Consider the following 288,358-nt stretch of genomic DNA (forward strand, 5'->3'; position numbering starts at 1 on the left):
CATCTTTTCGTGAGAAATTCCACTGGTCACTCAAAACATTTATAAAGTATTTATTAAGTATAAATAGCTCACACCTTACATGAGGCCACGCAAAATGGCTAATCCATTATTCATGCTTTATTATGTTGAGTTATTATAAAGTGCTACCCTAAAGGCACTGGCAGATTTACCATTAGCAAGAAGAGGCAAATGCCTCAGACCTTACATTAAGGGGCCTCATGAGCTTGGCATAATAATAATAAAACAAATATTTAAATAATTTCGGCCTTCCCATCTGCGGTGGAAGGTGGCAGAGCTACAGCGCTGTTTGTCAGAACAGACGACATCCTGAAAATTGGCCTTCTCACGAAAACATCTGTAGCGTCTGAATAGTTTGGGCTATACACCTCTATGGGAACATGAGACTCTCACAAACACGATATTGTTCTCTGCTTTGCTCTACAGCCCCCACAAGTGTCGGAACTCGGTTTCAACCAATTGCGAATTTAAGGAAAGTTGGCGGGTGCACAGTGCACTGTTCAGAAGCAGGAATTATTTTGAGTGAACGTGCGAAAGTAACCTACTTTTTGAAGTGACATGAATGTGTTCATGGCACATTAAAAAGGTAATACATGTTTACAGTTAAATGACATGTCTTTACTATGAAAACTATAAAAAATAATTGTGCATGCACACACAGGAGGAGCGGGGTGGGGCCTCAGATTAGCCTCTGCCTGGGGGCCTCCAAATCATTAAATCTGCCCCTGCCTAAAGGTTTATATAACTGAGCAGCATAGTCTTTAAGGTATTTAAAATTCTTAAAGTTTTATAATGTTCTCTGACAATATGCCTAGTTGATGTTTCCTGGATTTGAGTTCAGTATACTTAACACGTTATAAATGTTGTTAGTGATGCTGTCTCATGAGTAAAAGTTCAGAGTAAAATCTTTCAATCTTATCCAGCCCTGAGTAACACTGAGGACAGCAATCTGGCAATGAGAACCAACATGTCTGACTGATCAATGGGCCTCCATGCATAGCAAGGGAAACTGTAGTCGCTAAACGTGGTCGACGCCTACAATTGTGTAGGCAACGGCACGCACATATACATAGAAAAAAAGCCTAAACGTCCCTCGTCTGTCACGAATGTTGAATAAAATCATATTTGAACATACTCTGCCAAATGTCTGTGGCGTTGGCGCTTCAGCTGGTTGAAATTTAAGACAGAACATCCATAGGAAAGTATTATTAAACCGACTTCAAAGCACAGGTCTATGTGTGTGGAAATCAAGATGTGTTTGCTCGTGACCGAAGGCATGTCCACAAGACGGCAGTATCCAACCATGTGTTTACATGGTTTTGCTCATATGCCAGGTGATAAAAATTTCAACTTTAGTACCGGCGCTCTAAAAAGTTTGGTAAAAATACTTTCCTGTGGATATTTTGTCACAAATTTCAAACAGCTGAAGAACCAACCGCACTAACAACCAGTAGATTAAGTTCAAATGTAATTTTACTTAGCATTCTGGTTTGTAAGGAAAATGTCCACAATTTTGCAGTGCTTTATTTGAGACTGTATACCAACAATCATACGCAGAGTAGGGATTCATGAGGAATGTAGAACTCTTTAACCTTTTCTGCAGTGTATCTGAAAATTTGACCGTATTATTAGAGAATATTATAATGACTGTCTAACATGTATCCTTATTTTGAGAATTGTATTTCCTTAATTTGAAGACTTTTGAAGTAATTCATTGAGATGCAAAATTACCTTTATTTGAGGCACTCTTTTACTTCACATTATTTTTGTGCATTTTGTGCATTTTCCAGCCAAAGCCATTCTGTTTTTTACTTTGCCCTGAATCCCCATACAAGTAACTGGATTTGATTGAATATGGCCCGAGGTTATTAGGACAGTAAGTACAGTGCAACCATGTATCCAATAGATGGCACTATCTACTTTTTGTCCAATCAGCTAACCTCCCATCCCATGTGCTGAGTGTAGTTTGGTTGGATTGATTAAGTGAGTAGCCAAGTGAATGAGTGGGGTACGTTTTATTTTAGAAAGAAGTGTTTATGGTCAGAATCAAACAAAACATGAATTATTTGAATAACATTTGGCAATGTATCAAACAAACCCAGGGGGTCAAAATACATGTCTAACACTTAGAAATACTTAAGCTTAATTTGATTTAGTGTTCTTGGTACAATTGGCAACAATGGAATGGTCCCAAAAGTGCAAACTCCAAATAAAAATCAAACCCAACTCAAATACTTTTTGACATATATTCACATTTTGACATGACCCAGACTTGGTATCATATTGACAGGCAGTCCTCACTTTTGTTTAGAACAATTAATTTAAAGTCAGTGTTGCAGTGGCTGTCCAGTTCCAGTAGCTGTCCAGTCCTAGCACTCCAGTATTGAAGGTGTGGGCAATGGCAATTCAACCTAACCGGGGAAAATTCTAACTTTCTGAACGTTGCAGACAGAAATGTAACCCGTTTGGGTGATATTACTCAAACAATTGAAATACATGTCTTAAAAAAATGGAAGGCAGTCAGGAGGAGGTAAGATCAGGTGGGGACATTCTAGCCAATGACAGGGAAGATACATGTCCGAAGAAAAGCGTTTGTTTTTGCCAGGATGTCACGTGTCCTACTTATATCAGTACACTCCTAACAACCTAAAAATTACGAAACAAATGTTAGATTAAATAAGCCTCACGTAGCAATTAAGCAATTCAGTTTTTTGTAGACCAAATTCGACACGCTCTTTGACCTCTATACTTAAACTCCTCGCTTGGTGAGCGGAAAACGAAACATCGCCACCTGCTGGAGAAGACAGATTTCGTGCCCAGTTATCGCTCTCGCATCGCCTCTTCCTCATATTGCCGTTCTTCATGTTCAGCTGGCATTAATTTCCCTCGTCGTGGTTCTAACTACCCTGCTGAAATCATGCATCGACTTCAACACTTGGCAAATAGATCATTGATTGCTGGTGTTTTTGACCAGTCTCCAGCCCTTGTGCGGACAAAGGCTCGGGAAACCGCATGTTTAGTGCAGTCCATAAGACTCAAAACACAAGGACCGGTTGAACAGTATGGACTGAAGAGATTCAGTACAGCTGAGGCAACCGTGATTTTGAGAGAGAACGGCAAGATGCGAGAAAAGACTCTGACCATGGACACCCTCAATCCGCAGGTGAAAGCGGTGGAGTACGCTGTGAGAGGACCCATTGTCACGAAGGCTGGGGACATCGAGAGAGGCTTGCAGCAGGTGAAAACACAATACCCACCATTCTAGCTAACTACATAGCGAGGGGGAAAAAATCAATGGGTGAGCTTGCTAGCTCATGCTAACCAGCATTTACAACTAGCAACTAGCTATTTACGTAGCCGTAATGTTGGCACATCCTCCTCAGCATACAAGCTAGCTAGCTAGTCATGGATATGTGCTCATGCTTTATAGGATCAACTAAATTAGTGTATGACAGTGGAAACGAGCAAATAACGTTAGCTTGCTAGCTAGTTTATCTCGAAGGACAGGTGTAGCGTCTTCGCTCAGTACTGATACAATGTTGCATCATCCTCCTCCAGTCGCGATGTATCCATCCCTTTGTAAGGTCAGGTGTGTGATAAGGAGCCAATCCTGCCTCGTGATTTGCTCAACCAAGGTGGTTCCTCGTGGACGTGGCAGTGATGAGCTTTGACAGGGGACAAACACAGTGAATTTCTAAATCTACTGTCTGGGATTTTTCATTGTTTGATTCTGGCAACTGGCCTCTACAAGTCTGAATGTTGAATAAAATTACATTTGAAGTTACTCTTCCTGTTGTCTGCGTGGTTGATCCATTTGCAGGTAGGACTTTCAGACTATCCACAGGAAAGAATTATTAACAACTTTTCATAGCACTGGTAGTGCGTTCACATACTTGCCGAACATGTAGAGGGCGCATGTTTACATGGTTTTACGCCTGCTCCAGGTGATATAATTCTGAACGCAACTCAGTGCTTTGAAAAGTTGGTCTAATAATACGTTCCTGTCGATGTATTGGCTGAAATTCCTACTCGCAAAATAACCAACCACGCAGACAACCAGTAGGGTAAACATATTTAATTATATTCAACATTTTGACCTGAGAGGACCATTTCCAGAATCAAACACTCAACAAAAAAAGCTCTGACGAAGGCCTTGAAGCCGATACATAAAGATTCATGTAGCTGTGACTCACTAGAACAGTGATACTAGATAGAGCAGCGGGCGTGGCTTCTATTTTCTCTCATGTTATTCAATTGTTGCCATGCACCTGCAACAAATATAGCTCAACTCTGCAAGTGCTTTTTTTTTAAATTCAAAATCAAACACGGAAGAATCCCAGAAGGCACCATCTGATTCCCAGGCAATGATGAGCTTACCTAGTGAAAGCTCAACCAAAGATACTGCTAACTAACCCTTCAATCAGTGGCTCAACTGCTATTCATGTACACATTGTGCTGTTTAGCGATGCCTTTAAATTAATAACATGGAAGAACTTGTGATCCAGACAGTTGTGTGGGGAAGTCTTGCTGTGACTGACCTATAGCCCACACTCCACTTGAACAAAAGTCAGTCTTCAAATATCTATTCACACTACTCTTCTTTCACTTTAGTCTTACACTCACTTGTTTCTCTGTCATGTTGGATAAGTTGATTGATGTGTGCCTCGGGCACTGGCAGTTCAACTAATAATAGCCCTGAAACAGGTGCCTTCCTTGGGGTCGGTAGGAGCACGTGATCCTCGTACCACCCTCACAGATACAAGACCACACTAGGGTTGGTCGCTTTGTTATGTCCCCTGCATACTCTTGTCAAAAATATGATTTAGATATTGGGCCACCACAAGGACATTAAAATGAAATGGTAGGCCTACAGCACTTGGGTTAGGCAAATACATAATGTAATGGATGGTGTCAATCAATGATATACCCCCAGTATGCATAATCATGCAATGTATTTGCTCTTTGACCCCAACCTTGACGGGAGTAATTATTTGATTCCATCACTTGCTGTAACAACTCATCTAATATACTCTTCTGTCTTGTAGGCCTAAATCTGCCTCAACAGTTACACTGATAAAGAATAGCTTACTTAGATCTGTACTACACTGAACAAAAATGTAAAGTGCCGGTTCTATGTTTCATGAGGGAAATAATGAACCCAGAAATGTTCAATTTGCATAAAAAGCTTATTTCTCTTAAATTGTGTGCACAAATTTGTTTACATCCCTGTTAGTGAGCATTTAATCCATTGTCAAGATAATCCATCCATCTGACAAGAAGCTTATTAAACAGCATGACCATTACACAGGTGCACCTTGTGCTGGGTACAATAAGGCCATTCTAAAAATGTGCAGATGTCTCAAGTTTTGAGGGAGCTTGCATTTGGCATGCTGACTGCAGGAATGTCCACCAGAGCTGTTGCCAGTAATACCATAAGCCGCCTCCGCCTAGTGGTTAGAGCGTTGGGCCAGTAACCGAAAGGTTGCTGGATCGAATCCCTGAGCTGTCAAGGTAAAAATCTGTCGTTCTGCCCCTGAGCAAGGCAATTCACCTACTGTTCCCCGGGCGCCAAAGACCTGGATGTCGATTAAGGCAGCCCCCCCACACCTCTCTGATTCAGAGGTTGGGTTAAATGCAGGAGACACATTTCTGTTGAAGGCATTCAGTTGTACAACTGACTAGGTATCCCCCTTTCCCTTTCCAACGTAATTTTAGAGAATTTGTCAGTACTCAAACCGCCTCACAACCGCATACCATGTGTAACAATGCCAGCCCAGGACCTCCACACCCGGCTTCTTAACCTTTAGGATCGTCTGAGACCAGCCACGGGTCTGATTGGCTGGGCTTTGCTCCCCAGTGTGTCGGCCTGGCTCCCAAGTGGGTGGGCCTATGCCCACCCATGGCTGCGCCCCTGCCCAGTCGTGAAATCCATAGATTAGGGCCTAATTAATTGTCACGAGAATTATGTTCTCAATGTTAATTCAATGAACTACTAAGTCTGAAACCCAGGATTTGTAAGAAACTGGTTGAAATGAATCAGATGGAGGCCCAGCTACGATAGTCAGAAAGTTTATTTACGAGAGCGCTGGTTAGTTGTACAAAGCAATTCATTTTGTACGGGCTGCTCACGCACACACATTCACACTAACATATGCACACACATTCACAATAACATTAGCACACAATGTCCTGCTACCCAGCCGACAAAGATTAGGGGAATCCGTGAGACTTACTCCCCATCCTCCCTCAAGATAGGGAGACCCTGGGAAGTGTTCTCAGTGGCCCCAGCCAAGGTCGGCACCGAATCTTGCTCAGACAGTCTGTTTTTAAGATACTATAATAGACATAACCTACACACACGGATATATAATTCTACTGACTAAAACCACACACATCATTAGAATAATCTCATGATTCTAATCAATTTCATACAATCATATGGTTTCAGGGTGGAATATTCTAATCATTCATATGGACATATAAATCCCATTATCATTAATTTATTTCAATTTTCTGATTTCCTTATGAACTGTAACTCAGCAAAATCTTTGAAATTGTTGCATTTTATATTTTTGTTCAGTATAGTTCTTCATATGTGCAGGGATATTTACAAAATTAAAATGTTCTCTTGACATGAATCTAAATGTACCTTTTTTCCCTCCAGGGTCAGAAACATCCCTTCACTGAGGTCATCAAAGCCAACATTGGAGATTCACATGCCATGGGGCAGAAGCCAATCACCTTTCTCCGTCAGGTGAGGGGTAGGGATGGGTCAGAAAAAGTGTGGTCTTGCGAGGTCATATTTACATCACCTGTCCTACCACAATAACCACCACAAGGTGAAATAGACTTCAAATAGTATTCTGGCAGGACGGCTATCTGTTTATTCCCAGTTACTAAATCAGTCGTCCTTGGCTGGGCATCAGTTTGGCTGATGAGGCTGCACATCTACACAACTTTTGTTTAGGCTACTATTTGCACTCTGAAACATTAGAGGAACGTCCTCGGCTCATGGAGAGGTTGGAAATGGGATCACCTATATTAATACTTAATAATACAGTCATCTCTTAACAGCAGCATAAAATGTGTTATCTATCTCTATCTGGTATTGTAGAAGAAAATCCTAAAAACTACTTACTGTAGAATTCCATCCAGCAAATTTGTGTTGGATTGGCTAACTGGGCATGAGCAGAGTATGGGGTGTTCTGTTGGTGTCTCCTAGTGAAAGTGCACATTCCAGAGATGGGGCAAAATTATGTCCAGTATTGTGCTCCGCATTGTTATAGCAATCAGCTAGGGCTGGGTGATATTGAATTTATGTTTTTGCGTTATCTTCCAAATGCCTATATCTCAATAATCTATTTATTTACATTTTTTTAATGAGCGTTAATGTCTGCTTATTCTCATGTTGTCTTTTTGGTCTCGTCTCATTTGCTCCTTCTTGTACTGTGTGCAATGACTTGTAAGCTGTACACCTTCCAATATACACACACCAAGCCCCACCCCTTGCCGCTCACAACAACAAAGATGAGCGATCACTCCTTCCTTTCTGACAAGCGGATTCAACTTGCTATTTGCATTTGAGGTTTGGTCCAACAGAATTTGTTTATTTGTTACATGTGCCGAATATAACCTTACCGGCGAATTCTTACTCAGGAGCCCTTTCCCAACAATGCAGAGTTTTTTTTAAAGTTTTTTTTTCTCCTGCTGGTTCACCTGGGTGGGATGCTTATATAATGCTATTTACATAATATGTCAAATAAATTGGCATATTAAATTGTGAAGGTGTCTGTGTGTGTTGATGGGGTTGAAGTTAAACATGGAACACCTGTCTGTATGTTCAGGTGGTGGCTCTCTGCTCATTCCCAGAGCTGTTGAACAGCCCTAGTTTCCCAGAGGATGCCAAACAACGTGCCCGTCGCATCCTACAGGGCTGCGGGGGACAGAGCTTGGGTGTGTACTGTATGCCTGTCTGAGTGCACTGCACTCACATTCCTGTGTTGAAATATAGCCTAATAATATAGCTTTAAATGCTGACCAAGTAGGAGCTTTGGCCTTCTGTGCCCTGTTGATGGGTTCAGAATTGTCTCACTGACAAATAACAGGATGCTAGGTTAAGCTCTAATGATGCTGTGGCCTGAGAAATGCAGAACCTAGCAGTGTTTTGGTTACAACAATATGCTTTAGAAACATTATTTCTGTGACATACCTTTGCTGCAAGATATGCCTAATAGTTTATTTAAAACTGCATTGTACGGTGGAGCTAGAAAGTGTGTGCAAGTTGAAGTTATCTAAGCTCTCATTTATTTCCTGAAACAGAACATGAAAACAAAATCCAGAGTTGATACCATATTGTGTGTGTTTCAACTCCAGGGTCGTACAGTGCCAGCCAGGGAGTGGACTGTATTCGGCAGGACGTTGCTGTCTACATCGAGCAACGGGATAAGGGTGTGCCTGCCGACTGGGACAATATTTACCTTACCACCGGAGCTAGTGATGGCATCGTGGTAAGTCTTTAGTTCTCAATAATCCTCTTACAAACAAAAGGGAGTCGGTTGGTATTTGTTTAATCTGAGCAGTCACTGAAAGTTCATTGGATTTATTAGGTATTTTCATATTTTTGACAGTGAGTTATTTCTCTTATAACCAATATTGTTTTAATTCTGGATGCTTTCCTACTAGTTGTTGATGTTGTGAAACGATATTCTCATCTGACCGTAGAGCATCTTGAAAATGCTGGTGTCGGGCCAGGGCCGGTCCAGGAGTGGTGTGATGATCCCCATCCCTCAGTACCCCCTGTACTCTGCAGCCATCTCTGAGTTGGAGGCCGTTCAGATCAACTACTACCTGGACGAGGACAACTGCTGGGCCCTGGATATCAACGAGCTCCACAGAGCCTACCAGGCTGCCAAGGAGCACTGTCACCCCAGAGTCATCTGCATCATCAATCCAGGCAACCCTACCGGTGGGTCTCACCAGCCAAAACAATGAGATTAGGCTCCTTATGTAATGTGGCTGTCCAGTGTTCAACACATCCAAGACCAGTATCACACACATCCAAGACCAGTATCACACACATCCAAGACCAGTATCACACACATCCAAGACCAGTATCACACACATCCAAGACCAGTATCCACCACATCCAAGACCAGTATCCACCACATCCGAGACCAGTATCCAAGACCAGTATCCACCACATCCAATATCAGTATCACCACATCCAAGACCAGTATCCAAGACCAGTATCCACCACATCCAAGACCAGTATCCACCACATCCAAGACCAGTATCCAACACATCCAAGACCAGTATCCAACACATCCAAGACCAGTATCCAACACATCCAAGACCAGTATCCAACACATCCAAGACCAGTATCCAACACATCCAAGACCAGTATCCAACACATCCAAGACCAGTATCCAACACATCCAAGACCAGTATCCAACACATCCAAGACCAGTATCCAACACATCCAAGACCAGTATCCAACACATCCAAGACCAGTATCCAACACATCCAAGACCAGTATCCAACACATCCAAGACAAGTATCCAAGACCAGTATCCACCACATCCAAGACCAGTATCCACCACAACCAAGACCAGTATCCACCACATCCAAGACCAGTATCCACCACATCCAAGACCAGTATCCAAGATATCCAAGCATGAGCATCTCACATCTATATGTTGGAAATGTTTCCCATGTCCCATAAGGCCAGTAAGCATGATGATTATCTTTTAAGAGGTAGCTATGTTGATACTGTACAACCATTGAAACAAGCAACTAGGCCAAGGGTCATGATGTCATGTTGTGTAAGATGTTATATGTGGAACCCCCTCTACTCTGCTGTGTCATGTAGGGTAGCTGATGGGTGTCTATAGCCTGCATAGGAAACAGGATCGGTCTTCACCAGCTGACATTAGGGTAAAGGAATCTGACTCCCTCTTACATAGCTGTAACTTAACTCGGTAAAGCTGTAACTTAATAGTCTGCCTGACACCTAAGTCTTCCTGACTTCAGAGTCTGGAAAGGCTCCATGATGTTGTAGGCAAGATGTGTTGACAATGAAGGAGGCTGTGTTTTCTTTCTTACTGATTGGTTCTCCCCTTTCTCACTCAAACAGTCACATTAACAGCCACACAATCAAAGCCCAAGCCAACTTCTGTGTGAATACTGCACTAACAACGGGCTCCTGTCCACACCAGTGTGTCACAGTTCTCCCTCACTGTGTACCACGTGAATCGTGTCCGCCAGGCTAGTAACCGTCCGTGAGGCAATACTGTGGTCCTCTGGTTTCCATCGGCCTCCATAGTACAGTACATTCTGTCTTTTGTAATCATGGTGTCCCCTGTACAGATGAAGGCCCATGTAGAGTTGCTCATGTTCTCAATTTCAGCACCTGTGGTGACCGCTTTCCCTCTCCCCTTCTCTCCGGCAATATTCAGGTCAAGTGCAGAGTAGGAAGTGCATCGAGGAAGTCCTCCACTTTGCCTACGAGGAGAATCTGTTTGTTATGTCCGATGAGGTAATTATTTGCTACCATAGTGTATTGAATTGAACGGACACGGACTATTTCTCAACTTTTCCAGTCCTATGAAGTATCAATTCTCCATTGATGTAATCCTCCTATGTGTGTGTCCAGGTGTATCAGGACAACGTGTACTCCGCAGACCTTCAGTTCCACTCCTTTAAGAAGGTGCTCTACGAGATGGGCCCAGAGTACTTCAACACTGTCGAGCTGGCCTCATTTCACTCCACCTCCAAAGGCTACTCAGGAGAGTGAGTATTCACATCCACCTGCCCCTCGCAGGGGGTTCACTATTTCCTTCAAAGTACCCTTAAAACACCACACGCTGTCTGTGCTCACTGAATTCTCTGTCTGACCCCCATAAGTAGTCCATGACGTACATTACACTTTCCTATGTATCCATAACAGGCTGTCCAGCTCTTATAGCCCCTTAGTCTCATGTGTTTGATCTGCAAGAACACTATAAAATGTTAGCCTTTGCGTTAGTACGCCGTGTTGCCTTCGTGCGACAGATCCGCGCTCTGCGTTAGCCAACTCCTCTGATTTGCTTTGTCATGCTTGTGTAATCGTCAGACGGGTTGGCTAAAATCACAACGCGGACTACCAGGCCCACAGAGAAACGACGCCCTTTGAATGCAGACTGACTGGCTCATCAGATTGTCCTTGCCATGGTTTTGATCTAGGATAAAGTCCCGTTTGGTTCTATTGCGTGTGACTGTGTACCCAACACTAACGCTCCCCTCTCCTCTGTCCTCCTCCCCTGCAGGTGTGGGTTCAGAGGGGGATATATGGAGGTTCTCAACCTCGACCTGGCGGTCAAGGCCCAGCTGGTGAAGCTGCTCTCTGTGAGGCTGTGTCCCCCTGTCTCTGGACAGGCTGCCATGGATGTCATCGTCAACCCTCCTCTGCCACACGAACCCTCCTACCTCCAGTTCCACAAGGTCTGTCACTCAATGTTCGGGGGGGGGGGGCAATGCTCTAAGGTTAATTTGTTAGTGTTCAGTTTCGATTGTCATCCAAGACCCATGTCTGACCTCTGTGTTGTGTATGTGTGTTGTCTTTCAGGAGAAGAGCGCTGTGCTTGGAGCTCTGGCTGAGAAGGCCCAGATGACCGAGCAGACCCTCAACACGGTGCCTGGGATCAAATGTAACCCTGTGCAGGGAGCCATGTACGCCTTCCCACGCATCTTCATCCCCCCACGAGCTGTGGAGGAGGCCAAGGTCTGTTCACCTAACACCCATCTAGAAACCTGCTGAAATGTGATTCCTTTGTACTCCCATTTGTCCATTAGTGAATTTGTCACTTCTCAACTCACTCAAAACTTGCATGGTGTAGGTACTGTGCAGCAGACCACAAATTGGCATCGGTATATAATTGTATGCCTCCACACCCGAAACTAGAAAAACAGGTTTGTAAACTGTGTCTCTTTTCTGCAGTCCCTGGGAATGTCTCCTGACATGATGTACTGTCTGAGACTGCTTGAGGAGACTGGCATCTGCCTCGTTCCAGGCAGTGGCTTCGGCCAGAGGGAAGGGACCTATCACTTCAGGTAACTGTTCAACTAGCAGAAACATTGCTGACCATCATACATTTACAGAGACATAAGAATTTAGAGAAGCCTTTCAGGAAGATTATCTGTGACGACAGTGTTTTGTTTGTCCTGATTCACCAGTTGGATTCAAATCAAATTCTGACAGTAGCTAGTGAGTTGCATTGTAACCTAACCACTACAGTGCCACGTCTACCAGGCTCAAATTGGTCAGGCAGTGACATCTCGCTTGCATAAGTAAACTAAAAAGATTTAACTGAGCTGGAAATTGCAAATATTACACTAGCGGGGGAGGAGCTAACTGAATAGCTGGCCTCCATTCATTCCAGCTCTATTTTTATATCTTACAGATGCTGTGTTTACTTTGCATTGATATCTTCCTTCCTGTCTGTCTTTTGCCCGCTAAGGAATCTCTCATGGACAGATTTACGTGTGACAACATTCTTGAGATTTTTTACTTAAGCGTAACCGAGATTACCTGCTAAATAGTTTTTACATATGATTTCCCCCTAGAATGACCATTCTGCCCACGACAGAGAAGCTGAAGGTGCTCCTGGAGAAGCTCCGGGATTTCCACATCAAGTTTCTGAAGGAGTACGCGTCATTGGAGGAACCAAAGCGATGAGAGTCCAGAGGATGACACACGGGACTCACTAGAACAGTTCAGATAGTCCCAGTTTGAGAATGTTTAACACGCGTAACAAAAACAGCATTTATGGAGGTATCGACTAACGCTAATGTAAAGTAAAAAAGTAACCCCTTTTTTACTCTACTAGTGTAACCTATGATTGCTTGAAGTTTTATCTGATTTTAGGAACAGTACTTGTGTTTTAGAGACATTGTGCCTTTGTCAGGCGAGGTAAAAGTGTGGGGAGAAACGATGCCGTCTGTACAGAGATGTTAAAGGGGCAATCTGCAGTTGCCACAAACATTTTAGGACTTATAAATGAAATTGTAAATCGATGTACCCATTGATTCTTGAAGAATACAACTTGGGCATGCCTCATAAGCTGTCGTACCTGATCAGAACCCAAAATATACGCTTTGTAAATGTGAAACACTATATAGCCTTAACATGGTTAAAACTGTTAAAACCATGTTGATATCATGGATGATCAGTCCTTGCATCCATAGCTCTGGCTATGAATTGGGTTACAATTCTCCAATCCCATCCCTCAGATTTTTATTGAAACTGGCAATGAGGACGTTTTATTGCAACTACTGCTGATTGCCCCTTCAACACTAAAGCAATGTAGTTTGTGATGTACTCAAAGGTGCTCTATTATAGAGGACGCACTGGGAAATGGGACACAATGTTCTGATGACATTTTCTCTAGCACTCGATTTACTTGTTTTTGTGCCCACGAAGTTATTTACACTGTTTTGTATTTTCTATCCGTCGTAAGGCTTTTCTGTCTCCTTAAGAGGCATTTTGTGTGAGAGATCTACACAATGGGGCACTGTAAGTGCAAATATTATCTTAGAACCAGCTGTACCTTTTTCAGTGTGCCAAATGGAACTGGGGAACAGAGGTTGTTTATGTAGGTCATGGACTCCGGGACAATGAGTGCTGCTACATCAGCTCTTTCTGGTCCAAAAACCATTTCTAACATAACATCCTATTAGTCCAAGTCATACAGCTTTGAGCCTGCATAGCTTCCTGTTGGGCACATGTTTACCCATACAGTACCTGTCTAGCATGACACTGATCTGAGGTGTCTGTTGCACTTGGAAAGTTTTTTTTTTTGGAGGGTGAATGTCTACTCGGGTGCCTAGTTACAGTATTATGTGCTTGTTATGGAAGGAAATGCAATTGTTTTGTGTGCTACTAATTGAAGAGTTAAGGTCAAACCAAGGGAAATTTAGGTTCTGGTAATTCTGTATATTGACCGTGTCCCCATATTAGGCTATTTATTGCATAGATTGTTTACGCTTTTTACTGACAGTGGCTTTATGGCTATCATTCACATTTGTATCACAACTGAGAACGAGAAAGGGAGTACGGTTACATCTCAGATGGTGGGTTGAATGCACTTTATTGTTTTTGTTTGTAAAATGTTTGTGGGATCCTTCTGCCCGTATCTATCTTTCTGCAAACTGCAGGAAATGTCATTGAGAAGTAAAACACTTTACAATTTCCTTTTTTAGGTTGGAGATGAGCGTAGTGACCCACACAAGCCAGTCTAAAAGCTTCAGTTAAACCAATGAATTCAGGCAACTTTATTCTGACACCATATCATCTCATTTCTATTTTTGTATGCAATTTAATGCTGAGTGAAGTGTTCAAGCAGTGACGTAACCTTGGCAGCCATTCAATGTATGACACTCGACTGACCTCAAAACATGAATTGTTTTTAACCATTTGACAGCAATGAGGTGCCTTCAATGGCAACAAGCTATAATTTACATTGAGTGGCTTTTGAGAATGTCAGCAAATGAATATTTTTTTATGAATGAAATGTTTTAAAAATGCACATTTTGTTTGTTTTCATCATTCTTCATGAGCTGAAAGTTAACTGCAACTGGAAAAGGTTTTGGGTTCAACATCAATGTGCTTATAAATATCAACATACAGTTGAAGTCGGAAGTTTACATACCTTAGCCAAATACATTTAAACTCATTTAATCCTAGTAAAAATTACCTGTCTTAGGTCAGTTAGGATCACCACTTTATTGTCAGAATAATAGTTATTTCTTTCATCACATTCCCAGTGGGTCAGAAGTTTACATACACTCAATTAGTATTTGGTAGCATTGCCTTTTAAATTTTGGCCCATTCCTCCTGACAGCTAGTCAGGTTTGTAGGCCTCCTTGTACACGCTTTTTCAGTTCTGCCCACACATTTTCTATAGGATTGAGGTCGGGGCTTTGTGATGGCCACTCCAATACCTTGACTTTGTTGTCCTTAAGCCATTTTGCCACAACTTTGGAAGTATGCTTGGGGTCATTGTCCATTTGGAAGACCCATTTGCGACCAAGCGTTTAACTTCCTCACTGATGTCTTGAGATGTTGCTTCAATATATCCACATAATCTTCCCTCATGATGCCATCTATTTTGTGAAGTGCACCAGTCTCTCCTGCAGCAAAGCACCCCCACAACATGATGATGCCAACCCCCGTGCTTCTCAGTTGGGATGGTGTTCTTTGGCTTGCAAGCATCCCCCTTTTTCCTCCAAACATAACGATGGTCATTATGGCCAAACAGTTCTATTTTTGTTTCATCAGACCATAGGACATTTCTCCAAAAAGTACGATCTTTGTCCCCGTGTGCAGTTGCAAACCGTAGTCTGGCTTTTATATGGCGGTTTTGGAGCAGTGGTTTCTTCCTTGCTGAGCAGCCTTTAAGGTTATGTCGATATAGGACTCGTTTTACTGTGGATATAGATACCTTTGTACATGTTTCCTCCAGCATCTTCACAAGGTCCTTTGCTGTTGTTCTGGGATTGATTTGCACTTTTCGCACCAAAGTACGTTCATCTCTAGGAGACAGACCGCGTCTCCTTCCGGAGCGGTATGACAGCTGCGTGGTCCCATGGTGTTTATACTTGTGTACTATTGTTTGTACAGATGAACGTGGTACCTTCAGGCATTTGGAAATTGCTCACAAGGATGAACCAGACTTGTGGAGGTCTACAACTTTCGTCAAGCAAAGAGGCACTGAGTTTGAAGGTAGGCCTTGAAATACATCCACAGGTACACCTCCAATTGACTCAAATGAGGTCAATTAGCCTATCAGAAGCTCCTAAAGCCATGACATAGTTTTCTGGAATTTTCCAAGCTGTTTAAAGACACAATCAACTTAGTGTATGTATTTTCTGACCCACTGGAATTGTGATACAGTGAAATAATCTGTAAACAATTGTTGGAAAAATTACTTGTCATGCATGACTTGCCAAACCTATAGTTTGTTAACAAGAAATGTGTGGAGTGGTTGAAAGACGAGTTTTAATGACTCCAACCTAAGTGTATGTAAACTTCCGACTTCAACTGTAATTTCTAACTGAAATAAGACTGTTAACCCCTGTTTTTTCTTGTTTTGGATATGCATAATTTTTTTCCTAATTCCAGATTTGCATTTCTTATTTTTATTTCTGTTTTGTACAATAAATACTTTTGAGATCCATTTTGAGAGATGATTAAAAAAAAATGTTTTGTCTGAAACTAAGGCTGCATTTACACAGGCAGCCCAAGGCAGTCAAAAGACCAATTAGTGGAAAAAATATCAGAATTGAGCTGCCTGTGTAAACGCATAAATGGTCTCTGAAGATGTATCCAGAGATTCAGTTTCATGCGATATGAATTTAATTTAATGATTGTACTTGGGGAAACTACTGAATCTAATGTTTAGCCATTTACCCAAACATCAGAAACTACAATGACACAGTTCAACAATAAACAGTCTACCATCTAATACAGGAGGACAATTCACTCTCCACCAGTCATTGAAAGGAAGAGAACACCAGCTTTCCAGTACTGAGTGCTGAACTGTTGATAGATCTTAAACTTGGCTATCTTTTACATTTATATTAGATTGACCCACAGTACAAGGGTGCACAGTTTTTTCCTAGCCCAGCACTAATGGTTAGTGAGTTGAGTTATTAGTGGCCTCAGGTGGATTCTAGGGTTAATTTAAGTCAATTGACTGGTCAGGAGCACCTGGTGTCCTTAAGGTTATAAATCAGCGTTCAGGGGATGTGGCGGCAGGGGGAAAAGGCACACTGATGAAACCATGGCACCAAGAAGAATAAGGAAAGTCAGCAATCAGGCAGAAGGACACTCAGATGGGCAAATTAGCAAGGAGATACGCCAAAAGCAAGGAGTGCTTTTTATTCAGCAGTTCGAGAAAGAAGGTACTAATTTCATAGTAGGCCCATCCCTACCGTCCGTTTTGTTCCTTTTGTTAACTGAATTTGTTCCTCAAATTAACTGAATTCGCCATGTTCTCCCTTTACAGCACAGGACCGTATAAATGAGATGGAGGCTAAATTGGAGCATACTCTTGCAACAGTCGATCGGGTTTTTAAAGTGGAATTGATGAAAATGCCACCTGCGCTTCAAAAAACAGTGATAATAGATTTAATTAATGGTGTGATTTTCAATTTTATTTTAAATATATTTGGAAGGAATGTATGCATGCATGTTGACTTTTTATTTCGGTTTACCCCCGTCCTTTCCTAGCGGATGACATTTCGGCAGGTGAAGTCACCATCGCCATAAAGGTAGGACTAAACATGGATTATCAGACAGGCTGTAAATGGGGTAATGCTGCTTCCTTGTGGTTTACTGTAGAGATGTGAGCATCCAACTTTTATTTTTTCCCCAGACCGAATCACCCGAGATTCACCAGCCTCTCACTAGGAAGCTTAGTAAAGGTAATGGTTTATTTTCTCTAGTTAAAAAGGATATAAACTTGTCATTAATGATACGTTTTTCTTATTTCTTTAGTCAAAGTGAGTGAAGGTGCATCGGCTCATAAAAGGAAGGCTACAACAGAACCATCAAAGGTAGTTAGCAATTCAAAGGGCTTTATTGGCATGGGAAACGTTTAACATTGCCAAAGCACGAAATGGATAACAAACAATTAAAAATAACAGTAAACGTTACTCAAGTTTCAAAGGAATACATTTAAAATGTCATATGGCTGTAGTGTTATAATGATGTGCAAATAAAGTACAAAAGGGAAAATAAACGTGGTTTGTATTTACAATGGTGTGTGGTCTTCACTGGTTGCCCTTTTCTTGTTGCAACCGGTCACATCGTGCTGCTGTGACGGCACACTGGTATTTCACCCAATAGCTATGGTAGTTTATCAGAATTTCATTGGTTTTTGAGTTATTTGAGGGACTGTGTAATCGGAGAGAAATGTCTCTATGGTCATATTTGGCAGGTTAGGAAGTGCAGCTCAGTTTCCACCTCGTGTTGTGTGCACATAAGCAAACCTGGCTCTTCAAGAGAAGACAGGCTATGGCGTCCTCTCAATAGCAAGACTATGCTCACTGAGTGTATACATGGTCAAAGCTTTCCTTAAGTTTGGGTCAGTCACAGTAGCCTGGTATTCTACCACTATGTACTCTGTTTAGGTCCAACTAGCATTCCAGTTTGTGCTGTTTTTTGTTAGTCTTTCCAATGTGTCATGTAATTTAGTTTTCTCATGATTTGTGTGGCTATAGCTGTCTTGGGGGTCTGTGTTGTGAACTGAGCCCCTGGACCAGCATGCTTATGGGACTCTTTAGGTCGATCACTCTGTCGGTGATGGCTTTATGGAAGGTTTGTTACTACCTTTAAGGTAGTTGTAGAATTTAATGGAGCTTTTCTGCATTTTGATAATTAGCGACCTAATGCTGTATGCATTATTTGGTGTTTTTACGTTGTACACCTGTTTTTTTTTTTTGCAGAATTCTGCATGCAGAGTCTCAATTTGGTGTGCCTCATTTTGTGAATTCTTGGTTGAGTGGATCCCAGACCTCACGACCATGACGGGCAACTGGTTCTAATTGATTCAACTATTATTTCTGCCAGATGCTAATTGGGATGTTTAACTATGTTCCGTTTGATGGTGTAGAAAGCCCTTCCTGCCTTGTCTCAGATCGTTCACGGCGTTGTGGAAGTTACCTGTGGTGCAGTTTAGGTAGAGCTAGGTATAGTTTAGCTCTGACTTTATTTGTGGCATTAGGCCAATGTGTGATAAGGGAACAGACCGGTCATTTCCACTTAGAAAAGGGACTAAATTGTGTATTTTGTTCTTCTAAAGGGTTCCAAGAAAGCCAGGTCACTTGCCGATAGCTCAAGCACCGGAAGCCTACGGTAACTCTCCCTATATATTTATAATTCCTGGCGAGCAACTGGTGGTTGCTAGTTGTTCCAGTCCACCACTCAAACACCCGATTGAACTAATTCAGTTGTGTTAGTTGAAATGCTGTGTTCTGGTTGATTCTGCTCATTTGTTCTTGCAGGTGTGCCACATCCACAAAAACAAAAAGAACCAAAACTCATCTTGCCAAAATCAGTGATCAGTCTCCACTGACTGGAACTAAACCCAGGTTTGTCTTCACTTATCACAATCCCTTATGGGAAATAAAGATTGCAGTCAGTGTGTAACTGCAGTTATTCTGCAATTACTGGGTCCAAAATACCAGTTGCGTCGACTGCAGTTTCAAAACTAATCTTTAAGGGATGTTTGAGTTTATCAAACTAATTCTGTCCTAAATTCTCCATGTTTCTAGATCTGTTTTGCGGTCAGCCAGTGATGACTACCTGTATTGCTCCCTGTCTGGATTGTCTCCACATGTAATGATCTCTACATCCCATGGAGAGGTAACGTTTCATAGAGGTTGTTGGGCTTTAAGTTAGGTCAAGCAGTCTAAACTAGTCACACGTTTTCTCCCAAGACATTGTGCCTCTCGGATGATACTGTTGAAGATGTCGACATTGGGTTACTGGATGACATGGCTGTCTTCCAGATGCAGAAGTTGATGGTAAAATGTGTTCTGTTAATTGTTCATCTTGAAATGAATAATTTATCCCCTGCAATTAATTCTCACTAATCTTTCTCAATTAGAAACTGATGGACTACCTTTTCAACAAAGTCAAAGCGAATCAGCCGCTGAATGTGCAATGATACCAACACAGCTTAACATTGATCCACTAATGGCACCTATGCATGTTTTACTTACAATAAATAAAGATTTGTATTGTTTACTGGCTGGTGAGCAATATTTAGCCCCACGAAGTTGGTTGTAAGCATCCTATTGAATGTTTCGTATTGACAACGGCCGAACTTGAAAGTTGGCAATATGAACACATATAATGGTCTTGCAAACAGTGCTTGACTTGGGCAAGAAATCACCAGGGCTGTGTACTGGCACCTAAAATGTTCTGCTTATAGAAAATTAACTTAATTTGTGGCACTCCTGCACCTATCATTCTAAGTCTAGCACTGCTTAAAAATAAACAGCCCAACTTAATGTGCCTGAATTTCTCACTTTACAATAACATCTGCTGGGTGATAACGAATAACTGACCACTCATTTTCTGACCCTAATGACAGGACAAATGATAATACAATTTAAGACTGGCTAAGCAGTCCCACTAACTAGGACACTGATTTACATTTTGTGTGCGCAGGGGAGAAATCTAATAGAAAACTGGACAGTTTTGGGTTACTAGAGGAAAACTAACTTGATCTGTTGATGCTAGCTAAATATCACAAAAAACATTGGGGGCAGCCATGCCCCTACCAGCGAACCAGTGGGATGTTTGCTCTGAGGTGAACAGGTCCACATGTGTTATTCCAAACCACTGCTATATCTTCACTACTTGTGGGTAAGGTCTCCATTCCCCCGGGGGGTGGGTTCTGTCTGCCACCTCGTTCACCTTGCCTGGGTAATGAATGGCTTCGTAGGGATGCCATGTGTTAGGGCCCATATCAGGAGTTGTTGGGCCACCTGCAGGGACCGTACAGACTTGGTTCCCCCTTGATGGGGAGCACTGTCGCTGTATTGTCTGATATCAGGCCATGTTTGAGATCCGGCTAAACTGAAGTTCTAGCATGTATGTGCAATTTCCTCCAACGGGGACACCACTCCACGTACAGACCTGTGTTGCCACTGCTCCCCAAGCGTCGGTTGTCACTACCTCCCGCCCTTGCTGGATCTGAGAGACACCTGTAGTCAGGTAGAGTAGCACGTATTTCTGTCCCGCTTGGGGTCCGAGCAGAAGTCATTGAACCACCCTAGTAGTTGCCTTAGACAGGCCTAATGGTGTCGCCGCCACGAGCATGCCCATCAGTTGTTGGAACGTTTGTACCTTCAGTGCATTTAACTGAAATTGTTGCAGAAGAATGCTGTCCACGCACTGAGGTATTATACATGCCCTCATAATGCAGGAGTTCAGAGCCATGCCATTAAAGGTGACCTTTTGGCTTGAAGTTGCACAGTAAGATCCAGTCCGGTGACGTGGTTCAGTGTCAGCGCTGTGCACTCGAGAGCCAGTTGAGGTAAGGAAGGCTCTTAATCCTCGTAGGTGCAGGGAGCTCAGGGCTGACCTCACGCATCTTGTGAGGATCCAGGGAGACACCGAAGGGTAATATCACACTGTTATGCCTGGCCCTGGAAGCCGAACTGCAGAAAACACCTGTGTTCCGGTAACACAGGAACGTGAAAGTAAGCATCCTTTAAGTCCAGGGATGGAAACCATTCCCTTGCGGATACAGTCTAGAGAACATCGACAACAGGTGAAAGGGGAGAACATTTTTAAACATTTTAAATCCAGAACTGGACAGGAGCATCTCTTTTTTCAGAACCAGGTTGAGTAAAAGCCATCTAACTCTTCTGATCGCACCCTTCCCCAGGAGAGATGTATACTTGATGCCCAGTAGGTCAGTTGCTGCTGGGTAAATCGGCCGACGTCCATTCCGTTTCTGCCCCCATGCCGGTTTGTGGGGGATGGCTGCATCGCTGTCTGGTACTGGCGAGCACCTGTGTTAGGCTGGGCTGAGTGAGTGGCAAGGTTCACACGTCATGCCTCCCTCTGCCACGACTGTGATGCCTGGTTTCTGGGATGTGGGTTCCACAGTGGTGTAGCCTGACTCAGCTGTTTTCTACATTCGATGTCCCGCTCAGTCGCGGGGCCCACTGGGAGCTTTCTCAGCGTCCGTCTAGAGTCATCGGGCTTGGGCGAGCCAGACCTTGCGACGAGTCACAAGGATGGACTTCAGTCTGCCTAGCTCTCTGGTCATGAAAGCAAACACTGTTGCAGAGGTCCAGCTGGAGCATTATGTTCTGTGCTAACATGAGCACTGAAGAGTTCCCAATGCAGGACGCTGTGTCGTAGGCCCGTGACAGTAGCTCATCTGTGGCCCTGCACTGAGGTCTGTCAGCAGGCATCTTTCAGGGCTTCATCTGGGGAGAGCATTAGCTCTATGTATTCATCCACCTTAGGCATATGGTCCAGGACATGTTTTACGTTTCTCATGGCAGATAGCGTCCTGTCCTTGCCGGAGGTCGGCCCAGCATCTCTGAAGGTGGCACAACGGTGTAGCTGCCGGGGCCTTACTGAATGGGTTAGCTGCAGGGGCTGTGGCTTGAGGGTCATCAAGCTAAGGCCGCACGCAGTACCGTGTGTATTGAGGCAGAGCTTCCTTCGGACTCACTGTGATCAGCCTCGGAATGACTCCTCTGACCCATCTTTAGTGTTGACTGAATGGGTCCACAACACTGGTTGGCACCTCCTTCACCATGTTAGGCGTGTCATCTTCATGGTCCCTAACGTGCTTGATTGGATAAGAGTGGACAGCGGGTCATCATCCCAGCTATCTGAGTCCTCTGTTGCGTCCCCCATGCTAGAGGGCCCCGAATTAGGGGGCTGGAAGGAACAAGTGTTTTTTAGCTGCTCTCTAAGGATAAGGAATGGACCTTCGAGTGAGGCTCTTTGACTTTTATACTGGGAGGGGGGCAATCGATTGAGGGCTTTCCCTCTTTTAGTGGCCCTGGCGAACAATGCCGGACGCTGGTAAATTGTGAAACCAGGCCCAGTGTTCTCAGCTCAGATTGAAGATGAATCTTTATTAAATAAATAGTTTATCAAATTAATATAGTAACCTAAGACTAAACAGCTACTACCTTACACAGTAATGGTAGAGCTACAATAACCTGGCAGGAGCTGCACAGCACCTGCAAAATGTGACAGTGGCAGCTATGTGTGGGGGGGGGGGGGCTGCCCTAGAGCATACCTACCATAGATGACTCGTCTGTGACAGCATGGGCAATGCCATTGAGGGTACAACTCAGGAATAGGAAGCATGGTGGAAACCAAACCCTCAATGGTGCTACCCATGCTACATCCTTTTGGTCACTAGAGGCCTCTGATACCCATCAACACTAATGACAAAGGACTGAGGAACTAACTAAAATATAATTTTCCTGACTGATGAAATCATTTCCCAGGCAAGGACAAGACAGAATCACAGGCATCCAGTATTGCTGATTGAGATTTGAAGAATGTTTATTTAACAACTTAATAAACCTTGTTTCACAGAAGTTATGCTGCTTTTAAATAGTATTTTTTCCCAGCTTCGCTTGTTAGGTTGGATGTTTAATCAGTGCAGGAACCAATGCGGTCTTAATATGCACCAGGGTTGAGGACAGAAACAGGTGTTTTCCATTTGTATAAGCACAGCTGATATAAAGCTCACCGACAATCACTTTCATATTATACACAACGTTGTCTTATGTTTGAATTTCTTTTATATATATAGAAAGGAAAACAAAAGTAAAAACCTACAAAAACAAAATCAAGTGGTAAAAATCAAGCACAGATACATACAAACCTAAAAATGCGATGTTTGTGTCCTGTGTCCTTTCAGGATCTTCCTCCCCTAACTCACACCTCACAGTCCAGAGGCTGAGGCCAAAACTGCATTTTATGGTTAGTTTAAATTAAATTATTGTAAATACTATGAAAAAAATGCAAGTTACACACCAATCAAAGGAGAAATGACCTTTTTCCATCTTATCTGGTGTTGCCACAAGGAGAGTGAGGGATGTGTGATCGGAATGGAAGATTGGGCGGGTGCAACACATACATTCTCCCCTGTGCCAGATGCTACTGGTGGGCACACTGCACTCCAGGGCCGTGGTGGCCTCCCTCATCGTCTGAGCTGTCGTTGTAGGCCTCACGTCGTCCTCCAGACGAGCCCTGGCTGACGTCGTAGTCCTGCAGGTCCACCTCCTCCGCGTCCCCAGACACGATGGGAGCCTCGGCACGTGTTGGCAGCAAGTCCTCCAGCTCCTGGGGGTTGACAGAGGAGAGGGTCACAGAAAATTAGAAAAACTGTCTATGCAGCTATCGTTACAAAGCACTTAAAAATAAATAAATTGACACGTGGGGTACCTTAGCTCTTAAATAGCAATATCATTAGTAATGGTGTTTAAAAGCTGAACACAAGTGGCAGATTCATATAACAAGGTCAGTTTTTTTTTAATATAACAAAGCGCCATCAAACAACTAATCATAACCAGTATGGTCTGTGTCAAAATCCTAATCTGTTAGGAATGATAAAATTGTGTCATTCAATCCCATAATAGAACCAGTACCGTAAAGTTCAAGCTTCTGACAGAAATGGACACGTCTTTTCATAGTCCATGACTTACATTGAGTTTATCGGGGCTGATCCAGTTGTTGTCTGGGAACTGCACATCAAATTTAATATACAGGTCCCCTTTTTCAAATGGATTACGGTACTGTGGCATCCCTTCCCCTCGAACAACTCTGACCGAACCTGTAAAATAAAACGTTTTAAAAGAAACATTGCTTTCACATACTGCTGTATCATCTTCAACGTGTAAAACCAGTAAAAAGGATCAAATTCTTACCTGGCTCAATGACTTTGCCAGCAGCATACTTGACTACAATCTGTCTGCCGTCTAAGTGTTTCAACGTAAACTGGAATCCACAAAGTGCTTCGACAAGGCCAATCTTATGGGTCATGTGCAGGTCATGGGCCGCTCTTTTGTATGTCTGTTGGCATGAGAAAACAGGCAGTGTCAATAAGGTAAGAGACGTGGTTTTAGGCCAATTTAAGATAACTTGATAGATATGTTAACTAACCGATACTGCTGGCACATAAATAATGAACATAAGATAGCAGAAGCAGCCCCCCCCTCCCAGGAAGCGGTGCATATACATCCTGTCAGGGTACTGTACTAGTCTGTTTTCCACATGAGAGGCTGGTGCCATCTTCAGAGGAGTGAGTGAGGAGGTGACACAATGGAGTGGAAATGCTAGGACTACAGGATTAGGAACGACGTGCCACCCATGACTATAATTAATACCAAGTTATGCCAGACATGCAGGGGGCTCAGCGGGTGAGAGGACAGTACTGGAAACTGGATTACATCGTGTTCTCATTGGCCTAGCAGCATCGTGCCGTCACTGCAATCTGCCCCCAAAGGATCCCAGTCAAGAGTGCTGGAGGACCCAACTCAGCCAGCTGGACGCTTTTGTTCAACCAGCTACTATTCAACATTCGCCACCTATACTATACTCCTCATAGACATGCGAGACATAATAGCTGAGTAATAACAAGTTTACACATCAATGTTGCAGCTTCACTAATATGTTTCCACATTGTAATATTGCCCTTAGTCAACAAGAGCCAGTCTTAAGGAGTGGGGACCATGGTGTCCAGAGCACAGCAGTTCATCTCTACCTCATGCTCTTTCTCTTGCAGGACGAGGACAATGTCTCCTGGCTCTACCCCAGGCGCCTGGTCGGCTTCCCCTCCGAAGGTGATCTTCTGCCCATGCTTCATGCCTTTGTCGACATGAACCTCCAGGATTTTCACCTCCTTGCTAACCTTCTTGCCCTCGCACTTTTTACAGCGGTCTTTCTCGTTGATGACCTCACCTGTGGGTATAACAATAGAAGTTTAGGAGTCAAAGCCTTTTTTCTAACCACTAGGCTACCTGGGGCGGCAGGCTGCTGGATCAAATCCCAGAGCTGACAAGAGGGGGGGGGAGAAATCTGTCATTCTGCCCCTGAACAAGGCAGTTAACCCACTGTTCCCCAGTAAGCCGTCATTGTAAATAAGACTTTGTCCTTAACTGAATTGCCCAGTTGAAAGGTTCATTTTAAAATATTTGTATTAAATATTAATAAAATCATGTGTATCTGGGTACTACAAGTATAGGGTTTCTAAACTGTACTGTTACTTACCTTCTCCATTACAATCAGTACAAACAGACTGCATCTGTTGGACCATCCCAGGAGCCAACTGTCTGATCATGATGCGCATACCACGCCCCCTGCAGGCCACACACTTCTGAACTGCGCCAGTCTTTCCACCCTGGCTGTTGAGAAGTTAACTTTTAGTCTAACACACCAACAAACCTACATGAACAACATGTATGATGCAATAATTGACAAGCAAAATCAGCAAGATCTCAACACTGCTTCATGTGGACTAGAGAAGTAATTGAGGGAAAATTGTTGCAGATACAAAAGGATGAAAGTGGAAACACTTACCCATTACAAGTGCCACAAAGAACATTCTTGCTCAGCTGCAGTTTAGTTGTTTTTCCATTGTACAGGTCTTCCAGTGAAACTCTTAAAAACCAATGAGCATAATTGGAGACCGTAGCGAGGTCATAGAAACCACAGGCCACTTGAACAGTCAGACAATGAATCATAATATAAAAAATATTTGATTATCACTAAAGAGATCTGTGACACCACCAATCCATAGACAAAGCTTACTTGAGTGGGTGAACCATGTCCTCTCCTCTTCGTCTACCACCATTTCGGCTGCGCCCCTGTCCACCCATGAAGCCAAAGAGTCCACCGCCGAAGATGTGTGAAAAGATGTCATCCATGCCCCCACCACCTCCACCTCCTTCTCGCAGTCCCTGCTCCCCATAGCGATCATAAAGCTCCTTCTTCTCTGGGTTAGTCAACACTTCATACGCAAAGCTGATCTCCTTGAACTGTTTGAAGGAGACAGGTGTACATTAAGTGTTGACATTTCCAGATATTTATTAACATTCGTTTTGCATCTACTCATTAGTTTAAGGAACGATTGAACCCTTTCCTCACATTACACCACATCGTATCCCTCCCCCCCAAAATGTACTTCAAGCCATTTCAATACCTTGTCGCCAGCATTTGGGTTTTTATCGGGGTGATATTCCTTTGCTAGCTTCCGGTATGACTGAAAGAAAAGGCAAGCACATGAATACAACACAAGGCACTGGTTTCGATTATTTATGCTAGCTAACGTTAGCCAATGAGTTGTATAACCATTTCCACTTTTTACGTAATCCCCGTAGTAGCCATCAATTAAATATTGACAGGAATCTAACGTTGCTTTTTACGGTAAGATTAGTTAGCTGGCCTAAATTAGCTAGCTAGTAAGTTGAACTTGAAAAAACTGCGGAAGATAGTAAACTACTATATGCACGTTGACGGGCTAGCTAGCTATTTTCTCACAATGACTAAAGTAAGCTACTGGCTAAACAGTTAATGTTTTTCACAACTATTAACCAGCTATGAATCAAATTTTCCCCAAGAAAATCAACCCAAAATGTCCGACCTGGAGATTTGGCCCCAAAATGCCCTTACTGTGAATGAATCTGTAAACACGTGAGTTAACGTCGTAGGTTAGCCGGCTAAATAACGCAACTAGCCAGCTAACTAGTTTGGTGGCACACACTACGTTAGCGAAGAGTTAGTTAACGTTAAAAAACCTAACTGGGGTAACCTTGATATAGTAACTTATCTATAGCAACCTGGTATGAGGCGACTTGGTTGCGTCTTTTATCTGTTATAAGCAGACAGACGCACGAGAGTTAGCTATCTACTAGCTAGTCATTGTCTTAGTTAGCAACCACCAGTCTGGGAAAACGTAAACAAAACTGTTAATCCAATACTATCAAACGTGTTGATACAGTAAATGTTTAATATTTAATACATTGCGTATTATGCGAACTCTAAACTGAAAGACAGGCGATAGAGCTACCAACCGCATGCTAACTTTTACAAAAATGTATACTCGAAGCCGGCGTTCGTTATACGAGATGCCATCATCATTGAAACTGAAAGCTAACGTAAGCGCCAACAAGCGCAAAGTACAAACATCTCAAATACTTTGCGCCAAAGACAGAGGTAGTTAGCTAAAACATTAAGGCAGATAAATTGTAGTACAGGGCACACAGTTGACAAGTATTTGCTGATTGACGCTAACGTTTGTTAGCTAGAAAGAGAGCTAGTCAAACTAGCTAACGTTACCGTTTCTAGGCCAGACTAGCTTTTAGCCAGAATAACCTATTTCCTGTTTCTACGAACAATTCAAACTCCACAGCACCTAGATTAAATTTGACTCGATAAATCGGGAGATACAATCAACGTTACCTTTTTCAACTCATTTTCAGTGGCAGTGGGTGACACCCCTAGGATGTCATATAATTTAGTATCGACAACGTTCGCCATGATGAAGCTGGATGGACCTTCTGCACGGGAAGCGAGAAGAGAAAGAAGAAGAGCCGGTCGAAAACGTCATACGTTGGGTCAACTTTGACCTTTCTCCTGGCGTTAAAAAAGGGTGCATCTCAATTATAGGGTGACTTCCTTCTTTTCACCTCTCTATTATACATGTGCAATTGATTCAGGTATTTTACAAGGCAGCAGCTACTCTTCCTGGGGTCCAGCAACATTAAGGCAGTTTATACAATTTTAAAAACATTACAATACATTCACAGACTGTGTGCCCTCAGGCCCCTACTCCACCACGACCACATACAGTATATCACAAAAGTGAGTACACCCCTCACATTTTTGTAAATATTTGAGTATATCTTTTCATGTGACAACACTGAAGACATGACACTTTGCTACAATGTAAAGTAGTGAGTGTACAGCTTGTATAACAGTGTAAATTTGCTGTCCCCTCAAAATAACTCAACACACAGCCATTAATGTCTAAACCGCTGGCAACAAAAGTGAGTACACCCCTAAGTGAAAATGTCCAATTAGCCATTTTCCCTCCCCGGTGTCATGTGACTCATTAGTGTTACAAGGTCTCAGGTGTGAATGGGGAGCAGGTGTGTTACATTTGGTGTCATCGCTCTCACACTCCCTCATACTGACTGGTCACTGGAAGTTCAACATGGCACCTCATGGCAAAGAACTCTCTGAGGATCTAAAAAAAAAAAATGTTGCTCTACATAAAGATGGCCTGGGCTATAAGAAGATTGCCAAGACCCTGAAACTGAGCTGCAGCACGGTGGCCAAGACCATACAGCGGTTTAACTGGACAGGTTTCACTCAGAACAGGCCTCGCCATGGTCGACCAAAGAAGTTGAGTGCACGTGCTCAGCGTCATATCCAGAGGTTGTCTTTGGGAAATAGACGTATGAGTGCTGCCAGCATTGCTGCAGAGGTTGAAGGGGTGGGGGGTCAGCCTGTCAGTGCTCAGACCATACGCCGTACACTGCATCAAATTGGTCTGCATGGCTGTCGTCCCAGAAGGAAGCCTCTTCTAAAGATGATGCACAAGAAAGCCCGCAAACAGTTTGGTGAAGACAAGCAGACTAAGGACATGGATTACTGGAACCATGTCATGTGGTCTGACGAGACCAAGATAAACTTATTTGGTTCAGATGGTGTCAAGCGTGTGTGGCGGCAACCAGGTGAGGAGTACAAAGACAAGTGTGTCTTGCCTACAGTCAAGCATGGTGGTGGGAGTGTCATGGTCTGGGGCTGCATGAGTGCTGCCGGCACTGGGGAGCTACAGTTCATTGAGGGAACCATGAATGCCAACATGTACTGTGACATACTGAAGCAGAGCATGATCCCCTCCCTTCGGAGACTGGGCCGCAGGGCAGTATTCCAACATGATAACGACACCAAACACACCTCCAAGACGACCACTGCCTTGCTAAAGAAGCTGAGGGTAAAGGTGATGGACTGGCCAAGCATGTCTCCAGACCTAAACCCTATTGAGCATCTGTGGGGCATCCTCAAATGGAAGGTGGAGGAGTGCAAGGTCTCTAACATCCACCAGCTCCGTGATGTCGTCATGGAGGAGTGGAAGAGGACTCCAGTGGCAACCTGTGAAGCTCTGGTGAACTCCATGCCCAAGAGGGTTAAGGCAGTGCTGGAAAATGATGTTGGCCACACAAAATATTGACACTTTGGGCCCAATTTGGACATTTTCACTTAGGGGTGTACTCACTTTTGTTGCCAGCGGTTTAGACATGAATGGCTGTGTGTTGAGTTATTTTGAGGGGACAGCAAATTTACACTGTTATACAAGCTGTACACTCACTACTTTACATTGTAGCAAAGTGTCATGTCTTCAGTGTTGTCACATGAAAAGATATACTCAAATATTTACATAAATGTGAGGGGTGTACTCACTTTTGTGATATACTGTATATACAGTACAAAATCCATGTGTATGTGTGTATGCTATTTTGTGTGTGTGTGTGAATGCATTTATCTGTTTTTTAAATCAAATTTTACTGTTTGCATGAGTTACTTGATTTTGACTAGAGTTCCATGTAGTCATGGCTCTATTTAGTACTGTGCGCCTTCTGGACTTGGGGACTGTGAAGAGACCTCTTGTGGCATGTCTCTAAGATGAAACTAAGATGAAACTTTGACAAAATCACAACCACACACATACAAGCTCGCACATGCACTTATAGACACACAGTATTTGCACAGTCTGTATATTTCTGTATGTGCTTCAGGAGTCATTTGTCCTCTCTTGGTTGACACCTTCTACCATATCTTTACATCTAGGCATACAGAATCATATCATTGGGTCTAGGAATATTGGTAGGAATATGTTGGTATGTTGCTAGGAATATGAACTGTATCGTATCCATGAGGTGTTGTAATGGCTGGAACCTGGGACAAAAGGACACTTGAGTACACATAACTTTGTGACTGATAATTTGAGTATTAGATTACTATGGGTCTATTTCAATTTAGGCAGATTGAGAATTACCAGCAACACAACACCCTCTGTTGACCTCTGTGACTATGTTCATAGATGATTTTTGTGTGTTTCTGAGGGCTCCATTGTAGCTTCAGACCCCATTGGTACTTGTGGCACTCTGTGTCTGTCCTCTGCCTTAAGACGGATGAAGCCCTAAGCGCTCTCGTATTGTCTAATGCAACATGACAGCAGAGAGAGGTGTGGATGTTGGGTGGTGGAGAGAGAGATTCGGCTTCTATGACTGATGTCTGTCTCCGTGTTTTGTGTGTCTCATCTAACAATGGTGTTGCAGTAAATTAAGTGAAATAAGATGTAATTGACATTGATTACTACAGACACTAATGGACATAAGATCCTATACACTGCATGCTACAGAGTTAATTTTGATTGAAGAGGAATTTTAAAAGGTCCGGTTGCACAAAACTCAGTCAAACAAATGTTTTATTACATCGGTTCTATGTATAATATAATCATATAAATACATTTTTATAGGACTGAGCAGAGTAAATTATGGTAATTAACTACAATATACATAATATGAATTGGAGACTAATTTTAAATTATTCTAAAATGGCTAAGAATACTATGTATTTGTACACATCAACAAAACAAAAACTTCAGGGTATTTTCAGTATTTGCAATTCCCATGCTGTTTCATTAAGTTGTGGGGTTTTGGTATTTTTTATTATGCAGAGCAACTCTTAGTGTTTTCTTACAAAATGAAAGGCAGACACAGGTAAGTGAGTAAGGTCTCTTTTAATGAAACAATGAAATCCTACAACCAGTGATTGAAATAATAAATGGTGGCCCATGTCTGTCTGTTTTAAACATCAGATCAGAAGACAAAATCTCATCTGTGTAGTCCTTATTCCACCATTCAGGTATATCAACGTTGCTGAATTAAAAGTTGCTAGTCTATTTAGGCTACTTTCTCACATCACTCTGAATTTATCATCAACTCCCGAATGACCCTTTTATCTATCATTTAAAAAGTACATGGAAACTCAACCCTGTACCAGGTGTGTTTGTGTGGGCATCCCAATCCCTTTATAGATTCCCCCTGTTTTATACTCTCTGGGTTCACCACCATAGTCCGAATCTGAACTCAAAATCCCCAAATGGAACCAAAATGTTAAAAAGCACACAGAAAACACATCTATTCCTCTGTCTAGATATCCTACATGAAAATCTGCCACTTCTGAATGTATATTTACTGTGTTCCCTCAAGACATAGAATATTCGTTGGGGCCTCAAGACATAGAATATTCGTTGGGGCTCTGGATGTGTGTGTGGTAATCATAACCTGCATCACATCATTGTCATCATATATGCACATTTTTATCAAATCAAACAATATCAAATGAATGGGTTAAAAGCAACAACATGAAGCTTGATACTCTGGTTTTAATATACAGTACATAGATGAAAATAAAGACGAAAATAAGTTATGAGAAGCATAATATATGTGCTTGACATGTGAATGAATGTAAATACAGTAAACAGTCAAGTCATTTTCATCTGACTCTGTTTCTCTGTGTGGCAGTGTCACGTTATTTTGAGCATACAGGGGAAAGGCTGAATCTGCATGCGAAAGTCCTCCCTATTAAACTGATCAAAAGAAGGAAAACCAGAAAATAAACTTGAGTAAGGTTCCTCTCCTCTTTTTCTTCCCCCTCTTCCATCTTCACCTAGAAGTCCATGGACATTGAGCGCTGCTGGGGGTCGACGATGCTGGTGTTATTGCGGCCCCCGTTGCGGGAGCTGAGGGTGCCACAGCCTCCTGGCCCAGCACTTGGCCCGGCCGCTCCGCCGCGGACGTAGATCTCACAGGGGATCTCCTCCATGACGCGGTCTTCAATGACCTTCTCGGCGCAATCGTGAGTCTGTTTGTAGCCGTAGCAGCTTTTCTTATAGGTGCTGTTAAAGGTCTTCATGGGCGGGGGCTTGGAGAAGTCGTTGTGGTAGGAGAGCTCCATGGAGCTGAGGGTGGTGCGGCTCTGCTTCATGCTGCCCCCCGAGGCCTGCAAGCCACAATGGTGCTCGTGGACACAGCGCGACGTGGTGGAGGAGCGGCGCAGCTTGTGGTAGCTCTCCAGCTCCTCTGATAGGTCGGCCAGGTCAGAGGAGATCTCCTTGTCACGGAGGGAGAAGAGCTCGTAGTGGGGAGGGTCAAAGACTTCCTGGAAGCCAGCCTTGTTGAAGACTGGCCGGCGTGCTACCAACTTCTTCCTGGGCTGCTTCATCTGGACCAGGATGGAGATGATGAGTAGGACTAAAACAACGCCTGAGGACACGCCGATCACCATGCCGTGGGTATTAGTGATCTGATGGAACAGGCCATTGGATTTCTTCTCTGTGAAGCGGAAAAAAACAGTAAGTCTACTATAATGGTTTGGTTGTCGCAAGTCAATTTACCACGTGATAAAAGTACTAAATGATTAAAAGTATACAATAGGAAATTAAATTTTCACTCACCCTTACAATGGTTCTCATCCCAGGGGTAGACACAGTTCTGAACCCCATTACACACCAAGGAGTTATTGATGCACATGTTGCTATGGCAAAAAAATGTGTTGCTATTGCATGGGGCTGAAACAAGACAAGGTAAAGTTATTAAAGATGAAAACTACTGCAATAAACGCTAGATGTCTGCAACTTGAAACCATACATCATCATTTACAGCTTGCATGACATGATCGGCAATTGAAATGGCTGCTTCTCCTAGCAACCATGCAGAGTGAAAAAAAACAGCGTAGAGTATGGAGTGCAGCAAATCAATTTAGACGGCCATCACGAGGCACAGATGGCCAGGCGCGCTGAGACTCCTGACTAAACTAGCTCTTACAAGGCTAGTCACGAGACAGCCAAGAAGGCTGGTAAATTAAATGTGGCTGCTGGGCCCAGGAGATGGATGTGCGAGGCTGGTTCTGTGGGTCCTAACAGGATGCCCCCCCGCCACACATTCCCCACCCCCCCCCACCCCCCGCCGCTCCTCTCCCACCATTCTAGATCAGAGATCTGAGCAGCTTGCCATCCCAAATCCCCCCCCCCCCCCCCACACCTCAAACCCCAATCAGACAGTACTACAGAAAGGTAGACACAAGCCCCCACCAGGTCCCACCGCACCCCTGACACATACACGCTGTTTAGGGCCTGTTGCCGAGCACCAAACCATTCCCCTCCACTGCCGCGAGGCTAAGCAGTTCTGACAGCGGGATGAAGGGGTCATAACACGCCTTCGTCTCCCGTTGAGTGCCTAGAGTTCCCCTGACTATGCGCTCACTTCCAAACTGATTAGACATCTCTCGCCTTCAAAAAGCTTGTTCTCTCTCTGGGTGTCAGTGCTGGTTCGTGTTCCCCATCTTCACAGTTCCCCTTGAGAGAGCCCAGAACCACAGAGGTAATGAAAATGATGATGCACAGTACTCTCTCTGCGTGTCAATGGTGTTCTGAGATGGATAAGGACTAAAATATCCAAGGTGATGGTCCAGGTAAAAGTGCCTTGACTGATTACTAAGATGAATGTCTCTGTTTTGTCCTTTAATTGAACCCCGGTCTATGACATTGGGACAACATGAATTTGAAATGCAAGACAAACACTATGAAAAATGTGATCTTTTTTAATATGCATCAGAATGTTTAAGAGCTCTCTTAAAAAACATCTCTGTTGAATTTAAAAGGTAATGAAGTGCTGCGTGATGGGAATAAAAAAACGATATCCAAAATGAATACAGGAATTAATATATCTCTGATTATTCAGGCATTTAGTTAAACTATTACAGTGTGGTGGAGGAACAACTGAAGAGATTATTTCCAAAGTGCTATATCGACTAATTCTTCACATTAGTGTTTTTTCATGAGAAATTAATGGTTATGGGTGCCTATGTGTGTGTAAAATATTACTCTTCTCAGAATTTTAATTAATAGATTTGAGATGTTTATTAAAATGGGTTGTGTTGCAAAACACTATATATCCATTGTTTAGCTGGAATGGAATGTTTGTATCCTGTATATTTAACATATCAATTAAACCCATCATAAATCGAACCTAATGCTATAATGCTAATGTTTGGTTAGTGTTAGGCCTTGTTCCACAGGGCACCCAAGTCCCTATATAGTGCACTACTTTTGACCAAAGCCCAAATCTCATATTACTGTTTTATATACACTACCGTTCAAAAGTTTGGGGCCACTTAGAAATGTCCTTGTTTTTGAAAGAAAAGCAATTTTTTTGGTCCATTAAAATAACATAAAATTGATCAGAAATACAACACGAGCAATAGACATTATACCGGTAGAAATCTGTCCTTTGGTTTGATGAGTCCAAATTTGAGATTTTTGGTTCCAACCGCCCTGTCTTTGTGAGACGCAGAGTAGATGAACGGATGATCTCCGCATGTGTGGTTCCCAACGTGAAGCATGAAGGAGGAGGTGTGACGGTGCTTCTCTGGTGACACTGTCTGTGATTTATTTAGAATTCAAGGCACATTTAACCAGCATGGCTACCACATAATTCTGCAGTGATACGCCATCCCATCTGGTTTGCGCTTAGTGAGACTATAATTTTTTTTTCAACAGGACAATGACCCAAAACACACCTCCAGGCTATGTAAGGGCTATTTTACCAAGAAGGAGCGTGATGGAGTGCTGCATCAGATGACATGGCCTCCACAATTCCCCGACATCTAACAAATTGAAATGGTTTGGGATGAGTTGGACTGCAGAGTGAAGGAAAAGCAGCCAACAAGTGCTCAGCATATGAGGGAACTCCTTCAAGACTGTTGGAAAAGCATTCCAGGTGAAGCTGGTTGAGAGAATGCCAAGAGTGTGCAAAGCTGTCATCAAGCCAAAGGGTGGCTACTTTGAAGAATCTAAAATATATTTTGATGTGTTTAACACTTTTTTGGTTACTACATGATTCCATATGTGTTAAATTAATAATTTTGATGTCTTCACTATTATTCTACAATGTAGAAAATAGTAAAAATAAAGTGGTACTGTAGGTGTGTCCAGACTTTTGACTGGTACTGTATGTTTATTATATACAGTTTAAGTCTGAAGTTTACATACCTTAGCCAAATGCATTTAAACTCAGTTTCACAACTCCTGACATTTAATCCTAGTAAAAAATTCCCTGTCCTAGGTCAGTTAGGATAACCACTTTATTTTAAGAATGTGAAATGTCAGAATAATAGTAGAGAGAATGATTTATTTCAGCTTTTATTTCTTTCATCACATTCCCAGTGGGTCAGAAGTTTACTTTTAGAATTTTACAATTAGTATTTGGTAGCATTGCCTTTTAATTGTTTAACTGGGATCAAACATTTTGGGTAGCCTTCCACAAGCTTCCCACAATAAGTTGGGTGAATTTTGGCCCATTCCTCCTGACAGAGCTGGTGTCACTGAGTCAGGTTTGTAGGCCTCCTTGCTCGCACACGCTTTTTCCAGTTCTGCCCACACATTTTCTATAGGATTGAGGTCAGGGCTTTGTGATGGCCACTCCAATACCTTGACTTTGTTGTCCTTAAGCCATTTTGCCACAACTTTGGAAGTATGCTTGGGGTCATTGTCCATTTGGAAGACCCATTTGCGACCAAGCTTTAACTTCCTGACTGATGTCTTGAGATGTTGCTTCAATATATCCACATCATTTTCCATCCTCATGATGCCATCTATTTTGTGACATGCACCAGTCCCTCTTGCAGCAAAGCACCCCCAAAACATGATGCTGCCACCCCCGTGCTTCACAGTTGGGATGGTGTTCTTTGGCTTGCAAGCATCCCCCTTTTTCCTCCAAAGATAACGATGGTCATTATGGCCAAACAGTTCTATTTTTGTATCATCAGACCAGAGGACATTTCTCCAAAAAGTACGATCTTTGTCCCCGTGTGCAGTTGCAAACCGTAGTCTGGCTTTTTTATGGCGATTTTGGAGCAGTGCTGAGCGGCCTTTCAGGTTATGTCGATATCGGACTCGTTTTACTGTGGATATAGATACTTTTGTATCCATTTCCTCCAGCATCTTCACAAGGTCCTTTGCTGTTTTGGGATTGATTTGCACTTTTCGCACCAAAGTACGTTCATCGCTAGGAGACAGAATGCGTCTTCCTGAGCGGTATGACAGCTGCGTGGTCCCATGGTGTTTATACAGATGAACATGGTACCTTCAGGCATTTGGAAATTGCTCCCAAGGATTAACCAGACTTGTGGAGGTCTACAATTATTTTAAGAGGTCTTGGCTGATTTCTTTTGATTTTCCCATGATGTCAAGCAAAGAGGCACTGAGTTTGAAGTTAGGCCTTGAAATACATCCACAGGTACACCTCCAATTGACTCAAATGATGTCAATTTTCAAAATAGCCTCCAACACTACTCAACAAATTGGATGCAGTCTATCACAGTGCCATCCGTTTTGTCACCAAAGCCCCATATACTACCCACCACTGCGACCTGTAAGCTCTCGTTGGCTGGCCCTCACTTCATACTCGACACCAAACCCACTGGCTCCAGGTCATCTACAAGTCTCTACTAGGTAAAGCCCCGCCTTATCTCAGCTCACTGGTCACCATAGCAGCACCCACCCGTAGCACGTGCTCCAGCAGGTATATCTCACTGGTCACCCCCAAAGCTAATTCTTCCTTTGGCCGCCTTTCCTTCCAGTTCTCTGCTGCCAATGACTGGAACAAACTGCAAAAATCACTGAAGCTGGAGACACATATCTCCCTCATCAGCTTTAAGCACCAGCTGTCAGAACAGCTCACAGATCACTGCACCTGTACATAGCCCATCTGTAAATAGCCCATCCAACTACCTCATCCCCATACTGTATTTATTTATCTTGCACCTTTGCACCTTTGCACCCCAGTATCTCTACTTGCACATTCATCTTCTGCACATCTACCATTCCAGTGTTTAATTGCTATATTGTAACTACTTTGCCACCATGGCCTATTTATTGCCTTACCTCCCTTATCCTACCTCATTTGCACATACTGTATATAGACCTTTTCTACTCTATTATTGACTATATGTTTGTCTTACTCCATGTGTAACTCTGTGTTGTTGTACGTGTCAAACTGCTTTGCTTTATCTTGGCCAGGTCGCAGTTGCAAATGAGAACTTGTTCTCAACTAGCCTACCTGGTTAAATAAAGGTGAAATAAATAAAAAATATATATATATTTAGATTTTCCCATGATGTCAAGCAAAGAGGCAATGAGTTTGAAGGTAGGCCTTGAAATACATCCACAGGTACACTTCCAATTGACTCAAATGATGTCAATTAGCCTATCAGAAGCTTCTAAAGCCATGATATAATTTTCTGGAATTTTCCAAGCTGTTTAAAGGCACAGTCAACTTAGTGTATGTAAACTTCTGACCCACTGGAATTGTGATACAGTGAATTATAAGTGAAATAATCTGTCTGTAAACAATTGTTGGAAAAATTACTTGTGTCATGCACAAAGTAGATGTCCTAACCGACTTGCCAAAACTATAGTTTGTTAACAAGAAATTTGTGGAGTGGTTGAAAAACAAGTTTTAATGACTCCAACCTAAGTGTATGTAAACTTCCGACTTCAACTGTGTATGTATATACACACACACACACACATACATACATATATATCATTTTTGAAAATAATGTCACAAATGTATCATTTGTACACACCAATTTATTTCAGAAGTTCTGAAGCCCTTTACACTCATACCCGTTTACGGGTTGAGAATGGCAGATTTGGACACTGATAAGCACCTAAATTAGAACGCAGTGGCTGTACAGTAACATGCTATGTTTAACTTCAGAGGTCCGGCTCTGCGCTTCACAGTGCTGTATGGGTTTTGACTGACAGTCGTTCTGAACTTGAGCACTGCACGCGACAAGAAGTCTCCCTCATCCTTCCCGCTAATTGGGCAACTTTTGCACATTTTTGTTGTCTGAGTGAGGAAAATGCGATCAATTAAGATGACCAATGTATTTTGAAAGATTAGACGCTGAGGATTACAATAAATACAGCTATGATGTCATACAAACATGGCAAACACCTGAGTCCAAATGTGCACTTGACATTTCCATATCATAACACTCATGTCATATATAGTGTCAACATTCATGATCTTTATGTTTGATGTACAGTTACTAGGTGACATGGTGTCATACTCTGGGTTGTTCTGAACAGAATGAGCTCATGTTTGTCTATTGTGAAGAACATTTGCCGCAGAACACGCACCTAAATGCACTCAGGACTCCTTTATACACGCACCAAAATTACTATCTGTTTCTCTGAATTTCCTTGTGAAAGCCTAAGAAACATTTAAATATAGCCCTATCCATGTAGGCCACGAGTGTAAAGGGTTAAACAAACAAAAAAAAGAACATTTACTAACATTTCTGAAAATGGATATCGTGTTTTGGAATAAAAGTCTTCAACTGTTTCTTCCGTGGAAATGTTCTGTAATTTACATACAACCTTTGAACCACATCTGATGCTTTATGCAGTGATTCTGATAATGACATAATAATAATGACAAATGAGTCAGCTTTTCCATTCCTCAATGGAAGATAAATCCCATTTGTCCATTGTGAATGATGACCCATAATTATGGCCAGTACAAGCATATCAATAACTTGTCATTTTCTTTGAGGTACTCAGCAAAGACGGGGGAAAAGAATTTGCAATATCACTGCTTAGTATGCCACTTTAATTAACTTTCCATTTCTAAAATGAGAGTTCAATGTCAGTCAGTTGTTTACTATTCAGAGGATGTGACGTCGTCAATAAATCAAGAAGAATCATGGGCAGTTGGCCTCATCTATCTCTTCCAACCTTTCATAAATCTGCTGTGTGTCTGGAGAAAATACTGACCACTAAATTGTGAGAATAAAAAAATAAGGAGACAAGAGGACCTGCCAATTGATAAAGTACCCAGACTGATCGTAATTATTTATCTCCAAATTAACTCTTGATTTAGATGGCCCACAATAACCGCAAGTAAGATTTTTGATGAATGAAGGAGAACACTCACGGTCGACAAATGAGGTGAAGAGCATCTGGAAGCGGCTGAGTCGGCTCTTCTCGTCGGCCCACATCCTCACCACTCCCACCCCGTTGGTTAGCATGACGTCATTAGCCACGGTGCTGCAGAACTTGGCCTTTAGGTTTTCGATGGCACTGCTGCCGTCGTACACTGCCACAAAGTTCTTGTTGCACTCGTTGGAGTGCTCCATCTGGTATTCCAGGAAGCGAATGAAAATCTACAGCCAGAAATCGCCACGTTACAACACAGAACCATGGCTACTCTGCTGCCATTCAGAAAGAAATGAAACCCAAATTAAGTGAAAATTGAAGCATTTATAAAGGGATATTGGTACTGAAGGATAATAGACTCATACTCATCCTGGTAGGCTTAGCGCAATTGTACAGCACACAACCACCGGGAATCATTGACATCAGATGAATAGTTGTAGAACTAAATCTTTTGAGCACAAGATTTATGCTTGGCCCCCTAATAGGCTCTAATCTTAACATTCTGTCAATACCAAAGCTGTCTCTGTATCGTTCTAGAGAGCACATTGTGAATTCAGCCCGGAACAATCCAGCCTCTTTAGCACATTTGAACTCGTAAGACTGCAGACATCAAGTGACTGCTTTTAGCTTCATTCCCAGTACTGCCGATTCTATTTTCTGCGTTATTGGCCTAATACCTGCTGCCCTGGTTATGCTACTGCTAATTTTGTTTCCACAGCAGAGAGAGGGTCAGGGGACTGGTGTGTCTTACTCCCAGTCTCCTGTGTTCTAATCAATGGGTGTGTTTCCAGTGGCTGGACCTCTGCCGTGAGTGACGTGATGACCCATTTAGCCACTGGAGAGAAGGAGCGGGGCAACAAGATGTTCACCTTGGACTGAGGAGGAGCGCGGATGGTCCAGATACAGTCCAGAGCATCACCAGTCTTAATCTTATCCTCCTCTTCTACCTGACTGGAGCGGATAACACCATCATAGCCACCAACCTCAAACTGACAATCTGAGAAGAGAGAAAGGTGGAGGACAGGGGAAGGGGGTTATGGATAAGAGAAGGATTGCAGAAGAAGGAAAGGTGAGCATAAGGGAAGAGATAGAAAAACGTGAACAAAGAAACAAGAGAGATGTTAGAGAGGGAGAGAGAGAGAGAGAGAGAGAGAGAGAGAGAGGAGAGAGGAGAGAGAAAGGAGAAAGAGATGTGTCTCTGTGTGTGAGAGAGCATGTGTCAGTGAAAGATAGCACCCAGTAAGCTTTAGAGCACAGAGCTCTTCAAATCGGACAAACCGGTGAAATATTGAAGCGCTTACCTGGAATCGGGTTTAACAGTCCACCCACGTGCAGATGAAAATCTGGGTCTGAAATTATAAACAGAAAAGCACATAAGTCTTGATCCACAGAGCTGGAATTAATGAGTAAAGAAAAGTGATAAGATCCCATTGAAGGAAGTCAGATAAACTGGGGAAGACCATTGGGAGCTAATATCTGTGACCCGATGTGAGACGCTGATTTCAGTGTCTAAGTATATACACAATTGGATGGTAACAAACAAGTAAAATGAGGCCTTTGACAGTGAATCTGTGGATGTGCTGTAGTCCTTATTATCCACACCTGTGACTGTGTATGTAATGAGGATATGCCCAGTAGGCTAGCTCTAACTGAGAACGTGTACCTGCTATAAAGGTGTATTTGATACGGAACCCAACACCCTCCAGCTCCTCGTCGCTGGTGAACTTGATCCACATGAAACGGCCCGTGGAGGTGACCAGGCCTGGGTTCTTCGACCCACAGAAGCGGTCGATGATCGGTGAGAAGCCGAACGGACCGTCCCGTACCTCGATGTGATCAAACCGGCACTCGAAGGAGGGCTCCATGTAGTAGTTCTTATCAAAGGCCAACTGGATTCTTTGACGTGGGAGAGCTGGAGGAGGTGAGAGAGGAAGAGGAGGAGGGGTGTGTTGGGCTTTGTTTTTGCTAAAAGGCTTTGCTCCATGGACTGTGTTTACCAGTACAGCAGGGACTCAGTCTGCACACAAACTTGTTTAAAAATCTGGTAACAGCTAAACTCCTGTTTTCTACTCATATGCACAGCCAGTTTATGGACGCCTGCATAAATACACAAAGGTAGCCAAGCTTAGTGCTCGATTCAATCCATATTGCCGAAGTTCAGCCCTTACACTAATGCACATGTGCTGATGCATACATACAGGACTTGGCACGACTTGACATGTCGGCATGTTTCCTTGCAGGTTCTGAACCAAAACACAAAACTTCAACCATACATTTGAGTTTCGAAGTTCATGTCCTGTAAATCACACCCCACATGACTGGCTCAAGTAGCCTCCCAGAATCAACATGACGACCACTTGCACATACCATTTTTATTAAAAGCTAGCTAATTCCTGTCTTCATAGATGAATTACATATGCATCAGACTGCCTGCAATGCTAAAATGTCAAACGGTAGGAAAATTGATAAGAGCGGGTAATGCCTTTGAACTGAAACAAATGATACCACCATTTAAATGACGATGTCACAGCTCAGACACACACGTAAAGACAAATCATGTCACTAGCTCGCCCACACTGACACAAACCATGTCACCGCCGGCACACACACACCGAAACAAATTAGCTGTACTTCCAAGGTATGTGGGAAGCAGTAATGCCACTATTTTAAACAGGAATAAATGACGGAAGCCTACCGTACAGATTTAGCCAAACCGGCAGTACTGTTATCAGAACACTAAATCACATGTATATTTCCCTTGGTAAGGACTAGAAACAAGAGCTCTCAGTTAAAAGTAGCTACATACATACCACATATAGCTTAGCTGGATAACTCAATACAACAGACTGAAACAATCAAATAAATACACAAATCGCTAACCAAGAGTCCCATCATCTGAGAGACAAGTCTCTGGAATGCAGTCAACAAGCCATAAATTGTGAAATATAAACCAGGTTGACTGACATGTCTGACTGATCAGTATTGAGTGACTCACCCTCCTATGACCTTTGGAGATGAGCGATACCATTCATTATTGGGTTTGAGTCATGATGATCTCGGAGAATTGGCGTCGTTTAGCCCTGCTCATTGTACATGCACATTGATCATTTGGATTGTCAATGCCGTTTTGTCAAGGTAGGTTCTATGGCTATGCTAGTTGATGTCTCCACAGGGGGAGCCCTTGAGCTTCACTAAGTCTTCAATTTATCTCCGACTGACGAAATCACACTATCAGTTCCTGCAGCCTACTTCGACTGGACTGAGTTTTACCATAAAAATATAGGTTTTGGACTTTTGGATGACATGACTCTGATAAGACGCATATAGTGACTTACAGGCTGTTAAAATTGCGACAAACCAATAAGCAGCTGTTATCCAGGTTCTAAGGCATTGCTGAGGCCATTTTCGTTTGAGCGGGCAGAAACGGACATGTACCTTCCAAGATGTAAACACACTCCTTGTTAGGGGGGTATGTGTTGGGGTAGTTGGGGGACGTGAAGACTCCCCCGTTGATGTTGCGGACCCAGGTGCCACATTCGTTAAGATTCTGAGGGGGACTGCCTTCATTCTGAGAAAAGGACTCTGAGAAAAGACAGTGAAGAGAATCAAGACCATGTTTGAATTGGGATATGTATGGGATTAGATCAATTTGTTGTGCTGCTGCCAGTGAACATGTTTTATGTGCAACAACGTGACCAATTATTCCCCCATAATATGACAACAGGAGACGCACCTTTAGTTCTCTGTGCCAGAGCAAATCCCTCTTCTATCAGAATAAGGAGTACCCAGGCTGCAAAGGAAAAACATTCCAATGTCAATGATTTGCACCGTTATTTTTCACAAAAGGACAATCTAATACGGGTGGAACAGGTAAAAACAATTTAATCAAAGTGTTGAAATAATAGGCAAACACACTAGCTCACACACACACCTCATTAAAAAGCAATTACGTGAAGCTTGAAATCAGCTAGTTAAGATAGGAAATAGTAATTACCAGTTTAAATGAGAAACATGCCTTCTATTCTGTTGGGTGAAATAATTATAAACCTTTTTTGTTGTTGTTGTTACAAAATGGTGTATGTGTGATTATTGGAACAGCGGTGGTGCAGGAGCTATACCGGGCATCATTAAGAACTATAGCCTTACTTATATCCATCATAACCTAACATAACCGTGCACGCAAGCACACACACACAGTGAAAGAGCCAATGATCTACGACATTGACAGTAACATATAGTTAAGATGCATCTTGCAATTGATCTGTACGATGTACAACAATACTTGACAGAATATTGATCCTTGGGTCTTGTAGATGTATCCCTGCCATTGTATTTCATAGGTTGTGCCATTGAAAGCTTATCTAAAAAGCATCTTATCGGAGCCAAGACATATCACAGCCAAAAGTCTGAAGCTAAACTCGATGCCTAAAGAGCTCTCTCCTCCATACCATGTACAGCTAAATAAAGAAGGCTGTATATCTGTGTATGTGTTATCATATTGTCCTCCGATGGCGTGTCAGGGAGCACTCATTGGTTGGCTCACATCATCACGCCTATCAGAGCATCCGCCAACCCTTCAGCCTCCTGTCCTGAATGAAGACAGAACCAGAACAAATGGGATAAGGCTCACAGGCGTGATGCCATAATGAGAGACAGGCATCCGGAGGCAGCAGCACCAGCACTGCACTGTGTATTATATCTGTGCTAAAACTGCCCGCAGTACCCCTGTGCACATTTCAGCCCACGACACTACTGTCTTCTCCAGATAAGCCCGATGTAGGTTTACCCCCAACAGATTTTAATACACTGCGCTATATCACATTAAACCATGAGCGAGAGCCTGACTGATGCATAATGAAACATGGATTGACTATAGCCACCCAGGCTTGCAAAAAGAAATCAGACAGCATGTTCTCTACTATACACACATCCATGCGCACATACACACACACACCCTCTCTCTTCCCAGCCTTGATACGCTGAAGGCCAAAAGGCCACACTGCACACACACACACACACACACACTTTTCCATGCACGGCCTGACTATGAGGCTATTCACATAGATTTGCCCTTTCCGGATCCTACTCCACTATGGGGGACCACTGAAAGAACATAACTACCTCTTAAAAGCAGTCTATGGCAGACATCCATTGTAGAACACAGTTGGTTCAAACAGCTTTGAATGGACCTGAAAGTCTGAATTGAAAAGGTTGAATGCCTTTACAAGATAGCCTACACTACTGGAAGAACATGAGTGGGAGAGCATTGTAAATACAAATGGATGGCCTACCACATTGCTTGGTTAAATTAACCCAAAAAGCATAGATATGGCCTCTTTGGATGTTTGCTGATGCATTTTGATCCTGCAATTATATTACAAAATAAAACATGGGGCTATACAGAGTTAGAACGCTACAGTCATTTGTTGATAATTCTAAGACTAGACTTTGTGCCTTTCGCGACTGAAATAGCCCAGTCCTACTGAAGTGTACTCAACATGATTTTCTCCCCCTCGGTGATAAGATTCAGTGCAGTTTACAGGCTAGGTGTGTTAAACAATAGTTGGCAGTCCCTTTAATAATAGGCCTAGAGTACAGTACAAAACACAATGATTTCACAGCAGAATATCGTGTTTTAAAATGAGCTGTAAACCGCTGCCGTGGCCTTGTCCCAGATGTGGCGCGAATCAGCAGGAGCTGTCACTTCAGCTAAAACATGGCGATTTTGGCGAGGAGTTTTTTTAACTCCTAAATACATTAGGCTATTTGCTTTTACCATTTGTATTCATTACACATGACTTGAGATGTTCGGGATGTCTCATGGTCTGACAAACACCGCTCTAGCTCTGTCACCTTTTACCACAGACGCAGAAGTGTTACACATGTGGATTGAGACGCATCCAATGCAAAAAAAAAAAAACACATCTAGTTTAAATTGACCGATTTTTTTTTACAATTTGGATTTTCTTTATGCTAATTAGATTTCCGCGGTGGCGCCGACATCGACCTTAGGCGTTAATAGAAAAGTAGCCTAAATTGGAATGCATTCTTCCGGATTGTGTAGCCTTGTGCAAAGATCACATCTTTATAAATTAGGATATTAGCACGTTTCAAAGATGACCCCTTGCAGTAGTCTAAAAAGCTAATATAACTGAATAGAAGTAAACCTGCAGGTGGCGATGCCATTCAGGGATTTAGGCTTCTTGCAAACATGCAGAACGCAATAAAACAACTTGGCGCAAGAAAAAATACAACGGGAGACATTTGGTAAGGGTGAGTTTCGTCTATATTGCAGAAGAATATGGGATGAATTATATCACAGCCGATGCGAGTGATTAATAGCCTTTTGTATCATATCAGTGGTCCTTAATACGATCCAAAAGCGCTCGATGCCCAGTAAAACTCACCTCTGTGCATTTCCTCTCCCTGTGTGGTGGTGCCAAATACGTTCTCCTTCTTAAGCTTGGGGAGTTACACGCTTTCTCTCTCCATTTTATGGATCCAAGGCATTGAGTCGCTTTTTATAAAATCCAACTTTTCATTGACCGCCTTAATTCCATAGTCAGAAAGACAATCATCAACTCCGAATTTCCTCTGAGGAAAACAAGCGCTTCTTCTTCAACCACTCCCGATAAGTATTAGATACAACGTTAATTCCATCTAGACAGGTGTCTTGTAGTTCCACATGCAACATATGCTATTATTAAAGTAGGTTGCATTGTCCAGTGAGGTTGAGCAGCAGAGTATCCGAGAGACGCACACAGAGCGGTCTGTGGCTGAACTGAAGTAATGGCACTAAACAAGGCTCATTTAAGCTCCGGGCGATGTTTGCGTGAATGAGCAGCTTGTACGCATGTACCCCATCACCGAGTGTAAATCGGATACGTTCTCTTTCGCTGCGTACAAGTCTCTGCTCTGTTCTTGTTGCATTGAAAGATTATATTGGTAAAATTGAGCAAAGCCATTTATGATATAATACAAAATGAATGGAGCAAGTTACAATGGGGTTATGTGCTTTGCGCAAAAAAAACGGAAAAGTTGACAGCATACAATTAGGATAATATTTACTCAGTAAGTTGTTGCCAAGAGACAATCGCGAAAAAACATCAACAGACAGTAAAACATCAACTGCTATTAAAATGATGGCTACCATTTTATTAGACTACCATTTTACCACAAGTGCCAGATTGCAATACATTATGCTACATGAGCTAAAAAGAACTCAAAACTGTAGGCTATGCCAAGTTGTCACTTCCAATCGTTTCTTTGGTCATCAGCTCACTTGGATAATTCCATTTTTCGGATGGACGTGCCAGTCTATGAAACGATCGGCAAAAGTGAGACGGAAATACATTTAAATGAATTCAAAACAAGTGAGAACCACCACGAATTAAGCACGATAAACACTTTAATTTTCAACCCATCATCCCAGAAACATTCTCAACAGAAATGATCACACTTCAGTTGAACATTTCCGATTACACGCACAATCCACACACAAACACAATCAATTAGACTGATCACTATCAATCATTATTAAAAAAAAAAAAAGTTCAAACCACAGACATGAGATGACACGTTAATTCCAAATGAAATAGAATGATTAATAGAAGAAGCTTTGACATTGGTGATAATATGTATGAGTGCACTTTCTGTTGGTTAAAGAACACACCTATTTCCCCTTGTAAGTAGAAGTAGTTTAAGTGTTATGTGGACCATTCTTCAATTGACCGCCACAGTTTCATTTAGATTTTTAATGAACACAAGTGTTAGGCACTCCAAAAACACACCATGTTTATCATGCGAGACAAACACGATTATTAAGAGTGAGAAAGACTAAAAAGCTAAGGACATGACCAAACCAGAGGGGTCAGTAGTACAGGCCATTCCAAGACCACCGTGAGTGACGGCAGTGGAGAGTGGGAGCGGTCAAACAAGGAGAAGACATTGTGTCCGGTATTTGGAGGGAAATTTGGAAAAAAAGGAGAGGAAAAATACATAATGAACTTGACACATACACTAACCCCTCATTATGGACCATGTACTATGTGCATTATATACAGTAGAGCACAATGGATGCATCCAGTGTAAGTACCCTGTTTGGGTCAGTGGACTCTATGTGTAAGATCTCACTGTAGTAGTAAAACGGGAAACAATAACCTTTGCAGATTGACATACAGGAAGACAATGGACGACGGACATAAATATTCAAGTAGCATTACAATAGCAATGCTTCCCCCAAAACAAACACATCGCTAATGTGTTTTGCAGATCAGGATGACTTGGATTGAACATTTAAACATTATTGCAAAATTCATGACGCGAACTGTTAGTGCCCATTTGACAAGCATACATAATGAGCTGAGCCAAACCATTGAATAAAAAAAGGAAACTGGGATATAACTCAGTGTAATTTCACTCAGTAGTCCTGTTTAGATTTGGGTGCATCCATCATTTTGGCCCTTGAAATGTATAAGGAAATGTGAATTAAAAAAAGAACATTCAAATTCCAACCAAAACTGTGCAAGTATGCCAGAAGTAACCTGTCTGTCTCTTTTACATTTGATAATGTCTAATGGATATATAAACACTTTAAATGGCTCATCGTCAAGAGGCTGAGGGGATCAAATAAATAAACAATTCCATCGACCAGCAAACTTAAATAAAACAGAAAGCTGGCATGACTTTTTTCCCCATGGTCCATCTCTTCCTGTGCTCCTTCACATGGCATCAAAATGGAACCGGTGTGCTTCCTGTCTCTTCTCCCGGTCGTCCGCTTTCTGAAACCCACACAGGGCAATGGTCAGGGGTCATGAGTCAGACCAACACAGACAAGCAGAGTCTAACAGTCAGCGAGAGAAATATATATAGAGAGAAAGATATATATATATATATAGAGAGATATATATATATATATATATATAGAGATATATATATAGAGATAGAGAGATAGAGATATATAGAGAGAGAGCGAGATAGAGATATATATATATAGAGAGAGTGTTAGATAGAGAGATAGAGAGATGTGGGGCTGACACCATTATAGAACTGTAATGAAACCGGCAGACCTACTGAGTGGTCATATGGCTACAATCTGAGACAGGCAATCATTATTACAAGTGTTAATGGGATCTCATTTCAATGTACGATTACGTACCCTCTGCGGATGCATGAGGATCATTCACGTTTATTTTTTTAGCTTTCCCTTGACAACAGGCAGCACATAAAAGGCACGTATGATGAAAAAAAAGGAGAAGCTTAAAAAATGCAGCGGAGATGAAGCTGACAGATTTGTTCTGGAACTACTCGCCATACGACAGACAGTCCTGATGGAGGACACCGACATCTAAGCAGAGAGTCTGTCGGCCGTATCTGTGTTGCTCAGGACTTAAGGGAGCCGACTGTCTTTAGGACTGAGTGTTACTTACACTTGTTCTTATGGCGTGTACACAGAACATGAACATACTGTTATACGCTCCTTAGGTCTCATTCAGTGAGCTGGCTTGTAATCTTGTCAATATTGCTATTTCATTGTGGTGTATGAACATGAAATAATTGAGTGTTCAGGGGATATAATTGTGTCGTTATTCCGTGTGCGATTTCATCAGTGTCATTTATTGAAGGGTCTGAAACCTACTGATTGAATTTGAAGTTCAGTAACACGATAACTTGACCTATTTGAAAGGTCTACTGTATGCAGTAACCTATCCATACTCTGTGCTAAGGCTATGGGGCCTTGAACTAGCATAAAATAAGACCTTTGTCACAATGTATGCATTATGCAACGTGGAGGCATAATGCAGCCTTCACTGTTCCGAAAAACCCTGCATTCTGTTTAAACCCACACAAAATACAAATGGCTCAAACAAACAATGATCGATTCCTCAGGCATGAAACCAAAGTTATCTGACAAGTAAAGAGAATCCAAAGTACCACTCAGATTTACAGCTAGGCTAAAACAGAGAAGGCAGTTTTATTCAAATTTTGACTAGCTTTCTTATCTTTAACAGTGTTCTAACAACACTTCCTGAGCCAGTCTCGGCTGTTGCAGGAGGTACTGTGTCTCAAACCAGCCTCTGACGTCTATTTGACCATTGAGATTTGTGGAAAAAATAGCAGGGGTCAGCGTAAATATGAAAAGTAAAATCACCCATCGCACCGTGACCTGGTCAACTCCATACCGCAATGCAAATGGAAAGGTTTTATGGAGATTTTTTTCTCTCCAAATGCTATTTTCCCCTGCGTGAAAGGTTAGACTCTCTTATCTAAGAGAGCCCCTTCAATGATGGTGTGTTGTGTTGGGCAGAGTGAGTCAGGTAGAACAGGAGCGCTCAGCAGCAGCCAGGCTCAGATATGACTTCAAGGCAAGCACACTTACAATGCATATGACACACCCGACTAGACTAAAAGATGACAATGGGTCACAACCCTCCCCCATTAAAAGCAAACAAAGGCAGTACCCACGCTCAAAAAGACCCACAACAGCGGAGATGTCGGCTATCCCAATACGACAGGAACAAAAACACACAGCCTCACAAGAACTGAGACGTCATACTGACACAAAAAACAGGCTGCGGATTCAAAAGACGTGACTCATCAGCTGCAACAGTAATAACATGAAGCGGATATAAAGGTAACTGCCAAAATAATGGAAACACTTGATTAAATAAGGGATGCAAAGTATATTAAAAGCAGGTGCTTCCACACAGGTGTGGCACCTGAGTTAATTAAGCAATGTATAAAACATGTATAAATCATGAAAATAATCATGGCTATGCCCCCCATAGGATGACAATGCCCCCATCCACAGGGCACAAAGTGGTCAATGAATGGTTTGATGAGCACGAAGAAAATATAAACCATATGCCATGGCCGTCTCAGTCACCAGATCTCAAACCAATCGAACACTTCTGGGAGATCATCGTGGTTTTCCACCACCATCAACAAAACACCAAATCATGGAATTTCTCGTGGAAGAATGGTGTCGCATCCCTCCAATACAGTTCCAGAATCTCGGCCAAGGTGCATTGAAGCTGTTCTGGCTCGTTGTGGCCCAACACCTTACTAAGTCACGTTATGTTGGTGTTTCCTTTATTTTGGCAGTTACCTGTATCTCTGAAAATGAAGGGGGCTCTGAACTGAAGTACAGTACATTGGCCCAGTAATCATCTCAACAAATGAACAGCTAGCTATTACCTGACCTCCCATTACCTTGGCCATCATGAACATTATCAGTCAATCAACCTCTAATCAACGACGGACAAGGAGCCATGCCTCTGCCTCGCTCTCTTTCTGCTAAAATAAAATTGCTGGGCTCAGTTCCTCAGATATGGAGCCAAACATGTTATTTTAATGCAGAGTCAACTCCAATGAAGCTAGTGTTCCCGGAACAGTTCCCTGAGCGGAGAGCAATTATGGCTTCCTGCGTGCATTATAAAGCACCCACAGCAGATGGCTTTGAGAAGACGCCAACGTTGCTCGGCCTCACTCGGTGGAGAAACAGACCAGCCACGGCTGCACTGGGATGGGGATGAATCGCTCAGAGTGTGTGCACGGCAGGCTGGACACACACCACACATGCATGTCGGCAACAGTTGCATGCAAACACATGCAAATGCACACAAGTTTGCGAAATTCAAACAATACACGATTACCTTAAAACTCAATGTAAAATTCACAAACACCCACAGGAATGTAGCAAGACAACCAACACACACACACTCCCTGGAGGGCATATTTACAGGGATTACGAACAAAAGATTTGATATGCTGAAGGGGCAGAACAAAAGCAATTACAGCCGAGCGTCCTCACTGGTTATGGCCCTCTAACAGCCGTGCTGGATCTCTGTGGGAGGCTAGAGGACAGGGCCCATCTGCTGGTTCTGACCCATCTGTTCCTCTCCGAGTGAGCCCTGTTCCCACAGCGGGTCTCCTGCTCTCTGGACCAGCACCAGAGCTCCCCAGCAACCCCCTAAGGCCAGTAGAAGAGAAGACCCCCACCAGATACTATGGACTGGCAATGGTGGGGAGGATGAGAGAGGACACACACTGCTCTGACCAGAACATAACCGGCTTTGGCTCAGACTATTAAGAGGAGGGGGAGGAGGAGAGGATAGTGAGGAGGAATGCAAGAAAGACGAGGAAAAATGACAAGACAGTACAGCTAATAATGAAGGGGAAGAGAGGAGGTTTGATGGCGCTCATTATTATTGATTAAAACAGTAAATGATGATAATGACGACGATAAACGGTGTAAGCGATGTATTTGTGTCATTCTGTTCTTACCTTCTCCTGCCAGTGGAGGATGCCAATGATGACCAGGATAAAAACACACACTCCGATCAGAGCGATGGCGGTCAGTAGGACTATGTTACTGGGGGTCAGATATAATTTCGCACTCCAACTAAAAGAGGGAAAGGGTGGGAGAGAGAAAGAGCGTATCAACTACCACATGACATGAAACTCATACACAAAAGGTACGTCTCATCTTTTCCAACCCTATCAGAACGTAAGAGTCAACGTGCTATAATTAAGGACATTTTGCATATTTTGCTTTATCAGAGGTGTTATTTGACAATAAAGTTTCTGTAATCACAAAACATGAAAATACCCTGAAATTATGACATGTTAGTCAAAACGAATCGAGAAATGCTACATCCCTGTCAGAGATGAACCATTTCAATAAGATCAAAAACAAACAATGACAAGCGCATTTTACGGTCCTTCGATGCACATATTTTGTGACTATTGAAAAGAACGGAGAGATAATTTGAACGGTTTGACTAAAAACAAGAACAGGCCCAGATTGTGGAGATACAATATTATACTACAATAAATGGCTGAAGAACAATACACCTGCTCAAATATTAATCAAAAAACCTTGTGAGAGAAATTCATTAAGACATTCTATCAGAACTAATAAACACATTAAATATTTGTGGTGAAAACAAAAACTACCAATACAGGACGCAAAATTAGACACAATATGTTGCGTTAACCTGTGCCCAATAAACATTATGAGACTGAAAACACCTTCTTTACACAGCTATACACTGAGCATTCACTGTAATGTAGGAACAGTACATGATGTATGCATCTACCTAATGTGGGTGTGTTTTTCTGAGTAATAAGTTAGTGTAGTAGCTATATACAGTGCATTTGGAAAGAATTCAGACCCCTTGATTTTTTCCACATTTTGTTACCTTACAGCCTTATTCTAAAATTGAATAAATATATTTTTTCCCTCATCAATCTACACACAATACCCCATAATGACAAAGCAAAAACGTTTTTTTTTCAAATGTTTGAAAAATAAAAAACTGAAATATAACATTTACATAAGTATTCAGACCCTTTACACAGTATTTTGTTGAAGTACCTTTGGCAGCAATTACTGCCTCGAGTCTTCTTGAGTATGACACTACAAGCTTGGCACATCTGTATTTGGGGAGTTTGTCCCACTCTTCTCTGCAGATCCTCTCAAGCTCGGCCAGGTTAGATGGGGAGCATTGCTGCACATCTTTTTTCAGGTCTCTCCAGAGATGTTTGATCGGGTTCAAGTCCGGGCTCGTGCTGGGCCACCCAAGGACATTCCCGACTTGTCCCGAAGCCACTCCTGCGTTGTTGTGGCTGTGTGCTTCGGGTCGTTGTCCTGTTGGAAGGTGAACCTTTGCCCCAGTCTGAGGTCCTGAGCGCTCTGGAGCAGGTTTTCATCAAGGATCTCTCTGTACTTTGTTCCGTTCATCTTTCCCTCGATCCTGACTAGCCTCCCAGTTCCTGCTGCTGAAAAACATCACCACAACATCGCCACCACCATGCTTCACCGTAGGGATGGTGCCAGGTTTTCTCCAGACGTGACGCTTGGCATTCAGGCCAAAGAGTTTAATCTTGGTTTCATCACACCAGATCATCTTGTTTCTCATGGTCTGAGAGTCTTTAGGTGCCTTTTGGCAAACTCCAAGCGGGCTGTCATGTGCCTTTTACTGAGGAGTGCTTTCCGTCTGGCCACTCTACCATAAAGGCCTGATTGGTGGAGTGCTGCATAGATGGTTGTCCTTCTGGAAGGTTCTCCCATCTCCACAGAGGAACTCTGGAGCTCTATCAGAGTGACCATCGGGTTCTTGGTCACCTCCCTGACCAAGGCCCTTTCCAAATCATGTCCAATCAATTTAATTTGCCACAGGTGGACTCCAGTCAAGTTGTAGAAACATCTCAAGGATGATCAATGGAAACAGAATGCACCCGAGCTCAATTTCAAGTCTCATAGCAACGGGTCTGAATACTTATGTAAAAACATTAGCAAAAATGTCTAAAAACCTGTTTTCCATTTTAGAATAAGTCAAGGGGTCTGAATACTTTCCGAAGGTACTGTATATGCAAGTGCAAGCGTTTGTCAGAGTGTGTGTGTTCCATGTGTTGGTGAGAGAATGTGTTAGCTGGCCATACGGAGAGGGGGGGGGGGTTCTGCCATCTGCTGGCACTCCTGGGGGTAGAACTACATGTGAATGACACAGAAAACCAATGGAAACATGGCCTGAGCATGTTTGTGGGCGTCCCAAGTACAGATGTATGAGTGTGTGTGTGTGTGTGTGTGTGTGTGTGTGTGTGTGTGTGTGTGTGTGTGTGTGTGTGTGTGTGTGTGTGTGTGTGTGTGTGTGTGTACCTGCGGGGCTCGTTGTGTGGGTATGGAATGACTATGAGCTGCGAGTTGGGGATGATGGCTGTCCACTCCTGCTTCCTCACATCCTGCAAGGCAGAAACAGAGAAACTATGTTATTAGTGCCTCGGGGAGGCAGAATGAAGGGGCAATAATGGAAAAAGTCTAGTTCAAAGCAGGCAATATATCCCACACTTCTCAGTGCAGATTCAATATAGGGCCCGAGTCATTTCCTATACTGCACTACAATTTGCCCTCCGGTTCAGAGTTTAAGAAACTTCATTCTATGAAGATCAAGCTCAAAAGCTTTTCAAAGCCAGTTTCTGTATTAATTACAAAAGGTAATTTTCACCTCTTCAAGTTGCTACTGGATGGCAATCACTAGCAAACGTTAAATTCATCTTTCACAGAGTCCTCTAGGGAAGAGAGACTAATTTCTGACAACACATCTATCATTTGGCAACATTAAGGGATAAGGAAAACACACTTGCTCGCTCACGCACGCACGCAGACGCACACGAAGTGTGTGCCGCCGTACTTTGCATCCTCGTTTACTCAGAGCCACCCTAATGAGAGCCCAGGGGTTTCAGCTACCTATACCCAAGCTATTTAAAGCCATGCATTTAAGACACAGACAGGCTAATAAATTACATAAATGAGGTCTGCTGAAGTATCCCCCTGGTGTCAGCCTACTTCCTACAGTCCCATTAGCTGGAGTATCGTTACAATGCTGAGGGTTGTGTGGGTTAGGAAGCCATGCATATGACTCCTTCCTGACACAGAGAAATGTAAATTAAAGTGAATGACACACCTACATCGCTCAGAGATGCATATACTACGTAAGGCAAAGACTCAAAGCGAATCAGAGCTGCACATTCAGGGATTTTGATTTGCTAATTGCTAGTGATTGTTTGCGTTTGAGGTGAAATAGGTTAAGGAGAATAATGATGAACTGAATGAGTCACCTTGAGTCCGTGCACTGTGAACAGTGTACTAGTTCATTACAAGTTGCAGTTCTTAACCTCCTAAGCTAACCCTGACATGTTGCTCTTCAATGCAGTGTGGTTTATGCAGAACGGCGGCGAGAGACAGTGACAGGCTGCGCTTCCGGCGGTTTGGCTCCGAGAAGACGCCTGCGTTTTAGAGGAGGAAAGCGTTTCTGGGTTTTCAGAGAGCGTTTCAAAGGAGAGCGCTGGGTCTGAAGTTGGGAGTGAAGTGGGGTTTTTGGGAGGCGAGAGCTGAGCGGGAATCTTGATTAGTGATGTAAACCTTGTGAGCGGAGCAAAGGATCCTCATGGGATTGAGACAAGTGTACAGGAGGAGAGTAGAATTAGAACACACTCCCCTCCTCTCTTTCTCTCTCCCTCCCTTACTCCCTCACAGGCCTCCTGAATGTTTTTCCCTGTGAGGGAGGGTTGGAGACAGACCTGAGAGAGACAGACAGGAACTATCAGAGAGTCAGACAGACACAGCTGTTCATTAAATGTGTACATTGAGTGTACATTTTTTAGGAACACCTTCCTAATATTGTGTTCCCCCCCCCCCCCCCCCCCCCGTTCCACAGGGATGCTGGCCCATGACTCCAATGCTCCCCACAGTTGTGTCAAGTTGGTTGGATGTCCTTTGGGTGGTGGACAATTCTTGATACACATGGGAAACTGTTGAGCGTGAAAAACCCAGCAGCATTGCAGTTCTTGACACAAACCGCTGCACCTGGCACCTACTACCATACCCCGTTCAAAAGCACTTACATTTTTTGTCTTGCCCATTCACCCGCTGAATGGCACACAATCCATGTCCCAATTTTCTCAAGGCTTAAAAATCCTTCTCTAACCTGTCTCCTCCCCTTCATCTACACGGATTGAAGTAGATTTAACAAGTGACATCAATAAGGGATCATAGATTTCACCTGGTCAGTCTATGTTATGGAAAGAGCAGGTGTTCTTAATGTTTTGTACACTCAGTATGTAGCACTGAACACACCATATTCATACACCCTCTGAAGGTAAAAATTGGTTAGCATAATACAAAGCATTATATTTTATTAACTGCTGTGTGGGGAAATGTGAACCTTCGTGGAAACATTTTCTTGCATAACTCTAAGGGTGCGAGCGATAACAGAGCACGCTGCTGTACCTCAGATGCCTTACTCTGTACGAGCCTCGCTCCCAAGGTAGTGAGGTATGGGCAGAAATTTGCAATGCAAATCCGCTATGATGAAGACCTCTGTTCTTTTCTTTGACAGGCGAGGAACGGGAGCCAGCGTCTCAAATTCAAATAAGCCGCGCAGGGGAATCTATCGAGGAACCAACAAACGGCATTTCAAACGGCACGCGATACGAGAGACAGAAGGCTGTCGCTCCACACGAACCCAAACCACATGCCAATGTTTGAGGTAGCACAAAAGTGGGGGAACGAAGAAGATAACGAATTATTTACTGCACAATATATCATCTACTTATCATATTGCAACAGGAAGAAACAGCATTTACATCAGCCTGCAGTATAGTTAGTGTCAGTATCAGTGGCTCTGGGTGTGTTCTCTATATGGGTGCAGTGACTAGAAAAAGTATTTTCATGGTGCATTAATTAGACCTGCTGTAGCTCCTACTGCATCCTGTCCTGTCCTGTGTTTTGTCTGGCATCTCCCTCCTCTCCGCTCCCCCAGTGCTGCAGCGCACCATACTGTACCTTGTCCCCGAGGGGCCGGGGGATACCCACGTACAGGTGGTCCAGGAAGTTGGCGCTGCGCCCCAGACCCAGGACGGTGTAAGGCAGCTGCAGGGAGAGGTGGGCCGACTGGCTCAGCTGGCCCGCTGCATGGAGGGGAAAACAAAGGAGCCATTAGAGCCATTCAGACCCATAAACAAGCCTCATAAAAAGACACAAATCAGACCGTCCTATTCCTACCGCCGCCCAGCCCAGAGGCATCTACCACCCCCCTCCTCCACCACAGGCCCTGCCAAGCGCAGCTGACGTAAATCACCAGCTTTACAGTAAACAAAGAGAGCACCACAGCAACAAATCAGGATAAATGTGGATGGACTGCATGGCTGGTCTGGACCCACACTCAGATGGAAGCCTGTTTTTACATTTACAATGTGCAGCAAGCAAACGCTTCAATGACTGATTATAGTAATATATACAGTCCACATAAAAAAATAAACTGTGTTCTGCCTAGCTATTATGTACACACACAGCCTCAGTATCGAGCCTAAAAGCCTGGGGTTGAATGCCTGTCTATCAGTAAAGCACAAGTGTAACTCCATATTGAGAGAATCTATATACTACCTTCCACCAATCTCCATTGTAACAGTTTGAAATGAGGACCATTAGACCAGCTCCTCTGAAATAAAAGTGTGAGAGAGAGAGAGAGAGAGAGCGAGAGAGAGAGAGAGCGAGAGAGAGAGAGAGCGAGAGAGAGGGAGAGCGAGAGAGAGGGAGAGCGAGAGAGAGGGAGAGCGAGAGAGAGGGAGAGCGAGAGAGAAAGCGAGAGAGAGAGGAAGAGAGGGAGAGAGAGAGAGAGAGGGAGAGCAAGAGTGAAAGCGAGAGAGAGAGAGAGAGCGAGGGAGAGCGAGGGAGAAAGCGCGCGAGAGAGAGAGAGGGAGGGAGAGCGAGAGAGAAAGCGTGCGAGAGAAAGCGAGAGAGAGAGAGAGAGAGAGGGAGAGCAAGAGAGAACGCGAGAGAGAGAGAGAGAACGAGGGAGAGCGAGAGAGAACGCGAGAGAGAGAGAGAGAGCGAGGGAGAGCGAGAGAGAAAGCGCGAGAGAGAGAGAGAGGGAGAGAGCAAGGGAGAGCGAGATAGAAAGCGCGAGAGAGAGAGAGAGCGAGGGAGAGCGAGAGAGAAAGCGCGAGAGAGAGAGAGAGCGAGGGAGAGCGAGAGAGAAAGCGCGAGAGAGAGAGAGAGCGAGGGAGAGCGAGAGAGAAAGCGCGAGAGAGAGGGAGAGAGAGAGAGAGAGAGAGAAAGCGCGAGAGAGAGGGAGAGAGAGAGAGAGAGAGAGAGAGAGAGAGAGAGAGAAAGCGAGAGAGAGAGAGAGAGGGAGAGAGAGAGAGAGAGAGAGAGAGAGAGAGAGAGAGAGAGAGAGAGAGAGAGGGAGAGAGCGAGAGAGAAAGCGAGAGAGAGAGAGAGAGAGGGAGAGAGCGAGAGAGAAAGCGAGAGAGAGAGAGAGAGAGAGAGAGAGAGAGAGAGAGAGAGAGAGAGGGAGAGAGAGAGAGAGAGAGAGAGGGAGAGAGAGAGCGAGAGAGAAAGCGAGAGAGAGAGAGAGAGGGAGAGAGCGAGGGAGAGCGAGAGAGAGAGAGAGAGATTTGAGCCCTGTTCCTGCTTTCCGTAATTGATTGCAATGATGGAGCAGGTTACATCGTGCAGCTTCAGAGCAGTTGCTGTAAAAGCCAAATGTAATTGCTTCAATCATTAACAGGTAGAAATATGGTACTGTCTACATTTCTGTTAATAAAGTGGCTTGTGCATTGTAGTGACACTGATTCGGAAGTCCACGTCACAGTGCTAGTTAAACCAGTAGGCTAACTGCTAATATGGACACCACACTGATCCCTCCCATCAGCTTTATGATACAATAGCAGGGTATTAACTCTGACACAATGCTATAGTCGTTCATTACAGCTAACAGTGCTGGTTGTAGCGTGATTGGAAGTAGGGAGAACATGCATTTTATGGCATATAAAAAAAAAAAGTGTTGAACAAAGTGTTGACAGTGCTGAATAACAACTTAAACATGAACTTACTCATAAAAACAGCAGCTCTTCTCTGTATTCACGGAGTCTCTATCAACCTTGCTGTACGTTCAAGGCTTCTTTTTACAGTCTATGGCTCGAGGAAACTGAGCAGTCTGATTGGCCAGCAGTAGGCCCATAGGGGCACTTGATTTGCTATCTGGGCTTGACGGGTAGGCAGACATGAAATGGTTCAAAATGGGAACATTTTGCCTTCCCGCCGTTAGGGCTGCTGAATCAAATGGCGCCAACAACGCAACAAAAAAAGAAAAAAGAAAGGAACGCAAGGCTTTATTGTTGGGTTTTTTACAGAAATGTTTGGGGATTGACAAGGAATGCTTTGGAGACCGACCAGTTGGTGACCACTGGTGTAGATGAAGGGGACAAGACAGGTTAGAGAAGGATTTTAAAGCCTTGAGACAATTGAGACATGGATTGTGCATGTGTGCCACTCAGAGGGTGAATGTGCAAGACAAAATATTAAGTGCCTTTGAATGGGGTATGGTAGTAGGTGCCAGGTGCAATGATTTGAGTGTGTCAAGAACTGCAACGCTGCTGGGTTTTCCACGCTCAACAGTTTCCCGTGTGTATCAAGAATGGTCCACCACCCAAAGGACATCCAGCCAATTTGACACAACTGTGTGAAGCATTGGAGTCAACGTGGGCCAGCATCCCTGTGGAACACTTTTGAAACCTTGTAAGGTCCATGCCCCGATTAACTGAGGCTGTTCTGAGGGGAAAAGGGGGTGCAACTCAATATTAGGAAGGTGTTCCTAATGTTTTGAACACTCAGCGTATATGTCATGTGTGCAATCAATTTAGTCCTCTCTGGACACTCACCAAAGACTCTGTGTTATGTATGTGTGGTGGGGAATGAGGTGCAGTTTCATTATGTTCTGACCCGGGTTAATGATACTATTAAAAAGAAAAACACCCTTCTCTGTTCGGTAAAAAATAAATAAATCACAGTTTAGAGGTGTTACCGTGCTGGAAAAAGGACTAAGGAAAGCTAATGACTTGATCCATGTACATTAAGATGTTGTTTGAATTCTGGGTAACTGTCTTGGTTCTACTTTCTGGCTTTAGAGAGCTGAGGAAGGAGTGGCAGTTTCCGCTTTGTCCACTAATGAGAAGACTCACACTAGGAGACCACACATAAACTGACAGAGTAATTTGATTATGGTGTATATTGCTTCACCAGAATTACTCTTTGGATAAAGTGATATGATTCTAAACGTGGCCAATGCATAAAGAGATTATAAACAAGACATTTGGGGAGCGTGTTCTAACTGGGCTACCAGGACCGGACCCAAGGATCTTTATCTATACTGTCAGGCACAGGACAAAAGGTTCAGACACACACACACACACACACACACACACACACTAGTCAGCAGAAAGCGTGTGAGCACTGACTTGTTCCCATCTGAACTGTTGTCTCAAAACACACACACTGCAGCTTCTCCCTCTAACTGAATGGCAGAGCGAGCTCAGGAAGGTCATATCTGTTTAGTCAAGGTAATAACTGTTTGAAACTAAGAAACACACACGCACCTCTCTCTCCCTCTCTCTTTTCTCGACTTTCAAAATACTCACTTTAAAACGACCTTCTCTCCTGTGTTTTCCCCCTGTCTTACTGACGTAGTGGGTGAGCACACTAAACCACGTGACACAGACGGAGTGACACGTCACAAGATTCTTCCCTTGATGTCATTAGATAGTTAACTCAAAGCAGCCGTATAAAGGTTTTCAGTCAGAGATCCACGCTTGCCATACTGAGTTGAAATATCGAGCCGACACATTTTGACTTGAATAACATCGCTCGTGAACTTCAGAGCTGTAACGATTTGACACTTTGGCTTTGGTTAATAGAGGCAAGTACAAACGCATACTAGTAGTAGGCATGGCCTCTGCTGGAGAGTCTACACATCCTGGGTGATGCCAAACAACGTCATCATCTCACTGGCTTCTTCTCTGGCGAGCTCTCATTGACCTATTACTGACCACCGTTCTCAAAAGTTGTCGTTGCACATCTCACACAACAAGAGCGTCGCAGATTTTGTGCCGATAAAAATCAACCGTTCGACAGTATCGGGGCGTCTGGGATGGGTCAAAGACAGGAACAGTAGGCTTCTGATTGCGTCTCTGACCCGCTCACATTAAACAAGCATCGGTGACGGCCCGGAGTAGGCAATGACATTGGGATTTTGTCTCCGATCTCAAAAACGTACCCTAACCCTAAAAATGAGGGACAAAATCATCTAGTGCACGCCTGGCTTAAGTAACCACAATCTCTTAGGAAGTATGTGTAAGGTCTGGAGGAGAGGACGGTAGACGACAGACATTTTGGGGTTAACCAGCTAGGCTGTTGTTAACTAAAAGATGTGTCATGTTACGAATGGAGACAGTGGGGAGGGGGGGGAGGGGGGGGTCACAGTGCTGCTGGGGACGCTGGCTGGAGGATGTGTCACTCAGAGAGAGAGGAAGCTGGCTTAGGGACTGCCACTCTGCAGGTGGGGAGGTAGGCTGGAGAGAGGCCATGCACTGGGGGGGGGGCACTGGTTGTGCTGGCTGGAGGAAGGCTGGAGGTGGGGTGGGGGTTCTGGCTAGCTGCTGCGTTCTACAGCCTGGAGTGGGAGTCTTATCTCCCTGCAGCGCGGCCGTGGAGCACACAGACAGACCTTGGCGAGGCGCTCCAGCCTGCAGCACATGACTGACAGGCTCCAATCCCCCTCTCAGACCACAAAATGGATTCAGAGCAGCCAGCCAGCCAAACAGCTCCCAAAGAGCAGGTTTACTCAAGGAACCTTACGCTTCCACAGCTTATCACATTCACTCATTCCCAGGCTCTCTCCAATCTGGGTCTGAGGAGTGTCAAGCATGTTGAAAAGTACCACACACACACACACATACACACATTCTAGAGCCTCCGAGTTTTGTCTGTGTGGCAAACAGAGCAGATCACATCATCACACCCAACAAGTCAGGACTCCTCAGCTCCAAGTTAATTCAGAAACATGTGCGAGTACAATACACACAACACACACACAGTTAGCCAAAGAGACACCCCCCCACCCAGCATTAAAAGCCTCAGAACATAAAAGTTGCAGTGCTTGCTCTCCTGCCCCACAGAGTTCAGTTATCTAGTGGAGAGGAAGCGGTGAGGAACTTAGCCAGCATCACAACAAACGGGAAGGAAAAGCTACTCTCCAGTCTCCTCCCCAACCACTCACTTCCAATGTTGCTCTGGTAAGTCAGGGATCAAGGGAGGAATCTCACAAGTTCAAACATACAGTTGAAGTCGGAAGTTTACATACACCTTATTCCCTGTCTTAGGTCAGTTAGGATCACCACTTTATTTTAATGTGAAATGTCAGAATAGTAGTAGAGAGAATGATTTCTTTCAGCTTTTATTTCTTTCATCACATTCCCAGTGGGTCAGAAGTTGGCATACACTCAATTAGTATTTGGTAGCATTGCCTTTAAATTGTTTAATTTGGGTCAAACGTTTCGGGTAGCCTTCCACAAGCTTCCCACAATAAGTTGGGTGAATTTTGGCCCATTCCTCCTGACAGAGCTGGTGTAACTGAGTCAGGTTTGTAGGCCTCCTTGCTCGCACACGCTTTTTCAGTTCTGCCCACAAATATTCTATAGGGTTGAGGTCAGGGCTTTGTGATGGCCACTCCAATACCTTGACTTTGTTGGCCTTAAGCCATTTTGTCACAACTTTGGAAGTATGCTTGGGGTCATTGTCCATTTGGAAGACCCATTTGCGACCAAGCTTTAACTTCCTGATTGATGTCTTGAGATGTTGCTTCAATATATCCACATAATTTTCCTGCCTCATGATGCCATCTATTTTGTGAAGTGCACCAGTCCCTCCTGCAGCAAAGCACCCCCACAACATGATGCTGCCACCCCCGTGCTTCGGGGTTGGTGTTCTGGGATTGATTTGCACTTTTTGCATCAAAGTGTCACAGTTTCTCTAGGAGACAGAACACGTCTCCTTCCTGAGCGGTATGACGGCTACGTGATCCCATGGTGTTTATACTTATTTTTTTTTACTGAGGTCTTGGCACAACCCCAAATCCGTAAACACGGGCACCCTCATAGATACCATCCTAACCACCTTGCCCTCCAAATACACCTCTGCTGTTTTCAACGAAGATCTCAGTGATCACTGCCTCATTGCTTGCATCCAAAATGGGTCTGCGGTCAAACGACCACCCCTCATCACTGTCAAACGCTCCCTAAAACACTTCAGCGAGCAGGCCTTTCTAATCGACCTGGATCGGGTATCCTGGAAGGATATTGACCTCATCCCGTCAATAGAGGATGCCTGGGTATTCTTTAAAAGTGCCTTCCTCACCATCTTAAAATAAGCATGCCCTATTCAAAAAATGTTGAACCAGGAACAGATATAGCCCTTGGTTCTCTCCAGACCTGACTGCCCTTGACCAGCACAAAAACATCCTGTGGTGTTCTGCATTAGCATCGAATAGCTCCCGTGATATGCAACTTTTCAGGGAAGTTAGAAACCAATATACACAGGCAGTTAGGAAAGCTACGGCTAGATTATTTAAACAGAAATTTGCATCTTGTAGCACAAACTCAAAAAAGTTCTGGGACACTGTAAAGTCCATGGAGAATAAGAGCACCTCCTCCCAGCTGCCCACTGCACTGAGGCTAGGAAACACTGTCACCACCGATAAATCCACTATAATTGAGAATTTCAATAAGCATTTTTCTATGGCTGGCCATGCTTTCCACCTGGCTACCCCTACCCCGCTCAACAGCCCTCCACTCCCCACAGCAACTCGCCCAAGCCTCCCCCATTTCACCTTCATCCAAATCCAGATAGCTGATGTTCTGAAAGAGCTGCAAAATCTGGATCCCTACAAATCAGCCGGGCTAGACAATCTGGAGCCTATCTTTCTAAATTGATGTGCCAAAATTGTTGCAACCCCTATCACTAGCCTGTTCAACCTCTCTTTCGTATCGTCTGAGATTCCCAAAGATTGGAAAGCTGCCGCGGTCATCCCCCTCTTCAAAGGGAGAGACACTCTAGACCCAAACTGTTATAGACCTATATCCATCCTGCCCTGCCTTTCTAAAATCTTCGAAAGCCAATTTAACAAACAGATCACCGTCCATTTCGAATCCCACTGTACCTTCTCCACTATACAATCTGGTTTCAGAGCTGGTCATGGGTGCACCTCAGCCACACTCAAGGTCCTAAACGATATCATAACCGCCATCGATAAGAGACATTGCTGTGCAGCCGTATTCATCGACCTGGCCAAGGCTTTCGACTCTGTCAATCACCACATTCTTATCGGCAGACTCAACAGCCTTGGTTTCTCAAATGATTGCCTCGCCTGGTTCACCAACTACTTCTCTGATAGAGTTCATTGTGTCAAATCGGAGGGCCTGTTGTCCGAACCTCTGGCAGTCTCTATGGGGGTGCCACAGGGTTCAATTCTCGGGCCGAATCTCTTCTCTGTATACATCAATGATGTCACTCTTGCTGCTTGTGATTCTCTGATCTACCTCTACGCAGACGACACCATTCTGTATACTTCTGGCCCTTCTTTGGACACTGTGTTAACTAACCTCCAGACGAGCTTCAATGCTTCTTTTAAAGGAGGAATCACTGTACAAATACCTAGGTGTCTGGTTAGACTGTAAACTCTCCTTCCAGACTCACATTAAGCATCTCCAATCCAAAATTAAATCTAGAATCGGCTTCCTATTCCGCAACAAAGCATCCTTCACTTATGCTGCCAAACACACTCTCGTAAAACTGACCATCCTACCGATCCTCGACTTTGGCGATGTCATTTACAAAATAGCCTCCAACACTCTACTTAACAAATTGGATGCAGTCTATCACAGTGACATCCGTTTTGTCACCAAAGCTCCATATACTACCCACCACTGCGACCTGTACGCTCTCGTTGTCTGGCCCTCGCTTCATACTCGATGCCAAACCCACTGGCTCCAGGTCATCTACAAGTCTCTGCTAGGTAAAGCCCCGCCTTATCTCAGCTCACTGGTCACCATAGCAGCACCCACCCGTAGCACAAGCTCCAGCAGGTATATCTCACTGGTCACCCCCAAAGCCAATTCTTCCTTTGGCTGCCTTTCCTTCCAGTTCTCTGCTGCCAATGACTGGAACAAACTGCAAAAATCACTGAAGCTGGAGACACATATCTCCCTCATTAGCTTTAAGCACCAGCTGTCAGAGCAGCTCACAGATCACTGCACCTGTACATAGCCCATCTGTAAATAGCCCATCCAACTACCTCATCCCCATACTGTATTTATTTATTTATCTTGCTCCTTTGCACCCCAGTATCTCTACTTGCACATTCATCTTCTGCACATCTACCATTCCAGTGTTTAATTGCTATATTGTAATTACTTCGCCACCATGGCCTATTTATTGCCTTACCTCCCTTATCCTACCTCATTTGCACATACTGTATATAGACCTTTTCTACTCTATTATTGACTATATGTTTGTCTTACTCCATGTGTAACTCTGTGTTGTTGTATGTGTCAAACTGCTTTGCTTTATCTTGGCCAGGTCGCAGTTGCAAATGAGAACTTGTTCTCAACAAGCCTACCTGGTTAAATAAAGGTGAAAAAAATAAATATATATATATATATATATTTAGATTTTCCCATGATGTCAAGCAAAGAGGCAATGAGTTTGAAGGTAGGCCTTGAAATACATCCACAGGTACACCTCCAATTGACTGAAATGATGTCAATTAGCCTATCAGAAGCTTCTAAAGCCATGATATCATTTTCTGGAATTTTCCAAGCTGGTTAAAGGCACAGTCAACTTAGTGTATGTAAACGTCTGACCCACTAGAATTGTGATACAGTGAATAATAAGTGAAATAATCTGTCTGTAAACAATTGTTGAAAAATGTACGTGTCATGCACAAAGTAGAGGTCCTAACCGACTTGCCAAAACTATAGTTTGTTAACAAGAAATTTGTGGAGTGGTTGAAAAACGAGTTTTAATGACTCCAACCTAAGTGTATGTAAGCTTAATACTTTAACTATACCTTTAAAACCACTAGCTTTACCTCACACCTACCACATGTAACCCTCAAAAAGACATACACACGAACAATGGCAACTTGCAATACTCCTCACCGAGTCTCCGAGACAGAAGAGAGGCACTGAAGCCCAATGGTAGAGCAGAGAAGAGACAGGTGTGTGAGGCTGAGAGTTGAAACACACTGTTGCACCCCCCTCATACAGTGCGTTATTTAGAGCAGGACACTCGCTCAGTGAGTAGAGGGACAAAGATAACTCAGTTCCTGAATTGTGTCACAGAGTGTGACTCCAGCCCAGTCGTATTCAAGCCACTTTAGTCCCTCCACTCCCTCAGAGACACCAGCGGTATTAGAGACTAGCTCTCTACGTGGGCCTCTACGGCCACCGTCCTACACACACACACACACGCACACACACGCACACGCGCATATCACACAAAAACACACTGCAGGCTTTTGACCTCCATTGGTCACAGAGGAATGACACAACACATATAGAACACACAGAGAGTGGTAAACAACGGGAAGGCAACATACGCCATCAGGCAGACCCTAATGGAGATCAGCATTAGTATTGGAGGAAAAGTGACCCATAATTACGCAAAAAAGTATCTTATGAATCATTATCTCAAATGGTGACCAGCGTGACCAGTAGCAATCTTTTAAACACCAGTGTATAAAGAATTCACACTGGCTACATCAAATCCTGCGTAGGTTACACACAGCGAGACACACAAAGCCTCACCCTCACACACATCTTCCCAAGGCCCCGGATCATCTTCGGGCAACCTGTTTGCGGAGAGATTCTCAACATCCGTCGCTATAGAAACCACTTTCCCCCCCCTGATTGGGCACTTCCACAGCAATGGGAGGGACGGGAAGGACACATAGTGGCGATTGCGGACACTGCGGCGGCAGGGCCTGGGGGATAAAGGAATTAAGTGGTACACACTGAGCCACAGCTAAGCCTGGGAGAGGAGAGGGGGCCCTCAGCGCCCACACAATGCAAACGGCAGATTCAGACATTGATTTGTGGGGAGAAGCGGGTGTCTGTAGCGGAGGAGATAAGTGGCGTGCCCATAGGGCTCCTCTCTTATCACTGGTGCCCTCGCAGGAGGAAAAGACCAAATTAAAGCTCACGGCACCGTGGGTGACACAGTGTTTGTTGAGATCCATCAGCGCGTCGCGTCTGATCATCAGAAACGCAATGAGACTGAATGAGGCAAAACTGAGACCTGGGTTTGACAGATCAAGACTGGCGTTGAGAGAAGAGGTAACCAGAATAGGCGGTGACTTCAACACGCTGGTTGTTTTCTCTTTTCCCCCTCTCTCCTTCTCTCTTGTTCCCCATCTCTCACTCTACATATCCATTGTTCCCTCTCTCTATCGCTCTACCTCTTGTTCCCTCTCTCTCTTATCTCTCTCTCTCGTAATTGGACACCAGGCTGCAGTTGAGATGTGCTCTCTAATACAGGTTACTGTGGCGACAGAGCAGCCACTGAGAGGCATTCATATCTATTACATTAGGGGAGCACGGAAGATATTAGGACTGAGACCATTACCACTGATGGAACACAACACACACACTACAGGGAGAAGAGGAGATGTAGAGACAATATTAACACACTACAGGGAGAAGAAGAGATGTAGAGACAATATTAACACACTACAGGGGGAAGAGGAGATGTAGAGACAATATTAACACACTACAGGGAGAAGAGGAGATGTAGAGACAATATTAACACACTACAGGGAGAAGAGGAGATGTAGAGACAATATTAACACACTACAGGGAGAAGAAGACATGTAGAGACAATATTAACACACTACAGGGAGAAGAAGAGATGTAGAGACAATATTAACACACTACAGGGAGAAGAAGACATGTAGAGACAATATTAACACACTACAGGGAGAAGAAGAGATGTAGAGACAATATTAACACACTACAGGGAGAACAAGACATGTAGAGACAATATTAACACACTACAGGGAGAAGAAGAGATGTAGAGACAATATTAACACACTACAGGGAGAAGAAGACATGTAGAGACAATATTAACACACTACAGGGAGAAGAAGACATGTAGAGACAATATTAACACACTACAGGGAGAAGAAGACATGTAGAGACAATATTAACACACTACAGGGAGAAGAAGAGATGTAGAGACAATATTAACACACTACAGGGAGAAGAAGACATGTAGAGACAATATTAACACACTACAGGGAGAAGAAGAGATGTAGAGACAATATTAACACACTACAGGGAGAACAAGACATGTAGAGACAATATTAACACACTACAGGGAGAAGAAGAGATGTAGAGACAATATTAACACACTACAGGGAGAAGAAGACATGTAGAGACAATATTAACACACTACAGGAAGAAGAAGACATGTAGAGACAATATTAACACACTACAGGGAGAAGAAGACATGTAGAGACAATATTAACACACTACAGGGAGAAGAAGAGATGTAGAGACAATATTAACACACTACAGGGAGAAGAAGACATGTAGAGACAATATTAACACACTACAGGGAGAAGAAGAGATGTAGAGACAATATTAACACACTACAGGGAGAAGAAGACATGTAGAGACAATATTAACACACTACAGGGAGAAGAAGAGATGTAGAGACAATATTAACACACTACAGGGAGAAGAGATGTAGAGACAATATTAACACACTACAGGGAGAAGAAGAGATGTAGAGACAATATTAACACACTACAGGGAGAAGAAGACATGTAGAGACAATATTAACACACTACAGGGAGAAGAAGACATGTAGAGACAATATTAACACACTACATGGAGAAGAAGAGATGTAGAGACAATATTAACACACTACAGGGAGAAGAAGAGATGTAGAGACAATATTAACACACTACAGGGAGAAGAAGACATGTAGAGACAATATTAGCACACTACAGGGAGAAGAAGAGATGTAGAGATAATATTAACACACTACAGGGAGAAGAAGACATGTAGAGACAATATTAACACACTACAGGGAGAAGAAGACATGTAGAGACAATATTAACACACTACAGGGAGAAGAAGACATGTAGAGACAATATTAACACACTACAGGGAGAAGAAGACATGTAGAGACAATATTAACACACTACAGGGAGAGAAGACATGTAGAGACAATATTAACACACTACAGGGAGAAGAAGAGATGTAGAGACAATATTAACACACTACAGGGAGAGAAGACATGTAGAGACAATATTAACACACTACAGGGAGAACAAGACATGTAGAGACAATATTAACACACTACAGGGAGAAGAAGACATGTAGAGACAATATTAACACACTTCAGGGAGAAGAAGAGATGTAGAGACAATATTAACACACTACAGGGAGAAGAAGAGATGTAGAGACAATATTAAAACTTCTTGACACTAGGGGGGCGCCATTTCGACTTTGTAAAAATTCGTTCCCAAATTAAACTGCCTCGTACTCAATTCTTGCTCGTACAATATGCATATTATTATTACTATTGGATAGAAAACACTCTCTAGTTTCTAAAACCGTTTGAATTATTTCTCTGAGTGAAACAGAACTCATTCTGCAGCACATTTCCTGTCAGGGAGTGAGATTTCAGAAATCGAGGTCCCTGTTCTGAGGTCAGTTTATAAGTCCCCATGTAAGCCATCGGGCTACATGCACTGCATACGCCTTCCTCTAGATGTCAGTAAGCGGGGAGAATTTGAATGGAGTGGATTGCGCAATCTGGGGCCCTATATAAGACCGTGGAACGGAAGTACCGTTCTTTTCAACGGGGAGCCTGGCGCATCAGGGACATCACAATGGCCTCCTGCAAAGCTTTCGTTTTAGCAGTTCTGTATCTCCGGTCATGTTTTTATTCGTTATAGTTGTTAAAGACATCATAAGGTAGTTAATTTAAACCGACTTATAGCAGTTTATATCAGTTTATTGCGATTTTCCTGGATTTCTTTGTGATGCGCTTTCACGAGTTGGACACCTCTCCAGTGGGTGGCTATCGTTAGCTGCTTTTTCCACATGAGAAGAGGACATCTTTCAACCAAAAGACGATTGTTATGGAGAAAGGACACCTTGCCCAAGATTCTGATGGAAGCTCGGCAAATAGTAAGCAATCTTTATGTTGTTAATTCGTATTTATGTTGACAAATGTCAAATAATAATTCCGCCATAAATTTCGGTGCGGTCTCGCTTTAGCGCACGCTGTATGCTTGAAGTAACGTTAATTTTAAAAATGTAACACAGCGATTGCATTAAGAACTAATTTGTCTTTCATTTGCTGTCCAACTTGTATTTTTTAGTCAAGTTTATGAATAGTTTTCGATTAGAATAGGTGCCTCTCCAAGATGGCGCCGGACAGATTGCTTGAAGTTTTGGCCACTAATCACATTGTATAACCACGATTTGTGCCGCTAAATATGCACATTTTCGAACAAACTCTATATGCATTGTGTAATATGATGTTATAGGACTGTCATCTGAAGAATTCTGAGAAGCTTAGTGAAAAAATTAATATATTTTGGTGGTTTATACGTTATCGCTATTTTTGCCTTGAATCAATGCTGTTGTGATGTTTGCTATTGTGGTAAGCTAATATAACGCTATATTGTGTTTTCGCTGTAAAACACTTAGAAAATCTGAAATATTGGCTGGATTCACAAGATCTGTGTCTTTCATCTGCTGTACGCTGTGTATTTTTAAGAAATGTTTTATGATGAGTAATTAGGTAATACACGATGGTCTCTGTAGTTATTCTAGTCGCTTTGGTGAGAGTTGTGATGGTGGCTGCAATGGTAAACTATGATTTATACCTGAAATATGCAAATTTTTCTAACAAAACATATGCTATACAATAAATATGTTATCAGACTGTCATCTGATGAAGTTGTTTCTTGGTTAGTGGCTATTTATATCTTTATTTGGTCGAATTTGTGATAGCTACTGATGGAGTAAAAAAATGGTGGAGTAAAAAAGTGGTGTCTTTTGCTAACGTGGTTAGCTAATAGATTTACATATTGTGTCTTCCCTGTAAAACATTTTAAAAATCAGAAATAATGGCTGGATTCACAAGATGTGTATCTTTCATTTGGTGTCTTGGACTTGTGATTTCATGAACATTTTATTATATGATATCCCTGTGGCTTTAGGCTAGGCTATGCTAGTCAGCTTTTTTGATGGGGGGGATCCCGGATCCGGGTTTGTGAGGCGTTAGAGGTTAACACACTACAGGGAGAAGAAGACATGTAGAGACAATATTAACACACTACAGGGAGAACAAGACATGTAGAGACAATATTAACACACTACAGGGAGAAGAAGAGATGTAGAGACAATATTAACACACTACAGGGAGAAGAAGAGATGTAGAGACAATATTAACACACTACAGGGAGAAGAATACATGTAGAGACAATATTAACACACTACAGGGAGAAGAAGACATGTAGAGACAATATTAACACACTACAGGGAGAAGAAGACATGTAGAGACAATATTAACGCACTACAGGGAGAAGAAGAGATGTAGAGACAATATTAACACACTACAGGGAGAAGAGATGTAGAGACAATATTAACACAATACAGGGAGAAGAAGAGATGTAGAGACAATATTAACACAATACAGGGAGAAGAAGACATGTAGAGACAATATTAACATACTACAGGGAGAAGAAGACATGTAGAGACAATATTAACACACTACAGGGAGAAGAAGAGATGTAGAGACAATATTAACACACTACAGGGAGAAGAGATGTAGAGACAATATTAACACACTACAGGGAGAAGAAGAGATGTAGAGACAATATTAACACACTACAGGGAGAACAAGACATGTAGAGACAATATTAACACACTACAGGGAGAAGAAGAGATGTAGAGACAATATTAACACACTACAGGGAGAAGAGGAGATGTAGAGACAATATTAACACACTATAGGGAGAGAAGACATGTAGAGACAATATTAACACACTACAGGGAGAAGAAGAGATGTAGAGACAATATTAACACACTACAGGGAGAAGAGGAGATGTAGAGACAATATTAACACACTACAGGGAGAGAAGACATGTAGAGACAATATTAACACACTACAGGGAGAAGAAGAGATGTAGAGACAATATTAACACACTACAGGGAGAAGAATACATGTAGAGACAATATTAACACACTACAGGGAGAAGAAGACATGTAGAGACAATATTAACACACTACAGGGAGAAGAAGACATGTAGAGACAATATTAACACACTACAGGGAGAAGAAGAGATGTAGAGACAATATTAACACACTACAGGGAGAAGAAGAGATGTAGAGACAATATTAACACACTACAGGGAGAAGAAGACATGTAGAGACAATATTAACACACTACAGGGAGAAGAAGACATGTAGAGACAATATTAACACACTACAGGGAGAAGAGGAGAAGAATGACAGAAAGAAAGAGAGGGAGAAAGATATATTATGTGTGAGAGAACGAGACAGTGAGCGAAAAGAAAGAGAGTGAATGTGTCGCATGGTTTGTAGAGAGAGATAAACAGGAGGAGTTGAACAGTCGGAGGGGTAATCCTGCATTGAATTTGAGACCAATTAACTGGCCTGAGTGCAGAAACCCACAGGAGAGAATCATGGGGCAGAACAAAGCTCTGATCAATAATAATCCTCCCTCTCTCCAGTTGGTTAGCTCTGCTCACTTCCACACCTTCCACTGACAAGACACAGGTCCAGCCCAACAGGTGCCGTGTATGTGTGTGTGAGAGAGAGAGTGTACTGTGCGCGGTGTGTTTGGTTACCTGGGCATCTGTACGAAGAGTGACTTGTTCGCCTGACTTGATCACTCATGAGTGTCGCACAGAGAGTATCAAATCTGTGTGTCTCACAGCATAGAACAGTGATTGTGGGGGGGGGGGTGTTATTCTCTGCTGTCCCTAATCCTCCATCCTCATTTGCCTAATTAAACAGAGCCTGCCGAAGTTCCCTCGCTGTTTGTTCCTCATCCCTCCTTCTCCTCTCCTCCCTCCGCTCCTCCCTTCCAATGAGCCAGCCAAAAGCCCCGGCACCATGGCAGAGAAGAAGAGAGGGATGGAACAGAGAGATAGGTGGATAGAGAGAGCGCATCCACACTCCTGTTTTGTACCAGTGGTACTGTTCATTCACCATCCGTCATTTTTCAAATGACTGATTCCTCTGCTTCATTTCATCCAGTATTCTCTGTGCACAGAGAGACTAGCCCTCCCTCCCTCCTTCCTTCCCTTACGCAGTGAAAAAAAACACACACAGCCGTTGTCCTGTCATCACCAGTCCAGGGTAATCGATCTCGTCTGCTTATTATGCCTGACACCACTATCTGTACCCCACACCCACCACATATAGATGTACCTTTAAAACCCCTAGCTGTACCCCACAACAACCACATATAGATGTACCTTTAAAACCCCTAGCTGTACCCCACACCCACCACATATAGATGTACCTTTAAAACCCCTAGCTGTACCCCACACCCACCACATATAGATGTACCTTTAAAACCCCTAGCTGTACCCCACACCCACCACATATAGATGTACCTTTAAAACCCCTAGCTGTACCCCACACCCACCACATATAGATGTACCTTTAAAACCCCTAGCTGTACCCCACACCAACCACATATAGATGTACCATTAAAACCCCTAGCTGTACCCCACACCCACCACATATAGATGTACCTTTAAAACCCCTAGCTGTACCCCACACCCACCACATATAGATGTACCTTTAAAACCCCTAGCTGTACCCCACACCCACCACATATAGATGTACCTTTAAAACCCCTAGCTGTACCCCACACCCACCACATATAGATGTACCTTTAAAACCCCTAGCTGTACCCCACACCAACCACATATAGATGTACCTTTAAAACCCCTAGCTGTACCCCACACCCACCACATATAGATGTACCTTTAAAACCCCTAGCTGTACCCCACACCCACCACATATAGATGTACCTTTAAAACCTCTAGCTGTACCCCACACCCACCACATATAGATGTACCATTAAAACCCACAGGGGACTGTAGCTTACTCTATATGTCCTACTGATTTACTAACTGTGCAGAACAACAACTCCTTTTCAAATCCAAATTGCACAGAAACCAACGGTACGGAACTCTACCTTTGTTAAGGTCAATATTCATCTCTAATATAGCTGAATTCTAATTCCATAGGGGATAAGGAATGAGGGGAAAGGTAAGCTATTGCATACCAGGGCCTTATATAAATAGCCCGAGGGGTGAGGAGACTAAGGTGAGAGGTTCAGATGGACCACTGGTTCTCTGAGGACCAGACAGCACATGCATTGCTGCACAAACAGTAAATGAACTACCCTCCCACACAGTCAATCAAGTACGCACACACACACACAAACAAACACGTATGGTCACGCACACGCGCACACACACACACACACACACACACACACACACACACACACACACACACACACACACACACACACACACACACACACACACACACACACACACACACACGGCAGGCAGAGCCCGCATTAATATTCTGCTGGTTGATTCACTAGCTCCAGCTGGAGATGAGGAGATGGAGACCGCCTGGGTCCTAGGGATCGATACACAGGCAGAGCAGCCAGGCAGAGCAGCCAGGCAGAGTAGCCAGGACCAGCCAGCCATGCCTTTTAAACCCCCTATGTCCCTTAGCCTCAACATCACAGACCCAAGCCTCCACAGAACCAGCGAAACAGAGACACCGCAGCGCACCGAGGCTAACCGCCACACATGGGCCACTGCCATACGTGATAGTATGACGGGAGCTGCCTAACCAGCACTTTAACCAAGGCTCAATACCATAACGAGATGGCCGAGCTGGGTCTGAGTTACGTACGCAGGTTCACCAATCAGAGCTTGAAGCCCTGTGACACAGCGGTAAGAGCACTATCTGTGGACCACAGCGTAGTGTAGTGTGTAGATTGCATCCTACCTCCTGAACCTTCACTTTATTTCCCCCGTCCCCTCTACTCCCTCGTGTCCATTGACCCAGATCTTAATTCCATTACCCACTTGCCACTATTCGCCGCATTTGCTGCTATTTTTCAGCCATTTTATCCTCTCCCTCCACAGTATGTCTTTTCTATAGTCCTTTCCTTCCACATCCATTCATGTATTTGACTTTCACCCCTCTGTCACCTCTTTTCCCTCTCTTTTAGTGCTGAAGAGTAAATGAAGAGCGTGGGGCCCCAGTAGAGAGGGCAGACAGTCCGCGCATCATCGCTCATTTCTGTCAGTCTACCTGCCTTCTCCCCATGCCCCTAGAATAAATACACTTTAAATCACCCTGCACACACTGGCTTTGTCCCGCACAGCACTTTATTACTGTCAAATGAGGAGTCCTGGGAATAACCCAGCCAGGGCTGACCCAGTCATTCTCCATACTGTACAGTATATCTAACCTATACCCCTAGCATCTCCCTCAGTCAGTGTAGACACAGCTCTGGCCTTTCACTCTCCTTCTCATTGGCTCAGCCTCCAGAAGGGCAGGTGTTGGGGCTTTTCCCTCAGGTCAGCCTGTTAGATGACCTTCTCGGGGAGAGTTGTCTGGTGCAAACACAGCTGCTTTTAAGCCCACAGAGCAGAGCTCCAGCACAAGGGTCAGAAGACAACCCTAAACCGCTGCATGTTGACACACCCGTTGGGTGTTGAATCCCAAATCTGGGCTTTAAATGAATCCAAGTCGTCTTTAAATAGCCTTGACCACAACCCGGAGGCTCAACATCCACACAGATAACAAACATGAATGGGAGAAAGGGAATTCTCCTTTTTTCTCCTGAAGATTCCTCTCTGCAAAGAGAACTATCTGAACTTCTATTCTTCTTCATTCCCTCCAGTCAGACATGTATTATTCTAGGTTTACCTCGCCTTGTCCCTCTCCTCTGTCAAGGTTTGAGTGTTTCCAATGTTTCCAAACCTTGAGAGAAGTTTACCTTTAACACAAGAAATAGAGATTTTTAATCTCACGGTTTGGCGTCTGAGAGTCCTGCAAAATTGAATAGCGGTTGGGGATTATTGAACAATAAACAAACTGTTTGGAAAGACAGAGGGCTTTCTGACTCCCTGGTTCTTTTGATTGTACTCCTTGTGGACTGATTGATCTATTCTCTTGCCCCTATAAACGGGGTCCTGTCACAGAGAGAGAGGAGTGATGGAAGAGTGTTCTTCTCAAAATGACTATTGTATTGTTGCGTTTTCCATTAGTGGATGATTCCAACAGAACAGGATGTAGCTAGACACTCAAATAGATACTCTGGTTTTTAGGCCTTGCTGTCCTATTCATTGTTGATACCCAGACACAGACGATGGAAAGTAAAAGACTGCAAAAAAAAAATGGAATTACTCACTGAGAAATATTGCAAATGCTTGAATCCATTCCTCAGCTTTCTGAAAATAACATCTGTCCTCTAAGCCATTTTGCAATTTGTCTTTGAAATGGCCTCGTCACCTCCTCGAGACAGCGGGGGAGACATTAGGCCTAATTCAACTCATCTGTCCTGTCCATTCAACAGAACTATCACCCCGTGTCATGCTTTAGCTGGCCTGCTCTTCACTGGCACCAGTCACACCTTGGACCGGACCAACATGGGCAGGTCCAAAACACTTCATTAACAAACAGTAATGCTGGTGTCTATCAGTTCAGTTCTCAGGTGTTGAACAATGACACTGAATGGGTCATGGTTTAATGTCTAGTCTGCCTTATTCAGGCTGAACTAGGTTGGGTGTAAAGACCACTTTACAGTGCAGGTGTGTACTTACAATTCAGCCATTTTCACCAATTTTCAGGTTAAATAGCTCAGTCTGACATTGATTGCTACTCTGGCTGGCTAAGTGATTTTGCTACGTGCGACAACACAAACCATCCCATTCCATAGGCCCTACGGTATAGTTTTGTATTGAGGAATGCGGCTAGCTTCATTAGAGAAATTCTGTCATTGTGTTGAAGCCATTCTGATGAAGGGGACCTAACTGAGTGACCCGGAACGTGGCAATTCCACCTCTGCCCCCAAGCCACCCAGTCACACAGACGTAGACACAGAACCTTTCCTACAGATCTTTGTTACCAACTCTATTCTTTCACCCTCCTCTTCACTGAGCCCGTGAAACGTTATCTTGGACGTATAGCTCGGTTCTTTTTCATCAAATCACTTTTATTTTCCCCCAAAGGCAGGAGGCTCTTTTCCTCCTCCCTTTCAACCTCCTAACAAAGAGCACAGCAACAAAGCCCGCCGTTTCTTAGCAAGCAAACCAAGAGCCCTCTACCCATCATGCCTTTCTCTAGCAGGAAACGCGCTGTGTCAACATTATCAGGCCGGGCGGTGAGATAACCTCCGGTGAGATGGGCAACAGGGCGATTGTCTGGGAAAACACAGAATCCAGGCTTCAATTAAACCCCTGGGGCTACAGCCCTGGAAAAGGCCTCTCACCCACACACACACACACACACACACACCAACACCACAGCCCCGTCACTCAGACCTGCTACCGCAGCAGATATTATGACCTCCAAGTATAGAGGGGAAGTCTGTATTCAACCCCATTCCCAATAGACAACAACTGTCATGGCTGACGGCCCACCCAATCTGCACTATTGCCAGAATGCCTGTATAAGACGGCTGGCCGACTGTCAACTGTTCACAGTATCCGTCCACGTTGGACTTACCTGAGGCGTTCTTCAGGTAGCCGTTGGAGTCCACAGTAGTGTAGCTAACGTACGGTCCAGGCTGGTTCACACCAAACGGCTGCAAGATCAAAATACACACACACACACACACACACACACACACACACACACACACACACACACACACACACACACACACACACACACACACACACACACACACACACACACACACACACACACACACACACACACACACACACACAGCATTAGAGATGAACACATATATTAGTGGAACCATTATCCCTGAAACGACTGATCTCCCACCATTTAATTCTCAACACAGATGCCAAAGTCTTCACACAGACATCTGTCCCCTTCCATGACTCGCCTCAGGAGGTTTTGGCTGTGTGTACAGAGCGTGTGCGAACCCTCCTTGACCTTTCTGAAGCCAATGGGGATCTGGGTGCAAACCCCGGCAGCTCTAGGAAGCTAGAGCTGTCCTCTGGGTGAAATAAAGCACAGGTTCCAGCAGACTGAGGACAGGCTACAGTGAGCCTGACATCACAGCCAGCTCCATCACATCCTCTGCATTATGCAGTCCTCCCCACTGCTCCTGGTAATCCCTCAAAATGCCAATGAACAGCACAATGTGGCGAATCGGAGATGAATTTTTAAACGGTTCGGGGGGAAATGAAAATGTTCCCCCCGAAACGTAAATTAGACCTATGCTATGTAGCTTTCTCTGTATCTTCAAGGGAGGACTGGGGAACGTTTAGGCCTGAACAGAGTGATCATACATGAAGTTAGGTAGCCTTCTGATTTAGAGCCCGGTGTAATCTTCTGGATGGCTTACCATAGATACCAGTTACCGATGCAGTACCACCTCTGAGTAGATTTTTGAAAGGTCCTTCTCATTGTGGTAGCCATTTACAGATATGTACTGAATTATTATTTTTTTAAACGACAACTGATTTTATTTTCAAGTTGTTGCACTCCAAAGCCACAAACGCTAGACCTCATGATACACAAGTTGCCACTAAAACGGCTTGGAATGAAATCCACTGCCCTAACAAACTGTAGTGTAGCGCTGTACTGAGTCAAGGCTGCTTGGTAAAGGGCTTTCACAATTCTTGACCCACCCAACCGTTTCTCCGGGTTTCCTGTCTGAAAGAGCCCTGACCTCTGTGGTCTTCATCAGCTCTACAGTGTACTGTGTACGGTTGGGAATTGCCAGGGACCTCACGATATGATATTATCACGATACGTTGGTGCCGATAAGAAACACTGAGTGTACAAAACATGAGGAACACCCACTCTTTGTATGACAGACTGACCAGGTGAATCCAGGTGAAAGCTATGATCCCTTATTGATGTCATCTGTTAAATCCACTTCAATCAGTGTAGATGAAGGGAGAGAGACAGGTTAAAGAAGGATTTTTAAGCCTTGAGACATGGATTGTGCATATGTGCTATTCCGAGGGTGAATGGGCAAGACAAAATATTTAAGTGCCTTTGAACAGTGTATGGTAGTAGATGCCAGATTTGAGTGTGTCAAGAATTGCAACGCTGTTGGGTTTTTTCACACTCAACAGTTCAAAGGTACTTAAATCAACGCTCAACAGTTTCCTGTGTGTATCAAGAATGTTCCATCACCCAAAGAACATCCAACCAACTTGCCACAACTGTGGGAAGCACCGGAGTCAACATGAGCCAGCTTCCCTGTAGAACGCTTTCGACACCTTGTAGAGTCCATGCCCCAACAAATTGAGGCTGTACTGAGGTAAACAAGGGATGCAACTAAATATTAGGAAGGTGTTCCTAATGTTTTGTACACTCAGTGCATGTATTGCGATTCTCACGATTCCCACAATTCCATATGTATTGCGATTCCCACGATTCCCACAATTCCATATGTATTGCAATTCTCACGATTCCCACAATTCCATATGTATTGCGATTCTCACGAGTCCATATGTATTGCGATTCTCACGATTCCATATGTATTGCGATTCTCACGAGTCCATATGTATTGCGATTCGATACTGTGATTTTTTTGCTATTGGATGATCAAACATATTGCTCATCATATGTCTGCTGCAGGGCGACAGAAGAGAGTTTTGATCAGTCATGGAAATAAAAGTGTTGAAAACCATTTGGCTCCCTATTTAAAACGAAGTTGGAGAACAAGCTATGAAGGAAACATACTGGAGTTTTGGTTCAAGTACAGCTAACTAGTGCAAAAATAATATTGCAATATTGTCAAAACGACACATCGTCAAAAATCATATCCAGATATGTAACTATACATTTTTTCCCACCCACCACTAGTACTGTGGGGAGACGGTTCTCTCAGCATGCTGCTGAGGAGCAGGAAATGACTGAATGGTCATATGGAGGCTGTATAATCTCTTCATTATGGGCCGATGACGCCTAATGAGGAGCACTCTGTCTGCCTCGGTTTTAACAGCCTTTTTAACAGCCTAATGAAACGCTATGGCAGGCTGCTAGAGAATGCAGCCAGGCTCCCACACCGACAGACGCTCCCACATTGACAGACCCTCCCACACCGTACAGTACTATACATTGCATGTAGGCCTATAGCTTCATCAGACTGAACAGTTGTACAGTACTGGGATTGGAAATTGAACAAAGGCTCTGTGGAAACTAAAAGGGAGGAGGTGGATAGTGATAGACAACGAGACAATAGGTGGGAAGACAGACGGACAGAAGAGGGTTAGAGTGATGGATGTGAGGGACTTAAGGAGGAGGAGAGCGGAGAAAACAGCCCAAAGCTCCAGACATGGGCTCCATCAATCACCCGGCTGAGTCAGGCAATGGTGGGGTGAGTGTGAGCGGACACACAGTGGCGAGGCAAACAACACAAACACTACGACAGGACCAGCACCAAGCCTGTCCATCACTAGCTGTGGGGACATTTCCATTTGTAGTCATTTAGCAGAGGCTCTTACAGGACCAAGATGGCCAGACTGACTAGTTACAAGATAAGCCTTTTCACTCTCTCAAAAATGATTTGAGAATTTGTATTCTCTTTTTTTCATTGCGTTACAATGCACATGCATACACAGAGACACTAGTCTTACCTTGACGTTTCCGGGGCAGTCGTTAGAACAGAGTCCACTGAGCACTGAGGTGGAGAAAAGGAAGACTGTTTAGCAAGCAACAGGGACTTTATTTGTCCTACACAATCTCATACAGTGTGGGAGTTGTCTGTGACTAACAACACGGGTCGATGAGTTAGACACTGTACGGTTAACGTCGTCATCCCGGTAGGAAAACCCAAACTTGGTAGACTTAAGATAGACCTGCAATGCTTATTTTGTTTTTCTGTCGATGCTTATTAACGGGGAAACTAAATAAATGAAGTCATTGCATTAACATCGAACAGCCCCTGGGATATGCAACTTTTCAGGGAAGTCAGGAACCAATATACACAGTCAGTTAGGAAAGCTAAGGCTAGATTTTTCAAACAGAAATTTGCATTCTGTAGCAGTAATTACAAAAAGTTTTGGGACACTGTAAAGTCCATGGAGAATAAGAGCACCTCCTCCCAGCTATCCACTGCACTGAGGCTAGAAAAAACTGTCACCACCGATAAATCTACGATAATCGAGAATTTCAATAAGCATTTTTCTACGGCTGGCAATGCTTCACACCTGGCTACCCCTACCCCGGCCAACAGCTCTGCACCCCCCGCAGCAACTCGCCCAAGCCCCCCCCCCCCCCGCATGTCCTTCACCCAAATCCAGATAGCTGATGTTCTGAAAGAGCTGCAAAATATGGATCCCTACAAATCAGCTGGGCTAGACAATCTGGACCCTCTCTCTCTAAAGTTATCCGCCAAAATTTTTGCAACCCCTATTGCTAGCCTGTTCAACCTCTCTTTCGTATCGTCTGAGATCCCCAAAGATTGGAAAGCTGCCCCGGTCATCCCCCTCTTCAAAGGGGGAGACACTCTAGACCAAACTGTTACAGACCTATATCCATCCTGCCCTGCCTTTCTAAAGTCTTCGAAAGCCAAGTTAACAAACAGAACACCGACCATTTCGAATCCCACCGTACCTTCTCCACTATGCAATCTGGTTTCCAAGCTGGTCATGGGTGCACCTCAGCCACGCTCAAGGTCCTAAACGATATCATAAACGCCATTGATAAAAGACAGTACTGTGCAGCCGATTTCATCGACCTGGCCAAGGCTTTCGACTCTGTCAATCACCACATTCTTATCGGCAGACTCACCAGCCTTGGTTTCTCAAATGATTGCCTCGCCTGGTTCACCAACTACTTCTCAGATAGATTTCAGTGTGTTAAATCGGAGGGTCTGTTGTTCGGACCTCTGGCAGTCTCTATGGGGGTGCCACAGGGTTCAATTCTCGGGCCGACTCCTTTCTCTGTATATATCAATGTCGTCGCTCTTGCTGCTGGTGATTCTCTGATCCATCTCTATGCAGACAACAACATTCTGTGTACATCTGGCCCTTCTTTGGACACCGTGTTAACAAACCTCCAAATGAGCTTCAATGCCATACAACACTTCCGTGGCCTCCAACTGCTCTTAAATGCTAGTAAAGCTAAATGCATGCTCTTCAACCGATTGCTGCCTGCACCCTCCCGCCCGACTAGCATCACTACTCCGAATGGTTCTGATTTAGAATATGTGGACAACTACAGTGGTTCCTCCTTTAAAAGATGCGAGCTTGCATCGCGCGACTTAGAGGTACCCGGCGTCACGGCTTCATTGCTCCAGACCACCACAAGGGGGAGATAAATGCATAATGAGTGCTCTGGGACCCTCTGCACACAGACAACAGCCACCCTCGAAGCATTGTTACCCACAAAAGCAGAGCAAGGGGAACAGCTACTTCCAGGTCTCAGAGTGTGACGTCACTGACTGAAACGCTATTAGCGGGCACCCCGCTAACTAGCTAGCCATTTCACATCGGTTACACCCGACTTGAAGAAAATCAAAAAATACACATTGCGAGATATTTGGCAAAATAGACAGACATGCCTATATTTCCCCCATAGGACACAATGGGAAGACCGCAGAGTTCCAATATTATTTTTGCTGTTGACATTTTGTTGTTTACATTTTAACTATAAAGCAACGTGGGCAGGTCTCATTGCAAACAATAGAGAAGCAGGCATTGTGACGTTGAACAATAAGCAGGGAATAGAACGTTCGGAAGGCAAGTTGGTGCCACGGTGCTCAATAGAACTAATAGGAGCTGGCAGGGTGAAAAATGCACAAAAGTAAGGCATGTTTTTTCGCGATTACTTCAAAACGACGGCCTTACCAGCTCTGTTAGGGTGAGTAAAATGGTCAGAGTGGTCGCATTTGTGTCTGGAAGTAGCTAGCCAATGTTAGCTTGGGTGCTTGACTGCCGTTGTAAGGCCAGGACACTCAAATCAACCCTACTCCTCGACCCGAATGTCCAGTGTGCGCTCCGAGAGCGAAACGGTATGAATTTACAAACTGACAATTTCTCTCTGAATGTAAACACCAAAGTATGAATCAAATTAATTAAGCCAAATTTCTTAAAATCAATCCCATATACTATGTTATTACAAAAAAGGTTTAAAATTCTCTGGTAATGCCAATACGGAATACTATCAAATGCTTCTCAAAGATGCCCACTGGTGGTCAAACTAGCAATAACTTGCAGTAACAGAAGAAATGGCTGAGAATTAAATAACGTGCCACAGAATGCTGCAGCAGCACGCAAGGTGTGTCGCAGTATGACGCAACCTTTAAAGGAGGAATCACTGTACAAATACCTAGGTGTCTGGTTAGACTGTAAACTCTCCTTCCAGACTCACATTAAGCATCTCCAATCCAAAATTAAATCTAGAATCGGCTTCCTATATCGCAACAAAGCCTCCTTCACTCATGCTGCCAAACATACCCTCGTAAAACTGACCATCCTACCGATCCTTGACTTCGGCGATGTCATTTACAAAATAGCCTCCAACACTCTACTCAGCAAATTGGATGCAGTCTATCACAGTACGTTTTGTCACCAAAGCCCCATATACTACCCAACACTGCGACCTGTATGCTCTCGTTGGCTGGCCCTCGCTACATATTCGTCGCAAAACCCCACTGGCTCCAGGTCATCCATAAGTCTTTGCTCGGTAAAGCTCCGCCTTATCTCAGCTCACTGGTCACCATAGCAACACTCACCCGTAGCACGCGCTTCAGCAGGTATATTTCACTGGTCATCCCCAAAGCCAACACATTCTTTGGCCGCCTTTCCTTCCAGTTATCTGCTGCCAATGACTGGAACGAATTGCAAAAATCACTGAAGCTGGAGACTTATATCTCCCTCATTAAATTTAAGCATCAGCTGTCAGAGCAGCTTACCGATCATTGCACCTGTACACAGCCCATCTGTAAATAGCACACCCAACTACCTCATACCGATATTTATTATTATTCTTTGCTCTTTTGCACCCTAGTATCTCTATTTGCACATCATCATCTGCACATCTATCACTCCAGTGTTAATGCCAAATTGTAATTATTTTGCCACTAAGGACTATTTATTGTCTTACCTCCCTACTCTTACTACATTTGCACACACTGTACACAGATTTTTCTATTGTGTTATTGACTGTACATTTGTTTATTCCATGTGTAACTCTGTGTTGTTGTTTCTGTCACACTGCTTTGCTTTATCTTGGCCAGGTCGCAGTTGTAAATGAGAACTTGTTCTCAACTTGCCTACCTGGTTAAATAAAAGGTGAAATATATATATATATATATATATATATATATATATATTTTAATTGCACTGTAAATAAAAGAGGAAAAAAGACCAAGAGAAGAAAAAAAGAAATTGGTAGTAAATGAACACAGAAAATAAATGAGCTCAATAATAAGCTGCAGGGGAAGTGTATGAGTATTTGTGTGCATTTGGAGCAGAAGGAAAAAATCCTGAATTCTTAATCAGCAATAAGAGGAATTAATATATTAGCATACTAATTGGCTGGCGCTGGTAATTTGCACATTGAAGTTGAGCTGCTGAATACTTCTTTAATTAGGATCTACCATCATGCATCCTGTACTGCTGCTGCACACTGACTGGACTCCTTAATGCAGATAAACAAACAACCCCATTCACACATGAAAGTCATTCCTCTTTAGAGCTACTAGGCCTAGTCCCAGAGAGACCGACCGTCACTGTTGGACCGTGTAGCCTACTGTATGGAACTGAAGGACGTGTTTCGTGTTATCCAATTGGTAGTTACATTCTTGTCACATCGCTGCAACTCCAGTACGGACTCGAGACAGGCGAAGGTAGAGAGCCATGCGTCCTCCAAAACGCGATCCTGCCAAGCCACACTGCTTCTTGACACACTGCTCGCTTAACCCGGAAGTCAACCGCACCATTGTGTCGGAGGAAACACCGTACACCAGGCAACAGTGTTAGCGTGCATGCGCCCGGCCCGCCACAGGAGTCGCAAGAGCACGATGGGACAAGGACATCCCTGCCGACCAAACCCTCCCTTAACCCGGACGACGCTGGGCCAACTCTGCGTCGCCTCATGGGTCTCCCAGTCGCAGCCGGTTGCGACACAACCCGGGATCGAACCCAGATCTGTAGTGACGCCAAGCACTGCAATGCCTTAAACTGCTGCGCCACTCGGGAGGCCCTGAGGCCCTTTGACCTCCACGTGGAGTAATTCGTTGGGTTCGGGGGTTATACCTCTGTGGTCGATGGGATCGATACTGCCCATGTTGAAAGGTATATGTTCTGCTGCTGATGATTTCATCGGTTACAGCCCAAATCAGGACATGAGAATGCAGATATCTATCTGATCAAACACTGACCTGGGCCCGGTTTCCCAAAAGGACCTTAAGGCTACGTTCATTGTTGAAACCATTGAGCTCAATTGTTCTAACGATGAACTTAGCCTTAACATGCTTTTGGGAAACCGGGGCCTGGGATCAGGTCTAACACCTGTCAGCCGTGTGCAGAGGACAGAGCAGATCAATAGATCATAAAACGTTGGGCCTCTAAACCCAGAAGGGTGTTTCTGTTTGCTCATTGAAAACCATGCGCGACACTGACCCAGTCTCTGCTTGGGTTGAACCGATCTCATATAGCTAAGGCTACCCTCTCCAAATTCATTTTGATTTTTGGAACTTTTATTACTATTCTCACCATGCCAAGTTCCAATCCACACTGACCCATGGTGTAGAGGTTGGATTACAAACCCTTCTCTTTCTAAGTGTTCATAACAAAGATGTGATCCCGAGTCACTAGTAGCCACTATAAAGAGGAGCTAGTGCAACATCTTCTCTGGCTTGTTTAAAGGACTATGGGGACTGTGAGCGTGTCATGCCGTAAATTGGTTAGTAGAATGGGTAAATCCAATCAATGGCGCTGACATAGAGACTCCATAAAGAGCCTGACGCAGGCAGTGATGCGTGGCTCAGGGAGAGAGACCGAGACGGGGAGCGTGCCTCGCCGCTGTCCTTCACGAATCACTGGCCATGCTACTACTGCTCCAGGATGTGGATGCTTCTCTGTGTGCTTGGATAGACAACTCTCCCTCTCTGACTCTCACAGAGCAACCCCCCTGCCTTCTAAGAACCCAGTCTTCATTCACAGCTCTCGCTTTTTCTCTTCTGTTGTCATTCATTAAACTCGTACGCAACAGGTAGCAAGTAAGGGTCACAAACAGACCTGGGACCGCTAACACAGTAAGTATTAAGGGTTTATCCAGAAATCCACAACTGTGCACACAGACACTGGTCTGCTGCCTCTACTCTGTTGGATAGAGCTATTTGTCAGAGGGAACTGCGACAAGGGCGATGTCAATGCTGTCGGCAGCTCCCCAGCAGGACTTGCCCACTGACGTGGAGGATGAAATGGTCTGTCAGTGTATTCTGCCTGTGTACGTCTGGGCCTGTCTACTAGTGTGTGTGTGTGTGTGTGTGTGTGTGTTCTTTGTGTGTACAGATGTAGGATCTTAATTTGATCTAGTTTGCTACAGCAGGAAAATAATCCTGCAGCAACAGGAAATGTAAATTATTATGTGGATTATATTTAATGGACATTGTTGTAGGGTTTGCTACATTTTCCATTAGGGCAAATCAAGTAGGACATTTCTAAGTGGAAATGACTAACTTTAGAAGCCTTTTTAAAACTCAAATACACTACACGTTTGCATTCTCAGCAACAAAATTGTGATCAAATTAAGATCCTCCATCTGTAAAGTGAGTATACAGAACATATAGAACTCACAGGGTCGGGCTAAGAGAGCAGCTTTAGAGGAGAATAAATAAACATTAAAAGACCTGTTAACATTTTTTTATTTGCTTTTTGTGGATTCATCTGATGGATAATGTGCTTCTTTATTGCCAGGGCTTAGTCCAAGAGCTTCATATAGCCTATAGTAGAAATAAGGGATTCTATGCACTGCAAACTATGACATCTTCACGAGGGCTTCACATGATAGTCAACAGACAATCACTGAGGCATTTGGCGAGAAGGCTTTTGGGTTTATTGAATGTCTATGCCTGTGAGAGACCATGCAGCAGAAGGAGAACTTAGCTATCTCAGTTGCTGGCTGTCGCCATGAGTTAGGTGGGATTTCTTGTGGTGTTAGGATTTATGTCACACTGCTATCATGCTGTAATGTTTTAAGAGGTGGCATGTAGCTACTTTGCCGTCAGGCCGGTGCATGGGCTGTAGACTTATCAGACAGATGGGTTGATAAGGGACTGAGGGCCCGGTTCATCGTTCCGCCTCATTGAGCAGGACACCAGCATGGCTCGGAGGAAATAACATCATGTGCACACGCGCGCTCGCACACACACGCACGCACACACGCACACAAACGCGCACACACAATCACGCACGAATACACACAGGTGAGGCCAGCTGTCTAAGCTATCTCTGACATCCTAATGAGAGCAGTAGGAGATGGCCTCCCTCTGTTCTTGGCTGCTCAGTTTAACCTGAAATCAGACAGCACCATAATTCAGAGCTGCATGGTGCTGTTGATGTGCTCTGAATGAGACTCTGTTCCAGGACTGTAGAGTGGAGCTAACAGAACAGCAGGGTACATGCATCAGAGCTTGACAACTGCCTTCCCAGGTCCAACGGTCCAAATCCTCCACCAGTCCAGTCCCTCCAGATCCTACCCTGGAGGTGCTGTCTGACGGCTCCCACATATAAATCGCCTCTGTATCATCATAAAAAATAAATCCATAGGGAACCATGGAAACCAAGCCAACGTCACAAGAAAAGAAGAGCCACTCCAAGCTGTCAGATGACGTCAAACACGGAGCTGGGCTGGCTGCCTCTTGACAGGGGGAAGACACACGTCATGTCACCACGCCACGCCAGTGGCTACACATTTCAATCAATGCGCAATCTTACACTGACAGCTGAGCAGTCCGAGGTGCTGCTTTCTTTTTCCTCAGGCCTAATCTGGGCTGGTGCTGACCCGAGGCTTCATGTCTGCCAGACAGACAGTGACACACATTTACATTGACATTTTAGTCATTTAGCAGACTCTCTTATCCTGAGCGATTTACAGGAGCAATTAGGGTGAAGTGCCTTGCTCAAGGGCACAGACAGATTTTTCACCTAGTCGGGTCGGGGATTTGAACCAGCAACCTTTTCTTTTACTGGCCCAACGCTCTTAACTGGTAGGCTACCTGCCGCAACACACACAATCATAACGCACACACAGTCTTTCTACCCACTGCCGGGTAGAAAGACTTGTCTTCCGGATAACCACCTGCTCATTCATAGTTGAGTAATCCACGAAGGAAGTGTGTGTGTGTGTGTGTGCATGTGCATGTCAATCTCCTCCAAGACGGTTTTGAAGTCTAGTTATCTGTCATGTCGGACAGATCTAATGGTAAGTCATGGTCATACCTCGCCTGCTGCTCTGACATCATTCAACTACCTTTGTTTGAGGCTTATTTGAAGGACACGCTTGAGCTGTCAATCATCTGCAGGCTGCAGACGTGAAATGAAATATTCCATCTGTACTCCCAGAGATGTATTATATATGGAGGGTGGTGGAGTAGACAGAAGACCTTTAAGACCAAAGTGAACGGATGACTACTGGACATGGGAGAATACTTCTGCAAAATGGTAACACTGGAAGTACTTTCAAAGTTGTGTCAGATTGACAGCTATTGGAGAGGGGAAATACAGCAATCAATATATTTTTATACTATATCCTTGTTTTCCAAATCTTCTTCTCACATTTGATATTTGCCTGTTTGAGCCCTTTACACATGTGCCTCCTATCTCAGTTTAATTCTGTATAGTTTAATTCACCACTCAACATTACACACCAAATGCAGAAACAACCAATAAACCAGCAGAAAAACCTCCAGAAATATGGACTCGTGTCTTCAAATTCCAAAAGAGAGCGAAGAGCAATGTCTCTATGAAAGCTCCCTCATCTGTTGAGCTGAATTAAAATGTGAGTGAGGGCGGTTACTTCCTGACTGACAGCTTGGCAGAGGCGGAGAGAGAAGGGGAAAAGGAGGATGCGTACTGGACTAAACAAAGCCTGCAGATGTTCCTCAACGCAGCGAATCTGCATCCCAACTAGAGAGGAGGAGAACGTAATCAGCTCACATTGTTCTGTCGGTCTGTCACTCACACGCACGCACCCACAAAATCTCTGCAACCCTTTTCTAACGTTTCTACTTTGACTCTCAATCTCTCTATCTTTTTTTGAATCACCTGGTAGATCATGGGGATTTGACTGCTGAACTTGGCTAGTTCACTGTAGTAAATACTTGTAACATTGCAACATTCTCCATTAAAAACAGATTTCGGACTATCTGAGATAGATGGTTCCTGGTCTCGCCTAACGGCTGGGTATTATCTTCCCTGGGTCCCGGTGTGACGCTCAGCGACCTGATCAATCTCAGCTACCTGATTAACTCTCCTAATTGAAGGGCCAGTTTGAGTTAACACTGGCCTAAATGAGGAAGTAATTAGAGCCAGTTTTATAGGCCAGGGGTCAAACTTTTCTTGCCCAGGGACCCCCATCGTGCGTTTGCCCAAAATCATCAGGTGAATGATAATTGCAAAGGAGAAGTAATCAACATTTAAAAATGAATAGATTTGGAATATCGTTTTTCATTATTATAATTGGGAAGCTTAGCCTATTAGCTAGAAAGGTACAGTAACTCCAAACACATTTTCACTAAGAGCAGCTGTTTAGCTGGTTACACAAATTGGTGCACAAATTGGCCCAGCGCCGTCCGAGTTAGGGGAGGTTTAGGCTGGGGGGGCTTTACTTGGCTCATCGTGCACTAGCGACTCCTTGTGTCAACTGTGTTGATTTTCAGCAAACTTAACAGGTGTAAATATTTGTAAGAACATAACAAGATTCAACAACTGAGACATAAACTGAACAAGTTCCACAGACATGTGACTAACAGAAATGGAATAACGTGTCCCTGAACAAAGGGGGGTGGTCAAAATCAAAAGTAACATTCAGTATTTGGTGTGGCCACCAGCTGCATTAAGTACTGCAGTGCATGTCGTCCTCATGGACTGCACCAGATTTGACAGTTCTTGCTGTGAGATGTTACCCCACTCTTCCACCAGGGCACCTGCAAGTTCCCGGACATTTCTAGGGGGAATGGCCCTAACCCTCACCCTCCGATCCAACAGGTCCCAGACGTGCTCAATGTGATTGAGATCCGGGCTCTTCGCTGGCCATGGCAGAATACTGACATTCCTGTCTTGCAGGAAATCACGCACATAACGAGCAGTATGGCTGGTGGCATTGCCATGCTGGAGGGTCATGTCAGAATGAGCCTGCAGGAAGGGTACCACATGAGGGAGGAGGATGTCTTTCCTGTAACGCACAGCGTTGAGATTGCCTGCAATGGCAACAAGCTCTGTCCGATGATGCTGTGACACACCGCCCCAGACCATGACGAACCCTCCACCTCGATCCCGCTCCAGAGTACAGGCCTCGGTGTAACGCTCATTCCTTCGACGATAAATGCGAATCCGACCATCACCCCTGGTGAGACAAAACCACGACTCGTCAGTGAAGAGCACTTTTTGCCAGTCCTGTCTGGTCCAGCGACGGTGGGTTTATACCCATAGGCAACATTGTTGCCAGTGATGTCTGGTGAGGACCTGCCTTACAACAGGCCTACAGGCCCACAGTCCAGCCTCTCTCAGCCTATTGCAGACAGTCTGAGCACTGATGAAGGGATTGTGCGTTCCTGGTGTAACTCGGGCAGTTGTTGTTGCCATCCTGTACCTGTCCCGCAGGTGTGATGTTCGGATGTACCGATCCTTTGCAGGTGTTGTTACACGTGGTGCCACTGTGAGGACGATCAGCTGTCCATCCTGTAGCGCTGTCTTAGTACGGACATTGCAATTTATTGCCCTGGGCACATCTGCAGTCCTCATGCCTCCTTACAGCATGCCTAAGGCACGTTCACGCAGATGAGCAGGGACCCTGGGCATCTTTCTTTTGGTGTTTTTCAGAGTCAGTATAAAGGCCTCTTTAGTGTCCTAAGTTTTCATAACTGTGACCTTAATTGCCTACCGTCTATAAGCTGTTAGTGTCTTAACGAACGGTCCACAGATGCATGCTCATTAATTGTTTTTTGAACAAGCATGGAAAACAGTGTTTAAACCCTTTACAATGCCGACCTGTGAAAATATTCGGATTTTTACGAATTATCTTTGAAAGACAGGGTCCTGAAAAAGGGATGTTCACACACACACACACACACACACACACACACACACACACACACACACACACACACACACACACACACACACACACACACACACACACACACACACACACACACACACACGCACACACGTTCAAAAGTTTGGGGTCACTTAGAAATGTCCTTCTTTTTGAAAGAAAAGCACATTATTGGTCCATTTAAGTAACATCAAATTGATCGGAAATACAGTTTAGACATTGTTAATGTTGTAAATGACTATTGTAGCTGGAAACGGCAGATTTTTTATGGAAAATCTACATAGGCGTACAGTGCCCCATTATCAGCAACCATTACTCCTGTGTTCCAATGGCACGTTGTGTTAGCTAATCCAAGTTCATCATTTTAAAAAGCTAATTGATCATTAGAAAACCCTTCTGCAATTATGTTAACACATCTGAAAACTGTTGTTCTGATTAAAGAAGCAAAAAAACTGGCCTTCTTTAGACTAGATGAGTATCTGGAGCATTTGGCTACCTGCTGGGGAGGCAGTAGTTAGAGCGTTGGGCCAGTAACCGAAAGGTTTCTAGATAGAATTCCCGTGCCGACAAGGTAAAAATCTGTCGTTCTGCCCCTGAACAAGGCAGTTAACCCACTGTTCTTAGGCCGTCATTGTAAATAAGAATTTGTTCTTAAACTGACTTGCCTAGTTAAATAAAGGTGAAATAAAATAAAAAAATCTGCATTTGTGGGTTCAATTACAGGCTCAAAATGGCCAGAAACAAAGTACTTTCTTCTGAAACTCGTCAGTCTATTCTTGTTCTGAGAAATGAAGGCTATTCCATGCGAGAAATTGCCAAGAAACAGAAGATCTGGTACAACGCTGTGTACTACTCCCTTCACAGAACAGCGCAAACTGTCTATAACCAGACTAGAAAGAGGAGTGGGAGGCCCCGGTGCACAACTGAGCAAGAGAACAAGCACATTAGAGTGTCTAGTTTGAGAAACAGACGCCTCACAAGTCCTCAACTGACAGCTTCATTAAATAGTACCACAAAACACCAGTCTCAACAGAAATAATGAAGAGGCGACTCCGGGATGCTGGCCTTCTAGGCAGAGTTGCAAAAGAAAAAGCCATATCTCAGACTGGCCAATAAAAATAAAAGATTAAGATGGGAAAACCAGTAGACCAGTGCGCTGCAGAGCACCGGGCGCTGGCACGTTAACCATAATACCACCGGAGCCTCAGGAACCAGAGGCGGGCGCCGTTTGAAGATGAGTTTAAATAGATCAATCCTGGGCCTAGGCTGGGCACTGAATACAGAAATTAGCTGCGTCTCTGGGTCCCACCTTGGTCCATTTCTTATAATTTCATCCTGCGAGTGACCCAGACTTAAAGTCAATACCACAGCGAGGCCGCTCGATAAGAGCTCAGGGGATCTGAAGACGGCGGAAAACAGCCCCCATCACCAGGGGGGCCGCCACCTCCTGACGTACAACACACCAACAAGGTGAGGTGGGTGGGGTTGCTAGGGTCAAAGCCTTATCAAAAGACACCCTATGGACTTGGCAGCAACACCCCATCCATTATTGATTGCATGTTGGTAGAACCCCAGAAACTGTCGTCCTGAATGTACTTCCATTTGGCCAGATCACCTGCTCCTCTTCCATCAATGTCCACCTTCTTCAATGTTCAACACTGACAAGTCTGTCAATCAATCCCAACCTTAAATTCCTCACATGTTCCCGTTCCCTCCCTCTCTGACCCCGACACCGTCCCTCTGTTCACCACAACAACACAGTCAGACTGTGAGTGAACCCCGGCAACATCTTCCCTCGGCACACAAACACAGTTTACCTACCCATAATCCTTCTAAACACCTCCGCCATTACTACGTTCACAGGCCTTCTTCCTGCTGAGGGCTGGGCGGGAAGGAAGACGCGGCTCGCGTTTCAAACAGCCACAGCAGAGTTTGCTCTGCATGCCCACCAGTGTGTTATTGTGTGACACCAAGACTGGGTTGTAAAGGGAGGATATCCACGCTGCGCCGAGCGCTCTTGCAGATGGGAGGAATACGTTAGAGCAATAGGCGGACGGCGCTTGTCTCTCTGGGTTCACGGCCTGCGTCGTCAAGAGGCGCGCGAGCATGGACAACGCAGCGGGATACTTGACGTGTACTGTACGCCACAGCAGGAGAAAGAGGGCACAGGCAGCCTGGGAGCAGTTTGAGATTCATAGTTAATTACCAGAGTGCTTCCTCCATCTCCGGTCACTTGACAACTTCAGCACACTCCTTATCTATCAGTGCTTTACTGAAGAGAAACAACCAACAGCTCAGAAAAGAGAAGTGGAAAAATCCTCCTGGGGTCAGTCGTGTGAGTTGAGGGAGTGTATGTGTGCAAGTCAGTCTCCGTATCTGGGCCTGATGTTATAGGCAGAGGAGCAGTCATAGCTCAAAAAACCCCTGAAGGAGCCCACCAGTGGGGCTGTGAGGGAGAGAAGGGACGAGAGAATGAAGGAGTAGAAAATAACTGCTTCTCCTTTAATTAAAACCCAGCAGGCAGGATTAAAATGGCATGAAAGTAGCTTGTTAGTGGACACTTTCCGTTTTCCAAAATGTCAGCTTCCCAAATGTCCGCCATCACTACAGCCACACTACTACTTTTTCTTATAGGCTGGGGAGGGGAGCCACACAGAGGAATGGAGGTGAGGAGTTCAGTTAAAACACCCAAAGGATGCTGGGAGATGCATGCCCTGCAGTCATTCGTGTTTGTATCGATGCGTGTGCTGTTGTCTAATGCAAACTAATAGGGATGTAGCCTGCAGTCAACGGAGCGTATACACTACTGCCGACTCTTGTCTCAGGGAATGAGGATGTTCTTGTGATATCCTGAAAACAGTCCGATATAAAAAAAAACTCCTGTGCTCTTCTTCGGCCTAATGTTGAGAGGAGTGCATAATTTTTTTATTTTTATGCAGTGGCGAAAAGGGGAGATTCACATTAAAATTTTCAAACAGTTCTCAAACAGAACTGTCGAGTCTAAACAAAACTGGAGAGAAACAAAGGCATGCACACAGAAAAGGAATACAATGCATGCATACAAATGTGGATGTTCAAAAACATGAACACACACACACACACACACACACACACACACACACACACACACACACACACACACACACACACACACACACACACACACACGCGCGCTAACTGCAGAAGGTGAAAAGTTCCGACTCACCAATCACTTTGACGAAGTACGCGTCGGCTTCAAAGTTGTTCTTCAAAGCGTGGATGGCGAAGCCCTCTTTCCCCTCCTCTTTGCTGAGCACGATCATATCCAATATTCCCTGCAAATGAGAAATGGTATTACATGACGGACAAAAGGAAACGGGGGCAAAGTTCCTTTGACGGTCTCTTCTGATGTACCACTTCATCCCCGTTATGGACGGAGGACAGATCCTCCATTACAGCGGTTATCTGCACTTCTCTCACACTCTCTCTGTCAGGGAATTACAGAGAAAATGAGCCAACTCCCAGAGACAGGAGATGGATAACTACTCCCTCCACTGAAACGAGGAGACAGGGTATACCGCACTAAAATACACGTCATAAATGAATCCCACAGCCAAAACAAACACATTGATTATGTCAACTCTAAGAAGGCAAGGCCGTCTTGGACGCGGTAATGAAATAGAGGGATGCCGGGAGGCAGGCAGTGACGGAGTGAAGTCAGAGCGAGACAGAGCTCTCAGGGAGAAGGATGGGGACGGAGGAGCGGAGGAAAACTTTGACTAAATAACACGTAAGCTGTCCCAGATGGTGAATCTTGGGCAGGATGAAAGCTACGTGTGTGTTTAAAGATTTTTAAAAAGACAACCAGATTTGAGATGCAGCCGAGCCCACTCTTCAAATCTCCTGAAGAGCTGTCGGGCCCAACCCGCACACATCTCATCTCAGAGGGGGGCTGTGCTGTGAGCTGATTGGGCTCCTAGGGGGACAATGGCCGTGCTCCGTCTGTCACGCTCTGTCGCTACACTGTGCCAGGGCCGGGCTGGCATCCTGCGCTTGTCGTGCCCTGCAGTGACATGCTCGTCTTGGCACACCCTTCTGTCGGCCCAGAGTGGGATTAGGAGAGAGATGCTGCTCTAATCTGCAGGCCAGGGTGGGAGAGAGTGCCTCATGAGCGCGCCATTTCCAGCCTCATGTTCATACCGCGGCTGAAGCCTCTCAGGGAGACTGTTGACAAAAGAGGATCCAAGGCCACCCACAAACAGGACAATTAACAAGACTAACCATACTGGAAGACACATTGAAAAGAGCCAATTCTTGCAGACATAATGAAAAACACTCCCAATGGATTTCTGTGCCATTCAAACTTGGAATTTGTAGGGGTTTGTCATACAAATTGAAACAAAATCCTACTAAACTCTGCTCTGCGATGATATAAATGAGACTACATGACAAACTTGACTGTCAGGGTGATATAACCTGCCCTATCCACAGCTGCGGGTGGGATCTAGACTACAAGACAGAAAGAAAAACAGCTATCCTAAAGTGATTGAGAGCGGCCAGTCTGCCAGTCTCCCAGTCGCAACTGGGGTAGTAACAGCTCTGCTGCTGGTTAATGATGAGACGCGAGAGCCCGAGGTCACCAGTGGTCTTTCTTTAAAAATCAGCAGAGCTGTTGGTTGTATGACAGCGTCAAGGCGTGAAGAGGGGAGCCTGGGCTAATTAGAGAGAAAGAGAGCGAGAGAGAGGAGGAGAGGTCGAGAGGAAAGAGGAATAGAGGGATGTGCTCACATCCTCATAGATGTCGAAGAAGGTGGCGACGGCGGCCCCGGGGATGGCCCCCAGGTCAGACTGGTCCCAGTGGACACGAAACATGCGGCCCACATCCTTACAGCTGGCGTTGTTACACAGAACATTCTCCAGGAGGAAGGCCTGCTGGCCACTACAACACAGAGGAGAGAGGGAGAGATGCTGTTAGGGACTGTACAAACACATCCTGCGTTAAATCGATGGATACTGTACACACACGGACAGGAACACAGACAAGGTCGGACAAAACAACAGAGGAAGGTAGTCGTCGAAAGAGGCTTCAACATAAGTGATCAGAGCTGAAAATTGACTAGAGCAGGGTTGTCAAACTCATTTTGCCCCGGGGGCTGCATTCGATCTTCACCATTCTGTCTTCACCGAGGTCTGGAGCGCCACACTGAAAATTGGTTATATTTCCTCGCCGTCAAAATTTGCCATTGTTTTGGGAATTTTTTATATTCCCCCGACTGCCTTTCATTTTGGTGATTTTAAGCGAGCTGGACACAGTCAAGAAACTGTATGCATGTAGGTCCATTATCATTCCCACACAGTTCCCATTTGGGTTTAGTCATTTTAAAAGTATATCGAGTTTGTTTCCCCCCACAATTTTTACAAATGTAATTGTATTTCATTTGTTTATTAAATGTTTTACTCAAACCACCCGCGGGCCCGGATTGGGCTGTACGTTTGACACCCCTGGACTAGAGGATGATGGACAATGTATCCTCTGCGACACTTACACACAGAAGATATCGCTTTCTTTCGACTATAAAACACACGCATGAATTAGTGAAGCAATACCCAGATGAAAACACAAATGTAGCAAAAAATGTATAATTATACACAAAACAGAGAAGGGGAGCAACGATACAGAGACCTGGGCAGAAAATACTCAGCTAATAGGCAATTAGTAGCACTGTACAATTAAGTCCACAACGGAGATACAAACATGAGACTTAGAAGGGTTAGAACTCCAGACTGTATTGAATAGGGAAATAGTTTGGTTGCAGAGCTTTCATTTCCACACCATTGTCCAACATTTGTTAGAGGTGTGTTTTTTTTTCTTTCTTCCTTCCTGTACCCATTTTCTGTCGAGACGGTTACCCGTGTATACGTCTTTAGATCTGATCGGGAGTGTCGAAATGGAGCAAGCCTAAAAATAGAATCAGCATGAAAATGTTCTCTTTTTCCGCCTGTCTTTTCATTCCATTCTCTCTCCCCCTCTCCGTCTTGAGCATTGAAGAGAGCGAACCGGAGGCTATGAGGCTGATAGAAACTCTCACCCTAGAGGACGGCTTGGCAGTGTGTGTGTGTGTGTGTGTGTTGAGAGACAAGGTACGAGTGAGAATGTGTTTCCACCTTTGTGTGTCACTGAAAGACTGAAAAATGTGACACCGCAACGAGGTTCCATCGGTATGCTCAACACAGAGCCTACCCAGCGAGACGGAGAGAGATCAACAAACTTGGAGACGGAGACAGTCTCCCACTCCGACACACACACCAAAACATGTCCTTCCACATTATGAAGCCAGAGGACAAACTCACACATTCCCTATATGCCCAGCCTCTCTCTTCTCCCACCAGGACACACACACACACGTCTGTATATTCATTTTAACAGAACAAAAAGCCCAGCTTCTATCAGACTGGGAGGACCATGAGACCAAGCTGTTGAAATAACAACCTGCTGTAATTCCAGTACGGAGCCTTCGTCTACCAGCCACTTCGGAAGGGATTGGAAGGACATGTGAAATTACACATGTAGTGAAGGTTTGCTGTTGACTTTTCTTGTCAGTCAATATGGCCATTGGCATTTTCCTCTCCAACACACACCATTACCCTTTCATTGTTAGAATAACCATCCGGAACGTTGTATTAACATCAGATGTTAACTAAAGGAAGTCTGGGCAATACAAGGCACTGTCTGGACAGAGATTGAAGTCACAAATTGGTCATCAAACTGTTCACTTGAATGATTGACCCATCATAAAGGCTTTGATGTGCCAAATTCATTAGCGCGTGTGGTGCCACTCCCAATGTCTGGCATGACTAGATCTAACTAACTCTGGAGTGCCGTCACACGCCCTAATGAATTTGGCACATCAAAGCCTTTATGACGGGTCTATCATTCAAATGAACGGTTTGATGCATTACCGTACATCTGAATGGCCATGTTTCGCAGCTCACAGAATCTCACAGCTGATACAGGGTTAGAAATGTGGTCCAGGACCTTTTGGCTGAAAAAGCCTAACACAAAAGGGTATTTTCCCCCCTCATTCCAAATCGGATAAGGCAGACAACGGTCTGGAATTGTCCCCTGTAGATGTCAGTCTGAGTGAATGCCCCCAGTGGCCAGCCTCCAGGGGTGGGCACACAGACCTGCAGAGAGGACTGTTACTACACACACACTCTCATGTGGACAAGCATCCTTCCACAGCAAACCAAATACACACACCGTGTCCTGTTGGAGACAAGGATTCCTTCTAGCTTCCAAGTGGTTAACCACATCAAGCCCAAACCACCTCATAGAACAGCATCCTGGGTAAACACAATTCAGCACTCTTGTCAGAAAGAGATTTCCCTGTGAGGACACTCAATCAGTAATATCTATTCTCAATTGGATGAAAGTACTAAGATCCTGTCTATGATCGTATCTTCACCCCATAATCAGCCCCACGTCTCAATCGAACTGATGCCTGTGCTTATCGATCTCCTCTACACAGCTAACGATAGCGTGTGTTGCATCAGGAGAGTGATGCTGGCATTTAAAGAGTTTCAGGCTGAACGGTAGCGAGAGCACCCATTGTTATTCAACGCTGCGTGGGTGGGTGTGTGTTCTCGCTCTCTGGGCCTTCGTGTCTTCTGAAGAGCCTGTCTTGCTCCACAGGGGATGTGATGGCTGTGATGAGCACATGGTCAGGAGAGGTGCCAGCGTCACTGGTAAAGGGCAATAGCCTGAGTGCATTGCAAATCATCGAGGTAGGATACACTAGAGAGAGCGTGCGTGCACATACACACACCTAGATTCTAGAGCATCCAAGTCTTGTCTGTGTGGCAAACAGAGCAGAACACATGTTCACACCCAACGAGTCAGTTCCAAAAGCTCACTCAGAAACACACACACACACACACACACACACACACACACACACACACACACACACACACACACACACACACACACACACACACACACACACACACACACACACACACACACACACACACACACACACACACACACACAGAGATAGAGGTAAACAGACAGAGATGCAGTATACAAGTCTTGCTCTCCACCAAGTTCCATTTTTTTTCCGCAGCAGAGTAATTAAACTGCAGTCACACTTGTACGACCTGCACCAAACTGAATGTACTTCTCAACCCTACACAATTACTTACGGTCACAGAAATTCAATAGTATTACGTCCTATAGACCAGGGTTTTCCAAACTCGGTCCTGCCCTGGGTGTACAGTGCATTCGGAAAGTATTCAGACCCGTTCCCCTTTTCCACATTTTGTTACGTTACAACATTCATCTAAAATGGATTTTAAAAAATACAGAAATCCTCAATCTACCCACAATACAATGCGAAAACAGGTTTTTAGAAATGTTTGCAAAAAAATGCATCCGGTTCTCATTGATCATCCTTGAGATGTTTCTACAACTTGATTGGAGTCCACCTGTGGTAAATTAAATTGACTGGACATGATTTAGAAACATTTCAGCAGCATTGAAGGTCCCCAAGAACACAGTGGCATCCATAATTTTTTTATTTAATAAGTTTGGAAAAACCAAGACTCTTTCTAGAGCTGACCAATCGGTGAGAAGGGCCTTGGTCAGGGAGGTGACCAAGAACCTGATGGTCACACTGACAGAGCTCCAGAGTTCCTCTGTGGAGATGGGAGAACCTTCCAGAAGGACAACCATCTCTGCAGCACTCCACCAATCAGGCCAAGCATGGTGGTGGCAGCATCATGCTGTGGGGATGTTTTTCAGCTGCAGGGACTGGGAGACCAGTCAGGATCGAGGGAACGATGAACGGAGCAAAGTACAGAGAAATCCTTGAAGAAAACCTGCTCAAAAACACTCAGGACCTCAGACTGGGGCAAAGGTTCACCTTCCAACAGGACAACGGCCCTAAGCACACAGCCAAGACAACGCAGGAGTGGCCTCGGGACAAATCTCTGAATGTCCTTGAGAGGCCCAGCCAGAGCCTGGACTTTAACCCAATCGTGGTGCAGCAACTCCCCATCCAACCTGACAGAGCTTGAGAGGATCTGCAGAGAACAATGTGAGAAACTCCCCAAATACACGTGTGCCAAGCTTGTAGTGTCATACCCAAAAAGACTTGAGGCTGTAATAGCTGCCAAAGGTGCTTCAACATAGTACTGAGTGAATAGTTATAAAATGTGATATCAGTTTTTTATTATTTATACATTTGCAAACATTTCTAAAAAATAACAGTTTTTGCTTTATCATTATGGGTATTGTGTGTAGATTGATGAGGGGAAAAAACGATTTAATCAATTTTAGAACAAGGCTGTAATGTAACAAAATGTGGTAACAGTCAAGGGGTCTGAATACTTTCCGAATGCATTGTACTCGTTTTTGCCCTAGCACTACACAGCTGATTCAAATAATCAAAGCTTAATGATCAGTTGGTTGCTGAATCAGCTGTGTAGTGCTTCGGTTAAAACCAAAACGTGCACCCAGGGTGGGCCCCAGGATGGAGTTTGGAAAACCGTGCTATCGGCGAGCGATTCCACGCCAGCGTAGACAGAAAATATCCATATCTCCGTTTGTTTTGGCAATTCTCACAAACATCATTGGGAGGAAGGATGTCTGACATGCTTTTTACATTTGCATCACAAACCATTTTTGAGAAAAAAATTATGATGAAAGTGGCCATTCTAGGCCAGTTTTAGACCTATCCATACCTCATGTAATACCCTATGATCTGTGAACCGTACACGATACAGCTCTAACATATGGAGTATGTCTAGATTCTGAAATACACATTTTCCGTTCATTTATTCAATTTGAAAACTATGAATATTCATATCTCAAAAGTACTTATCCCAAAAATATTTTCCTGCCGACGCTGAAAATCGGCCATACAGGCAATAAATACCCTCTCAGCACAGAGCCTACTTCTGCAATGAGACTGACACTGAACAATGAAATCACACAAGAAACAACTGGAGATTGCAGACAGACCCTCTGAGTAATAGAAAGCCTGAACATCAAAACCCATTTCACCACTCAGCACAGCAGTGTTCGACCGAGGGAAGAAGCATTTTAGCTGTCATCAGCACCCTGTAGCGGTGGACTGTGGACGCGGAAAGATCCAGACAAATCAATGAAATGCACAGAATCCATATTAAAGACATCTCAGATCCACTCTCATTAGCAGGAATAAACAGATAGGAGATCAGGTAACCAGTTTTTAGACAGATGTGTAACTCTTTGACTGTGTGTGTCTATGTGAGCTCAAGGGCTCAGTACTGGGCCTGTTATTTCGGACACAGAGCCCCCGTCCCCTCCAATGCGGGTGCGAGTCCTGACCGGGGACCTGCCTTGCCAAAGCACTCTCAGGCTCCTCACTAATTGGCCACTGTGGACCCTCTGAGAGGCCAGACTGACAGGGTGCCTGTTGCCTGACCTCTCTTTCCTCCTCCTTTTCCTCTCCTCCATCCACCAGCCAGCCCAGCCTGTCTGGAGAGGACATCCATCCCAGGGGAGGGTTTACCAGCCCAGACAGTCGTTCACCTCCTCCTCCCCCTCCCGCCTGAGGAAGAGAGCTCACTGGTCATTGAAACTCAGCAAGACCAACTACTTCTGCCATTGAATGTGTGTGTGAGAGGGAGGGGGAAACAGAAAGAGAGAGACACAGAGAGAGAACAAGAGATATAGGCAGGAGGGTGTGGTTTTAGAGGGAGCTGGGGGATCCAGAGGCTGAACATGACAGAAAGACAGTGTGAGGCTTCATTTCCTTCCTGTCTGTCCATCCCCCTAAGGGTGCTTCAAAGGGAGAGAGATGGAGAGACAGAGATAGAATGTGAGTGAGACAGAGGTAGAGAGAAGACAAGCCTTCATAATGACATACTATTCAGCCCTTGCCCATTCGACCCGTAACATATTCAGTGCCCGTCCACCTAGCGCCTTCCCCTACCCTGGCCAGCCTCCAGCCTCAGCCCCCTCCTTCTGTTCCTCTCCCTGCTACTCCCTGAGCCCCGTGCCCTCTGATCTCCAGCCTGTGATTATTCATCTAAAAAGGACACTGACCCATTTAAAGAGGACAATACACCACAAACCACATACAGATTCTTTGTTTGAGAGCATGCCCTTTTCTGAGTGTGCCTAAATCTTAAAATCTACAGTAGAGAAATAAGATTACAAAACGTGAACGGGTCATTCGATTGTTGATAGGATGAGAGATGTGAGCGAACATTATCTCTCCTTCGTATGCAGCAAAAACACCTTTCAGTCGACCAAAGGGCAACAGGCATTATCTGTCAGAGTCATAGACTATAATATACAGTCAGAGTGCTGGTCTACTGAGACGAGACTAGCCCTGTCATTCGACCAGGTCAGGGGCACAACATCACACATGTCAACATACGTTTGCCACCTCTTTCTAGGAAGGCAAGTGTCTATGACAAGGTAACATTACATTTCCACCTCTTTCCGTGAACTTAAACCAAAGCAACATTCATAACCTCTCCCCCACCGGCTCAGACAGACATCCCTCCTCTCTTTCCAAGGTCAGTTAAAGAGAAGCTACGGTGCTGTCAGTGTCACAATAACACACGTCTGTTCACAGGACTCAGGGATTTATAGGCCCATGATCATGTAATGACATGTACAATATATCTCTTTTAAAAGAGGTATCAGCTAGTTGTGGCTAAGCCTAACTGACAAAAAAGCAACTCCTGCTTTCCTAGTCTTGCTACCCACGTAAGTGATTTAATGGCATTGCCTAGCAACACCATGGCTTGCTGTGGAGGACTCAGTAGGGGTGCATACAGATAGAACACCACAAAGAGCCACGGCTCAGTGTGTGTGGATATAGTACTAGTGGAATGGAAGGTCAGTGTGTGGATATAGTACTAGTGGAATGGAAGGTCAGTGTGTGGATATAGTACTAGTGGAATGGAAGGTCAGTGTGTGGATATAGTACTAGTGGAATGGAAGGTCAGTGTGTGGATATAGTACTAGTGGAATGGAAGGTCAGTGTGTGGATATAGTACTAGTGGAATGGAAGGTCAGTGTGTGGATATAGTACTAGTGTAATGGAAGGTCAGTGTGTGGATATAGTACTAGTGTAATGGAAGGTCAGTGTGTGGATATAGTACTAGTGGAATGGAAGGTCAGTGTGTGGATATAGTACTAGTGGAATGGAAGGTCAGTGTGTGGATATAGTACTAGTGGAATGGAAGGTCAGTGTGTGGATATAGTACTAGTGGAATGGAAGGTCAGTGTGTGGATATAGTACTAGTGGATATAGTACTAGTGGAATGGAAGATCAGTGTGTGTGTGTGTGTGTGGATATAGTACTAGTGGAAAGGAAGTTCAGTGTGTTTGGATGTAACTGACAGGTGGATTTGGTGTTTACATGCTATAACAGTATGGGCTTGCTAAATCAGAATCACAAACGACAATTCTAGATTTAGCCTAAGTCTCCATACACTCTGATTACAAAATGAAGAGAAGCAGTACACCTTGTTAGACTTTGATTCCCTTCCTCATTTGCATTGGTTTGACAAGCCAAATTATGGTGTTCACAATAATTGGATAACAAGCAGGGCAGTCAGAAGCGGGGCAGAGGCATGTTGACCGGGTCACAGGCAAAGTGGAGTCTGGGTTAGTTCTTCTGATAGCCCCACTGACAAGAACGGGGTATGCTACTTTGATGTGAGAGCAATTGCAAGATACACCTAATTAAAAACAAATGTATCGCTGATCGTGTTTGTACTTAGGCAGACTACAAGTGTCAGGGTTTATTATTTGACCATGCTGGTCATTCATGAACATTTTGGCCATGTTCTGTTATAATCTCCACCCGGCACAGCCAGAAGAGGACTGGCCACCCCTCATAGCCTTGTTCCTCTCTAGGTTTCTTCTTAGGTTTGGCCTTTCTAGGGAGTTTTTCCTAGCCACCGTGCTTCTACACCTGCATTGCTTGCTGTTTGGGGTTTTAGGCTGGGTTTCTGTACAGCACTTTGAGATATCAGCTGATGTAAGAAGGGCTATATAAATACATTTGATTTGATTTAAATGGATTATGCCTACGCTTTGTGCCAGATTGCCATTGACCTACAGTGTAAGAAGCACCAAATCATAATTTCTGCTGTGTGCGTGTGACTTCTTTTACACACACACCCCACCTCCCTGAAGAGTACACTGTCCCCTCACTGAAACAACACATCTATCACAAGAAATATCCTGACATCATAAAGCTGCCGTTTATTGATGATTAGCATTCCTTAATGGATTTAGGTGGTCTGCTAACTCTTTCGCTATCCCTTCTGCAAGTGAGCGCTCCCTAGAGTTAGATAGCACTCAGGGTAAGCCATTTTCATTAGTGACCTCTTTTCCCTTTCTAGAAATACCCTCCAAGACCGCAACACACACCTCCAGTTCTAAGCGGTGTGACGTTCTTCTCCTGACGGGGGCTCTATTATAAAGCAAGGAAACCATTGCACAGGAAACGGTGTAAAACAGTGCTAACCAGCGAGACACTTGCTTTCTCTGTATGAGAGAGTGGGTGGGCGGACTGCCTGGGTAGAACCAATCATATGTAAAAATAGCCCCCTATACGCTCTAGAAATATCCTAAATCTTCAGAGAAAACACAGGTCTTTCATCATCTTTACGAAAACATGAACTCTACAAAGTACTCAATGCTCTCATTGGTATGAGATTACGTCTCAGGTGTGTATAAACCGATGCAACACTGAAACATAGGAAGTGGCATCAGACATACTTGTATGCTTTACAACCCTGTGCACAATTGAGAGGGCTGAGAATAAATGACTATTCCTCAAAATGGCTGCCTATTTACCTGTTCCTTGACACCACCGACAGATGCTGTCAGGGTGTAGTAAGACAGGCAGAGAACATCTGAGGAAACGATTAAGGGAAACATGCATAATGCATACTAACTCTGGGGAGTTACATGCAAACCACAACGGCCACGTTGCATGAGTGTTTCAAAATACACTACCGGTCAAAAGAACACTTACTCATTCAAGGATTATTCTTTATTTTTACTATTTTCTACATTGTAGAATAATAGTGAAGACATCAACACTATGAAATAACACATATGGAATCATATAGTAACCAAAAAAGTGTTGAAAAAAATCTAAATATATTTTATATTCTTCAAAGTAGCCATCCTTTGACTTGATGACAGCGTCGCACACTCTTGGCATTCACTCAACCAGTTTCATGAGGTAGTCACTTGGAAAGTATTTCAATTAACAGGTGTCCCTTCTTATAAGTTAATTAGTGGAATTTCTTTCCTTCTTAATGCGTTTGAGCCAATCAGTTGTGTTGTGTCAAGGTGGGGGGGGGTATACAGAAGATAGCCCTATTTGGTAAAAAATTCATAGTCCATATTATGGCAAGAACAGCTAAAATAAGCAAAGATAAATGACAGTCCATCATTACTTTAAGACATGAAAGTCAGTCAATAAGGAACATTTCAAGAACTTTGAAATTTCTTCAAGTGCAGTCACAAAAACCATCAAGCGCTATGATGAAACTGGCTCTCATGAGGACCGCCACAGGAATGTAAGACCCAGAGTTACCTATGCTGCAGAGGATAAGTTCATCAGAGTTACCAGCCTCAGAATTTTCAGCCCAAATAAAAGTAACAGACATCTCAACATCAACTGTTCAGAGAAGACTGTGTGAAATATTTTTATTTTACCTTTATTTAACTAGGCAAGTCAATTAAGAACAAATTCTTATTTACAATGACGGCCAACACCGGCCAAACCCGGACAACGCTGGGCCAATTGTGCACTGCCCTATGGGACTCTCAATCACGGCCGGTTGAGATGCAGTGCCTTAGACCGCCGCACCACACACTCAATTGCTGCAAAGAAACCACTACTAAAGGACACCAATAATAAGAAGAGACTTGCTTGGGCCAAGAAGCACGAGCAATGGACATTAGACCGGTGGAAATGGGTCCTTTCGTCTGGAGTCCAAATTTGAGATTTTTGGTAATCTAACCAGTTGAAAATATGCGTTGGTACTAAATGAATATGATGCCAGATCAGTTGGCGCCTGAGACATTATTACTGATGATAGGACGACAAACTGTATCTTGGAAAGTCTACACCCTTCTAGTTATCAGATTCACATGGAATTGTTGTGCAATTTAAATGTTTAAATATGAAACTTTGTGAAAAGATTAAATGTATTTTTAGCTTCCAAATGAGAGAATTGGGGTTTCATGAATGAACTATGCTCAACTCAGTGGCCCTGCCCATGTGAACAGACATTGGTTATAAACTATGAAACACGCCCTTCTCTCCCATCCTATATAAAGCCCTTGACGAAAATGTAACTTTGTGTTCCGAGGACGAGAGGACGACGGTCCCCACGTTGAAAGGGCTCAAAATTAGCATCGAATTTCAACGTGAAGATGACGATTAACACACCGAAAGGATTAATTTCGACTATACCAGCCAGAATATAGCATGAGCTAAAAGTATGGCAACTTGGTATGAACTTTGAACTCTTATTCACTCCAGATGTGATACCTCCTAGCCGTTGAGTTAGCAGCGGCTGCTGTAAACGTGGGCTAGGAAAGGGCGGACGACGTATCCAGTCTACCACACAACGACGATACTACAACGTATCCAGTTTACCACCAGAGACACTCTTCAAAGGACAAGGAAGATCTCTGTTGGGCAACACGGCCTTCCATCTACAACCAACCTATTGAAGCGCAGCTCAGAGTAAATATTTATGGCATTTTCCTTTTCCAAATGGGCGGTTATTTAGAATGCATAAGATTCTGTTTTTACATAGCATAGCCCTTTGTTCTTCAGTCCTCCCACGCTTTCATCCAAGCCCAACCCCCTCTCTTTGTGTAACCAGCCGTCATATAGGTTCCGTCCCCCAGGGACGTTTTCTTGTAGTACATAATTAGTAATCAAGGTATGATCCATTCTGTGTTTATGTAATTCTGTGTGATTATTTAGGTATTTAGTAAATAAATAATTAAACCAAAGTATGTATTGCGCTGATTCAACTTGTTAGCCAGGGTTCGTGAAGATAACCAAGAATTCTTCGATGTTCAGATGGGACTGAAATAAGGTGACGATTAAATATTGACTGCAATTGAGGTAAAAGATTACCAGGTCTTTAAGAGTTTATTCGGAAGATAACAGCTCGATAAACATTATTTCGTGGTGCCCCAACTTTCTAGTTAATTACATTTACATGATTAGCTTAATCAGGTAATATTAATAACAGAGAAATGATTTCATAGAATAGCATGTCATATCACTTAATCCGGCATAGCCAAAGACATGACACTTGAGACATCTGTGGCATGGTGTTGTGTGACAAAACTGCACATTTTAGAGTGACCTTTAATTGTCTCCAGCACAAGGTGCACTTGTGTGATGATCATGCTGTTTAATAATCAGCTTCTTGATATGCCATACCTGTCAAGTGACTATATTATCTTGGCAAAGTATAAATGCTCACTAACAGGGATATAAACACATTTGAGTACAACATTTGAAAGAAATAAGCTTTTTGTGCGTATGGAACATTTCTGGGATCTTTTATTTCAGCTCATGAAACATGGGACCAACACTTTACATGTTGCGTTTATATTTTTGTTCAGTGTACATTTGCCAAACAACTTAAAATTAAAGCATGGGCTCTATGTAATCAACTAGGGGCTATGTGTTCTATGGAAAATAATGAATGACGTGGAAAGTGTGTACCTAGAAATGCTGCTAGAAATGTGTTCATTTGCCGGTAGAAATGTGTTCAACATGCACTGACGTAGCTAGCTAGCTAGCAAGTTTACTAGATAGCTCCAGTAGTTACCTTGGCAACCAAACAAACAGACTTGCTAGTTTAGCTAACCAAACCATCACCAGTCCTAGCTTGCTGTTATGAAAATCGATTTCAACAATGACATTAATGTTTTCAATTCGCCTTTTGCTTTCAAAAGGTCCCGTGTGGCTCAGTTGGTAGAGCATGGCGCTTGCAACGCCAGGGTTGTGGGTTCGATTCCCACGGGGGGCCAGTACAAAAAAGTATGAATGTATGTACTTGTAAGTCGCTCTGGATAAGAGCGTCTGCTAAATGACTTAAATGTAAATGTAAATGTAAAAGCAGCTTAAACAATAGAACATGTAAGAATGAACTACTGTACAGCCCATAAATTCTACCGCGCTGATATACCGTGCATTATAGGGAAATAATGCACTCTAGAATGCCCTTCAAGCCAATCAGAAAAAAGTATTCAACAAAGCCATTGTATAACATAGCAATAAGGCCCAAAGGGGTGTGGTATATGGGCAATATACTATGGCAAAGTGCTGTTCTTAGACACAATGTGACCGCTGAGGTGCCTTACTGTACTGCTATTATAAACTGGTTATTAAGATAATTAGAACAGTAAACAAGTCATTTTGTGTCATACCCGTGGCTTTCATCCAAACAGCATTCAGGGCTTGAATGACCTGGTTTATAACTCAAAATATAACTTTTTTTGTCGAATATTACAGCCACTATTCCCATGCCTTCTACATGTGAGCACTTGCGGCAGCATAGGCTACTATGCACAGACTAGTAAAATAATACAACTATGATATTCTGTTCTTTTGAAATACAATTGATTTGTTTTTTAATGTTTCTAAAGAAATGCCTAAACAAAATAATGCATTTCTTTATGATGGTGCATAACACTTGAATAACACTTGACCCTACAGTAACATAAACGAATGACATAATTTATTTGTTTTGTATTGTAATGGTAGGCCTACCTGAAACCTTCCTAAACACAAACAAATTCTATTTTCTTGCAATAGTATTAGGGCTGAAAATTTTACCCAGAATCGTCAAATTTTTCTTCCTGAGAAAATTGCAACCTTACCGGTAATATCCCGGTATTCCCGGAAATGCTATTTAAAAGCATAATAGCAGCCCACAAAAATCTGACATGGTTTTACCACTGTAAATTGAGAAATGTGGACAGGAATCTAACAGTTTCTTGTTGTAATTGTCACAATTTAATCAACTCAAAGTTCTGTCAAAGTCACCACACTACTTCGTTGAATGTAGGTTATTAGCTTAAAGCCTAGTGAACATTTCATTCGCTTTAGCTTACCTTTGACTGAAAGATGTCACCCAGCTTGTTGGCCCTTTTCTCTCCCCTGGCATCTGGCTATCAGTGGGATTTAGTAAGTTTGTGGCTGTTTTTACTTTATGATAACCTGCTTATTGTAGTGACAGTCACAGGGAACATCTCCGCTAAACAAATAGGCTTTGTAGCGGAGATTCAGCACCATGGACCGCGGTTGACCAAATTCCCGCGAACCTGACTCGTCGTTATAGTAACATCATAGAACAATGTTGCAAATGTCTATTCCCTCGAGCGCATTTGTGGACACAATGTACCAGACATTTTGTTAACAGTGAGTAGCTGCAGTTTACATTTTGAGCCTCTGCCAGCGCCACAAAGCTAGTTTGGATATTTGGGAATGTGAGATGGAGATTGCCTTCAGTAACCGAGTCGAGATGTCACGTGTAGCCTAGCCTACACATGCTAGTCAGCGATGCAATTTATAGAAGTCATGCAAGTAAGGGATGTTTTCTATTGAGGGCCTTATGTTGAGTAGGCTAAATATAGTAGGCTGCTTGCGTTGTGATGACTGGTCTAATGTATGAATGAAGCTAGAGAGTTGATACGTCAGTTTCATGCAGCTTTTCACACGTGCATATTTTGTATTTGTGTGGCATAAAAATGGTAGGCTATATTATTTGTCCACGACATTATTATTCTCGGGAAATGGAAGGAGCTTGCTCAGGCAGTCCCGAGATACCGGTCACTGGTATTAATCCCTAAATAGCATATAGGAAATGTATTTATTAGACTGTTAGAAAGCATTGGCTCAGAACGGGAAAGCTAGATGCCTCGCTTTTTTAGTCAAGAGTAGAAAAACAAATGATTTTGCATGACTCCAGGTCAAAATTCTACAAAGATCCAGGGAAAAAAAGAACCATATGCATTTCAGGTAAAATAACAACCCATTGTTCATCTATCAAGACAAATTAGCTAGCAATAGCAAGATAGCTACATTTCAATGAATGTCATCTGTGTTTGACATTCGCCCAAGTTAATATAGTTGTTTCACAGTTGGTTTTGATATTTTAACCTGTGTGTCCTGATCGTGTCTGGTGTGGATGGACAGAGTCAACATAAGCATGAGGGTGCAGGGGCGTGTCCGGTGTAGTCAATATTAGAGGTCAACCGATTACGATTTTTCAACGCCGATACCGATTATTGGAGGACCAAAAAAGGCCGATACCGATTAATCGGCCGATTTTTTAAATGTATTTGTAATAATGACAATTACAACAATACTGAATGAACACTTATTTTAACTTAATATAATACATCAATAAAATCAATTTAGCCTCAAATAAATAATGAAACATGTTCAATTTGGTTTAAATAATGCAAAAACAAAGTGTTGGAGAAGAAAGTAAAAGTGCAATATGTGCCATGTAAGAAAGCTAACGTTTAAGTTCCTTGCTCAGAACATGAGAACATATGAAAGCTGGTGGTTCCTTTTAACATGAGTCTTCAATATTCCCAGGTAAGAAGTTTTAGGTTGTAGTTATTATAGGAATTATAGGACTATTTCTCTCTTTACGATTTGTATTTCATATACCTTTGACTATTGGATGTTCTTATAGGCACTTTAGTACTGCCAGTGTAACAGTATAGCTTCCATCCCTCTCCTCGCCGCTACCTGGGCTCGAACCAGGAACACATCGACAACAGCCACCCTCGAAGCAGCGTTACCCATGCAGAGCAAGGGGAACAACTACTCCAAGTCTCAGAGCGAGTGACGTTTGAAACGCTATTAGCGCGCACCCCGCTAACTAGCTAGAAGCATTGCTTGAAGCATTGCGAAGAACTGCTGGCAAAACGCACGAAAGTGCTGGTTGAATGAATGCTTACGAGCCTGCTGGTGCCTACCATCGCTCAGTCAACAAACGCCAACCCACCCAACCACATCCCAGCTAAATCACCCTATCTTTCCCACAGTGAAGGGATGATAGGTGTTCGATGAGTGCTGATGCGTCGTGACATGATTGGCAGCTTAGAGAGTAATCGAGGCGACAGGAAAAGAACACACCTGCTGATCTGCAAGATGTGCATGATTCGATTCATCAGAAAGAGACGATTCACAGCTTCAAAAGCACTGCTGCCAGCCGTATTCAAAGTCTGTGTCTGTCTTCAGAGACAGCTGGAGATCAAAAACTTTCCAAACAACATTAGCCAGCTGAGACCACAGTGACTGCAACACACCTGTCATTCATCTCAGAGACAAGCTGTAATGTCAGAGAGTGGTCACACAGACCTAAAGTGACCGGGCCTGAATTGGTCATGGTTGTGGTTTCAGATGCATGGTCAAGTTCAATTACGTAGGCTACAATATACATAGACCACCAACAAAAGCTATGTTGTAGAAACACTTCTCTGACAGGTTTGTTTGATTCAAGCCCAGATGTTCACTTCGGGCCTGAACTGTTTGACAACCTGTCCTCTCCTGATATGACTTGAATCAACAAATAAATACAAATGAATTCTCTCATCATGTACTTAAATTCATTATGCTAATAGTATTGGACTTAATGTAATAATTCTATATGTCCTAGTGTGTGGGGACGTACAGTAGGAGGGACAAACCATTGAATTATGTTACAAAATCAATCAAGCCAGAATAAATTGACTTTGACTTGAAAAGGTTTAGGGAGAACGCTGTGGGCCATAAGCCCTTGTCAACCCCCCCTCCCCTTGTCCAAACATCTTCACCATAAATCAACATGTTATGCCGCCCCTCATCCCACTCCAGCCATTGAGCCCAACAGCCCAAACCGTTAATGCAGAACGTTAATTAATTTTCAAACTAAACGGATGGAGAGCGCCGGCTATTATCTCCGGGCTGAGCTGTGGCGGTCCCGTCGAGTATGTTTCGCTCATGGCGGGGAGCGACTTTGATCTGCAAAAGCGGGGAGAATAGAAGAGGGGGAAAGAAAGAAAAACACTCAAGTTTTAATGGCTCTCCAGTGTGCTAATGAACAGAGGGAGAGAGAGAGAAGCCATGTCATGGGAAAGAATATGCGATACTATTCAACGTGATCAATGTAAAGGGAAATCGCTACATCTGGGGATTCTTCACTGTCAATGTTTGTGTGCTCCTGGCTGCCAGTGGGCTGGTCCACTGCTCCCAAGGTAGAAGACTGGAGCAAGTAGAGCTCCTTCCTCGCCTACACAAACTGTGTTGATTTTATTACGACAAACAGCCACTTCATTTGTGCAAAGATGGTAAGTGAGACGCCAACGTGCTGCACAGCAAGATACCTTCCTGATGAAATAAGAGACTATTGATAAAAGTCGTCTCTTTTCCTCCACTAAGTCTATAGACATTACGGAAAATTTTATTATAAGAACTAAGCAACAGCAGCAGATGGTGGTGAGCGACTGGCTAAACATAGATATACTTAGGGGACACTAGCCAAAGAGTGTAGCCATTAGCCGAATCAGAAAGCCAAGCTGAGAATTGTATCAATTTCTTGAAAGAGGAAAAGGTCCACGGGCCATGGACTCAGGGATGGTGGCGGTTGGCTGAAATGGAGCAGATGGCCCGGATGCTGTCCAGGGGACAGACAGTCACAGGACGGATACTGTAACTCATTTGGTTCCTGGTTTTCGGGGCACATTAAGAAAAGCAGATGAGACGTGTCAAGAGTGGTGGTGGGTTGGTCGTTGGCATTGCAATCTGTGTGTCTCATCAGACTCCTGCCCTGGGGAAGGTCACAGGTTAACATGGTTAACATGGTTAACATTTGAAAAGCAGCAGCTGCTGCTGCTTTTCAAATATCAATCTCCTGGTAGCAAAGGCATGCTTCACTGTTGATTGTGATCACATGGCTCTTTAATGCACACAACACACTGATCGGGAAGGAATCCCAGCAACATCTAATATTCAAGTGACACGCGCTGAGACCGACCGCAATGCTCATTTGTTTTTAATCGAATCCGAAAACACTGTGCTGTACTCGGATTTGTGGTCTGGATAATTCCACAGCATTGATGAGGCCAGGGCTTGGTGCTAGTCTATTCATGCTCTGGGTTGGGAGAGAGTGGTTGTGTGTCATTATCCTCAGACAGAGGAGCTCTACAGTGAAGAGGGTTTATACACTAGCATGGCAGGTGGCAGAGTTACATTATGGCATATGTCCTCAAATCAACTGCCAATGTTCCCTCACTGTGAGCGAGGAATCTGGCAAACCCTCTCGTAAACTCACTGCCATTTTGTATAGAAGGAGTCAAGGATGCAAGTGAGGGGAGAAAGAGACTGGGTAAAATGAATAAGAACAGAATGTAAGCAGAAAGAGTGAGACTGCCCCTGACTGAGTTTCTCCAGTCTAAGAACAGTCGGTGAGAGAGTGAGTCACAAGGTTAGCCTTCAGCACAGACAAACAGGTAGCGACTCCAGGACAGAGACTGAGTTCAGACTGCAGGTGAACCAGTCTGAAAGGCCTGGGGCCAGTGACACACAGACAGCCCTCTCAGTCCAAGCTCCTGATTGAGTTCTGAGTGCGCCTCACCTGGACTGAACCCCCTGCTGCTTTCCCTGAGTGTCTCTCAGCTCCATAAAACACCATTCACAGTTTATACAGATGCTGAGAAGAGGAGTGGAGTAAGGGGTAAGGGAGGGTTGGCGTGAAATGGGGTTATAACAGCTCTCTCCTCCTCCTGAGACATATTCCTTTTAGAAATAACTCTGCTGCTCTCCCACTGAGAAAGACTGTCATTAGAAGTCATGCCCGAAATGAACTGCTGGTATTACGTCGCCACATTAGTGAATTATATACAGTACCAGTCAAAAGTTTGGACACACCTACAGTACTCATTCAAGGGTTTTTCTTTATTTTTTACTATTATTTTCTACATTGTAGAATAATAGTGAAGACATCAAAACTATGAAATAACACATAATGTATGGAATCACGTAACAACTAAAAAAAAGTAGCCACCCTTTGCCTTGATGACAGCTTTGAACACTCTTGGCATTCTCTCAACCAGCTTCACCTGGAATGTTTTTTTTTTTAATTAATTTTTTTTAATTAAATTTTATCCCCTTTTCTCCCCAATTTTCGTGGTATCCAATCGCTAGTAATTACTATCTTGTCTCATCGCTACAACTCCCGTACGGGCTCGGGAGAGACGAAGGTCGAAAGCCACGCGTCCTCCGAAGCACAACCCAACCAAGCCGCACTGCTTCTTAACACAGCGCGCCTCCAACCCGGAAGCCAGCCGCACCAATGTGTCGGAGGAAACACCGTGCACCTGGCCCCCTTGGTTAGCGCGCACTGCGCCCGGCCCGCCACAGGAGTCGCTGGAGCGCGATGAGACAAGGATATCCCTACCGGCCAAACCCTCCCTAAACCGGACGACGCTAGCCCAATTGTGCGTCGCCCCACGGACCTCCCGGTCGAGGCCGGCTGCGACAGAGCCTGGGCGCGAACCCAGAGACTCTGGTGGCGCAGCTAGCACTGCGATGCAGTGCCCTAGACCACTGCGCCACCCGGGAGGCTGGAATGCTTTTCAAACAGTCTTGAAGGTGTTCCCACATACGCTGAGCACTTGTTGGTTGCTTTTCCTTCACTCTGTGGTCTAACTCATCCCAAACCATCTCAATTGGGTTGAGGTCGGGTGATTGTGGAGGGCAGGTCATCTGATGCAGCACTCAATCACTCCCCTTCTTGGTCAAATAGCACTTACACAGCCTGGATGTGTGTTGGGTCATTGTCCTGTTGAAAAACAAATTATAGTCCCACTAAGCGCAAAGCAGATGGGATGGCGTATCGCTGCAGAATGCTGTTGTAGCCACACTGGTTAAGTGTGCCTTGAAAAATAAATAAATCACAGACAGGATCACCAGCAAAGCTCCCCCACACCATCACACATCCCTCTCCTCCATGCTTCACAGTTGGAACCGCACATGCGGAGATAATCCGTTCACCTACTCTGAGTCTCACAAACACAGCGGTTTGAACCAAAAATCTCAAATTTGAACTCAGACTAAAAGACAGATTTCCACAGGTCTAATGTACATTGCTCAAGTTTCTTGGACCAAGCAAATATCTTCTTATTGGTGTCCTTTAGTAGTGGTTTCTTTGCAGAAATTTGACCATGAATGCCTGATTCACGCAGTCTCCTCTGAACAGTTGATGTTGAGATGTGTCTGTTACTTGAACTCTGTGAAGCATTTCTTTGGGCTGCAATTTCTGAGGCTGGTAACTCTAATGAACTTATCCTCTGCAGCAGAGGTAACTCTGGGTCTTCCTTTCCTGTGGCGGTCCTCATGAGAGACAGTTTTATCATAGCGCTTGATGGCTTTTGCGACTGCACTTTTTCCGGATTGACTGACCTTCATGTCTTAAAGTAACGATGGACTGTCATTTCTCTTTGCTTATTTGAGCTGTTCATGCCATAATATGGACTTGGTATTTTACCAAAATTAGTGCTATCTTCTGTATACCACCCCTACCTTGTAACAACACAAATGCATTCCAGGTGACTACCTCATGAAGCTGGTTGAGAGAATGCCAAGAGTGTGCAAAGCTGTCATCAAGGCAAAGGGTTGCTAATTTGAAGAATCCCAAACATATTTGGAAAGTAGAGTAAGAGTTTAAACAGTATATATGAGTGTGCTTAAAGTGCATTGAAAGGGCTCTGGGGTGATGCTGACTAATACCCTATTTGATCAGAGCACCATGCACTTCCCTACTTTGTTGGTTTAAAACTGTATAAGGAGGATACAAGAGTGCAACACTTAAATAAATTAACTGTGAGAATGGAAAATACACTCGGCTGACATTCAGATTGCTCTTGACTGCTTCTGCTTTCAGAGACCACTGGATTAGTGGGTTTCTCCAGGATGCACTGTGATAAATATGAAGTGTTTTAACTGGTGCTCATTCTTCAGCGAAAGGACACCTCGCTGAAAGGGTCCCATTACACCGTCATCCATAGATCTCAGCATCACGACCACTCCATCCGAACATATTGATTACCGTCTGTCTGCAACAGCCTCTGAATGCCCAGAGTTATTATGTGCTTGTCAGCTGCTAAATTGGTCAAATGGGTGAAAACCTCTCTTCTGTTGGCATCTGTACAGGAAAGTAGGGATACATCTGTGTGTTTGTGGAGTGTTGCAATGAACCACTCATCTGGCTTGGTTCATACAAGAACAAACAAAATGTGTGTCCATCTATGAAGACAGGGAGAGTAGAGAGTAGATTCTTATTCCCATCACTGGCAACTTCTCCCAAAATCCTCTGACAGTTCCCCTGGAGGACATGTTATGTCCAGGTCAGAGCATGTCCCGCAGGGGAACAGTCCTTAGATTTACGCACGCAAGCATGCACATGGACACACACATGGACACATACACATGCTGTGACCCACTGTATAAAGGGCAGAAATTCACTCTTTCTCCTCCTGAACAAGCCGTCAAATTTGTGCTGATGCTCTGGGGAAAAACATCACCTGAGTCATCATGCTGTCTTGACTGTTCTGTGAGGATCCAAACTGGTCAGATCAGGTTTGCAATGAATAACCTCAACCAGACCCCCTCTCACCTGCAGAGGCGGGGAGGAGGGAACTGTTGGGGGTTAACAACTCATGTCCTGTTGTAAATCAAGAGAAGATTCAGGTCTCCCTCTCTAAATTCACCAAAGGAATGTGCCTTTGTTTCAAGAAACTTTCCCCGCCGAAACTCAACACGTTCAAAAGCGAATAGTGGAAAAATATTTCTAACATAGAACGTGTGGAATGGAGTGTAAAGAACACTAATGTTGTTTTGATATCATTAAAAATGTTAAAAGGAAATACTGTAACTTGGAAAGTATACCCACGACATGTGTGAAGTGTCCATCCTATGCTTTGTGGATGAAATATGAAAATGATGAATGTGTTTCTGTTAACTTCTTCGGGCTAGGGGGAAGTATTCGGAAGTTCGGATGACTGAGGTGCCCAAAGTAAACTGCCTGTTACTCAGGCCCAGAAGCTAGGATATGCATATAATTGGTAGTATTGGATAGAAAACACTCTGAAGTTTCTAAAACTGTTAAAATAATGTCTGAGTATAACAGAACTGATATGGCAGGCGAAAAACCGAGGAGAATCCATCCGGAAATGTTTTGTTGTTGAGGTCACAGCCCATTCAAATCCTTGTTTATGGGAGATTCAAAGGAATACCTCCCAGATTGCAGCTCCTATGGCTTCCACTAGATGTCAACAGTCTTTAGAAAGGGTTTCAGGCTTGTTTTTTTTTTATTAGCTAGAATTTGTTGTTTTTCTAGGTGGCTCTCATTTTGACTGCAGTGTTGTGGCGCACGTGGATGAGGGTGCACACTTCGTTATTTATCTCCGGTATTGAACACACTATTCTCCGTCTTAAATTTTATCATTTATTTACATATTAGGGTACCTGAGGATTGATTAGAAACATTGTTTGACTTGTTTGGAGGAAGTTTATTGGTAACTTTTGAGATTCCTTTGTATGCATTTTGAATGAGGGGAAAAGGTGGATTACTGAATCAAGCGCGCCAACTAAACTGACTTTTTTGGGATATAAAGAAGGACTTTATCAACAAAAAAAAAAAACATTTGTTATGTAGCTGGAACCCTTGGGATTGCAAACAGAGGAAGATCTTCAAAGGTAAGTGATTTATTCTATCTCTATTTCTGACTTTCGTGACGCCTCTGCTGGTTTGGAAAATGTTTTTAATGCTTTTGTATGCGGGGCGCTGTCCTCAGATAATCGCATGGTATGCTTTGACCATAAAGCCTTTTTGAAATTTGACAAAGTGGCTGGATTAACAAAAAGTTAAGCTTATAAATTATGTATGACTCTTGTAATTTCATGAATGTTTAATATTACGATTTTTGTATTTAGAATTTTGCGCTCTGCAATTTCACCGGATGTTGTCGAGGTGGGGCGCTAGCGGCACGTCTAGTCCAAAGAGGTTTTAAGAGAGGGATGTGATTTTAGGAGCCATAATAGATAATTGTTTTACATAAACTTTGCACAGTGACAAGTCACGTCCCTGAGTGAGGTCAGAGAGCCTGTCAGCCTGACGGAACCGCCCTTTTGAACAAACTGTATAAAATGATGGGTTAAGAATGAACATATCAGACCAGAAGAGCATGAAGCTGGACATTGGTCTGAACTTTGAATCTCAACACGAGGTAGAAAAGATAAACTGACCTCCCGGACAATCACTGGTATGGCTGATTAGCTGTCCGAAGTAAAGTATCTAGAAAAGCTCATTTAAGTGGGACCATTCTACTACTCTGCTCAAACCATCTTATTAAGCTACTCTCATCATCCCACTGGGAACCATCGACACGGCTGGCTAGCCCTTCTTCAAAAGAGGCATCTTCAGGAGCGAATGGAAGGAAAATCAACTCTGCAGTTCTGTTCAGGACTACACGACAAGTCACCAGATAACTACAAAGAAGAACAGTAGAAGACTTGTTGGAACCATTTTTGGACAATCAGAGCCTTAAAAGCGTGCTGCGAAAAGGCCCAACGCCCTTTCCAAGGCTGCACTGTCCACCTAGCGAGATCCACAGCGAACCAAGGAATTTCACATAAATACATTCATGATTTCTTACTCCAAGTTGGCGGCGGTTCGTCTGCAAAGTATAGGATTACTGTAAGTGAGAGTAGTTTCTAAATGTACCAACGCTAACTTCTCTGGGGTATGTGAGACAGTAGCGTCCCACCTCTTCAACAGCCAGTGAAACTGCAGGGCGCCAAATTCAAATACAGAAATACTCATTATAAAAATTCAGAAAACAAAACATATTTTACATTGGTTTAAGTGTCTCTGTCCCTCTCTCTCTGCCCCCCTCTCCATGTCTTTCGTAACAAGCATTCATATGGTTGTCAGTCCACTAGGGACCTGTTTTTAACGTTTTAAGTGTGTATGTTTATCCTGTGTTATCATTTAATTAGCTGGTACATGTAAATAAATAATTAAGCCAATTTTTGTAGTACTGAATCATAAGTAAGGCTCATGTTTTTGTAGATGCAGGAGGTTACGACTGTTCAGAATGATGATATGATACGTGGTATGATTAATAACTTGACTGTTTATAGATGTGATAGGTAAAGACCTTCTAGAGTTTAATTAGGGAGATGATAACTCTTTAAAGAACCGCTCTCGTGGTTCCTAATGAGTTAATTGTTTCATGATTCATTTAAATCGGGTAACAATTAAACCTATTTAGGTAATTAGATAAATAAGTCTTCAGATTAATGTTAGTCAAGTCAAGACAATGCTGTCATACAGACAGTCACAGTCCCACTAACTAAACCACTGAAACACTACAACACTACTCCATCCTCAGAGGTATAGAATCCATTCTGTTTGCGTTGAAGAGCTGTCTGAAATATACACAACCTACACTGACTGTACAAAACATTAAAAAACACCTTCCTAATATTGAGTTGCACACACCTCTTTTGCCCTCAGAACAGCCTCACTTCGTCAAGGCATGGACTCTATAAGGTGTCGAAATCGATCCCGAGGAATGCTGGCCCATGTTGACTCCAATGCTTCCCACAGCTGTGTCAAGCTGGCTGGATGTCCTTTAGGTGGTGGACCATTCTTGATACACACAGGAAACTGTTGAGTGTGAAAAACCCAGCAGCATTGCAGTTATTGACACAATCAAACCTGGCACCTACTACCATACCCTTTTCAAAGGTACTTCAATCTTTGGTCTTGCCCATTCACCCGCTGAATGGCACACATACACAATCCATGTCTCAATTATCTCAAGGATTAAAAATCCTTTGTTAACCTGGCTCCTCACCTTCATCTACACTGATTGAAGTGGATTTAACAGGTGACATCAATAAGGGATCATAGCTTTCACCTGGATTCACCTGGTTAGTCTATGTCAACGGTCTCAAACTCATTCCACGGAGGTCCGAGTGTCTACAGGTTTGAGTTTTTTCCTTTCAATTAAGACCTAGACAACCAGGTTGATGGCAGTTCGTTACTAATTAGTGACCTCAATTCATCAATCAAGTACAAGGGTGGAAAGAAAACCCGCAGACACTTGGCCCTCTGTGGAATGAGTTCGACACATGTGTTCTATGTCATGGAAATAGTTGTTCCTAATGTTTTGTACACTCAGTGTATGAGAGCAGTGAAGATCCAACATCATGATAATCCATTTGGGAAAAGCATGAGGGAATATATGACAATGCATGTGTGAGAGTGTGGACATGTTTTACTATTCTTGTAGTGAGTGCTATAAACAAACAAAACAAACATTTGACCACCTGGGGAAATTGTGTTAGTCCCCACGAGGTCAAATGCTATTTCTAAGGGGTTTAAGGTTAGAATTAGTGTTAGAATTACGTTAAGTGTTAGTAGCTCGGGTTAGGAGCTAGGGTTAAGGTTAGGTTTTTTGGGTTAGGGAGTACAGGTTAGGGTTAATGATTAGGGGTTAGGGAAAATAGGAATTTGAATGGGATTGAATTGTGTCCCCACAAGGTTAGCTGTACAAGACTGTGTGTATTTGTGAGTGTTTGGAAACAGTGGGTGAGAGAGTGAGTGACTTGTGTGTAGCCAGCAGAGCAGAAACCTCCATCTGGGAGAAGTGTGATGAAGTAATCAAGTGCATGTTGTATGATGCAGAGAAGCACACTCCTTACTGCGGGCACAGTGGAAGAGCCCAAAGAGGAGGTACCCAAACTACCAATCTAACTCCCATTGAACCTGACACAAAAAAACTGGTGTCCCTATAGGATGACAAACCATGTTACACTGAACAAAAATATAAATCGCAACATGCTAAAAGACTTTAATGAGCAAGCCTTCCTTCATGGCCAGGCCTCTGTAAATTGGTAGAGAATCAGCTTGATCCCCTCTGTCGAAGACGCTTGGACCTTCTTTTTTGATATAGCCAGTGGTATTGTTAACAAACACGCTCCCATAAAGAAAATGAGAATAAAAACAGGTTCAGCCCCTGGATTGACCATGGTCTTGCAGAGTTACTCCACCTCAAGAATTGCATTTGGCAAAAGGCTCGGCACACGCATTCTCAGGCTGACTGGCTCTCGTTCAGGATAATGGGAAATAAGTGCACTCAGGCTATCCGGAAGGCCAAAGTTAGTTACTTGAAGGAGAAGTTCTCTCTGTGTGGGTCTAACTCCAACAAGTTCTGGAAAATGGTTAAACGGTTCAAGACCTGTAGAATAAACCCTCCTCCTCACAGCTGCCCATGTCCCTTAAAGTTGATGATGTGGTTGTTACTGACAAGAAGCACATGGCTGAGCTCTTTAACTTCTTGACGCTAGGGGTCAGATTTTTTTATATATTTTTTTAAATAACGTTCCCAAGGTAAACAGACTATTTCTCAGGTCCAGATCGTAGAATATGCATATAATTTACAGATTAGGATAGAAAACACTCCAAAGTTTCCAAAACTGTCAAAATATTGTCTGTGAGTATAACAAAACTGATTCTGCAGGCGAAAACCTGAGAAAATATAACCCGGAAGTGATATTTAAAAAGAAAAATCTGTGTTTCCTGGCCAGTCTTTCTTCCATTTAAAGGGGTATCAACCAGATTCCTTTTCCAATGGCTTCCTCAGGCTGTGACCAGGCTTAAGACATAGTTTCAGGCTTTTATTTTGAAAAATGAACGAGATTTTTCAAAAGTAGTCAGGTGTCCTCTGAATAGTTCCTGCGCGCGAGAGGGGAGCTCTCCATTTTCCTTTTCTTTCTTATTGAATAGGTTACGGTGCGGTTGAAATATTATCGATTATGTTTGTTAAAAACAACCTGAGGATTGATTATAAAAAACATTTGACATGTTTCTACGACCATTACGGATACTTTTTGGAATGTTCGTCGAACGGAACGAGGCTGTAGTTTTCTGAACATAACGCGCAACCCAAACGGCGTTTTTTTCTTATAAAAGTAATATTTATCGAACAAAAAGAACATTTGTTGTGTAACTGGGAGTCTCGTGAGTGCAAACATCCGAAGATTATCAAAGGTAAGCGATTCATTTTATTGCTTTTCTGACTTTCGTGACCATGCTAATTTGGGGCTAGCTGTTGTAGCATTGATTGATACACTCACAAAAGCTTGGATTTCTTTCTCTGTAAAGCATTTTTTTTTTTTTTATCTGACACGATGGGTGGATTAACAACAAGCTAAGCTGTGTGTTGGTATATTTCACTTGTGATTGCATGATTATAAATATTTTTAGTAATATTTTTGAATTTGGCGCCCTGCAATTCAGCGGTTGTTTAGGGAAATGATCCCGTAATCGGGATCTGTGCGCAGAAAGGTTAAATCACCACTTCATTAAGTCAGGATTCCTATTTGACTCAGCCATGCCTCCTTGCCTGTCCAACATTTCCTCTTCTCCCACACCTTTTAATGCGACTATCCCCGATGCATCTCCCTCTTTTCCCCCTGCCCCGCTACAAAGTTTCTTCCTGCAGGCAGTCACTGAGTCTGAGGTGCTCCTGAAACTTGACCCCAAAAAAACATCTGGGTCAGATGGTTTAAACCCTTTCTTCTTTAAGGTTGCTGCCCCTATCATCGCCAAGCCTATCTCCAACCTTTTTAACCGGTCTCTCCTTTCTGGGGAGGTTCCCATTGCTTGGAAGGCAGCCACAGTTCGTCCTCTATTTAAAGGGGGAGATCAAGCTGATCCTAACTGTTATAGACCTATTTCTATTTTGCCCTGTTTATCAAAAGTGCTGGAAAAACTTGTCAATAATCAACTGACTGGCTTTCTTGATGTCTATAGTATTCTCTCGGGTATACAATCTGTTTTCCGCTCAGGTTATAGATGTGTCACTGCAACCTTAAAGGTCCTCAATGATGTCACCGTTGCCCTTGATTCTAAGCAATATTGTGCTGCTATTTTTATTGACTTGGCCAAAGAAATCTGCTGTCTCAGCCACTGCCTGTCACCAAGGAAGTGCCTCAAGGCTCGATCCTAGGCCCCACACTCTTCTCAATTTACAGCAACAACATAGCTCAGGCAGTAGGAAGCTCTCTCATCCATTTATATGCAGATGATACAGTCATACTCAGCTGGCCCCTGCCTGTATTTTGTGTTAAATGCTCTAGAACAAAGCTTTCTTAGTGTCCAACAAGCTTTCTCTACCCTTAACCTTGTTCTGAACTCCACCAAAACAGAGGTCATATGGTTTGGTAAGAAGAGTGCCTCTCTCCACACAAGTGTGATTACTACCTCTGAGGGTTCAGAGCTTGAGGTAGTCACCTCATACAAGTACTTGGGAGTATGGCTAGACAGTACACTGTCCTTCTCCCCGCACATATCAAAGCTGCAGGCTAAAGTTAAATCTAGACTTGGTCTCCTCTATCGTAATCGTTCCTCTTTCACCCCAGCTGCCAAACTAACCCTGATTCAGATGACCATCCTACCCATGCTAGAGTATGGAGACATAATTTATAGATCGGCAGGTAAGGGTGCTCTTGAGTGGCTAGATGTTCTTTACCATTCAGCCATCAGATTAACACCAATGCTCCTTATAGGAAACATCACTGCACTCTATACTCCTCTGTAAACTGGTCATCTCTGTATACCCGTCGCAAGACCCACTGGTTGATGCTTATTTATAAAACCCTCTTAGGCCTCACTCCCCCCTATCTGAGATATCTACTGCAGCCCTCATCCTCCACATACAACACCCGTTCTGCCAGTCACATTTTGTTAAAGGTCCCCAAAGCACACACATCCCTGGGTTGCTCGTCTTTTCAGTTTGCTGCAGCTAGCGACTGGAACGAGCTGCAACAAACACTCAAACTGGACAGTTTTATCTCCATCTCTTCATTCAAAGACTCAGTCATGGACACTCTTACTGACAATTGTGGCTGCTTTACGTGATGTATTGTTGTCTCTACCTTCTTGCCCTTTGTGCTGTTGTCTGTGTCCAATAATGTTTGTACCATGTTTTGTGCTGCGACCATGTTGTTTTGCTACCATGTTGTTGTCATGTTGTGTTGCTACCGTGCTGTTTTGTCATGTGTTGCTGCCTTGCTTTGTTGTGGTCTTAGGTCTCTCTTGTCGTGATGTGCGTTTTGTCCTATATTTATATGTAATTAAAATAAATTTTAAAAAATCTTAATCCCAGCCCCCGTTCTTGCAGGAGGTCTTTTGCCATTTGGTAGGCCGTCATTGTAAATAAGAATTTGTTCTTAACTGACTTGCCTAGTTAAATAAATAAATGTAATGTGTTGGTCTCATGATTCATGAGCTGAAATAAAAGATCCCCTTACGCACAAAAAGCTTTTCTCTAAAATGTTGTGCACACATTTGTTAAAAACTCTGTTAGTGAGCATTTCTCGTTTGACAAGATAATCCATCTACCTGACAGGTGTGGCATATCAAGAAGCTGACTAAACCTCTCTGGGATAGGGTCTAGTTTCCTGAATTTCCGCCTGACTGACGTGCCCAAAGTAAACTGCCTGTTACTCAGGCCCAGAAGCCAGGATATGCATATAATTGGTAGCATTGGATAGAAAACACTTTGAAGTTTCTAAAACTGTTAAAATAATGTCTGAGATTATAACAGAATTGATATGGCAGGCTAAAATCCAAAGAAAAACCAACAGGAATTATTAATTTTTCTTTAGGTCCCAGGCTCTTATAATGGAAACCTATTGTTCCTATGTAATTCCCCTCCGGGATTGCAATTCCTATGGCTTCCACTAGATGTCAGTCTTTATTATTTCTATCTCTACTTTGCACATTCTTCCACTGCAAATCTACCATTCCAGTGTTTTACTTGCTATATTGTATTTACTTCGCCACCATGGCCTTTTTTTTGTCTTTACCTCCCTTATCTCACCTCATTTGCTCACATTGTATATAGACTTATTTTTCTACTGTATTATTGACTGTATGTTTGTTTTACTCCATGTGTAACTGTGTTGTTGTTTGTGTCGAAATGCTTTGCTTTATCTTGGCCAGGTCGCAATCGTAAATGAGAACTTGTTTTCAACTTGCCTACCTGGTTAAATAAAGGTGAAATAAAAATAAAAATAAATACAATTCAAGGTTTCAGGCTTGTTTCTTGAAAAACGAGCAGGAATTTTCAGTTTTAGTGAAGAGAGCACCAGAACAATATCAGTCTTTCGGCGTGCCGTGAAGAGAGTGAGCGCTTACAAATTTTACTTTCCTATTAAACATACTACTTCCGTATTAAATATTATAGTTTATTTACATTTTAGGGTACCTGATGATTAAATAGAAACATCGTTTGACTTGTTTGGACTAAGTTTAGTGGTAGCTTTTGGACTCCTTTGTCTGCATGCTGAACGAGTGGATTACTGAAATCGATGGCGCCAACTAAACTGACTTTTTGGGATATAAAGAAGGATTTTATCTAACAAAACAATCATTGATGTTGTAGCTGGGACCCTTGGGATTGCAAACAGAGGAAGATTTTCAAAAGTAAGTGATTAATTTAGTCGCTATTTGTGATTTTGTGAAGCCTGTGCTGGTTGAAAAATATGGGGCGCCATCCTCAGACAATCGCATGGTATGCTTTCACTGTAAAGCCTATTGTAAACCGGACAACGCAGTTATATTAACAAGAATTTAAGCTTTTAAATGATATAAGATACTTGTATGTTCATGAATGTTTAATATTACAATTATTTATTTGAATTGCGCACCCTCCAATTTCACCGGATGTTGTTGACAGGTGTAAAAACAGCATGATCATTACACAAGTGCACCTTATGCTGGGGACAATAAAAGGCCACTAAAATGTGCAGTTTTGTGACAACACAATGCCACAAATGTCTCAAGTTGAGGGAGCGTGCAATTGGTATGATGACTGCAAGAAGGTTCACCAGAGCTGTTGCCAGAGAATTTGGCAGTATGTCCAACCGGCCTCACAACCACACACCACATGTATGGCATTGTGTGGGCGAGCGGTTTGCTGATGTCAACGTTGTGAACAGAGTGCCCCATGGTGGCGGTGGGGTTATGGTATGGGCAGGCATAAGCTATGGACAAACATTCTACGTTCCAGTTCCCGCCAATATTCAGCAATTTTGCACAGCCATTGAAGAGGAGTGGGACAACATTCCACAGGCAACAGCCTGATCAACTCTATGCAAAGGAGATGTGTTGCGCTGCATGAGGCAAATGGCTGTCACACCAGATACTGACTGGTTTTCTGATCCACGTCCCTACCTTTTTTTTAAGGTATCTGTGAGCAACAGATCTGTATTCCCAGTCATGTGAAATCCATAGATTAGGGCGTAATGAATTTATTTCAATTGACTGATTTCCTTATATGAACTGTAACTCTGTAAAATCTTCAAAATTGTTGCATGTTGCGTTTATAATTTTACTGCTAAACTAATGAAGCAACAATGAATCTTCAACTGCTAAGGGCCTGAAATGCATATTTTTTGATTGACACCTTCTCAGACGAGTCAATAAAAGCCTGAGGCTGATGGCTCTGGCATAGAGTGTTGCTCATTCAATTAAAACATGATAATACTATTTGAAAAGGTCAAATGTCAATCTCTTTGGCAGGAAATAGGTTGGAGACTGCCGTGCTTAAACACTGTGTGCCATGGCGCCTCAAACGAGCCCCCGAGCAGCTATTACCATTCATCACAGCCACTCTGCAGGGACGAGACCATCGCAACGTTTTTCCCTATCCCTCGTTACATAGGAACTTGTTTGTTTTGACTTCCAGTTTCCAACACGACACATTGATTGGTTCCCAGAAACAAAATGGCTTTTTGGGCTCATCTTAAAATTCAAATATACATTTATTCTGTAACGATAGGAAGTGTGTGGCTAGGCAGGACTTTCATCCATAACCCAGCTAGAAATAACAAGCGAATGGGAGCGAAAGAATAGAAGAGAAAAAAAAGAGATTGTGAGAGAGAGAACGAGAGAGAGAGAGTGGGAGGCACATTAAACTGGCCAAACATTTGGCAAGCAGAGTCTGTTCGAGCACAGAGTACACCCAACCAATGAACACCAATGCGGCACGCAACCGCAGACAATTACAAACTAATGTCAAGATGTATGAAAATGTAGGCTAGATCTACACAATGTCACAAATACAGGCCATTACCGGGTCTTGGGATGAAACCGGATCATCTGTTTTGATGGTATTTCTACAGTACTACATACCAACAACATGGTTTGTAGTTACTGACAAGAGAGTCCGTATTAATCGTCACCATCGTCAAATCATCACAGCCATCTTCTGTCCATGTGCCTCATCTGGTTTTAAACTATCACCCTGGATTGGTCATGTATGATGGTTGGTACAGGGCTTAATATGTGATTCAATTCCATGGCTCAAAGACATGGACTTGGTGGAATTAGAATAGGCCTCCCAGGATGAAGGTGACCCAAAGAGAAGAAGGATTTAAGCTGCCAGAGAGATTCGACTGACCCTCCACCGGAAATTAAGGTGCACATGTTCGAGTATGTGTGTGTGTGTGTTTCACCAATGTCCCAAAAATGTTCCACAACTTCCTTACTTTGTCTTTGTCTATTATGACGTCACACAGAAGGAAGAGAACAATCGGCATTAAAAGGCCTAGCTTTGGCCCTGTCCTGACTGATATCTTATCTCAATCTACGGGCTGCTGATAACCCACACATCCTCTTCCTGCTGTCTGTCCTCTCTGACCGTGCCACCTCATCCCAGGGTCAGGAGCGTTTTAAAGACTGCTGCTAACTTTGGCTCTTATCGGTCATGTCTCCACGGTGAAGTGTGACCTGGGGCTTTCACTTCATCACTGAACATTCATTCCTCTAATCTATTTAAATCTAAAGCCATTCAAGGTTAGAATTACATGTTTTATATGGATATTGACACATAATATTGGCCTTCAACGTACAATCATACTGTCTGCACACTAATCTAATCCAAAAAGCATTTCGGGTCAGTGAACATAAAATAGATAATTGAAAGTCGTGGCGATTACTATTCTTATTCTTATCTAACAGAGCCTAATCTGACCTGGCATGAGACCTCTCCCCTAATACATTTTTCCTATGGGTCAGTGTGCCACTCACCTCCCGCTAGTATTGCGCAGGATGACCAGGGCGTCAGGGAAGCCATCCATGTTGTAGTCTCCCAGGTGCAGGGTGATGGGGTTGTGGAGCTCCCCAGCAGGAGGGGTGGTCTGGGGGGGCACGAAGCCCCAGAGAGTCTCCCTCCACTGGAAATCTGTCAGGACTGGCACCCACTGCAACAGGAGAGAAAACAATGACGCTGGTTCAGCTCATTGATGATACAGTATACTACACCGAAATGAGACTCGGAGCGAAAAGAAAATGAAACAACATTGACTATTATTAACTGCTGGTCTATTTAGCAGAACTGACATCGCGGTGAGAGCGGGCTCAGTAGGGTTGCTGAATCACCGCCATTAATGCCACAAGTCAAAAGATAGAAATGAGTGCTAGGGCAGAGGGCATTTCTTCCTTCCTGTTCCCAGCAATAAAACAGTTATTTTCCATCAGAACATATTTTGTATTTGAAAAGAGCTGCAGAAATTAGATCTATCACTGTGAAACCCACTGTGACTGTGTGGCCCATCCTTGACCTCCCTTGATTATACAGTACCATGATAAATATTGCAGTGAAAGAGATCATACTATCAAAAATCATACTAACTACTGTGGGTAAATTGACATTAAATTATATTTACAAAAACGTACGCACTCACGACTGTAAGTCGCTAAGGATAAGAGCGCCTGCTAAATGACTAAAATGTAAATATTGAATTAGTCACTGAACACATAACGAATAGTGAATAAAATCCAAAGTAAGATTCCGTAATAGAGTGTTGCATCCACTGCTAAAAATGGCAAGTCTCACAGAGCGACATCCTCAGATACCATCATTAGTAACCGTTTTCTGAATGGACGGATGTGAATACGAGAACTACACAAAGAGCTTTAAAAAGAGAGGGCAGCGGGGATAGGACCTATTCTTTATGCAGCTGAACGCCTCTCTCTGTTTTCCCCTCGTCTCCACAAGGCCCACCTATTATTGGAAAGCGCTGGGGAGGCGGGAATGCAGATGCCATGGGTTTAAATATTCATGAATGTTAAACAGGAAAAGCCAGGTGCATCTCTGCACATTATATCCGCCAGAGGAAGCGCCACGCGGGTAGCGGTAATGGCTGCTAATATGGCTGTTCTCCCTCTCTGAATACATAAACACAGTCAACATATTGACAGACGGAGAAAAGAGCAGCAGGATGAGAGAAGAGAGAGTCGAGGTCATAAGAAAGTGTCTCGGAGGAAAGTCCTGTGTGAGATAGACCTCGGCAATGTATCAGTACCACATAGGCTCTGATGTATAACCCTGTTGATTTGGCACCGCTACAAGATAGGGCAGGGGAAGACGGTGTGATACGTACAGCTGCACCAGGAGGGAATGCGTTAGGGATGAGGGACGCGTGGGAGAGGCAAGTGGTTTGTCTGGACAGTGTGGGTGAAACAATTGTGAGTATGTGTAAGGTGTATGATCTATGTACAAATTGTGCAGGGTGCTGGGGGTTAAATGGCATCTCCATCTTAGGGCAATTGGCCAGAAAGCCCGTCATACAATCCCACCCAGGTGATTGAAGTCCCAGTGAGACGAGCTCAGACCCATGTCTTTAGCAAACCTGGGTGGGGAGTTAAAAAAATTGAGTGATGCGTCATTGGCTGCAGAGGTTGATTGGCCGCTGCCCTGTCACAGGGACTGCTGACAAAGATAACTTTAAATAAATGTGAAAGGTTATGGGTGTTTGGAAGAATGACAGGAAGTGAATGAGCTTAAATGACGACTTCCTTCAAGTGATATTAACATGACGGGTCATGACGAAGTTGAATGATCATTCAGCTTGCGTGTGATGAATACTGACTGGTTTTAATGAGTTTCATGATTGGCTAGGATTATCTAAATACAGTAGAAGTTATGACTGAAACAGCCATGTAAATAAGTCCTAATGATTTGTTTTGGCCAGGTTACATAGAAATGGTGTATTTGAGCTAATTAGTACGCGGTAACAAACGCTGCACCGTTAAATGAAACTGCTGAGCCCACGCACACACATCCAGTGTCTCACTTCTATAAGTGCTCCCGAAAGCACTCTGAAAGCACAACACATTTTTAGAGCTTAACTGCCACTTAGCAACAAACAAACAGAAACTATGCTAATGGTAACTTGGGATGAAGCTCACCTTGGACACAGCAGTGCACAGATAACCTTGTATCACTCAATTGTGCCACAAAATGGATTAAGCTGGGTCACTGGCGAGTGGATCCTCAACCGTTGAGTCTGATAATAAAAAGAGGAACTTCTCTGCATCTTGGCTAGGAGTGCTGCTTCACCGTCAGCTCTACTCACAGCTGGTCTACACCGGGGAGCAGAAGTCTATCATCAGCATTGTGCTGACTGGCACTTTACATGGTTCATTAGACCTCAACGCTTTCTACTGTACATGCAAATCCTCCCCATTGATTCATAGACATACTTATGAGAGGGGTGATGGAGAAAGAAACGCAGAGAGAGAACAAGCGATAGAGCGAGAGAGACAGAGAGCGAAGACTAAGAGTACGTTGACTAAAGGGATTTCAGACACTTTTTCAATGGAAGACATCCAGACAAAGTTTATAAATAACCGTAAGGAGCTGCCAGGCAGCCTGGGTGCCAGCTGGTCAGTCGTACTGTGAGGCAGTGGGTGACTCTAGGAGCTGAACAAACCCAAACCATCCCTACCAGGCTGGCAGCCAGCATACCAGACTAACATACTTTCCTGCATAACAATCCCACTAGATTGCTGAAGACGTATACAACACATCAGCACATCATATTCCAGGCCTGCGGCTTGATGAGTCCTGCTTTCTGTTTCCTTTCTAATGCCAATTTTAGGAGGGAGAGAGAAGAGATAGAGGAGAAGGAGGGGAAGAGAGGCAGAGGATGTGTTCAGAATACCAACAGGAGGACTGACTGAGCCTCCCAGTGGCAAGGCAGTCTGCTGAGCTGAAGCCTGCTGTAACTGTTCCAGAGCTGCCTACAGAGGCGTGACTGACTGGGGGGGAAACAGGGAGGGGTGGCGGGTTGCTGGTCCTGGATTTGACAGGAGAAGTGCGGCCATTGTCCCAGTGTCTTTACAGAGATCTCTCTCTGCCACTTTGCCATAGGTCTGATCCCTCCTGGAAGAGAAAGTAGATTTATGATGCATGTCGGAGGGAAGGGAGGGGCAGTGCTCCTCTGACGGATGGAGACAATCATCCTTCATTACGCCGCTGGATCATGGCTCCATCTCCATTCACATGCGTCAGTCTCTAGGCCTCCACTTCAGTGTCTCAGGTTTGTGCATAGACACACAGAGGAGCCAGTGCCTAGTCATACACGGTGTGTGTCCATCTTTCAGGTACCCACAAGCTAACATAGAAAAAAAAGACATGTTCTGGTCTTCAAGGTAAAGACCACTTCTTTGCATCGGGCCCATTTAAAAAGGCACATCACATGCTCTCGTCTGTACCGTGACTGACAGAGGAGCAGAGGAGAGGAGATGTGACGGTGGAGATGAGAGGAATTGTACATTTTTGCTGCAGGTGTTTGGAGGGGAGAGATCTAGGTCCGGTTTGATCTGACGGGATGTTATAAAAACACACATAAGGTATTCTCCTTGCATCTCCTGATCCTCACCGCTCCTGATTGGGTTGATCAGCCTGAGCAGAACGCAGAGGATCAACCCATAGCTTAATCAAGCAGGAACCAGAAAAGGCGAGGCAATCACTGTCATCCTAGACAACCAGCCTCTCAGTAATTAACTGACTCCGTTAGGGAATTTCCATTTATTTAAACATTTTGTTGCTATTATTATTATTATTATTTTTATTTCCTGGTCATTAGGGAAACACACCAACCATGTATTTGCCTTTGTATTGCCACTCAAGCAAAAACATAGTAATGTCCCCACAAACAGATACTTTTCCCATACACAGCATTAACAGCAGTTTGGGATGTTTCGAATTCATTTACTGACTAAAATCAGAAAATATTGTTTATGTCAGGCAGTGAGTGACTACCAGATACATCACAACGACTCAAAAAGGTGTGTTCTTCTGAACATCAGGCCGACTAGACATCCTCAATCGAGGCCAACACCCAAAGAGGAGCAAGAGACAGACCACCTTGTAAGAGATGTGGGTAAAGTAAACATTCCAAAGTAAAATAGGACCCGCAACACATTGAGTGCATGCTGATGGCATCAGTATTATTATTATTTTACAGCAGGTGCAGTGTGTGGAAGAGGAGATCATGCATGATTACCCAGGTAATATGAGTGGTACAGTCAGCGAGGCCTGCATTAATAGACTCATAAGGTCACAAAACCTTGAGATAATTTGAAGGTCAGGCAGAGAAGCAAAGCACATTTTAATAATGAGGTGAGCATGAAGCCTAACATACAACAGTATGTTATTTAAATGAAGTTGTTGAACACTACTTATGTGTGTGTAATCATTCAGAGGTCAACAAATTTTTCAATTTTTATATAGTGCCCTTAAACAACTCACTTAAATTCTGAAATTCATTGGATCAAAAAGTCAATGGATTATACATATATCACTGGAAGAGGTGACACGATAAATACACGACCTTATTAAATCTGAAAAATATGGCGTTTTCTCCTCCAATGTAATTCAAAATGTATGATGGTGAGAGGGAAGCGACAGGCATAACAAATGTAATTTGATCAATCCCAGAGAAATCTCAGCGCACAACGCAGCACACACACACTTCTCGTCGTCACATTGTTTACTAAATTCGAAAAAGGCTACAGTGTTAGCAGTTTCGCACTCCTATCGATTCACCACTGCGGGAACAACGGCTCATTAGGCCAAGAAATTAAAATTTCAGAAGCCACGGGGAACGGCAGACGAGGTGCCATTATATCCATAGAGAACACAGGCGTCGCCGCGGACAACATGATAAAAACATGCTTCTAATGAACGCCTGACTCTTTCACATTGGAAATTTGCCAGTGTATATTAAAGCGGTGGGGTGGAGAAAATGGCCATGTCCTGTTCCACTCTCATATGCATCAAGTGATGTGGGCTTTGGCTGGGATTCAACTCAACTGTCCGTTCCCACTCATGTCGTGAGTCTTCAGATGATTGACTGACCATCCAAATGGATCAAGAAGACGTAGGCTACCTAACATTGTATATACTGTACACACACTAGCACACACACACACACACTCGGCTCAACAAACTTTTCTATTCAGGACAGTGTTCCCATGCTGTAATGGTGCCAGCAGCACTGCAGAAGGCTGAGTAATAAATCAGGCATCAGGAACAAATATTATTTATCTTCCTCCCAAAAAGAAATACAAAGAAACAATCCGACCAGTTCCAGATACTGTCAAACCTAGGGACAAAGGTTTGGATATGCAGTACATGAAAATGAAATGAATAACAGTGTGGTGCTCTGGGCTGGGGAGGTGGAGCTGTACGGGCCAACCCATGTACCCCACCCTCCCTCCCCTACACATTGGAATTCCTTGCACATCCCTAAGCGCTTACTCATGCCTCCTCAGACAATCAGCCGTTTCCCTCTCCATGTTTTATGGATGGGCTTTCCTCCCGACACGCCGATTAAGGGACAATCAAATTCTAGGCCACCTCCCGGCCCACGGATCCCAGTCTCTGGAGGAAGGGCCGGCTATAGGTTCCATTAACATGTCTGGATCCTGTCGGAGGGGGGACACGTGACTCCTCCCCCGACCACGGACACAGAGGGCTGGGTGAAATCAAACCTAGTGGCTTGCGAAAGTATCCCCCCTTTGCATTTTTCCTATTTTGTTGCCTTACAACCTGGAATTAAAATAGATTTTTTGGGGGTTTGTATCATTTGATTTACACAACATGCCTACCACTTTGAAGATGTAAAATATTTTTTATTGTGAAACAAATAAGAAATGACACAAAAAAACTTTACTTGAGCGTGCATAACTATTCACCCCCCTAAAGTCAATACTTTGTAGAGCCACCGTTTGCAGCAATTACAGCTGCAAGTCTCTTGGGGTATGTCTCTATAAGCTTGACACATATAGCCACTGGGATTTCTGCCCATTCTTCAAGGCAAAACTGCTCCAGCTCCTTCAAGTTGGATGGGTTCCGCTGGTGTACAGCAATCTTTAAGTCATACCATGGATTCTCAACTGGATTGAGGTCTGGGCTTTGATGAGGCCATTCCAAGACATTTAAATGTTTCCCCTTAAACCACTCGAATGTTGCTTTGGCAGTATGCTTAGGGTCATTGTCCTACTGGAAGGTGAACCTCCGACCCAGTCTCAAATCTTTGGAAGACTGAAACAGGTTTCCCTCAAGAATTTCCCTATATTTAGTGCCATTCATCATTCCTTCAATTCTGACCAGTTTCCCAGTCCCTGCCGATGGAAAAACATCCCCACAGCATGATGCTGCTACCACCATGCTTCACTGTGGGGATGCGGATCCTCGGGGTGATGAGGATCCTCGGGGTAATGATGTGTTGGGTTTGCGCCAGACATGTTTTCCTTGATGGCCAAAAAGCTACATTTTAGTCTCATCTGATCAGAGTACCTTCTTCCATATGTTTGGGGAGTCTCCCACATGCCTTTTGGCAAACACCAAACATGTTTGCTTATTTTTTTCTTTAAGCAATGCCGTTTTTCTGGCCACTCTTCCGTAAAGCCCAGCTCTGTGAAGTGTACGGCTTCAATTTGTCCTATGGACAGATACTCTAATCTCCGCTGTGGAGCTTTGCAGCTCCTTCAGGGTTATCTTTGGTCTCTTTGTTGCCTCTCTGATTAATGCCCTCCTTGCCTGGTCCGTGAGTTTTGGTGGGCGGCCCTCTCTTGGCAGGTTTGCTGTGGTGCCATATTCTTTCCATTTTTTAATAATGAATTTAAATGGTGCTCTGTGGGATGTTCAAAGTTTTGAATATTTTTTTATAACCCAACCCCGATCTGTACTTCTCCACAACTTTGTCCCTGACCTGTTTGGAGTTCCTTGTTCCTCATGGTGCCGCTTGCTTGGTGGTGCCCCTTGCTTGATGGTGTTGCAGACTTGGGGCCATGTGACAGATCACGTGACACTTAGTTAAATAAAGCCCACCTGTGTGCAATATAATTATGTGACTTCTGAAGGTAATTGGTTGCACCAGATCTTATTTAGGGGATCATAGCAAAGGGGGTGAAGACATATGCACGCACCACTTTTACTTTTTTATTTGTAGAATTTTTTTGAAACAAGTCATTTTTTTCATTTCACTTCACCAATTTGGACTATTCTGTGTATGTCCATTACATGAAATCCAAATGAAAATCAATTTAAATTACAGGTTGTAATGCAACAAAATAGGAAAAACGCCAAGGGGGATGAATACTTTGCAAGGCACTGTACACTCAAAAGAGATACTAATACTTCATGGATATGGGGTGGATTGGTATAGGTCTGGATGGATATGGTAGGTAGATGTATGGAGTTCCAGCTATTGGAGAAAATAGCCTATCCCTTCTCATGCAGCAATTCAATGAGACCCAGTGTGCTGTGCTCATATTCAGAGGGCGTGTACACATACAGTGTGAGTGAATATAATGGACGACCTCTGTAAACAGTCTAATGAGTGTGAAGCTACATGTTTACGCTGTCAATGAGCAGCGGATTAGCGTGATAGGAAAAACACACAGCGAGATCAAATGGCCTCAATCAGTGTGGGAGGGGAAAGCGGGGGGAGCCATGTTCCTGCACACACAGACACGTCTCGACAGAAGCATACACACCTGCAGGAACGTACCGGAACGCGTACCTACACAGACAAAGATCCCAGACACTGATTGAACAGAGCATCTCCTCCTACCAAGCTTCTAATCCAATCATGTCTCGTAGCCTGAGGTCAGAGGGAACTACACAGGCTAGCTGAGAAAAAACGAGCAGGAACTCAGTGGTGAGAGAGAAAAAAAGAGAGAGAGAAGAAGAAAAAAAAAGTGCGAGAGAGATACAGTATATATAGAAAGTGGGGGAGAAGATAGAGTGAGTAAAGGTAGAAGTAGCTAGCTAGAGGATCGCTAATGGAATCACCTACGGAAAACTTTTCCATTCTCCTCATCAATGACAGCGAACAACTGCACAGTATGACAACCAAACAAAAGCCAACATGTGTTCTGCCATCTTTCTCCTTTCCTTCTCCCTCAGTCTCCCCCTGCTCAAATCATAATTGTCTGTGACAGGCACACAAAAGCAGACGTGTGTGGGGGAAAATGTGAAAGCCGTGCTGACTGTTATCTTCTCTGCAAGACTCTCATTAGTCTCGGAGTGGCTATGAACCCATTTTCTCTATTGTTGTCCTGCCACTTATGAGTGTGTGCTGTCGATCTCCTGGATGAGGGGGGTAGTTATGGGGGAGAGTGGTTCTGAGACTAAGAGATGGGAGTCAGACAGAGGTGAAGAGGTGGGGGTGATGCGGGTATTGGCTGTGTCACTCAGCAGCTCTTCTAAAGGACCCCTGGTGTTTACAACATAACCAAGATGCTCATGTCTGAAAGAAGAAAAGAAAAAAAACTGACACTCAAAATGGCAGCCTGTGAAGGACGAAGGCAGGGCTAGTTTAGTTGAAGGATGGAGCAGGATTCGAGGTCTCTCGTCAGGTTTCAATGGGGGGAGCACTGTACCTCAGGTTCCCCGGGCTTAGAAAGGTAGATGGCACTCCTGTGGCATGCATCGTCCAGACACACTGGGAGAAGGTGGTCCTGGAACCCATCTCCATCTGGGAGAAAAAGAGAAAGACATGAATAAAACAAGGAGCAACAAAAAAGCAGGATGATGGGGAAGACTGAGATGAACAGAGACAGAACAGCGGAGGTAAGAGTAAAAACATTTCATCATGGCATTGAGGAAAGAGAGAGAGAGACAGGTAGGTAGGGAGGGAGGGAGATGAGAGATGGGAGTGAGGTAAAAGGTGAATGATGGAGACTAAAACAGTAGTTTCACAAATCGGAGCGAGCTTGCCAGTCGTTTTTCTGTGTTATCATCCACTGATGTTTACTGTCAGACCAGTAGGATGGCACTGGCTTCCACTAATGAAGCACATTATTATTCAGACAGAGAGTGGGAGAAGGAAAAGACACAGAGAGAGGGAGAGGCAAATGGAGAGATAGGAGGAGGAGAAGAAAGAGAGAGAGAGGGAAACCGCAGTGCCTGGTGAAGCTCTGATGCAGGGTGACAACCCCATTGGCATTCATAGGATACAACACAGGACCAATAACAATGTAAATCAGAGGCCGGGCCTGCGGAGAAACCCAGAGATTACACACTCTCCACACTTCCTGTATTCCCCTGGCCCAGGGAACCAGCCTGCAGGCAGACACATTACAACACCCCAGTCTGTAATCTGATCTGGACCCTGTCATGCAACCAGACTTGGGAAGGGCTAAGGAGGCTCTCTCTGTGTGTGTCAATGTGAAAAGTTAGACACATTTTATTTGCGTGTGTGTGTTGGTGCGGCCGATTTAAAGAGGAAACAATGTACGAGGTGTTATCCTTGAGGACGACCATGAAGAAGTATTTCAGAATTCCTTACCGTGACAATGCAAAAGCTGAGAATAACGTGTGTCACTAGTTTGCCTCTCTAACACTGCTCTCAAAAAAAAGAGGCAGAGAAGTGTACCTCGACAACGTCAGAGAAATATCACACCAGAGATGAACAAAAAAATAAATACTGCCTGGGAGAGAGGGGGGACCATCAAAAATACCCCATTCATATTTCAAAAGCATTACCTGAGAAGACTCTCTGCACACGGACCACTGTAGTTCTACAAAGCTGTCACAGTTCTACAGAGCTGTCACTGTTAAGACACTAACGGAGGAGAGGAAATCCTCCGCGGAGCGCGCAGCAAAAAAACGTCGTCACCTCAGATGTACGCTAGTACGGTCGCTCGGGAGAAAAACCAGAACACAAATTGTCACGTCGTCGACGTAACTCCTCCACCTGCATTAACAGTCAACTCCTCCTGTGGTCCTCAGCTGTGCAGTCTCCATCAATGACTTACGCATCGGGAGCTGTCGCTTTGAGAAATGCAATTACGGTTATGATAAGGCGGACGGAATGTTTTGTCTGGCGTATGTTGTGCACGCATTAAGACTACGGTGGCATGGCTATATTGTGACGGAAGCGTTGCACCAGCGGATGCAGCCGTTAAACTGTGGTTTACTTCAACAGACATTCTCGTGGAGTCATTCTAATGCGCGTGTCAAACTCATTCCACGGAGGGCAGAGCGTCTGCGGGTTTTCCCTCAAACCTTGTACTTGATTGCTGAATTAAGGTCAATAATTAGTAAGGAACTCCCCTTCACCCGGTTGTCTAGGTCTTAACTGAAAGGAGAAAAAAACTAAAACCTGCAGGCCCTCCATGGAATGAGTTTGACAAGCCTGACTAAAGTCTTTGGAAGAAAGTCTAACCTTAGTTGGTAACACTGAAAAACCACACAATGAATGTGTGCGTGTGGATGTAAAATGGAAACAGCCCATCATTACATTACATTTCTCACCATTTGAAAGCGTCTAGATTCATGTTATGGATGAATTGTTGATGATGTAGTGAGTAAGGCGATAGAGATGATGTGTGTGTGTTGGAGAAGCGGTTTAGGAGGAAGGTCTCTCCTGTATCCGCGATCTATCACTGAGGTGTATGCGGAAATTGAAAGCTTGGAGTGTGATCAGAATAACTCCCACTCCGATATCAAGCAGACGCGTCACGCTCCTTGCTTTCCTATCTCCCTCTTTCTATTCCTCCCTCTCCCAGCTCCATCTCCCTCTTTCTATTCCTCCCTCTCCCAGCTCCATCTCCCTCTCTCTATTCCTCCCTCTCCCAGCTCCATCTCCCTCTCTCTATTCCTCCCTCTCCCAGCTCCATCTCCCTCTCTCTATTCTTCCCTCTCCCAGCTCCATCTCCCTCTCTCTATTCCTCCCTCATCTCCCTCTCTCTATTCCTCCCTCTCCCAGCTCCATCTCCCTCTCTCTATTCCTCCCTCTCCCAGCTCCATCTCCCTCTCCCAGCTCCATCTCCCTCTCTCTATTCCTCCCTCTCCCAGCTCCATCTCCCTCTCTCTATTCCTCCCTCGCCCAGCTCCATCTCCCTCTCTCTATACCTCCCTCGCCCAGCTCCATCTCCCTCTCTCTATTCCTCCCTCTCCCAGCTCCATCTCCCTCTCTCTATTCCTCCCTCTCCCAGCTCCATCTCCCTCTCTCTATTCCTCCCTCTCCCAGCTCCATCTCCCTCTCTCTATTCCTCCCTCTCCCAGCTCCATCTCCCTCTCTCTATTCCTCCCTCTCCCAGCTCCATCTCCCTCTCTCTATTCCTCCCTCTCCCAGCTCCATCTCCCTCTCTCTATTCCTCCCTCTCCCAGCTCCATTCCTCCATCTCCCTCTCTATTCCTCCATCTCCCAGCTCCCTCTCTCTATTCCTCCCTCTGTCTATTCCCCCCTCTCCAAGCTCCATCTCCCTCTCTCTCTCTATCCCCCCCCCTCTCCCAGCTCTATCTCCCTCTCTCTATTCCTCCCTCTCCCAGCTCCATCTCCCTCTGCCTATTCCCCCCTCTCCTAGCTCCCTCTGTCTATTCCCCCCTCTCCCAGCTCCATCTCCCTCTCTCTATTCCTCCCTCTGTCTATTCTCCCCTCTCCCAGCTCCATCTCCCTCTCTCTATTACTCCCTCTGTCTATTCCCCCTTCTCCCAGCTCCATCTCCCTCTCTCTATTACTCCCTCTGTCTATTCCCCCTTCTCCCAGCTCCATCTCCCTCTCTCTATTCCTCCCTCTGTCTATTCTCCCCTCTCCCAGCTCCATCTCCCTCTTTCTATTACTCCCTCTGTCTATTCCTCCCTCTCCCAGCTCCATCTCCCTCTCTCTATAACTCCCTCTCCCAGCTCCATCTCCCTCTTTCTATTACTCCCTCTGTCTATTCCTCCCTCTCCCAGCTCCATCTCCCTCTCTCTATTCCTCCCTCTCCCAGCTCCCTCTCTCTATTCCTCCCTCTCCCAGCTCCATCTCCCTCTCTCTATTACTCCCTCTGTCTATTCTCCCCTCTCCCAGCTCCATCTCCCCCTGTCTGTGTTCTATCTGCACACATCCAGCTTTTCTGTGCTGCTTTTTTCTTTTTATTTCTCGCACATTGAAATCATTTGACCCTTTTGAAGAGCCCAGTCTCCTTCTCGTTCATTCCTCTCCTGGAGGTCATGTCCCCCCCCATCTCCACAGAACAGGTGCTCTGAATCCAATATATATTTTTTAAATTAGGCACCAAAAGCTCTTGGTCGACTCAGGGAACAAAAGTGAAATCAAGGACAACGTGCTTTGAAGATCAGTGCAATTAAGCTCTTTAAACTCGTTGCAGGTGTTACAGGCGTGTGCTGGCTTATGCCCCGGTTCTCCTGCCTGCCTGGCATGATGCAGTGACAAGGGCCAAGAGCAAGCAAGTGTAGAAAAGGATGGAAAATATAATGAATTCCGAGGGGTTAATAGAAGTTAACGAGAGGGCAACACGGAGTAATTGGGAGCTCCAACATCAGAGCCAACACTCATTGTGTTTCATACTATGAATGGTCAGTCCGTCTTCAATCATTAGTCATCCATTTTCCATTTAAAACAGCATCACCTACACATGTGCACAGCTGATCAAAACAGTGACGCGTCACATAAACAAACGGGGGCAAAAGCAAAGATTCCCGTCAATCCTTATTGACCTCCAGAGCCTAAAAGTGTAACAGCGTTGACAAGATATATCCCTCTGAATCTTTAAGGAAAGTCTTTGAGCATCCTCCTCTTAACCTTCCTAACCATGGCAACAGCTTGAAGTGACATTTCCATAGTGATAAAGTGAAAAGATGATTAAAGAAAAAGTTTGCTCAGATAAGCTTGAGATTTGAACAAAAAGGCCAAGTCAGTCAGAAATAAAGAATTAAATACACACAGAAAACCACATAGGTAATTTCCCTTGGTATTTCCCTGGGCTCAAGAAACATTTGCATTTTTGGGATGAGGAAATTTGTACTCTAAATATTTCATGTCACCCCTGACTTAAAATATTGATCTTGGCAATGATGTGTATCTACGTATTTGTGTGTGTGTTTCATCCAGTCAAAATATAACAAATAGTTTACTTAGAGTGGATATGCTGCTTTATGATATGGAATTGATTAGAACCCTGTGGCCCATCTAGAAATACAATGTGATTTTGGACCTACTTCAACTTTAAGATTACAACTCATCTACTGGGACTGAGTTTTTACAATGAGTAAAGCTGAGACATTCTAACAAGATAGGATGTTGGGAAACTCTGTGCTCTCTCTGTCTGGGAAATGCTATTAGATCAGAGCTGTTTGAAAATGTCATCCCGAAAGAGCACAGACAGTTACATTTAGGGGCCTTTGAAGACAGACACCAACAATTCCTGATACTGCGAAAGAGCAATGATGGAACTGGGAGTTTAAAAGACCGAATGAGAAAACACGGAATGAGAAAACTCACTAAAGTCGACAAAAGAAGACTGGCCAACTTTCTTGACATTTTCTGGTATACTTCTGTGCTGGGTTTTGGTGAAGTTCCCATCCTGAAAAAAAAGGAATGTTCAAATTACAACGTAGATACAGTTGGCTACTGTACATTTCAAAACTGAATGATGGACAGAGTGAAAGGACAAATGGCCTGGTACTTTGACCATCCATTAGTAAGGGGCTGCTTTAATTGTGTGAGCAGGCAGAGTGGGTGACGGGACACGGGGGGGTAACAGGGGACACGGGGGTGACGGGACACGGGGGGTTACAGTGGAACAGTAGCAAAGCGAATAACATGGCTGTGCTTTGAGATTCAAGCTGGAATAGTCTCTCTATACAAAAGGTTTCTCTTTACTGTATATAAATATGGCAGGAGTATCAGCGCGTGTGTGTTCTTACTAGACTCTGGGCTCTTGACCCACACAGTGACATTCATTAACACAGAGCTCTCAGCAGACCCTGACACAAGGCCCCAGGAACACTCTCCTGTTACCATGTAGAAGACCCTCTGGCCTTTACACTCCAGCCAGAGGGAACACGCTGCACCCAAGAAACCATGCAGCGAGCTACATATAGAAACACACTAGCGGGCTGGGATACACACGGCTCAGTCGTAGGTTCTGCCGGCTTCTTTCAACCCAACCATATGGCCCGTTGCCTTAGAATGTGAGGTCCCAAAAAGATAACGTCAAATACTTTTTCTAAAACAGGAGTTGCTTTAGTTTTGATACAATAACGTGAACGCAGCAGGACTTCCCTCCCTGCTCCGTGACTCTACATGATGTGGCATAATGAATCGTGTATTTGGTACAAAAACAGAAAAGGGGGAGATATTGGGGGGCTGTAAAACTCTTCCGCTCTCCTTATCTCCTTCTCCCTTCTGGAGCAGCAGATGAGAACCCGGCCCGGTAGGAAAGAGGAGGCCTACCGAGCAACCCATTACTGATTTATGGCATCTGGGAATATTTTCAGAGAGAAGCATCCCGTTCGTTCACTATTCTTCCTTTCTGCTTATTTATTACCTGGCAGTCAGACAAAAAAGTAGGCAGCTTTTCAGACTGAGCGAGCATGTGAGTGTCTCCTGCCTGCCCATCACACCTCTCTCTCTCTCTCTCTCTCTCTCTCTCTCTCTCTCTCTCTCTCTCTCTCTCTCTCTCTCTCTCTCTCTCTCTCTCTCTCTCTCTCTCTCTCTCTCTCTCTCTCTCTCTCTCTCTCTCTCTCTCTCTCTCTCTCTCTCTCTCTCTCTCTCTCTCTCTCTCTCTCTCTCTCTCTCTCTCTCTCTCTCTCTCTCTCTCTCTCTCTCTCTCTCTCTCTCTCTCTCTCTCTCTCTCTCTCTCTCTCTCTCTCTCTCTCTCTCTCTCTCTCTCTCTCTGCTACGGCATGGCAGGATGCACCGCTGTGTGGCTCTGCTGATTTGGGTCTGTGTTATGTTACACGGTGATCATCTGATTGAGTCTGGGGTTGACTCATGGAGCACCGATGATGGTGTGTTTAGAGAACACAGACACCTGGATGGTTAAATCTGTTCGGAACACACGGAGATGCTCTGACTGAGTGTGTTTTGATTGAGTGTGTCCATGTGCGTATGTGTGTGTGACTAACTCGTGGATTGCGGGCGTGCTTTAAAAACAAGAAGATTGAGTTGTGGGGGCATCCCGAGTGGCGCAGCTGTCTAAGGCACTGCATCGCAGTGCTAGAGGCGTCACTACAGACCCGGGTTTTTTCCCGGGCTGTGTCACAACCGGCCGTGTTCGGGAGTCCCATAGGGCGGCGCACAAATGGCCCGGCGTCGTCCAGGTTAGGGGAGGGTTTGGCCGGAGGGGCTTTACTTGGCTCAACACGCTCTAGCGACTCCTTGTGGCGGGCCGGGCACCTGCAGGCTGACCTCAGTTGTCAGTTGAACGGTGTTTCCTCCGACACATTGGTGCGGCAGGCTTCTGGGTTTCGCAGGTCATGTTTTGGAGGACGGGTGACTCGACCTTCACATCCCGAGCCCGTTGGGGAGTTGCAGCGATGAGACAAGATCGTAATTGGGGAGAAAAAGGGAGTAAAATACCAACAAAATCCCCCCCCCCCAAAAAAACTAATAATATGATGCAGTCAGTGTTAACCATCTCTAGAGTATAGTAGGGGAGATCTAAATCTTTGTGATTGACTGGTGGTGGCCTACTGATTGAGCATTTGAGGCACGGAAGCCGTTCCTGATTAAATCTGTCGTGTCGCCTTTCTGATTGAGTGAGGAGCGCTGATTGAAGTGTGAAGAGCCGCAGACTACGGCAGCAGGTTCACGTTTACACAGTGCATTTGGCGTGTCTCTCATGCAACGACGCGCTTTTCGAATCCACTTTACTGCGACTACTGAGAAAACGTATCAAACAGCTAATGCGTTCCCTGCATGTTTGTTTAGCAGGAACGGCTCCTTCAGCTGGTGAATTGACAGATCATATCAGGTATTAAAGTAAAGGGGTTGCCCATGGCTTGGTATTAGCCAATGAAAAGCGTTCCCTCTGCCTTTCCATTCTCCACAAACAAAAGGCTGTTCTTGCGTAATCAGAGAGAAGAGCAGAAGGATGCCCGGGGAGTCTTCGGAAAGAAAGTCATTAAAATGAAGTGTTGAAATGGGCGAAAGCACTGGCCTGTGACCTGCAACTGTTAAACGAAAGACCGCCCAGTAAAGGCAGCAGCCAGGAATCACTGGGGTCTTACACAGAGGAAACCAGGAAATGAGTCTCTGGTGTGTGTCTGTCACAGGGTGTGTGTGTGCGCGCGTGTGTTACGTCTGTGAATTAAATATTGGAAACACTTCAATAACTCTGTTGCCACCAATCACTGGTGCATTCCACCATCAACCCCAAAAGCAAACCCCTCGTCCTCCCAAAATACGTTCTAGAAACAAAAAGAACACCACCAACAGGAACGGGTAAACCGGCTGGATGAATCAGACGAGATGAAGGATTTGGTGAACACACCTCTGCTTTTAATCACCCAACCCAATTATCCCCTGCTGGACTGTCTGTCTTTGGCTGATGTACTGTGCAGTGTCCCTACAGGCTGAGGTAAAGCAGCACGGCCCGGGGAACACAGGGGAGATTACCTCCATAAAAATAGATTATTAAAGCACTGTCAGAAAGGTTCCCTCCAGCTCAAGACAGACCAGTTGCAGCATTGGAGAGGTCAAACTCAGCAGGAGGTGAACAGGGTCCATCTACAATACTGCACCAAAGAAACTCTCTCTTTTTCTCCCCTATCCCACCGTTTTCATCCATTTTGCCCTCCTTCTTATCCCTCCCTCGGTCACATTTTTCATATCCCTGCAACCTCAACCCTTCCCTCCTCCTCTCATCTTCTTCTTCTTCTTCACAAAAGGCGGGTGCCCTGCCTGTGCTTCGTGAGCCTCTGCATCCTGAATTTTAAATACCCTAAAAAACCTGAACTGACTGTACCAGTGCACTTGCAGAATGCAAACTACCACAACAGTGGAAGCACCGAATAAAATCTACCAAAAAGAAAGTCTCTCTGAAATGACTGTGCTGTGAGAGAAACAACTACATTTACATGTTGTCATTTAGCAGACGCTCTTATCCCAAGCGATTTACAGGAGCAATTAGGATTATGTGCCTTGCTCAAGGGCACACCGGCAGATTTTTCGCATAGTCTGCTTGGGGATTCGAACCAGCGACCTTTTGGTTACTGGCCCAATGCTCTTAACCACCAGGCTTCCTGCTGCCCCAACTAAACTCTACCCATGTTTTCACTGACTGTAGATTGTCATTGTACACTGAGTCAACATAAAAGAGAAATGTGATTGTGTCGTACCTTATTAATCCACGTCTCGAAGCCCAGACCATTGCCAACTTGGGTTGTGAGGAACAAATCTGAAAATAGAATGAGAGAAAATATGTTATTATTCACTGGGAGCCATTTCTCCAGTAGAACCAAAGAAAACCAGAGACAAATGGAACCGTCTGAGGCCTACAGTGACTTTCGCAGAGGTGTAAGATAGAGAACAGAAGCCAACAGTATAGAAACAGAAGCTATAGCAACCCTTGACTGTGCAGTAAAAAAAAAATTACGTTGATTTTGCTTGTGGAGCCGAAACGGCTGATGGGAGCAGGAGCCTATCTCCTGTTTCTGTAGAGTGAGTCAGCTTGATGTACAAGTACACCCCCTGGACAGGATGCTAGTCTATCGCAGGGCCTTACCTCCAATATATCGCATTAATGCTGAGTGCCAAGCAGAGATGGATCGGGTGCCATTTTTACAGTATGTGGTATGACTCAGCCGGGGATCTAACTTCCAATCTCAGGGCGGACACAAACTAACCACAAGGACACTGAATTAGTAGGTTTGTTCATCATATTCATCACATCTCCTGCATTGTACTGTCCAATCACACGTCAGTTCACAGTGTGAGACTGGTAGGCCCTATGGCCAGAGAGAGAGATAAGATGGCGAATAGTAAAAACAGATGAACAGTGTTTTCTTTTCAGTACCAGTCAACAGTTTGGACACACCTACTCATTCAAGGGTTTTTCTTTATTTTTTACATTGTAGAATAATAGTGAAGGTATCAAAACTATGAAATAACACATACTGAAGTGTTAAGCAAATATAAATATAGATTTGATTACAGCTTTGCACATTTGGCATGCCCTCAACCAGATTCATGAGGTAGTCACCTGGAATGCATTTCAATTAACAGGTGTGCCTTGTTAATAGTACATTTGTAGAATTTCTTTCCTTCTTAATACGTTTGAGCCAATCAGTTGTGTTGTGACAAGGTGGGGGGGTATACAGAAGATAGCCCTATTTGGTAAAAGACCAAGAACAAGTCCATATTATGGCAAGAACAGCTCAAATAAGCGAAGAGAAACGACAGTCAATCATTACTTTAAGACATGAAGGTCAGTCAATGAGGAACATTTCAAGAACTTTGAACGTTTCTTCAAGTGCAGTCGCAAAAACCATCAAGCCCTATGATGAAACTAGCTCTCATAAGACCCAGGGTTACCTCTGCTGCAGAGAATAAGTTTATTAGAGTTACCAGCCTCAGAAATTGCAGCCCAAATAAATGCTTCATAGAGTTCAAGTAACAGACACATCTCAACATCAGCTGTTCAGAGGAGACTGTGTGAATCAGGCCTTCATGGTCAAATTGCTGCAAAGAAACCACTACTAAAGGACACCAATAAGAAGAGACTTGCTTGGGACAAGAAACACAAGCAATGGACATGAGACCGGTAGAAATCTGTCCTTTGAGATTTTAGGTTTCCTGGCGGCCATGTCTTTATGAGCCGCAGAGTAGGTGAACGGATGATCTCTGCATGTGTGGTTCCCACCGTGAAGCATGGAGAAGGAGGTGTGATGGTGTGGGGGGGCTTGGCTGGTGACACTGTCTGTGATTTATTTAGAATTCAAGGCTCACTTAACAAGCATGGCTACCACAGCATTCTGCAGCAATACGTCATGCCATCTGTTTTGCGCTTAGTGGGACTATAATTTGTTTTTCAACAGGACAATGACCTAACACACCTCCAGGCTGTGTAAGGGCTATTTGACCAAGGAGAGTGATGGAGTGCTGCATCAGATGCCCTGGCCTCCACAATCTCCCGACCTCAACCCAATTGAGATGGGTTGGGATGAGTTGGACCCCAGAGGGAAGGAAAAGCTGTCAACAAGTGCTCGGCATATGTGGGAACTCCTTCAAGACTGTTGGAAAAACATTCCAGGTGAAGCTGGTTGAGAAAATGCCAAGAGTGTGCAAAGCTGTCAAGGCAAAGGATGGCTACTTTGAAGAATCTAATATAGCTAAAATATATTTTGATTTGTTTAACACTTTTTTGTTTACTACATGAATCCATATGTGTTATTTCATAGTTTTTATGTCTTCACTATAATTCTACAATGTAGAAAATAGTCAAGATAAAGAAAAACCCTTGAATGAGTTGGTGTGTCCAAACTTTTGACAGGTACTGTACGTATTTCAGTGCTTTTTCTTTTTACTTCCGTTCCGCAGCAATTATTCTTAATTTTTTTTCTCTCAATTTAATTCTAAATGGCGTTGCACTTTTAGAAGCAACCTCCAGTCTGCAGAAAAGCTAATTGTACATGAACTAATGGTAGTGATGAGCCCTTGGGCTCTGTGTGGGCTCCCTGTTTAGCTCAGGGCTGGGGGAACTCAGCAGCAACACTAAGAAAGAAGGAAAAGGGATGGAATAACTTAGCTGGGATCCCTATCTCTACAGTTATTAATTAATCTATTGTGAGACATCACATGCAAGACAGAATACTAAATTAAACTTCTCAACGCGTCTTCTAACATTACCAGGGTGGCAGAAAAAAATGCCTGCAGGGTCCAATGTGTCTTCTCCCTATAGAAATATGCTCGTCATAATAAGTGAAAAGCACTTATGTTCTGTGCACTGTAAAAGACAGCATGATAATTCGGATGGTGCCTTCCAATTCCAATGAGATATTAAACTGATTTTTGGAGTAGAGCGCTGTCCTTTTCTCTTAAGTCGACATTCCTATTCCACTCGTGCAGTGTCTGCTTCATACCGCCCATGGAAATCCAACATCGAACTGTGATAAGCCTAAGTGTGGCAAAATGGAAGGCACACAAAGAAAACTCCACACACCACATGGTCCTTTAAAATCTGCCATCATGCAGGCCGATGCCCTTTTCATGGAAGGGAGCGATAATCTCATCCACAGAGAGGCTGCTTTGATCAATGGTCCCACTGTGGGCAGCAGATACAGAGGGGAGTGGGGTGGAGAGGTTATCCATACAGATAGATAGAGACCTTTGGAGACAGGCACTACTATACATTTCACAGTGTGTTGCTGAGGCAACCGCAGAGTTTAGCTGCATTCTCACTTTCCATGAGTCTCTCTCTCGCACTCCCTCTGTGATCTTCAGACGTGTGACCCATGTGGAGTGTGTAGCCTCCTGCAGTCTGCTGATGAGGAGTAAACAGGTTCATTAAAATCAGGCTGTAAGGAAGCTCTCCCCAGCTAGCGGTGGGTATCTGCCTGTCTGATTAGAGAGGGCATGGACGAGGCAGGGGAGCTCTCCACATCACTGAGAAAGCCTGTAAACACTTACAGCCCCCCACGGGACACTCCTCCTACTCCTCCTCGTCATCCTCCTCCTCCTCCTCCTCTCCCTGGTTCACAGTAACGACATACCTCAGTGGCTCTATAAAGACCTCTGCCCAGTAAAATAAAAACGGCTGTAAAACTTCTTCCGTCACTTGGTTTTACACAGTTGTACGCATACTACACTTTTTACAATGGCACCACTATTTGAGTAAGATGGATATCAGGAAAACACAGTAGTAGTCAATATAACACAATATAAATGGGATGTGCTCCCACCCATCCAGGACATCTACTAGAAACAGTGGCCGAGGAAGGCCCGCGGCATTATCAAAAACCACACACACCAGCCACGAGCTGTTCATTCCCTTACCGTCGGGAAGATGGTGTCGGAGCATGAGGTCTGATAGAAACTGTCTCTGAGCCTGTTGGTATCTACAAGCCATCAGACTGCTGAACACTTGAACTGGTCTGCCCACCTGCTCTGAATCTTCCCATCTTAGCACACATGCACTCACTCACACATGCACACACACCCACACATCACAAATACTGCTATCAGACTTTTACTATGATTGCTAAATATTGCAAAATGTAAAATACTTGCCCTCCAATCCCCCCCTTCCCCACGTTAATATTGGACTATAAATTGTGCCTTCCTGTATTATACTAATATCATGACATGCTTTGATCAATTACATTATGCATGGTAAGTACTGATGAACATAAAATAAATGTCATGGTGAAATGATCCAATGTATTTATAATCAAAGTGACTGTGTTATGACAGGTGTGAAAGCTTGGGTTAATTCAAAGTCTGTGAAGACGGCAGTAATTACTCTCCACCTCTACACAGTGATAATGAGAGTGAACTATGTGGCTTGTCTTCACCTTTCTCATGCCATGTATGAATAATAATCCTATAACCTATTCATTAGAAGTCTCCATAGACAGACAGGTTGCCCCCCTCAATGTATCAGTGGCTAGTTTGCATCAACTACCTTCACTAAAATCACTGCTTTATACCGGCAAACTTTGGTATCAGATCGCAACGTCCCAGCACGCCTCGTGATTTTTTGGGATAGTTGTCTGTCTGAAGCTCCGCCCCGAATACATTTTTTTCCCTTTTCGAAGTTACCAAGAGAGTCCGTCATTCATCCCAGACCCTAGTCACTGCTGTTGCCTAGGGCCAGGGTTCCCGACAATAATTCATTAGGGAAAGCCATTCATCATGACTTTAAATACAAAACAAATTACAAAAGGTGCAGAAACTTGCAGGTTGATATACACAGTACAGGCAATTGGATAGACTTCGAAACAGACTTGTGCATATTCAACCCGTGACTCCAATGAATGCATAATTCAGGTATGCGTGAAGGCTCTGGGCTCTAAGTGATATGTCATGTCACAGTCTAGTTGCAGGATTGCAACCACAAAGCTAATTAAAGAAAGTCTTAATTATTAAAAGGTGCACTATGCAGAAATCGCTCTGCCATTTCCTAGTTGCTCAAATTTGAATAGTTCGGCTAAATTCAGTTTGTGACAAAACAAGCAAGTAAAGCGTAGAGAATCATTGCACCATCTAAACCGTTGTGAAACATATTTTCCATTACCACAAATATTGTATTTTCAGCTGGTTTACATAACCGAAAGTAATAGATGCAAAAACGAGAAGCATAGAAATAGAGCACATAAAACAGATCTACTGCCTCTTAAGACTTGTGTTCAATGAGAACGAAAGATCTATAACTCACATTTCTATGTTAATTTGGTCAAGTCGCCCAAAAAGTTACATATTGTAGCTTTAAAATAGAGAATAGGTTGTTTAATTACACCAAGACTTCCAAGCTGTGGCATTGGAGTAAAAAAAACAGGTGCATCTGCGGATGAAAACCTACGAAGCAGCAAATCCCAACAGTGATTTCTAACATCTTAATTGCAAAGTGTTCATCCTTAATCAGTTGATTGTTTCTCCCACCTCCTCTCTTGGATTAGGGGTGATTGTTTGTTTCAGTTAATATTCTCCTCGTAAGAATAGAAAAATCTAAGAAAACACACAAGACCATAAATATGTTCACAGATGAGGTAGGCTAATTGTTACTTGCAGGATAACCATTGTCGATTTGAGCCCGCCATTACAGATCCGGAGAGTGGGTATCGGTTTACCTCTCCTTTTCATGGAGCCTGATGTAGCCCATTCAATCAGCTCAAATCAAGTGTCCTTTCAGTCTTACTGCCTCCTTAATTGAATAATCAGGAGTGTCACTGATAATAACATGGAATGACATAAAAAAAATAACAGGAAAAGAGGGATTGTTGATCATGTTCCAGAGGCCCAGATTAAATTAGATTAAAATATTTATATAGTCTTACCTCCCGAGTGGCACAGTGGTCTAAGACGCTGCATCACAGTGCTAGCTGTGCCACTAGAGATTCTGGGTTCGAGTCCAGGCTCTGTCGCAGACCGGGAGACCCATGGGGCGGCGCACAATTGGCCCAGCGTCGTCCGGGTTAGGGGAGGGTTTTGGACGGCAGGGATGTCCTTGTCCCATCGCAGACTAGGGACTCCTGTGGTGGGCCGGACGCAGTGCACGCTGACACGGTCTTCAGGTGTACTGTGTTTCCTCCGACTTCCGGGTTAAGCGGGCATTGTGTCAAGAAGCAGTGTCGGCTTGGTTGGGTTGTGTTTCGGAGGACGCACGGCTCTCGTCCTTTGCCTCTTCCGAGTCCGTACAGGAGTTGCAGCGATGAGACAAGACTGTAACTACCAATTGGATACCATAAAATTGGGGACAAAACATAAAATATAGTCTTGATTAACAGTGTTAATTTCACACAAATTTTAGACTTGTACATGTGGACCAATCACACAGCGCCTTTTCTTCACTGGCTGCCGGAGGTTTCCCAGCATGCACGGTGAAAGCCTCTGTCCTCTTCTCTGTGGTTGGTTGTTTGTTTTTCAAGGCCTGCTTGGCATGCTACCTCTCCATTATGGCATGCATATTTCAAAGAACTCCAGGATTAATATATTAACGAGCACATTTTAGATTATACCCTTAGGGGAAACCTGCCATAAAAAGTAAATCCAAAGAGAGCTATTAAAGAAAATATTCTTCTATTCATGCCCTGACAGACTTCACACATACAGGTCTACATAGAAACGGCTATGCAGCAGCTAAACATGACATGGTATGGGAATTACTTGATTGAATAGTGTCTATGGAATTGACAATTAATCATGAAATGACTACGCAAGCGGATTTGGGATTTGGAGAAAGGCGCAAAGCACGATCCCAAACATAGTTACTTAACATACATTTACAAAAAAAACAACACATATCTATCCATCTGGCTTGCTGTGTTACACACATTATCTATCTAATACGGATTACAATGAGAAACATAAAAAAGCAAAGGGAGGGGACCTCTTGTTTGAGAAGGGTAAACATTATCCCGCAGTTTTGTTAGCAATATTCAATTAAGTCTAATGAGAGTGTTTAATCGAGAGCACTGTGTGGAGTTCCATCCCCCACATCCATAATCTCAGTGCTGGGAATATCAGGCAATACGATGGGTTTGAATGCTCTTCCTCGTGCTCTGCTTAGGAGCAGGACACATGTTGGGAGACAGGGAGACCCACAGAAAGGGAATGGGGGGCTCAAGGGAAAAGGAGGCAACTGGAGAAATCCATCTTCTTCTCCAACACTCTTATATGCTGACCTTCCCTGTTGCCCATCTTTCTGAGTGGAGGAAGGAGACAACAAAGCGACGCGTTCATTTCTCTGATACAGAGAGGTGGCGTACATTTCAGCAACTACGGCAGACAAACAGCATGAGAAGAAGAGTGGTCTGTAGACGGTCTTGAGAAGGTGAGTGTGAGATTCTAAAGCAAAGCAAATCAATGTTGTTGGCTTCTATACGTTGGGTATACAGATGACTCTGGAAAATAATCTCCAGATCCAATCTAGAAGGAATATAGCTTCTATCTAAATCGATCTTCAATTTGACTTATTGTCAAGGAAAACACTAGCCCTGTGTGTGTAGTTGGAGAGGAATGCTTTGAGTTATTCATAACCTCTCAATCAGATTTGATTGGGGGGATTGAAAGCAATTTAAGGCATCGGGGCGGCAGGTAGCCTAGTGGTTGAAGCGTTGGGCCAGTAACCGAAAGGTTGCTGGATCGAATCTCCGAGCTGATAAGGTAAAAATCTGTCGTTCTGCCCCTGAACAAGGCAGTTCACCCACTGTTCCCCGGTAAGCCGTCATTATAAATAAGAATTTGCTCTTAACTGACTTGCCTAGTTAAATAAAGGTTAAAGGTTAAAAAAAAAAGATCTGCTGACGGTGTGACTTAAGACTTAATTATAGCTCTCAATTCCCTTATACAGAACGGGAGCAGGGATGAAGCTCCACAATATCCCTGCATCACATTACCTTGTGAATAAACAGAGCCACCGTTCTGATCTCTACCCAGGTGGAAGTGGGGCTTTGACACAGTGTATAATAGAGCGGGGCATTCTCTCACTCCCCAACCACCTGCATCGACTTTCTCTCACACTTCTTTTCTGCCTGAGATCATTTCATTATTGCTGGGTAAATTCTAGGGACCTTAAGCTAAAGGTTTGAGGATAACAGGTAAGGATAGTTCAATAGCTTAAGCTGGAAGACAGAAGCAAACACGTAAATAGACTGACTGTGAGCCGAGGTGGCTGTTATTGGGTTTTTATGTCAGTCGCAGGCCGTCTGCCACTGCAGTTTGCAGCCTTTGGCATGATAGAGCTGCAAGAGTAAGGTAACGCGAGAATATTTCTTGCTAAATACTAATCAATGGAATTCCAGATAAACCTCATAGTAAATTACCCCAGAGCTTTCAGGGTATTGCGGTGTCTGATTGCAGAGAAAATTCTCCTCAAACTAATTCACTGAATCTATTAATGTTACATCCAGAGTTGGAAAAAAGTTATGTTCATGCTCAAAGTTAAAGACTAGTAGTGCTGAGCGATTAACCGAAATGTAGGTAATTTTTTCTCTTGGTTTTAACAAACATTGACTGAGGTCAGTTCAATTATTTGAATTCCATTTTACATTTCATTTTTTATTATGTGAGCTCGATGTGCAGTTTCTGTGGAGATAAATCAGATCAAGACTGAACTGTGGCATGTAGTAGGGAGTTTAGTTTCCAACAGGCCCATATTCGACATAGTTTAGCGCAGAAAACGTGGTACAATGACCATAAATCAATTGCGTGACCGCTTAAAACTTGTCCGGTCTGTGTGGAGCAGACACGGAGACAAAGAAGAGAGACATGCGATCGAGAGGGATAGAAAGCAGTTGCTTCGCGAGGCTGAAAATACATTATCTAAGTCAGGGGTGTCAAACTCATTCCATGGAGAGCTGAATGTCTGCGGCTTTTCGTTTTTTTAAGACCTAGACAACCAGATGAAGGGAGTTCCTTACTAATTAGTGACCTTAATTCATCAATCAAGTACAAGGTTTGAGCGAAAACCCACAGACACAAAGCCCTCCGTGGAGTGAGTTTGACACGTGATCTAAGTGATTGATAGTTGCAATTCAGCAGTCATAAAGTATGCCTTACTTACTTTGAAGAACTACTAAAATGTAGATTTTGTCAGACAGCATAGGCAACAGCTCTATAGAGATGAGATGACTTGGAATGAAATAATAAAGTCATCAAATAAAATATTTTATTCAAGTAAAGTAACATGAATTAATGATAGTTAATAAGTGATAAGGAGTAATGGGCAGTCACTAACATCACGGGACATTCATTTAGTGTTGTCACAGCATTCAACCCACAATGCATTTGGTGAAAAAAAAAAAATACAAATCTAAACCGAAATTGAAAACCGTGATTATTTTTTCAATAACCGAACGGAAAACCGAACAGACCTCAAAAAACACGAATCACTCAGCACTAAAGGCTAGAAAGCACTCCTACTAGGTTATCATAGAGTCAACAGGGAGGAGCAGCAGTGTCATGCCAGCAGGCCAAATGATGAGTTTGGGACTAACTAAATGAAACATTAAATCTCCTCCTCCTTCCATTCTCCTACTGACAATGATGATTAAAGCGCGATATACATCTCTGGGTCAGCCACTAAGGACTGTTAATTGGAGAGAGATTCTGTTTGGAGAAAATGAAGGGAAAACAAACAGCAGCAGCTGATGACAAATGGGGGTGAGCACATTTGTAGATAATTATAGTGCATCCACAGCTCAACCTCAAGTTTCACACAATGCTCACACTGTATGTGGAATGCTCAGCCATCCCTACTGTCTCTAGCATGTGCTACAGTTGGCTGGCGTTGACACCCTCTCTCACACAAGCCGTGGGGTTCGGCAAGGTGCAGTGCAGTTAATGAGCAGTCTTGGTGGCTTTTCTCTCCCACCATTGTTCATTTATTCAAATGGAGGTGCGTTGTACTTGGAGTCAGAGGAAGGCAGTCTCCTGAGAGGTTTCCTCCATGCCAGACAGAACACATTCACACAGAGAACAAGGCTAGGCCTAACGAGGAGGAATCAAACAGCTGACAGTCTTCCAACAAAAAGATGTCAAATTAACCAGGGCTTTGTTGTGACATATTTTCTTTGGTTTTCCAATGGGGAAAAATACAGTTAATGGGTTGTCTTGACAAAGATAGTTGCATGAATGGTGCATAAGGTATGGGAACAATAATACCAGGGTGTATGAAAACAAAGTGCATCATAGTCAGTAATAACCAATCTACAAGATTATCACAGCATCCCATTTCAGAATGATGCAACTGTTAAAGTTGCATCAACAGGCCAACTGCATTTAGAGCTAGTTAAACCCTGCCTGCTTTAAACCAGTGGTTAATGCCTAAAGCCCAGAGCCTCCTCAGCCCGTGCCAGAAATGCTGTAAACCAAACAAGACATTCCTCTGCCCCCTCTGCATTAGTGTCCGATGAATCCAGACACCTCCCAAGCCCCACCTGTCTGCAGGTATCACTGCTGCGCCCGCTCCCATTAGCTGAGATGGGGAGCCTAAAAGCAACCCTCTCCTCTCTCCATAGGCTTGAATGCCCCTGAGCAGCATATTTGTTAGACTGTTACTCAGCAAACAAGCTGTGACTCCAATTCCCTGCTCAGTGACGGACGAAGGAGAACAGAAAGGGCGGGGTGGGGGGCGAGCGCTTCACCCCTCAGGCTGGAGAGGAGATGGGATCATGCAGGGCCAAGTGAGTTTGATCTCATTTATCTGCCCAGGGGTTGGAGGCCAGATGTCAATTTGTGTACGAGTGAGGACTCAGAAGGGAAATATGGGTTGAATTAGGCAGCCCATAACGAGGGAAAAATTAAGACATAATTGTGTTTGTGTGCGGGTGCTATATATTCAGAGCCCTGAGATAGGCCATTCTGTTCTCATCGGTTTGTCAATTGCGTTTTCATGCATTCTGTTCTCATACAATGACGGGTAGGCCGTCACTGTAAATAAGAATTTGTTCTTAGCTGACTTGCCAGTTAAATCAAAATAAATGAAATGTACCTCCCTACTCCAGTCCACGTTTCTGCTCTTGCACGGGAGAAAGAAGCCTTTGACATTATAAAGGAAATGTCATGTCAGTCATCAGTGAAATGGATACCCCAACCACCAGACATCGGGAGCCTTCCGGAGATAAGCAGGGATGGTAGCTACTGAATCCCTGCACCAACACAAAATCCTCGAAGAACAGTACTAGCGTAGATAGAATTCAGGAGAAATACAGGCTTAACAAGAGGTAAAAACAACTAGGCCAATATCCCAGAGTAGATCCCTGTGTGACATGAGGATCCAGGGTACATCTCTATGGGACTAAAAAGAGACCTTCACCTCACAGTGGAGTGCTCAAATCTATTATTTTCTCAGGTGCCGGTAATAAAATAATAATAATTTAATTTCAGACCTGCCGTACATCAGGTAGGCAATGGTTGAAACGTCAGCCATGCCGAATCGATGATAGCCAAATAGCCATTCTGATGACAGCCACAGACAATATGCGGCCAGGAAAATCTGATAAATGAAAAATGTACATTTACTTGAATCATTTAAATGAATAATTTCTGTGCTGCTGAAAATGCCAGGCATTTATGCTCCAATGACTACTGCTTGAGCAAGGACAGACAGGACATGGACACTCAGCGGTTAGAGGTTTACTCTCCGCACTACACGGCTACAGTATATATTCTCTCTCAAGGACAGTAACCCAACACTCAGCCCATTGTCCCATTAAGGAAGATGGGAAGGGAGAGATACAGACTGCCTGGCCAGCTTGAATGAAATGTGGCTCTGTCTTCTGCAGGGAGGAGGTGATCAGACCGTGAAACTACCAATTTAAAACTTGCCAAAGCCCAAAGGAGGATTTAAGCATGACATTCAAAGATGCAATGACAGCATTGAGATACAAAAACCTCAACATATTGTTGGTATTTGTACGATATTGTACGTAGCGTTCAAGGAATTTAAAAAAAACAACTAGACAGGCCGGAGAAAAATGCACGAGAGCTGGACTGAGCCACACTCTCCATGCAATAATCTCTGAAATAAAATACCATATTGTATCAATGTTTTCCCCATTCACATTGTTTGTGTAACTGAAATTAAACGAGTTAGGGACAAACCCAAAAGACTCCGTCAAAGTGAGCTTCCGACATGAAGCAAAAAAAGAGCATGGAGAAGAGCATGAAATTCAGGGCAGGAAAAAAGTGAAATCACATAAATAAATCCTCCATAAGCCAATTCCTGTCCATATACACGGTGTGCCTTCAACCCAAAGCGCCTCATTCACAAACATGACACAACGGCACCAGAAATTGGAAAGATGCTATTCTGAGGAGAAATAATCTCATAAAACCATTAAAGGGAACAACGTAGGTGCATTATGGGGGATTACACCAACTCCTCATACACTGGATTCCATTTCTCTGCCACTTGATTCTGGGGAGCAAAAACAGGAGTTTAACTGCACACTGAAGTCCTGTAACAAGCTTAGGAAGCCCACCCTTGCAGTGGAGTATAGCCTACGTACATGGTTAGGCCTATGTGAGCAATGTTATTGTGCCCATGTCGGAGAGAGTGTGTGTGTGTGTGTACTTGCAAACCTACTTGATTCCTGTGTGAACATGGCTTTGCTCCAGACGCCCCTCAAGGTACTTAAAAATCAGAACAACTGTGTGGGTTTGACAAAGATTTTACTTATATAGAGAGCAGTTACATCTTTCCATGTTGAGTGAGTGCATACGGTAGATCTTTCAATAAAAACGATTTATTCAAACAATTAAGCTTCAGGCAGATACTGCTGTGTGTTTGGTCTATACAGATGAACCCTGTTTGGTATTATGGTAATATACACCGCTATAAGCCTGGAAGGGGAGAGTACTACACGTAAGAGGATTGCATTGGAAACAGCTGCACAACCAGAGGCCACAGATATACTGTATACAGTACATCAGTGAGAAATTAGATGCTTTATTTATTCATGTATTCATTTATCTATACAAACTGATGTAAACAAATGTATTGTACGTCCGATACTCTGACAGATTTCCGGGAAGAGACTCAGCGTAAACATTGCACCTCAAAGCCTGGTCCCTCACTAGCACACTGTGCTCGTTTTAACTCTGTAATTATTCAAATTAGTACCGAACACTGCAAGTGTAGAATTCATGACACTAGAATGTACAGTTCCATGTTAAGACAATCACAGAGAAAGTTGTCGTGTCTGACCTACGGCAGGTATCTTTTTGGGGTATTTGCTTACTGAGCTGTGACAATTTAACCAGAGCATAATAATTCATATTTAAGCTGCTAAGGGATTAGAAAGCCATACTCCTTTGGACACGCCAGCCCACCTGGAGAGAGTATCTTAAAGGTTAGACTTCTTTGCTACATCACAGACAGGCTATGTTACAGTTTGGATTATGATTTCTTTCTGTGCTGGGTAAAGGATTGGAACTATGGGTGTTGACCACTTCTGTAAAATGCAAGCAGGAATGTTACAAGTTCAGCCAGTCGGTCAGTTTGAATGACTGCTCACTGCCTGTTTCTCACATTCATCTTGTGTAAGAGGCTGTAGACTAGAGCATCTGTCCTAGTTTTTTTGTTGTTGTTGCCTAGGTCTACAGAGAAGCAGAGACCTGAGCCCCGGGGCACGCGTCACGCTGGCAGGAGCCTGGCAAGAGTGCCGCACCCAAACCAGGAGGCTGCCCTGTCGCCGTGGAAACGCTGTAGAGAAAATTGCTGCAGATTAAAAACAGCACAGAAATGTACAATTATATGGTCCTCTGCAATGGGTGTCTGGTGCAGCCGCGTTTAGCTGTGAAGAGCTTAGTGTGGGAGTGAGGATGCTGCTTTTCAGGAGGAAATGAATTGGAGAATTAGGTGAATTAGAGCTCTGTGTCTTTCAACTGCACCTCAACTGCCTGCCTCTCTAAGCATGGGGAGAGAGGGACTGGGACATGACTGTATAGCCTGTACTAGAGGTCAAGAGAGTGTGCAAAGTTGTTCCCGTGTTTTCCAACACGCCATAGCAGTGGTTCCCAAACTTTTTATAGTCCTGTACCCCTTGAAACATTTAACCTCCAGCTGCGTACCCCCTCTAGCACCAGGGTCAGCGCACACTGAAAATGTTGTTTTTTGCCACCATTGTAAGCCTGTCACACACACTATACGGTACATTTATTAAACATAAGAATGAGTGTGAGTTTGTCACTTCCCACATGCTGGGTTGTGACAAAGAGCTCTTATAGGACCAGGGCACAAATAATAATCAATCATTTTGCTCTTTATTTAACCATCTTACATATAAAACCGTATTTGTTCATCGAAAATTGTGAATAAATCACCACAGGTTATTGAGAAGGGTGTGCTTGAAAGGATGCACATAACTCTGCAATGTTGTATTGGAGAGAGTCTGTCTTAAATCATTTTCCACACACAGTCTGTGCCTGTGTTTAGTTTTCATGCTAGTGAGGGCAGAGAATCCACTCTCACATAGGTACGTGGTTGAAAAGGGCATCAGTGTCTTAACAACGTGATTTGCCAAGGCAGGATACTCTGAGCGCAGCCCAATCCAGAAATCTGGCAGTGGCTTCTGATTAAATTCAATATTCACAGAACCACTTGTTGCAATTTTGATGAGGCTCTCTTGTTCAGATATCGGTAAGTGGACTGGAGGCAGGGCATGAAAGGGATAACGAATCCAGTCGTTTGTGTCATCCATTTCGGGAAAGTACCTGCGTAAATGCGCACCCAACTCACTCAGGTGCTTCGCTATATCACATTTGACATTGTCCGTAAGCTTGAGTTCATTTGCACACACAAAATCATACAATGATGGAAAGACCTGTGTGTTGTCCTTGTTAATGCAGACAGAGAAGAGCTCCAACTTCTTAATCATAGCCTCAATTTTGTCTCGCACATTGAATATAGTTGCGGAGAGTCCCTGTAACCCTTGATTCAGATCATTCAAGTGAGAAAAAACATCACCCAGATAGGCCAGTCGTGTGAGAAACTCATCATCATGCAAGCGGTCAGACAAGTGAAAACTTTAAGCTCGTCTCTCAATTGAAAAAAAACTTGTCAATACTTTGCCCCTTGATAACCAGCGCACTTCTGTATGTTGTAAAAGCATTACATGGTATGTTGCCCATATCATTGCATTGTGCAATAAATACATGAGAGTTCAGGGGCCTTGCTTTAACAAAGTTAACCATTTTCACTGTAGTGTCCAAAACATCTGTCAAGCTGTCAGGCATTCGACTTGGCAGCAAGAGCCACTCGGTGGATGCTGCAATGTACCCAAGTGGTGTCGGGAGCAACTGCTTGCATGCGCGTTACCACTCCATTACGTCTCCCTGTCATGGATTTTGCGCCATCAGTACAGATACCAAAACATCTTGACCACCAAAGTCCATTTGATGTCACAAAGCTGTCCAGTATAATAAAAAATATCCTCTCCTGTTGTCCTGGTTTCCAGAAGAGGATGTCTTCCTTAAATTGACCTCCATAAACGTAACGGACATATACCAGCTGTGCCAGGCCTGCCACGTCTGTTGACTCATCCAGCTGTAACGCATAGAATTCACTGGCTTGTATGTGAAACAGCAATTGTTTCAAACATCTCCTACCATGTCACTGATGCGTTGTGAAACAGTGTTGTTTGATGAAGGCATTGTCTGTATAGTTTTTTTTGGCCTTTTCCCCCAGCATTGTCCCAGCCATATCCGCGGCAGCAGGAAGAATTAAGTCCTCCACAATAGTATGAGGCTTGCCTGTCCTAGCCACTTGATAGCTCACCATATACAACGATTCGAACCCCTTCTTATTAGTGTTATCTGTCACTTTTATACATGTCTAACTACTCGAAAGTCATCTTAATTCTCGCTCAAAAAACTCATGCGGCTAATTTTCCAAATTGGCATGTTTTGTTTCTAAATGTCTGCACAAGAGTGAAGGTTTCATCGAGTTGTGAGATAGTGCTTTTGTACATATAAACACACTGTGGCTGAGGAAAGGCACTTCTCCCAATATACTTGAACTCCAAATCAATGTAGTTCTCATCATATTTGCGCCTCTTCGATGGTCCAACGTCTCTGTCTGTTGTTCAGTGCTTTCCCGGGTAAGTGGGCAGTAGATCTTCGGCTGCATCAGATTCACAACTGTCAGTGTCCATGCTAGCTGGGCTAACAACAAATGTAGAATTACTGATGCTAGCATTGGATGTGCTCGTGGAAGCAGAACAACTTGTCATCGACAGGTGCAGGTGTAGTACTGCTGGTAGTAGCATAACTACCAGTAGAGCTGGTATGTGTCTCTATGGACACGGGCCTTACTTTTTTAAAACCATTTATCAATTTTCGAGCAAACGGAATGTGCAGCAGCTATGTTTGGCTACATATGGACCGTTGGTGGAATACCCGCGAGAGAGTAACGGTTAATGTGATTGGATGTTAATCATTTGACTAGATCTGTATTTGACATTGTGTTGTTATTTCGCAAACACTAGATGGTTTGATTTTATTTTTGGCAGTGAAACGAGGCTACTCAGGCGAGGAAAAAACCTCACCCAAATGTACAGCCCCGTTGGAAAATATAAATGGACTGTTTGAAAATGTGAAGAAAAGAAAAAGGAAATTTTTATTTTATTTATATATTTTAAAAAAATGTGAATCACATTTTTATTTGGCGTACCCCAGTTTACCCCATAGGATGCACAGAAAAGACTGTATTGGCGAATCGACTACAGTCAGTACAGTAAGTGGAAAATCATGTTAGATAGTTTTTTGTGTAGAACATTTTAAGTGGAACTCATATGGTTTGGACCACCACTTGCTATCTTTGTGGCCTGGTCAGCAGCATCACAGAGAGGTATTTTATTATCATGCGCCCTATTCAGGGATGATCAGAGGAGGGTCATCCCTGTGTTGCGACTCCAATTTTAGTTGTGTTTAAAGCTGTAAACTTACACGGCCGAGCTGCATCCAGTGACCCTCTACCCACGACTCCTTTTAAGAGATCTGAAATTGCTTCCTGTTCAATGTCAAGGCCTCATTTAAGCTGTAAATTGGACTGCCGAGCCGCTGTCCCCCTCTACAGTATATCACATGACCAGTCTGTATCATGTCTCATCTCTCTCTTCCACTTCTGGTGTTTTCTGTTCACTCCTCCTCATCCCCTATCTGATCTATGTTCTGGTAGTTTATTAAGATGAGCAGCTTGTGATTACTACAGATGGTTAAGTATCCCTGTATAAATGCTCCTAAATGGCTAATTCCGACACACTTGAGTGGTTCTACTGCTACCAAGATCACCAAGTCAGCACTGACACAATAAGACGAGCAATAGATGCTTAACGTGACAACGAGCTCCAAAAAGCCTCTAGCATCACATAACAACCTTGAGGGATTTTTACATGTCATTTTACTTTGCTCGGTTATATTTTACTACAGCGTTGAGGTTCCCTGGAGTCGGTATCAGTTTCATATCTCGATAATGGTTTTGCTATGCCGGGGAATCGGAATGTGAGAACTCATTAGAAAAAGGTGGTAATTGCCAAATAATTATAAATGTCATTATGCAAAGACACCGAACCGATACTATCATATGGCTTGTCGCTAGGCAACGTGGCTTTGCAACGCTCCCCGCAGTATCCAATTAGGAATAATTTTTTCGGTTCGAGAGAAGTTGATTGTTGGTGTAATGTAAGGGAAATAGATTTGCCTCATCAAGGTTACTGGAGTGGGACTTCATAAAGGGATTCACTCATTGCAGAACTGGACGATTTTAAAAGGCATATTTAGATGTTTGGCCTGTTTTGAATCACTGTGTCACATTTTGCATGTTAAAAAAAATTATACAGAATAATTTCTGGTTTATTCCAATCAAGTGAGAGAGACTTTGTCATTTTTTCTAACAATCATAAGTCGCCTCGGGTTCATCTTGTGGTTAGTGGTAGCCTAGTGGTTAGAGCATTGGGCCAGTAACCGAAAGGTTGCTGGATCGAATCCCTAAGCTGACAAGGTAAAATTCTGTCGTTTTGCCCTTGAACAAGGCAGTTAACCCACTGTTCCCCAGTAGGCTGTCATTGTAAATAAGAATTTGTTCTCAACTGACTTGCCTAGTTAACCTTTCTGAACAACCCATCTGGGATAATCTGGGATAATTGTCATCAGCAACGCTGCATAGCATAGCATAGCATAGTGCCACAGTCAAATAATATTACTAGAAAATATTCATATTCATGAAATCACAAGTGCAATATTGAAAAACACAGCTTAGCCTTTTGTTAATCCACATGTTTTCATTTTTGCGATGGAAAAAAATATTGCGATACCGACCCTAGTATGCCTACATTCTCTCCGAGGGTTGAATACCACAAGGTAACCCACAAACTGATCCCAATACAGACGGGAAATCTTTACCAAGTTACTACATCATATCAATTCAAAAAGATATGAAGAGAAGAAGATGGGCTGCCAAGAACAGACTCAAATTCCCTGCTTTTGCATACAGTATGTGAAACACTGATTTTGACCATTTACACAAGCATCTACTTACAAAGCTCCAGAAGAGTGCCCAATTCTGCAGAATGAACCCACTACTCTTGACTCTAATGCTAAAGAGACTGATCACACAGCCATTAGATTGCCATGCACCACTGTCCATATGTTTCATTGTAGAAAGTGAATCTACAGACTCCAATCTTGCTGAAGAAATTGAAAAGATATTGCACACCAGCACTACACACACCATGTAAAACAATAATCTAATCTGGTATGGTTCCAAATTAGCTTCCATCCAGCCTGTCTGTAATGCCAGATTACTGAGTCTGGCAATGCAAGGTTCCAATAACCCATTTAGGATATTTTTCTACTCACCGGCGGTGAAATCCTTATTTAGGTCGATGAAAGCATTGGAATGAGGAACACGTATCTTGACAGGTGAACTAAGAGCTGGCTGCCACACTGCGTTCCTGTGACGAAAGAAAACAACACAACATGATGTGTGTACTAAGCAGATATTCTGAAAAAACACAGAACCAACCAACAAAGGTACTATTTTTAACACTACATACATGGAGAATAATGGAAAATAAAACAATGTCTATGTGGACTGCAAAGCATTGAGTTACTTGTCTAATCCCCACCTTACCTTCCAGTAAGGTAGCAGACTTCAGTGGAGAAATCAGCGGAAACCCCAAAGATGTCTGGAATCATGTCCCCATTGAAGCTGCGTAAGATAATTTCATTTATAAAACCGTCAAAACTCCCAACTCATGAGCAAGATCATAGGACAAAGTTTAGGAAAACAATATTGCTTACATGGAAACTCATCATAGAAAACAACTCCTACAGGTGATTTGTAAAATAAAACATTTCATGCATAACCTACTCCATTATCAGAGGTTGGTCCACAAATGTCTTATTAAGGTCAACTTGTTCATCTGCAAAACCAGATAAGAGATGTTAATCAGTTAGCTATTTAATAACAGAAGTCATTTTTCTGACTGTATTAGAGTACATTATTTCTTTGTATTCCATAAGCCTGAATCTAGGCCTAATAAAGCAACAATTTACCCAGGGTTTGGTTGTTTCCCCAGAATACAAAAACCATTGTGTCTGAGGTGGCCTTGGTCTTGAGCTGAACTGTAAGAAGCACATCCATCTGAGAATCTCCATCGTAGTCTCCGGGAACAACACCGGTTATGATACAATTGCTGAGAGAGGAAAGATATTTACAGAGTGCCAGCTGTTGACATAAGCCAGTAAAGAATAGCATAGGGCTTTTCTCAGTGACAGCTAAAATCATCTTGTGTCAATCTACCCTAACCCACAGAGTTTGACTGGACAACGTGGAATTATTGATGCTTCAAGATGAGAAGTGATGTGTGCACTAGTACAATTGAGAGAATAAAATTAGAAACTTACACGGGCAAATCATTTTTAGTGATATGTACTTTTGGCTTGAAGTATGGGGCTTTCAGATCAGCCAAGAATATCACCAACTCAGATTCTGAAAGTTCAATGAAATATGCAATAAAAAACAATGCACACAATACTCAATTTCACAGTCACCACAGCAGTCACAAAACCATATCAACAATGCAGTGACTAATTCAATGAAATACATTCATTGGTGAGAGATCTGGACCCATTTTATGCTTTTGTTTCAATCTAGTTACTAGGCTACTGTGTCTTGTAATGTAGGTAATGCATTGAACACCAAACAGCTTTTCAAAGCAGAGAAAATAGATTTCTAAGTCATCACTGTTTTCATTGCTCTGCTAGATTAGCTAGCATCTTATGAGTTTTTGGAACACATGCACAGCAAATGTCAATAATTCAAATATCCTCATCTAGTATCTAGCTAAAGTTTCTATATTATTCACTAGCGAAATGTATCCTATTGAAAAGGCAATGCAAAACACTGAACAGTATTCTAGCTAGCTAGCTAACGTTAGCTACTCACGTTCTCTGATGATGAAAATATCTGTCTGTTTATCCGAGTTGAAATCGCCAAAAGCAGCCACAGTGCCATGATTTTCAGACCCGAACAAGTCAGTTGTTACATCTTGAAGAGCAGATGCTGAATACTTCCCTGCAAAATACACAGTAAATGTAAAAATATTGATAAACAATATCCACATCCTCATAGTTCAATTCAAACACCACAAACTGGAATACTGCAGTGCAGTGTTCGTTTTCGGCAGATGGTGAATTGACAGCAAGCAATGCCTTAAGCCTAAACGAGTGGGGTTTGACACTTGTGGGAGAAAAAAATCTACAGCCTTATTTAGTCGTATGTATAAAGTTAAAGAACATAATTGGCACAGGAGGTAGAAAGACTATTGACATGTTCATAAAAGGGGTGGTGTGACGTCACACCATCAGCGCTTCCTAGTTTACTGCAGTGTCGCAACGTACTGTCACTTGGTAAACACAGAGAACGAACCAACATGTCAAGCTTGGGAGATGTCGGCAGGAAACTCCTGGAAATCAAAGCCAGACAAAAACGTTCAGGTTTGACATAGTGTGTTATTGTAACATGCCGTTTTGTTGTTTTTCTGCAAACCTCTGTGAATGTCCTGAGTGAAAAACAAACGAAACAGATTAACGTTATATCAGTTCCTTGCCTGCTATAGCCGCAATAGCGGGCTTGCATGAGCATGAAAGGTCAAGCTTATACGTTTGCAGCTACTGAAGCTATTTTAGGAACTTCACATCAGGTGTTGCTTCTACCCTTGTCGTTTATGTTAGGCTACATAAAACAGCAATGTTATCATACTGAACGAGAATATATGTACATGTAGGCCAAAGGAGGCTGGTGGGAGGAACAATAGGAGGACGGGCTCATTGTAATGGCTGGAATGGAATAAATGAAACAGAGTCAAACGTGGTTTATATGTGTTTGACTCCATTTGAATACCATTCCAGCCATTACAGTGAGCCAGTCCTCATATAGCTCCTCCCACCAGCCTCCTCTGATGTAGGCTATGTTCCTCGTTTATCAGGCGAGCTGCCATTACACTAGCCAACATGGCAACCTGTTCACATAGACAGTGCAGGGGTAGGAAACTAGATTCAGCCGCGACCCGTTTTTTTTTGTCGTGTGAATCATCTGGAGTCCGAAAGAGATTATATTGGAAAATAACAATAATTTCATACCTTGATTATATTGAGACACGATCAAATATGGCAGGTAGCCTAGCAGTTAAGAGCGTTGGGCCAGTAACCGAAAGGCCGCTGGTTTGAATCCCTGAGTAGACTAGGTGAAAAATCTGTTAATGTGCCCTTGAGCAAGGGGGTGGGAGGTGTAATCACTCGCGGGCTTTGCCTATGTCCATGTTTTCGATCTGAAGTCATAAAGCTCGTATACTGATTTTGATTATGATCAATGGTTAATCAAGCCTGCTGTCAATTAAATGCCTCATGCAATAGTTGGTTATTTAAGAAATACTTTATCATCATAATAGTTTTCATTTGTTAAGTATCACTCATAAAGAATATAATAGTTTGACGAATGAATGCCTGAAAATATGTATACACATTTATGAACTTTTTGGGGATAGCACAGCAGCAGACTGTATTTGAAAACAGACACATTCAGACATTAGGCTAATTCAAACCGTCATAACTGATCTTAACCATCATATGCCAACATACAAATAATTTCCAAGTAGGATAATCTTTTAATGATCATTGTAGGCTACATGGCATATTAATGTGTTGTCATTTGTCTGTTTTGTAGCCACCAAATATTAACTTGCTATGTGATTTATGATTGATTTTTTTTTCTTAATCCGCTCTACTAACCCTCCTGTGAATTGCTGTAGATTTGTAATTTAGCTCAGAGACGATTGCCCTTTACATCACCTTTTGAAAATGGCCAGTTCGGAATGTGAGATTTCCAAAGCTCCTCGGAAACTTAAAAGATATGGTAAGTAGTGAATTGAGCTTATGTAACTATTCTCCAGGTCGTTGCTGTAAATGAGAATGTGTTCTCAATCAACTTAACTGGCAAAATAAGTTTTTTATTTTTTTTAAGAGGTTGCAAAGCACACCCAAACCCAAAAACTTTCAAATTGGGTTGAACTAAATTTTGATTCAATCGAGTGTAATTCCTGTATATCATTATATGAGAAAATTAGCAGGATGACACCACTCCAAATGATACATTTCAATGAATAATCATGCCAGCCAGATTTTTGTATTACTATACCACCCTAGTATCATATGCCAGTTTCAGTAGAGGCTGCTGAGGGGAGGATGGCCAGCAGCATATCACCCTGCATCCCACTGTTGGCTTGCTTCTGAAGCTAAGCAGGGTTGGTTCTGGTCAGTCCCTGGATGGAAGACCAGATGTTGCTGGAAGTGGTGTTGGAGGGCCAGTAGTAGGCACCCTTTCCTCTGGTCAAAAAAAATGTCCCAATTCCCCAGGGCAATGATTGGGGACATTGCCTTTTGTAGGGTGCCGTCTTTCTGATGGGACGTTAAGCAGGTGTCCTGACTCTCTGTGGTCACTAAAAGATCCAATGGCACTTATTGTAAGAGTAGGGGTGTTAACCCTGGTGTCCTGGCTAAATTCCCAATCTGGCTCTCATGCCATCATGGTCACCTAATCATCCCTAGCTTACAATTGGCTCATTTATCCCTCCTCTCCCCTGTAACTATTCCCCAGGTCATTGCTGTAAATGAGACTGTGTTCTCAGTCAACTTACCTGGTAAAATAAAATAATGGCTAAAACGGACAGAATGGCATCAAACACATGGAAACTTTTCAGCATCAGGATTTACCACACGCCTGTCCTCCCCAATTAAGGTACCACCAACCTCCTGTGTTCAGTTTTCTTCAGGTGAATGGTATGATATGCTGAAAATGCTGTGATACACTATTATTAATGCTGTCTACGTGGCTTAGTCAGGATGCTATACCAATATACCCGTCGTGGATATAGGCTGCTACGTTCAATTCATGGGGTAGATTTTGTGAGGTAAAATAGGGTATACACTACTGTATCTAAAAATTATCCAAGTTGTTATAATTCACTTTGTTGCTGCACCTATGATTCACAGTCTCTCCCTAGGGTTTCCACCAAATATAGTACAACCATTATACTGTTTAATGGAAATAGAAAATTATACTAACCAGTATACAATACTCAACCTAGTATTAACAAATATTGAACTCTCTCAGTGAAGTTAATCACACAATATATTTCCAAGCAACCACATACTTCGATCCGTGTTTCTATTCAGTAGAAATTAAATAAAACCTTTCATTTGCATATTCGCCTCACGCTGCCTTTGCAGAGTTATCTTGAAAAGCGATGGCTTTGTCCCTACCACTTAAAAGCTGATGGAAATTATGGTAATTTGACTGGAAATGTGGATATTTTTTTCAGTACCTGAGGTATTGACCCAAGATTGATCCCATTAAAATGTAAATCACTCCAAAGTAAAAATGTGTCTGAAATAGTGGTCCAACAGATGGGGTTCCCCTGAAATTCACTGTGCTCTGAAGAAAGCTTGAAATGGTGGCAAGTTCCATTATATTTTACATTTGTCCCCAGCGTAGAAAATCACACGTCATGCTGGAGATTTGTTTTGATATTTACAGTGACTAAATGTGAGTAGGAAATGGGGCCTTGTCGTGATTGCATGCGTCAATGCATTGTGGTTTTTGTGTGACCAGGACTGTTCATTGTATTCTGACGGAAATCACAAAAAATGGCCGATACTGAATTATTTTGACAATGTGTTTATGAGGATGTTCTTCAGTACCGTGTGTAGCTTAAGTCTTCATTAACAGCATTATCTAAAACCATTCTGTCAAATATGTTTAGCATTTAGGTCTAAATACATTTGCTTCTGAAGATTTGAGATAGAATTGCTGATAACTAGAAACCTTTTGTAGCATCAGTCTTACAGCCTACTACTCCCCAAGTGTTCATGGGGGTCTTTCTATGACATATAATTACTGTAGTGTGTGTCTCCAGAGAGTGTGGGAAAGTACCACAGAGGCGCCTGAGACATGAACAAATGACCTCCAATTGAGCTCTGGCTCAGCAATGAATGTTCTGTAAATAATAGTGTTTTGTATCTCTCCTCAGGCTCCATCTATGAACCTCTTAAGCTCTCCATTCTCCACCGGGAGGATGAGCCACTATGGGAGAGACTTGACCGCTACTACAATGCAGGTAAGCACTGTGATTATGTTTCAAGTACTTACTATTTAAAATTCTTGTTTTGAAGATCTCCTCAAAGGTGAGGTCCTTTTCAAGTTTATTTTTCTACTTGTAGGTGGTGTAGCTTTAAAGTATTTGTGTTTGAAATATGGATACATTTTTGTATGTTACTCTTAGGTTTGTTAAAATAGAGCCCTAACACAAATCTAAGAGTGAAAATAGAGAAAATATTTCTGACACAATCACAATTATCAAGGCCGAAAAAGATAACTAATAATTCTAATTAAAATTAGAAACAAAACAAAGAAACAACTTGTTTTAAATAGGCTATGTCACACTTACAGGCAACATGCGTTCTCTCTGTGGGCATATAATATTAAAACAATGCAGAATATGGAGGGTTTTACACACATCTATAAATCCAAAACGGGACCTGCATGGCTAAAATAATGTGGGCCTGCCTACAATGCAGAGATAAAAAGTGAATGTCAGCTCACTGTTTTACTCCTCTCAGACTTGATATTTGAATAAAGCTTTGGTGATTTAAGATTTATTTCCAAGTGGTCTCAGGAGCCAAGTCCTTTATCGACTGTCGTGACTACTTCACAATTGCATTGGGCACACACAAAAATCCTTAATTGAGAGGAGGGGAGGCTATGCTTGGTTTTTAATCAAATAATACTAAATGTAATAACATATTTGTTTTTTATGTTTCTAAATACGAAGTATACAGGCGCCAAAAGCACATTGGGCTACTCTTGTTCCATGAGCAGTGTGCATCCCGGCTGGATAGGCTGTGTTTCCACTGTCAAAATTCATACCATAACCAACTGCATTCCTGCTAAAACCAGCTTTTGATTGGTCTTAAATATCTCTATCAGCGCTGCCTGAAATTAGCACTTTGGATCATGTTTTTAAGGACACACCTCAAATATTTCCACCATGTCCATCTCAGCGTAAGCAAGCTGATATTTAAGACAGATAAATTGACGAACCTGGCGTTGGGGCTGGAAAATGCCAGTGCGCCAGTTTTTACATGACGAAATGTCAAACTAACGTGCGTTTAACACTAGCGCTGCCTTAACACCAGCCGAAAATAGAGCCCGTAGACTCTAATCTGAGTCTGTCTGAGTCAGGCCACACAATTTTCACAGGTTACCGTACCATTGGCAGACATGTCACACCCCATTGGTCAGTTGTGATGATGACAGGGTGGCATGGATACAGCGTGGCAACTTATTTCATGGCTTTCTTCTTTAAAGGCAAAGAACTCCCTTTGCTCATTGTGGAAACAGAGGAAGTGTATTGCATTACATAGTCATTCTATGAAGGATATTGTGATATGTGCTTTGCTGTGACCTGGGGCTGTGGTCTAAATGCAATATCTATGTTCAAGACAAATTACTTTTCAAGGCCAATACAGCTTCTATTATATTTTATGTTGTGAGCCTATTTGAAGAAAGAAGAAATAAATGTTTGTTCTACTGAAGACGGGCAACAAAGATACTTCAATGAGGTGTCAAAGATATTGCCCATGTTTTTGGGGAGCATAGTTTATCAATATGGTTTCATGTTTGAAAATCCAAAGGGTTGTATTGTGTTTGTATCCCCCTCCCATAGGCTAGTATAAAGACAAAAAGACAGCATACTTGTGAAATTTTGATGAGAAACGTTTCCCAGAAGTGAGGGTTATTTCACAGGCTGTCGAGGTTGAAATGAGGATGCTACAGGAAAAGCACTAGGGGAGCAACTGGTCCCTCATCTGAAACCAGTCCTGCAGTGTGAAGTCATGGTGACAGACATCCATAAAGAGAACAACTTATCAGTGTTTCTCACCACCTGAGCTCCCCGGGTGAAAATGAATCACTCTCATTACTCATGAATTTTGCGTTCACGATACCACTGTAGCTTTTATATGTTTGGTGCATGTTTTGTTCTTCACAGTAAACGGATGCAATTTTAGCTTTTGGAATAATGTGACGGCACACTTTTTGTGATGTAGGCTATATTCTAGTAATATTTTACACGGTGCTTTTCCCATGCCTTTTTCTGCTCAGTCAGATTGGTCGAAATTCTGAAAGCTTGAGATTGCCCTTGGTGAGTGATTTTTGTTCTACTAGCAATGTATGAAAAAGTACTGTAACAGTAACATGCATCAAGCCACCTGTTGCTCTATCAGAAACGTTGTCCGTGAGATGACAATATGTTGACATGTTCTTGCTTCATTTTGTGGTCGGTACGCAGCAATTTAAGCAGGGAGCAAAGCAGCAGTTGTTATCGCCAATGCACAGGCCAGTGGATGAATGCCTTTTTTTGAACCTCATGGGTAAGGAAATGACGACTCAGATCTTTCTCTATCTACAAAAAAATTGTGCAGTTGTAAAGCCAGTGGCATTACATGCACTTATGATTCAGTGTGTACTTATTCTCTCTCATTTCTGAGCAAACGACATCACTGTCCCTCACAGTTTGTCTTCTTTTTCTCCTGTGCGGGTTTCAGGTTTCTTATTTATGTGGTAATGTGGCCACACTCCAGTGCCTCTTATTTTATTCTCCCACTTGATTATAGTGGAGGCTGCTATCTGACTGGCTCGGGGAGATTAAGAAATGGTAGAGCAAGTTTTATGTTTTGTTGTGGAGGTCTCTTACCTCTCATTTTTTCTCTCTCCTTTCTCTTCTCTTTTTTTCTTTTTCTTTTTTTCTTTCTTTCTTTCACTAACTATCTGGGAGCAGAGGAATGGCCCATTCTAAGAAATAGACTGTGTCTAAAGCGTTAGCTGTTGATTTAGTGGGACATTAGGTTGGTGGATGATATGAGGCTGAGCAACTCCAACCTCAGTTTATTTGCATCTAGAGTGCTGTTGTGTCTTTGGAGTTAGAGAATAATAACATATTTTAACTGTGGTTTTGATTCAGAGGAGTCTTACTAAGGTGCCATTTTTCCTCTTTGATGTGCCTCAAATACATTATATTGCCTTTTCCAAATCTAAAACGGAGATTGCATGTGAGAAAAGTGAGTCAAGGTAGGTTACATTTATGGACACGGCTGCCGAGTTAGTTGGGCTCGGAGCATCAACAGTTGAGTCGAAGAGTAAGAGGATCAGGTCTAAATAGGTGGCATTTATTAAACAGTGCAGGTGATGAGCAGACTGGATCCAGAGGTTATTTACAATAGCCTACAAATGATACATTTTGAAAATTAGTTGAGAGAAAGTACAGAATAATATATTGGCCAATACTATAATAACTAGGTAAAAACACAGGGCAAACAACCATAATCTCACACATCTGAACTGGCCCGGGTTCAGCAAAAGAATAGAAACGGTGCTTTTTTAAACATCCGGTTGAAGAACGTGCCTAAAATCTGTTAATCTACTGGTGAGCGCTCACTAAAAGCTAGTTCACAGCGTTGGTGAGGAGAAATAGGTTGGCGTTTCCAATTCTGGCGTTTGTTATTTATATTATCATGCACATATTTGATTGGACTGGCAATATCATAGTATAACAAGGAAGTATTGTTGGAAACAAAATAATAAATGGTCCAGAGCATGTGGGGAGAAAAGGCGGGAAAATAACACAGCAATTTTGCTGTTTTTCAATCGGCTTTCTTTTTACATTCACAATGCCAGGGGAAACTCCAATACAATGGTACTTTTTAACTCTGGTTAATAACATATGAATCCTAGTCAGACGAGGCACTGTACTTTTTTTAATGTGTTTTTTCCAAAGCAGCCTCTGGGGTCAAAGTAATTGTCACTGCAGAGTTAGTGAAGGGTTTATTCATATTCTGCTTAATTCCCTCCACCTCTTTATCCTGGCTATGCTGACTTTGTCTCTTTGAATTGACCCGGACTCTCTGTAACAAACGATCTGGCAGAATGGATGTCCCCTTCATTTGCTCTGGCATAACGCGGTGATGAAAAATGAAGTACCCTATTCAGACAGATTATTCATCGGGAGGGAGGACGGGAAGGGGTAGATGGTGGTGTGGTGACAAATACATTCCTGTGATTCCAGGCCTTCTGTTTTAGTGTGACTTTATTTAAACAAAATAATATTTAGAGGATTTGCATGAAGACAAACATTTGTGTCACTCTGGAATGTACAGTATGTGACCTGAAGACAAAGTTATTGTCACCTTCACATGTGCAGTGACACACCTTATTAGGATGTCTGGTTTTATAGCAATAACTACACAATATACAGCTGCTTAACATACCTTTATTTTGCATTCCATTTCACCATTTTCTGATTTAAAAAAATATCTAAAATAATTTCTGGGTAACTTACTGTAACGGTTGTCCACTAAAATGGACAAAAAACGATTTAGCAAGCAAGAATTTAGCTAGGACTGTCTGGGAGTGGTCTGAGTGGGGAGAGAGGTTTGGAACTCTCTTTGTTATTGGTCTATTAACCAATTAACTACATGGTTATGTCACCAGGCAAGCCTAAACTCCCACCCATGCAAACAGGCTGATTAGAAGCTCCTGTGTAGATGGTATTTCTAACCAGCAACTCTCAGGAAATAACACTGATCAATGTTAGTTTAATCAGCTGTTGGACAATATTATGCAAAACACAGGAAAAATATCATTCTGACTGTACTGAGCCTTTAAAGGCTGAGGGATCACCTGTATCTCCCTTGTTTCTCTCTCTAGTGAAGACCACCATTCTGAACTACCAAAGCCCTACCACTGGCCTCTTCCCTACCAAGACATGCTCCAGCTGCAAGGAAGCCAAGGTGCGGGACTCCCTGTACTGTGCAGCCAGTTCCTGGGCCCTGGCTATAGCTTACAGGTGACACCCACACACACACACACACACACACACACACACACACACACACACACACACACACACACATCTACAGCCACCTTAGATCACTGTATATTAAAGTTGATCTTAGTAATGAATCTAGTACAACCTTAGTTAATGGGCTCCATCAGGGACCGATATTCTTAATCAAAGCAGACAGCTTTTGTAATGCCAAGGGGGTGCTGCGCATTGGCATATACTGCTGCTGCTGCTGCAGCATCCAGACTACAGAGTGCAGAAAACATTAGGAACACCTGCTCTTTCCATGACATAGACTGACCAGGTGAAAGCTATGATCCCTTATGGAGGTCACTTGTTAAATCCACTTCAATCAGTGTAGATGAAGGGGAGGAGACAGGTTAAAGAAGGATTTTAAAACCTTGAGACAATTGAGACATGGATTGTGTATGTGTGCCATTCAGAGGGCGAATAGACAAGACAAAAGATTTAAGTGCCTTTGAACGGGGTATGGCAGTATGTGCCAGGCTCACCGCTTTGTGTCAAGAACTGCAACGCTGCTGGGTTTTTCACACTTAATAGTTTCCCGTGTGTATTAAGAAGGGTCCACCACCCAAAGGACATCCAGCCAACTTGACATGATTATGGAAGCATTGAAGTCAACATGGGTCAGCATCCCTGTAGAACGCTTTTGGCATCTTGTAGAGTACATGCCCCGACAAATTGAGTCTGTTCTGAGGGCAGAGGGAGGGGGGGGGGCTTCAACAGCACCATATTTCCTTCAAATGTTTCTCTAGTCTCTAGGCACAATGCTCTCACCTTCAGATATTCTGTTGATTCTGTATCTGATTATAAAACAGGTCACTTTTTTCTTTGTAGTAATGTGTCCTTCACTTCATACATTGAGGGCACAAGTTCAAGGGGAGTTCTGAGATACTCAAAATAGTCAGGGACGTTCTCCACTGGTGTGCATTTTTTCTCCAAGGGGACACGAGAGTAAAAATGAATGTTCAAGTAGACCAGAGGGGCCTACTCATCTGTCATGGTTTCTTCCCATTAGCATTGTCACAGGAATTTAATTAAGATGACTCCAATCTGACAGCACAGGCCCAAACCATTACTTTACCCTCCATGTGACTAGAGAGAGGATTGGAGTGGGTGCTCTAGATTGAAGTAAATGGGTGGATGGATGGGCAGATGCCCATGTCTGTGTGTCTAGTAAGTCTACTGCACTGGTGAAAATGTATGTTTCGAAGTAAGTGAATGTCATTAATGAAAACATACACGAGATCTACTTACAGTGCATTCGGAAAGTATTCAGACCCCTTCACTTTTCCCACATTTTGTTACATTACAGCCTTATTCAAAAATGTATTAAATAGTTTTTCCCCCCCTCATCAGTCTACAGTACACAAAATACCACATAATGACAAAGCAAAAACCGTTTTTTATAATTTTTTGCAAATTAATGAAAAAGACTGAAATATATTTACATAAATATTCAGACCCTTTACTCAGTACTTTGTTGAAGCTCCTTTGGCAGCGATTCCAGCCTCGAGTCTTCTTGGGTATGATGCTACAAGCTTGGCACACCTGTATTTGGGGCGTTTCTCCCTTTCCTCTCTGCAGATCCTCTCATGCTCTGTCAGGTTGGATGGGGAGCGTCGCTGTACAGCTATTTTCAGGTCTCCAGAGATGTTCGATCGAGATCAAGTTCGGGCTCTGGCTGGGCCACTCAAGGACATTCAGAGACTTGTCCCGAAGCCATTCCTGCTTTGTTTTGGCTGTGTGTTTAGGGTGCTGCCACCACCATGCTTCACCGTAGGGATGGTGGCAGGTTTCCTCCAGACGTGACGCTTGGTATTCAGGCCAAAGAGTTCAATCTTTTTTTCATCAGACCAGAGAATATTGTTTCTCATGGTCTGAGAGTCTTTAGGTGCCTTTTGGCAAACTCCAAGCGGGCTGTCATGTGCCTTTTACTGAGGAGTGGCTTCCGTCTGGCCACTCTTCCACAACGGCCTGATTGGTGGAGTGCTGCATAGATGGTTGTCCTTCTGGAAGGTTCTCCCATCTCCACAGAGGAACTCTGGAGCTATGTCAGTGACCATCGGGTTCTTGGTCACCTTCCTGACCAAAGCCCTTCTCCCCCGATTGCTCAGTTTGACCGAGTGGCCAGCTCTAGGAAGAGTCTTGGTGGTTCCAAACTTATTTTATTTAAGAATGGTGGAGGCCTCTGTGTTCTTGGGGACTTTCAATGCTGCAGAAATGTTTTGGTACCCTTCCCCAGATCTGTGCCTCAACACAAACCTGTCTTGGAGCTCTACGGACAATTCCTTCGAACTCACGGCTTGGTTTTTGCTCTGACATGCACTGTCAACTGTGGGAGACAGGTGTGTGCCTTTCCAAATCATGTCCAATCAATTTAATTTATCACAGGTGGACTCAAATCAAGTTGTAGAAACATCTCAAGGATGATCAATGGAAACAGGATGCACCTGAGCTCAATTTCGAGTCTCATAGCAAAGGGTCTGAATATCGAGAGCATCCTGACTGGTTGCATCACCGCCTGGTATGGCAACTGATTGGCCTCTGACCGCAAGGCACTACAGAGGGTAGTGTGTATGGCCAAGTATATTACTGGGGCCAAGCTTCCTGCTATCCAGGACCTCTTTACAAGGTGGTGTCAGAAGAAGGCCCAAAATATAGCCAATGACTCCAGCCACCACAGTCATAGACTGTTCTCTCTGCCTACCGCACGGCAAGCGGTACCGGAGTGCTAAGTCTAGGTCCAAGAGGCTTCTAAACAGCTTCTACCCCCAAGCCACAAGACTCCTGAACAGCTGATGAAATGGCTACCCGGACTATTTGCATTGTCCCCACCCCACCCCCCATTTTTACGCTGCTGCTACTCTTTGTTTATTATCCATGCATAGTCACTTTACCTCTACCTACATGTACATATTAACTCAATTACCTCGACTAACCTGTGCCCCCGCACATTGACTCTGTACCGGTACCCCCTGTATATAGCCTCGCTACTGATATTTTATTGTTGCTTCTTAATTCTTTTTTATTTTATTTTTTACTTCAGTTTATTTTTTTGTTGTTATTTTTTTTAGTAAATAAATATTTTAGTAAATACTTTATTTAACAAATTTTTTCTTAACTGCATTGTTGGTTAAGGGCTTGTAAGTAAACATTTCACTGTAAGGTCTACACCTGTTGTATTTGCCATATGTGACAAATATGATTTGATTTGAGTACTTATGTAAATAAGGTATTTCTGTTTTTTATTTAACAAATTTGCAAAAATGTCTAAACCTGTTTTCACTTTGTTATTGTGTGTAGATTGAGGGAAAAATGTATTTAATCCATAGATGAATGTTGTAACGTAACAAAATGTGGAAAAGGGGAACGGGTCTGAATACTTTCCGAATGCACTGTAGATGCCATTGTTTATGTCAATAGTATACTGGAAGCATTTGGGTGATTTTCAAGTATGATTTTGATGAGAGATCAATTGGAATGTAGCATGTCCTTGCTTGTCTTATGCTTTTGGAGGACAAAGGAATAACAACTGTCATTAATGTCCTAAAATGATTTAAAACCTGTCTATGACTGTGTACAAATACATAAGTTGTCTCCATTTAATATGTACCATTAATGTATGCACAGACAGGATAACCAGACCCTAGTAATTTTGTGCGGTGAAGTAGGATAATTTAGGATGATTTAACATGCTCTTCTGCTCATTGGGACGTTTTTCTCCATCTCATTGTGGCACATGGCGACGATCAACCCTGACGTGCAGACGCATCGATGATGACATGGGACGCACCCATGAGTTGGAGCACTCAGCCATCAAGTGCATGAGGGGTATCCTCTACTGTTACATGCGCCAGTCTGACAAGGTGAGTCCACAAACGAAACGTCAGACCACAGGAAACACTGTAGTTCATTCTTAATGATCTAAACAAATGCCATTATCCAGTAATGAATATAGATTTTTAGCAAACACAGAAACTGTCACTAATGGGGGGGGGGGGATAAAGATCTCTGTCCTTTTACTGATCTTCTCTGTTCTCACGCTTCAGTGGTTTACTATCTCACGATTGGACTGGTTTTATCTCTATGTGGATGGAATAATATAGAGGTTTCCAAATGGTTTTTGCCTCACAGAACACTTTTGTGTAAAGTATTTGAGCAGACCGTTCAGTCAAAATAGCAGCGTTTATATTGTTTAAAGACCTCTATGAAAGCATAATTACAGCTTTAGTACAATAGAACACTGGTCTTGTTCTGGTCTGTAATTGCACATCTCTGTTGCCTTTTGAAATTGTTTTGTTTCATTTACTCATGACCTTGACGACCTAATTTATGGGAAAGCTTTTCTGTGTCTTAATTATAATGCACCGTTTATTCAGTTAATTACACAGTGCAGCGCTCATTAACATCTGTCTCTGGCATTCACAGTGAACATGCCATTTTTAATGGACCCACAGTACAGAGGGACTAGGAAGCACATTTGATCAAATAAAAACAACTACAGAGCCATTAAAGGCATTAAAGAGAGGGCATCAAAGTTTACCACAATGTACCAATGAAACTAAACACAGTCTTAACGAATTAGCCACACAACACAAGCTTCTCAAATGTTTTCTGACAGATTTAACTCCGGAACCATTTAACGCTAAGATCACACACACTCACTGACACACAGTGACATTTGACAAGATTCATAAACTGCACTATTGTGGAAATGCACTTTCAATACAAATGTTAGGCTATTTTGGAACGTAACAGTTATTGGTTCGGTCAGTGCCAAATGTTGGCACAAAATAATGCACCGTGTGAAGCAAACTCAAACGGAGTGTATTACTCTATGTGAATCATGCAATTCTGACCCGGGATGGTTTTTGAGGAGAAGTCATATGTGTACGTCTTTGGCATGACTCAAGAATGGCTTAATGCACCACGATACAAATAAATGGTATGTCTGTTTGCAATATTTACAGATACATTCATGCATACCAGTGGTTTGCTCATGTCTTCAGAGCCATTCGAGGATAATTCTAGTATGTGTCCTAGTGATGGCGCAGTAGAATATCCATGAGCCATCCTAGTCCCGGTTTTCACCTCATGTACCTTTTTGTGAGGATAGAATAAATAATGGAAAGATGCCCAGTAAGTAAGATATATATATATATATATATATATAAAATATGTTATGTACTGAATCCTCTTTTATTTGCCTTTTTTCTCGCTTTTTCTCTTCCTTTCACTCTCTTTCTTCACCTTCATTCTATTTCAGGTGGAGGAATTCAAACAGGACCCCAGCCCCTCCAAGTGCCTGCACTCAATATTCAATGTAGACACAGGAGATGAGATCTTGTCCTACGATGACTACCATCACCTACAGGTAAACCCTCTCACAAACATTGTCAAGGTAACGAATGAAGTCTGAGCGGATTCCGGTCTTACGTTCTTCACCATTGTAAATACCATCTCCCTCCGTCAGATTGATGCCTTGTCCCTGTTCCTGCTCTATTTGGTGGAGATGATCTGCTCCGGCCTCCAGATCATCTACAACACGGATGAGGTACGGCCCACTGGCCTAGTCACGTGACCTCTCTCTCAGAATGAACACATCTGTCTTGCGGAGCACGACTCTCACGCAGCATGGCTTCTTCGTAGTGATTTAGATGGCGGCCAATAAAGTATGATCAACCTAAGGGGAAACCCAGTGTCAACAGGGAGCAGAAACGAACATACGGACAAGACTATAAACGACGCAAGCCAAGAAAGCTCTGGTGTGCCAAAGTGCCCTGAGACAGTTAATAGTGATAGTAGAGGCAGCAGCTGAATAAGCAGTTGTTAACGGTCCGTGCATCTTTAGAAACGCAGCTATTTACATGTGATGATTTGATGACTATGTAACAGTTTTAAAATTCAATACACCTGCCTCTTGACTTACACTAACTTATTCAGCACCCCTTTTCATTAGTGAGCAAGTTGAGTTGGAGGCCTAGTGAAACGGACAGCTAAAGTAATAGTAACTCATTCGTTATAGTGGTACTTTAAGGTGGCTGTTTTCATAGCCCTTTGGGAGATTTGAAATTCATTAATTCCATCTCTTAATTCAGTTGTCTGCTCACTGGGAGATTTACTTTTAGGCACAGGGATGAAATTATTGCCTTCAGAAAAAGCTTTTGTTTATCCAGACTTATCTTCAAAAATAGAGCTGTTCTAGAACATTATGCCCTGAAGCAATTACAGTGAGCATTCACTTTGTTTACAGAAAAGGAAAGCCTCACATTAAATATATATATATTTTTCTATCCCAACGGTAAACAAATTGCCTGTGTAGCTTCAATGGGGCCAGTCCTATTTGCAAAGCAGACCTAATTTGCACATTTTTAATAGTGCTTATTGAGCTGCGTAATACAAGTAAAGGGCATGAACATGAAATCAACGAGCATACATCCTTTTATTAATCTACATCAGAACAAATAAACAGGAAATAGGACTCTTAATGTGTTTTATTTCTGCACCGCATTTAAATGCATCTTTTGGTATTCTCATTAGTCCAATTTTTGCTCTTAGCAGTGGTTCAGTATATTTTCCCGACTGGAAGTTCAATTCAATTGAATCTGCATTGCAGTATTAATACAGGTAGATGCTTTGAGTGTGTGCTTATATGTGTGTTTTGTGTATGCGCTATGGTACTATCAAGATACCAGAAAGATCCTCAATCGCTAAGACAACTGGAAAAATCATATGCTTCTTTATCTAAATATTGAAAGAGCGTGGGCGACAGAGAGGAACAAAATGGTGCAGTTTGAGGAGAGAGGGGTGAGAGCAGGTGGGTCTGAGCAGGTGTGATGTCGTTGATGTTTGTGTGAGTCTGTATGTTGTCTTTTGTATGGTTTGTGTTGTACTTTTTTTTTTTAATAAAAAGGCCATAAAGATCCTTACATTAATCATTCTATTAAAGCCCAAAATAAAATAACCCGCAATGTCCTTATTTCAGTGTCTCTGTTTAGTTCCCTGTCTTCCCTCCTTGCCTGTCCCACTTTTGTATTTACATTTAAGTCATTTAGCAGACGCTCTTATCCAGAGCGACTTACAAGTACATACATTCATACTTTTTTGTACTGGCCCCCCGTGGGAAACGAACCCACAACCCTGGCGTTGCAAGCGCCATGCTCTACCAACTGAGCTACACGGGACTTTGTATGCTTTAGGCCCTCTCTGTTTCCCTGTTGTCAGTCACATCTCCCCCAGTACTTTCACATTTTTCCTTCATGGCCTCAAAGTCATCATTTTAAAATATTTTTGTGAAGTTTCCTTCTCTCTTGTTGTCTCATTCTGCACATAGAGAAGAGCCATTCCTCCTTGTTCCAGATGAAATTAAGGACATGGTTTTGACTACCCATGTGACTGGGTGATGTTTGTCTTTTAACATGAATGTTAATTCCATCAAGGGCAAAATGTTAATGTGTTTTATTGAATAAATAACTTATTGAAAATGTGCATGAAATGAGAGTTATTGGAGAATAATTTATTCCATTTAAATGTGAGTACATTCTTCCCAAAGTTGCATGAGCTCTTCTTTTCACAATATGATGACACAGTACAGTATAATTCCAGGGAGAAAGCTATCTATGTTGAGATTGAGAGATCTCGTTCATGTGACATTGTCATGTTTTCTACCTCTGCAGGTATCTTTCATCCAGAACCTGGTGTTCTGTGTAGAGAGGGCATACAGAGTGCCTGACTTTGGAATGTGGGAGAGAGGGAGCAAGTACAACAATGGAAGCACTGAGCTGCACTCCAGGTCTGTCTTTTCCTCCTCTAGTGAATACGTTGATTTATAAAGATATTAACACATTGCTAGACAGTCTCCACACATGGAATGTGTTAATCTCTCCACAAAAACAAAGAGGATATATTTTAGGGTAGTAAAGGTAATGTCGATGACCTATCATTCGAGCAGTAGAACTGCCTCTCCCTCTCTCAAGACCTCGATAATGATTCTGAAACATTGGTTTCTCCTAAAGAATGTAGGAAAATTGTTTGCAACTCACCACCATTTCCTAGAGAAAAAATCTGGCTTTGCATTCTACATAGACAGTAATTCGACACCATGTCCGTTAGTCAAATTCAGAATGACTGATTTGTAGTTCAGTTTCCATAATACACATTAATATGCAGTAATGTAAACAGAGAGCAATTGCGGGGGCAGAATAACAACTTTTTACATACAAATACTTTCTGAGTTCATTATCTTCATGCGGAGTCATTCACCAAGTTTCAGGCGCGGTTACAATGGAGGGGGGGGGGACTGTTCCATTAACTCAGTGTACCAGACTGCCGATGGGTACGTAGGCCTGTGTGTGGCTGAGTGTCAGGGAAAGCTGTGATGAATGCCTTCATCTAGAGAATTGAATCATGACATTCAAGCTCGGCTGAAAGGAAAATGGCAGTCATTATAAAACAATGTTAATGTCATCAATCCTAGATGGTATCGAGTTTCTGCAAAAATGGCTAAGCTGTAGTCCTATCGAGCTTGGTTACCCCTTGGCAATCTCTCGCCAAGTTAAAATATAGAGCAACTTCATTCTAATATTTTGCTTTGTTCAACTGTGGTAGGTTTCTAATTTAAGTCCACTCTATAGTAGGTTTAATCCGGACTGCTCTCATTGGGACATGTTGACAGAAGCTGTCAACATCAGTCAGGATTAATTACATCATAGAATAGTACGTTAGTGTATGTATGTTTCTCCCTTTTGTAAAAATTGTCTGACAAGATACTGTGTTGTGCTTGTTGTCTGCAAATTGTTACTATTATCAAACCAATGCCCACCCTGCTCCCTGAAACTACAGCGCTGTGTGCACATTCAATGTTTTAAACCTTTGACCAAGGCGTCACACTCACTCAGTGTGACGCAAGTTCGGAAAGGCAAGTTCGGACAGAAAATCAATCGACTTTCAAAAAGGCCTCATGTTGCTTGATTGTGATCATTGCTGCTGATTTTGTCAGAGAGGGAGCTGAAGTTGTGTTTCGGAAAGCTGGTTTCAACTATGTTCTGTTATTTTTCTGCATTTTTGTATCGGTTTGGGCTCTGTTTGCGGGATTGTACACCTTTTTATTTGTCGGCATATCTTGCAACTCTCCTTGCCACGTCGTCTTCTTATTTTATAGAGCGCTATTAAGAGGGAAAGGAAATCCACTGCTATTTTCTCTGCATAGTAAAGTGCACAATGATTTCAGCCCCCTCTCCTCAACAGTTATATCTACGAGTCATCTGTTTTCATTACATTATTAAACCATTCAAATGTATACTTTACAGTATAAATGTAAAGCTCATTACAAGTCAAGGAGTGTTTTTTTTAGGTGTCATGTGCCTTGTACATAGGGGGTTCATAAAAAGTTTAACCAAACCCCCCTTTTATAAAGTATCTCCAGTTGAAGTCGGAAGTTTTCACACACTTAGGTTGTTATTAAAAGTCATTTTTCAACCACTCCACAAATTTCTTGTTAACAAACTGTAGTTTTTGCAAGTTGGTTAGGACATGTACTTTGTGCATGACACAAATAATTTTTCCAACAATTGTTTACAGACAGATTATTTCACTTATAATTCACTGTATCACAATTCCAGTGGGTCAGAAGTTTACATACACTAAGTTGACTGTGCCTTTAAACAGCTTGGAAAATTCCAGAAAAAAATACCGTCTGATAAAAGCTTCTGATAGGCTCATTTACATCATTTCAGTCAATTGGAGGTGTATATGTGGATGTATTTCAACACATACCTTCAAACTCAGTGCCTCTTTGCTTGACATCATGGGAAAATCAAAATAAATCAGCCAAGACCCCAGAAAAAGAATTGCAGACCTCCACAAGTCTGGTTCATCCTTGGGAGCAATTTCCAAACGCCTGAAGGTACCACATTCATCTGTACAAACAATAGAACGCAAGTATAAACACCATGGGACCACGCAGCCGTCATACCGCTCAGGAAGGAGACGCGTTCTGTCTCTTAGAGATAACGTACTTTGGTGCGAAAAGTGCAAATCAATCCCAGAACAACAGCAAAGGTCCTTGTGAAGATGCTGGAGGAAACCGGTACAAAAGTATCTATATCGACATAACCTGAAAGGCCGCTCAGCAAGGAAGAAGCCACTGCTCCAAAACCGCCATAAAAAAGCCAGACTACGGTTTGCAACTGCACATGGGGACAAAGATTGTACTTTTTGGAGAAATGTCCTCTCGTCTGATGAAACAAAAATGACCATAATGGCCATAAAGACCATTGTTATGTTTGGAGGAAAAAGGGGAAGGCTTGCAAGCCAAAGAACACCATCCCAACCGTGAAGCACGGGGGTGGCAGCATCATGTGGTGGCGGTGCTTTGCTGCAGGAGGGACTGGTGCACTTCACAGCATAGATGGCATCATGAGGACGAAAAGTATGTGGATATATTGAAGCAACATCTCAAGACATCAGTCAGGAAGTTAATGTTTGGTTGCAAATGGGTCTTCCAAATGGACAATGACCCCAAGCATACTTCCAAAGTTGTGGCAAAATGGCTTAAGGACAACAAAGTCAAGGTATTGGAGTGGCCATCACAAAGCCTTGACCTCAATCCCATAGAAAATGTGTGAGCAGAACTTAAAATGCGTTTGCGAGCAAGGAGGCCTACAAACCTGACTCAGTCACACCAGCTCTGTCAGGAGGAATGGGCCAAAATTCACCCAACATATTGTGGGAAGCTTGTGGAAGGCTATCTGAAATGTTTGACCCAAATTAAACCATTTGAAGGCAATGCTACCAAATACTAATTGAGTGTATGTAAACTTCTGACCCACTGGGAATGTGATGAAAGGAATAAAAGCTTAAATAAATCATTCTCTCTATTATTCTGACATTTCACATTCTTAAAATAAAGTGGTGATCCAAACTGACCTAAGACAGGGCATTTTTACTAGGCTTAAATGTCAGGAATTGTGAAAAATGGAGTTTAAATGTATTTTGCTAAGGTGTATGTAAACTTCCGACTTCAACTGAATATAAAGTAACCAGTGCATGTTAACCTTGCATGTAACTTGGCGCTATAGAACAGAACAGAAAATGTGTAGCCTATGGTATTTCAATTATAAATACCTAGACAGTGCTTTCAGGTTTATATTGGGTTTCTGAAACATGTTCTTTCTTTTGCAGTTCTGTGGGGCTGGCCAAAGCTGCTCTCGAGGCTATCAATGGATTTAACCTGTTTGGGAATCAGGTATTTGATTTATTCTCCAACTTTCATCCACATTCTGTCAAGAGACCTAGCCATTGTCCTCACTTACTCTGAAGATAAGAGTTTAGGATTTTAATGACCGAACTGTGTATTCACCTCTGGTGTAACAGCGTCTGATGCATTAAGATTGCATTATAGATAGTGTGTAACTGATTTTATGCTTCAAATTGGGAGTCCCATTACATCACCATCCATCTTCAAGATCTTATAGATGATAATAGCACAACAGTTCTCAGAGATTGAATTCATCAGAAATTCTTTAATATATACTTAAATTGTATTATTTAACCTTTATTTAACTAGGCAAGTCAGTTAAGAACAAATTCTTATTTACAATGACTGCCTACCCCGGCCAAACCCGGGCTGACGCTGGGCCAATTGTGCGTGTGGATGTGATGCAGCTTGAAGCCGGTGATGTGATGCAAATGACCTGATATCATCATTTTCTGTGTGTGGAAAGTGAACCATACACTCAGGGGTTTTATTGAGTGGGCTTGTGTTGTACTCAGGGCTGACTAGCTAGATATCTATGTACTAACAGCTTTGATAGATTACTGCTGTTCCCATTTCCTTGATTTCCTTGCTCCTTTCTGGATCAGCCATTTGTAGGATTAATTTGTTTTGCTGTCTAGAGGAAGTAAAGACAGGAATGCTGTCTAGAGGAAGTAAAGTTTCACTTTGCAGCGTGACCATCTAGTGATAAGTACTGGGGGTCAGGGGTCACACATTAGATGACAGAGAACTGGATGCCATGCTTGTTGAGACGCTCATCAAGCCAGCTATGAAAATAGCTAGCCACTGGAGGATAAGACGGGACAAAGATATTCAAGATAAAGAAATAAAAAATATCAAAAGGTCAGACTCAACAAAACCACAACTTTGTGCAAAGCCATCTCATACTGGATTCAGAGCCGATTGGCAAGTTCAGTGGAGTTCATGGCTAAAAGTCAGTAGATAAATACAATGTTTCGATTTCATGTATAATTAAAATTAATTATACATTAACAGTCCACTCTGGACCAAGCATCAAGCCAGCTATACACAGGCAATTATACCAATTATACCACCATATATCATGTGACAGAATACTGATAAACAGCAGTATTCCCTGTGTAAATTTGTCTACCATCCAAATCTGTCTTTAATTTATTATTTTTATTGATCAGAACATTACAGTACATTAACAGGGCATGTTATAGGGAAACACTTCTGCAAAAAAGCCTTTTAATAACAAAAAAGGGGACACAAACCCCAATCACCATGTCTAAGGTTAGGTTACAAAGCATGCATTTATAGTCAAACAAAATAGTTAATGGGAAGAAGAAGAAACAGGGAGGTGGAGACCAGCTCCAGAACCAAGTGGAGAACATGTCTGTCAACGATTCTTAAGACACCATCATCATTCCTATCCTTAAGCTCATTCCTATCCCAAATTTTAAGGTTTGGGTTGGCCCCTTAGTTTCCAGTGACGGGAAATAACGCTACAGCATACAATGCCATTCTAGACGATTCTGTGCTTCCAACTTTGTGGCAACAGTTCAGGGAAGGCCCTTTCCTGTTTCAGCATGACAATGCCCCAGTGCACAAAGAGAGGTCCATACAGAAATGGTTTGTTGAGATCTGTGTGGAAGAACCCTGACCTCAACTCCATCGAACACCTGTGGGATCAATTGGAACGCCGACTGCAAGCCAGGCCTAATCGCCCAAACTCAGTCAAAACAGAAAATGTGTGTCAGTCTGTTTCTTGTGAAAACAGTGAACAACTTGTGAACATTTCTGAATTATAATATATACTGTGGAGCCAGTTTCCCCACCTGGGGTAAATGTAGAAGTTCACTTTTTTCACTGTTTTTTCTCTCACTGTGCTTACATGATAATGTTCATTAAAACAGAAAATCTCAAGATACCACCACAATGGTCGAAGGAGATGGAGGGTGGGCGTTGTAGTTTCTCTGTCAAGTTTGTAACTAACAAACATATTCCATCTGAAGTGCTCTTTATTGCAGCCCCAAAGTGCTCAGTGTCTTTGTTGGTAAGTGTTTGAGTTTTAGATCTTGTTGAAGGCAGCCACATCCATAGACTTTATCCATAAAAGCGATAAATCCTAAAATTCAAGTCCAACTGTGGCCCTACATTTGCAGATTCACTGTATCTTAACCTCTTTATGACTAACACAGACACACAAAATGGATTGGAAAACTGAACAACTTCCACTTAGCATTCTTGTTTTTCTCAAAACAGATTTCTTTCTTTTCCATTTTGTTCGTTCATGCACACAGCATGACGCATTTCAAGCAAATACAGCACAACAACAACATTGTGTCCCATGTGAACCTACCATGAAAGGAGAATATCTTACCCATAGTGATATACAGTTCCTTCAGAAAGCGTTCACAACCCCTTGACCTTTTCCTAATTTTTGCTGTGTTAGAGCCTGAATTTAAAATGGATTAAATTGATCGTTTTTTTGTCACTGGCCTACACACATTACCCCATAATGTCAAAGTGGAATGATGTTTTTACATTTTGTACAAATTATTTCATAATGAAAAGCTGAAATGTCTGGAGTCAGTAACTATTCAACCCCTTTTGTTATGGCATGCCCAAATAAGTTCAAGAGTAAAAATGTAAGTTGCAAAATGCAATAATTGAGTTTAACATGATTTTTGAATGACTACTGTACCTCATCTCTGTACCCCACACATACAATTAGGACCCTCGTGCAGTGAATTTCAAATACTGATTCAACCATAAAGACCAGGGAGGCTTTCCAAGGCCTCACAAAGGGTACCTATTGGTAGATGAGTTAAAAAATTATAAAAAGACATTAAATATCCCTTTGAGTATGACGTTATTAATTACACTTTGGATGCTGTATCAATACACCCAGTCACTACAAAGATGCAGGCGTCCTTCCTAACTCAGTTGCCAGAGAGGAAGGAAACCGCTCGGGGATTTCAGAGGTTTAATGGCTGTGATAGGAGAAAACTGAGGATGGATCAACAATAATGTAGTTAATGCACAATACTAACCTAATTGACAGAGTGAAAAGAAGGAAGCCTGTACAGAATAAAAATATTCCAAAACATGCATCCTGTTTGCAACAAGGCACTAAAGTAATCCGCAACAAATGTGGCAAAGCAATTAACCTTTTGTCCTGAAACAAAGTGTTATGTTTGGGGAAAATACAACACATTACTATCATGTTATGGGTATGCTTGTAATCATTAAGGACTGGGGAGTTTTTCTGGATAAGATGAAAATCCTAGAGGAAAAACTGGTTCAGTCTGCTTTCCACAAGACACTGGCATATGAATTCACCTTTCAGCAGGACAGTAACCTAAAACACAAGGCCAAATCTACACTGGAGTTCCTTACCAAGAAGACAGTGAATGTTCCTGAGTGGCCGAGTTAGTTTTGACTTAAATCTGCTTGAAAATCTATAGCAAGACCTGAAAAATGGTTGTCTAGCAATGATCAATAACCAATTTGAAAGAGCTTGAAGAATCTTTGAAAAGGATAAAGGGCAAATGTTGTGGAAAGCTCTTAGAGATTTACCCAGAAAGACTCCCGCTGTAATCACAGCCAAAGGTGATTCTAACATTTATTGACTCGGGGTTGAATAAGATATCAAGATATATTCATGTTTTATTTTTCATAATTGTTTTTTGTATATTTTGTGTAGATTGTTGACAAAAATTACAATTAAATCCATTTTAATCCCACTTTGTGTCACGTTCCTGACCTGTTTTCTTTTGTCTTGTATTTATTTAGTTGGTCAGGGCGTGAGTTGGGTGGGTTTGTCTATGTGTGATTTTCTATGTTGGGATGTTTGTGTTCGGCCGGGTATGATTCTCAATCAGAGGCAGCTGTCAATCGTTGTCCCTGATTGAGAATCATACTTAGGCAGCCTGGGTTTCACGTGTGTGTTGTGGGTGTTTGTTTCCGTGTTTGTATTCGTGCCACACGGGACTGTTGTCGGTTGTATTCATTTTGTTATTTTGTTTCATGTTAGTGTTCAGTTTCGATTTAATAAATTATCATGAGCACTACCCACTCTGCGTGTTGGTCCGATCCATGCTCCTCCTCGTCTGAGGAGGAGAACGACTATGACGACCGTTACAGAAACACCCACCCCAAAAGGATCAAGCAGAGTGGGAACAGACAGCAGCAGCAGCAGAGACCGAGGACACAGGACTCGTGGACTTGGGAGGAGATCCTGGACGGCAAAGGACCCTGGGCTCAGCCAGGGGAATATCGCCGTCCCAAGGCGGAGTTGGAGGCAGCGAAGGCAGAGAGGCGCTGGTATGAGGAGGCAGCGCGGCGACGCGGTTGGGAGCCCGAGAGTCAGACCCAAAAATTTATTGCGGGGGGGGGGCACACGCGGAGTGTGGCAAAGCCGGGTAGGATACCTGAGCCAACTCCCCGTGCTTACCGTGGAGTGAGAGGGCGTCGTACTGGTCAGACACCGTGTTATGCGGTAAAGCGCACGGTGTCCCCAGTACGCGTGCTTAGTCCAGTGCGGGCTATTCCACCTTGCCGCACTGGCCGGGCTAGGTTGGGCATCGAGCCGGGTGTCATGAAGCCAGCCCAACGCATCTGGCCTCCAGTGCGTCTCCTCGGGCCGGCGTACATGGCACCAGCCTTACAAATGGTGTCCCCGGTTCGCCAGCATAGCCCAGTGCGGGTTTTTCTACCTCGCCGCACTGGCAGGGCTACGGGGACCATTCAACCTGGTAAGGTTGGGCAGGCTCGGTGCTCAAGAGCGCGTGTCCTCCTTCACGGTCCGGTTTTTCCGGTGCCACCTCCACGTACCAGTCCTCCGGTGGCAGCCCCCCGCACCAGGCTGTCTCTCCGTCTTCTCTCTCCAGTTGCTCCCACCTGTCCAGCGCTGTCAGAGCCTTCCTCCTCTCCAGCGCAGCCAGTGTCTGAGCTGCCTGCCTGCCCAGCGCTGTCTGAACTGTCTGCCTGCCCAGCGCTGTCTGAGCTGCCTGCCTGCCCAGCGCTGTCTGAGCTGCCTGCCTGCCCAGCGCTGTCTGAGCTGCCTGCCTGCCCAGCGCTGTCTGAGCTGCCTGCCTGCTTAGCGCTGTCCGTCTGTCCCGAGCCATCAGAGCTGCCCGTCTGTACTGAGCCTTCAAAGCCGCCCGTCTGTACTGAGCCTTCAAAGCCGCCCGTCTGTCCTGAGCCTTCAGAGCCGCCCGTCTGTACTGAGCCTTCAAAGCCGCCCGTCTGTCCTGAGCCTTCAGAGCCGTCTGCCAGACAGGAGCCGCTAGAGCCTTCCACCAGACAGGAGCCGCTAGAGCCTTCCGCCAGACAGGAGCCGCTAGAGCCTTCCGCCAGACAGGAGCCGCTAGAGCCTTCCGCCAGACAGGAGCCGCTAGAGCCTTCCGCCAGACAGGAGCCGCTAGAGCCTTCCGCCAGACAGGAGCCGCTAGAGCCTTCCGCCAGACAGGAGCCGCTAGAGCCTTCCGCCAGACAGGAGCCGCTAGAGCCTTCCGCCAGACAGGAGCCGCTAGAGCCTTCCGCCAGACAGGAGCCGCTAGAGCCTTCCGCCAGACAGGAGCCGCTAGAGCCTTCCGCCAGACAGGAGCAGCCAGAGCCGTCCAGCCAGGACCAGCCAGAGCCGTCCAGCCAGGACCAGCCAGAGCCGTCTAGCCAGGACCAGCCAGAGCCAGCCAGCCAGGATGGCTCTGGTTGGCTGGCTCAATAAAGGTGCGGTACTAAGAAGCGTAGGTCACAGTGGAGACCACGTTCTGTGCTGTCACAATCCTTTACATCCCATTCCACCAAACCCTGCAGTATGTACAGTAAATCACTCAAGCAGGCCTGTTGAGTCACTCTGATGTCTAAAAGCTTTGGTTGGCTTGTTTGAAAGCAGCATACATAATGCATTGTGCAGAAACTGCTTAGATAGTACGTTTTTCTTTTTTTTTGCCTTAATGTGAACATTGTTGAGGTGTTAGTGAAGAAACGTGTCCGGGAACATTTGTAACAGAAATTTTGTGAGATGTGTTAATCCAGAAATGGTACAGTAAACTAGCCCAGAAAAAGCACTCAGACCCTCATTTCAACAGAGGGTATGTAATCATACCGTGGGCAAAGAGTTTGCAGTCTAACAACATGGTGTGGTATCAAGGTGATTGGATGGCCCTTCATGGTTGGAGTGCCCCCGCACTGCTCAAAGCATAGAAACACAATGCTTTTTAGCTTTGTACTCAAAAATATCAAATGGTCAGGCAATACTGATGACTCTTTTGTAAGAGTAAGGTTGTAATATTGCTGCTTTCGTAGCTGGTTTTGCTCTGCAGAGGCGGCAGGTGAGACGTTGGAGGCTCTGAGTGTGTGTGCAGCACTTCATCCTCCTAGCTGAGTTCACAGTAACGTAAACAAAACAGGTCTTCTGCTATGTAGAGAATGTGCTATATAGTGTGTGTACACGTTGGTACGTGTGTCCGTGCACATTGGTACGTGTGTCCGTGCGTGAGCGAGTGTCAAAATCAAATCATATTAAATTGTATTGGTCACATCGACATATTTAGCAGGTGTTGTTATTGCGGGCGTAAAGAAATGCTAGTGTTCGTGGTTGTGACACTTTGATGTTTCCTGCGTATTAAGGCTTCTTTTCAGGAAGCTAGTGGAAGTGGTGGTGACAGCTGCAGTGCGACAGGCCTATATCAGGTCATGCTGGGAACAGCCAGTAGCTGCCATCCATGCCCTGCAGTCCCATGGCTCACTAGTGACACAGTTCAACAGCACGGACGGAATAAATATAAATGTGTCCTAGATGTTTTGAGTTCTGATTGGCTATGAAAGTCGGTGTTCAACCAGGTTTCCTATATGCGTTATGTCCAAACATGTAAGCATGCAGGCTACGTTGAGTCTTGCATTGTGACAAAACGGAAGCGCTACAATTTTCATCCACAGCGAATCAATATCAGACCTTGTCTGACCCGCATCATTCTTACAACCACCAGTGAATATGACTCGTCATCTCTGTTGGTCTGCAGGGTTGCTCTTGGTCTGTCATCTTCGTGGACCTGGATGCCCACAACAGGAACAGACAGACACTGTCCTCCCTCCTACCCAGAGAATCCAGGTCCCACGTGAGTAAAGACAATTAAACCACTCATTGCTAAATACCATTCTGTACCTGATGATGTATTGGCTCAGTGACCAGTCCAGTCTCCCAGTTCACCAGTAAAGAGGGGGCTAATCATTTTTCTCCGGCAGTAAGAGCAACTAGACAGAAAAGTGCTCCTGTAAATTAATTGGTTTAATTAGGGGAGATGGAAGAAATGCATTGGCGCTACATCTACAACATGGGCTAATGGGAGGGAGAGGTGGGGATGGAGTGAGAGAGGGCTGCGGAGGAAGGAGGTGGAGGGAGTACAGTACAAGGCTTATGCAAATAAAACGTTGAGCATCTTAATTATACACTGCTCAAAAAAATAAAGGGAACACTTAAACAACACAATGTAACTCCAAGTCAATCACACTTCTGTGAAATCAAACTGTCCACTTAGGAAGCAACACTGACAATAAATTTCACATGCTGTTGTGCAAATGGAATAGACAACAGGTGGAAATTATAGGCAATTGGCAAGACACCCCCAATAAAGGAGTGGTTCTGCAGGTGGTGACCACAGACCACTTCTCAGTTCCTATGCTTCCTGGCTGATGTTTTGGTCACTTTTGAATGCTGGCGGTGCTTTCACTCTAGTGGTAGCATGAGACGGAGTCTACAACCCACACAAGTGGCTCAGGTAGTGCAGCTCATCCAGGATGGCACATCAATGCGAGCTGTGGCAAGAAGGTTTGCTGTGTCTGTCAGCGTAGTGTCCAGAGCATGGAGGCGCTACCAGGAGACAGGCAAGTACATCAGGAGACGTGGAGGAGGCCAGAGGGCCTCTTACAGGCCGTAAGAGGGCAACAACCCAGCAGCAGGACCGCTACCTCCGCCTTTGTGCAAGGAGGAGCACTGCCAGAGCCCTGCAAAATGACCTCCAGCAGGCCACAAATGTGCATGTGTCTGCTCAAACGGTCAGAAACAGACTCCATGAGGGTGGTATGAGGGCCCGACGTCCACAGGTGGGGGTTGTGCTTACAGCCCAACACCGTGCAGGACGTTTGGCATTTGCCAGAGAACACCAAGATTGGCAAATTCGCCACTGGCGCCCTGTGCTCTTCACAGATGAAAGCAGGTTCACACGCACATGTGACAGACGTGACAGAGTCTGGAGACGCCGTGGAGAACGTTCTGCTGCCTGCGACATCCTTCAGGATGACCGGTTTGGCGGTGGGTCAGTCATGGTGTGGTGTGGCATTTCTTTGGGGGGCCGCACAGCCCTCCATGTGCTCGCCAGAGGTAGCCTGACTGCCATTAGGTACCGAGATGAGATCCTCAGACCCCTTGTGAGACCATATGCTGGTGCGGTTGGCCCTGGGTTCCTCCTAATGCAAGACAATGCTAGACCTCATGTGGCTGGAGTGTGTCAGCAGTTCCTGCAAGAGGAAGGCATTGATGCTATGGACTGGCCCGCCCGTTCTCCAGACCTGAATCCAATTGAGCACATCTGGGACATCATGTCTCGCTCCATCCACCAACGCCACGTTGCACCACAGACTGTCCAGGAGTTGGCGGATGCTTTAGTCCAGGTCTGGGAGGAGATCCCTCAGGAGACCATCCGCCACCTCATCAGGAGCATGCCCAGGCGTTGTAGGGAGGTCATACAGGCACGTGGAGGCCACACACACTACTGAGTCTCATTTTGACTTGTTTTAAGGACATTACATCAAAGTTGGGTCAGCCTGTAGTGTGGTTTTCCACTTTAATTTTGAGTGCGACTCCAAATCCAGACCTCCATGGGTTGATACATTTGATTTCCATTGATCATTTTTGTGTGATTTTGTTGTCAGCACATTCAACTATGTAAAGAAAAAAGTATTTAATAAGAATATTTCATTCATTCAGATCTAGGATGTGTTATTTTAGTGTTCCCTTTATTTTTTTGAGCAGTGTATATGAGTCTCTGACTAATGTGTTAAATGTCAGCCTCTTTAATGTTGGAAAGTGGCCATTAGCAGAGAGAGAGAGAGAGGGTCCCTTAGTCTCTTAACCCTTTACTAACTACCTGAAGACAGCTGGCACATGGGGGTGAAGGGTTGACTTAGGAAATGATCAAAAACGGGTATCTGTGTTTTAAATGCTATGCATTTTAAACCTTCTTTGAACCCTAATACAGAATACGGACGCTGCCCTCCTGCCCTGCATCAGTTACCCTGCGTTCGCTGTGGATGACGACGCCCTCTACAGTCAGACCCTGGACAAGGTGGTGCGCAAGCTAAAGGGGAAGTACGGCTTCAAGCGCTTCCTGCGTGACGGCTACAGGACCGCAAATGAAGACGAGAATAGGAGACACTACAAACCGGCTGAGATGAAGGTCTGTGGTTTGGTTTAAAAGCCAACCCTGCAGACTGATTGTGATGACTAATATGCGCTATTCTGACTTGACTTTTTCCATTTCAGCTCTTAAAACCCCTTACGCTCTTCGGGAATTGGCCTATTATAAATAAGGCTAAATTGAAGTGTTTCTTACATAAGAAATACGGAAAGCATATGCATAACAATGGTAGCAATTCAAAGGGAACAGTTTGGAAATTATGGGGAAATTATTAGACTTAAAGTGAGGACACAACAGTTCACCTGACATGGTCGGCATAATTTGAAAAAAATGTCTATTGACAAAAGGACTATCTAAATTATAAAATATGATCTTAGTTTTAGGATTTCACTACAAATACAAATACTAGTGAATTCAGAGAAGCAGATAGTAATTTTGGTGCGAATAGACTGGAGACACAATTGCATTCTGATGTGTGGTCCGTGGCAAAGTTTCTACAACAAACAGGCTCATTCTGTTCAGGATATAACACCATGTCATCTTGTAACTGCACATCAAACATAGTGATTATAAATGTTGACACTACATATTACATGAGTTTTATGAGATAGCTAGCAGTTGATGTTATTCTTCAGTAACACAGACCCCAGAGCAAATCAAGGGGAGAAAAAAATAGGTTTATTTAAAATAAAATAAAATCATAGATGTTATGCTGGGAAGTAGATGGTCGATGTTCATTGTTTCCTGTCCTCAATGATTCTCCACAGAACAAAGTGACGGGATGTAATTTATAACCCCCAACCCTAGCCTGTGGTTGACCAATTAGAATTCTTTGCAGTAAAATTGGGCCAATGGGCAAATAACAAGTATCCTGTTTCAGGCTCAATGTATAGACGATTCAGACCAATGAGATATTACCACATGTAGCTATGAGTCCAGGACTGAAATCCCTACACAGATTCTAACCAGATGTTGAACTGAAAAACCATTCCATTGATTGTTAATTCCCTATTGACCTCTAGTCCTCTGCGTTGTGTATTATCTTAAAATATTATTTTTAATTTATTTCTCCTTTATTTAACCAGGTAGGCCAGTTGAGAACAAGTTCTCATTTACAACTGCGACCTGGCCAAGATCTAGCAAAGCAGTGCGACAAAAACAACAACACAGAGTTACACATGGGATAAACAAACGTACAGTCAATAACACAATAGAGAAATCTATGTACAGTGTGTGCAAATGTAGAAGAGTAGGGAGGTAAGGCAATAAATAGGCCATCGAGGTGAAATAATTACAATTTAGCAATAACACTGGAGTGATAGATGTGCAGATTATGATGATGTGCAAGTGGAGATACTGGGGTGCAAAAGAGCAAGAGGATAAATAACAATATGGGGTTGAGGTAGTTGGGTGTGCTATTTACAGATTGGCTGTGTACAGGTACAGTGATCGCTAAGCTGCTCTGAGAGCTGATGCTTAAAGTTAGTGAGGGAGATATAAGTCTCCAGCTTCAGAGATTTTTGCAATTCGTTCCAGTCATTGGCAGCAGAGAACTGAAAGGAAAGGGTGCCATAGGAAGTGTTGGCTTTGGGGATGACCAGTGAAATATACCTGCTGGAGCGTGTGCTACGGGTGGGTGCTGCTATGGTGACCAGTGAGCTGAGATAAGGCGGGGCTTTACCTAGCAAAGACTTAAAGATGACCTGGAGCCAGTGGGTTTGGCGACGAATATGTAGCGAGGGCCAGCCAACGAGGGCATACAGGTCGCAGTGGTGGGTAGTAAATGGGGCTTTGGTAATAAAACGGATGGCACTGTGATCGACTTCATCCAGTTTGCTGAGTAGAGTGTTAGAAGCTTTTTTGGAAATGACATCACCAAAGTCAAGGATCGGTAGGATGGTCAGTTTTACGAGGGTATGTTTGGCAGCATGAGTGAAGGAAGCTTTGTTGCGAAATAGGAAGCCGATTCTAGATGTAATTTTGGATTTGAGATGCTTAATGTGAGTCTGGAAGGAGAGTTTACAGTCAAACCAGACACCTAGGTATTTGTAGTTGTCCACATATTCTAAGTCAGAACTGTCCAGAGTAGTGATGCTAGGCGGGCGGGAGGGTGCGGGCAGCAATTGGTTGAAGAGCATGCACTTAGTTTTACTAGCATGTAAAAGCAGTTGGTGGCCATGGAAGGAGTGTTGTATGGCATTGAAGCTCGTTTGGAGGTTTGTTAGCACAGTGTCCAAATTATTCTTACAAGATGGAAATGTGGACAAACTCTGAGGTGTTTTGGCTTGCTTGTATGACATCAAAGCGGTATTACCTTATCCTCAACGTCTCATCCGTAAAAATACATAGAGTCCTCATAATTTACAGCCTTTCCCTCACTCAGACATTTTTTTTGCCAAGTTGCCAAATTTAGCGTGAGGGATGAGGCAACTTCTTGTCGCGTTCAGAACGGCTGTCAGTCAAAACCCATACAGCGCTGTGAAGTGGAGACACTGAGCTCTGTGGTCGTGTATTGCATGTTACTGTACAGCCACTGCGTTCCAATCAGGGCCCAAATCTGCCATTGTCAACCCGTATACGGGTACAAGTGTAAAGGGTTAATCCAGATTTTGTTTTGCCACGACAGAAGCCACGCAAATGTGCCTGCTCTGCCGTTGATAAATCCCAACTGAAGGCATATTAACTTCAGGATTAGCTGCTGTGCCTGCAGAGTGTGAATTTGGAGCAGGGCAGCTACTTAACACTGAGCAAATCATTGCATTAGCCGCAGCACTGACCTCCCAGAATTAATGAGCTTGGATTTAACAGGGGGAAACACAAAGGGAGGAAATATGGGAATAATCTGAGCCACTAAACTTTAAAGTTTCATTATAGGATTTAGACTAGGTGCAATCAACAGGTCCCAGTCAGACCATTTTGGGAAATGGAAGCTGGATATTACACTATAAAATGCCTCGTGATGAATCATTTTGAAATCTCATCCATTACAGTAGGTAATGTAGTAGGCCATTACATAACATTATAGATGGAATGGTTCTCTGCACATGCATAACCTCTTCTTGCTGCCCACTCAAATAGCTAGAAGTCACATGTATGGGATCACGAAGGACGTTGTACATCATATTTTATTGCTGAAATATGCTGTTTCAGGTGGGAGGGCATTGATTGCAGGTTTATTCAATTTGAAAACGCTTATCTTGTCAGATTTTCAAAAGTCTGTAACGTTACCCGCTACAGGTGAAGGAGTGCATCCTGTCGTACAATATAGAGTTTTATAATCTGTGGAATAGCTGAGGCTCCTGGGATAGCTGGTGTTTACTGCAGATGTAGGCCTCAGTGACTGCTCTCTCCATCCCTGTAACATTTTATTAAATATCTCCATCATTTTATACCTCATCTCTACTGGCACAGACACGCAAGCACGCACTCACTCACACACACTAGCATGACCCAGCTGTGTCAGCCTAACCCTTGAGCGATGACAAACAACTCGCAGTACGGTATGCAACATAGCTTTGGTAAAGCTGATAACAAAATACAAGAATAGAGATGGAGAATAGAGATGGCTGGGGGGAATCATATGTTAGATTTCTTTTGATTTGATGGACTGATGGCTGAAGCGGTCCCTGTTATCTCTGCTATAACAGCCAAACTGCAGCCTGGGAAATGTGTGACCACTCCAATTAACAGCCTTTATTTCATTACGTTGTAGTCACTCTCTTATCTCCTATTGCCATGGAGATTGTCTGCGGAGATGGGAGACGGCGATAACAAAGTCTTAATTACATTTCAGGAGTCGTTATGCTCCTCCTCTCTGAAGGCGAGGAAGCCAAGCATACCACGAAAGTGTGCTGCTGCTTTGGTCCCAAAAAGATTCCTTAGGTGACTGTCTGAGAGCTAGTCAATTTTGAAGAAGGATTGTTGACGTAATGCAGATTTATCCTTTGGTCTGTTTCATTCAGTGTTCTTTTAGTGTGTCCTCGGGTAATTGATCCACTAAGTTAAAATGATTTATGTTGCCTTTGGTTTGTGAATGCTACATGAAAACAGAACAGAACCAAGGACACTATCTGACAAACGATTAATAACAACAAAACATGTACTTAAGACTTATTACGTCCTCACAGTTACTGTTGAAGTTTCTCCTTGGAATTATTGAAATGAATAAATTGCTGTTTCGCTATACAAACATCTCTACATTTGGCTTGTTTTTAATTTCAACCCCAGATGATTTATGGGTATGGGTGGCAAGGTAGGAAGTCTAAAGCTATGTAATGGAGTTTCTGGTTGGCTGGGACTCTGATAGCATCTCAGAAGTAATTGTTTTTGCGTCTGTTAAACTGTTAGAATTGGACAGCGAACTCGCCAGTCTTCACCTGTTAAGTGTTTTAAGTGTGTGTTTTGGGACAGGCCCTTCACTTGCTATGAGCTGCATTTATTCTAAAAGCTGAGCATTTCTATTGTGTTCAATATGCAACCACTGACACAAAGCAATATATTTTGAGATTAATGCACTTGCATGCCATGTTTATTTCTCTTTCGCGTTTAGGAAACGAGTGACCTTCTCTGTGTTATTTCTTTTTTTTCATTTCTTCAAAGACACTTTTATGAAAATCGAATGTTCTTTTCTATTTCAGCTTTTTGATGGAATTGAATGCGAGTTTCCCATATTTTTCATCTTCATGATGATTGATGGTGAGTCGTACACAGTAAACATCACGATAGTTGTGATGTTAATATTGTCTTCAAAGTGTTGTGAGTATTGAGTTACATAGAACTTGAATATCTGCCACTTTTTAGCCACTTTACGGTCTCCTCTACTCACCTGTATTTGATTTCCAGGGGTCTTCAGGGGGAACAACGCCCAAGTCAAAGAATACCAAGACCTGTTAACGCCTATAATTTTTCAATCTTTTGAGGGTGAGTTTTCCTCCTCCCTTGGTGATCTGTGTTCTTATGGAACTACTGTGCACATATACTGCCACGCACATGCACATACACACTCAATTACTCTAGCAGTGTTTCCCCTAGGATGTTTTTCAGCAGTGGTGTCAAGGGTGGGGGGGTGCATTGTTACTGGGAGGGTGAACTGCTACTAGCGTTAGCAGCATAATGACATGCTAGCTGTTAGAGCCAACGACTATCCATTTAAAAGCGTATCTCAGCAGGAATATTTTTATTGTACAAAATTACATCAGGTTTGTTGCGGCGGTGGCAACAATTCAGCAGTGGTGGGCCACAGCTGCTAAATTAATATAGGGGAAACACTTATTAGTCCCCCTCACATACACATTCAAGCTGACATCCGTGGGAGTTTTTTGAGAAACATACACATTTTGGTTGCAAAGATTACTGTTATTTTCATATTATACACATTACAATATCCATCCATATTCATCTCCCACATGCTGAGTGCACGAAAGCTGTTCACATATTTTAAGGACCAGGCTTTTATATCAGCCTTCACACCAAGCTGTATTTTTTCCCCCAGTAAAGAAACCACATTAAAAGAATCTGGGGAGCCAATAACCTCTGAAGCATGCATGCTGCTTTAGGAATACATCTCAGTGGTTGTCACCTCCTTTGGCTTTGTGGTGTCTTTGCATTTGTTATGCAGAGAAAGTATTGTACTCCCGGTGCGTTCCATCTTGGAAATGTGACATTTCTTCACGTGTGTCTGTTAAGATACCTTTGAATAGATAACTACCACTCCCTTCTCCTGAGCAGCAGACACATAAACTGCACTCCTTTCTCCTGAGCAGCAGACACATAAACTGCACTCCTTTCTCCTGAGCAGCAGACACATAAACTGCACTCCTTTCTCCTGAGCAGCAGACACATAAACTGCACTCCTTTCTCCTGAGCAGCAGACACATAAACTGCACTCCCTTCTCCTGAGCAGCAGACACATAAACTGCACTCCTTTCTCCTGAGCAGCAGACACATAAACTGCACTCCTTTCTCCTGAGCAGCAGACACATAAACTGCACTCCTTTCTCCTGAGCAGCAGACACATAAACTGCACTCCTTTCTCCTGAGCAGCAGACACATAAACTGCACTCCTTTCTCCTGAGCAGCAGACACATAAACTGCACTCCCTTCTCCTGAGCAGCAGACACATAAACTGCACTCCTTTCTCCTGAGCAGCAGACACATAAACTGCACTCCTTTCTCCTGAGCAGCAGACACATAAACTGCACTCCTTTCTCCTGAGCAGCAGACACATAAACTGCACTCCTTTCTCCTGAGCAGCAGACACATAAACTGCACTCCTTTCTCCTGAGCAGCAGACACATAAACTGCACTCCTTTCTCCTGAGCAGCAGACACATAAACTGCACTCCTTTCTCCTGAGCAGCAGACACATAAACTGCACTCCTTTCTCCTGAGCAGCAGACACATAAACTGCACTCCTTTCTCCTGAGCAGCAGACACATAAACTGCACTCCTTTCTCCTGAGCAGCAGACACATAAACTGCACTCCTTTCTCCTGAGCAGCAGACACATAAACTGCACTCCTTTCTCCTGAGCAGCAGACACATAAACTGCACTCCTTTCGATGTATCAACCTCCTGGAAATTCCATTAGTGCCCTCTATTCGACATGTTTGTAATCACCCAGCACAGTAAAGTGTATCTATCTCCCGTCCTGTGTGTCGTGGGTCAGGCCATGCTGTCATCCCGAAGTACTACCGCGTACCTGCCGACTTTGTGGAGGCGGAGCAGAAGAAGCACGGGAGCCAGAAGCGTTTCCCTGCCAACACAGGCCAAGATGGCACGCTGTTCCTGTGGGGCCAGGCCCTCTTCAACATCGCCAGGCTGCTGGGTCAGTCTCTCTGTCTGTCTTCCCTTCACTGACCTCACCTCACTGTCAAATACCTTCTGTTCTCTGACCTCTGGCTGGAGAGGTATTCTTCTAGAGAGCATGCTCGCTGGGGTGTTCACTATACTGTTGTCACGTCAGACTGCAGAGGTCACGGAGTTCAGATATTCAGTTCAACATATGTATTTGTTGTATGTTAGAAGTTGCTCTCAGGTTACAGGGTTCTCATTACCAAGTAAGGACTTTTTGTAAGGAAAAGTCATTTTATGGGGTGTATGTCCAGTGTATCAGTTGGAAAATTTTAGTGTGCTCTCCGTGTTCACCCTTCCACTCTGCCATGTCTCTTTTCCAGTGGATGAGCTGATCAGCCCCCAAGACATCGACCCAATCAAACGCTACGTACCCCGCCAGGATCAGAGGAACGTCAGCATGAGATACTCCAATCAGGTTCGACTCCCATTCCCATGTGACCAGCCATGTTTGGCCATCACTATAATCAGAAATACTAGATATAACGACGAGATGCTTGTGTCTCCGCCCTAACAATGGGATTCGCTGTCCACAGAGCAGAACGGCAGGCTGTCAAGCTCCTACCTATTCCTCTTTTTGTATTGGTTGATGCATAATACTTTTTGAATATTCTATGAGGAGTGTTGACGTCAACTACCTGTATCCAATGGAGAGTGAGTGCTAGCCTCATGAATATGCATAGACAGTCTCGAATTTCAGGGAACAACTCGAATATTAAGTGTTTTTTCTCAAAGTAGCCAGGATGTCACTTCAATCAGTGTAAAGAATGATTTTTAAACCTTGAGACAATTGAGACATGGATTGTGAATGTGTGCCATTCAGACGGTGAATGGGCAAGACAAAAGTTTTAAGTGCCTTTGAACGGGGTATGGTAGTAGATGCCATGCACACCGGTTTGTGTCAACAACTCAATATTAGGAAGGTGTTCGTAATGTTTTGTACACTCAGTGTATATCAGTACACTCTTAACATTACAAAATTTCTATTAGATCAAATAAGCCTCACTTATTTTTATCTTGACTAAATTCTACCCTAAATTCTATCTCATTGCCGCCCATACAAAAACTCCTCACTTAATGATCTGCTTAACGTGGACAGATTTTGGGCAGAGTAAAGCATCTCGCTTCGCCTCTTCCTCTCTGCTATAATTCACCTTATAAACTGTGTAGTTTGGGTCCTGGATGCTGATTGGCTGAAACAGCATTCCAGCCATGTGTAGACAATATACCAAGGGTACGACTCAAAATAACTTGTTTACTGTTCTAATGATGTTGGCGAGCAGTTTATAATAGCAATAAAGCACCTCAGGGGTTTGTTTTATATGGACAATATACCACGGCTGAGGGCTGTATCCAGGTGTTGCGTTGTGCATAAAAACAGCCCTCAGCCGTGGTATATTAGCCATATACCACACCTCCACGGGCCTTGCTTAAATAGTTAACCTGCTCTAAGGGCACTACTGCAGACTACTATATACCCTCGGCATGTATACATGAGTCTGCATAATTATATATATCATTGATTCAGATGTCATATATTCTTACTTGCTAGGACAAACTTTGATGTATTATTCCAAACCTGTGTTGATATGCGGGGGCCACAAGGCTCAAACAAGAGGTAAAAAAAATCAATGGGGAAGGAGAGAGATCAGGAGTTTACATAATTGATCTTGAGTTTAGACTGTAGATTCATGCAGGAGGAAAGCTATCTCACCTCAGTTTTATTCATGACGCAAATGCTCAGCTAAGCAGCTCACCCCGGAGCAGAGGTTGGAGCTCCGGTACCTTCTCAAGCCTTTCACCCTGGAACGGGGCTACGGTTTGCGTCGTTGGGAGAGCACGCTGGGAGGGGATTGCATAATGCTCACAAGCGCGTGGAGCGGCTGTCTCGTTGCCTTTACATCACTATAACCCTTTGGTCTGTGGGGGGGGCGGCGCCTGCGTGCGTGGGCGCGCTGAGCTTTCACATGGAATCTACGGTTGATTTTTTTTGTGCTCCCATTTCGGCTGAGATACTCTTAGCATCGTCATGTCTCCAATGCACTTAAAGGCACACTACATAAGACCATTCCATGATACATTAGACTAGACCTGCTAAAATATTCTGAATTAACGTCTGAATGGAAAAGGGCAGTGCAGCTAGATGCCGCTGTGGTGTAACGGTGAATAGAATAATACACATTAACACTGCATTAGAATGGCGATTGTGGGGGTTACATTTAGATTTGACTGTTCAGCAAGCTTGATGCTATGCATTTAAATGTGTCACGTGATAATACAGCTAGGTGATGCCCTGAGACCTTCTAGATAATTCACGAGAGAATGGGATTCACATAGTTTACGTGTTATTTATGTAATGTTAGTGTTATACATATTATGAAGAATGTAGTGCGACTGTATGCTGAGCAGCTGTGAATTGAAACGTCCTAAAATTCCCAGAGCCTTTATACTGTATGTTAAATTGTTATTAACTGATACAAATAGTACACTATTTTTGGTAGCGCATATATTTTATGCACTTCCCAGAGTGTCAGGCCCAGTAAGCACTAGACCCAGATCTGTGTGTGTGGATCAGGGTAGTTTAGTATTTAGAAACCATTAGGAGAATGTGAAGTGAATGCTCCTTGTCTGTGGTTTGTTCCACGTGAGAAGCGATGCGTTTTGCTAGGCTCAGAGGTTGAGTCAGATCAAACGCACCCCAGGGAGTTTCAGGAAACGCTCTCCAAATAAACACAGAACAAAAGCCAGAGAGGAGATATCATTAAGCCATATGCCTTAAAATACACACCCACTCACACACACCATCAAAGCACGCGCGCAGAAAACACGTAATACAACTATACACCAGATTAGCTAATCAGACACATGAAACAAATGCACACATTTTCACTACCGTAATACTGAGTCAAAGAAAGACACACATGAACACAAATACACAAAAGATAGATTCAAACGCATAATAATTAATTGTATTTTTATGTAACCTCAAAGGGCTTTACTTTGTGGGGGAACTCACCTCATCCACCACCAATGAAATGAGCAAATAAATACTAGTATTTTCTTTCACTCTCTTTCTACATGCATACACATACTCTCATAACACACACCTATTCACAGTATCACATACGTGTACTATACAGTTGCTCTCTGGCAGCCAATTCCTCACAGCTCTAGTCCCCACAACAGAAACAGCTCACTCTTTAACTGAGTGATTCTGTGAGCCACAGAACAAGGTTAATGGAAATTTCCAAAGCAGGGTGCATCCTGGGGGCTGTCACTCAGCCCTGCATCTGTGATGAGGTCTGAAGGTGAGAGGGCTTCAATTGGCCGTCACACTATGAGGCACAAACAAGCCCCTTCAGAGAAAGAGAGGCGCAACATGGAAGGCATTTGAGGTTGTCGATTTTAGTGTCTCTACTAAATGCACAATGTTGTTGGGGAATTCAGTTTTACAGTCCTGACAGTAAGCCAGAATGTATTTTTCCAACTTTCCAAGCTTTTGAAAGTCAAACTCTAAACCCCTTGCTCATACCTTTTCTGCATCCTGGGTTCCATACTACAGGTTTGTTTTGTATCACCATATAAAGGGAAAGGCTTCTCAGATCCATTGCAGAACAAAGGAAAACATATTGTGATTATGTAAAAAAGAAAACATAGTAAAACAAACATTAGAGGGACACCATTTTCTAGATGCATAATCCAGACATCCCTGTTTTGATGTGACACCCTGAATGGTTGTGAACAGATGGATGTTATTTTTTCCCTTGCATCCAAAGATGCATAATATTCATTAGCAGGACAGGGCTGCCAAATGGCACGCTGACAGCACTGTAGAGCAGGGCCCCCCTCTGACAGCAAGAGCCCAGGAGAGATTGCCAGTGACCTGAACCGGCAGGGAGTAGGCCATCTCTCACATAATTGTGACAGCAAAAGTGGATCACAGTGTCTGCTTTAGAAACTTTACAAGGCCCCGGTCCCAAGTCAAATCCACATTAATGAGTTTTTTATACATTTGGCCCAGTGGTTTTTCCAAGCTCACTGTTTTGTTTATTAGCCATAATGACTATAGTAGCTCTCCCAGCCTCTCATACCTAAGGGGAAGTGACCTGTGAGCAGGAGAACCTCCAATTTGGTCTTTCTTTGTCTTTCCAAAGGCAAGCATCTACAAAGGTGACCACCTCCTCGACAGGCAAACACAGTTTGGTCTTTAATCATGGAGTTCCATGCTGCTGAACCTGATTCTCTCTGTGAGTCTCGCAGAATGTGGCCAAGCTCACAGCAGTGATGTAGAGTACAATCGTGTGCTCTCCCTCTCTCCCAGTGCCCTATATGAGAAAGGTCTCTATTTGGGTAAAAACAACAGTTGTGTGTCATCATCCCTGTCTGGGCATATCAATTATCTGTCATGGTGAGCACTGTGCTGGGGTTAGAGCCAGGTCAGTCACATGCGCCAGAGCAGAGACCATTTAGATGGCACAGCCATATGGGTCTCCTAACTCGCCCGTGCTGCTGCAGTTGCCATGCCAATGTTATTGCACACCAGGCTCGGTGCTTAATAAACTAAAAAACGGCTTGTGGGTGGCGAGCTGGAAAAGGGCTTTGACATTATATGAGCAATTACTGCCACGTAGGTGACTGTCAGTCTCCACACTTACACTCAACGCCCTCCCATTCCTCTATGTCACGCAGTCCCGTCTTCCATCCCCATTTTAATAAGACTTTAATCCATAATGGTAAATCGGTACTTGAATATGGGCTGACTGTCAGCTTAGAGGGCTTTATTGTCTGGGCTGGTGTGTCCGCTCTCTGGGTGACGTTGCCGCGGCACCCATACAGAGCCGTTCATAGGTAGGCCTGATTTATCAAAGACTGTCTCTCCCAGTCTCCCCAGTAGAATCTCAATGGGAATTACATCAAATACAACAGGTTTGACAAGCCCAGGCTCAAGGTGGATTTCATAGGGCTCAGCTTAATATAAATTGATAATTTTAATAAGGATTGCCGAGTAAACCTAATATATCTGCGGTGTGCCCAGTGAGAGGGAGAAAGAGAGCGAGGGCGATGCGTATCAAATTCTCCGCAAGGATCCCTCCATAATTACATAGCAAAGAATCCAATCCCCACCGTTTTCAATTTCTGTGAAGTGATTATTTCTGTACCTCCACTGTTACATTCATATCCCAAACCAAGTTCAATAAGTCTGCCTTTTTCATGCTACCTGGAAATGTAAAATGAGGGGAAATAAAGTGTGCTTTTAAATGCCAACCTTGAGAAAGTACAATCAAAAACGTGGCTCACACTTGGCTATCTGCGCACTTACAATGTGTAGCACGTCACTGCCGATAGCTTATGAGATAGCGTTGTCTTAGTGCCTTGTCAAGCTTATTTTGAACAACATACTAGTAACACACGTACAGTGATGCGAGTTTAGTATATGTAAATTCAAGTCATTATCCCTTTGATCTAAACGTGCACGTAAAAATGCTGAGTAACAACAGAGTGCATTTTATTTGGTGTTCGTCTGTTGTGTGCACACTCATGGGTACATTCATGTGTATGTATAGGATTGTCTATGTATACTGAACAAAATATTAACACAACATGTAACAATTTCAAAGATTGAACTGAGTTGCAGTTCATATATAAAGAAATAAATCAATTGGCCCCGTGTGGCTCAGTTGGTAGAGCATGGTGCTTGCAACACCAGGGTTGTGGGTTCGATTCCCACGGGGGGCCAGTGCAAAAAAACAAGTATGAATGTATGTACTTGTAAGTCGCTCTGGATAAGAGCGTCTGCTAAATGACTTAAATGTAAATGTTAAATGTAATTGAAATAAATTCATTAAGCCCTAATCTATGGAGTTCTGTTCTGAGGGCAAAATATTAGGAAAATGTTCCTAGAGTGGAGTGGCATATACAAAATGCGTGCTAGACATGCTGTGAAGGCTCATGGCCAGTCCCGGTGGGGCTGTGTAACCTTGAGCTGGTTAGCTTAGGTCAGTGGACAGAAGGGCTCAGCAGGGCCTAACACTGAATCACTGAAGACATATTGAGAGGAGAGGAGGGATGGGAGTGGGAGAGGAGGAGTGGGAGAGGGGGGATGGATGGGAGAGGGGAGTGGGAGTGGGAGAGGAGGAAGGGGTAGGAGGGATTGTTGTCTTCACAAGCTGTGTCAGAAAAGGACCAACACTGTAATTTTCCTCTGTGAAATGATTCAGTCTTAGTCATAATTTACATAGTGACTATTCTTTTGAAGTAGTGTTTTTTCAGGCTATTGACCATGTATTGGAGTACATTCACAGTTCAATTGCTTTGGGGAGATAGGCTTATGTGTATATTTCAGTTACTTGCATTTTGCTTTCCGGATGCTTGGAGAGTTCCGCTGTGTGAAATGCAATCTGTATGCAAAGGACACGTGTTAGTACCCAGCGTTTGGGTAGACACGGTGCAGTGTGAGAAGAAGCCTGAAGGGGCCTTTTTAACGCTTTTAATTTGGGAAAATCTCAAATGAAGCAGAGATGAAACTCATTTATATTTGCAGTCTGGGAGTGGCACTCCTGACTAAGCTTGTTTTGCAATTGGGCTTTTACGAGTTGAGATACACGTTTCTCATGCTGAGACACAAGCTACTGTTGATGCAAATTGCTTACCTAAATTTGAGTTTTTTCTTCTTTTTTTCTTTCAGGGGCAATTTATTGTACTCATTCTTTTCAACAGCCTGAAATGAGAGAGGAGTAGCTAGACAAGTTGTAGAAGAGAATTTATTCCAATTAGTGAGATTTTTCTGACAGCCGTTTCTGTTCTCAATGTATTCATGTCATTACTTTAGTTGTAGCACATGGAGAATGTGCCTGAGGAAGTAAATATTGACATTTCAGCTCTCCTTCAGACAGAAGAGCTTCAGGTACCGTATGTACTGCACTATTAAATAAGACCGTCATTACACCTAAAAGAAAACAAATAAGGAACAAAGACACTCTCCATCTATCTCTTCCTCTGCAAACAATACACGTCTTCCTCTAACCCCGGTCAAAATGTTAATTATTTTGTTTGTGTTTTATATTGCCCTACCAAGCAAAAAGCCAGTAACTGCTCATAGCGTGGAACTGAGAAAATGAGCTTTTATTTACCTTGGTTTCACAGTAACCTAGTGCAGTTACTGCTAATATGACTCCCATTTCTCCAAAACACAATACAGTAGAGGCAGGATACTTGTCCACATGATTAAGCATGTATTTAATGTAGCAAAAATTACTAACTCATTTTTGACCAAATGAGCAGTTACTGCCTTTTTGCTTGGTAGGGCAGTATACAGTATGTGTCCGTTCACACATTTACTGAGCATTGAGGTGGCCTTATGAGAGACTGTTAGTGTCTCCCGGCTGTAGTGTCGTCAGTGTGATGTCCCTCCATCTGCTCTGGCCCCGGTTACCTCAGGAGCTGGGGGGCCCAGGACCCAGAGCCAGGTGCCAGCAGGCACGAATATGAGGCGCTAATTGAAGCTTGACCGGTCTTATCCAGGTTTTTTTCCTGAGACAACAAGATCTCTGCAACACCTATTAAGATGTTCCAGTACATTCTGCTGTCCAATCGAAGCTTTGCTTTAAACCTAATTACCCACCAGGTAGGTATAGTGGTGAGCTGGAGAGAGAAGATATTTCCTGCATTATTTTATTTGCATCTTCATTTCTTATTTTCTTTATTTCTTTCTCTCCTCAAACGATTCCTTTGTGTTTTGGAGCAGACTGCTAATGAGAGATTTCCATTGCAGTGTTTTGGAAGCCGCTGCTCACAATTAATCAGAAGAGATTTCTGTGAACCTCTCTCTCCCCCGTCCCCCGTCCCGGATTCCTCTGATTAATGATAATGAGGGTGTTGAGAAAAACCTGCTCTTTCCGCCCAAACAAAATGGCTTCCAGCATTCTCTTCTCTGCCTGCGTCAGGCTTCCTGCCGGGCCATCTAACGGAGCATTGCCTCTGATGAACAGCCCTCCTGCGAATCACAATATGTTATTTTCAAATGGCTCAGGGATTTTAGTCATTTAACTCCAGTGATATGATTCACTCTGTTTACAAATCACTTATCTCTGAATACATCTCCCGGGACTCACCGGAGGGAGGTGGAAATGCAATTGCTGCAAATAGAAGAGAAAGGAAGCATGATCATTAGATCAACGTCATTCGATCCTCAAAGATGACTCCTTGAAAGATTCACAGGTGTATGACAGTATCATATGCATACCTTTCACCTTGTTCATAGTTAGGAGCTTTATTCATGTGACTTAATTCTGAAGCAAAGGCACTGCTTCTCCGATGCATCTGTGACAACGTTTACATGCACACCAATATCCTGTTATTATTCAGGATACTCAAGTATTCTGTTTTTGAGCTGACTCGTATAAACATCATATCCCGTTTACAATAACCCGAAAAAGCTTGTATCCCGGTTATGTGACACCAGGATAAGATGCCTGGGATATGCTGATCTTAGACGGGATACTGTAAAGATCTTATCCCGTTTACTACTGTTTTTTCTCTGTCTGCGCAGGCTCAGTTGCGCATTATCATGGGTGTTGTGTGATGGTGATTTCATCTGATTGTCAAACAAATCACTTCAAAAAGAAGGCTACCTGCGCAGTTCGAGCCACCATAATAATTCCATAATAATTTATTTTTCTTATACTCCGTACTGGGCCGTATAGCATACTGGCTACTTTCACCCTTTAATTTAAACAAGTTTCTGCTTATAATTTCCGACATTTGGTAGGCCATTTGTTTGTCAACTATAGTTAGATATAGGCAACTTCTCTTCTGTCATAACTTGTTGCCCACCAGGATGTCTTACATTGATAGAATGCATGCGTTAATCTCGTTAACATCGGTAAAGTTGTCTGTTTCATTAAGGGACCTTTTTAATTAAGGAAATTAAAAGCTGAGAAAACGATGAAACACGTTTCTGATAAGACTTCAAGTTCGTCTTGGGCGCATATTGTATGTGGTTGAAATAGTCTGCTTGCATAACAGCGTCAAAGATAACACATTACACGCACATTCACGTTTTCTCAAGAGATGCTGAAAGAAAGAAATCCGATTTCACCACTCCTGTTGCCGAGACAAAATTAACATTTGTTGTATAATTGTACTGCAAGAAATGCATAATTCTGCAGGAGTTAATATTATATTACTCTACATGTGAGAGGTTATAGGCCTACAGTTAGTGTCCATATTTCAGTTAATATTCCATTTAACCCATATGATCTTAAATTAGGAATATTCTGTTTTAATAAGATATACTCGTTAGCAGGATATCAAAAGTGCATGTAAACAGGTTATCCCGAAATAAGACCTTAAGTGGGATAAGAGCTACTATCCGAAATACAGTGCGCATGTGGTCACTGACACTCCTGCTTTACTATGGCCAATCCAACTGCTACGAAGTCAGTAGTTTATAACCACTATAAAGATTACCACGGTTCAAACTTCTGTAATGACAGGGTACGGTGAGGTATGGTTCACCTCACTTCCCTCATCACTCTTTTGTTCCCTCAAGCCTCTTATCTCCTATTCAAAGCTTTCCTTTACAAGTGGATCAATTTTCACTGCAATGTATTATGCAAGATAATAATTCAGTATGTTATCGTGATTTTGTTATATACTATAAACTGAAATCGTATTTTCCCCTCTAAGGTGAGTGTTCACTTCTCTCTCTCTCTCTGTGTTCCAGGGTCCCATTGATAATGACACGGTGGTCCATGTGGCCCTGATTGCTGAGAGCCAGAGGTAGGTGATGGGAAAGATGAATAGGACACTGTGTGAGGTAGCGATGTGTCTCTGAGATGAGAGAATTGTGTGAGAGAGAATTTGTGGTAGTTCGTAAAGCTGGCCGTTTTTCTCCCTCTCTCCTTCACTCGTCTGTGTTTTTTGTTGTTGTTGCACTGTGCACATTAAGCGCTTGGCCGTTGCAAGCGCTTAATGACTGTTAGCACCCTCATTTAGCTGTGGAGTCAAAGAGGGAGGTTTTAGTGGTCGGCTGGCCAGCTGAAGCCTGTTAACCTGTCCTGCTGTTCCAATCAGACGGCAGGTCTTCCTCAGCAGCTAACCTAGCACTCGTATTTCAGCCTGCTCACTTCCTTCTAGCCTTTACCTATTGCTGCGTTTGTTTCAGAGAATCTTTCAAGGTGTAGCTTGTACAAAACCCTATAGCTTTAATCATTAAACCCTTACTGAACCGTCTCTCTGGCTAGGACGTGTAGACAAACTCTGTGTGACTTTTCAGCTGCAGTAGAGTTGACCGTCCTCAGCCTGACCCTATTGTCCAGTGGCGGAGGCCCAATTCACACCAATGTGTTTAGGGACCAGGTTGTCAGGGAACAGATTCAGCTGACCTGGTCAGCCAATCAGTAGCCTAGCATGGGAGTAGCCGAACCCCACTCTGCCTCTCAACACTTCAGTTGTTTCCAGGAGGAGGGCAGGTTGAATCAACCTCTGTAAACTCCCGTCCTCCACATCAACTCACCTTTGAACCTTTCCACATGGACAATCCTTCTCCCTGACTGGTGTTTTAGTGTGTTGTTGACCATAAAATCACTATACACTATTCACTACAACACTTTCAGTAGTCTATCCTCCTTGTTTGCTGTGTGTCTGTTTGGTAATAAATGTGCGTTCGGTACATGTCTCCTACTACTTTTTCATAGCTAATATTCTTTTGGCCACCCAGACTGTTGGGCTTCCTAAACAGCTGTGTAGCCTAACAGTGTGTTGTGTTGTGTTGCAGACTGCAGGTGTTCCTGAACACCTATGGCATCCAGACTCAGACACCCCAACAGGTGGAGCCCATTCAGATCTGGGCCCAGAAGGAGCTGGTTAATGTGAGTTATACCACAGAATGAAATCAATCAATCAATCAATCAAGTTTATTTTATATAGCCCTTCGTACATCAGCTAATATCTCGAAGTGCTGTACAGAGACCCAGCCTGAAACCCCAAACAGCTAGAATGCAGGTGTAGAAGCACGGTGGCTAGGAAAAACTCCCTAGAAAGGCCAAAACCTAGGAAGAAACCTAGAGAGGAACCAGGCTATGAGGGGTGGCCAGTCCTCTTCTGGCTGTGCCGGGTGGAGATTATAACAGAACTATGCCAAGATGTTCAAAAATGTTCATAAGTGACAAGCATGGTCAAATAATAATCATGAATAATTTTCAGTTGGCTTTTCATAGCCGATCATTAAGAGTTGAAAAACAACAGGTCTGGGACAGGTGGCGGTTCCATAACCGCAGGCAGAACAGCTGAAACCGGAACAGCAGCAAGGCCAGGCGGACTGGGGACAGCAAGGAGCCACCACGCCCGGCAGTCCCGACGTATGGTCCCAGGGCTCAGATCCTCCGAGAGAAAGAAAGAGAGAAGGAGAAAATTAGAGAGAGCCAAGATTTTCAAAATGTTCATAAATGACAAGCATGGTCAAATAATAATCAGGAATAAATCTGTTGGCTTTTCATAGCCGATCATTAAGAGTTGAAAACAGCAGGTCTGGGACAGGTAGGGGTTCCGTAACCGCAGGCAGAACAGTTGAAACTGGAATAGCAGCAAGGCCAGGCGGACTGGGGGCAGCAGGGAGTCGTCATGCCCGGTAGTCCTGACGTATGGTCCTAGGGCTCAGGTTCTCAGAGAGAGAGAAAGAAAGAGAGAACGAGAGAATTAGAGAAAGCATACTTAAATTCACACAGGACACTGGATAAGACAGGAGAAGTACTCCAGTTATAACAAACTGACCCTAGCCCCCCGACACAAACTACTGCAGCATAAATACTGGAGGCTGAGACAGGAGCGGTCAGGAGACACTGTGGCCCCATCCGAAGATACCCCCGGACAGGGCCAAATAGGAAGGATATAACCCCACCCACTTTGCCAAAGCACAGCCCCCGCACCACTGGAGGGATATCTTCAACCACCAACTTATAATCCTGAGACAAGGCCGAGTATAGCCAACAAAGATCTCCACCACAGCACAAACCAAGGGGGGGCGCCAACCCAGACAGGAAGATCACGTCAGTAACTCAACCCACTCAAGTGACGCACCCCTCCCAGGGACGGCATGAAAGAGCACCAGTAAGCCAGTGACTCAGCCCCTGTAATAGGGTTAGAGGTAGAGAATCCCAGTGGAGAGAGGGGAACCGGCCAGGCAGAGACAGCAAGGGCGGTTCGTTGCTCCAGAGCCTTTCCGTTCACCTTCACACTCCTGGGCCAGACTACACTCAATCATATGACCTACTGAAGAGATAAGTCTTCAGTAAAGACTTAAAGGTTGAGACCGAGTCTGCGTCTCTCACATGGGTAGGCAGACTGTTCCATAAAAATGGAGATCTATAGGAGAAAGCCCTGCCTCCCGCTGTTTGCTTAGAAATTCTAGGGACAATTAGGAGGCCTGCGTCTTGTGACCGTAGCGTACGTATTGGTATGTACGGCAGGACCAACTCGGAAAGATAGGTAGGAGCAAGCCCATGTAACGCTTTATAGGTTAACAGTAAAACCTTGAAATCAGCCCTTGCCTTAACAGGAAGCCAGTGTAGGGAAGCTAGCACTGGAGTAATATGATCAAATTTCTTGGTTCTAGTCAGGATTCTAGCAGCCGTATTTAGCAAACTGAAGTTTATTTAGTGCTTTATCCGGGTAGCCGGAAAGTAGAGCATTGCAGTAGTCTAACCTAGAAGTAACAAATGCATGGATTAATTTTTCTGCATCATTTTTGGACAGAAAATTTCTGATTTTTGCAATGTTACGTAGATGGAAAAAAGCTGTCCTTGAAACAGTCTTGATATGTTCGTCAAAAGAGAGATCAGGGTCAAGAGTAACGCCGAGGTCCTTCACAGTTTTATTTGAGACGACTTTACAACCATCAAGATGAATTGTCAGATTTAACAGAAGATCTCTTTGTTTCTTGGGACCTAGAACAAGCATCTCTGTTTTGTCCGAGTTTAAAAGTAGAAAGTTTTCAGCCATCCACTTCCTTATGTCTGAAACACAGGCTTCTAGCGAGGGCAATTTTGGGGCTTCACCATGTTTCATTGAAATGTACAGCTGTGTGTCATCCGCATAGCAGTGAAAGTTAACATTATGTTTTCGAATAACATCCCCAAGAGGTAAAATATATAGTGAAAACAATAGTGGTCCTAAAACGGAACCTTGAGGAACACCGAAATGCACAGTTGATTTGTCAGAGGACAAACCATTCACAGAGACAAACTGATATCTTTCCGACAGGTAAGATCTAAACCAGGCCAGAACTGGTCCGTGTAGACCAATTTGGGTTTCCAGTCTCTCCAAAAGAATGTGGTGATCGATGGTGTCAAAGGCAGCACTAAGGTCTAGTAGCACGAGGACAGATGCAGAGCCTCGGTCTGACGCCATTAAAAGGTCATTTACCACCTTCACAAGTGCAGTCTCAGTGCTATGATGGGGTCTAAAACCAGACTGAAGCATTTCGTATACATTGTTTGTCTTCAGAAAGGCAGTGAGTTGCTGCGCAACAGCTTTTTCTAAAATGTTTGAGAGGAATGGAAGATTCGATATAGGCCGATAGTTTTTTATATTTTCCGGGTCAAGGTTTGGCTTTTTCAAGAGAGGCTTTATCACTGCCACTTTTAGTGAGTTTGGTACACATCCGGTGGATAGAGAGCTGTTTATTATGTTCAACATAGGAGGGCCAAGCACAGGAAGCAGCTCTTTCAGCAGTTTAGTAGGAATAGGATCCAGTATGCAGCTTGAAGGTTTAGAGGCCATGATTATTTTCATCATTGTGTCAAGAGATATAGTACTAAAACACTTAAGTGTCTCTCCCGATCCCAGGCCCTGGCAGAGCTGTGCAGATCCAGGACAGCTAAGCCCTGGAGGAATACGCAGATTCAAAGAGGAGTCCGTAATTTGCTTTCTAATGGTCATGATCTTTTCCTCAAAGAAGTTCATGAATTTATTACTACTGAAGTGAAAGCCATCCTCTCTTGGGGAATGCTGCTTTTTAGTTAGCTTTGCAACAGTATCAAAAATAAATTTTGGATTGTTCTTATTTTCCTCGATTAAGTTGGAAAAGTAGGATGATCGAGCAGCAGTGAGGGCTCTTCGGTACTGCACGGTACTGTCTTTCCAAGCTAGTCGGAAGACTTCCAGTTTGGTGTGGCGCCATTTCCGTTCCAATTTCCTGGAAGCTTGCTTCAAAGCTCGGGTATTTTCTGTATACCAGGGAGCTAGTTTCTTATGACAAATGTTTTTCGTTTTTAGGGGTGCAACTGCATCTAGGGTATTGCGCAAGGTTAAATTGAGTTCCTCAGTTAAGTGGTTAACTGATTTTTGTCCTCCGACGTCCTTGGGTAGGCAGAAGGAGTCTGGAAGGGCATCAAGGAATTTTTGTGTTGTCTGAGAATTTATAGCACGACTTTTGATGCTCCTTGGTTGGGGTCTGAGCAGATTATTTGTTGCGATTGCAAACGTAATAAAATGGTGGTCCGATAGTCCAGGATTATGTGGGAAAACATTAAGATCTACAACATTTATTCCATGGGACAAAACTAGGTCCAGAGTATGACTGTGGCAGTGAGTAGGTCCAGAGACATGTTGGACAAAACCCACTGAGTCGATGATGGCTCCGAAAGACTTTTGGAGTGGGTCTGTGGACTTCTCCATATGAATATTCAAATCACCAAAAATTAGAATATGATCTGCTATGACTACAAGGTCTGATAGGAATTCAGGGAACTCAGAGAGGAACGCTGTATATGGCCCAGGAGGCCTGTAAACAGTAGCTATAAAAAGTGATTGAGTAGGCTGCATAGATTTCATGACTAGAAGCTCAAAAGACGAAAACGTCATTTTTTTTTTTGTAAATTGAAATTTGCTATCATAAATGTTAGCAACACCTCCGCCTTTGCGGAGTGATGTTCATCACTATGGGTAACACCACAACCTGACCGAGGCCATAGAAGGCTCACTGCAAGGAGAGAAGATTGTGCGACGTTCACGTACATTTTTCTGAACGTTTTAGAAGACGTACATGATTTTAGAAAGCAATAAACTAATCAGTCAATTTACCTAGATGTCCAAGGCCATCTATCAATATGTCAGCCGAGCATATGGGCTTAGTCAATTCATCTGACTGTCAATCTTTGCAGCCACGATCTATTAAGCTATCCCTCTTGGTTGCTCAATCAGTCAGAGTGAGGCTGGAGATCGGCCAATGGGATTGACCGGTTGACCTGTCCAATATGTCATTTTGGCGAGCAGTGTATTCTTCTTGTGGGATGTCTATAGTATCCAGTGCATCAAGTCTAAAAGTATTGGTGTAATGCGTATAAAAACGATCACTGCCTTTCCTAATATATTAATACATCTTAGAAAGGTCTGCCTCTGCTCATCTTCCCTGTTGTTGGGCATGTAGTTATGCAGCAATGGATTGGGTGGGTGTCACGAGCCAGGGCGAGCAGCATGCTAAATATGAAATCCCATTTGAATCTGTTAAAGGCTGGGGCACCGCTCTGCATTGCGTCGCTCGCTTCATCTCTCTCTGCCGTTCGATTGTGTTTCCAACAGCTGCTTGACGACAGGAGAGCGGCAATTACATCCAGCAGCATGTTATTTATCTCAACCCAGGTGGCACAGCAACAGCGCTGCCAAAATAGCTTCCATTTGCCTTGGTGACGCCTCCCCAACCCATCTGAATGTCGTTTGACCCATCTCCCAGCGATCATGTCTATAAAAGCCAACGGTCGTTACACCAATTCTTGGTGCCAAGTGGAACTTGGTCCAAAAAAACGTTCGATTTTAACATTGTCATAAAAAAAAACATTTCCCCATCTCATGAGGTTAAATGAAAAAGTACTATAGTAAGTGCCTATTAGGTGCCAAATAAACAGGGTTGATGATATCTTCTTAAACCTTAAAATGAGGGACAGACGTAAATGAATACCTAATCACATGAAATGTATTATAATCTTCTTATTTTTTATTTAACTAGGCAAGTCAGTTAAGAACAAATTCTTATTTACAATGACTGCCTACCCCGGCCAAACCCGGACGACGCTGGGCCAATTGTGCGCCGCCTGATGTCATACAGCCTGGATTCGAACCAGGGACCGTAGTGACGCCTCTTGCACTGAGATGCAGTGCCTTAGACCACTGCGCCACTCGGGAGATATGACTTTGTCAAAGCAACAAAATAACTAGGGCTTTCTAATGACGGTGAAACTGATGGATGATGGAAAATCTTCATCAGAGGTGACAGGGTTGATGGAGGGACATGTCGATATGCTGAATTTTGGCACTTTAGCGAGCCTTTATTCCATTCAAAATATAATTTGAATTCTCCATGTGGTCTATATTAAAGTGTACTTTATTTAATATAATAGGATTTTAAAATTCAAAATTGGTGCGCAATTTCTACTTTTAAATATCAAAGGGACGCAAAAGGCCCCCCTTTTCGTGGAACGACCCAGATGTCTAGGAGAGAGGAGAGCAGGTTTTCGATTGATGAACAGAGACACTGCGACACTAAAGCCTTCTGTTACAACTGTCATTCTCTTACAACAGGCCTCATATCACCCAACCTAATGACACGCTCAGAATGTAGCCATCTTGATGGCATTAACAGCAATCACATTAGCAGTTTGGTTGCTTTTGATTGTGGTCTAAATGAGAGAACTTTGATGTGAGCCATATGCTGTGCTGTGTTCATTGGTATTCTTCAGGCAGGGACAGGGAGCCGTGGGTGCAGACAAAGGTTCACACAACGTCTCTCCTCAAACAGGCCACATGGCCAGGGGCGTTGGGAATTTGTTATGCGACTTAATTCTGAATAAATATTTGCCGTCTTTCTGAACTCTGAACTCTGAATATTATCATAATATTCTGTTAATTGCCTGATTCTCCTATTATCTTTCGTACTTTCCACCCATGTATAATTTGTTTCCAACTCATTTGAAGATGGGAAAAGCAGGAGTGGCAGAGCTCCATCTAGTGGTAGGATGTACACATTGCTCTTTGGTAAGATTGGTGATTGCTTTGTATTGAAGCTTGTTAGCTACATTTCCTGCAGTGCCACTGAAGTACACAGTCAGTGTTATTGACCAGGAGCCTCTGATTGGATTGATTAGGAGGAATAATTGACATGTATTGCCTGGTGTGGGAAGATAAGGGGACAGTATGACACAGAGGTCACAGGGACTGCAGTGTGCCTCCTCACATGCATGGATCAGGTGTTGTGAAATCAATGCCCATCATCCGCATTGTGGATTGACAACAATTTTCCTCATCACTCTGGCATACAGGTTGTTACCTCTTTCTCTCAGTTTCAGTGTCTTCAGGGCGTAGACACTCTGTGACCTTGTACCATTACATAGTGAAAATGTAATTCAAATGTATTTAAAATACCATTAGCCAAGGAAATATTACACCAAGACCATACCAGGTAGAAGTGAAAGAATGAGGAGCAGTGAGGGCCGATCCTGACTGACGGAGCCTACTAACTAACTGAGCTACTTGGTGTTGCTTTACAGTAAGGACCTGCAGGGGACCTTTCTATCTCTGCCTTCTGACAACTCTCCATTAAACCCACCTGCACCATGGCACTAAACAGAACCATAGGGGTGTTAGGCTCCACAACAGAGCCGTCATAGGCAGGCTCTGCAGGGGCCGTTAACTACTGGCACGTCTCAACTTCAGAGGGAGGTAATTTTAGATTATGGATCGCAAACAAAAGAAAAATCATTGGGGAAATGAGGATGATTGATCTTTTGTAGAGGTGCAATAAAAATAGACAACTTTCCCTGCCTGGCGTTTTTAAAATGACTCCCATTTATGATCTTTGTCATATCTAGCTGAGTGTGTTGTCAGATCTGAAGGCTAGATATGTGTACGAGAGGAAAGGACGGTAGCTAGCTATATGATAGCACTTCTCTATGGGTCTGTGACTTGCCTGAGGGAATAGAAGGAGGGTGATCTATGTTGTGGTCTGTTTGTCAGTTGTAATGTACATAGCGTTGGTCAATAGGCCATGGTCTAAGATTTGATGTGTAATTTGAAAAACTAGGCTTTTAAAAACGAAACTGAAATAGGTATGCCTGTCTCTTTCTCCCCCCAGGCGTACCGCTTCCTGGCCATCAATAAGAAGCTGGGGCTGAGTGGGCGTCCGGAAAGGCCAGTGGGCTGCATGGGCACTTGCAAGGTGAGCGTTCACCACTCAATGCTACCACATACTCAGAGGTCATACCACCACCTCCTCACTGATGAACATAAACCAGCACTTCTCAGTGTGCAACCACAGCTCAGAATTGGAATAATATTCATTTACATGTAAAGATATAATGTACATAGATATTATACATATTTTTGCCTTACTCTTAACATTGTACAAAGTACTGCTGCCATGCAATCCATGATGGATATGTGTCATTCAATTTCGTAATCCACTTTGATATTGTGAGCTGCTGTCGTTAAACTGTTGTTGGTATTCCTTCTAGTTGTCCCCAGTGAAGGACATTTAAATAAGTTTACACAGCTGAATACAATTTGGTTTTTTAAATTGCCAAATGAATCAATCACAGTTCCAAACCTATTACTAAGACAATTTTTTAATGGAACATTTATGTGTTCTTATGGAATAGGGCGTCCTGCCAGAGGGCATTCTAATAATCTCTTTGTTTGTGTGCGTGGTAGTGCTTGTGCTTTAGAAACGGACAGGGAGAACAAGTGTGCCTGTGCATATTTGTGTTTTTGTTTGTAGAGGAGAGGAGAGGTTGTGTGTTCGTTTTAGGAAGTGTCTGTGCTCGCAGGACTGTAACGTCTATGCGTTCTAGCTTCTGTGTATTGCTTCCTCAAGATCGATGGGTTGTTTTATGTCCTGTCCAGAGTAATGTATATGTCGGTACCTCCGAGCCATCCATCTTGGCCTGCAGGATCAGGTAATGCAATGTGTCTGCTCCACTCCCCACAGATTTATCGGATCCTGGGGAAGACTGTGGTGTGCTACCCAATCGTCTTTGATCTCAGTGACTTTTACTTATCCCAGGATGTCATGCTGTTGATTGATGACATCAAGGTGAGCTGGGGTGAACTCACCTCATAAACACTTCTGTTTAGACATTTGTCTGGTTTAATTCTTGTTCTGGGGAATGCACACTCACCACATTGTGTCCCTAACTGTATGTCTGTTTGGTCAATGCAAGTTTAATGTGTTACATATCTTTGTATGTAGAATGCACTGCAGTTCATCAAGCATAGCTGGAAAATGAAAGGTCGCCCACTCTTCCTGGTCCTCATCAGAGAGGACAACATCAAGTAAGATCTACTTTTGTATTTCCTTCTGTACTGTAATTGTTACTGCTTTAGAGTGTATAGGAATCCAGCACAGGAGGTGTACCTGTATTTGCCAATAAGAGTTTTGTTATTGTCATTTATATCACTTTAGCTTGGGTGTTATGCTGATCACAGCAGTATTGATCATTATCCAAAGAGCACCTTTTTAAATGCAATAAAATCACTTACCATCCCACAGTAGAGGTTGTTCTATTGGAGTCCGCGGAATAGCATATACTCATTAGGTTAATATGGAGAAAGTTATAACAGTAGAATATCCTTCAGGGGGAGCCGTTTCAACCCAGTCCTGGACATGTTGGCATCGTTCAAGAAGGGGAGTGTCGGTGGGGTCAAAGTTCACGTGGACAGGCTTCAGGTTCTCAACACTTTTACTTGTTTCAGTCCACTCACACTTCTTTGAGGCATTGTGATATCTACTCTCACAATATTATTGGCAGTTCTCCTTTCCTTTGGAAATGCTTTTAGAAATAGTGAATATGTATGTTTGCAAATCCAATGCCTTTGAATTGTCTTCACCGAGTTCTATTTCCTACTGTTACAATGACTTTCAGTGTCTCTAGAGAGTTCTTTAGATGTTTTGATGTGACGTCTTTTATGAAAGACACTCAATATTCCCTTCACACCTAACTCTAGGAGCAGACAAAGGGCTCCATCCCTCATAGTCAATCCCTTTTATCATCTCATTCTTCTGGGAACATAATTCCCCTTTGTACATGTAACTGGCTGTCAATGTATAGATGTGACTTCAGTCGGAATATTTGAAATCACCTGAACTGTCCATATCCCATGTAAATGAGATTCCTTGATGTCACTATTAAATCATCCTTCCAGACCCTGATATCAGGAGCTATTGTGGAGCAGTTGGACTTCCTTCGTGTCAACGAAGCAGAGTAAGAGCTTGTTCCTGTCGTTTCCTCCTTTTGTATATTGTGACACTTTTTTATAGAGGAATCAGCGTGTAAAGGATTTAACATGCCTGTAAACCTGAAAATACTCCTGTAACTTCCCCTGGTCTAGAATCCCAGAGTTTAAGAACTTTCAGGAGCTGGAGATGCCCAAGCACTCCAAGGTGAAGAGGCAGACGAGCACGCCCAATGCCTCAAACCTGGAGCAGCAGCCTGAGATCGACATCGAGGAGTGGAAACACAAATCCACCAACGAGATCATGCAGAAATTCTATGTGAGTCCAAGAGTACGGTGTCAATATTAGGACATCTACAATCAAAAGGAGATGGGTGTTTTAATGTCAGGGCCCTAGATCTGACTCTTAACTATCTTTACACCGCCATGGCATGACCTTTGACCTCTTTCTGTGTTTTTGTCTTACTCAGGACTGTGACTGCCTGGCCAGTCAAGCACAGCTTGCCAGTATTCTCATGAAGAAAGAGGGTCCTGACTTCTTTGCCAAGGATGGTAGGCACAGAAACAAAAGCGCACGTGCAAAATGGTGTTACTCTGTTAAAGTAACAGTCCAGTGAAAATCTCTTCTTACTAATATTCTGTTTGCTCATACCCAAATAATGTTGTTGACTTATCCTTTACTTGTAATTGTAGCCAAAACATAAATGAGAGAAAAACCTCTCAGTAAAACCAAATCTCAAACTTAGTTTTAAAACAAACCGTAAAAAAAAAATGTGAAATTTGCTTGGATAATGACATCATCCTCTTTGGTAGAGACAGGCCCGTATGTGATTGGTCCAGCAGCTTTTTTTATTTTATATTTTTTTCTCCGGTGGGGAGAAGGATCCTTCTCGAGACTCAGGCTCAGGAGTGCACACACTGCACGCACACAAGCAAGCTAGCTAGCTAGCCAACAATCCACAGTTGCTGTTATCAAACAACTATCTCGCCAGTCACTTCTATTTCAAATTATGTGGTTTGTTAGAGTTGGCCTGCTGGCTGTTTAGAAGCAGTTATCTAACTAGCGTGCTAAGGTTTGCTATCGTGGCTAACTGGCTAGCCAACAAGAAAGCAAGTCAAAGCAGATCCTCCACACAACAGCCATCTCTCCATTCCCTTCTATTTTAAATCATGTGGTTTGTAGCTAAAAGTTTTATGTCAAGAGGAAACCCAGTTAGCTGTTGTTGACTGATATACAGGTAACTGCCAAAATAAAGGAAACACCAACATAAAGTGTCTTAATATGTTAGGCCACCACGAGTAAGAACAGCTTCAATGCACCTTGGCATAGATTCCTACAAGTGTCTGGAACTGTATTGAAGGGATGTGACACCACTCTTCCATTTGGTGTTTTGTTGGTGGTGGTGGAAAACGCTGTCTCAGGTCGCTGCTCCAGAATCTCCCAAAAGTGTTCAATTGGGTTGAGATTTGGTGACAGATCACTCTGTTTCCTAACAGGCCAAGCAGAGGCACAGAGCAAATCTGCTTTTTAACATCCTAATTATAATGTTTTGGAAGGACATCTATTTAATTCATATTGTAATTTATTGGAGGTAATATTTTATTTAAAAAAATTGGTAACACTGAACAGATACTTTAACATTATTCATCAGAGCCAGACTAACGGGCCAACTAGCCCCAGGGTGGGAATCAGTGCATCACTGTAAATGAAATGTCCATAGCCTAATCCATTTAGCACCCCATGACTAACTGATTTAGTTTGGATCAGTGTCTCCTCTGTGTTAGAAATAATAAAAAGAACAAATGGGGTGAATTCAACCAAGGCATAGCCTATGCAGCTAGTGTCATGAATAGCAGTGTCTTGGCAAACACTGTTTTCAGACCCAATCATCCACAGTTTACATTGTTCTAGAATATATATACAATGATTTGCATTGCTCAGTTCACTTAGAGGCCTTTTAACTGTTTCCAGAGACCCTAATGGAAGACATGGAGAGACTCTACAGAAGAGCTGGGACCAGGAAGCTTTGGTCAGATTTTCTTCTTTCCCTAGCATATTATTCCCTTTTCATTTAACCTGAAAGAATAGTTTGTATTTTATTTCATGTGGCAGGTAATATCCATCCATTTTGTACAGCACCTCTATGAAGAGCCTTCAACTTTTTTGCCTTTCAGATCATTTTACTATCTTTTCAAGATTTAAGTAACATTTTCTATTGTTCTCTACTGAATTCCAAACTGTTGTAAACAATGATACATATTTCTATGGATGTAGGCTGGCGGTGCGTTACGCTGCGGCCGTTATCATGAAGTTTGCCAGTTCTATAGCCCCTCATATCACCACACTGGTGGTCCATGGCAAGCAGGTAATGGAGTAGAGTTGATGTGTAGAGTCTGTGTAGCATGGGTACTGTATTAGCTCAGCTAGCCAGTCAGTCACTGTGCACAGCGTGTACCATTAACTGTGAGTGCTATGCTTCACTCATGCACTACTTCCCTCTGCAGCACTGTCCACTTGCTCTCTATGGACGGTCAATTTCACGTTCACATGCTCCGTTGGCCTTTTTGTTCTTGCCGTTGTTGTGGTTTGGCTGTGTCAAGGGAGCTGGTCGTGAGTTTTTATATTGCTCAGCGCTAAGATTGAACATAATTGCAGAGGGACCTGAGAGTCAGAGAGTAGAACAGCCTATAGGCCAGGCTCCACCTTGCTCTGGAACCACATCAATACTTGGTCCAATTTCCTTTCTCATTTATTTAACATGGGTTAATAAGTGGAGCTTGAAATAAGTTCCTTTATATTACACAACATCAATGGTTTAACATCATCACACCATGAGCATTGATGTTGTCGATACGATGAAAGTACACTTTTTTTTTAGGAAATCTGGGTTTTACTAAAACCTACAATCCACCTGAAGTTTAAAACACTGTTCTCCATTTTATTTTGATTCTATTGATATTTATTTTATTTTTAAGTTGACGTGTATGGCTAAGCAACCCCGTATGCTGCCATGTACACTCACCTCCGTATTTATTTGGACAGTGAAGCTAGAACATTTAATTTGTCTCTGTGCTCCAGAATTTTGGATGTGAGATCAATATGTGTCATATGAGACAACAGTACAGAATGTCACCTTTTATTTGAGGGTATTTTCTTACGTATCTGTTACCGTTTAGAAATGAAAGCACTATGTACACTACATGACCAAAAGTATATGGACACCTGCTTGTCAAACATCTCATTCCAAAATCAAGGGCATTAATATGTAGTTCGTCCCTCCTTTGCTGCTACAACAGCCTCCACTCTTCTGGGAAGGCTTTCCACTAGATGTTGGAACATTGCTGTGGGGGCTTCCATTCAGCCACAAGAGCATTCGTGAGGTCGGGCACTGATGTTGGGCGATTAGGCCTGGCTCGCAGTCGGTGTTCCAATTTATCCCAACTGTGTTCGATGGAGTTGAGGTCAGGGCTCTGTGCAGGTCACTCAAGTTCTTCCACACCGATCTCATCAATCCATTTCTGTATGGACCTCGCTTTGTGCGCGGGGGCATTGTCATGTTGAAATAGGAAAGGGCCTTCCCCAAACTGTTGGAAGCACAGAATCGTCTAGAATGTCATTGTATGCTATAGTGTTAAGATTTCCTTTCACTGGATCTAAGGGGCCTAACCCGAACCATGAAAAACAGCCCCAGACCATTATTCCTCCTCGACCAAACTTCACAGTTGGCACTATGCATTGGGGCAGGTGGCGTTCTCCTGGCATCTGCAAACCCAGATTTGTCCACCGGACTGCCAGATGGTGGAGTGTGATTCATCACTCCAGAGAACGCGTTTCCTCCGCGCCAAAGTCCAATGGCTGCAAGCTTTACACCACTCCAGCCGACGATTGGCATTGCACATGGTGATCTTAGGCTTGTGTGCGGCTGCTCGGCCATGGAAACCCATTTCATGAAGCTCCCGACGAACCGTTCTTGTGCTGACGTTGCTTTCAGAGGCAGTTTGGAACTCGCTATTGAGTGTTGCAACTGAGGACAGATGATTTGTATGCACTTCAGCACCCGGCAGTCTCGTTCTGTGAGCTTGTGTGGCCTACTACTTCGCGGCTGAGTCGTAGTTGCTCCTAGACGTTTCCACTTCACAATAACAGCACTTACAGTTGACCGGGGCAGCTCTAGCAGGGCAGAAATTTGACGAATTGACTTGTTGGAAAGGTGGCATTCTATGACGGTGCCATGTTGAAAGTCACTCAGCTCTTCAGTAAGGCCATTCTACTGGCAATGTTTGTCTATGGAGATTGCATGGCTGTGTGCTTGATTTTATACACCTATCAGCAATGGGTGTGGCTGAAATAGCCGAATCCACTAATTTGAAGGGGTGTCCACATACTTTTGTGTATATATAGTGCATCTAGTCCCCCCATTTTGAAGGTGTCATAAGTATTTGGACAAATTCACTAGTAGTGTATTAAAAAAAAAAAGTTGCAGATGCACAAAGATCATACCTCTAACTTTCTCACTCGTCATTATTCACGATTCATTCAGGATTATCCGTAATGATGATAGCGTCCATATTAATGTAGAAGTGTTCAGAAACATTTATATTCTTATTTACAATAAAAGTGACTCCAAAATGACACACTACATTATTTACCATTTATTTATATTGGGCACAACCCCAAAGAACTGCAAATGCTTCCAACAAGTTTGTAGAGTTACTAGCTTGATGTAATCATTGCATGTTAGGAAAATAGCGACCAAATACTACACTTTTGACTAGTTTAATACACTAAGTGAATATGTCCAAATGGGGGGACTAGATACATAAAGTGCTTTAATTTCTAAACGGTAAAAACTGATTTCTATGAAAATACCCTCAAATAAACGGTGACATTCTGTACTGTCGCCTCATATAAAACATTTGATCACATATCCAAAATGCTGGAGTATAGAGACACATTTTAGTGTTCGCTTACTGTCCAAATAAATACGGAGGGGAGCGTATGTACCATAACTACAGCCAATGCCTGTTGCTTTTTCCTCACAGGAACCCAGCAAGCAGGAGGAGACGCATTGCACAGTCACTCTAGCGAATAATGCAATCGTAAATTAGTGAACATTCAAATATGTCTGCCCCCCCACCCCCTAAATAAAATATATTTTTTAATCTAATAGTGAAATTGAATAGGCGGGAAACAATGTCAAGAGCCAGAGCTGAATTCATGCAGTGGAATCTTCCTTTGGAACCACTGCCTGTTCTGCTAGGCTAGATCTCCCAGAGGGAAGCACCCACCATGCTAATAGCTTTCCATTCTATGGGGACAGCATCTTGTGTTTTGATCAGTCCGCCATTTAGTTATTTATACAAAAGTCCTTCTGTACCAGGAAAGAAGTTTGTAGATTTGGGTTTTTCCATGTGCAGAATTGCAATGATGATCATTTATTTGACAATCTGGAGATGAAATCCAGAGTTGATTTCGATTTGTTTTTCATTTGCTTAGCAATAATAATAAAAACATGGACCTGTAAAACAGTAGCATAACAAGGCTCTTTGTACTGTATAGACACGCTGGTGGACATGAGTGGGACATGCCACGCACATGATTTTACAGCTTTGTTTTAGAACTTCATTATGTTAATTGCACCTTCAGTAATGTGCCTCAACTCACTTTACAGCCCATCAGCCTTAATGTCATGGTTATACTGTATGTATGGTTCTTATGATAGAGAACACAGCAGACTACATTGTTATTGCAGTCAGCCATTATGAACTGTTCCTACTGTAGAGTTAACGTATTGACACATATAGTGTTGACCCTATTAAGGATCTCCTTGTGTTTTGTTCACCAGGGGAGTTGTACGAATCGCAGCCAGTGTGATAACTAAGCTAGTGGACAGCATTGCCCCAAGTATTACTAGTGTTTTAGTGCATGGGAAGCAGGTAAGTGGACATTTGAAAATGGGGGCCAATTTTTCAGTTGAACCATGTTTTCTTTTCTCAAGTCAGATGCCTATTTCGAACACAGACTTTATGTTCACTGATTTATCAATGAATTGGATGAAATTATGTCAATTTTGAAAGTATTAGGAACGTTCAGTTGACAGTGAGCTCCGCATGCTTTTGTCCTATAGGAAATGCTTAGTGTTATTGCAGTTGCACGCTTCATATTTCCCAGCTACCTCACTGTGCTTTAGCCCTGTAGCAAGGCTGCTATTGTGTTACGTAAAGTAGCCTGTGTTTAACAGGCTCTATGTATGCTGTGACCTGACCTATGACCTAATATACTGTAAGCTCCCCTTTCCCTTGGATTTATATGAAGTGAGCTGCCTTGGCCAATGTTTTATCATTGTACTTTTTTCTCTTAAATATTACACAGAGAGTTTTGGGCGGTTCTTTGCTTTGAAGTACCTCGAGGTGTGAATCTGCATATAGATTGCATCGTAGAGGGGAAATTATTCTGGACAAGATGAGAAAGCTGATTTTTAAATGGAGTCAGGTGTCTGCTTACATGATCTACGTAGAATCTTCCTTGATTTTTGCATACGAGGACTCGAGTTTAGAGAATATCTGCTGTTGTTTGAATGTGTTAAGTAAGGTTGGACATGTTTAGATTACACTTAGTAGTAATAGAAATGAGGTACAGATTTAAAAACTGTGATTTGCCATCTAACTTGAGAACATCAGTCTGCAACCATTAGTTTTAAGGCGCTATTTTTCAAAGGGATATTAAAGCATATCTTGTTTGGGAAGAATAATGATTACCCAGGTGTCATTTTCATGTGGCCTTTATGCTTTGAAAATAAGAAATATCACAAGATAATCTTGGTTATTATCTTTTGTCCCTTTCATGTTCTACTCTGTGGGGGGGGGGGGGGGGGGGGGGGGGCAGTTTTACAGTGGCAAGATGGATAGATAGTTTAAGCAAAGGGGACACGGAGACATCAGCATTTCTATATAATATTGCACCCTATCTGGTCAGTCAAAAAGCTTATAGGTAGAGTGATGTCACCCATAATATAAAATATAATCTAAGTTATTTGAACCTTTTTGACTATTTGTTATCCATGATGTAAACACGTCCATCTTCCTGGTTCATCACTCTGTCCTCTTAGTAAAATAATCCCCACTAAACAATAACAGAACTGACATTTTTCTGATGCTGGCTGGGCTGTGCTCTGTTGCCAGGTAACGCTGGGACTGTTTGGGCATGAGGAGGAGGTGATCTCCAATCCCCTCTCACCTGGGGTCATCAAGGGCATCCTCTACAGCAAGTGCTACGGGGAGAGGGAGGCCGTGCTGCAGCAGGAGCTGGTCATCCACGTCGGCTGGATCATCTCCAACACCCCCGAGCTGTTCAGCGGCATGCTCAAGATCCGCGTCGGGTACGAATAGAGCCCGGGAGGAATAGAGCTAGGCAGGCTGTAGCCATGGCCATTCTGATCCTACAGCTGGGTGGTTGTTATTCTGTTTGTCTCTCAAGTTGTCTGTTTGAGGATAGCCATCTGTGGTTATGAGATGCATTGTTTTTGCTTCGTATTCCGCTGGTATTGATGTAGGTGGATCGTCCAGGCCATGAAGCATGAGTTGGAGATCCGAGCAGGAGACATGCCACCCCAGGACATTTACCAGATGTCCCCCAGCGATGTTAAACAGCTGCTGCTGGACGTCCTTCAGCCACAACAGCACGGCAGGTAAACACTCACAAACACACACACACATTTTTTATTCAATTTTATTAATTTCCCTTATCGTTACCCATACCAGGTCCTGGATCAACAGGCGTCAGATCGATGGTTCCCTCAACAGGACTCCCCATGGCTTCTATGACCGAGTGTGGCAGATTTTGGAGAGAACTTGTAACGGCATCGTAGTGGCAGGGATCCATCTCCCACAGGTAGTGTTGGTAATTGCAACAGTGACATAATAATCCTTCTTTGTTTACATCCTCAAACTCCACATTTAATCACATCTCTGAAGGACCACACTATAGACCCCTTGACAGTGTTGAAATGCCCAAAAAGACTGCATATTTGAAATACAGTAGGCTGCTTGGCACAGCAGTTGATTCAAAATGATGGTTTGAATACAACAGATCCCCATTGCATTGCATATATCCACTATTAAATAAATGTCTGTTTATTTGAGTATGTGAGTTAGTATTTTTGGTAGTAATTGGTCATTGGGGTGTTCTTGCCTAAAGCATTACTGTTAAAATCTCCCACTTTCCTTCCATTGCAGCAACCTACTCTGTCTGACATGACCATGTATGAGATGAACTTTTCTCTGCTGGTGGAAGACACACTGAAGGACATTGTGCTGCCTGAGTACAGGCAGATAGTAGTAGAGGTAAGGGCCAATCAGATTTCACTGTAATTTACAGCTGCATGTTTTCCGTACACTGCTATTGGTCAAACAGGATGCTCGATTGACTATCTCATCCACACATTTCATCTAACAACGCTTCCGCTACACATTGGGTTAACAATACAAAAATCCTAATTGTACACACTTTCTCATGGCTCTATTTTCTTACATGTCCTAATCTCCATGGTTGCAGCTGCTGATGGTGGTGTCCATAGTGTTGGAGAGAAACCCGGAGCTGGAGTTCTCGGAGAAGGTGGACCTGGATGTTCTGGTGAAGGAGGCCTTCCATGACTTCCAGAAGGACAGGAGTCAGGAGGGGACGAAGAAACAGGTAGGTGCTATGCTCCGCCCTACCCTGTCCACTGGGCTCACAGGATCTGAGGTTGGGTCAGACACAAAAACCTTGTGTAACAGTGGAGTTCATGTAGAATGCGAGCTAAGCTGTTGTACTTCCACAATGATGTACAGTACAAGTTATCTCCGCTAAGTAGAAGCAGACCTCATATTCGAGGTGAGGATACCTTCGGAGCTTTGGTGATAATTTTTCTGGTCAGTCTACTTAATTAACACTGAATGTTAAGGATGGAAATAATTGTGTCACTTGTTTACTTGTAATGCATATCATATATTTCCAATCGGTATAATTGTTCACTATGCATGTCATTGCTGAAAAGCAGTGCTTTGGTTAAACAACTTTTGACAGTTCGCACTGTATATAACAGTACTGCTAGTTTACAATGAAACAACATTGTTGTCCACAGGATGACATGGAGGAGTTCTATAAGACACCGCCGATGGGCAGGAGAGGCACCTCCAGTTACCTGACCAAGGCTGTGATGATTCAGCTGCTTCAGGGAGACGTGAAGCCCTCCAAGGATGACCCCTGCTCGGTCAGCTAAACTAAACCCATTCAGCAGAGTGGAGGAATCCACCGCTACTCTACTTTGTCGAACTACTAACAACACGCTAAATTAGTCAGCAGCTCTGACTGTTGTTCCACCAGCAATACCCTCCTTGTTCTGTTAGCTTCAAGCTATTTATACAGGATGTATCAGCTCTTATCAACACCTTGTTCTGTTAGCTTCAAGCTATTTATACAGGATGTATCAGCTCTTATCAACACCTTGTTCTGTTAGCTTCAAGCTATTTATACAGGATGTATCAGCTCTTATCAACACCTTGTTCTGTTAGCTTCAAGCTATTTATACAGGATGTACCAGCTCTTATCAACACCTTGTTCTGTTAGCTTCAAGCTATTTATACGGGATGTATCAGCTCTTATCAACACCTTGTTCTGTTAGCTTCAAGCTATTTATACGGGATGTATCAGCTCTTATCAACACCTTGTTCTGTTAGCTTCAAGCTATTTATACAGGATGTATCAGCTCTTATCAACACCTTGTTCTGTTAGCTTCAAGCTATTTATACAGGATGTATCAGCTCTTATCAACACCTTGTTCTGTTAGCTTCAAGCTATTTATACAGGATGTATCAGCTCTTATCAACACCTTGTTCTGTTAGCTTCAAGCTATTTATACGGGATGTATCAGCTCTTATCAACACCTTGTTCTGTTAGCTTCAAGCTATTTATACAGGATGTATCAGCTCTTATCAACACCTTGTTCTGTTAGCTTCAAGCTATTTATACAGGATGTATCAGCTCTTATCAACACCTTGTTCTGTTAGCTTCAAGCTATTTATACGGGATGTATCAGATCTTATCAACACCGTTATTACTGTTAATAACATTGAACTGTTACCCACCTGAAATCCTTGCATGTAGCATTTTACGTATAGCATTAGCATTGTGGGGCAGCCCACATTTGTTGATTTGTAGTTAATCAATGGCATGATATGCAAAACTTGAGTTGCATCCCAGTGCACACTTTGTTGTCTAAGTCCTAGGATGTCCGGGTCTTTTTGAAAGCCCGATCGCTGTATTTTTGTGAATGTGGTCATGAGTTCCTTCACTCTATTAAAATGACATTTTATGTTGATGTGTTTTTACACGTGGTTTGAGTGTGCCTATCCAGTTCAGTGAATCTGCATTGAACTTTTTCAACGTGTGTGACGTTGGCTGATGTGTTCCGTCACTCTGTCAAGGGGATTTTGGAAGCTCAATACTAGTTTCAAAAAATTAACTTGTGGAACCATCCTGTTGATTTATTTGCTTAGGTTCATCATGTTTGAATTTTGTGGAGCATTACCCCTACTATAGACAATTTGCCTTGTATCATTGAAAATAAGCTAAATTTGTAAAAGGCTTTATAATCACAACCTGGTGTAACATATTTATTTTTATTTGGGCTGCAGTTGCAACAGAAATGTCATGATTATTCAAGCGTGTCAATTCGTGCCTGGTGGTACTGTATGTGTATTGAATCTCACCACTAGTAACTCCCACTCATGTTAGCTTAGCTGCAGTCATACCAATCTCACTGCTGGAGCTGGAAAATAACATAATTTGACATAAAAAGGAGGGTTAGACACTGAGAAAAGCAGAGGAATTATTTCTGCATAGGACTCGGTACATTATATTTACTTCAGAATCTGTTCTAAAGCTGCTCCATCACTTGGACTGGAGAATGGGATTGATAGATTGAGAAAAGCTTAGAAAGGTCATGGTTGTTTCAGTGTTCTGAAGCGAGGAAGTTCATAAATAAGGATGATATTCAAACCATGAGAAGTATGCTCATCATACATACAGTACATGTATGCTTTAGTTATTATTAGTTAGAGCAGAGTACATAGTCTGCAATCTAAATCAGGCCGGTGTATGAAATGACAGTAGCAATAGCATTTGTGGAGGGCAATTTATTAATATGATGCAGTGTAATTTATTGTACACCTCTGTCTGATGCTTCAAAACAAAAGCATTTTGTAGGAAAATAAAATATTCTAGTTGTATATGTTACACTAACTTGATCCTTTATGACAGGACTCAATTCACAGTTCAATTCAAATCTGCAGAGCAGAACAATCTTTCATATTTACTGAGTAAGGCCTCATCCCTTCCTCATCGTTGTAAAAGGTGTAATGTTTTCTCTTAAAGAACACCCATAAAAGTTAACTGTGCATTAAAGTCAGAGTATATTTTTTGCTAGCTGCAGTAAAAGCATATTTTATTTGCCTGTCTCAAGTGTTTGGGCCTGACAGTCAGAGCTTTATTCCTGCTCCTACACCAACACACTACCATGAAGGGCATCAAAGACTGAGCCACATGAAGATGTCCAGGCCAATGTTTCACGTTTTTCGCAACATTATTATGGTCACTTTATGGTCTTAGGAACCAAAGGGCTGAATAAATAATGAAAGTTGATGTAAAGTGTGTGAAAATATATTATTGTTTCATGTTAGATGATAGTGGCTGTAAGGGAGATCATTATTCACAAAGTATGTTACTATAATCACGGTATGTCACTGACTGTCATTGTCACGATCGTGAGGAGAGACGGACCAAGGCGCAGCGTGAGTTGGGTTCCACATATTTATTCAAGTGAAACTTCCACAAAAACAATAAACACGCAACGAAACGTAACATAAGTGGTGCAACAAGCACACACACAAACAATATCCCACAAACACAGGTGGGAAAAATGGCTACCTAAATATGATTCCCAATTAGAGGCAACGATTACCAGCTGCCTCTAATTGGGAACCATACAAAACACCAACATAGAAATATTGAACTAGAACACCCCCTAGTCACGCCCTGACCTACTACACCATAAAGAACCAAGGGCTCTCTATGGTCAGGGCGTGACAGTCATGTTGCAGATACTGACAAGAAAGTTCTCACCTACTCTTATCTCCCACTTCCTGCAAAGCGAGTTGATCATTTTGCTTTCAATTTTGCAGCTACTATGTTGCCTTGATGCATTTGAGTGCTGACCAAGTTTGCATGGTTTGAAAGGAGACAATGAAGATTGCTTCAAGCTGCTTTGTGATAATTTTTTAGAGATTTCATTCTGTTTCTGCTTTTACCAACATTGTTGGTCTTTGGCAAATCATGATGAAGCCATTTTTTGACAGTGTTAACATTTTAAACGTTATCCCAATATAGGTAACCTCTTTGCTTCAAAGCCGTGGTGCCCCCCTCACTCTGATTTAAATGCACACCTCAAATAAAATAAAAATATAACAATCACAAATAAGCATAAATGATTGACATAATTATTACACACAGGTCTGAATAGCAGTGTCTGCTCTCTCCCGCTTAGCTGGTCTTCTCTGCCAAATTCTCTGAAAGGCAAACGCATACAGAAAGGGGTCCACACAACTGTTAACAAATGTAAGGCACTTTGCAAAGTTCCAAGTCAACTCCCCAAAGGTCATCAGCTTAGCAGATGTAACAGGGTGTGAATACTTCAGTAAGGTGGCTGAGATGTCCACAATGTTAACAACATGACCAGGAACCCAGAGAATGATGAAGGTCAGAGTAATTCCAGTGACCAATCTGGTCATCCTTTGGGTGCTGAAGAGGGCTGTCTGGTTCACTCGCTTGTGAAGTAAGAATTAAAGGTGACCAGAATGGAAGCCAGAACAAAACCCACCAAAGTCTCAAGTAAAAGAACAGCCACTATTTCCCAGTCCGATTCAGTGTGTCTTTGACAACTTAGACGAGAACCAGTAACTACTGTATTCCTTGTTGCAACAGCAGGCCCAGTTAGGATGCATGCAAGTCCCCATAGTGCAGGTAGCAATACCTTCTCACCTCTCCTTCCCAGCCTGGCCCACTGGTGGGGGTACAGAACCGACACATAGCGCTGCACACTCATCATAGTTACAGTCATGATATTGATGTATAGGCTGCAATAGACCATGAAGGAGAAGAACTTACAAAGCCCACGGCCAAGATTCCAACCACACAGGAGGGAATAGATCCACACAGGGAGGGAGGCCAGACACAGGATGTCAGAACAAGCCAGATTCAGCATCAGTTTCAGGGTGAGATTATCTATTTTTACCTGGCGCAGAATGACCACCACGACAGCGATATTTGCAGGGAGGCCCACTAGGCAGCACAGTCCCATCAGTGTACTGGAGACAATTTTGCCAGGATTCCCTGAGGTGATGTTGGAGATGGAGATGTTGAGCTGATCCATGGTCATGACTTGAGAGAGATTGGTGTGATGATCAGAGTGGTGTGAATTCAGGAAGCTCACTGTACTTCACACTTGCCCTGTGCATTGTCTATTTTTAAACACATGCAGTGCCTTCAGGGCCGCCATCTGGGGGGGGGGGGGGGGGGGTTGATGCTGGTAAAGTTATGATGCTGGTAAAGTTGTCTTGCGCACCTACAGTGCTGGTCATAAAAAAAGCTATCTTTTATCTTTTTTGACACGCAAAGACCCAAGCGGCGTTCCATAGAAATCCTGGTTGAGAATGAAACAACTGAGCAAATGAACAACCAAACAGCACAGCAAGTAAGTGAAAGAAATAGGTTCTGATTATGTTTTACTGGTAATGGGGACATACGTAAATGCCAACAAAATACCTTTTTGGTCAGTGTGGTGTGTGTGTGTGTAACCTTTATTTATTTAACTAGGCAAGTCAGTTAAGAACAAATTCTGTCATTTACAATGACAGCCTACCCTGGCCAAACCCGGACGACGCTGGGCCAATTGTGAGCCGCCCTATGGGACTCCCAATCACGGCTGGATGTGATACGGCATGGATTCGAACCAGGGACTGTAGTGACGCCTCTTGCACAGATGCAGTGCCTTAAACCACTGTGTCCATGTGTTAACTATTTAACTGTACTAGAATGCTTAAAAGGCTGCAAAAATTTTAAATATCGGTTATCGGTATCAGGTTTTTTTGGCAAGGAAAATGTTGTGTTTTTTCTGACTTTACTTTAGTATTTAGTGTAATATTTACTGTAGTGTTTTCACATACATGACTGTAGTATACTATAGTGTGTTTGCAAACATGACTATAGTACAGTGGCTTGCGAAAGTATTCACCCCCTTGGCATTTTTCCTATTTTGTTGCCTTACAACCTGTAAATAAAATAGATTTTTTGAGGGTTTGTTTCATTTGATTTACACACCATGCCTACCACTTTGAAAAACATATTTTTTACTGTGAAACAAACAACAAATAACACAAAAAAACTGAAAACTTGAGCATGCATAACTATTCACCCCCCAAAGTCAATACTTTGTAGAGCCACCTTTTGCAGCAATTACAGCTGCAAGTCTCTTGGGGTATGTCTCTATAAACTTGGTACTATAATCTATAATCTAGCCACTGGGATTTTTGCCCATTCTTCAAGGCAAAACTGCTTCAGCTCCTTCAAGTCGGATGGGTTCCGCTGGTGTACAGCAATCTTTAAGTCATACCACAGATTCTCAATTGGATTGAGGTCTGGGCTTTGACTAGGCCATTCCAAGACATTTAAATGTTTCCCCTTAAACCACACGAGTGTTGCATTAGCAGTATGCTTAGGGTCATTGTCCTGCTGGAAGGTGAACCTCCGTCCCAGTCTCAAATCTCTGGAAGACGGAAACATGTTTTAATCAAGAATTTCCATGTATTTAGCGCCATCCATCATTCCTTCAATTCTGACCAGTTTCCCAGTCCCTGCCAGCATGATGCTGCCACCACCATGCTTCACTGTGGGGATGGTGTTCTCGGGTGATGAGAGGTGTGTGGTTCGCGCCAGACATAGCGTTTTCCTTGATGGCCAAAAAGCTACATTTTAGTCTCATCTGACCAGAGTACCTTCTTCCATATGTTTGGGGAGTCTCCCACATGCCATTTTTTTCTTTAAGCAATGTCTTTTTTCTGGCCACTCTTCCGTAAAGCCCAGCTCTGTGGAGTATACAGCTTAAAGTGGTCCGATGGACAGATACTCCAATCTCTGCTGTGGAGCTTTGCAGCTCCTTCAGGGTTATCTTTGGTCTCTTTGTTGCCTCTCTGATTGATTCCCTCCTTGCCTGGTCCGTGAGTTTTGGTGGGCGACCCTCTCTTGGCAGGTTTGTTGTGTTGCCATATTCTTTAAATGTTTTAATAATGGATTTAATGGTGCTCCGTGGGATGTTCAAAGTTAAGGATATTTTTTTAGAACCCAACCCTGATCTGTACTTCTCCACAACTTTGTCCCTGACCTGCTTGGAGAGCTCCTTGATCTTCATGGTGCTGCTTGCTTGGTGGTGCCCCTTGCTTAGTGGTGTTGCAGACTCTGGGACTCTTTCAGAACAGGTGTATATTTACTGAGACTATGTGACACTTAGATTGCACACAAGTGGACTTTATATAACTAATTATGTGACTTCTGAGCGTAATTGATTGCACCAGATCTTATTTAGGGGCTTCATAGCAAAGGGGGTGAAGACATATGCATGTACCACTTTTCCGTTTTTTATTTTTTATAATTTTTTTAAACAAGTAATTTTTTTCATTTCACTTCATCAATTTGGACTATTTGGTGTATGTCCATTACATGAAATCCAAATAAAAATAAATTTAAATTACAGGTTGTAATGCAACAAAATAGGAAAAACGCCAAGGGGGATGAATACTTTTGCAAGGCACTGTATATTGTAGGTTAACACTTCATTTGGATAGTCCATCTGTAGACGCTCTAGACCCATCAAACTCAACTCTGGTCCTCAAAGCCAATTCCACTGCATTTTTTTATTGTTCCGCTCTAATCAGGGACTGTGAATACTACAGTCATGTCCGCAAAAACACTACAGTGAATACTATAGTATATACTGTACATACAGTGGCAAGAAAAAGTAAAATCAGCAACATCAAAAAAAGTCCCTTTTTCAGGACCCTGTCTTTCAAAGATAATTCGTAAAAATCCAAATAACTTCACAGATCTTCAGTGTAAAGGGTTTAAACACTGTTTCCCATGCTTGTTCAATGAACCATAAACAATTAATGAACATGCACCTGTGGAACGGTCGTTAAGGCACTAACAGCTTACAGACGGTAGGCAATTAAGATCACAGTTATGAAAACTTAGGACACTAAAGAGGCCTTTCTACTGACTCTGAAAAACACCAAAAGAAAGATGCCCAGGGTCCCTGCTCATCTGCGTGAACGTGCCTTAGGCATGCTACAAGGAGGTATGAGGACTGCAGATGTGGCCAGGGCAATAAATTGCAATATCCGTACTGTGAGACGCCTAAGACAGCGCTACAGGGAGACAGGACGGACAGCTGATCATCCTCGCAGTGGCAGACCACGTGTAACAACACCTGCACAGGATCGGTACATCCGAACATCACAGGTACAGGATGGCAACAACAACTGCCTGAGTTACACCAGGAACGCACAATTAGTGCTCAGACTGTCCGCAATAGGCTGAGAGAGGCTGGACTGAGGGCTTGTAGACCTGTTGTAAGGCAGGTCCTCACCAGACATCACCGGCAACAACGTCGCCTATGGGCACAAACCCACCGTCGCTGGACCAGACAAGGACTGGCAAAAAATTCTCTTCACTGACGAGTCACGGTTTTGTCTCACCAGGGGTGATGGTTGGATTTCCGTTTATCGTCGAAGGAATGAGCGTTACACAGAGGCCTGTACTCTGGAGCGGGATCTATTTGGAGGTGGAGGGTCCGTCATGGTCTGGGGCGGTGTGTCACAGCATCATCGAACTGAGCTTCTTGTCATTGCAGGCAATCTCAACGCTGTGCGTTACAGGGAAGACATCCTCCTCCTTCATGTGGTACCCTTCCTGCAGGTTCATCCTGACCAGACCCTCCAGCATGACAATGCCACCAGCCATACTGCTCGTCCTGTGCGTGATTTCCTGCAAGACAGGAATGTCAGTGTTCTGCCATGGCCAGCGAAGAGCCCGGATCTCAATCAGTAGCAATAGCATTTGTGGAGAGCAATTTATTAATATGATATAGTGTTATTTATTGTACACCTCTGTCTGTTGCTTCAAAAATTGACGAAAGCATTTCGTAGGAAAATAAAATATTCTAGTTGTATATGTTACACTAACTTGATCCTTTATGACAGGACTCAATTCACAGTTCAATTCAAATCTGCAGAGCAGAACAATCTTTCATATTTACTGAGTAAGGCCTTATCCCTTCCTCATTGCTGTAAAAGGTGTAATGTTTTCTCTTAAAGAACACCCATAAAAGTTAACTGTGCATTAAAGTCAGAGTATATTTTTTGCTAGCTGCAGTAAAAGCATATTTTATTTGCCTGTCTCAAGTGTTTGGGCCTGACAGTCAGAGCTTTATTCCTGCTCCTACACCAACACACTGTACCATGAAGGGCATCAAAGACTGAGCCACTTGAAGATGTCCAGGCCAATGTTTCACGTTTTTCGCAACATTATTATGGTCACTTTATGGTCTTAGGAACCAAAGGGCTGAATAAATAATGAAAGTTGATGTAAAGTGTGTGAAAATATATTATTGTTTCATGTTAGATGATAGTGGCTGTAAGGGAGATCATTATTCACAAAGTATGTTACTATAATCACGGTATGTCACTGACTGTCATTGTCACGATCGTGAGGAGAGACGGACCAAGGCGCAGCGTGAGTTGCTTCCACAAAAACAATAAACACGCAACGAAACGTAACATAAGTGGTGCAACTAGCACACACACAAACAATATCCCACAAACACAGGTGGGAAAAATGGCTACCTAAATATGATCCCCAATTAGAGGCAACGATTACCAGCTGCCTCTAATTGGGAACCATACAAAACACCAACATAGAAATATTGAACTAGAACACCCCCTAGTCACGCCCTGACCTACTACACCATAAAGAACCAAGGGCTCTCTATGGTCAGGGCGTGACAGTCATGTTGCAGATACTGACAAGAAAGTTCTCACCTACTCTTATCTCCCACTTCCTGCAAAGCGAGTTGATAATTTTGCTTTCAATTTTGCAGTTACTATGTTGCCTTGATGCATTTGAGTACTGACCAACTTTACATGGTTTGAAAGGAGACATTGAAGATTGCTTCAAGCTGCTTTGTGATAATTTTTTTGAGATTTCATTCTGTTTCTGCTTTTACCAACATTGTTGGTCTTTGGCAAATCATGATGAAGCCATTTTTTGACAGTGTTAACATTTTAAACGTTATCCCAATATAGGTAACCTCTTTGCTTCAAAGCCGTGGTGCCCCCCTCACTCTGATTTAAATGCACACCTCAAATAAAATAAAAATATAACAATCACAAAAAAGCATAAATGATTGACAGAATTATCACACACAGATCTGAATAGCAGGGTCTGCTTTCTCCCGCTTAGCTGGTCTTCTCTGCCAAATTCTCTGAAAGGCAAACGCATACAGAAAGGGGTCCACACAACTGTTAACAAATGTAAGGCACTTTGCAAAGTCCCGTGTCAACTTCCCAAAGGTCTTCAGTTTAGCAGATGTAACAGGGTGTGAATACTTCAGTAAGGTGGCTGAGATGTCCACAATGTTAACAACATGACCAGGAACCCAGAGAATGATGAAGGTCACAGTAATTCCAGTGACCAATCTGGTCATCCTTTGGGTGCTGAAGAGGGCTGTCTGGTTCACTCGCTTGTGAAGTAAGAAATAAAAGGTGACCAGAATGGAACCCAGAACAAAACCCACCAAAGTCTCAAGTAAAAGAACAGCCACTATTTCCCAGTCCGATTCAGTGTGTCTTTGACAACTTAGACGAGAACCAGTAACCACTGTATTCCTTGTTGCAACAGCTGGCCCAGTTAGGATGCATGCAAGTCCCCATAGTGCAGGTATCAATACCTTCTCACCTCTCCTTCCCAGCCTGGCCCACTGGTGGGGGTAGAGAACCGACACGTAGCGCTGCACACTCATCATAGTTACAGTCATGATATTGATGTATAGGCTGCAATAGACCATGAAGGAGAAGAACTTACAAAGCCCACGGCCAAGATTCCAACCACACAGGAGGGAATAGATCCACACAGGGAGGGAGGCCAGACACAGGATGTCAGAACAAGCCAGATTCAGCATCAGTTTCAGGGTGACATCATCTATTTTTACCTGGCGCAGAATGACCACCACGACAGCGATATTTGCAGGGAGGCCCACTAGGCAGCACAGTCCCATCAGTGTACTGGAGACAACGTTGCCAGGATTCCCTGAGGTGATGTTGGAGATGGAGATGTTGAGCTGATCCATGGTCATGACTTAAAAAAGATTGGTGTGATGATCAGAGTGGTGTGAAGTCAGGAAGCCCTGTGCATTGTCTATTTTTAATCACTCGCAGTGCCTTCAAGGGGGGGGGGGGGGAGGGGTTAGGACGATTCTAAGGGCCTGTGACTGACAGGGGTCCTAAAAAATGATTAGAACACTAGGTAAAACATTTTCTATATTAAATTATTAACCTATCATCATTAATATAATATTTTATTTACAATGTACTAATAAAATGAACGGTTTATTTTTACTTTCTTGCTTTTGGCAATAAGTAAACATCCAGAGAGCCTCTGTATTGCCCAACCCCCCCCCCCCCCCCCCCCCCCCCCCCCCCCCCCCCCCCCCCCCCCCCCCCCCCCCCCTCTCTCTCTATTTACATGAAATGGTTCGGTCCTGCACCCAAACCTGTCGGGAATGGTACTTGCCAGCAGTGAATTGCGGGTGAGGTGTGCTGGTGGTGCATCATGTCTCAGCTTCCTAAAGAAAAATCTGCCTTCCAAAAACGAAAAGAAAGAAAAGAAAGACAGGAGACAGAAAAGAAAGGGTGACAGTATGTCACCCAATTTTTCACAAAGGAAGGTGGGTGTAGTCCGGGATTGGTGGAAATTAACCTGTTAACTTAGTCCATAGTTACTTTTGCTCCCTAACATTAGTTACGTAATATCTTCACAGAAAATTCTGAGTGTGTACATTTGCTCATCTTTTAGCTGACATTTAATCAGTGCAGGCAAACTTTTAGCAAGCTATTCATACTAAATCAGTTGTTCCTGCCCCTGCCCCTGCCTGGTGCCAGGCCCAACAGATGCAGCTTTAGGCTCAGCAGACCTGTCTCCCCATCCCCCTGAACCAGCCCTACTCCCAAATGAAGAAGGAGGTGAGCAGAATTGTGTTGAATGACATGTCAGGGCCTCCCGGGTGGTGCAGTGGTCTAGGGCACTGCATCGCAGTGTGCCACCAGACACTCTAGGTTCACGCCCAGGCTCTGTCGCAGCCGGTCGCGACCGGGAGGTCAGTGGGGCGACGCACAATTGACCTAGCGTCGTCCGGGTTAGGGAGGGTTTGGCCGGTAGGGATATCCTTGTCTCATTGCGCACTAGCGACTCCTGTGGCGGACCGGGCGCACAGTGTTTCCTCCGACACATTGGTGGCTGGCTTCCGGGTTGGATGCGCGCTGTGTTAAGAAGCAGTGCGGCTTGGTTGGGTTGTGTTTCGGAGGACGCATGGCTTTCGACCTTTGTCTCTCCCGCGCTGTAGCGATGAGATAAGATAGTAACTACTAACAATTGGATACCACAAAATTTTGGAGAAAAGGGGGTAAAATTAAAAAAAACTAAAAAAGAATGACATGTCAGTTGGCATAATTGCAATGCATTAAATACAGGAATGTGATTCTCCAGTCAGGAAAAATCTAACTTGACACAGAGGCAGAAAATATCAGAAAGGAAGAGATGCAGGCTCTTAGAGATGGATGGGAGTCTCTCCTGTCTGAGGCAACACTGATTGCTATGCAAATGGTTGTTGAACCTCAATTTAGCAAGGAACACAGCCGCCAGAGGAAAAGGAAGAGATTCCATGATGAGACCTCTCAAGAGGAGACAGGACAGTGCTTTTTACTGCTATGGACAACATCATAGGTGACTTGGACACTAGGTTCCACACCACTGAAAAAATTGTAGAAGATTTTTCAGTTGTTCTGAAAGTTAGGCAGATTAGTGAGGATAAAGTCCATTCTGTGTGCCAACCACTGATCATGAAGTATTCCAGAGATCTTACACCTGAGTTTCAAAATGAAGTAAGACACCTGAACACTGTATATGCTGCCACTTTCCCCCCTAACTTGTCCCCTATTGGTCTCCTGAATGAAATTTGTAAGATGCAGCTGCAAAGCATTTTTGGAGAAGTGTGCGTTGCTTTACGTATATTTTGCACACTGCCTGTGACTGTTGCTGGTGGCAAGAGAGCTTTCAGTAAGCTAAAACTGATTAAAAAAACTATTTGAGGTCCACTATGTCCCAGGACAGGCTTTGCAGTCTTGCCATGCTGTCCATTTGAAGTCAGTTAGCTAGAAAGCTGGACTTCAAATACTTGATCAGTGACTTTGCTAGCAAGAAGGCTCGGTGCTGGGCTCTTGGTGACTATTTGACGTGTCAAATAAGCTTGTTGACCAAACAGGACCTGAATATGACTGCACATCACATGATAATTTAACACGTTCATAAATTGTATGTAGTTATTACACTTTGATTACACTATCACTCGTATTTCATATGTCACAAGGATTCATCGATACGTACGCTATGATGCTGGTAAAGTTGTCTCGTGCACCTACAGTGCTGGTCATAAAAAAAGCTATCTTTTATATGTTTTGACATGCAAAGACCCAAACGGCGTTTCATAGAAATCCTGGTTGAGAATGAAACGACTGAACAAATAAACAACCAAACAGCACAGCAAGTAAGTGAAAGAAATAGGTTTTGATTTTGTTTTACTGGTAATGGGGACATACGTAAATGCCAACAAAATACCTTTTTGGTCAGTGTGGTGTGCGTGTGTAAACCTTTATTTAACTAGGTAAGTCAGTTAAGAACAAATTCTTATTTACAATGACGTCCTACTCCTGCCAAACCCGGACGACGCTGGGCCAATTGTGCGCCGCCCTATGGGACTCCCAATCATGGCCGGATGTGATACGGCCTGGATTCGAACCAGGGACTGTAGTGACGCCTCTTGCACAGATGCAGTGCCTTAAACCGCTGTGTCCATGTGTTAACTATTTAACTGTACTAGAATGCTTAAAATGCCGCTTACATTTTAAATATCGGTTATCGGTATCGTTTTTCTTTGGCAAGGAAAATATTGGATATCGGTATTGGCCAAAAATGTCATATCGGTGCATCACTAGTATTCACTGTAGTGTTTTTGCTGACTTTACTTTAGTATTTAGTGTAATATTTTTGCGGACATTACTAGTATACCATAGTATTCACTGTAGTGTTTTTACGGACATGACTGTAGTATATTGTAGTATTTACTGTAGTGTTTTCACATACATGACTGTAGTATATTATAGTGTGTTTGCAAACATGACTATAGTACAGTGGCTTGCGAAAGTATTCACCCCCTTGGCATTTTTCCTATTTTGTTGCCTTACAACCTGGAAAGAAAATAGATTTTTGGGAGGTTTGTATCATTTGATTTAGACAACATGCCTACCACTTTGAAGATGCAAAATATTTTTTATTGTGAAACAAACAACAAATAACACAAAAAAACTGAAAACTTGAGCGTGCATAACTATTCACCCCCCCTAAAGTCAATACTTTGTAGGGACACCTTTTGCAGCAATTACAGCTGCAAGTCTCTTGGGGTATGTCTCTATAAACTTGCCACATCTAGCCACTGGGATTTTTTCCCATTCTTCAAGGCAAAACTGCTTCAGCTCCTTCAAGTTGGATGGGTTCCGCTGGTGTACAGCAATCTTTAAGTCATACCACAGATTCTCAATTGGATTGAGGTCTGGGCTTTGACTAGGCCATTCCAAGACATTTAAATGTTTCCCCTTAAACCACACGAGTGTTGCATTAGCAGTAGGCTTAGGGTCATTGTCCTGCTGGAAGGTGAACCTCCATCCCAGTCTCAAATCTCTGGAAGACGGAAACAGGTTTCCCTCAAGAATTTCCATGTATTTAGCGCCATCCATCATTCCTTCAATTCTGACCAGTTTCCCAGTCCCTGCCAGCATGATGCTGCCACCACCACGCTTCACTGTGGGGATGCTGTTCTCAGGGTGATGAGAGGTGTTGGGTTTGCGCCAGACATAGCGTTTTCCTTGACGGCCAAAAAGCTACATTTTAGTCTTATCTGACCAGAGTACCTTCTTCCATATGTTTGGGGAGTCTCCGACTTGCCTTTTGGCGAACACAACGTGTTTGCTTATTTTTTTCTTTAAGCAATGTCTTTTTCCTGGCCACTCTTCCGTAAAGCCCAGCTCTGTGGAGTGTACAGCTTAAAGTGGTCCGATGAACAGATACTCCAATCTCTGCTGTGGAGCTTTGCAGCTCCTTCAGGGTTATCTTTGGTCTCTTTGTTGCCTCTCTGATTGATGCCCTCCTTCTGTTTGGAGAGCTCCTTGGTCTTCATGGTGCTGCTTTGGTGTATGTCCATTACATGAAATCCAAATAAAAATACATTTAAATTACAGGTTGTAATGCAACAAAATAGGAAAATGCCAAGGGGGATGAATACTTTTGCAAGGCACTGTATATTGAAGATTAACACTTCATTTGGATAGTCCATCTGTAGACGCTCTAGACCCATCAAACTCAACTCTGGTCCTCAAAGCCAGTTCCACTGCATTTTTTTATTGTTCCGCTCTAATCAGGGACTGTGAATTAAACAGTCATGTCCGCAAAAACACTACAGTGAATACTATAGTATACTTCAGTCATGTCCGCAAAAACACTCCAACGAATTCTATAGTATATACTGTACATACAGTGGCAAGAAAAAGTAAACTCAGCAACAACAAAAAAAAGTCCCTTTTTCAGGACCCTGTCTTTCAAAGATAATTGGTAAAAATCCAAATAACTTCACAGATCTTCATTGTAAAGGGTTTAAACACTGTTTCCCATGCTTGTTAAATGAAACATAAACAATTAATGAACATGCACCTGTGGAACGGTCGTTAAGGCACTAACAGCTTACAGACAGTAGGCAATTAAGGTCACAGTTATGAAAACGTAGGACACTAAAGAGGCCTTTCTACTGACTCTGAAAAACACCAAAAGAAAGATGCCCAGGGTCCCTGCTCATCTGCGTGAATGTGCCTTAGGCATGCTGCAAGGAGGTATGAGGACTGCAGATGTGGCCAGGGCAATAAATTGCAATGTCCGTACTGTGAGACGCCTAAGACAGCGCTACAGGGAGATAGGACGGACAGCTGATCATCCTCGCAGTGGCAGACCACGTGTAACAACACCTGCACAGAATGGGTACATCCGAACATCACACCTGTGGGACAGGTACAGGATGGCAACAACAACTGCCCGAGTTACACCAGGAACGCACAATCCCTCCATTAGTGCTCTGACTGTCCGCAATAGGCTGAGAGAGGCTGGACTGAGGGCTTGTAGACCTGTTGTAAGTCAGGTCCTCAACAGACATCACCGGCAACAACGTCACCTATGGCCACAAACCCACCGTCGCTGGACCAGACAGGACTGGCAAAATGTGCTCTTCACTGACGAGTCGCGGTTTTGTCTCACCAGGGGTGATGGTCGGATTTGTGTTTATCGTCGAAGGAATGAGCGTTACACAGAGGCCTGTACTCTGGAGCGGGATCAATTTGGAGGTGGAGGGTCCGTCATGGTCTGGGGCGGTGTGTCACAGCATCATCAAACTGAGCTTGTTGTCATTGCAGGCAATCTCAACGCTGTGCGTTACAGGGAAGACATCCTCCTCCCTCATGTGGTACCCGTCCTGCAGACTAATCCTGCTCGTTCCGTGCGTGATTTCCTGCAAGACAGGAATGTCAGTGTTCTGCCATGGCCAGCGAAAAGCCCGGATCTCAATCCCATTGAGCACGTTTGGGTTCTGTTGGATCGGAGGGTGAGGGCTAGGGCCATTCCCCCCAGAAATGTCCGGGAACTTACAGGTGCCTTAGTGGAAGAGTGGGTTAACATCTCCTAGCAAGAACTGTCAAATCTGGTGCAGTCCACGAGGAGGAGATGCACTGCAGTACTTAATGTTACTTTTGATTTTGACCCCCTTTGTTCAGGGACACATTATTCCATTTCTGTTAGTCACATGTCTGTGGAACTTGTTCAGTTTATGTCTCAGTTGTTGAATCTTGTTATGTTCATAGAAATATTTACACATGTTAAGTTTGCTGAAAATAAACGCAGTTGACAGTGAGATGACGTTTCGTTTTTTGCAGAATTGGTCAGAAAATTTGATCTGATCTTCATCACAACAAGTCACAACAATAGACAAACACGGTCTGCTTAAACTAATAACACACAAACAATTATACGTTTTCATGTCTTTATTGAACACACCGTGTAAACATTCACTGTGCAGGGTGGGAAAAGTATGTGAGCCCTTGGAGTTAATAACTGGTTCACCCTCCTTTGGCAGCAATAACCTCAATCAAACGTTTCTGGAGCTGTGGATCAGACCTGCACAATGGTCAGGAGGAATTTTGGACCATTCCTCTATACAATACTGTTTCAGTTCAGCAATGTTCTTGGGATGTCTGGTGTGAACCGCTCTCTTGAGGTTATGCCACAGAATCTCAATCGGGTTGGGTCTCTCCGTTGTTGATTTGCTTCTGTGTTTTGGGTCGTTGTCCTGTTGCATCACCCAACTTCCATTGAGCTTCATTTGGCAAACACATAGCCTTACATTCTCCTGCAAAATGTCTTGATAAAGTTGGGAATTTATTTTCCGTCGATGATAGCAAGCTGTCCAGCAAAGCAGCCCCAAACCATGATATACTTTACAGTTGGGATGAGGTTTTGATGTTGGTGTGCTGTGCTTTTTTTTTGTGTGTGTGTGTTCCTTCCAAACTTCCTTGCGAACTTCAGACGTGCTGCAATGGTTTTTTTGGACAGCAGTGGCTTCTTCTGTGGTGTCCTCCCATGAACACCATTCTTGTTCAGTGTTTTACGTATCGTAGACTCGTCAACAGAGATGTTAGCATGTTCCAGAGATTTCTGTTAGTCTTTAGCTGACACTCTAGGATTCTTCTTAACCTCATTGAGCATTCTGCGCTGTGCTCTTGCAATCACCTTTGCAGGACGGCCATTCTTAGGGAGAGTAGCAACAATTTGTCTGGACTGATGACCTTCTTTTTTTTTAACTATGCAAGAACAAATTCTTATTTTCAATGATGGCCTAGGAACAGTGGGTTAACTGCCTTGTTCAGGGGCAGAACAACAGATTTTTACCTTGTCAGCTCGGGGATTCGATCTTGCAACCTTTCACTTACAAGTCCAACGCTCTAACCACTAGGCTACCTGCCACCCCTTTCCAGACAAACATCAAGGCTTTTAGAGATATGTTTGCAACCCTTTCCAGCTTTATGCAAGTCAACATTTCTTAATCTTAGGTCTTCTGAGATCTCTTTATTTCGAGGCATAGTTCACATCAGGCAATGCTTCTTGTGAATAGCGAACTCAAATTTTGAGTGTTTTTTATACAGGACAGGGCAGCTCTGACCGACATCTCCAATCTCGTCTCATTGATTGGACTCCAGGTTAGCTGACTCCTGACTCCAACTAGCTTTTGGAGAATTAATTAGCCTAGGGGTTCACATACTTTTTCCAACATACACTGTGAATGTTTAAATTATGTATTCAATAAAAAATACAATCATTTGTGTGTTATTAGTTTAAGCACACTGTTTGTCTATTGTTGTGACTTAGATGGAAAGGGGACTATCTTGCTAGGAGATGAATGAGGTGAATAATTAGCTCAACAGATGAGCCCTAACACTTTTTGATTATGAATGTGTGGCATCGTGGTTTATATATTAGCAAGGCTCTCTGAGATGGGCTTTGCAAAGCAGGCTGATGGGATGTAAGTCATCCTTATAGACTAATGATATTATAGGCAAACCTAGCCAGTCATGTAAAATACACAGTCCTGAACAGCAGGAGTATTTCTTTGTACTGTGGCGTATGGACGATAGACATGGAAATTAATAAATTCATAAAATGTAAGGCCAAGGGAATTGGCCAAAGAAGGGGGGTCCTTACACCATGGCAACCCTGCCTCCCTACAAGCTATGGGTATTGATCATGTTCCGGCCTCTATTAGAAAAGGGGACCATCTTAAACAGTTAAACCAAAGGGAAAGTTTTGGGATTTACAAACTACAGGCCACTAAATACCCTGGTTTAAATTAAGATATGGATTTCTCACCCTTTCTGTAGTGTCGTGATAGGTCCATTTGCTGTCATCTAGTGGACATTTTGCTCAATTGCCGTCAGCTATGTTTAGACTGTTGTTGTTCATGTTTTGCTGTGTACTATGGAATATATTGCTTTATTATTCTTGACACTTCTCCCAGTCACATTTAAGGTTAGAACTACCTTTCTAAGTGTTCTGATACTTCTAGCTTGGAGTTGTATTTTTATGATAACATAGCTACAGTATTTCACTTTTTAATGTGTATAGTATTGCTTACTAGGTGTGTCCAATCAATTTTGAAACCACTCCCTCTTCAAATTAGGGCTAATTGAAAAATCTGTTCAAAAGAAGACATTGTATTATTTCTTTGTACTCCCTGACGATGGCCATGCAGCCGAAACACGTCAGATTTTTAAAACTTAGTTTCTATTGAACATGCCATACAAATAAAGGCATGTTAATTAATTATATGAAGAGTGCCTTGGTCCTCCTTTATTTTGATGACCAATTCACCCCTTTAACCAAAGAGCACCTTCTGTCTACCAAAATGTACTATTGTGTACCTCAGTAGCGCTTCCCTTCCTCCTCTTTCTACTGTTTGTCTATTGTTGTGACTTAGATGGAAAGGGGACTATCTTGCTAGGAGATGAATGAGGTGAATAATTAGCTCAACAGATGAGCCCTAACACTTTTTGATTATGAATGTGTGGCATCGTGGTTTATATATTAGCAAGGCTCTCTGAGATGGGCTTTGCAAAGCAGGCTGATGGGATGTAAGTCATCCTTATAGACTAATGATATTATAGGCAAACCTAGCCAGTCATGTAAAATACACAGTCCGGAACAGCAGGAGTATTTCTGCGTACTGTGGCGTATGGACGATAGACATGGAAATTCATAAATTCATAAAATATAAGGCCAAGGGAATTGGCCACAGAAGGGGGGGCGGGGCATTATACAGAACATTAACATGTATAGGGTTGACTCATTAGGCTTTGTTTAATGCTAGTGGCAGGTCATTAGTAAACATAGAAAAGAGTAGAGGGCTAAGAAAGCTGCCCTGCGGTACACCACACTTTACGTGTTTAACATTAGAGAAGCTTCCATTAAAGAACACCATTCTGTGTTCTATTGGATAGATACTGTAGCTCTGAATCTACAATATGGCAGAGGTTGAAAAGCCATAACACATACTGTACATTTTTTCAACAACAGGTTATGGTCAATAATATCAAAGGCTGCTCTGAAATCCAATAGTACAGCTCCCACAAACTTCTTATTATCAATTTATTTTAAACAAATAATTTGTCATTTGTGTCTGTACAGTATATGTTGAGTGCCATTCTCTATAAGCATACTGAAAGTCTGTTGTTAATTTGTTTACAAGAAATAGTGTCTGGGGAAAAATACTTTTTTCCCCAAAAGTTTGCTAAGAGTCTGCAGCAAGATGATTGGCCGGCTGTTAGAACCAGCAAAGCAGTGCTTTACCTCTCTTGGGTCATGGAATGACTTTGGCTTCCCTCCAGGTCCGAGGGCAAACATTTAGGCAACAAAAGGTTTTGTGACAGATGAGCAATCTGATTCATTGAAAGATGGAGTTGAATTAGTCTTTCAGCCTATAATTTAATTTAAAGTATTCCAAAGCCTTTTTCCATCATATTTAGTCATTTATCTTGGTTTCTTAATACAATTTCTCATTCTTGTTCAGTTTAGTCACATAATTCCTCAATTTACAGTAAATTTGCCAATCAGATGTGCAGCCAGACTTATTCATCACTCTTTTTGCCTCATCCCTCTCAACCCTCTCCCTCTTCTGAGCAGTGGTGTAAAGTACTTAAGTAAAACTACTTTAAAGTACTGCTTAAATATTTTTTTGGGGGTATCTGCACTTTACTTTACTATTTATATTTTTGCCAACTTTTACTTTTACTTCACTACATTCCTAAAGAAAATAATGTACTTTTTACTCAATACATTTTCCTTGACACCCAAAAGTACTCGTTATATTTTGACAGGAAATGGACCAATTCACACTTATCTAGAAAACATCCCTGGTCATCCCTACTGCCTCTGAGCTGTTAGACTCATTAAACACAAATGCGTTGTTTGTAAATTATGTCTGAGTGTTGGAGTATGCCCCTGGCTATCTGTCAATAAAAATAAAATTGTGCCATTTGGTTTGTTTAATATAAGGAATAGGAAATTATTTATACTTTTACTTTTGCTACTTACGTACATTTTAGCAATTCCATTTACATTGACACTTAAGTATATTTAAAAACAAATACTTCTAACTTGTACTCAAGTAGTATTTTACTGGGTGACTTTCACTTTGTACTTGAGTCATTTTCTATTACGGTATCTTTACTTTTACTCAAGTATGACAATTGAGAACTTTTTCCACCATTGCTCTTGAGTGGAGAGCTTGATGAAAACCAGTCTATATTCAGGTCACCCAGAAAGTAGACCTCTGTTAACATCAGACATTATCAAGCAATGTACACATATTATCCAGATAATTAATGTTAGTACTTGGTGGACTATAGCAGCACCCCAAAAGAAGAGGCTTTTGTGAATAAGTGAAGGAGAAAACTTTTGAAGCTCACTATGGTCTTTTTCTCCTGCCCTTTTCCCATAGTAATTTCCTGGATTTGGATAGGCATGTTGTGGAGTCTTTACAACCCTTTGCTACCACTTGGTAGACATCCCCTTGGATAGATGTGCATAAGCAGAAATACCTATATCGGTCCACCAGGGGACAGCAAAATTCACTTATGGCGATGACTAATCTTGGTAAAGAGTTTGTTGTCCTAAAATGACGAAATACTGTCTCCTGGATGTTAGAATTCTCAATTCAAATGAGCAAAAACAATGTCGGTATCAGTTTCATAATCAAACCTCCCAATGTTAAGAAAACATCTTATACATTCAATTTTTTCTTCTCTGCAAAAAAAGAAGAAGGGGAAAAGAATGACAGATTGTAAACTGTTAAGATAAACAAATGTACTGTTTTTGCGCAGTGGCCAGACAGAGTTAGCTTTTCCACCAGATAATCTTGATCGGGAACAATACAAGGTGACAATGTGAGGGAGCTGGCAGCAGCCACTGCTTGGCTTGGCCTGGCCTGAGAGAGCAAGCCTAGAGCTGCTGAGCTGGGGAGAACGGGAATTATGGGTGATGTATTTTTTGTGGAGACAGATGAGCTGTGGATGTGGGACTACACAACTCTCTCTCTCACTCCTTGAATCTAAGTATTCACATGGCAGTGTAATCAGCCTTTTCCCTGGAATAGACGGAACATGATATGTCAACATAGAGATAGCATGAAAAGTTAGAAAAAAATACACTTCAATTATATCTGATACATAAGGTGTCTCTGATGTACTCTCCTAGACTGCCAGAGCTAGTCCCCTTAAAAACAACCCAAGCCTTCCAGTTTGTTTCAATTTATTTCTAATGAGAAAAACAAAACATCACAACCTTATCCACAATGGTTTATGAAGCAAGTTAACTTTACTTATTTCTTGTGCAAAACAACTAGATCAAAAAGTTTACAACTGGATAAATGAGACCCATGCCTCTGCTGCAAACAACTGGTTGTCAAGTAGAGGTCATATTGTATCTTGCATTTCTTTACAAGCTGAATATGGTGTTTGGCCTTATCACACACCTTTTCCCTTGTTCTCCCAGATAAAATATCTGTGCAGAACAGTGCTGTGGCTTCTAGTAAAACACATTGAGCTTTCTCTTTATCTAAGATTGATAATAGCCATAAAATCACTGCAAAGACTATGGTACTGCTCCACTGAGATTACAGTTCATGTTGTTAGTAACACAACATTTTGCATCCCGGGGCAGTTCTGAGAAGAGACTATCTTTTCATTACATCTGTGCAGTGTGTCAGTGCAGAAAGAATGAATTAGGAAGACCCCATCACATTGAATAGGTCCTACAGGCACCCCATCCCTCATGTGCTGGCAGCAGAATAAGGAGAGTGACATGATGACATACACCCATCAGCACATGCCTCATGTCACAGATATCTTGCCCAACACAGAGAACTTTAGAGATAAACCAGATTGGATGATCTGAGAGCATGGTTGATGCCTGGAAACATGTGTTACAGTATCATACAAAGCATCTGCATCACAGGAGGCTGCTGCGGGGAGGACGGCTCATAATAATGGCTGGAATGGAGTGAATGGAATGGTATCAAACACATGGCAACCACATGTTTGATGTGTTTGATAGCAATCCATTATTCCGTTCCAGCCATTACTATGAGCCCGCCCTCCCCAATTAAGGTTCCACCAGCCGCCTGTGATCTGCAGTATACACAACCTTTTTGTAGTAGTCTCACTTTCAGCATTTATTGAGTGTTTAAGTGCAAATAAGGATTATTTATAGATTTAAATTATAAAGCATCCATAACCTACTCACTGTATTGTTTCAGCATTCAGTTGTCACACTGTTGGGGCAAAGCTGTTGCAGATTAATACAAACTCAAGAGAACAAATTATAAACATATTTATCTAACACACCCACCCTTAAGGAAAACATGCAGGAAATAGGATAAAATGCTAATTTCCATCAATTAGTAGTGGTTGATTTTTAAGTGCAGTATTGTGCTTGGCACCTCTTGCCATGTCTCGGCTGGCAGAGCCTGTGTGTGTTGTGGCAACATACGGGAACAAATAGCACGGTTGCTATTTGCACGTACATTTTTGATTTTCAGAACCATGAGCTAAAACCAAAAGGGAGAAAGTCTATCCGCAGTGGCAGCCTGTGCAAGTCATAACTCAGCTAAAGGCTTGTGGATGCCAAGGCATGGTATAGGTAACGCTCTCTGTATCACACGTTCACTCATCACTTAGACCTAATGTTCAGTTTACCCTCAACACTTTCCTCTTGACGTTGCTCTTTCCTCTTGAAAAACAACAATGCGCAATGTGTGACTGATTCATCCCCAAAGTATGATTTCTCTTTTTTTTAATGATTCAAACATTGACTATATTGTATAACGTTCAGGATAACCTTTAAATGATGGATACTTTCAGTCTCAATAATAACTATGCTGTGCTTAGTTGGCTACTGTTATAGGACATACACATACTGTAATATGCCACATATATTACCATAATATGCAGTACCAGTCAAAAGTTTGGACACAACTACTCATTCCAGGGTTTTTCTTTATTTGGACTATTTTCTACATTGTAGAATAGTAGTTATACTGGACCCGCTAAATGTACAGTAGCCTTTATCCAGCTATCCAGTTAGCTAAACACTCATTTAAATTACTCCGTGGGAAGCAGGGTGCCGTTTTGGAAGTTTACTTGAATCACAGTGTGAAACTGCAACAAACACAAAAGTACATGTTTTCAGTTACAGTAGTATAGAGCACAGAATGTCTTCCACAATAACTGCACTAAATGTATGAAATAAGGAATAAGAGTACTCAATAAACAGCCAAATATAAAATAAAGTTACTAGAATGCAACTGTATGCTTGATATTACTCAGCTAGGTATCCTTAGGGAGAAATAGCATTGAAGCTAATGCAAAGTAGCTAACAGCTATTGGCCAAGATAAAGCAAAGCAGTGCGACAAAAACAACAACACATAGTTACACATAAACAAACATACAGTCAATAACACAATAGAGAAATCTATGTACAGTGTGTGCAAATGTAGAAGATTAGGGAGGTAAGGCAATAAATAGGCCACAGAGGCAAAATAATTACAATTTAGCATCAACACTGTAGTGATAGATGTGCAGATGATGATGTGCAAGTAGAGATACTGGGGTGCAAAAGAGCAAGAAGATAAATAACAATTGGCTGTGTACAGGTACAGTGATCGGTAAGCTGCTCTGACAGCTGATGCTTAAAGTTAGAGAGGGGGATATAAGTATCCAGCTACAGTGATTTTTGCAATTCGTTCCAGTCATTGGCAGCAGAGAACTGGAAGGAAAGGTGGCCAAAGGAAGTGTTGGCTTTGGGGATGACCAGTGAAATATACCTGCTGGAGTGCGTGCTATGGGTGGGTGTTGCTATGGTGACTAGTGAGCTGAGATAAGGCGGGGCTTTACCTAGCAAAGACTTATAGATGACCTGGAGCCAGTGGGTTTGGCGACAAATATGTAGCGAGGGCGAGCCAACGAGAGCATACAGGTCGCAGTGGTGGGTATTATATGGGGCTTTAGTGACAAAATGGATGGCACTGTGATAGACTACATCCAGTTTGCTGAGTAGAGTGTTGGAGGCTATTTTGTAAATGACATCGCCGAAGTCAAGGATCGGTAGTATAGTCCGTTTTACAAGGGTATGTTTGGCAGCATGAGTGGAGGCTATTTTGCGAAATAGGAAGCCGATTCTAGATTTAATTTTGGATTGGAGATGCTTAATGTGTGTCTGGAAGGAGAGTTTACAGTCAAACCAGACATTTACAGTTGAAGTCGGACGTTTACATACACCTTAGCCAAATACATTTAAACTCAGTTGTTCACAATTCCTGACATTTAATCCAATTAAAAATTCCCTATTTTAGGTCAGTTAGGATCACCAGTTTATTTTAAGAGTAATAGTAGAGAGAATGATTTATTTCAGGTTTTATTTCTTTCATCACATTCCCAGTGGGTCAGAAGTTAGTTACACTCAATTAGTATTTGGTAGCATTACCTTTAAATTGTTTAACTTGGGTCAAATGTTTCGGGTAGCCTTCCACGAGCTTCCCACAATAAGTTGGGTGAATTTTGGCCCATTCCTCCTGACAGAGCTGGTGTGACTGAGTCAGGTTTGTAGGCCTCCTTGCTCGCACACGCTTTTTCAGTTCTGCTCACACATTTTCTATAGGATTGAGGTCAGGGATTTGTGATGGCCACTCCAATACCTTGACTTTGATGTCCTTAAGCCATTTTGCCACAACTTTGGAAGTATGCTTGGAGTCATTGTCCATTTGGAAAACCCATTTGCGACCAAGCTTTAATTGCTGACTGATGTCTTGAGATGTTGCTTCAATATATCCACATAATTTCCCTGCCTCATGATGCCATCTATTTTGTGAAGTGCACCAGTCCCTACTACAGAAAAGCACCCCCACAACATGATGCTGCCACCCCCGTGCTTCACGGTTGGGATGTTCTTCAGCTTGCAAGCCTCCCCCTTTTCCCTCCAAACATAACGATGGTCATTATGGCCAAACAGTTCTATTTTTGTTAGGACACTTCTCCAAAAAGTACGATCTTTGTCCCCATGTGCAGTTGCAAACTGTAGTCTGGCTTTTTTATGGCGGTTTTGGAGCAGTGGCTTCTTCCTTGCTGAGCGGCCATTCAGGTTATGTCGATATAGAACTCGTTTTACTGTGGATATAGATACCTTTGTACCTGTTTCCTCCAGCATCTTCACAAGGTCCTTTGCTGTTGTTCTGGGATTGATTTGCACATTTTGCACCAATGTACGTTCATCTCTAGGAGACAGAACACGTCTCCTTCCTGAGCGGTATGACGGCTGCGTGGTCCTATGGTGTTTATACTTACTATTGTTTTGTACTATTGTTTGTACAGATGAACGTGGTACCTTCATGCATTTGGAAATTGCTCCGAAGGATGAACCAGACTAGTGGAGGTCTACGATAGTTTTTCTGAGGTCTTGGCTGATTTCTTTTGTTTTCCCATGAGGTCAAGCAAAAAGGCACTGAGTTTGAAGGTAGGCCTTGAAATACATCCACAGGTACACCTCCAATTGACTCAAATGATGTCAATAAGCCTATCAGCAGCTTCTAAAGCCATGAGATAATTTTCTGGAATTTTCCAAGCTGGCACAGTCAACTTAGTGTATGTAAACTTCTGACCTACTGGAATTGTGATACAGTGAATTATAAGTGAAATAATCTGTCTGTAAACAATTGTTGAAAAGATTACTTGTGTCATGCACAAAGTAGATGTCCTAACCGACTTGCCAAAAGTATAGTTTGTTAACAAGAAATTTGTGGAGTGGTTGAAAAACGAGTTTTAATGACTCCAACATAAGTGTATGTAAGCTTCCGACTTAAAGCTGTAGGTATTTGTAGTTGTCCACATATTCTAAGTCAGAACCGTCCAGAGTTGCGGGCAGCAATCGGTTGAAGAGCATGCACTTAGTTATACTAGCATTTAAAAGCAGTTGGAGGCCACAGAAGGAGTGTTGTATGGCATTGAAGCTCGTTTGGAGATTTGTTAACACAGTGACCAAAGAAGGGCCAGATGTATACAGAATGGGGTCGTCTGTGTAGAGGTGGATCAGAGAATCCCCAGCAGCAAGAGCGGCATTGATATATACAGGGAAAAGAGTCGGCCCGAGAATTTAACCCTGTGGCACCCCCATAGAGTCTGCCAGAGGTCCGAACAACAGGCCCTCCGATTTGACACACCTAACTCTTTCCAAGAAGTAGTTGGTGAACCAGGTGAGGCAGTCATTTGAGAAACCAAGGCTATTGAGTCTGCCGATAAGAATGCAGTGATTAACAGAGTTGAAAGCCTTGGCCAGGTCGATGAAGACTGCTGCACAGTACTGTCTTTTATCGATGGCAGTTATGATATCGTTTAGGACCTTGAGCGTAATGGTCGGTGATCTGTTTGTTAAAAACTTCTCTAGGGTAGGGGGCAGCATTTTCACGTTTGGATGAAAAGCATACCCAAATTCAACTGCCAGCTACTCATCCCCAGGAGATAGGTTATGCATATTATTAGTAGATTTGGATAGAAAACACTCTGAAGTTTCTAAAACTGTTTGAATCATGTCTGTGAGTATAACATAACTTATTTAGCAGAGGACAAACCATTCAGATTTATTTTTTTGAGGTCACTGTCTTTTCAATGAGTTTTCATTGGGAAACCAGATTTCTAAGCGAATTGCTTGCAGTTTCTACGGCTTCCACTGGATGTCAACAGTCCTGAGAAATAGGTTGAGGTTATTCCTTTGTGTAATGAAGAAATACGGCCATCTTGAAGTCGAGTCACTCTAGGTGTGTTGTTTGATTGAAGTGCATGTCCAAAAGGCATGCTACATTTCGTTTTAATCCTGTATTGAACACAGATCATCCCGTCTTCAATTTTATCGATTATTAATGTTAAAAAATACCTAAAGTTGTATTACAAAAGTAGTTTGACATTTTTTGGCAAAGTTTATAGGTAACCTTTGAGATATTTTGTCGTCACGTTTGAGCAAGTTGGAACCTGTGTTTTTCTGGATCAAACGCGCTAAATAAATGGACATTTTGGATATATATCGACGGAATTAATCGAACAAAAGGACCATTTGTAATGTTTATGGGACATATTGGCGTGCCAACAACAGAAGCTCGTCCAAGGTAAGGCATGTATTATATTTTTATTTCTGCGTTTTGTGTCACGCCTGCAGGCTTGAAATATGCTTCTCTCTTTGTTTACTTTTGTGCTATACTCAGATAATAGCATCGTATGCTTTCGCCGAAAAGCCTATTTGAATTATGACGTGTTGGCTGGATTCACAACCAGTGTAGCTTTAATTTGGTATCTTTCATGTGTGATTTAATGAAAGTTTGATTCTATAGTAATTTTCATAGTAATTAATTTGAATATGGCGCTCTACATTTTCTCAGGCTTTTGCTTTTTTGAGACAGTAGCGTCTTTCCTAAACTCAGATTTTTGGATATAAATATGAACTTTACCGAACAAAAAATACATGTATTGTGTAACATGAAGTCCTATGAGTGTCATCTGATGAAGATCATCAAAGGTTAGTGATTCATTTTATCTCTATTCCTGCTTTTTGTTACTGCTCTCTTTAGCTGGAAAAATGTCTGTCTTTTTCTGTGACTTGGCTCATACCTAACATAATCGTTTGGTGTGCTTTCGTCGTAAAACCTTTTTGAAATCGGACACTTTGGCTGGATTTACAACAAGTGTAGCTTTAAAATGGTGTAAAATACTTGTATGTTTGAGGACTTTAAATTATGGGATTTCTGTTGTTTTTAATTTGTCGCCCTGCAGTTTCACTGGCTGTTGACGAGGTGGGACGCTACCGTCCCACATACCCTAGAGAAGTTAAATTGGCTTTCAAAGAGTTTAGAAAGGCAGGGCAGGATGGATATAGGTCTATAACAGTTTGGGTCTAGAGTGTCTCCCCCTTTGAAGAGGGGGATGACCTCGACAGCTGTTCAATCTTTGGGGATCTCAGACAATACGAAAGAGGTTGAACAGGCTAGTAATAGGGGTTGCAACAATTTCGGCGGATAATTTTATGAAGAGAGGGTCTAGATTGTCTAGCCCAGCTGATTTGTAGGGATACAGATTTTGTAGCTCTTTCAGAACATCAGCTATCTGGATTTGGGTGAAGGAGAAGCGGGAGGGGGGGGGGCTTGGTCAAGTTGCTGCAGGGGGTGCAGAGCTATTGGCCAGGGTAGGGGTAGCCAGGTGGAAAGCATGGCCAGCTGTAGAAAAATGCTTAATGAAATGATCAATTATCGTAGATTTATCGGTGGTGACAGTGTTTCCTAGCCTCAGTGCAGTGGGCAGCTGGGAGGAGGTGCTAAATCAATTATTGATTTTTTACAGAAACATGAAAATTATATGTGACAAACATTTATCTTGTGTTAATAAACAAATGTACTTACAGACATTGCGTCTCTGTCACACTTGCATATCTTAAACATTGCTTCACTTCTGAAACTGCTTCCTGTCACATGACATAAACAGGTAAATTCTAGACTGCTGAACTTAAACTGCCACTAGGGAGTGCTAAACAACTAAGGTCCAGAACAATAGTGAGGACATCGAAACTTGAAATAACACATGGAATCATGTAGTAACCAAAAAAGGGTTAAACAAATCAAAATATATTTTTGATACTTCAAAGTAGGCACCTTTTGCCTTGATGACAGCTTTGCACACTCTTGGCATTCTCTCAACCAGCTTCATGAGTTAGTCATCTGGAATGCATTTCAATTAACACGTGTGCCTTGTTAAAAGTTAATTTGTGGAATTTCTTTCCTTCTTAATGAGTTTCAGCCAATCAGTTGTGTTGTGACAGGTTTGGTTGGTATACAGAAGATAGCACTATTTGGTAAAAGACCAAGTCCATATTTTTGCAAGAACAGCTCAAATAAGCAAAGAGAAATGACAGTCCATCATTACATTAAAACATGAAGGTTAATCAGTCATCAAAATTTCAAGAACTTTGAAAGTTTCTTCAAGTGCAGTCGCAAAAACCGTCAAGCGCTATGATGAAACTGGCTCTCATGAGGACTGCCACAAGAAAGAAAGACCCAGAGTTACCATTGCTGCAGAGGATACGTTCATTAGAGTTACCAGCCTCAGAAATTGCAGCCCAAATAAATGCTTCACGGAGTTCAAGTAACAGACACATCTCAACATCAACTGTTCAGAGGAGACTGCGTGAATCAGGCCTTCATTGTCGAATTGCTGCAAGGAAACCACTACTAAAGGACGGCAATAATACGAAGAGACTTGCTTGGGCCAAGAAAAACACAAGCGATGGACATTAGACCGGTGGAAATCTGTCCTTTGGTCTGATGAGTCCAAATTTTAGATTTTTGGTTCCAACGGCTGTGTCTTTGTGAGACGCAGAGTAGGTGAACAGATGATCTCTGCATGTGTGGTTCCCACCATGAAGCATGGAGGAGGAGGTGTGATGGTGTGGGGGTGCTTTGCTGGTGACACTGTCTGTGATTTATTGAGAATTCAAGGCACACTTAACCAGCATGTCTACCATAGCATTCTGCAGTGATATGCCATCCCATCGAGTTTGCGCTTAGTTATCATTTGTTTTTCAACAGGACAATGACCCAATACATTTCCAGGCTGTGTAAGGGCTATTTCACCACAAAGGAGAGTGATGGAGTGCTGCATCAGATGACCTGGCCTCCACAGTCACCAGACCTCAAACCAATTGAGATGGTTTGGGATGAGTTAGTCACACCCTGATCTGTTTCACCTGTTGTTGTGATTGTCTCCACCCACCTCCAGGTGTGACCTGTTTTCCTCATTAGTCCCTGGGTACTTATTCCTGTGTTCCCTGCTTGTCTGTTGCCAGTTTGTCTTGTTTGTCAAATCAACCAGCGTGGTTTTTCTCGGTCTCATACTTTTCCATTCTCTTTATTTTGCTAGTCCTCCCGGTTGTGACCCTTGCCTGTCTAGACTCTGAACCCGCCTGCCTTACCATTCTGCCTGCCCTGACCTGGAGCCTGCCTGCCACTCTGTACCTCCTGGACTCTGACCTGGTTTTGATATTTTACCATGACCATTGTCTTGCCTACCACTTGGACTGTAATAAATATCAGACTCTAACCAACTGCCTCTGCATCTGGGTCTTGCCGTGTGCCCTTATAGTTAGACCGCAGGGTGAAGGCAAAGCAGTCAAAAAATGCTCAGTATATGTGGGAACTCCTTCAAGACTGTTGGAAAAGCATTCCAGGTGAAGTTGGTTGTTAGAATGCAAAGAGTGTGCAAAGCTGTCATCAAGGGAAAGGGTGGCTACTTTGAAGAATCTAAAATGTATTTAGATTTGTTTAAAAAAAAAAAAATTTACTACATGATTCCATATGTGTTATTTCATAGTTTTGATGTCTTCTATTATTCTACAATGTAGAAAATAAAATAAAAACCTTTTGAATGAGTAGGTTTGTCCAAACTTTTGACTGGTATGTTATTGTTTGTATTAATGACCCTATCAAAGAGAATATAGTCTTCTATCCAACAGATGGAGCTTTCAAAATGTTAAGCATATTCCTCCATTTCCACCTCTGCATAAATCATCAGCACTGCTGGCAAATGTTGCATTGTTCTATCTCCTGTTTCATCTCAGAACAAACAAGACATTTCTAGAGCCTTCAGCCAGAGGAGCACTGACACTCATATTAGAGAAGGAAAGGCTGTTTAATCTGTCTCGTGTCCAGCTCTGATACGGTGACTATTCCCCAATCTACTCATTCAGATGTACATAGTGATGTGGGTTTTATCTCCCTGTGATTTGTTGGCTGAGGACTGCATGCAGGATACCCTGCTATATCCTCTGTGTAATCCCACTGCGGGATGATGTCATCAACCTCCGGATGGTTCCAGGGATAATGGAGTGTGGACAGGCTTTGGATTTGGGAGCCGATTTGTCATGGGAAGCCGGTCACAAGCACATTATACCCCCATTACACTGCTAATGTTAGACAGTGCTGCCTCTTGCACTCGTTTCTCTCAGAGACTCTGCTGGTGCTGGTATGTTCATGCCTGTGGCTCCAACATTAAGCAATGCTAACCACAGGCTAAGCAGGCGTACACAAGAGACTACAAAGGACTTTGATTCTCAGGGTTTGAGATAGTGTTCACTTTTGAGGTGGCGTCTTCTTACAGTTTAATATTTTTTTATGACAGGTAGAACCTCAGTTCCTTCAGACATCAGCAAACAAATACAAGAGAATAAAGCTATTTGAAATGATAAATCATCAGGAAGAGGCAATAAAACATTTATATTTGCAGATGCATCAACAACAGGAAATGGCCCCATGGAATGGAAAGGGGAATGGAATTTGTTTGGAAATTAATCATTTCCAGTTCCAATGTCTTAACTATCTCTGCTAGAATCTATGCTCAATAGGAAATAAAATATTCATATTATTTATTGTAATATATCCCTGGAGATTCTTAGGAAGAAGTACCCTGGAATATCAGCATCTGACTAAATGAGTTTAGAGGAACAAGGTCATTGAGTGTGAAATCATTCTGCTCTTGCACTATGGGTACAGTAAATGTTGGACTTACAGGTGAAGGTCAGTGTCTTTTTTAAGTTTGGTGAGTGAGTTTATTATATACAGTAACAGTCAAAAGTTTAGACACCTACTCATTCAAGGGTTTATCTTTATTTTTACTATTTTCTACATTGTAGTGAAGACATGAAAACTATCAAAAAACACATATGGAATCATGTAGTAACCAAAAAAGTGTTAAACAAATCAAAATATATTTTATATTTGAGATTCTTCAAAGGAGCCACCCATTGTCTTGATGACAGCTTTGCACACTCTTTGCATTCTCTCAACCAGCGTCATGAGGTTGTCACCTGGAATGTATTTCAATTAACAGGTGTGCCTTGTTAAAAGTTAATTTGTGGAATTTCTTTCCTTCTTAATGTGTTTGAGCCAATCAGTTGTGTTGTGACAAGGTGGGGGGTATACAGAAGACAGCCCTTTTTGGTAAAAGAGTCATAGTCCATATTATGGCAAGAACAGCTCAAATAAGCAAAGAGAAACGACAGTCTATCATTACTTTAAGACATGAAGGTCAATAAATCCGGAAAATATCAAGAACTTTCAAAGATTCTTCAAGTGCAGTCGCAAAAAACATCAACTGTCTTGATGAAACAGGCTCTCATGAGGACCGCCACAGGAATGGAAGACCAAGAGTTACCTGTGCTGCAGAGGATAAGTTCATTAGAGTTACCAGCCTCAGAAATTGCAGCCCAAAGAAATGCTTCACAGAGTTACAGTAACTGACACATCTCAACATCAACTGTTCAGAGGAAACTGCGTCAATCAGGCCTTCATGGTCGAATTTCTGCAAAGAAACCACTACTAAAGGACACCAATAATAAGAAGAGACTTGCTTGGGCCAAGAAACACAAGCAATAGACATTAGACTGTTGGAAATCTGTCCATTGGTCTAATGAGTTCAAATTTTAGATTTTTGGTTTCAAACGCTGTGTCTTTGTGAGATGCAGAGTAGGTGAACGGATGATCTCCTCACTGTGAAGCATGGAGGAGGAGGTGGGATGGTATGGGGGTGCTTTGCTGGTGACACTGTCTGTGATTTATTTAGAATTCGAAAAAAAATATTCCAATGCCTCAGTGATTGGTGATTGGGGACATTGCCTTGTGTAAGGTTCCATCTTTCAGATGGGACGTTAAAAGGGTGTCCTGACTCTCTTTGGTCATTAAAAATCCAATGGCACTTATCGTAAGAGTAGGGGTGTTAACCCTGGTATCCTGGCTAAATTCCCAATCTGGCTCTCATACCATTATGGCCATCTAATCATCCTATTGGCTCATTCATCCCCCCTTCTCTCCCCTGTAACTGTTCCCCAAGTTGTTGCTGTAAATGACAGTGTTCTCAGTCAATTTACCTGGTAAAATAAGGGTTACATCAATATATAATGTGGCCTTGCGTGTAAAAATGACTCACCGGCTCACCAAAAAATGATGTAATTTGATACACTTTGTTGCATGATAATTTTGCTTGTATACATGATTTCTCTCAAGTACGGATTAGAATTTACCACAGGATTATAAACTGAGTCAGGATGTGAATGTCTAACATGTCACACAGAATGCTCATAAAACAACACAGTTTGTTATTTCTGTTGGGTAAATAGCTAGTATATATGTAAATAAACGGAGCATTGAGTAAACTTGCTCAAACATGATGACCCCGATGCTTTGCTGACTGCTTTGATGTAAACACATTTCAGAGGATTTCTTGTTACCCTTCCTCACTGCAAAGATATTTTATTTTAGGCACCCATTCCAGATTGTGACTGCAGGTCCTCGATTGTCTCTTTGAATTAGGATTACACTGATCCAAGCCCAATCCCACAAGGTATGACTCCAAACACCCAGAAAAGGCTACTCTCCTCGATGTTATCCTCCCAAATAATCCTTATAGGTATCAGTCTGGTGTTTTCTGTAATGATCTTAGTGATCACTGTTTTACAGCCTGTGTTCGTAATGGCTGCTCAGTGAAACAACCTGTCCTGATTTGTCATAGACGCTTGCTAAAAAACTTTAATGGGCAAGCCTTCCTTCATGACCTGGCCTCTGTAAATTGGTAGAGAATCAGCTTGATCCCCTCTGTCAAAGACGCTTGGACCTTCTTTTTTGATATTTTCAGTGATATTGTCAACAAACACGCCCCAAAAAGTAAATGAGAATTAAAAACAGGTTCAGCCCCTGGTTCGACCGTAATCTTTCATAGTTACTCCACCTCAAGAATTGCATTTGGCGAAAGGCTCGGCACACGCATACTCAGGTTGACTGGCTCTTGTTCAGGCAAATGAGAATCAAATGAGTTACTTTAAGGAGCAGGAAAACGGTTAAAGACCTGAGATTAAACCCTCTTTCTCACAGATGCCCATGTCCCTTAAAGTTGATGATGTGGTTGTTACTGACAAGAAGTACATGGCTGAGATTTTTAATCACCACTTCATTAAGTCAGGATTCCTATTTGACTCAGCCATGCCTCCTTGCCCGTCCAAAATGTCCTGATCTCCCACCCCTTCTAATGCGACTAGCCCCAATGCTCCTCCCTCTTTTTCCCCTGCCCCTCTACAAAGTTTCTCCCTGCAAGCGGTCACTGAGTCCGAGGTGCTAAAGGAGCTCCTTAAACTTGACCCCAAAAACCATCTGGGTTTTGACTAGAGGTCGACCGATTAATCGGAATGGCCGATTAATTAGGGACGATTTCAAGTTTTCATAACAATCTGTAATCGGTATTTTTGGACACCGATTATGGCCGATTACATTGCACTCCACGAGGAAACTGCGTGGCAGGCTGACTACCTGTTATGCGAGTGCAGCAAGGAGCCAAGGTATGTTTCTAGCTAGCATTAAACTTATCTTATAAAAAACAATACATCTTAACATAATCACTAGTTAACTACACATGGATGATGATATTACTAGTTTATCTAGCTTGTCCTGCGTTGCATATAATTGATGCAGTGCCTGTTAATTTATCATCGAATCACAGCCTACTTCGTCAAACGGGTGATGATTTAACAGGCGCATTCGTGAAAAAAGCACTGTCGTTGCACCAATGTGTACCTAACCATAAACATCAATGCCTTTCTTAAAATCAATACACGTATATGTTTTTAAACCTGCATATTTAGTTAATATTGCCTGCTAACATGAATTTCTTTTAACTTTGGAAATTGTGTCACTTCTCTTGTGTTCTCTACAACAGAGTCAGGGTATACACAGCAGTTTGGGCTGCCTGGCTTGTTGCGAACTGTGTGAAGACCATTTCTTCCTTACAAAGACAGTAATTAATTTGCCAGAATTGTACATAATTATGACATAACATTGAAAGTTGTGCAATGTAACAGCAATATTTAGACTTAGGGATGCCACCCGTTCGATAAAATACGGAACGGTTCCTTATTTCACTGCAAGAATAAACATTTTGTTTTTGAAATTATAGTTTCCGGATTTAACCATATTAATGACCTAAGGCTCGTATTTCTGTGTGTTATTATATTATAATTAAGTCTATGATTTGATATTTGATAGAGCAGTCTGACTGAGCGGTGGTAGGCAGCAGCAGGCTCGTAAGCATTCATTCAAACAGCACTTTCCTGCATTTGCCAGCAGCTCTTCGGTGTGCTTCAAGCATTGCGCTGTTTATGACGTCAAGCCTATCAACTCCCGAGATTAGGCTGGCAATACTATAGTGCCTATAAGAACAACCAATAGTCAAAGGTATTTTAAATACAAATGGTATAGAGAGAACTAGTCCTATAATTCCTATAATAACTACAACCTAAAACTTCTTACCTGGGAATATTGAAGACTCATGAACCGGAACCACCGGCTTTCATATGTTCTCATGTTCTGAGCAAGGAACTTAAACGTTAGCTTTTTTACATGGCAAATATTGCACTTTTACTTTCTTCTCCAACACTTTGTTTTTGCATTATTTAAACAAAATTGAACATGTTTCATTATTTATTTGAGACTAAATTGATTTTATTGATGTATTATATTAAGTTAAAATTGTTCATTCAGTATTGTTGTAATTGTCATTATTACAAATATATATATATAAAAATCGTCCGATTAATCGGTATTGGCTTTTTGGTCCTCCAATAATCGGTATCGGTATCATAATCATTATCATAAAAATCATAATCGGTCGACCCCTTTCTTCTTTAAGGATGCTGCCCTTATCTCTGACCTTTTTAACCTGTCTCTCCTCTCTCGGGAGGTTCCCATTGCTTGGAAGGCAGCCACGGTTCGTCCTCTATTTAAAGAGGAAGATCAAGCTGATCCTAACTGTTATAGGCCTATTTCTATTTTGCCCTGTTTATCAAAAGTGTTGGAAAAACTTGTAATCAACTGACTGCTTTCTTGGTGTCTATGGTATTCTCTCTGGTATGCTATCTGGTTTCCGCGCAGGTTATGGATGTGTCACTGCAACCTTAAAGGTCCTCAATGATGTCACCATTGCCCTTGATTATAAGCAATGTTGTGCTGCAATTGTTATTGACTTGGCCAAAGCTTTTGATACAGTAGACCATTCCATTCTTGTGGGCCGGCTAAGGAGTATTGGTGTCTCTGAGGGGTCTTTGGCCTGGTTTGCTGACTACCTCTCTCAAAGAGTGCAGTCTATAAAGTTATAACATCTGCTGTCTCAGTCACTGCCTGTCACCAAGGGAGTGCCTCAAGGCTCGATCCTAGGCCCCACGCTCTTTTCAATTTACATCAACAACATAGCTCAGGCAGTAGGAAGCTCTCTCATCCATTTATATGCCGATCATACAGTCTTATACTCGTGTTAAACGCTCTACAACAAAGCTTTCTTAGTGCCCAACAAGCTTTCTCTGCCCTTAACCTTGTTCTGAACACCTCCAAAACAAAGGTAATGTGGTTTGGTAAGAAGAATGCCCCTCTCCCCACTGGTGTGATTATTACCTCTGAGGGATTAGAGCTTGAGGTAGTCACCTCATACAAGTACTTGGGAGTATGGCTAGATGGTGCACTGTTCTTCTCTCAGCACATATCAAAGCTGCAGGCTAAAGTTAAATCTAAACTTCTATCGTAATCGCTCCTCTTTCACCGCCAGCTGCCAAACTAACCCTGATTCAGATGACCATCCTACCCATGCTAGATTACGGAGACGTAATTTATAGATCGGCAGGTAAGTGCGCTTTCGAGCTGCTAGAGGTTCTTTACCATTCGGCCATCAGATTTGCCACCAATGCTCCTTATAGGACACATCACTGCACTCTATACTCCTCTGTAAACTGGTCATCTCTGTATACCCGTCGCAAGACCCACTGGTTGATGCTTATTTATAAAACCCTCTTAGGCCTCACTCCCCCCTATCTGAGACAACTACTGCAGCCCTCATCCTCCACATACAACACCCATTCTGCCAGTCACATTCTGTTAAATGTCCCCAAAGCACACACATCTCTGGGTCGCTCGTCTTTTCAGCTTGCTGCAAACGAGCTGCAACAAACACTCAAACTGGACAGTTTTATCTCAATCTCTTCATTCAAAGACTCAATCATGGACAATATTACTGACAGTTGTGGCTGCTTTGCGTGATGTATTGTTCTCTCTACCTTCTTGCCCTTTGTGCTGTTGTCTGTGCCCAATAATAATTGTACCCTGTACTGCTACCATGTTGTGTTGCTACCATGTTGTTGTCATGCTGTGTTGCTGCCATGCTATGTTGTTGTCTTAGGTCTCTCTTTATGTAGTGTTGTGTTGTCTTTCTTGTCGTGATGTGGGTTTTGTCCTATATTTTAATCACAGCCCCCGTCCCCGCAGGAGGCCTTTTGCCTTTTGGTAGGCCATGATTGTAAATAAGAATTTGTTCCTAACTTACTTGCCTAGTTAAATAAATGTTAAATAAATAAATAAATAAAGGCAAACTAGGAGCTAGTGGCATTAGCAGGAGCTGTGGGACTGGGGAGCAGAGTCAGTGTGAGAAAAGAGGGTGTGTGAGATTAACGAGTGGGTTAATAGATACTTTCATTCTCATTCCCCAGGCCAGGATGCTAGGGTTAGGTGCGAATAAACATGAACATCATGCATCCAAGGTTTCCACCACCTTTTTTGAACCTGTCCTACATAGTACTACCTTTCTAAGGTAACACAATCCTTTACTTGTCTAAAAAGGGCCCTTGAGGTGGAAAATGTCAGTAATGCTTTCTGCACATGTGCAGACAGAGGTAGAGGAGGAGGAGGATGTAGGTATTCATCCCCAGCATCCTGTGGTGTTTGGAGCTGGAAAGCTGCGGGAGCTCACGGAAGAGTCCCAGCCCTGGCTTGTCAGAGAGAACCCCCCTTTCACAGCAGGGATGGAAGGGGAAAACGGAGGGACAGGGGCAAACACAGGCCAGACAGAACACTGGACAGGAAACCTGGAACCCTCCTTTCAGGGTGAGAGGAAGTGGACCAGCGAGGGGAGGGAACGTGAGACTGGGAGGATTGATTTGATGGAATTTTGTAAGCTTCTCTGCTGTACTTTTAAATACAGAAGGTGACCATAACAAAACCAAGGCAGCTGGCCAAACCATTTCTCCAATCCACACCTTGCCTGAAGGTGTAGTACTGCTTCTCCCCTCTCCCCTCTCCCCTCTCCCCTCTCTCCTCTCTCCTCTCTCCTCTCTCCTCTCTCCTCTCCCCTCTCTCCTCTCCCCTCTCCCCTCTCCCCTCTCCTCTCTCCTCTCTCCTCTCTCCTCTCTCCTCTCCCCTCTCCCCTCTCCCCTCTCCCCTCTCCCCTCTCCCCCAAAACAAACTTTCTAACACACGTTGCCTGAAGGTGTAGTACTGTTTCTCCCTTCTCCCCTCTCCCCTCTCCCTTCTCCCCTCTCCCCTCTCCTCTCTCCTCTCTCCTCTCTCCTCTCCCCTCTCCCCTCTCCCCTCTCCCCTCTCCCCTCTCCCCTCTCCCCCAAAACAAACTTTCTAACACACGTTGCCTGAAGGTGTAGTACTGTTTCTCCCCTCTCCCCTCTCCCCTCTCCCCTCTCCCTTCTCCCCTCTCCCCTCTCCTCTCTCCTCTCTCCTCTCTCCTCTCCCCTCTCCCTTCTCCCCTCTCCCCTCTCCCCTCTCCCCTCTCCCCTCTCCCCCAAAACAAACTTTCTAACACACGTTGCCTGAAGTGGCAAAGGTTAGTCTTTCACCTTTGCAAGTGACAAGGCTACTTTGGTCAGGCGCTGACATGCCCAGTAGCTCTGAGACTCTTAGCTCTTGTCTTAGCTTGGAGTGTAGAGCCATTATTCACCATATGCGCCCCTGTTCACCATTTCTGCCAGATTGCATTCGGTTCAGCATTTGACTATTGGAATTCAGCAACTCAGGAGAGATATAGAAAGAGAAAGATTGAAACTCATGACAGGGAGAGTAACACAGAGAGGGAGTAAGAGAAAATGATAGGGGGGGTATCAGCTGACACCAAATATGGGTCAGGCGCCAGTGTGACCTTCTCGTGCTGCAGATGTTATGCTCTTTGAAGCACATTCTTACCATCCAAGTGGGAGTCAACCAGTCTAAAACACAGACGGGCTCTCCCTGTGGTGGGCTAAATCATTTATAGTGCAACGTGTAGAGAAGGGTCAGGCACAGGAGAGTAGAGGGGGATTCCCTGTCAGAACTCGCCTGGGTCTGCCCAGAACTATACTCATGCTTTCTGAGAAAGACTAGACTGCAGTCCCACTGAACACCAGTGATTTGGATACAGTAATTTAGAAAGAATGAAGAATAGCCCCTGGTTGTTCATATCTAAAACCTTCAGGGTATTGCTGCTCCACTATATGGCATGCTAGCATGAGGAAGCAGCCAAGCTGACTGTGAACTCACTGCTCCACCTTGAGATTAACACTAAATGCTTTATGCGCTGCAGTTCCTCCGGTAAATCGAACATCGCTGTTTTGAATGAACTGAATAATATCAGACATTTGCGAGGAACATTTCACAATCCATCCTACAGTACTACTGACTGCCACAAGATGGAGATGGTCAGCATTGATTCGAGTGAGCTATCTGAAAGAAATAGCAGCATACTGTAGTCACACAGGTTCAGGAATATGGTGCCTCATCTTTTTAGGGAAAGGGAAAGGGGGATACCTAGTCAGTTGCACAACTGAATGCCTTCAACTGAAATGTGTCTTCCGCATTTAACCCAACCCCTCTGAATCAGAGAGGTGCGGGGGATGCCTTAATTGACATCCATGTCTTCGGCGCCCCGGGAACAGTGGGTTAACTGCCTTGCTTTGCTAGTGTATGCATTAGTCTAAACGATAATAACTTACCACAAACTTACAATTGTAATTATTGTAAGGACAAAAATAAGAGTCAATTACAGGAGAGTAGTCACATTTAATGTGTTGTAAATGATTTTACCCATTATGTTTCATGTTCAAAAACCACACCGGGTTAATCAGCACAGCAATATCAAGGAGCCCCTGCATACAAAACAAATCTGTTGAGCAGACTATGGTATGTATCATAACTGTGTTTTGACAGATACATATGGATTGTGATGTACATATCATGTAACATTTCCCCTTTCCTTGTTCCTGGTCAGTGCAGCTCAACTGTCTACCACTGTACCAAACCACCATGTTTGTATGTCCCATTGGTCTGTCTGTCCATCCATATATGTACCTTCAGGGTTGAGTAAAAGCTTGTACTGAAACCCCATCCTTCTAGGCTATTTTCCCCGTGATGAGTAATACCTTCCATGCAGTCTGTAAAGATAACGGCTAGAAGAAATTTGGGCAATGGGGTTGGGCCGGGGTGAGGAAGAGAAAAAAATAGACATGTTATATGAATACCTACAGTCGTACATTTGTGGTCCCAAGAGCTAGAGAATGTACAGTTGAAGTCGGAAGTTTACATACACTTAGGTTGGAGTCATTAAAACTCGTTTTTCAACCACTCCACAACTTTCTTGTTAACAAACTATAGTTTTGGCAAGTCGGTTAGAGCATCTACTTCGTGCATGACACAAGTAATTTTTCCAACAATTGTTTTCAGACAGATTATTTCACTTAAAATTCACTGTATCACAATTCCAGTGGGTCAGAAGTTTACATATACTAAGTTGAGTGTGCCTTTAAACATCTTGGAAAACTCCAGAAAATTATGTCATGGCTTTAGAAGCTTCTGATAGACTAATTGACATCATATGAGTCAATTGGAGGTGTATTTGTGGCTGTATTTCAAGGCCTACCTTCAAACTCAGTGCCTCTTTGCTTGACATAATGGGAAAATCAAAAGAAATCAGCCAAGACCTCAGAAAAAAATTTGCAGAGCTCCACAAGTCTAGTTCATCCTTGGGATCAATTTCCAAACGCCTGAAGGTACCACGTTCATCTGTACAAACAATAGTACGCAAGTATAAACACCATAGAACCACACAGCCGTCATACCGCTCAGGAAGGAGACGCGCTCTGTCTCCTAGAGGTGAATGTACTTCGGTGCAAAAAGTGCAAATCAATCCCAGAACAACAGCAAAGGACCATGTGAAGTTGCTGGAGGAAACGGGTACAAAGTATCTATATCCACAGGAAAACAAGTCCTATAATGACATAACCTGAATGGCCGCTCAGCAAGGAAGAAGCCACTGCTCCAAAACAGCCATAAAAAAGCCAGACTACAGTTTGCAACTGCACATGGGGACAAAGATCGTACTTTTTGGAGAAATGTCCTCTCGTCTGATGAAACAAAAAACTGTTTGGCCATAATGACCATCATTATGTTTGGAGGAAAAAGGGGAAGGCTTTCAAGCCGAAGAACACCATCCCAAACGTGAAGCACGGGGTGGCAGCATCATGTTGTGGGGGTGCTTGCTTCAGGAGGGACTGGTGCACTTCACAAAATAGATGGCATCATGAGGCTGGAAAATTATGTGGATATATTGAAGCATCATCTCAAGACATCAGTCAGGAAGTTAAAGCTTGGTCATAAATAGGTCTTCCAAATGGACAATGATCCCAAGCATACTTCCAAAGTTGTGGCAAAATGGCTTAAGGACATCAAAGTCAAGGTATTGGAGTGGCCATCACAAAGCCCCGACCTCAATCCTATAGAAAATGTGTGGGCAGAACTGAAAAAGTGTGTGCAAGCAAGGAGGCCTACAAACCTGACTCAGTTACACCAGCTCTGTCAAGAGGAATGGGCCAAAATTCACCCAACTTATTGTGGGATGCTTGTGGAAGGCTACCCGAAAAGTTTGACCCAAGTTAAACAATTTAAAGGCAATGCTACCAAATACTAATTGAGTGTATGTAACCTTCTGACCCACTGGGAATGTGATGAAAGATATAAAACCTGAAATAAATAATTCTCTCTACTATTATTCTGACATTTCACATTCTTAAAAGTGGTGATCCTAATTTACCTAAAATAGGGAATTTTTAATTGGATTAAATGTCAGGAATTGTGAACAACTGAGTTTAAATGTATTTGGCTAAGGTGTATGTAAACTTCCAACTTCAACTGTAGGTCTCTAGCATCCCTCTCTCAACAGTGACAGTCTCTCCATGAATGTTGTTTGTCTGACCAAGCTGGTATTTATGGGCATGGACAAGGTCATATCCTCAGACACATAATCTCTAGGAGGAAGAACCAATCCCCAAATCTGTCCATGTTTCATTTGCTCAGTGACCAGCCGGAGGCTTAGAGGATCACTCCTTTTTAATACGTCTTTAGATGCTGATGCACCTCTTGATTTAATCTTGAATTTTTTTTCTTCCAGAAAACCTCTTTCTGTTGTCGTTCCATACACGTGTGTGTGAGAGTGTGTGTGTGGAGGGTGGTCTGTAAGAGACCTTACTTTTTCATTGGGGACAGGCTGCTGATTGGCAGCACTGTGGTTGAGAATTATGGGTAATGATTTTGTGTGAATCATTTAAATGTTTGCTGAAGGTTGTCTAACATTTACCATTTCAGATAAATCTGCTCACTTCCCACATCTGTCTACATGGGTTTATATACAATGAGTGTACACTGTGTATTAGGAACACAGTGTATTAGGAACACGTTCCTATTATTGAGTTGCACCCCCTCCCCAACTTTTGCCTTCGGGACAGCCTCAATTTGTCGGAGCATGGACTCTACAAGGTGTTGAAAGTGTTCCCAAGGGATGCTGGCCCATGTTGACTCCAATGCTTCCCACAGTTGTGTCATGTTGGCTGGATGTCCTTCAGGTGGTGGACCATTCGTGATACACACGGGAAACTGTTGAGCGTGAAAAACCCAGCAGCGTTGCAGTTCAAAGACAATAAAATCTTTTGTCTTGCCCACTCACCCTTTGAATAGCACAAATACACGATCCAATTGTCTCAAGCCTGTCTCCTCCCCTTCATCTACACTGATTGATGTCGATTTACCAGGTGACATCAATAAGGGATCATAGCTTTTACCTGGATTCACCTGGTCAGTCTATGTCATGGAAAGAGCCGGTGTTCCTAATGTTTTGTACACTCAGTGTATATCAGTATAGGTCAGACTTGGGTTCAAATAAATGTGTTGAGTATTTGTATTTGAAATACTTATTTTCTGTGACCAAATCAACTATTTCTATTTGAAGTATTTTTATTATTTTATTTTCCCAAACACATTATAATACAGTTCAGACCAAACATACCCATGTTTTAATGCGTGGAGTATTTAAATATTTAAATATTTGTTTTGGTATTTGAGTATTTTCAAATACCTACCAATACTTTCCAAGTGTATTTCCATACATTCCAATATTCACAAAATTTTATCTTCAAAGAATATATATAAAAATGTATTGAAATTAGTATTTGGACCCAGGTCTGGTATGGGTATACTATACCATGATGATGGCTATACAGCACTATACACTCTCAGAAAAAAGGGTACGGTTAGAGTACCATATTGTTACCTCGGGTACAAAAATATCAAATACACATAATGTACAGTATCTTCACATATGATCTCAAGTGGTACTGTTTGGTACCTTTTAACTTCTTACGGCTGGGGGCAGTATTGAGTAGCTTGGATGAATAAGGTGCCCAGAGTAAACTGCCTGCTACTCAGTCCCAGAAGCTAAGATATGCATATTATTAGTAGATTTGGAAAGAAAACACTCTGAAGTTTCTAAAACTGTTTGAATGATGTCTGTGAGTATAACAGAACTCATATGGCGGGCAAAAACCTGAGAAAAAATCCAACCAGGAAGTGGGAAATCTGAGGTTTGTAGGTTTGCATATCCAATATACAGTGTCTTTGGGGTCATGTTGCACTTCCTAATGCTTCCACTAGATGTCAACAGTCTTTAGAACCTTGTTTGATGCTTCTACTGTGAAGAATGAGGGAAGGAGAGCTCTTTGAGTCAGGTGTCTGGCATGAATTGATCACGCGTGCTCCCGTGAGAGCAACCTGCGTTCCATCGCATTTCTGAAGACAAAGGAATTCTCCGGTTGAAACATTTTTGAAGATTTATGTTAAAAACATCCTAAAGATTGATTCTATACATCGTTTGATATGTTTCTACAAACTGTAATGGAATTTTTTGACTTTTCGTCTGACCTGAGTGTCATCAATTTAGATTTTGGAACTAAACGCGCAAACAAAAAGGAGGTATTTGGACATAAATTATGGACGTTATCGAACAAAACAAACATTTATTGTGGAACTGGGATTCCTGGGAGTGCATTCTGATGAAGATCATCAAAGGTAAGTGGATATTTATAATACTATTTCTGACTTCTGTTGACTCCACAACATGGCGGATATCTGTATGGCTTGTTTGGGCTCTGAGCGCTGTACTCAGATTATAGCATGGTGTGCTTTTTCCGTAAAGTGTTTTTGAAATCTGACACAGCGGTTGCATTAAGGAAAAGTTTATCTAAAGTTCCATGTTTAATACTTGTATCTTTTATCAATGTTTATTATGAGTATTTCTGTAAATTGATGTGGCTCTCTGCAAAATCACCGGATGTTTTGGAGGCAAAACATTACTGGATATAAATATGAACTTTATCGAACAAAACATACATGTATTGTGTAACATGAAGTCCTATGAGTGTCATCTGATGAAGATCATCAAAGGTTAGTGATTAATTTTATCTCTATTTCTGCTTTTTGTGACTCCTCTCTTTGGCTGGAAAAATGGCTGTGTTTTTCTGTAACTAGGTACTGACCTAACATAATCGTTTGGTGTGCTTTCGTCGTAAAGCCTTTTTGAAATCGGACACTGTGGCTGGATTAACAACACGTTTATATTTAAAATGGTTTAAAATACTTGTATGTATGAGGAATTTTAATTATGATATTTCTGTTCTTTGAATTTGGCGCCCTGCACTTTCACTGGCTGTTGTCAAGTCGTTAACGGGATCTCAGCCATAAGAGGTTTTAAGGTACATGTGTGGAATATCTAGTATACTGGTATATTTTTGGACCCAGTATTTTGATATAAAGGAACAAGCGTTGGAGGCATAGCTTAGTGAAGGCGTGGCTTTCAGTTAAATCCTAATTATGGCAAACCCTGCCTATTTCTACAATTTATCTTCTTAAAATCGGATTTTAAACCTAACCCTAACCTTAACCCTAACTTTAACAACACTGCTAACCTTTAACCCTAACCTTAAATTAAGATCAAAAAGCATTTTTGTTTTCATACATTTTTACGATATAGCCAATTTTGACTTTGTGGGTGGGGTAACTAGTGAAAACCACCCATGAGTGGAAGTGTTGTACCAGTTTAAGTGGTCTATGGTTATGTTAATTAAAATATGAGCATGTCCACTGACAGTTCTGAAGTCTTTATAAAGGCTTACATACTGTAAGCGTACATGACAAAGAGTTCTAATTAATATTGTAGCCACCTTCACACACTGAGTGACCTTGTCAAGATGAGCAGACCTCTTGGTGTAATGGTTAAGTTGTTGGCTTGACAGTTGTTCATCCCAGGTTCAGGTCTCGGTTGGGGCCTGGAGTGGGTCCACTCCTCCAGACTTGCCTGTAACCCAGGCTCCCGTTAGACCCTGGCTTTTGTGCGACGACGCTTTTGGTGGCCTACCATGGACCCTGACATCTCCGCATTCGTCACCGCTTGCACGGTTTGTGCACAAAACAAGACTCCTCGGCAAGCTCCGGCTGGTCTCCTCCAACCTCTGCCTGTCCCTCACCGTCCCTGGTCTCGCTTTTCCAAAGTCGCCCACTTCATTCCTTTCCCCAAGCTACTCTTTTCCAAGGAGAAGGTCCAGCTCATGGTGCAGCACGTCTTCCGGATCCATGGACTGCCCGTGGACATGGTCCCCGACCAGGGTCCTCAGTTCTCATCCTGGTTCTGGAAGGCATTCTGCACCCTCATTGGGTCGTCGGCCAGCCTGTCCTCCAGGTTCCACCCCCAGTTCAACGGCCAGTCGGAGCGAGCCAACCAGGACCTCGAGACTACTCTGCGCTGCCTGGTCTCCGCCAACCACACCACCTGGAGCCAGCAGCTTGTGTGGATGAAATATGCTCGCAACACCCTTCCCTGCTCTGCCATGGGCCTATTGCCATTTGAGTGTTCCCTGTGGTATCAGCCCCTGATACAGCCTCTTTCCTGAGCAGGAAGAAAAGGTTGGAATACCTTCTGCCCAGATGTTTGTCTGCTGCTGTCGCTGTACCTGGACGAGAGCCCGGTCGGCCCTCTTCAAGACTACCTCCAGGCATCGACGACAAGCTGGTCGCCACCGGACCCTGGCTCCCCGATATCGCTTAGGGCAGAAGGTATGGCTATCCACCTGGGCTCTGCCCCTCCGGGTGGAATCGGCCCGTTTCCAAAATCTCCAAACTTATTAACCTCTCTGCTGTTCATCTTCTGTTGCCCTGTACCCTTAGTATATATCCCACCTTTCATGTGTCCAGAGTTAAACCCATGTCTCACAGCCCTTTGTCTCATCGATGACCAACCGGCATACATGGTGAGGTGTCTCCTGAAGGTTCGACATCGGGGCAGGGGGTTCCAGTACCTGGTTGACTGGGGGGAGGGGTAAGGCCCGGAGGAGAGGTGCTGGGTCCCCACCAGGCCTCATCGCGGATTTCCAACGCTGACACCCCGGTCAACCAGGTATGCGCCCAGGTAGGACGTCAGGTGGTGCCCCTAGAGGGGGGGTACTGTCACACCCTGATCTGTTTCACCTGTCTTTGTGATGGTCTCCACCCCCCTCCAGGTGTCACCCATCTTCCCCATTATCCCCTGTGTATTTATACCTGTGTTCTCTGTTTGTCTGTTGCTTGTTCGTTCTGTTCATAAAACTTACCAGCGTTTGTTTTCTTGCTCCTGCCTGTTTTCCTGCTCCTGTTTTCCAGTCCTTCCCGGTATTGACCGTTCTGTCTACCCTGACTTTGAGACTGCCTGCCCGTTTTGAACCTTACCCCACCGCTCTGGATTATTGACCCCTGCCTGCCCTGACCCTGAGACTGCCTGACGTTCTGGACCCTTTACACCCTCTCTGGGTTACTGACCCGTACCTGCCTTGACCTGTCGTTTGCCTGCTCCTGTGGTTGTAATAAACTCTTGTTACTTCTACACCGTCTGCATCTGGGTCTTACCTAAACGTGATAGAAACATGACCGTGATGCTTTGCTGCCAGCTTTGATGTAAACATACACTATCGTTCAAAGGTTTTGAACGGTAGTGTAGGTATTTCAGAGAAGTTCTTGTTACCCTTCCTCACTGTGAAGTGAGTATACAGCAGTATATTGTCAGTAGTACTAATAGTATACAATACTAATAATATTCAGTAGTGTGTGAGTGATCCAGGTATTTGACTATTATATTATTTATGCATTATCTCTTTCAAACATTGATTAGAACTTTAAGCATAGCAGTATTGCTGTCCTGTGGAAAATGCCTCTGCAACCCAGTCTACTTGGATTTAAAGATTTTCTGATGTTGGCTGAAAGTGGATAATGTGATCTATTTCAGTAAGCTATTATCATGTATAGTCTGGTAATACATCAGAAGCTCATTCTTCCATTTTTTTATGAGACTGTAATTTGCTGCGGTGCTACAACAGCATACAGTGGCATTGATTTGGACTCACCACCATTAGAGAGGCATTCATTCATTCTGTGTGTGGGTGAGGATAAACATAGACCACGTTTCCAAACCAAAGTATTAAAGATGTTTGATCTCAGTAAATGTAGCTATTTCTTAACATGAGTACAATGCCATATAACTACGGTGACATATTCCGGACAAATAGAGCAAAAAAAAAAAAAGATAATGTGTCCTTAGTGTCAGTGTACCTGTATAACATCATCACATCTGCATACCTTCATGTGTACCTATCCCATTGTTAGTCAAATATTATGAGGATGGCCCTGTTTGTGTTTTTGGTGTTTTGGCTCTGAATAGAATTATGTACCCGAACTTTAACCCAGAGAAAAGACTTCACTCATAGAGTTGAAATCCTGCCAAACATAGGAAGTCTTGGATGGGGATTGTGAGATTTTCCAGAACAGTGTTTATACAAAACACTATAGAACTGTAGAGAGGCTATAGAAGACATGTGAGGGGATTTCTCTTATCAAAGGGAATCTGACAGGCATAGAAATTCACACACGTAATGGATGGTTTTTGGAGTTCAGGTTTCTCATTCATGAAACGATGCAGACTCGACACCAAACAATAGGGACGTTTTTTTAAAAACTTTATGATGTCTGAGAGGAAATGGACTTCTTATCCCCCATGATGTGGGTATGTGTGTGTGTGTGTGTGTGTACGTGCACGCGTGTGTGTGCGTGCGTGGTAGGTTGGTCCTTATAGGCTGGCATGGTGTGTTTGTGTGAGGATACCCATTATGAGTGGGGGTATGTTTGATGCTTGTGCAGGGGTGGAAGGGAAGGTGTGTTGAGCCTGAGGAACAGAACAGCCTTTAATCGATGAAATCTGTTGCCATTTGCCATGCACACTTTAGAAAAACTCTACCGTGCGTCAAACATACTGTATTGTGCTGTGAAAAATGACTTAGTTGGTAACCGAGGGGCAGTGCAGAAAATATTTTTACTCATTAGTTCATTTGGTTTTTAAATCAGTAATTATATTCTGGAATTTCAATTGAAAAACACAATTTCCTTTCATTATGATGATAACCAAGTGTCTCCCCATTAAATGTTGAGTAAGATTCACAGTCATTTTGTATTGTGATGATGTTACCTGCCTCATGCTTGACAACGTTTTTACATTTTGTTCAAGATAACACCTTTTTTTCCTTTTATTAATTGCCGTCAAATTTTACAGATTAAATGTAATTAATGACAGTTTCAGAAGTTTCTGACCACTGTAAAAATGCAATGAATTATACTTGTGTCACGGATCCCTCCGGTACTGTTGCTCATTCCGTGCACCAGTTTCGGAGGTCTACTTCACCGGCCTCTATGCACTGAACTGTGTCATTACGCACACCTGGTTCCAATTCCTCACTGATTGTATTTGTATAAATGTGCCTTTTGTTTCACCATTGGGCTGTCGATTATTGTTCCAATGTCCGTTGTGCCTGTGAGTACCTGTGTTGTGTTGTTTTGGCTTTCGTGCCGTTTGGATGGTGCATATATGATTACTGGTCTCGTCCCGTGGTGTATCATTGTGCGCTTGTGTTTTTGGGTCTTGTCCCGTGTATTTATTCGTGGTACTCCTCACTCTTTTGTTTGGGTTTCAACCCTGTGTTTTGTCTACGTATTTGTTTGGTCTTCGTCCCCGCGCCTTTACATGGCACGCTGTAATTTGGGTCAATAAAAAACCCTATTACGCATTCCTGCACCTGTCTCCCGATCCTTCACACAACGTGACAACTCGTGAGCAAACATTCTATAACTGTAGGTGGGAGTAAATTGTCATCCTTGGCTTTATACCTGTTCAAACAAGACACTCTAGATGGCAGTATACGCTCTTTCAGGTTGTTTGCCAACTTATAGACGTTGTAGAAGAAAATTGACTATTTCAAAATGGAGATGGCCTCAATGGCGCTGCCCATGTGCTCACATACGCCATAATGGGACATATATAAAGATGATATCGCTATCATTCTTTATATTTACCACATACGACAGGGAAATATCTTTTTGAATGGCCATCCAACTGTTAATTACTAGTGGGAAACTCATCTATTATAAGCTGTGTCAACCATAAACTAAAAGTACAGCTTTCAGACTTGTAAACAAATTATAGTGTTCAAAAGACATATTGTTAGTTGCATTTAACTGCCGAAAATGCTACTATCGAGGTCATTTCCTTACTAGGTGACGTCAGACGTCACCATGTGGGAGAAGTTTCCAACCAGTAATTACCAGTTGGAGGGCCGTTCAAATAAAAATGTTCAACTCTTATGTCGAAAACATAGAGAATGATAGAGATATCATCTTCATTCATGTCCAATTATGGCATCTGTGAGCGCACAGGCCCTTGAGGTCATCTCAATTTTTAAATAGTCAATTTTCTTCTACTACTTCTATGAATTAGCAAACACACTGAAAGGGTGCATACTGCTATCTAGAGTGTGTTGTTTGAACAGGTATAAAGCCAAGGTTGGCAATTTAAAGCCTCCTACAGTTATGGAATGTTTGTTCACGTTTATAATTCATTGGCTGATCCCTCCTAATGACCCAGATGGAATCATGTGATCCTTCCTTCACCCACAGGCAGGGAAGGCCCACCGAGTTGACTATTTAAAATGGTGGAAGCCCTCAATGGCAATGACCATGCCAATACAGGTTTTATCCATCTAGAATCCTCTATCTAACTCTATGGTGGTAAATTCACACTTCGCAAATCACCACGTTTGGTTCAAAATTGTAATAAAACAAAATAATACACTGCCTGAATTTACTCATGCTTTTAGTAATATGTCAAAATTATAACCAATTTAAATTAAGTTATATTTGTGTTTGCCATTATGGACAAAAAAAAGGGTGTCATGTGCCGCGGATGTTATTGTCGGTGGAGCTTCCACTTACAGGACTCCCAGAGATCCCAGAAATCCTTCACTCCACCTCCATCTATTCTCAAATCCATTTCCTATAGGGCCAGTCCCTCTGGGCTCTTCTTCAACCCATGTAAATCAGCTTTACCGCTCAGGCTCCCCTGCCCACAGTGTGCCAAACCTACATAGATCTAAACAGCAGCTATAACATGATTTACCCACATCTGTCTTCCCCCTACATTATGTGTTCCATATTTCATTGTAGGATACAGTAGTTTTTTGTTGCAATAAATGTGTATTACATCATAATGGTATGGGAAACCAAATGGCCCTTCATGCGTAAAATGTTTGCTCAGCCAAGACAGAGAATTTGGGAAGACTCTTGAACATGTGATGTTATGCAGTGTAGCTTGTATGGCTTATGGTGGCCCCACCAGCTGAGGCAGGCAGATCAAAGCTGTGTATAGAAGCCCATTACAGAGGTTTTGGTATTTCCTTCTCTGTTGGTAACATCCCATTATGTATCTCATTCACTTTGGAATTGAGAACATGTCAAGTACCTCAGGTAAACTGGGATCTCCCATGGCCTTAGGCTGATGGAATTGAAGACACAAGCGCCAACTGCAGTTTGGATAGTTACAAGTGCTTTTACATTTTTACTCCTAAAATGATTTACCTTGCCTGTTCACAGGGGGTTTCCTTGTAATTTATTTAACATTTTTATATGGAGTAATTTCATTACTCAATATTCAAAAAGCTCTCTATTGACATATTACAGTAATATCATTATATTGGCTTACTGTACAAATCCCTCAAAGTAACCCCATTGCTTCATGTCTGACAGAATTCCTAGATATTGCAAACACAACTTAATGCGTGTCCTGAGCATGTAAATAATTACCATGAGCGAAATGATGTCACGTCTACAATTTGGTGTGCATAATATGAATTGTCTCCACTGCAAACTTCAGTGACGCCCAGAGAGAGGGGAGTGCTTAGTTCAGCTGACATATCCAAACAGAGTAGCTGCTCATTCTCACCAATCAGGGCGGAAAATCGGAGACAAGAGCCTTTCCCTGGACTTCCAGTGCTCGACCAGTGCGCCACTGACAATGGCAAAATGCCTCCTCTCTGCCTTGGAAGCCTTTCAAAGTGCCCTCACAGATCAGCAAAACAATCCCTATTGTTACAGATCATTGGGAAAGAAATGTCATTTCTTTGAAATGTGTAATTACTCAAGCTAGAGGGAGGGCGTGATGAGGTAATTACCATTTTCTATCGTGCCGACATGTAGGTCCTCAGGCAGTACTCCTAATGGAGAGAGCTCTGTGGGTTCACAGCCCCCAGCAACCCCCTAGCCCCACACGCTCAGAGTAGAGTAGGCAACTGAAAGAGGGAAAGAGAGAGAGAGAGTGTGTGTGTGCGTGAGTGTGGAGAGAGAGAGACAGACAGACAGACAGACAGACAGACAGACAGACAGACAGACAGACAGACAGACAGACAGACAGACAGACAGACAATGTGTGGGAATGAGTTTGCGTGATACACTGTCTCTTCAAGTCCATCTTAATAAGACATAAAGGCTTTTCCTAGAATATAACGTTCCTGACGGTTAACCATTTATCATGTTGTGATAAATGGTTAATGTATGAATATTTATGGCATTCTGGGTGGAATTGTAACATTAGGGATTTTGATACTACAAATATCAGAATTATTTGTTTTTCTTAACCAGTTTTTTAATAATGGATAATAACAGAATATCAGAAACCAGTATTGTGTTTACTGCCTGAGGTTAAATCTACTTGCTATAGGATTTGTGGAACTAAATTTGACAGAGAAAATGTTCTACTGGGTCAGCATTTGATGGAGCAGTTGTGTTGTGTTCATACAGTATATTCATTTGATTCATTACACCAACACATGAAAAGCACCCGTTGTTGTTTTCCTTGGTTGTGAATTGGCTGCATCAGGGTCAAATGTCTTTGGCACGTAGAAACTAGTGAAAAAGTCTTCCCAAAACACATAAATCCATACTTTTCAACTGTTTTCTCAAAAAATAATTTAGAGTGCGCCTTCCAGAAAAGGAATTCTTGATTAGTACTAAAGTGGTTTTGTTCAACAACATCACTGAGATGATGGAGATCGAATTACTGTAGGCGAATGTCAACATAACGAGATAGACGACTCAACTTTATGATGCTTTTGGTCATGCCTGTTGTAACAGCGAACAAATTGTCTGCGGAATTGAATTGATGACTCGTCTATTTACTTAAATATAGTTTTGCTGCTATTTTAGCCTAGAGTAATCTGATTTATAAGTGAAAATGTCTGTGGAGAAATGAGATGTGACTTGGTTCGACTTTTGAGGGGAGACTTTTTTTTTCTTTTTCTTTGTATAAATGGACAGCCTACTCAGATGGTTGATAAACCCATAACATTACTAATGAAGGTGGTATCAGTCTTATGAATATGGTTTGACCTGGTTATTGATAACCTCTTTCTACTAGGCCAGATCACTACCCTCTGTAATAATGCAATACTATGAGTGATTCATTGTTTGATACCTACATGTTTTATAACAAGTAAAATACACCGTCCCTCTGGCACAAAACTTAAACACACTCTCTCATTCATGACACAAATAATTATACAACACAGGAGAAAGCCAAAGCTATCTCAATGGGTATCCCTTTCAATTTCGATCTATTTGATTCATTATCCCTTCAGCCCTGAAGCAATCACACCCAAAAGATGAAAAGGGTGCAGAATAAACTCAACCATTGTGTATAAAGTATTATGAGTGTGAGTGTGAGTGTGAGTGTGCGCGTGCGCATGCACGTGGGTGTATTAGGTGGACGTGTCCTGACAGAGAAGGGTAGATGCAGTCAGGGGTGTCATTATTGGCCCATGTGACCTAAGTGTCAGCAGTACTCGCATGGAGTTGAAGGAACATATCGGCTTTACAAGACAGGTGAGTGTGTCCCACTGTTGCCTGCCCTGAATAAGCCTTTAGGAAGTCTGTAGCATGGATGACGTGCACCAGACTCTCCTTTTCACTGCCAGAGTTTAACTTAAAAAGCTCACTGCCCTGAAATGCCTTGATTATACTCAGTGTTTGTTACTTCTGGAATTATCAGTCCATCAAACCCCCTGCAATTACAGCTAATCCACCTATTCACTCTGTAATTATAGGATAACTACAAAATAGATGGATAAACCAGACCTATACTTTGGAAATTGAGTTTCTGCTCTTATTTCTAGGAACAATACAGACAATAACGTATATTACCACTGCTATAGTTTTTTTATTCTAATGAGCAGTACAGACCTGGCCCTGGGTTGTCCAGTAAAGAACATAGAATGCATTTACAGTATGTATTGCGCTAAGGGGGACATCATGCAGTCTTCTGACATGCTCTTGGGGGTGGTTAACGAAGAACCGCTGTTTCCAATCAGAAATAAATGACTTTTTATTGTTTAGAAAGTCCCAGTGCATGTGTGCAGGTGCCCAGTCTGGATTGTTATATTATGAAACTGGATCTCAGCAGAAAGCCACACCTAAAACCCGCCAGGTCCTAACCGATCAACACACAGCGCAGCACTCTGCCTCCTGTGGGCTTTGGGGTCAAAGCACTTCATTCTGAAAACCTGTTGAACTTGGAAGGGATTCCTAGTCATTCCACAGTGGAGGAGCTGGAGCTGGCCGGCATGCAGACAGAACCCGTCTTATTTTCACAGACCTACATTTCAAGCTCAGAGACGGGAGCTACAAATCCCCTTGAATTCAATAATACACTTTTTTATTTTAATTTTGATTTTACAAAGTACGAAGACACTGTTTTTAGACAACGGGACATAATATCACATGTAAAACCTGTTGTTGTGAGTTAAATTGTTCTGCATTTAAATAAACTGCTTCATTCCAAGGTTACAGTCATAAGTCCAAATGTGCAACAAAAAGGACAGGGTGAAATGACTCCCGCTGAGCACTGCCATCTAACTCGGCTATCTAACCTTCCATCTAAACTATCACCCTACAAGGAGATAGACTTTCATCTTCCTTGCACTAGATCTTTCAGGGCATCCAAAGACACTTATAATTTCCCCCCAGTGCTGATAACATTTGAAATGCCATCCATGATCATACTCTGAAGGGCTGCATGTTGCTGTAATTTCCTGTCTCGATTGTATAGATTGAGTGTGCGACAGGGCATTGTGCCACTCCTCAGGTCACTTCATCAATGAGGCCCTGTTCCTTGCCTCATTCCTTCATTTCTTGTCTTCAGGATAGTCACTGTGCTTCTTTTAAAGGGATACTGCAAGATTCTGGCAATTAAGTCTATGCTAGGATACCTGTAGAGTTGGCTCACAAAACGACCTCTAACTTCCTTCATACTGCATGCAGAGACATAAAATGGTTCATCTGACTCTGGGTAAGTAGACAAAAAGTTTTATACAGCATGAAAGTTGTTTTCCAGGAAGTAGCCTTGTAGTTCTGGAACTTTTGTAGGCTTTTTGAAGGGTATTCAATGGACAAAAACTTAATAAAAGTATACATTTATCCACAAACACAAATATAATTGTATAAATATCTTAAATGAATGCGTTTTCATGAATTTGATGATCGTCAAGCCCATTCAAAAGATTAGGGGAGAGGGCCCAGAACTATGACGTAGTAAGACGTCACTTCCACATCGTATTGCCATAATCTCTCAGTATCCCTTTAAGAACACATTTTTGATGCAGGGACATACACACAGGGCCCTGGACATAAGCAACATAGGCGATCGTCTAGGGCCGCTGGCCGCTTGGGGCCCCCGACCCCCCAATATACTGTTGAGGGTTATAATAGTAGAATATACCAGTTGCTAAAAAATTATTATTGGTAAATTAGTCAACCCAGCTATCTAATGGCCAAATTACCGACCAGGCACGTGCCCAGGCGTCCTGACCTCCAGTGGGCCCCCATTGATTTTGCTTGTCGCTCTCACTGAGATATCATATTAACATAGCATAAGTCATGGCAAAATTTGTAGAGTTTTGGCAAATTTGCTTTAAAACTGCATATTGACAAAACGAGTAGAATTACATG

At 43.1% G+C, this 288,358-nt stretch overlaps 6 protein-coding genes across 8 annotated transcripts; 3 read left to right on the forward strand and 3 right to left on the reverse strand.

Moving 5' to 3' along the window:
- The first annotated feature begins 2,776 nt into the window (after positions 1 to 2,776).
- LOC120024939 (alanine aminotransferase 2-like) lies at positions 2,777 to 14,579 on the forward strand. The gene is made up of 11 exons (XM_038969313.1): positions 2,777 to 3,256; positions 6,683 to 6,772; positions 7,863 to 7,971; positions 8,392 to 8,525; positions 8,740 to 8,983; positions 10,473 to 10,552; positions 10,670 to 10,806; positions 11,322 to 11,496; positions 11,621 to 11,776; positions 11,993 to 12,105; positions 12,619 to 14,579. Exons 1-11 carry the CDS (start codon positions 2,936 to 2,938, stop codon positions 12,728 to 12,730), a joined length of 1,671 nt encoding a protein of 556 aa, XP_038825241.1. The 5' UTR covers positions 2,777 to 2,935; the 3' UTR covers positions 12,731 to 14,579.
- A 2,249-nt stretch (positions 14,580 to 16,828) lies between these two features.
- Positions 16,829 to 19,724, forward strand: LOC120025070 (borealin-2-like). The gene is made up of 10 exons (XM_038969506.1): positions 16,829 to 16,956; positions 17,061 to 17,192; positions 17,285 to 17,325; positions 17,430 to 17,478; positions 18,277 to 18,287; positions 18,858 to 18,910; positions 19,060 to 19,146; positions 19,330 to 19,420; positions 19,495 to 19,581; positions 19,665 to 19,724. Exons 1-10 carry the CDS (start codon positions 16,836 to 16,838, stop codon positions 19,722 to 19,724), a joined length of 732 nt encoding a protein of 243 aa, XP_038825434.1. The 5' UTR covers positions 16,829 to 16,835.
- A 3,358-nt stretch (positions 19,725 to 23,082) lies between these two features.
- On the reverse strand, positions 23,083 to 28,087 carry LOC120025114 (dnaJ homolog subfamily A member 2-like). Its single transcript, XM_038969550.1, has 9 exons — positions 28,010 to 28,087; positions 26,751 to 26,810; positions 26,360 to 26,586; positions 26,129 to 26,209; positions 25,820 to 25,953; positions 25,314 to 25,510; positions 24,478 to 24,622; positions 24,256 to 24,383; positions 23,083 to 23,893 (listed from the first exon to the last, which is right to left on the reverse strand). Exons 1-9 carry the CDS (start codon positions 28,085 to 28,087, stop codon positions 23,708 to 23,710), a joined length of 1,236 nt encoding a protein of 411 aa, XP_038825478.1. The 3' UTR covers positions 23,083 to 23,707.
- Positions 28,088 to 31,345: 3,258 nt separating this feature from the next.
- Positions 31,346 to 43,432, reverse strand: LOC120025072 (neuropilin and tolloid-like protein 2; the record flags this gene model as incomplete). The annotated part of the gene is made up of 8 exons (XM_038969507.1): positions 31,346 to 32,955; positions 33,078 to 33,191; positions 39,625 to 39,853; positions 40,496 to 40,623; positions 40,928 to 40,975; positions 41,290 to 41,538; positions 43,062 to 43,208; positions 43,360 to 43,432. Coding segments are annotated over 8 exons (1,653 nt in total), but the record flags the coding sequence as incomplete, so codon positions are not given.
- A 3,584-nt stretch (positions 43,433 to 47,016) lies between these two features.
- LOC120024953 (T-cell immunomodulatory protein-like) lies at positions 47,017 to 166,776 on the reverse strand. Its single transcript, XM_038969341.1, has 18 exons — positions 166,383 to 166,776; positions 165,842 to 165,926; positions 165,491 to 165,630; positions 165,306 to 165,357; positions 165,066 to 165,143; positions 164,792 to 164,886; positions 146,113 to 146,171; positions 142,271 to 142,352; positions 137,421 to 137,515; positions 128,769 to 128,941; positions 96,330 to 96,480; positions 94,768 to 94,876; positions 80,912 to 80,955; positions 77,847 to 77,925; positions 56,974 to 57,098; positions 54,289 to 54,371; positions 51,912 to 52,029; positions 47,017 to 48,406 (listed from the first exon to the last, which is right to left on the reverse strand). Exons 1-18 carry the CDS (start codon positions 166,564 to 166,566, stop codon positions 48,347 to 48,349), a joined length of 1,812 nt encoding a protein of 603 aa, XP_038825269.1. The 5' UTR covers positions 166,567 to 166,776; the 3' UTR covers positions 47,017 to 48,346.
- Positions 166,777 to 166,845: 69 nt separating this feature from the next.
- On the forward strand, positions 166,846 to 233,508 carry LOC120025381 (phosphorylase b kinase regulatory subunit beta-like). 3 transcript variants are annotated; one of them, XM_038969929.1, is made up of 32 exons: positions 166,846 to 166,933; positions 168,247 to 168,350; positions 170,524 to 170,610; positions 175,257 to 175,395; positions 179,183 to 179,282; positions 180,683 to 180,790; positions 180,890 to 180,970; positions 183,093 to 183,208; positions 186,598 to 186,661; positions 193,687 to 193,782; positions 195,922 to 196,119; positions 200,718 to 200,775; positions 200,923 to 201,000; positions 202,746 to 202,904; positions 203,254 to 203,348; positions 212,655 to 212,710; positions 213,708 to 213,801; positions 221,055 to 221,138; positions 221,907 to 222,011; positions 222,168 to 222,250; positions 222,554 to 222,644; positions 223,121 to 223,179; positions 223,307 to 223,469; positions 223,621 to 223,702; positions 225,123 to 225,180; positions 228,997 to 229,087; positions 230,333 to 230,529; positions 230,704 to 230,838; positions 230,912 to 231,041; positions 231,386 to 231,493; positions 231,705 to 231,842; positions 232,273 to 233,508. In XM_038969929.1, exons 2-32 carry the CDS (start codon positions 168,296 to 168,298, stop codon positions 232,408 to 232,410), a joined length of 3,246 nt encoding a protein of 1,081 aa, XP_038825857.1. In that variant the 5' UTR covers positions 166,846 to 166,933; positions 168,247 to 168,295; the 3' UTR covers positions 232,411 to 233,508. The 3 variants fall into 3 exon arrangements, with proteins under 3 accessions (XP_038825857.1, XP_038825856.1, XP_038825855.1); XM_038969928.1 differs by lacking the exons at positions 168,247 to 168,350; positions 228,997 to 229,087 and adding an exon at positions 225,426 to 225,516 and having other exon boundaries at positions 166,852 to 166,933; XM_038969927.1 differs by lacking the exon at positions 168,247 to 168,350 and having other exon boundaries at positions 166,852 to 166,933.
- Positions 233,509 to 288,358: the final 54,850 nt, after the last annotated feature.

This window comes from Salvelinus namaycush, chromosome 30 (genome assembly GCF_016432855.1).
Source record: "Salvelinus namaycush isolate Seneca chromosome 30, SaNama_1.0, whole genome shotgun sequence".
Taxonomy (NCBI): domain Eukaryota; kingdom Metazoa; phylum Chordata; class Actinopteri; order Salmoniformes; family Salmonidae; genus Salvelinus; species Salvelinus namaycush.

Bases quoted from the DNA above. Each gene is read 5' to 3' on its own strand.
- LOC120025114 (XM_038969550.1), bottom strand. From the start codon at position 28,087: ATGGCGAACGTTGTCGATACTAAATTATATGACATCCTAGGGGTGTCA. The intron at 26,811-28,009 runs GTAACGTTGATT...CTTTTCTTTCAG, and splicing joins CTGAAAATGAGTTGAAAAAG to TCATACCGGAAGCTAGCAAA. The intron at 23,894-24,255 runs GTAAGTCATGGA...GTCAACCCCCAG, and splicing joins TCAGCCCCGATAAACTCAAT to GAGCTGGAGGACTTGCTGCC.
- LOC120024953 (XM_038969341.1), bottom strand. From the start codon at position 166,566: ATGAGGATGTGGATATTGTTTATCAATATTTTTACATTTACTGTGTAT. The intron at 165,358-165,490 runs GTAAATTGTTGC...CTGGTTTTGCAG, and splicing joins GGGAAACAACCAAACCCTGG to ATGAACAAGTTGACCTTAAT. The intron at 146,172-164,791 runs GTGAGTAGAAAA...TTCTATTTTCAG, and splicing joins AAATAAGGATTTCACCGCCG to ATTTGTTCCTCACAACCCAA.
- LOC120025381 (XM_038969928.1), top strand. From the start codon at position 166,870: ATGTCAAGCTTGGGAGATGTCGGCAGGAAACTCCTGGAAATCAAAGCC. The intron at 223,470-223,620 runs GTGAGTCCAAGA...TGTCTTACTCAG, and splicing joins AGATCATGCAGAAATTCTAT to GACTGTGACTGCCTGGCCAG. The intron at 231,494-231,704 runs GTAAGGGCCAAT...CCATGGTTGCAG, and splicing joins ACAGGCAGATAGTAGTAGAG to CTGCTGATGGTGGTGTCCAT.
- LOC120024939 (XM_038969313.1), top strand. From the start codon at position 2,936: ATGCATCGACTTCAACACTTGGCAAATAGATCATTGATTGCTGGTGTT. The intron at 11,777-11,992 runs GTCTGTTCACCT...TCTTTTCTGCAG, and splicing joins GAGCTGTGGAGGAGGCCAAG to TCCCTGGGAATGTCTCCTGA. The intron at 12,106-12,618 runs GTAACTGTTCAA...ATTTCCCCCTAG, and splicing joins GAAGGGACCTATCACTTCAG to AATGACCATTCTGCCCACGA.
- LOC120025070 (XM_038969506.1), top strand. From the start codon at position 16,836: ATGGCACCAAGAAGAATAAGGAAAGTCAGCAATCAGGCAGAAGGACAC. The intron at 16,957-17,060 runs GTACTAATTTCA...CTCCCTTTACAG, and splicing joins TCAGCAGTTCGAGAAAGAAG to CACAGGACCGTATAAATGAG. The intron at 19,421-19,494 runs GTAACGTTTCAT...TTTTCTCCCAAG, and splicing joins TCTCTACATCCCATGGAGAG to ACATTGTGCCTCTCGGATGA.